Consider the following 288,358-nt stretch of genomic DNA (forward strand, 5'->3'; position numbering starts at 1 on the left):
AGAAACTGCCCGCACAATAATACAGTCACACTAAAAGTTTTATTTTTATCCTCTGTTTGATGTTAGCCTGAGATACAGACATAAAAGCTGTACACATGCAAGTAACCTATGAACATCAGTATAATGAGGGTTCCATGTACCAGTGACCTCTGTAGCAAAGTGACGGTTCCTCTTTAATAAACTAAGAATGAGGTGAAAATTGGTGTCCTGAGATGTGACGTTTTAGAGCGAGATGTTTGCTCAATCACTTAGAAAACTGTTTTTCAGCTCTCCTGTGTTGCTCGATAACCCACATCCTTTACTCAAAAGCCTCACTAAGAGCTCTCCAGAGGGATGCTTTCATCCTGACGCACACTATGTGTTTGGTCTGTTTCCATTTAACTAAGTTCAGGTGTAGTTCACAGAGGCCGCCAACTCTGGTCACATGACTTACATGCAGGCTGTGGGCTTGGGAGGCTTTTGTTTGTGTAATACAGCCCTGTGATGATGAATCAAGAGCTTCTGTGCCAAAAGAAATCAAAAAGAGCATCTTAACTATTAGTTATTTTACATAATCCAGGAAATATGCTTCAAAATATAATCTTTTGTTTTGTTCCTGTCAGTTTTATGGATGTCTCTTTACGTAAAAGTCTGGGGCCAGCATATCTCATGTCTTACTTTGTCATGAGCGTGTTTAACAGTTTGCACACCCTTTTGATATCTGCTTCATTCTTCAGATGAGGGCACTGAGAGAATGTTGTCCTCCATATGACCCACATTTGAGTCACCTTGAGGAAGGCAGGCAACAGACATCAAGCCAGAGAGTTTACTCTTGTGCGACACTGTTGCGTAATCCATGAGGAAGCTGCTCTGTAACAAATAAATCTGGCTGAAGTGGTCCATCTGGGAACAACATTTTTCAGCAGAGCTCTCCTGACGTGATGCCTAGTGGGCTTTATAAATATCCTGAGCCCATCCGCGCAATGTGAACTGTGTTTCACCCTCCCACACCCTTCCCCTGTGAGTGTTTGCCTTCTGCTCGCAGTGAAAAGGAGGCTTTACTTTGCTTTGTTTGTCCCTCAACTCTTACCTCCCACTTTCTCCCTGTTAACTGTCAGCGTTCAAAAGCAGAACACTGGAAACCACATGTGAAACACAGTGCTCCTGGTTTCACAGTGTAGGTGAATGACCTAGAGGGATTTCTTTTTCTTACTGTCGCAGGAAGATCTGAACTTAAACTGACACTTGTTGGCTTTCGGAAATCTTTGGTAGGCTTAACAAGAAAATTTCCACACACCATATGCGAGTTTAAAAATTGCAAACTGCCATAGTAAAACCAGAAAAAACGATGGGGCATGTTCGTGCCGCTGCTAACCTGACTAAAGCTGTGCCACTGTCAGCTGGTTTTAGACCTAATATGAAATTTAAAGTAACAGAAAGAAACCTTAAATAAATATAGCCATAAGAAACAAAAAGGAGGTTATTAGATCACCTGGACACAGTTGCCATGGCAACTTGATCTGATCCTGTCAGGCAGAGTTATTAATATCAAACAGATCTGACCATTAATCAAAGGAACAAAAACAAAGATAGTCTCATTGGCTTATCCATCACAAGTGGTTATTGAGATAAAATTGGCAAAAATGTATCATTTTTGCAGCATTTACAGTACCGAGCAATCCAGATTGTGCAGATTGTCCATCCATAAGTTGTAATTGTGGTACTTCAGCACCTGTCTAGTAGAGTAGAGAAAGCATAGAGGGTAAAAAGGTTGGGTTTTTAAGTAGCAGGCGATTTCAAATGCGACATTTCTAACAGCTCGTAAACCACAAAGTGTTTCTGTGCAGTTTTTCATATAGAGTATCTGTGTTAGCTAAAGGTACAGCTGCAGAAGAGAATGGAAGATAACTTCAATCAGTGATGGGGAAAGACAGGACAAGAGGAAAACAAGAGAGATTATTTTAGGTACCGACTGCTCACTGACACTTGATACACTGGAGATTTAAAGCTAACTGTGCTGTATGAAGTTTATGGTGATGCACTATGTATATAGCTCATATAACCTCTGCTTATCTTGTTGAACTGTTTTATTTCTCCTTCCTCAAAATCAGCTCCCAATTCAAGCATCAACTTTATTGCAAAAATTTTACTTAGTTTCTTTTTTGTGAAAGATTTACTGTATAAATGGGTCAAAATGCACAGGACAACTTTTATGGGGCTTGGTCTGAAGATTATTTGTGCAATGTTTTGCAAAGCCATGACAAAAAAATTTGACTTTTTAATAAGCTTTTCACTTTTTCTTAAAAACGTACTGGTGGGACTTGGGTTTTCAATGCACAGACATGAAATTTGATGAAAAGAATATGGTTGCTGGGCCTGGTCAGTGTACTAAATTTCAGAAATTTCTGTTTAGGGTCTCACACAGACTTTACTGACAGCAGAAAGATGAAGAAAGCAGGATAAAAAAAAGGTAGAAATGGTAGAATGACTACACAACTTTGCTGCTTTGCCCCCAAACACAGGTGATAGCAGAGACAAAGCTTTCTGTGTAGCTCCAAAACGTTTTCCTAAAAAAGATCCTCATGCAGATAATCTGTTTCTCTGCAGGCTGTAGAGGAACGGCTGTGTAGATATGGCTGGCAGCCAGTGATGAATACAACTTACTGTGAGTTATGCCCCAACTACCAAGAGTTTGACCTTGTGTTGTAGAACCACACCCTCTAATTCATATGAGCCATATACTTGTAAAAACCACATTCTTTAAATAGCCCGCTGTCGCCAAAGTGATTGAATATTTCAGGGCAGCATTAATCAAGCTGGTAATTTTGTTTATAAAAGTTATTTGCTTCAAAAGTATCTATCATTGTCTGTGTTTTTATTGCTGCCTGTGACTTCCTATATGAATCAATTGGACAGAAACACTCAAGCACTGCTGGAACTTAACAAGTCCCCCTGAGTTTAATGTCATGCACATTATATTTATTTGCTCATGGATTGCCACTAATTTCCTACATTTATCTTCAGCGCTCTGTTTGTCTCTCTGTGTTTTTAAGGACTGACACCCTCTGAGGTTGCTGCTCCCTTTAACCTTTAACACCACAGTGTATAATAACTCTTACAGTCTGACAGGTCAACTGAGGCGTCGCGGCTGGCCCCTTGTTGTGGGTTAGGGCTGAGCCTTTTTATCATACTACCTACCCTGTGATGGATGAACCTCGCAACAAACTGGCGAGAGGACTAACAGCGTTGTTCAGAGAAGGGGATAAGGTGTTGTAACAAATAACGCCTCGCTGAACTCCACTTCCGTTTTGCTGCCCCTGGCTCCAGCCTCATTTGGCTTCACTTTGGGCTGTGCCCACAAAGTACACAGTCTTATGGAGTTTATTACAGGTAATAGTCCACTGTGCTCATGTCTGATAACACTTGTGTTGAGTATCTTGCTACAAACTCGGGAGATATTTCTAGCTTTTATGGTTAAGTTGGCTTTAAAATGACAGAAATTGTGATTTATTTGAGGCATGGCACTACACAAACATTTTCTATATTTTAGAGATATCAAATAAATGTGAAGTAAGAATGGATCTGATGTGTTTTGGAAACACATTTATCAAACGCAGCAGAGTCATATTAAGCCTCAAAGTCACAGTGAACCCTCTGCCAGGAAACTCAGAGTCACAGAATCCATAAGTGTATGTGATGTGAATAACGACACAATCCTACACTGGCTGAGGTTTTACATGCGTTCAGCATCACTGCACAACAAGCCAAATGGACTCCAGATCCGGGCGCCTATAATATATTTAATGGATCATTGGAGGCTGGCTCTCCAAGCCCCTGTGTTGGGATTACAAATGCTTGGACTGAGTAAAGGAAAAGATTCTCAGGTTTGTTGCTTACTTTAAAAGTATGGAAGAGGGAAATTTAGGGGCGTTCAAAAGTGAAGTTTCGGTGAGGTTATAACAGGATAGCCTTGCATAAACCTAATTGCGGTCAGCATAAAAGGTGATGATTCAGTTCACTGCACAGTATTCAAATTGAACACACTTGAAGAACAAAGAAAAAAGTGACTACAGTACAATCTCAAATCAAATCAAATGTCCAGAAAAGACACCTGGGAATGTGGTCACAGCTGGGACAGCTACAGTTTCGGGTTTCTTCCCATGTGACCAAACTTCTGCCTCCACCTGCGCTTGGTCAGTCACCCTGGGGCTGAGCGCCTTCAGCAGGGAAAAGGCTTTCCAAGCCCCTATTTGATTTATTCAGTATTTGGCTAACCTTGCTCTGAACCTGCCCCAAGAGATTTCCAACCATTTTAGTCCTCCTTTTCCAGCATACACGCACTGCATGCCTCCTCGACCTAGTTCCATCCCAACATGCTTCTTCTTCTCACCCCGCTTTCGCAACAGCCCACTAAGAGAATGAGAAACAGGCCCTTGAAGGAGGCTCGGGTTCACTTTCAGCAGTGCCCGTCCCCCTCCCAACCCCACTGTGGGTCACCTACTGATCACAATGTGCGGCCCTATCGTGAGTGCTCAGGGGGGCCTTTATGGTTCGCTGGGATTCAAATGAATGTTTATGAGCCTTGTCTAGCAGCAAAAGGCCAGGCACTATCCCAACTTTTACAGCCTCTCTCATGGGGTCGCTTTTGGTTCTTTGAGCTTGCTTTGACTTGTGCTCTAACAGATATGGGTTTCTTTCTCTGAGTTTGTGTCGGTAGCCCTTCATGCTTTCATTGCTAGGGCTTAGCGCTCTGCTCTGAAAGGAGCAATGGTAAAGTTATTTGTGCATGGATTCTCTGTGTTTCACACTTTTACTTGTAAGTCATTTTAGTGTTCGCTGCTTTCATAACCACCACATTTGAATTCATCATGCTGCACATGCTCTGTCCTACGTAAAAAGCATTGGTTTCATGATTAACCTCACAGCAAGGAAGGAAATAGCACAGCCTATGAAAGAGCTTGCGCTCTGTTGGATTTTCACTGAACATTGCTCTTTGCTCTGATCTAAGAAGATTAGTTATGGTCCACAAGTAACAAACAAAAAGAATAAAAGCAGCAGGGCCTTATCCAGAGATAAGACTATATGTAGGTGTGCGCGTTTTATGACAACACCAAACTTTTATTTAATGTATAAAAGGAAAAACACCTTTTTGTCAATTAAAACTAATTGTCTTTTTTTGTGTTGCAGTGGGGAGTGAGGTATAAAAACTGTCCTTCATCTTGATGAGTAGTTTTCATGTTTGAGTCTGAGTCAAATGTGAACAGTTCAGACATCTTAAAGCAGTTTATCCTTTAAAGAAGGCTCAACACCCGAGGTTAAAACTGCAGCAGAGTATGGTATTTTCAGTTTTACTACATCCCTTTCAGTGAATCAGCCTAGGTGAGGTCAGATCTTTGCCTCATTTCATTAAAAAATAACAAGGTTGGATATAGTGTGCCATCTGAGATGTAAAAGAGATTAGAAACTCTCTTTTTTTTTTCCATGTAAAGTATTTTAACCTGAGTTTTGTTTCTCTTTAGGTTTGGTTGACCTTTACCCACTTCAGAAATAATCTCTATGTAGCTAATGGCCAGTTTATTATATCAAATAACCTGATTAATGCACTTATTTTGAACTGGGATATCTTCTGAAGTATGGCTGTGTCCTCTGAATAAATAAAGTTTTATTCAACATGAAAAATCTGAAATGCTAAAAAGAGCTGAAAGAAATGTATCAGCACAGAAATGGGATGTATAATCTAAGGCCTCTCCTCACCTTTGAAACTGCTGCAGGCTTTTATTCACATTATATTAGCAATGATGGAATAACAGGTAATTCTTCCCTATTTGGCAGAAATGTTAAATTGGGAGCTGCGGTTTTACGGTGGATGCTGTTCATTTTCAGTTCCAAAGCGAGTAAGGTTTAGCAATTCATCCACCAGTGTAAGCGCCTTCCAGTTTTATGAAATGCGTTTTTACCACTTAAATAATATCCTCAATCAAAAGGTAATTGTAAGACACTGGCAATGACAAATCTCATCCATTATAATTTTCCACAGCTCCAATTCTTTCTTTTGTGCTAAAGCACTGGGACATTTTGAGGTTTAATGCAGTAAAACAAAAGAGCACCCATACTGTCACATCATTTTTGTCCTGGAATATAAGCCTCTCAGGTTTTAGTAATTCAAATCACATTTATATAATCTAACACAAATGTGCAGCAACTGCAGACATCTTCAGATTGCTTGGTTAAAAGCCAAGCTAATGAAATCAAACCTGACGTCATCTTAGCAACAGAAGATGTTGCTAAGATGAAATTAAAAATTACTTTAATTTTGTTTTAATAATTAAAGCCTTGATGAATGAATGTCTGCAATACGTACAATAAAGTTTTCTGGCTGTTCACATTCATTGAATGCAATTAAAACCATTGTGCAGGCATTAGAAGGGCCTGACTGACTTGTTTTGAGTTCATTGTGTTTATTGAGATTTACACTATCCCCCCTGTACCATTTTCTGACAGCAGAGAACAAACAAGAATATGCCCCACATGGCCCCCATGAGTGCATTTTATGTTTTGACAACATCGTCTGTCACAGTCACTGATCTCATGCTTGGAATAAATCAAAGCTGTTATCGCACTGCCATGGGAGTCAAAACCCTGATAGAATACAATGTCTACCGCCCAAGTGTTCACTTTTTCTATTTTCATCATGTACAAATGGAGAAAGTGCAATTCTAAAACTCGATTTTATTACCTTGTTTTGATTCAAAGACATATTAAAAGAATTTTAAAAAAAGAAAAAAAAAAAGAAGAAAAAGTAAAAACAGGCGACAAAATATGTGTCAATAAACTCCCAGAATAACTACTGGTATAGAACTATGCATGGCTTCAGATCAAAGTGAGTCCTCCATACTATATACATATACATAGGATCAGGGTGTATCGAGCAGTTTATCAATTACTTGTAACTGTAGAAGCGACACCCTTGCATGTGTTTGTCTTCACTCTATCATGGGACCTGCTCCACTTTCACATGTGTAAAGGTCCATATTCCCTTCATCACACCCGAGAACTGTTGAGGTCGCTCTCATATTGCGCACAGTCCAGGTTCATGTCCTCCCTTTGAATGTGTTCATGCAGGTGTAAGTCCCAGAAAACTTGTGGATTTCTTCAAGTGCAACTTGTGGCACGAAGCTAAAGACAGACGAAAAACACTAGTGTCAGCATGTTAATCGTGAAGTAGAAAATACAGCAATAAAAACAAGATAGCACATGAAATCTCACCTTTTGAGAATGACAAGAGCGTGCATTGTCCATGGCAGGTAGAGGAAAGCCTTGTCAGTTCTGACTGCATCAACAGTCCTCTGGGCAACTACTTCAGGTTTGAGGGGTGGAAAGAGCTGGGGAAACCTGGAAAAAAAAAAAAATGACAGTTTGAGATAAAGTGATGTTGTTTCTGGGACACTCTGGGAAAATTTTGATTATATTTTCTATCTGCTTCAAGTTTTATCTGTGCAACCGCTGTTCATAACAAATGCCAGAGCGCAGCTGAATTTGAAATTATGCTGCCATACTTTATCTCGCCAAACTGTACATTTTGGATTTTTGACATACCCAATAACTATTACAAAACAGTGTGAAAGGTCTGATGCAATCATACACCCAGGATGTACATTCAATGTCAAATATGCGAAGCGACGCAGCACCATTTAAAAAAAAAAAAAAGTTTAAAGCAGCTATGTTTTCATGTGATCTCTAAAATCCTAAAATAATTACTAGCCGTCTGTTAAATATCGAGTCATTAGCTGATTTAGTCAAAGTATACAAATTCCTTTTAAAATGTTAAACTATCATTTCTGGTACCGTAAGTCAGAAGAATCATGAATCAGGTGGATTAGGAGAGTATCTTAATACTCGCTTTTGATTTATCCAGTAGTGTGAATGTTTTATCATGATCTATGACGGCGTAGATCATTACAGGGGAAAAGGTTGATAGCCTATAGGATAGATTTTATAGCAACCACAAGCATCTGTACAAAACTCCGTGCCCATTGATCAAATACAGGGCAAGTGAAAACTGACCAGCTGGTTGGCTCTAGACGTAAAGTCAGAAGATTACCAAACTCATTCGATCTTTCCCTTTCTGGACTTTGAATAATAGTTTTCAAAGTAATCCATCCAATAGCTGTGAAGGTATTTCCTTCTGAGCCACAAATGTCAACCTCACACCAGTGATACAGGGAGAGGCATGGAATCTCTAAAGTCAGTAGGATTAACCCTGTAGGGGAATAATAACAATGTTCAGAGTTTGCAGTGCATCCAAAGGTTATTGAGATATTTCAGTCTGAATTTAAGTGTTGGATTTGCTTGATGCATTTCCACTTAAAATTCCTATAAGATTTTGTTCAAGGGACTAGGATACTTCAGATCTACTGTTGTCCAAAGACACAAAATGGGCAAAAGACACAAATTAGTGGGCTGATGTATGGAAAAATGATGCTTGTTTTCTCCAGTAGTATTCATAATAATTCTGGCACCTTCCTGAAATGTTGTCAGGAGATTTGGATAGCTTTTTGTGTACTTTAAAATGTAACTGATTTAAGAAATGAAATATTTTTTGTAACTCACTGCTTTGTTTTCACCAATTACATTAAAGTGGCTTGTTTAGCCACTATTAAACCAGCTCCCTCTGGCTTACTCATCCAACAAAGCATTAGGGTATAAATTTTTCCCAATTGTAACCATATTTTTTGTGATAGATAACCCTAGATAACCCATATTTCTGAACCATGGTATGACGTAAGAATGGTCCACCCTCGCTTCCTTTTGTTGTGTCTTCTCACCTGACTCTCATGCCCTGGAACATCTCTGTATTCGTGTGAAAGGGAAGCACTGTGGTACAGCTGACACCAGGACAGTCCAGCAGGCCCAGTGTCAGGCTCTCCATGAAGGCCAGCGATGAGGCCTTGGAAGTGCAGTAGTCTATGGCCCCAGGGATCGGAGACTGGGACAGGATGGAATTAATGCATACGACATGGCCGTGCTGCAGCTCCAGCATTCGAGGCAGGAAAGCTTTTGTTGTCTAAGACAAAAAGAAGAAAAAGAGACTGTGAAAGGTAGAATGAAGGAAAAAGCGGTGAGGGGTGTAGAAATAGAAGGTGAAATATATTCAGAGTAGAAAGAAGAACAGACAAGAGAAGCAAGCCCACACTGTAACGACAGATTAAATTTCCATTTCCATTTAGTTGATAATTGCATTTCTGTCTGCATATGACATAGTCTTTTGATCTCCATTCAAAATAAAAATGCCATGAGTTTCACAACCCTTCTGATGTTTCAGGGGCTGAGAGGCAATTTGGAAATACCCCACTTAACCTGCCATAATAAGAGTCATGATTGACAAGCCTGTGGCTGCCTACTGAATACGGTGCCATGCTATAATCAAAATATAAAAATGATAAGGATAATCAGCTCAGAGGAATTTCCCTATATTTCCCTGTATTTGCAGGAAAACTGGCTCTGCTACAATGTAATCAAATCTTACCCAGAACTGCCCCATGGTGTTGATGTGTTGGGATTTCAGAAGAGCATCATCATCGCTGTCCATCAGACTCTTGCCATGGACGACTGCTGCGTTGTTCACCAATATCGTAACATCTCCCACCTGAGATTAAAAAGTGCAAGAATAGGAAGAGAAAACCCTGTCAAAAATGTCAAGCATTTGCTGTCTGCTTTCCTGAAATGATATAGTTGTACTCCACAAGAGCTGTCAACATTCCAAGCTCATATTTAGAGATTTGAGATGAAGTGTAATCTATACACACCAGATGGGAGAAAGAGCAGCTCAAAGCAAATATACATACAGACTAGACGGGGAGGCATCTCAGGGAAATATTTTACGATCTGTTGTGTGCAAATTATATTTCTTCTTGTGCAAGCAGATTTATCTTTTCAAAAACACTAAGCTGCCATACCTTTTCTCTAACCACTTTGGCTTGTTTGTAAACTTCCTCCCGATTGGCCACGTCACACAGGAAGTAATGGCACTCAGTTCCAGAGAGGGTAATTTCTTCAGCCGTCTCTTTGAGGCACTTTTCTGTTCTGCCCCACAGGATTACCTGGTAAATAACAAGATGTTAATTTTCTAAACAAACACACGTATAATCAGTAGGAAATTCAGCATCGAGTGCAAAAAAATTTTTTTATTTTTTTTTTTACAGTAATCACTCAATTTGTTTTTTTTGGCAGTATAGTGAAAATGAGTTTTTTGAATAGCAATGTTCTTTTTGTTCAGAGAATAGAGAGGGCAATTTCACTCCAACAAATAGTTTTCAAGCAAGATTAAAGGCTCGGGGGTTGGTGGGTGAATGAACTGTCTCTTCATCCACCCGGAGACTAAATGAAGGCTGGTCATTTGAGCAGGGAACATGAGGTTGGATAGAGGTGGGGGACTAGTGATTGGGCAATTAGATCTGTCAGTCTTTGGGGTCAGGGAAAGGTAATGAAATCAGGGGGTGAGCCCTCCTCATCTCTCAAACACAAATTCTCAAAGAGATTACATGGCCTGTTGGGCAGATGAGCCCTGTCATTTCTGGTCAGGGAGTCTGAAAACAGTGCGTGTGTGAAGTGCTGAAGACGCCAGTGTGGGATTTGGCTAGTCGCCCATGACCAAGGTTAATATTTGAGCAAAAAGTCCTCTGGAAAGTGATCTTGTGTATCTCAGAGTCAGAGACTGCGCGTGGGCGCAAGACAGCATGTCTGTTTGCTACCTCGTGGTTCAGCCTGTCATTCTCATTGTTTTACACCAATGAATATGCGTAAACATCCATTTAGTTAGTAGGCAGGATGGATTAGTCTAAGAGATCTAATTAATAAACATGACAAAAGATATTTTAAGACTTAGTTTAAAAAAAAGTGCAAAAGTATGCAAGCATGTTGCACAGTGCAACTCTTGCACAAATTAAACCTGTCATCTTCCAGCAACAGCGTAATTTCACACTGTGCCAATTTAAAATTCACTCAACACTGGTTGAGAGCCAAACATAGCACACTAACAAATACAGTAAAATAACTTTCATATTCACAATCTGGAAATAAAAGAAGTCCCAAATTGTTATGTTGCTCTGTTCTTCCAAGTATTCATGTGTCAAAAACTGTCCAAGGCTAATAGCAGCTGAAGCAGACCAAACACACCAAAATTTTTAGAAACATAAAAGACTGCAGTCTAGAATGTGCTTTTTATGCGCTTCATTTCTTTATCAGATCTGGAGCACTCTGGGTTTGCCTCCCTCTGTGAGTGGCCCTGGTTTGAATTGCTTTTGATTAGGGTTTCTGTTTGCTTCATTTGCAAGCCCATTTGAGTAATCAGTGAAGGCAGACAGGTCTTGATAAATAACTGAAAGCTTTTAATAGGAGTCAGGCAAACAAAGCTGACAGTTCTCATTAAAAGTCAGCACTTACATTGTGCTCTCCTGTTAAAATGTTATTTAATTCATTAAGTTTATCACCCGTCACAACATGCAGGATCCTCAGAGCAAACAAGCACTGGCCAAATTGCTATCTGGACAGAAATGTTAAGAAAACAGTTTTTAATTGACCTTGCACAAGCCCTCTTCGCTATTGTTGATAAACTGGTGATTGTTCTTACTTGGCATGCCTAACAAGACCTAATGTCAACACATGCTGTAAGTAAAAGCCCTTTAATGAAACAAATCTATGTTGCAAAGCTTAAAACAAGACTTTGAAAGGTAGACAGCAGATGTCACTCTATGCAGCTTAAGATATCCCCAACTAGCTCCAGCTACATTACAGTGATACTCTATCACTCGGGCCTGAATATATGGGTGGGTATGAGCCCTCCTTTTCACACCCATTGTATGGGCAAGCAGAGAGGCAGCACATAGAGGGGGCAGCAGGAGTTCAGGAGGCAGTCGCCTGCCGCTGTCTAATTACTGCGGAGACAGCAAGGTCAGTTGCAGGGCAATACCCAGCTGGGAGTGGTGTGCTTCCCGCCTCCAGCGCAACACAAGCACACCCACACAAACCTGTTGTCAGTGACTTGCTTCGGTTCATCTTCTTTGCAGAGATCTCCAAGTAATGTTAACAACCACATATAAAAGGAAAGAAAAAACGTGTAAACATTTTCCTCCCGAGTTGGTGGTGCTTTTAGGGAGGCTGCAAAATAATTAAACGAGCTCTGAAGAAATATACCATTTTAATTTTCTGAGTATTTACTGGGATTGTTATGAAAGACCCCTCACTGTGTTATTGGTTGCCTTTTTCTATTTTTTTGCCTCACGCTGGCGCTGCTCTCCCCTAATAGTACAGAATAAGACATGGCTCCCCTCCTGGGTCTCCAGCTTTTCATCTTGACTAATTTCCTCCGTTGACATTGAAGTCAGTCTTCCTTACAATGTGAAAAAACTAAAACCTAAGCAGAGGCGAAGGTAATTCTGGCTACTACTGACAAAGAGGCTCAAACAAGAGTTAGCGTAAGTTCGCAGAGGTCAGCCCTATTCACAATTATCCTTTTAGCATCTCTTTAGGCAGGGAGTAATTGTCATACACATTACCACAGGTGTTGTTTTCAAAGCCTTCACACCTTGATAATGCCCAACAAAAGGGTGCTGAAAAGCATGGTGACATCCATTGTTACGCAGCTGCAAAGTGAAGCTTTTAAAACCCACTGGTTTCTTCTAGCTCGTTCCCCAAGGAGATGGCATTGAAAGACAGAAGGAGGCAGTTAGTGTTTCATTGAGCTTTTAGCAATGTTTTCAAGCTGCTGAAATTGCACCTTAAGAGATCATCTGAGACGTGGCGCCTGTGTCACTCGTATGTATAATTGCAACCCAAAGCTATCAGCTGGGCTGCTCAACATGGGTAGAAATTACCACAATTTTCTTCCACGTGTAATGATGACTCCCATCAGAGGTGATCAAAAATAGAGCTACTCTGTATTGATACATTGCTGCTACAGGGCCACCAGCGACTCATCTGGCACTCAGCTGTGTAATGTTCACTCAGTAGGATTGGTAGACAAACCACAGCTGGAAATTTTGAACTGAGGTTACCCTGACCTGCAATGAAGACAAGCTGTGTGTGTGTGTGTGTGTGTGTGTGTGTGTGTGTGTGTGTGTGTGTGTGTGTGTGTGTGTGTGTGTGTGTGTAGTCACCAGAGCATTTTAGGAACAAGAGAAAGCTCCTTGTTAAGGGGATGAGGGATAGTGAGGGAGGTGGGACATGGAAGGTTAATTGTTGTGATGGATGAGGTGATTTCCAATGAAAATTTGAATTTATAATTTATTTTATCTTGGTGATTTATTTAGGAGTAAACCAAGCAACTTTAAGCGTCATGATATGGACTATTCCAACTCATGTCATCAATATAAACTTGTTGTTTTCAGGTAACCTACATATTTTGCTATACATTAATATTCATTTCCAGCTGTATAAAACAATGACAAATCTTTTTTTTCTGTTTACATTGCATTGTGTCTTGAGTATGGAAGATTTGACCCACATATATTCCATGATAAGTATGCATTTTAGTTACTGTAACTGGTTAAAAGAAACAAAAAAAGATAACAGAATGTGTTCCTTGTTATTGTTTCGCAAACACACCCCACAAAACAATATCTCGTGAACTCATGCTATCCTTGAAAACAACAACAACTTATCTGTTATTTATTAAGAACATTATGAAGTCTTTTGTTGTGGCATGCTAGTAGACACTACAGTCTTATGGAGACTGCTCAAAAGTGGCAAGAAGCTACAATAGAGAAATATCAGAGCTGCATTGACTTGAAGCAGTTTCAGTTAAATTTTATGCACTCTAAAATAAACAAACAGCCACATATGTAAAGCCACGGTTAATGTATAGTTTTTACAGCTAAATCTTTGGATGATGCACTTTCTGTGTAAGGCAAAACGCAAAAATCACCCTGGACCCAAGCAGAATGAATGTCAGCTCAGTACCACACTCAATCATATCAAGCAGCCATAAATGCTGTCCAGACCTGCCCTCTGGTTGACCCAAGCTGTTGTGCAATACCTGAACAAAAATTGTCACCGGTCTTACTGGACAACTAGGTTACTTGGAGGTCGTGATCCCTGCTTTTATAGAACATTGAAACAGCAATACACGTGGGGCAGGGGAGACCAGACTGACCAGGCTACCTGGTGAGGGATGAGGGGGGTGGTTTTGATAAAAGCTGAAAATATAACTTAATATATGACCAAAACAAATTGCTCAGAAAGTAATTTAATCTCGTTGTTAATAATGTGCTGATCTGAAAGGAGTGGAAGGAGGAAAGGTATGTGCAACAAGTTATCGACTTACCTTTCTGGCCCCATGCTTGGCAAACTCTTTGGCCAGGTGTCGTCCGATGCCTCGTCCTCCACCAGTGATCAATACCACCTCCTTGGTGAGGTCTTTCCGTCTGCTTGGCAACAGCAACATCAAACTTGCTCTTACTATACAGTAGAGGATTTGAACCGGGAAAAGAAGCATACGACACACGCTCTTCAGCTCCATTTCGGAACGTGCTCACGGATAGTCTGTAAGTATGTTTACGCTGCAAGTTTACGTGCACCGCAGATATCCGCCAACAGTGAACTGAGTGCGCAGACAGCGACTTCTGAGCTCCTGCAACTTTACCCGCATGCAAACAATATCATCTGCACTGTTGCATAACTAATCCACAGGCGAGAGATATTTTTTTTTAAAAACAGAACAGTGTGACTTGAAGAGCTCTGACAGTCTACATGCATCACGCTCACGAAATCAGTGAGTGATCAGTCATTGCGCCTGTCAACTACCGTCGAGGAGTACAAACGTGAAACACAAGTCCAGGCGACGCTCCGTAGTGCGCGCTACTCTGTGCTTTGGTGTTGCGTTCCTGTTCTGTCCTGTCCTGTCCTGTCCTGCCTTATATATTACCGCCTCTGCCCTGGTTCGGAACTTCCACTAGTGAAAGGAACTGGATGAACCTAAATAGGAGGTTTGTAAGGGCATTAATCCTGATTGACATGTTAAGTAGGGATGAATTTTGCTCCAGTGCCCGTCTGCCCTGAGTGGCTGCGCACTTGCCTCTTCCACACCCCTTCATGTGGCTACAACAGCGTTTCTCAACATGTGGTCTAGGTCCTCACAGTGGTCGCCGAGCAGCGAGGGTCCCAGCTGGGACCCCAAACTCTCACTTCACAGTTTCACTGATCCGAACTTCACCTCGTTACATAACGCTGGCCACAGAAGAACAATGATGTTGCAATCACAGGTCTCACTGACTGTTGCGAGTCAGTACAAAATATTCTTATATAATAGCGCCAGATGAATGACTGCCATCGTCAACAATGCCTAATGCCAGTTCTATTAAATTAATTAAATGAAACAAATAAAGAGAGGAAACAAAGAATCAGCTGAGCACCAAACAAACACATAGCTGATAAAGCCCCTAACACATTTGTAACCTCAATAAAAAAAAATCAGGTCTGGATTGTGTCAAAATCTAAAGTCATGTATTTCCTCCACTTTAATGTGCTAGGTTTATTTAAAAAAAAGTGAACATGTTATTTGATTGGACAGTGTGTTTGTACATTTGTAATGGTTTCCAACTGTTGGTATAAAGCGCCACTAGTTGTTTGAACCCAGTCTGTTGTGGTAACAGTATTTTTGAAGCACGCTATATTTTTTCTGCATGTGACAATGCAGTTTGGGAAATAGGTCAGCCCGGTCTCAGAAGCTTGGAAGGATGACAACAATAAAACCGCATGAATACCTCCTAAACAAATCTTGTGAATTCACGAGCCTCAGACAAGATTCCAGTCTGTGATGTTTGGCCCTGGCACTGTGATTTTTACTGGGCAATGCTGAATACAAGACTTTTTCAGCAACTGGGATGGGTTTAGCCTCACAATGGTTGCTTTGTGCAAGGCTCAGTTACTTAGGGAAGACAGAGAGGCTCTCGGGGGCTGCTAAAAACTCCAAGACAACACGACTCCAGATGCTGTCTTTATTTTGCAAATTTCTGAGGTTTACAAAATGCAGATTCAAAGTCGAGAGCCCACTGGAGCTTATGCCAAAGCATATTCCACTGAAGAGATGTCGAATACAGGTCAGTGAATTTGCTAAAACATCATAGTACACATTGCAGTCACTGGCAAATATGTTTAAGCTGCCCACAGAATGCCACAGTGTAAACAGACTGTTTTTCAGAGTATCCTGTTTATTTATACTCATGCTATCACTGCCATCTACAGATCAACAGTGAAAGTTCAGATAAGGGTCTTTTCAGTCAGCCTTCATGCATCTTTGAGTATTTTCTTCCCTTAGACGCTAGACAATAAATTTGCTTCTCATTGCCACGCACAGGCATGAGCAACAGAGCTCATGTAGGAGTCAATATGTTCAAATAAACCTGAAAACACATGCACACACCCACACACACACACACCCACACACACACATTAGAACCACAGAAAAATGTGAAAATGTTAGTAGGTGTTGGAAGGTATTTTAATGGGAACTATGGAAATGAAAGTAATTAAAAAGCTGCTCTATTAACATAAAATATTTTTTGCAATATCCATAGAGGAACAATATGGTTTCCTTGGGAAACATGTAATTCGTTTGACTACACAGTCATAAAATATGTTGAAGGATATAATTATTTTCCTGGGCAGCAGGCAGCTAAAAATGTCATTAAGTGAGAGCAAGGTCAGAATGCATTGCAGGCGGTTGTGGGAGGGGTGAAAAGAGGCTGAAAGCAGGTACATAAAACATTTACTCCTAATGACTTACCTTCAGCAGAGCAGACCAGCAACACCATGGACATCGGCTCGGCAATTTTAATAATTGGCTTTGCTGCTCTTGTTGCAGCCTTCCTTCTTCTGGTAATTGGACTTGTGTACGCTGAGCTGATGAATTCAGACGTTCCTTGTGGGGTTGCAAATAGAGGGAAACTGCGCATGGTTCATGGATTGTTTGTTGGTATTGCAGTCGTGGTGAGTATCAGTATCTGCAAAAGTGTTAGTGCTTAGTTTTGTATGTTGCCTGTATGGAATCATATCTATTTTTGTTAACTTTTTAAAAATATTCAACTTATCCTTTAGGTTAAACGCCTCTTGTGGAGAATAAAATGTACTCTTTTAGGTCATATGTGGATATCCTTCCTTCGTCCTCCAACACCTGATAAAGCTTACATCAGAGAAATTTTAGATAAGAAATCATAACCAACAAAGGTGCAAAGACAAAGTCATGTGTTCCGCTTCTTTGATGTTGTCATGAATGGGGGTTTTTTTTTCAACCAAATAACCTTCACTTTGACTTTATCTATCAGGGTTGTATATATTTTTGTCTCCTATTTGTTGTAAGTCTTTTGTTTCTCTCCTGCCAGGCTCGGATCCTACATCGGCTGGGCATTTGTCATCAGGTTAGCTTTACCCGATGGTTCGTGGCCTGTTTTCTCTCTCACCTGAAACAAGTTCCCGCTGGTCTGCGAGTGAAGGACATGACATTCTCAGAGGTGCCAGTGCGAGTATATGAACCTACCTCTGTGTGTGACGGCTTGAGGAGAGGTCTAATGTATTTCCATGGAGGCGGATGGATATTGGGAAGTATAGGTATATGATGTTACAGTCACTTGCTTAACTAAAATAAAAATGCTCAAATACAAGTAAAACCTGACTTCCTCACATTTACAGTCAGTAATTTTATGACAGTGGAACTGAATTTTAAGCAGCTTGAACTATAAGTAAAAACTATTTTCATTTGAGCGGTATGCAGCATAAGAAAGTTTCAAAATTCCGAAATACTACAAAATTGCACCCAAGTGTAATATTTTTCAGCACAGGTGCAGAAAGGACAAAGACGTGTCACCTTCTGTTTGTGGCTATTTATGGCTTCTTTTCTGCGACGAAAATCTTTTAATAACTCTATCCTACTAATCCTGAACAGATTCTGTTGATGAAGTGTGTCGGCATATTGCCATTGAATCTGACACCACTGTGATATCTGTTGGGTATTTACACTTTTTCCCCACTCCACATACAAATAGTAAATCTATTTTAACCACCATGTAGCTACAACTTAACATACTGCTCCTTTTCCTTTCACCCCTCTTAGATACCGATTAGCCCCTGAGCACAGGTATCCTGCCCAGCTGGATGATTGTGAGAAAGCAACGTGTCACTTCCTGTCTGTGGCTGAGACAGAGTTCGGGGTGGACTCTCACAGAGTGGCAGTTGGAGGGGACAGCACTGGGGCTAACCTGGCAGCAGCACTGTGCCAAAGGCTGGCGTGCAGTGAGGACCGACATCTGCCATTCCCTTGCGCTCAGGTCCTCATTTACCCAGCCCTGCAGATGGCAGATTTCAACTTGCCTTCCTACCAGCAAAATCATGCTGTGCCCATATTGTTTCGTGGCCGGATGGCATTCTACTTCCTGCAATATCTCAATGGAGATGTTTCTCTGTGCCAAGAAGTGCTGGAAGGTAACCATGTCCCCACTGAGCTCAGGCCACGCTACGAACTATGGTTATCCCCTTCCAACTTACCTCCTGAGTGCCTCACACGTGGTTTCTATAAGCACCCAAGCCCAGAATATGATGGGGAGGTGTATCACGCAATTAAAGAGGGTTTGGAACCTGAGGTTTCCCCTTTACTGGCAGACGATGCTCTCATTCAGAAAACCCCGCGAACCTTCATCCTTACCTGTGAATATGATGTCCTGAGGGATGATGGGATTCTTTACAGGAAGCGACTTCTGGACCTGGGAAAGGATGTCACCTGGCAGCATGTGCTAGATGGCTTTCATGGCATGATTAACTTTTTTAACCAGGGCTGGCTCACATTTCCCTCTGCAGTGCAAGTTGTGGATGGTGCTGTTCACTATATAAAAACACTGTGAGGGTAATAAATAAGATCCTGCAATAAACTTTATTCTACTTCCCATCTTGTCTTACATTTGAATAAACAAATGTGCCTCCAGTGTTTGTCATTACCATTATACTGTTCACAGAAGCCCCCCCCTCCAAATTCATTCCATTCCAAAAATGAAAAGTAGCCCAAGGAAACCAAGTCTGCATACAATATTCTGGCACCTTTTTAACAATACAGAGCAGGCAACTAAAAGGTAAATGCCATTCCTTAACTTTAGGAAATGTATTTCCTTTTAACAAAGATGTAAGACATCTTCTATTTGCTTCCAGGACACTCTGCTTGCTTTACCCACAGTGTTTGCTGTACCCATGGCAACAGAGCTCTTTTTCCCCTCCACTGCTGAAGCGATTATGTAGTCAGGTGAATACACCTACATGCTATCCATTTGACTAGTTAAACTAGCTCCAGCAGGGCTTTAAATTTCCCAGGTGTGTTTGATACTGGGCAAAGTATGAACCACAAAGCCAATGCACAGGATAAATGGGCCCAAACCGGATGGAGAATAGAGCAGAAGTATGCAAACAAAGTGTTGTTAGGCAACTGGGCTGAAGAAAGACTTCAGGTAGGCATATTGTCTGTTTACGACATGCTTTACTCTACAGTGTGATAATGCAGCATTTCGATTCAGGCTTTCCAACTCTATATCACAGTATGAAAAACATGTTTTTCCAATCTAAACATACAATTTCACCTCAGCCTGAGAACACAGACTTTCTATGTCTTTTCATGCTGTGTCTAAAACATAATACTACATTAATGGCAGCCCGCCAACATTTTTTTAGAACCTGAGTTGGTAGTCAGATCTATAACAAAGTGATTAGGCGGCCTCAGTTCAGCTACATCAGCACAGCCTCCTGGTGGGCGAGAGCTGGAGACTAATTGCATTGATGTGAGTTTTGGCCATAGGCTGCTGGTTCAGGATTTGTGAGGAGAAATGACTTAAGGAATACTGTACAGCAGGTCAATTGTGAAATGTGAGCTCTGCTGATCCTTATGCTGGGATCATTGCTCAAGTCCCTGTATATCCCCCTTGCTCAGTCCACTTTGTGATGTCTGTTTATTCTCTCCGACACAGTTCACTCGCAAGCCAAAGATAGCCTACAGCACCAGTTCTGTAGACTACCGACCCCACAGGGATTTCAAGCCAGACATCTCTGAGAGAAGATCTGCCCTGCTGAGAGCTGAGGTCAGCCTTTAACTGCTCATTCATGGTATTATCACCAATTGAATGCCTGTCAAAAGCCTGCAAGTCAGGGGTTTTTTTCCCCGCTAGAGTGTGAACACTTCTGCATAATACTGATGGCCAAGATAAAGGCCTGTGATAAAACTCTTTATGAAAGCAAGTTTCTGTTCAGACTCAGCAGCAATGAAAAATGTGTAAAATCATCAATCCTACTGGGGACATACTATAGGGTTAGTTGGAGCAATTTGCCGCTGTCACATGGTGAGCCTCTTGAAGATTATTGAGAAAGAACAGGTCATGCCCTCTATATCTTAATCCAGAGAAGGCCACTGTGTGAAGGCTACGTTAAGATCTCTCTATATTGTTATCCAGGGGCTTCCATCTAAGACGATTTTTGGGCACCATGACCCGCCATCCTCACATTATCTGGTCACACAGTATGCGGAAAGCTACGGGCGTAACCTCATCAATGCTTTGCCCACTCTGCAACACAGACATGCAGACAACTTGACACAAAAGCCCGAGAGGTCTGACCAGCTGACTTCTGGTAAGTTCCATGCCAACACTGCCAGAAGGCAGAGATTATACATGGGAAATGACTTTGTACATTAAGCCATTACAAGGAGTATGAGTGCAGTGCAAACATAAGTGCATTAAATCTTGTATGAACAAAATACATCAGCAGTTGAGCTCATGAACAATTAACCTGGGGTGGGTCCAGATGCCTTTTTATAGTTCCAAATCAGCCACCGATGTAATTAATGGCTGCAGTAACATGGCAGTTAATGTGCTCTTCTTTTACAGCACTTCCAAACAACTTTGGCCCGCTGCAGACCACAAATCACCATTTTGAAATACAGCAGTCACACCTTCCATCTCTGACTGAGTACAGGTCAGCATACCAGAGGCAACCACTTAGTGCCTTCTGCCAGAGCCGCTTTGCCAAGGCTTCACACATGCTCTCCAGCCACCTCTATGAAGCCAATCGTAACAACAAGGATCTGGATCTGAGACAGCACTTGATCCTACAAGTCCCGGATCATTATTTCAGCCTATGTCCACCATCACAACAGGCTTAATTTCAGTATTGTAGCTATGAAACTGCCTCCAATACTGGTTAATTTAGAAGCTGTGTTTGTGAATTCCCTTTTTCTGTAGTTGGCAACAAGTAAAACCCTAACTCAACAGACCATTTGGGGAAATCAAATGGATTTTAAAAAATTAAAGACAATTCTCATTACCTTGTGAGGACTACTGTAGATTTACGCTGGTGAGTTGCTTTAGCATTTAAATGTGTGGGAGGGAGAAAGGGATGGGACTATAAATTATCTCCACCCTTTCAGAGCATAATTACATGCAAGTTCTTTCTCTGCGCAGAGTGTATGTGAAACTGGAAATGGGCTGTTAGTATTACTCTAGATACTCTGCGGGAGAAATAAATAAATAAAAATACTGTTGATGCCAGAACTGACCTGGGTATTTAGGTAAAACAGAAGCAATGAGTCATCCAAGGCAATGTCTGAAGGGATGTGTCTAACTCCCATTCCATTAGGTGTTTAATTACAGAGAATCAAAGTGTTTAATTAGGAAGAATCAAAGATGCTTATGTTTGATGGTCAACCATCTGCGTCTGCCTCCCTTTTTCCCACTTGCCTGCTGCCTTCCAGTGTAGCTCTGTTTCACCCACTGTTAGCTAGTTAGTCTCTCTACTGTGCTGCTGATGCCCGTGTGTCACATGACACCCTTGGGTTATGAGAAATCTTCAACACAACACGTCTTACCAAAGAACGGCTGTATTTGCCTCTGAGCCACACGATGGTGCTATAGCAACACGTCACTCTCGCTGTCTTTTAAGTCCTTGCCTTTACAGTCTGTACGGTGAGGAACTTAATTGTACATGAAGAAACAATGAGGGATTTAATATTTGCATCATTCTTATGCATATTCAGTTGTTAATGTAATCAACACAGTAAAATAAACCACACATATTTAGATTGAGCTTGTATTATTCTATTACTTTTTACAAGTCACACAAACAGCAGAATAGACATCTTAATAGAATTAGTCACTAAGTGTGGATTAATATTCACTGAATGACAAATTTCTAAATTCCTCTGATGTTTATAAAACAATAGATAACAAAGTGAAGATATCATTTGGTACAATGAGCTGAGGATGTTCTTAATCTTATTCACATTGAAAACAAATACACATCTTTCTTGCCACCATAGAAGGTGACTGAAATGACAGAAATAACTACAAGTCTGAGTGTTTCAGTGCAGTGACAAATGCTTTCGAAGCTTACCTATTTATATTGCATGGCATACCCATTTACATCATGTCATATCTAAAGAGCAACTGTAAGTAATGACGTTGTATTCAGGCCACTGTGTAAAATATATTTGTGCCCTACACAAGGGGACACAGTAATAGATTAAAATTATATTGTTAAATTCTTGTTCAGTTAGCGCTGAATGATTTCGTTTACTCTGATGCTTTTTTATGAATTATCTTTGGATTAAAGAGATTAAGCATCTGGGATGATATAAAACTAACATAATAGCAAGAAGAAGTTGCAAATCAAAGTAGCAAACAGTTTCAATGGCAGCACATCCTGTGTAAATCTAGGTAAACAGTAGTTTGACTACCATTAAGAGTCTTATAATTTACATCTATTGCCAAGAATGAGACATGAGGAAAACACAATTCTTTCTGTAATACGCAATCCAATAAAAATAAAGTACTTTTAGAAACAGATGCTTTCTTGCTTTGTGGAAAGGGAATCTTTATAACACTTCAAAAATGATAGAAAAGTGGTTGCAATTTTGCAATGAAATTTGGGGCTGGGCTGAGTTGAACATAAACCTGACCGAAGCAAAACTCACCCAGGCAACAATAAACTTGATGTAAAGCATGCTCTTGTAAGGATACTCAATCACAATCTAATCTTACCATCAATGGAAAATTGAATCCTCATTACACACTAGTCTGCTGAGGCTTCTTATCAGGTAGTGAAAGAATAAAGGGGAAAAGTGTGCCCTTGGCTGCAGAGAGTATGCTCAAATCCTCATCTATGAAAGCAGGAGAGATCTCATCAGCCTCGAACTTCATGGTGAAGTGGCGACTGACACAATATATTGTGTCATTCATCGCGACACACTGAAACGCAGGGCAATGCAGAATCCGTTTGGAGCTGCACTCATACCACAGTCGGGCCACCGTATGGTAGCGGTACACACTGACACCCAGGACTGGGTTGACATCAAACCGATACAAAAATCTTCCCACAGCCACAATATCTACAGTCTTGTATTTGCTGCCTACTATGAGACTTGGCCTCCAGGTGTCAGTTTTGGGGTTGTAGCGTAGTAGCATGTATTTAAGAGTTCCTCCAGAAACAAAAAGCTCTCCATCGCACACTGTCACATGGTGTGCCACAGCGAATGTATCATTAGGCAGAGGAGCCACAAATGTCCATCTGTCCAATCGTGGGTCGTAGCGCTCCACTGTGGAGAGGCACTCTCCTCCAATTGCATATATGTAGCCCTCCAGTGCTGCCAGTTTGCAGCGGGGCCTGGCTTCATTCATAGGACTGATCTCTTTCCAAATGGATGTCAAAGGATTGTAGCAGAACACTCGCTTTGAGGGTGTCATTTCTCTGTCAGTGCCTTGGCAGCCCACTGCCACGAATAAGTAGTTATCCATTGTGCACATAGCACAGGCTTTAGAGATGACCTCCTGTGGGATTAGGCAGAGTGTATGCCAAGTGTCTTTGTAGTCATCATAATAGTACACTGCGCTTGATGTCCTCCTCTGCTCTGATGTTGCTCTGCGCCCTTCAGTGTTGCTGACCCAATCTTGAGGATCCATGTCTGCAACCATGACAAACCTCTTCCCCCTCATTCTTTGCCTCTGGATTTGTTCCCGCTCACCAGCCATTAGCCGCCCATAAAGGCTGGGATCCCTGAGCACATGGAGGTAGTTATCAGACATGACCCCCAGGGCTGCTTTCTGCAAAGATGTCTGGCCATGTTTCTTAGCAAGGCACAGTGTCTCCAAACAATTACCCAGATCAAGCTTACTCTTTAAGACTTCTAAATCTGTGTCATCAAGAATTTTTGCTTGAAAGTCTAAAAATGGAGCCCCTTCTGCAGTCTCTCTATCTATCCCCTCCTTCACATTAAGGATTTTGCTGTCAGTAGCAGGACTGATAATTGGGTGAACAGAGAGAGATTCATCGCCAGCTATAGCCCGAGAGTGGGTCACTGGAGTTGAGGCTCTTGAAGTTAGAAAGGGGATCGAAAGCTCAGACTCCTGTGCTGCAGACAGATAGCTCTCTTTGCGTAAGAGTACAGGCCTTGGGGGTTTTCTCAGCTTGAGGCACCCTGGCGAGGAAGCATCTTTAACAGTGCTTTGTGGTGAAACCAGATCACGAATAGTGATGGGGTTTAAAGACGATGGAGACTCTCTGAAACTGCTGCCATGGCTTCCAAACTCCCCTGGCTTTGATTCAAAGTCCCTCTCATACTGAGAAAGTACCGTATTAATATCTGTAATAGAGTGAGAAGATGACTCAACATAGTAATCATATATCTTTCCACGCACAACCTGGTCTCCTGTCCCTTCTAGCACTATGTTTGCATCTTCCACTTTGACCTCTGCCTTGGAGAGGAAGCTGGAGTAGGACCCTTTGCTCTCCAGGTCCTGTCTTAACTCTCGGCCCACACCCACACTTCTCTCCAGCTTCTGCAAAATGCAAGGGGAGCGCCGCCCCGTTGTACTGACCATCCCACTCTCTGTTGGATCAGGGAGTTTCAGAGCAGATCCAAACATAACATTACTGGTGGCAACCTGTCCCTGCTTCTCATAAGTGATTATCTCTTCATCCATGCTGATATCGTGGTCATCGTTTGTTGCAAACACATCCTCACTTGTTTTAACCTGATGTGTCAGGTCATCTGAATCTGCTAGCAACGATCTGGATTGCTGGCCCGCATCATCTGTCTCATGTTTTGTTGAGCTTTGATGTTGAAGTGTTGTCTCGCAGTTTTGGCAGGTTGCATTTCCTGGCTCTTTGTCTTTGACATAGAGCTGGATTCTTCTTCGATGCCTGGAGCTGTAGAACCTGTAGCCCCAAGAAACCAGCAGCACTGCAGCCGCAGAGACACTAAGTTTCCACAGCAGCTGCATGTCGAACTGGACTCCCAAAAGCTCCGCAATGGGCATAGCTGTAGCAATGTTGGTGGCAATAGTTGGTTGGCTGATCCTATTGAGCGTTATTGTCAGTGCATCTCAGCTGATAGTAACTGTCTGGTTGTCATTGTAAGAGAGCTGCTGTGATCTGATGACTGTGCCTCCGTGCCCAAAGGATCAAGTGTAAAATGATAGCTCTTGAGGCACAATTTGCATCACTGGCTCTGCAGAGGCGGGGCCCTTTCATGCACCACCTGTGGCAAGTCACATGCAGCTTCAGTATCCATACACGGAATATGTAAATACGCCATAGATCAATATTTGGTTATGCAATTTGTTGACTCAACAAAGCCTTTTCCCACAACTATTCAAATGTTATGTTGTGTAATGGAAGAGTTAAAGTTACCGCAATACAAAGCCTTACTTTGCAGGGTTACGTTTCAGTTTCAGCATCTTGCTGTTTTCATGCATAGAATGTATTATGTACATTTCTAAAACAATTCCCCAAAATATTATGAGAGATAACTCTTCTTCACTTGCTTAAACATACTTCTAGCTCTCCAGAAGGAAATCATGGTTTGAATAAAGGGCGGGGAGTAATGATACCTGACATTTATCAAATACTTATTAACCAGGATACATCTGTTTGCACAGCCATGCTCCATATTAAAGGTCCTTTCCCTGCCAGCGCAGATGCTTAAGTTAGTCTCTGTTAAGATGATCTGAAGATTAGTATCAGAGACTTAAATGGCAGTCACATGCTATTATAAACACAATAAAGTGTACAGAGCACCATCTGAACAATAAAAGCATGTGTAATGCAAATAAAATGGGAAGTCTTTGTACACATAACCTTGGGAGTGTCATTTATTTCTCTACACTATACTAGATGCAAACATGTATTTCTGCCTCATGGGAGATTTGTTGCTCAGTTGCTGCTGCCAAGCTGCCATTTGTATTGTTGATAACACAGCAGCGAGGCTGTGGTCAACAACAAAATAGTATTCATCTTAACAGCGTGTTTAGAAGCATTGTAAAGATGCATCACGTGAGGACTCGTACAGAGGGTGTGTCAGATTTCCGAGCCCACACTGGCAATGTTTGGTCATCTGATAGGACAGCCTGCAGACAACAAAAAGGAAACTGGACTCTGCAAGCACATTTGCCTCCTGAATAATTCACAAATGCTCTGTGCAACCTCTTATCCTCACCACTGCTTCTAGCTTCAGGTGGAGCATTCAGAAGACGATTATCATGTGCATTGTAGTCATGTGCTTTCACTTCTTTCTTATAGAACGACAACATCTGACTGAAAATAAAGAAATAGATTCTTGCTTATGCACAATGTTTTTCTTTTGGATTAAAGAAAATGTGACAAAGCAGTGCATTTAAAGGCTCTTTTTTCTTATCTATTGCATATTTCTGGTCCACGATAATATGGTTATGAATTTAGTACTCATAGCTACTGGTAAGATGTGGACAACAGTAACACAGCCTTATCCACAAACTATTTAGGACAGACTTCTTCTGGCATGATGATTAAATCATATAAAGCCAATTGGCACATTGTATTGTATTCAGAAATGGACCCTTTTTTCTCACTTGAATGTAAAATGAGTGAGTGAAAGCAAAAAGCACAGAAGTGCCTCTTGAATAAAAATTACAATGATAGCAGAGTTAGAATACTATACAGTGGGTGGACAAGGATTTGTGCCCTTTGCTTCCCTTGCCAGATAAAATGTCATTCAAAGCACATATGACTGTTTGTTAATAATGTTTGTGCTCTGCAGCTCTCATCTCCTGTATGCAGTATGCAATATGGATAGTACTTTGGCAAGGTGAGCTGATATCCCAAACAGATAGGTCTATCCTTTCGGTTCACCTAAGCTTCAAAATCTCTCCTCTTACCTCCCACCTGGTTTAAACCTTAATCCCTTAATACATGTTGGGTCCTTAGAATAGCTTAAATTGCAATTCTTGTGAAGTCCAAAAAATGCAGGATTACATTGCATTAAGCTATCTTTCACTGAAAGGCCAGAAGAGTTAATGGCAATGTCAGAATCTCCTTCTAAAACCACGTTGAGGTCCATATCATTAGAAAAAATCAAAAAGACGTCTTTTTCTCCACAGAGTCGATCAGCACACGTTCTTATACATTATGGTGGGATTTTATTTAAATAATTTCAACAGTTCTTTCAACCACCTTGATTAGCATGTGTCTTCGGTATGAGTAATAATGCTGCATATCGCCTGTACACAGCATTAAAAGGCAGGACAATAAAAATAATTTGTGAAACACTGTTTTAAGCAAAGTCAAGGCTTTTGAGTTTTGTCATCTCTCCATTTTAATAGAGGTGAAATGAAACAAATGCAACAACCCTGTTTACACAAGCTGCCTCAGGTGAACTCCTCCCTGGGATGGCGGCTAAAATGATCCTACTAGTACTGTAAATGTCTGGGTAAGAGTTACGTATTGTACACAATGTAGGTCACTTAAGATAGTATGTCACAAGTAAATAACTGGATTACAGGCCAGTGACAATGAGTTGCAGTGCTGTCATTTGCAACACACCAAAAGGAGAAAGAATCTTCAAACGTCACATGCACCACAACCCCAAAACAGCAGACATATGTTAGATACTTTTTACTCTGTCCTTGGAGACCTGCCATATAGATATAAAAAGCCAAAATGAGAAACAAAAAGGCTGTTAATGTTTCCATCCTTTTCAGCCAAGAATTATCTCTGAAAACAGAGTTGAATGAAGTACAAACAAGGGTGGAGGAGTGTAAACTCCAATTATTTCAGCAACCATCCCTCACCATAACCCATATAACCTCTTTTAATTATTTTTCAGTATTTACACTGATGTACACAAAATACACTCAAAATGAGATTTTTTTTCTAGTTTCTGCATTTAAATCCTCTCGTACATTCTGAGCCATCAGAAAGAAAACAAAAGAAAAGAAAAAAAGAAATTTGTATATTAATAAAAAAGCGTCTCCACTTCGAGCATCTGTATTTATTCTCCCATGGTTTATCAGCTTGCTCTCAGTCAGGTACATCCCAGGATATGTAGCAGGTGTGGTTGATGTGGTGTCGCAGTCTAAAATCAGTTCCATTTTTCATATCTCAGTACCAATTTCAGTACCAATAATATTGTGAGTCAATAAAATAAAATCCAAATGCTTTTTTTCTTTTCCATTTCAAATCAACTGATTTTATTGGTCAACAGGCAGACGTGGGACAAGAAACGAAAAAAAGGTGTAACTGGGCGGGGCTATATAGGAGGTGGTTACCATCATGTTCATCATGTTGTTCTTTTCATATCATTATCTTGGTTATTATTTTTGTTACAAAAACAGTGTAGAGCCATCGTGTGGTGGCACTGTTTCCTGATCGACTGACGTATGCAGGGTCTGTTGATGACTGGAGAAGGCTTGTGGGACTGTGGGAATTAAGTTTTGTGTGATTGTGTGTGTGTGTGTTACTGTGTGCATGTGTTGATGTTACATAAGAAGGGCAAGTATGTGTGAGCGAGAACGTCTTGGATGAGAGGTTTCACGTCAGTTCCACTGTCACTGTGAGGACAAGTGCCATCCACGTTAATCCGAGCATATCCATGCGGGGGGCTTCATCTACAAAACCAAAGAAAACGACAATCAGACCGTTTCATTCATCGTTTTGATGTATTGTAGTGCATTAATAATAAATTTAAAAACACAAAGCAATTGTTCATCCCACTGAGCAATTCTTCTGAATTATACTCGTGCTTGAAGTGGCTAAATATGTTATTTACAGTAAAATAGGAATTTCATCAAGAAGGGATTTTTAAGGGCATTGAACTGTTCTATGTTTTCACTCAACTGAAAACAATTAAGTAAACAAGACCATATTGTGATGGGATCATAACAGCTGCCAGTGAGTTCTCCCACCAGGCCTATTGTGGAAAATATTTTTATGTTTATAAACCAGATAAAGACACCTATGAGACTTACAAATACATTAAGAATGCAAAAGACTGTGTTATCAGAGCTTAAAGCGGCTCAAGGCCTACTGCAGGTGCCCTTTACCCAGTACTCACGGGTGACATGACACCAATCTTCACAACCAATCCCAACTATACACCTGTAAAATTTTGGGACTGTATCTTGCACGGCTGTCCACATACCCATCTGAAAGTACTTCAAACCACTTATTTGACAGTTCCACCTATAGTAGGCATCCCCAGGACCACATTTTGCCATGACACACAGACAGTTAGACAGACTTACAAGGTGAAAACAATAGTGGCCATGCTGCTGTAGCTTATAAAATTGTTTATGGCACACACATAAACTATTTTAACCTGATTGTTGCTTATAGACTGAGACTTTGCTTCATCAGAAAAACATTTCTTCTCTAAATGTCTCAACTCAGGGGCTTGAAATCACTTGAGGTACAGCTGCAATCAAAATTATTTAGCCCTGCTGAGCTGTTAAGGGTTTATCTATTAAACCTTCCAAAGATGTTTATACATTTTTATAAATCACATTTGAGTCGAGAGATGTAATCAAAATAACATGTTTAAAATGTTTAACATCTTATGTAGGTGGATGACTTTTTTGAAATACATCCATTCATTAATTTTCGTAACTGTGTGTTTAATTCAGAGTGAAATATAGAAATGTAGATGAGAATGATTCAATTATTTCATAAAACTGTTGTTTTTAAATAACTTACTATTAAACTTACCACATGTCAGGATATAATTAAACTATTGGGAACTAAAATGCTATAACAGCACCTGAATTTGCTTCAGCTGTGATAAAGATGTACCAAAATCTTGTCTCAGCACGTGCTCCAGCTGTGTAATCAACTTGGCAACCTGAGTTATTGTTTTAAAGGGTAACAGTTATTTCACCAAAGTGTATTAGTTAAAGACATGAAAGGCCCAGACAAGAAGACATCACCAACAAGACAAGCACGCATGGATGTGGTTGCCTTTAGCTGTTGCAGAAAAGGGAAAAATCGACTGTGACTGACATTACGGATTTGGTGAAATACCAGGCGATTTAGCCCAGGCACATGCCTGGTGGTCATCTCAGTCCCCGGATATGAATCATCTTGAAAATCACTAGTTTGGGATTTAACAAAAGCACAGGAAGAATGGACTAGCAGTCAAAAAAGAGAGGTACCGGAAGCCTGTGAGAAACTACACAGAAACACTTATTGGAGATCTAAAGTCGAGGGATCCTATTAAAAGCTGCCTGCTATCGGATCTTTAAAGAGAAATTTCAATTTATATTTAGCACTATTAGCAAAGTCAACATTATGTTTCAAGATTCGTAGAAATATAGATTAATGTATTAGTCCTTCTTTAACTGTTAAAAACTTTATTTGACACATGTATTCATTAGATTTTGACACATTACTCCAACTTCTTGCTGCTTAAGAGGGTTAAATGATTTCCTATTGCAGCTGAGTAATAGTAAATCCCTGTTTTCCCCTGCTTTTGAAGTGCTAAATTATATGATACAGCAATGACATAAAATCCAAAAATCCCTGTTTGATCTCGCTAACAGTTAAGCTGAATATAAACATTGGTCTTTATTTCTCATTCTTGAAAAATTAAATGCCTGGATATGGTGAACAATACTTCTATTTACAGTGTTTGCGCTTTTCATTTAACAGCATTGTACTACATTACAGAAGAGAAGTCATGAAAGAAACTTGCTTTGTGCAGCTAATGCTTTCTGAACGTCCCTTGTGGCTGCTGAGGGAGGAAAGTTGTGAACGACCGTGGGTGTGTCTTTGCTGATATAACCGGCAATTTGTCCCAGTAGTGCCAAGACTGTGGCTACAATCACTCTCACTGTGAGAGGATGACCACACTGTGTGCGGTAAGATTGAGGTTCAAAATTTAATCTGGTTAGGCCTGTTAGATAACACAGCAAGCGATTCTGAAGGATCCACCCGCTCCACCCACTGACAAATGTTAATTAGTAAGAGTTAAATCAAAAAGAGTTTCACAAATTAATCAGGATTCCATGATAAATCACTTCTGAAGGTTAATTTCAGGAGAACTCTAGAGTGCCATCTGACATTTTACATACATTAAATTCCACTTTATTTATGCAAGTCACATAACATCAGACAATAACAACTGGATCTTTTCAATAAATACCTCATCTCATTTGGTAATGAGCTCACCCAACCATAAGATCATCATCTGAGGTTCTATTCCAGTCTACAGTCATGGATGCAAGTCACCCAGCCATCTGTTTACCTTCAGTTTTTGGCTCAGACCTCAATGCATTTCTGCCAACCTGATTTTTTTTAGACAACTGGGACTGATTTCTGTGGCAACATGTTTTTAAAAAAAAGAAGGATGACTTTACCTCAGATATACTGGCTCTAAAATGTCAGCTGGAATCATAATGCTTTCTTTTCACACGAATACTTTGACTCCAGAGAAGGTTTAAGTTAAGTTAGCTGGCTTTACAAATCGGCTCGACATTTCTGACAGTGGCTTTGACGCATCCGTTTGTATGCCCACCAGTCTGAATCCTTTCTGATCTGACTTGTGTTCTAATAAAGGTTTTTGGAAAATGTATATTATGTGATTACTACACACGGCTCTTGCAATATTGCTATTTTTGACTCGGTGAATGCAAAGTCCGTCAGCTATGACTTGTATTGAATCTTGCCTTATGGTTAAACAGCTGTGTCTCAGCAAAGCGGATGCATTTTGCACCATAGGGCGACAATTCCAAACTTGTGATGCTTCTACCACCCTTGACTGACTGGTAGAGTTTTATGTGACAGGAAACATGTCACATTTTTATTCAAAATTCACTCATCTATTAAATTCCGTTCATTGCAACATCATGTAGCTTGACAATTTGTTTCAGAGACTAGTATTCTTGTCTATGACAGACTTGACTGACTGGCAGATGTGGCGTTTCCTACTTGCACCAGATGAGGAGTCCAGCATTCAGGCATTAAGCTGCGGCACGTGTGTAGTGACCTCTTGGGGCTATGTTGTACCAATTTGACTTGCATGCAAGGCATGTCTGCGCGTCCATGCTGACCTGATTCTGTCCTTGCTGTGACACACCTGCTCCTGTGCTTACCATAGCATTTGCATTCCTAGATTTGCATCCTTAAGATAGGAAGGGAACAGGAGAGGAAGACGGGGGTGGCGGGGGGGGGGGGGGGGGGGGACAAATGGCAAAATGAAGAGTAAAAAAAATGGATAGTGGGAGAAAGGTTTATAGGAAACAGGAAAAAAATAGTAAAGTGCTGCTGGACTACAAGGCTGTTCAAATTTTGCCTGACTTTAAGCTTAAAGACAGCTCTGCATGCCATCTGCTTGGGAAGCTGTTCCCACTGTTTATTGGGACAAACATAGGCAGTGCACACATGCACTGAGGATTATACTTCAGGCAAATATATCATTCAGATGTGTTTTCCAGTTAAGCAAAATCAAATCCTTGCAAAAAATAATTATATATATATATATATATATATATATATATATATATATACATGCAAGGCATAACATAGGTTCTTTATTCCTTTTGCATCTAAAAGTAAGAGAAGTTACAATTTACAACAGCTAATAAATACACTCCTGTGTGAACTAATCCACAAATAGTGTCATGCTGTACTTCATCACTTTTCGGAGCATGGGGGGAAATTACACTAGAAAGAGTCTCCATATGTTTAACTGAGTTATCCCTATTTCTGTATCTAAACCCTGATTTCTGTCTCTATATGATTATGTTCTTATTTGAGTCTTGGTGAGTCATGATTCAGAAACCCACCAGTCAAGAATCCAGAGTCTGGCTTTTAACCAGCTCTGAATGTTTTCTTATACTACAGCATAATCTGCACTCCACATGAGGCCGACGTGATGGAAAATCTGCATCAAAAACAGAGATTGTGAGCTAGGCTCAAGAGAAAAAAACAGGAAAAATAAATATGATGGAGGAGGGAAAATAGAAAAAGCAGAGAGAGGGAAATAAGGTGGTGACAAAAGGAAAAGAGCTACCAAAAATGGATGAAGCACTAAGAGAAACTGGCACTGGGAGATAGAAAGTGAGTACAAAAGCCAGGGAGATAGAACTGAAAGACAAACAGAAAAAAATTAGAGCTAAAAGAGAGAGGGAGGGGCAAGAAAACAGGAAAGATGGAAAGGTTGTTGTCACAGCCCTGCGGCTTCTCCTGACAATCCCTCATCTTTACATATGATAATCTCAGAAGCCGCAAATGAGGCACCAATGCATATATGAAACACCGATAATCTCACACTTAGCCATAAGTGACAGGCACGGTTAGTCAGTGGAAGGGTTTGTTGCTTGCTGGTACTGAACATCAGCAAAGATTAATCCTGAATGAATCACTCTCATGCAGTGTATCTGGGGCAAAGTATTCAGGGCAGAATCAAAAAACATCCACCTGTCAATACGCTGAATGTCGAAACCGCAGTCAGCTAAAGAATTTGGTACTTTGATCAGTGCTACGTTTCTGCACACATTTTCTCACTGAACCGACTGCAGTGTCACAGTTGGTTCTCATATTACATACAGCATGTCTGAAAATGTGACGATCAAACAATACAGCCAGAATTATGAGATGCATTATTATGAAAAACACATACACTGAATGCTTGTCAGCTCTGTGGTTGAAATACTTACTGTTTAGATTCTGTGTGTTTTTCATCATGCTTGGATTTTCTGTTGAAAGGACAAAAAAAGAAAGATCAGGGAAACAATCAACCATTAATGTAGACACAGTTTACGTATAGAACTGAATTATATGCAAACAAAGAAGGAAAACTTCAGCAGCAATATCTGACAAAAGCTGTAGCTTTTAGTGACACTGAACTATGAAGTTCCTGTAGCACATGCTAAATGGCAGGTCCCCAGTCGGAAAGGCTGGGGCTGCAAATGGACCTGGGAACACACAGCACTGCAAAACAACAACCTAGACAAATTTTTAGCAGCACTGAGATCCGTGAACTAAAGCTGTGGCAAGGCAGTCTTAGAAAGACGTTTGGAGAAACCTACTGCACCTTTAATAAGCAGCACTGGTGTCTACCCTGCACAATCCTCTCTGACCATGTAGTTTCAAAGACCTCATAGGGATGAAGTAATTGCAAAAAAGGGAGCAGTGGGTTTTCAGAGCATTGACAACAACCTTTAATTCCACTTTGTGAGCTATTTTTGGATGTTAGATGTTGTATATGAGCAGGTGGAAGCCACATATAAAGCACAGTGTGAAACTTTACTTGTTTCATTGCAACCATATTAAGATAGAAGCTCCTCTGAGATGCCCAGAGAAATTAGTGTCTGCACTCTCCATATGCACGCTTGTGTTTGCCTGCCCAGCACATTTGCATAGGCATACATATTTGCGTGTCTCTGCATGTGTGTGAAGTACAGTTGTCTGCCTGTGTGTTTGTCCCTACTGGGTTTCTCATTTCTGCTGACTCACTTCAAAGTAATCTGACTGGATATTATCACTGAGGGTGGCTAGAAATGTACATCATCAAGACGTGAACGCTGCTTGTCATTGGCGGAGCGTCTCTATAGCAAGCTATCATTATACTCTATTATTCTTGATGATGTATACTGAACATTTAGTGAAGTGAGCAGAGCCCCCAAGTACTTCTATCTCTTCATCCCCCCTACCCCGGCAGGTGTCTCATCTCAAGGCCATGGGGGATGGTGCCAAGGTCACTTAATCACCATTTACTTCCCCTTAGAGTGAGTGAAGGCAATCTACAAGGAGAAGGCAGACAGATGGGCCATACTAGGCACATAGCCCATGACACCTGAGGATGCATCAGGGTGTTAAATAGACATTAGTGCACTTCCTAGCAAAACGCTTCTCAAGGTAACGCCCGCCTAAAGTGGCACTTTTCCCTTAAAGTGGCTTCTTATTAGACCTGCCCAGTAATTTGTACATTTGTGACACACTTAAACCCTGTTCAAAGGAGTGTTTCAGGTGCAGAGATAGAAAGAAATGAGGATAACATGAGGATAACATGTTCTTTGTTTCAGAGTTGCTCAAGTACAAAAATGGTGTCAAGCTGCATACTACACATTTCTAAACTTCCCAAAGAAATCTCCCAGTTTTTCTTGCTTAACTTGACATCTGTATAGTACAAGTGTCAAAAATTCTCTTTACACAAGGACTGCGTAAGAGGAGTGGCTGTATCTATCTATAGTTATCGCACTTCCAAATACAGGTCTCTGTTACATGAATGCTTCACAGTAGCTCCACTCAAAGATGACCCAGCATCTTTTTGCATCTGGTATGCATGCAGGCTTGGCAGCGTTGCTGCTACAGAGAAACTATAGACAGTCATCAAGAAAGATGTGCTTAGATTTTACAGGTAACATTGAACATACATTTAAAAAGGTATTATTTTAGCTGACTTAAAGACAAGTAATGTCTGCCTACTTCTGGCTGTAACTCTGCTGTAGCCTTTTTAGCCATGAGGTCATTCAAATAAACCAATTTAATTACTGGATATCATTTACAATATGACTTTTCAGGGAAAAGTGAGTCAGGGGCTATGTTTCAACACGGGACCGACAGATTAAATTGTCAATGCACTCGTGCAAAGTGACATTTAGCTGTAACAGAAGTCATTTCATTGGAACTCTCAGAAAGGCAGATCCCAGTTCTTCCATGAGTGTCCAGTGCAAACAGAGCCAGAGGAGCAGGGCACACAGACATAACAGAACCTGTAAGCATTCCAGCTCCCACATCAACACCAGCAAATGAAGTACTTTTCTAACACTGCCAACAACAAAGTCTTTTGATTTTAGCATGAGCCTTTGATACCATAGTTGTGTTTTGGTGTTTAAGTGAGAACAGCTGAGGACATGCCATTAATGGAATAGTCACTAAATCCCTTGCTAGAGAATAGTTATTCTCAAAAGTGCTGCCCTTAAAAGAATGCATTGTGGAAGCAATTACAATCTCTTATTAATCACACACTCAACAGCATTAATGATTTATACCTAAAAGCGGTCACATAAATCTCTTAAGTATTCTTCAAAGATATTATAGATACATTAAAACGAATTTTGTAGAATTACGCAATTTTCTTTGACATTTAAATGTGTAAAATGTGTGCCTGTGAAACTGTGACAAACATTATTTCATATTTATTGTCCCCTAAATAATTCGTCAAAATTAAATATGATTTCAGTTTAACTGCTAGTGTAGCAGCTGCTTCAGAATGGGACCAGAGTATGTTGCAGAGTTCAGCGTACATACCGAAGACTATGAGGCGAGTGTGCGTATCTGTGGAACCCAGAGGATTCTGGGCTGTGCAACGATACATGGAGCCGTTAAGCTCAGCTGGCACTCTCTCCAAAATCAGCTCCCTCCCCTCTCGCTGAGTGCTCCCATCCAGCAGGCGGCCCCCCACCCTCGTCCAGGTGAAGAGTGGCTCAGGGAAAACCTCGTTCTATCAACACCCAAATGGAATGGAAAGAAAAATAGGAACGAAAAGAAAAAAAATGCAGATGAATAGTGTTGAAAGGGCAGAACAAAGAAAGTCTGTGAGTGTCAGCCAAGAGATTAACAGCAAAGTATACATGAATAATACAAGCTCCAATTTCCCCCTAATGCAAAGGCAAGTTGACAACATGCATTAATAATCATGCTTCACTTTACAACAGTTTTACACAGATAGGCGTTTGTATCACTCTAACTATGCATCCTCAAAGGAAAAATTACATGACAAAAAAAGACACATTTAAAAGATTTCTAAAGAACATGCTCCAGTCTCCAGGGCTCCAGAGGACCAGAGCCCCGACTTAGGGATGTATTGAAATGTCAGCACCATAACCTCACATTTTGAGAAAAACATACCACATGAAGTTAGTGTAGAACTGAAGTCCTGTATGTGCTATCACTAACTGTGCTGAAAAAGTAACCGTCAGTGTGGCTGTTTCTGCTCAAGAGTAGTTTTTCCTACAGAGGTCCATGAACTCAAGAGCTAGCTTATTTGGCAAATTCACAAATGCAGAGTGAAGCAAAACAAACAACATTTTCAGCTACTGCAGTTTGCCCTTCTTCCACAGTTTTTCAAGCACAGTGTATACTCTACTATAGATGTGAGCAAGTCTACTGTGTTTTAAGACAGAACAATCTTAAACTTGAACTTGTTGCACTTGTTTTTAAGACAATGATGTAATGAATACTGCTGTATAATAATACGAATATAATTAAAAACATATTCAAGACTGACAAACAAACAACACATCAATGAGAAGGAACAGAAAAAAAAATCCTCTGTAAAAGAAGCATCAACAACAAATTCCGCAGAGGAACATCTTATTTCATCACAAAGGCAGGCAGCAAAATTATTAGTCTTGGCACAGTATCGTATCTATTGTGAAACCCCAAAGCCTAGGGCCCGGGGAAGGATAAGGGAAATTTGCTTTCTGATCAATTTGTACGCACTGATGCCTACGCTGCCGAAGGGCCCAACTGGCTGCGTGCCACAGTCAAGCCTGTTTATAATAACCAAACTTAACCCTGTTAAAAAAAAAGCTTTAAAATAATCTTAAGGTCACTGGGCAGACATGCATGTATAAATCTTTGACGTCAATAACTCAGTGTACTAAACTGACAACAACAACAATGCAGAATTTTAACTTCGTTCCATAAAATTTCATAAATTTCATTTCATTAAATTAAATTTGAAATCTGAAGTATGATTCCTATAGACTACAAAGTAACAAAGGGCACCTGCGCTGTGCACCATTAGGCTGTTTTATATCAGGATTAGCCATATTCGATTCACCTGACTGACTCTCAATGTGTCATTTCTGTCAAAGATATCAGGACCACCCAGAGACCATTCACACAAAAGACACCTGCTCCTATTTGGGAAAAGAAATCAGGAAGTCTGAAAGCAGCATCAAAGCTGATAGCATAGTTTCCAACCTAACATAAGCATGTACTTTTGAATTTATTCATTTTAATTCTTTAGTTTTAGTTTTACATTTGAAGATTTATTGAAAACAAACATTCTGAAAAGCTGCAATGTTTGGCATTTTGGGTGTACTAACTTTACTAACTTTAAGCAAAATGTTGAAATGTAAATCCATTTTTTTCAAAATAAATATTGCACATGCTTGAATAAATAGGTTAAAGAAAATATGCCTGTGCCCAGCAAAGTGGTCACTAAAGAGGAAAACTAAACAGGCTTCACTGCACATGTGCACCAATCTCCTCCTATTGCAGACTTAATTAGTCTTTCATTTTCTTAAAACCCCATGCACTTACCCCTGGCGATCCTACCTGGAATCCTTGCACAGTGATGCGCACTGTGTCCCCTACCTTTGCCCTGCTGGGGGACATCAAAAGTTTAGGACCCTTTGGAGCAGCTGAAAAGAAAAAAAGACAGAGAGACAAAGGTCATTGTACTGAATATGGGGAGCAAATCCTGCTGGATACCTGTTTGGTCGCAGAGGGAGGGATACAAATACAATTTCCTGTCTATTAAGGTCACAGGCCAAGAGGCGAGGGACCTTCAGGTTCTTTCATCCAAAGAACTGTGCTGGATTTATTCCCCTTTGGAGAGAAAAGGAACTAAATTGGGTAGATACTCATTACTAGAGGAGAATGGGAGTGAAACGGGTGGAGTGTGGAGGCAGTGAGATAAGGGACACTCACAGAGCTAATTCCCTTGTCTTGGTGCGGACAGCAGCCCCCAGATGGCTTTCATTTAGACCATCTAAAACAATGGGGCGCAAGTAGGAGAGGGAGTAGCCAGATTCTAATATCATGGAATTGTGAGGGGCCAGCGATTGTCCTGCGCATGTAGTGTTGAGATAAAATGAATGATTTGCATAATGCTATTAAAAAAAATGAAGGTAAGTCATTTCATTGCAGCTAAACTGCACAGCACGCTGCATTAGGACAATATAAGCAGGTTCTGCACGATTTGTGATGATTAACAGCTCCCCTAAAGATAACTGCTCCAGATGCTGCACAGTTCCATATGTTAAACAAATGGACTGAGCATCACATGCAATGAGACTCAGGCTAAGAGTATCCTATCAGTAACGCCTGTACAATGCAACCCAGGAGTTCTTCTGTTTAATTTGGTTCCAACTCTTAATATAAATCACACAGGGTGTTTGCTTTCATTGATGAACTAAAGCATAAATAAATAAACAGACAAATGACCTATACTTTTCGGCAATTAATCTGGAAACAAACTGTCCAATGCTACTAATGAATCACAGACTTTTCTTAGGCAGTCAATGACTACCAGCCTGTATCAGACTAATGGATTCAGAAATTACACTGTGGATTGTGCGTGTGACACTGTCCACAGTATAACATCCTCTCCTAGGGAATGTTATATAAAGCAGAAACAAAAGCAATTTAATTCCATGAAAATTTGCAAAAGAAGCGACTGAAAAGCGATATTATTAAATATCATCATAGTCATCATCATTATTTTTATTGTTGTTATTAGCAAAACTTGTTATTCTCTACAAGCTGATGTATCTGTTCAGACCCCAAGCAGCGTAAACGGGTGCAAATTCCAAAAAGAAATTTTGGCAACAGCAACCTTAAAAAAGAAAAATCAAACTCAGGCAAAATAATCACATCTTAGCCCTGGCATCCAAACCGGAGACATCATGTGAGCAATTTGACATGAGTGTTCCATCTCACGCTGAAGACGGATGGCATTTAACAGGCTAGTTTTGGCATGGTAGTGTGAAGCACTGTATTTCCACCTCCTACACACTAACAGAAGGGTATTTTTAAATACTGGTGTCATGGCGTCACATAGAGCTCGCCAGGCATATGGCTGGGAAGATGATGGCCGATTTCTGGGATTTGCTCCAGCAGTGACAGTTGGCGTCCTACGTCACCATCTTTGATTATGGCAGCATGCAGCGTGATGGACATGATACAGCTTCTTTGAGGTGAGGGCATCACAGGAGAAATGAGCCACGGTCCCATGAGACCTAATGTCACTTAAGGCCCAACTTCTTAAAGAAAGAACTGTTATGACTTTAAGAGAGGTCAGAGAATAAACATGCCCCCCAGAAAAGCAACTGCACACCATGCATCAGGTGTGCTTTAATATCAAGAGAAGGAATCAACAGGTCTGCCCAGCTGTACACCAGACTTAAACCATTGAAGGGAACCTACCGTATTAGCCGGGTGACTGGTTCGGTTTAGAAAGAGAAGGTGAAGAGGCTTGCAGCTGAATTTAGAGGCCTGACTGACTGCCAGATTGTACCATCATGATGAATCAGGCCCCATGCTATGTGTTTCTTAGAGTTACCTTACACACTAGGTGGCTAAAAACACTAAAATAAGACAGACCGATGACCATGGAATTATGTTGCAGTTGAACAAAGTCACAACATAGCGACATACTGCAACACATTACATGCACACACATAATCCTCATAAATATTCAGACATGCAAACGCACACACAGATCACAGATGTGTTCCTGAAACGGAGCACCTGATGATCAGGACCTGGCACAGCAAAGACTGGACTGTTTAAATTCCTGGAGTCCTTTTCACTGCTGTAGGGTGTGGTGACATTTCCATCTCTTGTCTAATTATATTCTAATAAATCCAAGCCAAAAACTTATTTTAATTTTTAGGATACACTGTTCATGAATGAACTGACGTTCATGAATAAAATGGTCATGATCTCATAAAGGTGAGTCACTTTTTTAGACTTGTGAAGACCAGCACCAGATTCATTTTCATTTGTATGGTGAGCACAGAGCCAATCATGAATATTCATGAAGTGTGATACAACATTGGTCGATTGTCAGACTGTCGTTCTGTCTCCTGTGGCGATATTAAATCTCTGAAAGATTTATTACTTATGAGCACTGAAAAGATCTCCCTTTCATTTCCTGACCAAACACACCTGAGAGAACCAAGAGGGTGTGTGTATGAGTGCAATTATCCAGTTACAACTGCATAATAAATGAACTGGGTATGTAAGCGATGAGAATCCTAAGGTGAGCTGTTTTACACAGTCACATTGAATTAGAGTTACTGATATACTCTAGAAACCTAGTGCCATTTAGTCTGGCAATAATATTCAACACAATTTGGTACGTGAATCACAACCATATTACCTTTTTTTCCTAAATACTCTTCCATTCCAAGATGGATCAAGCTCTGAGCAGGTCAGTGAATGCTTTGAATTTCAAGTACGCTCAATCAACAATCAACAAACGCACATTTTCTGTTCTCATTTTTTTTCTACTGATGCTTCTTCCATCTCTTTAAAAGAACAAAGGTAGTGCTAAATTAATGACTTCAAACACAGCACAGAAAGGCTTGTCAAAATATTAACACTTTTGACATTTAGCAAGAGTTTCACAGGGCCCATTTCCCCCAGGTTGTGTCATCTGTATTATCAACATGCGAAAAAGGCAAAGAGCTGTTAGAATCCTTACAGCAATACTTTGTCTTGCGAAGACAGCTCGTGCCATTATACCTTCAACTGATGCCGCCTGCCTCCCTCTAGCAAGTGATGTACTATATTTCTATTCACTTGGGAGATGAGGGTGACAGTTATTACATTTTAAAAGACGATTTTGTGGTATGAGAAATTCCCATTTGAAAAAGTGACAATGCCAGTCGCAACAATTGGTTTTTAAATAACGGCCAAAGGGCTTTGTTAGGCAGTAGATCCTCTTCAGGGATATGGCTGGTAATATTTCATATTTTTCTCAATATCAATGATTTCCATTAAAAGTTTAAAACCATCAACAAATTGATATAAGTACAGTGCCAACGACAGGTGAAGCCTCTATTATTTCGTTAGAACTCTATTGCTATCCAAAAACAAACAATAAAAAAACAACAAAAACAAATGTCAAAGAACCTAAATAGTGTGCTAACAGATAAAATAGCTCTATAATAACGTAAAATGAGCAAATCACAACTACAATACATGCTCACCAACAAAAAATTCAGGAAAATCAGTCCACAACTAATTATTAATCCACCATATACCATACACTATATACATGATTTTTGCCTAAAATGAACACTTCCCTTGTCAATCTGGACAGAAAACTGATCCAAAAGCTTCAACAGAAAGGAGTGTCCCATCTCCTCTAATTGATGCCCTGCAGATTCAACCTATTTACCCACATACACATATGGAATCTGGCATAAGGTCTTTTTGGCATACAAGTTGTGAGGAAATAACACTAAACCTAAAATCCCCACTACATTTTTGTCAAACTTTTTTTCCTCAGGAATAATGTGTTGCCTAACCATTACAGGAGTCAGAGGAGCGTGAGAGAAAGTGACTCAAAGTATCAATTTGCTGTAGATAGCTAGAAATTCATTATTATGGTTTTTATCATATATGGCAAGTGTCTTTACAGATATCCCTCAATAGCACACTTGAATAGTTCAAAGAAGTACATTTTTACTTTCTTCATAGGATGTTGTCAGGTTTAAATTCAAGATAAAGCCTTTATTCCATAAAACATTGTCTTACTTGTATGTGGGTTTTTAAACTCATGATACCAGCTATAAAAGTTGCTGTAAATTCTCCCTTTAACAAACAAACAACACATGCCATTTACATGTGTCAGACCTGCCATTTAGTTCATAAATACAGTGTAGATATTATAAATGAATACATTTTGAACAATTTTAATTTAAAAATTGTTCTATAGGTACCATATATGTCCTCAGTCAATGCTGCCTGATCCCCCAATACTAGACCTTTCAGTTGTATTGACTAACAAAATATCAGATTTTTTTTAGAACTGCATACAGTCCCATTGCACTCTCCCAGATATTTAAGAAAACTTTAGTTGTAATCAGTCAATCAGTGTCATTTATTCAGATCTCTTTGCTCTGTATCCATACCAGTTTGCAGCCAATAATCTATGCTTGTTCACAGTGAGACTTCCAACACCTTAATGAAGAGGAAAAAGCAACAAACATTTAATAGTATAACTTTAGCAATTTTCTGTTTCCTTCAGACTTGAACAGGTGAGTTACAATTCTAAGTTATTGATTTTACGAAACCATTTTGTTTAAAACTATATTTTATTCTGGCCCGTAGAAGTTTTATTCTCACAGTAACAATTCTGATCATCTTTTTCTTTCTTCTACTAAAGAAAGAAAAATGGAGCCTGGATTTAATCATAATAATCATCATCAACAACCTCACACTCTTGTCTCTGGGTGAATCACTGCTTTTGGAAGGTTTGGTCTAGCACTTAAAAGAAAAAAAGATAAACCCATTAAGCAATAAATTAATAAATTAGTTTTTATTTATTTATTTATTTACGTAATATTGAGGCAGGGTATTTGTAAAGCTAAAAAAAATATTGACACGAAAACATCTCCTTCATGCATTGTATTTTCCACTTTTAAGTTGGTAATTAATTTGTAAATGCATTCTCTAAGTACTTAACGTAATAACATTTCCTATAGATGAACAATGTAACCATTGCTGCTCACCAGCACTGAAAATGGGGACTTTTAATTAAATGAAAGGCGAGGATGTGACACTGCAATGGTAAGCCAGCCACAGCCTCCTCATTCAGAGCCTCTTTTGCTTTCAAACACTGCTAACTTTTCATGGAAGATATTGTCTCTGTTTATCATGTTACGACTGCTGGCTTCTATCCAGGACTGTGATGCCAACGTACTGCCTTTGAAGTGTTAATTGGATATGCTGGATGCCATCTTTGTTTTTGGAATAAAAAAACCCCCCAAAAACAAAATTTTTAAAGTCAGAGTATGTGTGTCTCTCTCTTCGATCAGATGCTATTAAAACTTAATGCTAAGTTTTCCCATAAAGTGTGACTCCTGTTCTCTGAAATCAGTATTTGTGTAGCTATTCCATCTCCTTTGATCGTTTGCAGATGAACAAACAATAATAATCCTAATGCCACTGCGTTTTTCTCCTTCTGATGAAACGGCAAAATTAAGACACTATGTCTCTGACACACTAAAGCATATTACTGAAGAGCTTAAAGGAGGTTTTCACTGAGGTTCGAAGAAGTGGAGCATCTCTGTGAGTGCCTTTCCTATAATAAAACGTTGGTCAGTGTGTCTAAATTCTCATCTGACTTCTCTAATTCAGGCTGACTTTTTCAATAACGCTCCTGAGTTAACTCAATCTAGCAACAGACAGCTCGATGAATTGCTCTGTCATTCACTGTGAGTTTTGCATTCAGTGTTAAACTTGCAATCTGCTCAGCTGTAACACAATTAAGCAGCATCAAATGAAAATCAGTGTTGTTCTGAGTACATTTGCAACGAAGACATAAGGAGGCCCAGTCGGTCTCCAAGTGCGGCAACGGGATACGAGGAGACAGCAGGAGATTAAAAGAAAAAAGAAATGAGAAACGAGTGTATGTCTTGCGGTTTTTTGGGTGGCTGGGAAGTGGAAAAGCAGACAGATGAGCAAAAGGTCTGTGTGGGAATGAGTACAGCATGCAAAAGCAATGAGTTGGACAGCATCCTACTCACCTAGAGTGACCTCTGTCTGCATAGGCATGGACAGTGCTGGATGCTTCACTTCGCAGCTGAACAGGGCATCATTATCTAACTGGGGGTTGAGGGTCCAAGTAAGTCGGGCCTGCACCACCACAGAGCCATCACTCTGGGGGATGTGAGTGTGGCTAAAGTAGTAGAGTGGGTCTGTGCTGTGCACCCAGCGGGGGAACTCCCGGCTCACTACTGTCTCTGGAATGACCTCTGTTGCAGGGCTGGGTTCGTAGGCCTGTTGTCCATGAGTGTGGACACGTTGGGGGCTCTCTGTGTACAAGCGGGGCGATCGTCCTTCGGGATCCAAGAGGGAGAGGGACCGCTGTAACTTAGTGTCATCAAGGTCCCTGCTGATCAGTGGCCTGGCTCCTCTCACCCCTGCTGAGCTGCTCCCCTGGTCGTTGGCGGACGGTAGAGTGTAGGAGATCACCTCTATCAGCTCACCATCTCGTTTAAAGTATACCTTTAGGCAGAGAGGCGTTGAAAGAGAAAAACAGATGGAGTTGAGAGGAAAAAAGAAAAAAAAATGACATATTTAACTAGATACTTTATCTTTACCAGAAGAGTACACACAAATGCATGACTTCAATTTTGCCCTAATAGAATATGTGGTCAGGAGGTATCACAAGCTGCGCGGTAAACACAATATTGACATATTAATTTCAACACTGATTCTCATTTTAGTTCTATTTTGGTGCCAACAACTACTGAGCGCAATATCTGTCGTTTCACCTGCTTAATGCAGCTGAATGGTTACAGCCTATTGCTTACGCTGTCTGTTGGCTGTTGGCTGGGACGGCAGCATACAGTGGGATTAATAGATCGGCAGGAAAGATTAAGAACAGAGAGCCCACACAGTAAATTTTGTTTTGCCACAGAGCCATTACACTCAGTATAGAATGTGAAAATATTCAGTTTTTGTTCTCTGTGTTTTATCATCATAACAGCACCACTCACATTCTTATTTCTTTCCTTTCTTAATTGTTAAACATATAGAATAATGGCGTTTTAATTTGAGAATTGTCTCATTCCCTATTTCATTCTGCAGTAGCTAGTGCTGCAGTCAGGGATTTCCCTGAATATTACAAGTGTTTCCTTAGCATTTCATGCATCACATAATTTCTCCAGCTGCCTTATCTCTCAATAGAGAATTCATACTCCCATTTCTGCACATAACCTCCAGATATTAGCATTGAAACAAGGTTGTGTAGTTACAGCCTGTGGTATTTTTTGTGCTGTTAATGAACAGAAATTTTAATCCGCAGCTCTTTGGGGAACCTTTGGTCATTTGAATTTAGTTTTTTCAAAGTATTATTTGTAGTTCTACAGTTCATTGCTTAGTATGTAAATTTTTATTATATTTGCAATAGGGAACTTTACATTTTATGACTCTTCCAGCAAAAAGAACGATTTACATTTAAAGTGACAGCACAGCACTGGATGTTTTCCATCCCCAACAACAAGAAGAACATCATCAACATCGGGGTAAAGGTCAGTTCTAAATTACCAGTATATCCCAATGTGAAACTACCACAAATGTTTCCAGGTAATCATCACACTTCTTGAAGTTTGCTTTAATAGGTTACTAATATGTAATTAAAAAGAAATAGTGTTGCAATTTGCAGTCCTGGGTCATGTTATTACCACACATTAGTCTTATAGGCATATTTTATTTCCACCTAATTACCACCAGTTTCTGACCTGTTATTATTACCTGTTGTTATTAAATAAACTTTAATGTAATACTACTCAGCACCACTGTTGATACAAGACAATTACTTGGATTTTTGGCAATAATTTGTTACTTCCATCTTATTACCTTCTTGTTTCCTTTTTAATATGACATTATTATCAAAATGCAACAGAAAGTGCTTCCTAACACTATAGTAATTAGTACAAAAGTAAAGCATTTCAAATGTCATATTGAAATATTTACACTTAGTGGACAGCTTTACCCTTTTGAGTCACATTCACTGTTACATCAATGTTAATTGTAATATGAATATTATTGACAAGGCTGCCTCCGTGGGCCCTGCTGCTACTGGACACACAATATCATTATGAGCTGTGTTGTGCTGCAGGGGATTTTTGTGGTATTTATAGCTTACTCATAAAACTTTCTAATGCACAGCAGATGTTGCTCAAACCTGCACAACACCTACAGTACAGAGATACAACAAATTTTCTCTCCAAAGTTTGCTTACTTTCGGTTGTTGTAGTGATTGGCACTTTTTCCTCCACCAAATTTTTCTACCAGTCTACCTCATGTGACAGCTTAAAATTCAATAGCACAATGGGAAGTGAAAACATCAACCTTATCCACAATGACCCTATTGCATCTGCTGCTAATTCCTACAGCTACTCAACAACTTGCGTAGAGAAGAAGCTTTTGTCAATGTGTACTGCAGCACCTCATTAATTATCACAGCAGGTGGAGGGAGAGCAGTGCGGATTAGAAAGATCTATGCACCTGTTCTCGAGCTTTTGTTGGACAAAATGGTGTGGGTACACAATAACACCTGTGTTGGCTATAGATTGGTATAATAGGGAATTAATTCAGTAAGCCTAGATAACTGATTTGTTTCCGTAAACATTAACAGACAAGTTCATTTATAGCCATAAAAGAAATATTGATTAAATGTCTGAATGACTTAACAGGGTGCACTGAGCCCTGTGTTACGTCAGCTCTCAACATGTTGGAAATAATACATTATTGAGGTGTTACTTCCAGCAAAATATCAAGAATAAGTTTTTTGTCACCTGTCTGGTTTAGTTAAAAGAAAAGGAATAAATGGATGTTTTATCAAAGACATGAATAAAATGAATGACACAAATGTAGCTGCAGGGAGAAACTAAAGTTCTATTTCTGTTTCATTATTCTGCAGTTCTGCTCCTTTCCTCTCCCATTAACAGATCGTATGTACAGTGGGACATGGATATGGAAACACTTTAGACAGCGATATAAATAGACATATTCGATATGAAAGTCTTCGAAGAGGAGTTGAGTGACACAAGTCTTTTTAGATTATTTGTTGTGCTGTCTAAATGATTACAGACTAGTCATATTTATTGTGACAATAATTTTTCTCAGTGTTAAACAGTATTACCATCATCAATTTTGAGACATTTTCCACTTGATACTACTTCTGCATTACTTGTGCCTGATTTGCTGAGCCAAATTAGTAGAATGCGTAAGCTTTAAAAACATTCTGTCTTATACCAATATTTGTGAGACGTTATTGAATATTTCAAGCTCAGAATGCTAACTTGTAAGACATCATATGCTGAACAAATTGGATTTAGGATTAAAATAATCTGTAAGAGTGGAATAAAGTTTTCCAAAGCCAATATTTAACATCTTGTAAACTGTTCTCTGAAATGATTGCATGATTCGTGCTGCAACAAAATAAGTTAACAGGACCCTGTGTCCTTGTAAATATTAATTTGAACCAACTAATTCATCCTAAAAATCTATGCACAATTAAGGACACATCTGCCATCGCTGCTGTCTTGGTCTGTTTTTCTTTAAGCTACCTACTAATTTGCTAAAAATCCCATTTCCCACATTTCCTTGTTTGACAGGCAGAGATAATGGAAAGCACATCACTTCTTTCATTCTGTACAAATGAGAGAGCAAACACTGATTAATTTTCTACATGTGATTATAAAGCAGCCAAAATAACACTGAGGATGTCTCTCATTGTGATGCATGCCTCCAAAAGATGATAATGCTTCACAAAGTGACATGGGCACTTTTGTCGGATATGACTTTAGAAGAATCACCTTTTTGGATATTATGCGTTCTGATGAATGCACTTGTTTTTCTTATTGATCAATTCTGATCTTTTATGATGGGTTGATTTCCAAACATGTTGTGGGAAAAGATAAAAAGTACATCTGTAGTATCATGTAGGAGATTAGGTGCATTATATAGTCTGTAGTCATGACAGTGGCTTATGCCATACATTTTGCATTTTGCTGCCCCAGGACCTGGACTGGAATGTTCACTCTCATGTAAAAGAGGATTTTTGAGGGCCTTTGGCATTGCGGCTCTATTATTCTCTTACAGTGCTATTGCACGGAATAAAGTGATTATCAATCATGGCTCTGTTATAAATCCCAAAATACTTCATAGTTCAATATGTGCAAACAATGAAACCAGACACAAACCACTTACTTCATTCTAAAATGAATTAACCCAGAAAAAAAGAGATATGCAATTCTAAGCCCATATACAATGCCAAGGCAGTAATGAGTGGCATAAGAAGGGTTTTGCATTCCCTTGTGAATAGACTATGATGAGAGCACCTGCACTCTGTTCACTGCCAAAATGCCCCCACCTCACCAACATCATGAATTCAAAACCTTTTCAAAAATGTAACAATAATGCATTGGTCCATATACACCTTCATGTTGCTGCAATTAATCATGGCAGTGTCAAAAGGACAAGCCAGTAATTTTCATAGTGACAGAATGATTCAACGGGAGAGCAGAAGCAAGAGAAACAGGGAGAGAAAGAGCACAGAGGCAACGAGAGAGATCCTGGCCATGGCTTAATCAGCTTTCCTTCTTATTAACTGTCATTATCTTTCTTCTTTTCAATCAGTGCTTGCTTGTGCTCTGAGGATGTTCTAATAGTGGCACTGGGAAGCTATTATTGATATGCCACCAGCTTGCCTCAGCGCTTCAGATGCAGACAGATCTTGAAACATAATGGGTGACACTTTTAACTCATGCGTCCATTATATTCAGCCCTCTCAAAGCTGCAGTAGGGAATTTGTTGTGTTGGGTGTCTCCAGAAAGTGATGAGAAGAAACAGGTTTTTAAAAAGGATGAACTTCCAGACACTGGAGATACTTCAAGGAGTAAAATGTGTGCAATATATGAAAATATGGTGGACCTAGTTTATAAATGTAAAGTACAGAACATACACTACACATTGTAGCGCACTTGCCTAGCATTGCTGATAGGTCTGATAGGGTAATATATATTCTAATACAGCCATGCAAGTAAACTGCTTCTATCACCTAAACACTTAAACTAGCATAGTCTACTTTTTACAGAAAAGAAAAAACAAGTTTAACATTACTGGTTGACCACATTTGCATATTTTCTCAGTTCTAATTTGACAATTAAAGAACCAATAAAAGGGAACATAGTCAGCCAGATGAAGGAACAGTAGGAGCCTTATGAAACTGCCTAGTATAACAAGACTTGCAACAGTATATTGGATGAAGTTCAGCACTTTCAAATTTCTATGCTAAGCCAGAATCATGTATCAGACATTATGCTGGATGCTGAAAGGATGTAAAAGGATGTTGCATAGCAACAGGGACTTTTTCTTTTCTTTAAGAGAGCCAAACAATTTATCAAAGCAAATACAAAGCCATGCCTGTTTAGGACAAAAGACTTTTTGTATTGAATGGTCTATTATAGCTCATGAGGTTCTTCTACACAGCGATAAGAAGTCCACGCTGAGCTGACATATGGTGCTTGTACCTGTGGTTGGCGCTGAACAGCGGAAAGGCATAATTACATGTGTGCATACTCTGTATTGTAGGGTAAAACAGAGATATGGTAATGTAATGAATTGGGATTCAAAGAATACTGAACAGAAGTATGTCAGAGAAACTTTCAAGGAAGGAGGTTATCCTGCCACAGAAAGAGCTAATCATATGCTTTATAAAAGCCAAACCAGGAAACATGTAAGCCAATCATGGTCATTCACTGCAAGCACACAGTTGAGGTTTTCAGCTGTGTGGTGTTAGACATATCTTTAGTTATGGTAGTAAAGATATAGGCACACTTACTGTTTTTGGAAGTTTAGGTTTAGAAGGAAATGTAACGCATTATTGAATCTTTCACTATATGCTGATCTTTCCTCTTACCTGCTATTCTACTCTCTTTCCTTTTGATGTTGGTTCATTATTTTTTTAATCAGTTGTTTATTTTCTCCCATTCAAAAATGCAACTACCAAAATAAAATGAAACAATTTGAAAATACGATGGCTAAAATAAGCTAGTAAACTCTACTGTTTGCTATTGAAGTCTACAGTAGCTGCTTTGCAGCATAATTAGCAGCTCTCATTTTTGTCTTCACTCTGATAGTAACTCTAAGTATTGCTTAGACATAAGAGGAACTGTATGTGATTATTGGCAGCATAAAAAAAGTTTTGATACCTGAGAACATAAAAATTGGAGTGAATTCACATTAAAATAACCTTATCATTAAAATGAGGTTATGCATTTATGATTACAGTGTATCAGCGGCAATGAATGTAAAAATAATGTGAAACTGTGAAATGCTTTTCGCTCATGCTGATGCACTTACAGAGAATCATAACCTATGTTTGCAGTTCTGCTCAGCTTTATGGAGCTGAGATCATTGTTTTAGTTCTCTGCCCCTCAACTTCATTGCTAAGGTTCACTTACAGCAGTTTCACTGTGTTGGCCTCTGCTGCTAAAGGAAGCTGTTTCAAGTCTAAAAACTCCCTGTACATTCATTGTGTATGAATGCCAGTGGAACACTTAGCTCTATAACAACTGCAAGCAAATAAGCAAATGTGGAACGACAGCTGTTAAAATTTGGTATTTTTAGCATCTTTGTGCTTTCAGTGTTCACCAAGGATATTATGTTATCTCAGTTTTGACAAAGACTGGGTTGAAGACACAAAATACAAGTGTATGTTGTAGCCTGAAAAGCCAGTCAATACAAAATTTGTTTTATTTCAAGTCTATGTGAATATATCTTATTCGGCCCATTCTCCAAGACTAAAGTATTAATAACATTTTTTCCCTTCAAAGACTAAGTGGAAAACATTGTTACAGACCACCATACTTTAGAGTACAAAATGCCAATGAATGATCATATTTACTAGCTGTTACTAATTGCTGGCTCAATCAATTCAGTTGGTTTCTTTGTAAGTTGTGAGTCCCTATTGAGACCAGGCTTGCTATGATATGACATTGAAAATAGAGCTGACAACAGCTCATTTTGCAACAAGCCCCGGGCAGTAGCACCGACAAAGACTAAATGAGTTTCATCAAAAAGCAAATGGAGCTGTTTGAAGTTGCAGCCACATAACTGGGCCAAAGCAGAAACACTCAAGCAAATACTTACAAACCTAATAATGAGGTTTTATTATGCAGCATGACCGTAGACAATAGCATAAATAGAACAAATGGACACTATTTAAATGTCATATTTCTCCTTATGTGTATGCAACATATGAGTTAAAAAACAACACCACAACAAAATGCTATTTCTCCAGTGTAAATTTCCTTTTTCAAACCTTATATCTACCAGCTATAAGTATAGTTTGATTTCAAAACAGGTACTTCTTACTAAGTTTTGTCATGTCATTTGGTACATTTTAAGTGTCAAATATTAAAATAATACATGACAGAACTAAGCATGTGCTACAGCCTTAGCTATCAAATGACATTGAATAAACAAAAAATAGTTCTTCCTTTTTTCTTTTTACCCATTAAAAGCACCACAGTTAAGACTTAGAATTGGATTAAATATAAATTTCAAAGGGCTCAGTGAGACTAGAGTGTGAAAGTCTATTCTTAAAACCTGTCAGAGAACATTGGCAAGGTTTTTGGTTTATTATACGAGTACACAGCAAGTTAGACAGGTCATGATCAGTTCTCCTCTGAGGCAATGTTTCCGTCCAAATTGAAAGTGTTTTCCTTCTCGTGTTCCTTGAATCAGCAGACGTGGCCTTATATCTTACATCACTCTAGTCCAAACACAATATTCGCATATATGGTGCAGAGCTAATTTGCAATACTGAAACTACTGTCTGTACAATATATTTGGTATATTTATTCCTATGCTTTTCTATTTGGAGCAAACAAATCTCATTTTAAATGAATTAACCTTCTTTGGATGGTTTGATATTCTGAGTGTGGAAGCTTTTGGACCCTGTGCCTCCTGTGCTGTTAAGCTTTAATTTAAAGACACTTACCTGGCTTGCTATGGGGCTTACTGCTAATAAATAATTGAAATACTTTTTGTAACTTAGTCAAGTCACTTTTATGATATTTAAATGTGCATGATTTATTGAAACTTATTTTATATTAACAAAACATTTACATCCTTTGCTCATTTATGATCATATCAACAACTCTGCAACCTGCTACCCAAGGGTTGCACAGCTCAAAGACTTTTAGTGGTAATGCATTTTTCTGGTTATTCTGACACCTCATGAATGCCTTATATTCCACCCCATGAGAGCGCTAGGAACATAAAAGGCCCTTCACTCTAAAGTACTCACATCCAGGTGTTTTCACTTAGATGGGCTAATTAAACCCCTTCTCTGGACTGTGAGTTTGAACAAACTGTGCCGGACTAAAGTAAAATCCCCTGTTTCGCACATTTGTGGAACAAGTTTAATCTTTGTGTTTTTAAGGGAAAAAAAACCAACCTGTATGGTGACTTTAACAAACTGCCAGCAAACTGTAGCTCTACTCAGCTTCAAACAGAATGAGTAAGAACGCCTGTGTGGGTGTGCAGGACTAATAAAATCTAATACAATTTTTTTCAGGGTTTGTTGTGGCAAAGGTCCTCAGTGGTAAAATGGAATTGCTTAAAAAAGGTGCTTTGAAAACAAAATTATGTCATCTTTTGGATGCCATTGGATTCAGGTTTCCCCATATGATTAATGTAGGAGCTCCATGACAGCGGTCCCCAACCCCCGGGCCTCGGTGAGTTGAGGCTCAGGTGTGAAATGTATGGTTTTCAGGGTTTTTATCGGTTTTCAGCGTTATTTTGTTATCGTTTTGATCGTTAACTCGGTTTTCCTGGGTCTTTTCACGTGTGTTATGAATAAATCTTCTTTTTTTCAGTACCGGTACTAGTTTTATTTTGTTGTATTTGTCCGCGACACCTCAAAGGCCGGTCCGTGAAAATATTGTCGGGCATAAACCGGTCCGTGGCGCAAAAAAGGTTGGGGACCGCTGCTTTATGATATGTTAGTGTGGAAGGTATAGTGGTCATCAATAGTCAGTTGGAAAGGTTTCTGTGTTTACGGTCTTTCATGTCTAAATCAAGTTCAACCAAATAGCTTGTTACTTTTATGTAAACCTATGATTTTGTCCATTAATGTTATTTTTTGTAGACATGCCAGCAATCATTCTTTCTAAACGTCAAAATATTAATTAGGAACAATGCTGCTTGCTTTTCCCCCAATTTTTTTGATCCAGTCTAAGATAAGGTGCACTGTTTCATGCACATATCCTTTATTGCAGCGTAGTATACTAAGTAGCAGGTTTCGTCTAATACATTGGATCGACAATTACAATATAAACGGGGGAACTTACATGAAGTGTTTTTGGCTGGGCATTGTGTACCTGGAGTCAAGTGTTTTTGCCAGTGCACAAAACCCTATATTTATAGATATAAGTTGTAATGGCAGCTATTACCTTCATGAGTTTTTATTATATGGCGTGCTGCAGGGAGGAGCCTGTTCTAACATTTGAATCCGAGCTTTATTTCGAGCCCCTGATGGCTCTTTCTTGCTTCACATTCGTAAACCCTCGCAATACTCTTTCACATGATTCTTCATTAGGTGGTAGACGAGGTTTGTTGTGTCGGTGTCTGTGGTGGGGACCAGTTTGCACAGTACATTTTTCTGCTCTGTGTCAGACTTTTCATTAACTAATAAATTCCATGCTACAGAGGTAACCCCTACTTTAGAAATGAGCTCCTCGATTTGTTCTGGCTGGTCCTTCTGTATTGGTGTGATGACTATTGCAAAATGTCATCTAAAGCAATGAAAAAATATTGTAGTAAACAGTGTGTTTTGCGACAGCATGAAATAAATGATATAATATGAAACGACAGTTGTTTTAATATCTTTTTCCATTATATTTCGTCATATCACACATCCCTAATAGTGATCGATAGTGAAATGAAAAATCACATTGCTTTTTTTTTGTTGGTTTAATCTCAATTCAGTGACTAAATCATTCAATTGGTCCATCACTGACAAAGCTAATTAAAAGCAATGTGACTTATCCTTTTTTTCACCAGTGCGTCAGAAAAAAAGGACCCAGCAGTGCTTAGCTTTAATGGCTTTAGGCACCCTGTGAAATCACAACAGGCAAGAACCACAGTAGACATCACACTATCAACCAGGAAGTACCTGAGAGACGGAAATCATGTTCACCTTGTATTCACCTCTCACTGAGCTCATAATTGCTGGAGAAAGGTGCACTGAGGGTCTGGAGTCCATTACCATATACCCATGGACAATGATTAATGACCCAGTGGGAACTAACAGCAAGTGACTGCTCTCAAACAGCGTCCGTAAGCTCATATGCCACCAAACATCTGAGTATATACTTCAGATATTGTAAGACCTTGTTTTGCACTTCAAAGCATTGAGAAAAATGTGACTGTGACTAACACAGATGCATACAGCTGTTTCTAAATGTGTGTGGATAAGGGTGTACTGTTGTGGTTGTGTGGTCGCAGAAGCAGGGTTTTGAGTAATTGGCCTATGGATTCTTTCTAGTTTTGTATTTTGTATTTAAAGATCGTCTTTGGATACGAATTTAGCTTTCTATTCACACTGTTATTTATTTGTGTTTACATGTCTTCTTTGTATAAGTTCTTTCTGGATTTGTTATTCGTGCCTTTAGGTCTTAGTCTGAGTTCCTGATACACTTACGTTAATTTACTTACTTTGTGTTCCCATCCTTTTCCTTGTCTTTGTATTTGTCTTTTTATCTTTCTCATTTGCCTGTTTGTCATTTGTGTCAAGTTAATCTTGTCCCCCGTGTCTGTTGTTACTCTTATTTCTATTTTATTTTGGCTATTGTTGTTCTCTGGGTTTTGTGTGGAGTTTTTCTTCCTGTCTTATTAGGTTGTCTGTGTTCCCACCTGTTATAGCTCCCCTCGTTATCTTGTGTGTGTATATACTGTCTCCTCTTGTCCTTGTTGCTGTGTGTCACCTTGCCCTATGTTTCCTAAGATTTCTGGTGTCCGGGTTGCTGTTTCTGTTCATTAAATGCTTTCGGACTGTCTGTATTCCATTGAGCTTATGGGATTAAAGTGGAATTTTGAGTTTAATTCCTGTTCCTCAAGTCCTGCATTTGGGTCCACGATCCACAACCTTGACATTAATTATAATAATTATGTGCGAATGAAATAACCTCCATAACATGCAATTACATGAACCGTGTAAATTTGATCTACTCATTTTATTGTCTACATTGCACAACAAACATATTTATGATACTCAGTCACCGGTCAGTTTGCCTTCTGTGGATCTAGAAAGCATATGATAGGGTACCAGGAGAGGAATGGTGAAAGTGTATGAGGAAGTCAGGAGCGGCAAAGAAGTATATGAGGGTGGTAAAGGACGAGTGTGAGGACAGCGAGACAGCGTGGGGTTGGACTGACAGATGGGTTGAAGTTGGGGGTGGAATTACACCAGAGGCTAACTCCAAGCCCTGTCTTTGCAGTGGAGATGGACAGGCTGACAGATGACGTCTCCATGAACAATTATATTCAGAGACAACATTGTAAGCTTTATTTAGAGTAGTGAGAAGCTGAAAGAGAGTCTGGAGAGGTTGTGGTATGTACTGGAGAAAAGAGGAATGAAAGTCAGTAGATGCAAGAAGGAATACACGTGTATGAATGAGCGGGGGAGAGGTGGAAAGGTGAAGATGCAATGAGTAGAAGTGGTGAAAATGGATTTTAAATACCTAGGGTCAACCTTACCAAGAAATAGTTAGCGTACAAAAGATGTGAAGAAGAAAGTGCAGGAAAGGCGGAATTGGTGGAGACGAGTGTGATTTGTTACCGAAGGTCAGCAGCAAGAGTTTCACAAGACATTAGTGAGACCTGCTATGATGTATGGCTTGGAGATGTGGCACTAGCAAAAAGACAGGAGGCTGCAGGTGGCAGAGCTGAAGATTTTCAGTGGGAGTGACCAGGAGGGACAAGATTAGAAATGAGTACATCAGAAGAACGGCTCAGGTTGAGCAGTTTAGAGACAAAGTTAGAGAGGCAATGTTGAGATGATTTAAACAGAGGGAGAGATATAGAGTGGATATACTGGACAAAGGAAGTAAAAAAAATGAAGCTGCCAGGAGGAAGAAAAAATTGGAAGACCACAGAGGAGGTTTCTGAGAGAGGATCTGCAGAGTGCTTGTGTGACAGAAGAGGGTGCAAGGGACAGTATTACATGGAGGAAGATGATTCACGGTGGCGACCCCTAAATTGAGTAGCCAAAAGAAGCTGAAATGAAAGTAATAGCAGCACATATTTTAAATGACTGCAGGAAGATGCCTTCTAAACTCTGATATTATTATTTAGCAAATAACAGCAAATTTCAGTGGGACGCATATATAAATAGTACTGGTCTGTGCACTGAAAAACAAAAAAACATGCAACAGAGTTTCTGTTTGTCTATAATAAACAACAGGGATCTGTGTGCTGTAAAGGCAAGTCCCAATCGAGCTGGCAGCATGGTACATCTTCAGCAGCAACTCACCGATGGGGCTGGTTTCCCTCCCTTTGCAGTGCAGACAAGAGTCAGATTCTGGGCTTGGTATCGACTGAAAGGGGCTGGAGTGTTTTCTGCCACCACTGATATGTTGTTTGGGGGTGCTGTGAAAGACAAGGGAAAAGATGTGTGAAACAGCATCCTAACACACAACCTGAGAAATTCATAAACACTTACAAAACATCAGTTTTCACTTTCTCTGTGCATTGCAAGAGTTATTTCGTGATGAAATGTCATCTTAGGGTTATATAAGTAGGTGGAAACCCTACTGGCAAAACTGACAGCAAAGTAAGAGCAAGAAAGGGAAAGCGGATAAAGAGAATTGCAATTCTGTCCAGATATTTAAAACTGACTAAAACAAATGTAGAGACCTACTTTATCTATCTACTATATCTATTTTCAAAAGAAAGCAAAAACCTGCTGTGAGAATCTCAGCTTTAAATGGAAACTGAATGGCGGGGACAATATGTTCGAAACTCCCCAGGGCTCATGCGAGTCGGATAAGGCTGATAAGGTAGAAAATCTCATACATATCATATCACTAACCCTCTATCTGAATCTCTCTAGGGATTCCAGCAAGTATGTCATGGTAGTGTAAAGGGAAAACATGTGAGCAAGACTTCACAGCACTTTAGAGGAGCACAGGGAGGGGAAGGGGGTAATGAATGGAAATCTCACACGTTCCCCAGAAAATCAGCTGTTCAACATGCAGTGCTCTGGTCCTTTTTATGGCAGCTTAAATATGAACGTACATATGTTAGATTTGTATTGTTGATTGTCATTTATGCTTAGAAATATTTACTTATATATGCTTAGAGTTTTGTAATTAGTTGTAGATTGGTAGAGGTTTTGATCCTTGATAGTCTGCAAACTTTGTGTGTATTAGACAGCACTTTGGGAGCATGAGAGGTCATACCGTGTTTTATTATTTTATGGTAGGATTAACGTAGTTGCATTTGTTCTAGTTTAAGTGCTCTTTGTTTAGATGAACTGCAGGACTTCCTCACCGTGTTATCTAGGATGAACCATCTAGGGTGAGGGGGAGGCTACCCTCTTCCTGACCAAGGATGTTTGACCCTTTGATCAGCAGTCCGCACACACACACACACACACACACACACACACACACACACACACACACACACACACACACACACACACACACACAGACAGGCAAGGTACTCTTTGTTTGTATGTAGACGTCGTATGTTAATGAACCTATGCATATTCATGTAACCTCAATAAAAGGGCAGTGTTACAGGAGGACGGACGAGACCAACTGGAGTCAAGCGGTTGTCCGGTTCTCTCCCGTGCACGAGTAACATGAAGAAGTTTGCCTACTTGTGTCTTGCTTAGCAGTGTAATTATATTGTCTTAACGTTCCAGCGAATAGGTTCAAGCTACAAACCTAACATTAATTGGTCCTTCGAGAGCCGGAGCCCTGGAATCGCATTCACCGAGGGGAGGAGAGGCACGCTGAAAGCCTGACGTCAGCCAGGAAGTTCCTGTGGATTCGCGGTCTGTCTTTTCTCCTCGATGAATGACGGTCGGCGGGATTCGGGCTGATATTGCACGCTAAGCAACACCGAGTAAGTTTAGAGTCCAACTCTATAACTGTACGTCTTCGCCGCTCAGTGGGGCGTTGTCCGTGGCCGCTTAGTGGGGCTAAAATTACGTCTTCGCCGCTCAGTGGGGCGTTGTCCGTGGCCGCTCAGTGGGGCTAAAATTCGCCGTCTAAGTGGGGCGATGTACAAGGCCGCTCAGTGGGGTTTTTTGTACAGAAGCATTAAGTCGCAGAGTTGCGCAGTTCGAACTTTTTTTGGTTCGCCGTCTTAGTGGGGCGAAATACAGACCGCTGTGTGGGGTACTGTAGTGAGTTCTCCACCGCTCAGTGGGGTGTTGAGAAGTTCCGCGGGGTCCAGATTGTGCTGGACAGTAGGCCTATTTTGTGTTGTTGTCATTGTCGTCGTCGTTGTTGTTGTTGTTGTGTGTGCGGAGCAGAACATGTGGTCTGTGACACCGACTGTTGTTGTTATCACGGGTTTCTAAGCAACCAAGAGTGAGTCGGAGGGAGACAGACGTTTGTGCTGGACTTTGCTCCTGGCAGCACAAAGTATTTATGTAAAAAAAAAAGAGAGAGCGACGGCTCCACAGCTGCGCGGGTTCACGCGAGCGAGGTCACGCGGACCTGAGCCGTGCGGTTAATCGCAGGCTTATAAATGGAAGAGATTCAAATGTTAGAAGTTTTCAGAAAACACACCAGCCTTGGAGAGCTGTGGAGAAGGCCAGCCCACATCAGCAGCACTTAAGATATGCTCTGGTGAATGGCTTTCCCCCCACCCCCTTGCTGACACAATGTTTATTCTTTAGCTTGCCCTGATCGACAGCAGCCTGTGTGCCAGACCATAGATTTAATTGAGGTGGATAGTTGTTAAAAGTAATCTACATTAAGCTTGTGGTTGCTTAAATTCAGTACAATGACATGTGAGGTGAAGTGATATAGATAAATATTTAAACTAATGAAGTGCATAGAGGCACTTGACCTGTGTGGAAGACTGTCGTCTTATTATGAGCCATTGTTGAGATATAGAGCACATCTGTGAAAACAACTAATATGCTCAACCCTGTATGAAACATCTAAAAATACATGATGGAGAAGCTGTGTTGAATATGTAGGTGTAAGACTTTGCCACTGTGGGCAGAGCATGCAACTACTGTGTGATGTCGCGTTGCAGTTTTGTTTTTGTTTTTTGAGCTGATGAGCAGGCTACACATTATCAGATCAAGAGCTGTCTGAGAACTACTCAAAGAGAGGGAAACAGAGAGTGTGCAGCGTTTCCATGAGCAGTTTTTCTGCACCTTGACTCGTGTGTGTGTGTGTAGCATCAGCATCATGTTTTTGTTTATTTGTTTTGTTGGATTAAAAATAATTAAATAAACTGGTGATCATGCTTATGGATCACCATGGCGCATATCTCCAGCCATATGGTTTATTTATGCAGATGAAAAAGTGAGTGTGAATGTGTCTGACATCACAGTGTTTTTGTGCACTGTGCAAAAGTGATTGCCTCTGATTGTGAGTGAGAGCGGTGATTTTGCAGACCACCAGCTATTGTGAAGAGAAAAAAAAAAAGTGAAAAAGAGACAAATTACTACATTGTAGACGAAGAGAAATAATCATAGGAAAAAGGTTTTGTGTTGATCAGCCGAAAAACAACTACAATGTCATTTTCTGCTTTTAAGAAAGGATTGTTCACACAAACACAGACAGAGAGAGAGAGAGAGAGAGATGTGTGTTGATTAAGCAGTGATGATAATAATGAACATGTTTTAGTTTGTCACGTTCAGGTGAAAAGCAGACCTGTATCAATTTTCCACATGCAACAGTCGGAAGAAAGTTATAGTTTAACATCATTGGAAACATGCAGGCCAAGTTTCTGGCTGACTTATTTACAGTGCCATGTGTTTCTCAACCTCACAAGCGAGCTCACTCCTCCCTGAAGATAAGGAATGCAGCTCCAAAGCAATAACATGATAAAGAGACAGCAGCAAGTCCTGAGCACAAAAAGTCCCAGCAAAGCAGCAGCAATGTGGATAAACAGCAGCAGAAGAAGAAAGCAAACCCATCTTCCTGTCTGATTGGTTGAATTTCACGGAGGGGCGAGCAAGATGGCAGCGTGAAGAGGAGTTTTTGTTTGAGTTCTCAGCACGAGACACTTATTTGATGTCTTTCTGGCCTTCGGGACTTTTTTGGAGATCAGCGCGCTAAACTTGCTGGATCTGAGGCCAGGGTCTGCGGCGGCAGCATGTTGAAATGCTCAAAAAGGACTGAGTGACTCGGGCAAGCCACATGCGGCTAGCGACATGAAAGAAATGGACCCTTCATGATGCGTTCAACGTGCCAGCGCTGTGGTGGGAAAGGCTCCATCATAAACACGCCCTGCGCCGAGGTTCAGGCCAAGAAGAAGAAGACGATGACTTCCAATCCCAAGAAGGTCGGCCCCAGTGTGGGCGAGCTGATTGTGAAAGCCGTGGCCGCCCTCAAGAAGGCTCTGGCTGCCGGAGGCTACGATGTGGACAAGAACAAGGCCCGTGTCAAGACCGCCATCAAGAGCCTGGTGGCGAAGGGCACTCTGGTGCAGACCAAGGGCACCAGGACCTCCGGATCCTTCAAGATGAACAAGGCTACTGAGAGCAAAGCCAAGAAGCCCGCCGCGGCCAAAGCCAAGAAACCGGCAGCAGCTGCTAAGAAGTCGCCCAAGAAGGCAGCAGCAGCACTTCAGCTACTAGACAGGACAAAGCTGAAGGAGAACTGCCGGGACTGTTGAAGAGGGAGAGGACAAAAGAGTGAGAGGACAACAGAGTGAGAAGACTAGGTGAGAACACATAGGAATTATTTAATGTGGGAAATCAAAATTTGGGTTAGCAAACCTGGGGAAAAGAAAACTGACTGCTTAAGTTGGAAAATTGAGACGGAGTCTGAAACATTGCGAAAATAGAAACATATACAAAATCACACACACACAAGCAGAACATGCATTAACCCTACTAACAATTCCAAACACAAAATGACTCATGAAGACTCATAGCACATTAGTTAAGAAATGATTAAATAATAGCAGAGAAATGTGTAGGAAAGGCAGCTTTAAGAACATGCTCTGCTGGAGATGCAGCTCCACAGACATGCATTAGACCTGCCTAATAACACAAACACATGTAATGAAAATTAGCTTGTTATCTTTCATCAGTGTTACAATAGTGTCAATTTAGCAGACACTTGTTATCAAATGCTGAATTTATCCTAAAGAAAAAAAATTGACTCTACAAGTTGCAGGACAACAATTTAACTTTTGTGGAAAAAAAAAAAAATCCTGGTTTGATAAATCAGTGATCAGACAATAAATTTAGTGTTAAAATGGTAAATTGGGAGAAGCTTCCTGCTTGATTGAGGCAGCACATGTAATTTACTGTATGAGGGAAATTGTCTTTTGTGATACTATTTTGAACATGCTTTTCTGTCGTCCTGTCAACTTAGTGGGTTAATAGCTGATATGCAAATTAGTTGATCGGTTTTAGATTAATGAAAGGTGATTGAATTCTAGCACGAGTGAATGAGATGTGTTGGAGTTTGTTGTGTGTTGAGTAGAGACTCTAAAACACTGAGTTTCCTGCTTTGATGTGCGAGTGAATCCTGTATTTAGATACACAACTCTGAATACGTCAGAACAGACTGTTTTGTGAAGTGCATGACAGCATGTCACATGTTTTATGATGAAGGGAAAAAGGAAAAATTGAATAAAATAGATCTGTGGCTTAAATGAGTGAAGAGCACAGACCGGGTGATTAAACTCATAGCTAATATGACATTAGGGTTATGTTGTGTGTTGTGCAGCTGATGGTTGATTTGGAGTGAATCTAGCTGATGATTTTTCTTTTGTTGTGAAGTTGAGCCTGCCGATTAGTATGATGGTATGATAAACCATGCTAATGGTATGATTTACCCTCCTGAGATGAGGAGCTTGTGTCATGACTTAACAAGGCCTTTTTATTTTGATACTTTCACAGTGCACTGAAAGTTTTGTTTGATAATCTCTGTTCTTTAAGCAGATCTGCATGTCGGGAATTAAAAGCGCTACACGTCGTCGAGAAAATTGTGCCAAGTGAGTTCTCCACATTTAAATGGACTCTGGAGAAAGCCACTTATTTGGGACAATTATTAAATGACAGTCCCAGTCCAAAAGGTTTCAGCGATGTAATCCAAACTAAAGTTCTTCTTTTTCTTTTTGAAATGACGTCATTTTGCTGAGAGTGGAAACTAAATGCGACGATAGGTTCCACTATCAGCAAAGAAAGAAAGAATGAATGCATGAATGAGTGAGTGAAAGGAAAACAAACTGGCTGACTGGTAAAAGCTGACAAAAGCTGACAAGACTTTACTGATGTAACACGACTGTGTGAAGTTGACCCCCGCCTGGCAGGGGTGCAGATGAGTCTGTGTGTGCTTCCCTTTACAGGAGCAGAAAGATGACAGCAACATTCGGGGTTGCGTGATGATTTAACATTTTAAATGCCATTTTCTGTGTCTGTGAATTTACTATGTGTGCGTCATTCACTAGCTTGTGTGTTCACAGAGATATCTGTGACAAAGTATGCATACGCCTGCGCAAGCGCTAATATTTGCATTTTCTTTTCTTACAGCATGCCAGTTCTTCATGTGAATTGATGATGCGATTTATACCAGGACAACTGGTTGATGTTTTTTCCTACTACAGGATTTCTGGGTTTATGTGTGAGGAAAACTGTGTTTACAGGTTATGAGTGGTGATGCTGTTGCATTGTGTTGATGGGAAAATGTGAAGGTTACTTTGATAATGTGAATAACATGTGTGAAATTTCCTGTGTTGAGAACTGGTGTTACTTCTTTCCACAGCTAGGGTTGACTTTATGGTGTTTTTATGGCACCTCTGGAACCTGTTGACCTGTGTCTGACCTCTGTCTGACTACAGTCAATGTGCATTGCTAATGTTTGTTTCTTTGAGAATGCTGTGGTAGATTCAGCTGAAGCGGACAAGTGACATGGGTAAAACAAATAAGAGATTACGGTATTTATGGAATAGTTTATTATGGGCTCATTTGCTGGCCACTTTTGAACCCATAATAATAATATATGAGTGGAGTGACTTTGCTTAAGAGAAGTCAGAGTACATGGGATAATCCATGTCTGAGGTGAATTGGGGTAATAGTTGTAGTTACTGATTTGAGAAAACCTGCACATGACACTTGTCTTGCTGATGTTGAATGCTTATTACTCTTATGATACAATTGTTTACAGGTATGAAGTTTGATTTCACTTCCAGATTTTGCTTTCCAGGCCGTGATGGTGTGTATGCAGGCTCCTGGGAGAGCCAGGTGTTAAGCAAACTTAATATGCAACACACGCTAACATCTTTTATTGCAGGGTTACGGAGCTACTCCAGAGGAGATGCCCTGATGTTGCCTGGGACATGATCTAGCTAATCTTTTTCTTTAAGACAGGGATCCAGGTTTGGTGAGTTGACGCATGGGAATGTCCATGCGTCAAGAGGTGGAGTGCAAGGAGTAACATTAAACAATGTTTACTATTATTGTTGCAGTGATTTGTGTGATTAGCCGTTTTATTTACAAATATTAAACCTATGCAAGTGGTGCATCCATGTTCAGATGAGGCTTTGATGGCCTATAAGTGAAGTTCACTGAACTAAAGAATGTGGTTTGATGATTGTTGACATGCTCTCCAAATAGAAGTTTTTCTTCTTAGCAAGGAAATACAGGTGCAGCAGTAATCTCCTGAGAAATCTTCAGAGGCCCAGTGAGAAGCGTGAACCATTCCAGGCATAGCTGACAGCCAGGCAGTGGTTGAGGTCAAAGGTCAAGCTGGTTGGGGCCCATCATGAGATCAGACCTTGGAGCCACAGCAAGGACCATGAAACTGCCTGCAAAATAGAGGAGAGGATCGTCCACAAGATGGGAGCTGAGGCCAGGAGAGAGGCTTCAGGAGGATCAGAGATCATCTTCAGCACAGCAGACATCACACAGAGAGCTGTGCTACTGAGTTTCCAGGAGATTTTAAATAAAATGAAAGATTCAATATTGACGCTGAGGAAGACGACTAAGGTGTACGACGTGCTCTGCCTTAAACCTTCAGCAGCGTTGGAACATGAAAACTCGTGGGATGAGGGGAGCGTGCCAAGCTCCATCGACAGCGCAGAAGGAGTTCGAGGATGACATCATGATTCTATGAAAGCACAGGAACCAGAAGCTATGGTGGTGATGACAGCAGTTTCCTATGAACATCACCTAACGCTGTGCCACTGTACTGTGCATACGATGACACTCTGAAGGCTGCTGGGATCATAACAGCAGTAAGACAACTGAACCCTGCACCCTTTCCACAGAGGTGTTTCTCTGCAGAGTATGGACAATGAAGGACAATGAAGGAGTCATAAATATCCCCCTCACAGGACGAAGGCCTGAAGTGAGGTAATGGGAGGCCATAAAACTAGAGTGCTGAGAGGTCTGCAGCTTTGGAAATAGCTGAGAACCATGTTGACAAACAACAAAACCAACTGGTATGTTTGAATGTCTATTCTACATACATTTGGACTCTGGTCCTATGGACAGTGATGGAAACAACTGGAAGAGACATTCATGACGCCCTGCAGAGCTTAAACCACTCTGCAGAGAGACATGTGATGTGCACACCCGGAGGAAGCACCACCAAGCTGAGATGTTTTTGAAAATGTTACTTTTTTAGTTTCACTATTAAATTAACAATTTCTTTGGTTGCTCGTAAGATGTAGTTTGCCATGAGATGAGCTCAATGAATGGGGTAACTGCTAATACATTTATTAAACTGTGTACCTTTTCAGTAATTTAGGGTGATTTGACATATGCTGAGTATAAAAAGGTTTGCATTGAAACTGTCAGACATGAGGTATTCATACCTGGGAACTTTTCAGGCATAAAGGTCAAAAAGGGGGGAAATGTTAGATTTGTATTGTTGATTGTCATTTATGCTTAGAAATATTTACTTATATATGCTTAGAGTTTTGTAATTAGTTGTAGATTGGTAGAGGTTTTGATCCTTGATAGTCTGCAAACTTTGTGTGTATTAGACAGCACTTTGGGAGCATGAGAGGTCATACCGTGTTTTATTATTTTATGGTAGGATTAACGTAGTTGCATTTGTTCTAGTTTAAGTGCTCTTTGTTTAGATGAACTGCAGGACTTCCTCACCGTGTTATCTAGGATGAACCATCTAGGGTGAGGGGGAGGCTACCCTCTTCCTGACCAAGGATGTTTGACCCTTTGATCAGCAGTCCGCACACACACACACACACACACACACACACACACACACACACACACACACACACACACACACACACACACACACACAGACAGGCAAGGTACTCTTTGTTTGTATGTAGACGTCGTATGTTAATGAACCTATGCATATTCATGTAACCTCAATAAAAGGGCAGTGTTACAGGAGGACGGACGAGACCAACTGGAGTCAAGCGGTTGTCCGGTTCTCTCCCGTGCACGAGTAACATGAAGAAGTTTGCCTACTTGTGTCTTGCTTAGCAGTGTAATTATATTGTCTTAACGTTCCAGCGAATAGGTTCAAGCTACAAACCTAACAACATACTTCACAGACCACTGTGTGATGGTTTAAATGAAATATTAACAGATACCTGGTGACAGTCATGGCTACCTACACAAGGACTATCTGAATTTTGATCAGGAATGCAGAGCATCAAAAACAGTTTTCACAACATTTTCTATTTTTCTTTCATGTAATTGTGTTTTTATCTCTGTGAGGGATTTCATGAAACATTGTGCACACATATTTAAAAGTTAGCTGCTCAACAAAATTTGGCAGCAGGACGCTTTAGTAACACATGAACAGGCCTGAGCTCTTATCAGAATAAGAAACATTTTTGTAATGCCTCAAAAACTCTGTGAATGGAGAGAAGAATCTTTTTGAGACAGATAAGGCCGATAAGGCAAAAAGAAAGGTCACGCAGAGATCAGTGGCTTTTTCATGTGCCAGTTTTATGTGTAAATCTATCAAGCAGTTTTAAACAGACATGCCACAGCAATTAATTGATTAAAAGCAGGTGGGAGTTGGTGGGGGATTTAGCTGCTGGCTCGGGTGCCTCTGTGTTTCCACACCTCTTAATTGCTTATTGATGGAATTCATATGGTTGTAAATTAACCTTAGAACACTCCATTAGCTTACTGACAAGCCTGTCTCAACCTGGCATATGATAAGCTGTCAGAGGTGTCTGCTTCTGACCAGTCAAGCTCAAGTACTTGACACAGCAGTGTATGTAAATGGCATATAGTACAGTGAAGCTGCACTAATATGCACACCATATAATAAGATGATAATAAAAGAAAGCAATTCAACTTTATAGGGCTACAATATTGATTGCTGTATTCTATAAAACAAAATTATATTCTGTTTTGTGGAGTCCAGTAAATGTATTCTGGACACTCCTGGTACTTTTTTCCTGAGCTGTGCAGTTAAAATATGAATTAGTTTTGCAATATGAACATCTGTGAACACAAAGAGATCAAGAGAGTTTTTCCAGCAATCTGTAGAGAGCTTTAGCACAAACACATGTAATAAGTTAATCTCATGAAAACTAATCTAATTACAATAAAAATAATTACTGTTAAATTGGATGTCTCCATTTGTCTAATAAACACAGATAATCCCCTGAAAGTTATCTAAAGCACTAGAAAAAAAGATGCCTTCTTTAGTTACAAAAATTACTAGTACAACCTTAAAAATGCAGAAATAAATTGATTCCTCACTCTGGTTCAGAGGTGCTTCACATTTATCATGATACTCTATTATTTTCTGCCCTGTAGGTGTGAGGGCATCTAATAGAAGTCAAAGCCTAAGACGAGCCTTAAGCCTTGGTGAAATATTTGATATGATTAATACCAAGATGTACTGTGCACAGCACAGTATTTTCAAACACAACAACCCTAAACAGGATTAAGATGGCTGAATGTAATGATTGCATCTAAGCCTTTCATACCTCATTTAATTGAAGTTGTCTCTTTGCTCACTTGTTAAAGGTTGAGCTGATTTTTCTTTTCTGTTTTTCCCTGCGATGGAGTTCTTTGTCTTACAGAGATCTTCATATCACTTATTTGAAAAGAATATACACATATTTTTAATATAAATAATTTAAAATGTCTCTCTTGACAAGGTTACTGCCAAACGCAATATTTGGGACTGATAGCGCTCATACAAAACATGGAGAGAAAAATATTTGCACTGAAACTCCCCCCCCCCCAAAAAAATGTCACAGTCAAGTGTGCTAAACAATACGTCCTCTTGGGAAAAATGTCAAAAGAGGAAAAACTTGCAGAAAAAATAAGAAATATCAATATGAAAATGTGACATTCTTCCAGAGTTTTCTTTAAAGACTCAAACAACCGAAGTAGATATATAACAATTCCAAAACCCTCTTTATGAAATCTACACACATTGTATGGGCATAAAATATTTCTCCTCTATATACCTGTCAGTGCTTTAACATACTGGCTGTGGCAACAGCAGATGCCACGATACACCGATTTCTGCCAACCTTTAAAAAAGCAACGAAAAAGTTGGAGGATAGGGTGGTGGTGTTAGAGAAAAATAAACCTTTGACAGGTAGGAGGTCAGGAGATGTCCTGATTAGGAGATTTGTACTTTTCATTTCTATTAGCTTATTAGATTTGGACAACAAAAACTACTTTTGTTTCTACTTCCACAACACTAAAAAATAATGCTTACCCAGTGTGTTTAAATGTGACTCCAGGGGGCAATTTACAAGCGTCCATATGTGATGAGTTAGGGCCCATTGCCCTAATGCAGCCTGGTGTGTCATGACACTCAGACATTTTATGTGGAATGGTAGCAGCTTTGACTAAACAGAAGTATAGGATGTCCTGGAAATAAAAGTGGTTTTCATGATCTTTTCATCTTTTCTTTGCCGGTGTATTTTCTCCAATCTCAGGGGCTCATTTTATTTCTTCAATCGTTACTTAAAATTAAAACTTTTTGAAAACTTGCAATTACTGTTTTAGGATGACAAAACCACGAGAGGTGAGACACCTTTGCCTAGTCTGCAAAATATATACTGTATAAAATGCTGGGTGTGTTTCATTGCATCATAAAATATAGATCCCGAAGCCTATGAAATGTGAGGTCTGCAGTCCCACAGCCTGCCGTCTTTGTTTCAAAAACCGCACTTGCACAGCACTGCATTAAAAGCAACATTTAATTCCTTTTGTCCCTAATAGTACTACTGCTAGTCACATCAATAACAATCTCTCCCGCTATTTACCACCTCCTTTTTTTCTATATCCTCAAACAGCATTACTCTGCTATCTTTACTAACAAAAAAGAAAAACAGAAAGGGAGAAAAAAAACTGCAAAAGGGGATTGGTGAATCTGCAAAACAGAAGAACATTTAATGCTCCATAGAGACAGCCTTCCCTGCCTCATAATTAGGGGATTTAGAGCTCTGGAGACAGCTGGACTCACAAGCCACTCCCAACATCCCCCTGTACTAAGCACCCTGACCTTGAGTCCACATCTCTGGGGGTTTATTTATTGTGTGTGTGTTGTATGTGTGGTGGTTGTGGTTGTAAGATGAGCGTTGCAAGAAATACTCTCCAGTCCAGTCCATGGCTTTTACTTCTACTCTTACTGATATTAATACATTAACTGAACTGTACTTATTCAAATGTTTCAAAGTAATCAAAGTGGGACTTTTGAACGAGTTCGGCAAACTAAATGAATGTAATTTCACTTGAAGGCATTTTGCCTCTCAGCATTAAAGCTAAGAGGATTTACTTCATTCTTAATTCCTGTATGGCTTTTGTGTTAGCCCTTTTATAGACTAATGATCAATAAGGTGCACTAGTGCCTCACACACCACATGCCGCAAGAGGCTCCCAACATCTGTACCTGCATTTATTGGTACAGAGAGTATTGTGGATAGATGGACAGAAAAGTAAAATAAAAAATTGCCAAAATAACATAAATTCCTCTCTGAGTTTTAAAAAGTTGAAGGTTGAATTAAATATGCAAGCAGAAAGAAAGACATTTGATCCCAAAAAAACATCTAAATGTACTTTAGCAATGTAGTACTTTCTCTACTGCTTTGCAGCAAAATATTTCTCTTATTCTCATTTCAGTGAGATTTTTTCATTTTAAAGAGGTCAGGTACAGCCTATAAAAATTGTGGAGGTATTTGACATATTTGGACAATCAAACATACAGCTCTCTTTTAAACACTGCCTCTAAAAAGAAAGTTATTATTTCTCAACAAACTAGAAAATAATTTATGGATTTTCATTAACTGAACAAAAATGTATATCGTCATCTTCTGTGGAAAAGGTATGTATGTATGTGTCTGACCGTAGACGCTAACATTGCCTTTTAGCAAAAAACAAATCAACAACAAAACAAAATTATTTTAGTTGCATGATATCCAGGGGTCTCTCGAATATGGAGCCGCTTCAGATCCTTCTGCATAAGTTTAAAGGGATTCAAATCATGACTTAGGCAATTCCATAGCCATCTTTTTTTGACTAATTTCTTGGTGGAATTGCTAGTATGTTTTAAAATGATTGTCCTTTTGGAAGATCCACTTCAAGCTTCAGAATAATGACATTATCTTCAGTCACTCTTTGATATGATATAGAGGTCTCCAGTCTATCACAGGGCGAACATAGAGAGAATGACAACCAGTCACACTCACATTCACACCAGTTAACAAGTTAATCTAACCCCATTAATAAATGTGGGGATTTTGGACTGTGGCCAGAGTATCCGTACAGAACCAACAGAAACGCGTGAAGATTGGCCACCCAGCATCTTCATTTTCCGTCTCCTCACTATATGTTCCTGGCACTAATATTTTCTCCTCATCGTCTCACACAACTCATTCAGTTACCAACATTTGTTTCCATGTCACCCATGACAAAGCTATGTGCATTTAGTATAATTTTATTAATTATGAAAACATCATTCTTCAGAGTAAGCCAGTATATTACTTAGCTGCTCCTAAATGTAGTTTATAATTGGCCCAAAACACAAAAGCATAAGTGAGAGTTTAACTGGGAAAAGTGGAAACAGAATTGCCCGTGCCAGATTACTGCAAATTAAGCGACTGGAAACTCAGAATGTCAATTTAATTGACTCTTTCACCTAATATCCATCCCAGAGGAATCTGAAATAGTAGTTAATTGCTTCATCCCTGAGCATCTTCTATGATCTCAATTTCACTCTTTGGCTTGAGGATATGATTTTGGCATCCAAAAAATCAAAACAAATTTTACACTGCAAGCTCCTGGCATTGCACAAAACATACAGCATCCCCCTCTGGTGCCTCACTTTTACTCTAAGGGTGAGATTGTTCCTAACACAGATGTTTGTGGAAAAATATGCATGTGTAGAGACACATACTTACACACACATGCAAGTGAAACAGTCGTTTTTATAAGCTCATGGGTGTAATTGTGACCTCTTGTAAGTCTAATTGTTATATTTTCGTTATTTAACAGACACACCTTTGGCATGCCAGACGGAGTTAAGCTGAATAAAACATAAAACTCTCTTAAAAGTTTTTGCATTCTTTATTTTGAAAAGGCTAACAATTGGATAGACCATTAATGTAGCAGTGGGGAAATAAAGGGTTATTTCAGTGGCAGACTGAAATAAAAGTTAAATCTTTTTGAGAAGAAAAAAAAGAAGATATCTTGAAATGTTTGCTGGCATGAGTTCTCGGTTTCCAGTGTGTGTGTGTGTGTGTGTGTGTGTGTGGGGGGGGGGGGGGGGGGTCCCAAAAAGACACTGAAGTTCTTATTTAATCACTTTTTCTATTGTGCTTTTGTATTTGCATATACACTCCACCTTGTTAATTTGCACGGGTTATTATTGTGCTGTCAGTACATATCAGATCCTCCTGCCCCAGCCAACCACTGAGTGGTGTAGCTGCTCGCGAAGAGAAGGAGACTCTGGTGGCTGTCAGGAAGAGGAAGGGGATGACACAGAGACAAAAGCTTGTGTCACATTGAACAAGTCCCCCAGTTCCGAAGCCCATTAATCATACCGGTTGTGTTGAAAATGCACCAAGCACATAGATTACATGCCTGCGTGTTTGGACTGGTCTGCCTGTTTTTAGATTGTGAGAAATATGTTTGCACATTCGTGACTTGAAAGACTTTTAAGTGATGCATTGCTGAGGAATGTCCGTTGCTCCTCAAGAATTCTTCTCATAGAATTACAATCTACAGTCTGAACCCAACCTCACCCTCACCCTCACGTAAAAAAAGGTTTAGGATTATTACTAAATATACTAAATATATTTCACTTTGTACGATAAAGAGAATAATGTGGAGCGTAGGAATAGTTGTGCCTTTTTCCACCTCTTGCTCAGTTTCCATATGGTAAGAGATATGATAAGTCATGGCTGCATATGGCTCTTTCCCCATTCTCTCCCCAGGCTGCTGTTGTCTGATGGTAAACCAGTCTTGGACTTGCAACTTTGTACGTGTAATGAGGGCAAGGGGGACAGAAGAGAGGATTTTACAAGCACAGTTTGAAGGCTTGGTTGAGACAAGACAAAAGGGAAAGCTTTTTTGGGCTCTCAAATAGCAGACAGTGGCAGATGGGACTTACCCTGTACCCAGCCCAGCATCAATTATGCCTTGACTGGCACCCTTATCCCTAAAGTCCATTTTTGCTCCAGGGCAGAGGTTTGGATTTTCAGTTGGTTACAGTTTACCTCCTATACCTCTTGCCTTGTCCAGCCTCACCTTTCAGGATTGAGGGAAGTCACATGGATACACCTTTAAAATTCCCAGTATCTTGTGGATTCACTTGATGTATGTAGGTGCAATATAATTTTTTAATTTTGCTTTATTTGTCATTTATTTTAATTTTAAAACACTTAATATCAAAATACGGCTGTAGTCATATGAAGCCGAACAGCGAGGTAGTGAAGTATTCATCATTCCATTATAATCCCCAGACCATAAACAATCCCCCATAAAGTCTTTGAAAAAATCTACTTCAAATGCCTGCAGCCAGATGGCCACAGGCTCTGCAAATGTCGATATGGTATACACAACATTCAGGGACAGGGAGGAGAATTCATATTTCAAGCTGACATGTAAGGGTTGTTGATGGGGCAGTTATGACCAAGATAAATGGGTAACAATGCATCAACAGTTTCTCTTTTTAAAATGGGCAAGAAATACAAGAGAATGACTTTTATTACCTTGGCATAGTTAACCTTTTCTTTAGTCTTAATTAAAAATACTTTTGAACAGCTCACTCTTAGTTATTGTCAGTAATTGAATAGTTATTCAATTGTCATTTTGCCAGTTTAAATATTTCACTTTAAGAAAGTAAGAAATAAATGACAGTCTTTGCTATAAGACACACAATCTCTGCTATTAAATCAGTGAAAATAACAAACTTCTTTGTGCGTCCAACTCAAGAGACTAATTTTATAATCATCATAGCATATCCTGACCGCAGTGCAAATAATAACATGTGCAATTGCTGAGTTGTTGATATATTTTACCGAACTAATTTTACTGTCTTTCAATATTTGGGGAGCAATACATATGTGGATCTTCCTTTTTAAATTAAAGGTTTTCTAGATATAACAATGTAGTGCACAAATGCATTCAGACATGTGCATTCCTAAGCGCCCTATGAAAATTTGACCTTTATAAATCTTGTGAGGAGATCTCGCAGGGAGCATCTAAACTGAGAATTTAAAGTTTAAAAATCTCTCTGGGCTTTAATTATTCATCGTGGCTTGAATGGCAGGTGAAACACTGATCTATACTTTAGTTTCACAAAGAGAATATTTGAAAGTACACCTGCACCAGCTTAACAGAGTTTCATGTGTGTTTTAATGTTTTTACACAAAAATACATTTCCTATGTGAATTTACTTGGACCTAGAGTGAAGAGAAGAGGTGTTTATTTAGTAAACTGTAATGTTAGGATCAAACTGAGATGCAGGGCACTAGTAAAATATTTACTGTGAATACTGTCTTGTATCTGTGTGGAGGTGAGAATGGGTCAATGAGTGTAAAAGTGTAAAGCATTTGAAATAAAAGTACTTCACATAATACAAATGATTAATCCAAATTTAAAAGCAGATATTTACTACTTTGTCATGACAATTTAATTCTTTTTCTTGCCTCAGCTGAAAGGTAGTAGCAGGCCACACGTGCATAAATGGTTGTAAAATGGTTTTAACTGGTTCCCCAGCATCCCCATTTTTGGAAGACGTTAAAAAAGAGAGAAAAACCCAAAGTAGCTACAAAGGGCAGTGTGCTCACTGTAGTCAATTAATTCCTCGGGGAGATGAGGAAGAGGGAATGTTTAGAGTGTCTAACATGACTAGAGGGATAAAACTGGTTAATCAAATGCGAATGTCCTCCCTGTGTTGTTTCTGACTAATGGGTTATTTGTGATGAGTAATTCTCAGAAAAGAATGGGATATAAATAAATGCTAGCATGTCTGAACAATGTTCAAACCTCTTTGCTGAGTATGACTCTTTTTTTTTCAACAATAGAAATATTGCGGTAGTCCTGTTGCATCTGAATATTCAAACAATAACCATATAGTATTATACTGTGGTAAAATCTACAGTTGACTGTTACATTAATCTATCTTTGCGTTTATGTCTGCTCATTAAGTTGCTGCTCAGTTTTTCCACCACTATGGCGAACAGTAAATGGACTGGCTCTTATATAGAGCCTTTCTACTCTACTTGAGCACACAAAGCACTTTGTATTACATGTCTCTTTCACCCATTCACGTCCATTCATAGAAGTAAGTTTTTTGTTGCACCTTTGTACTTTCTATCTAACATTCGCACTCAGATGAATGCAATATCTTGCCCAGGGATACTTTGGCATGCAGACTGGAGCAGCCTGGGATGGAACCACCAACCTTATGATTAGTAGATGATCTGATGAACCTACTGAGCTCCAGGTATAGCTATCCAGTAAAGCTTTACCGATATTCAAAATCGAAATTCACATATAAGGCTGCTTATTTCACCAGTCTGAACAAATGCACCCAGTTTCAATTAACCAGATTACATAATACGAGTGGAAATTCTCTGTTTTTTTGTTTGTGTGTTTTGTTTTGTTTTGTTTTATCCTAAATATAGCTTTGCATGTTATCTTCTTTGTTGCAAATATTGGATTTTAAAGGCAAATCACCAAAGAAGCTCTCAGGAATGAACTATCTGAAATATTTAAAAGTGAGCATATCAAAACATTTCTGAAAAAAAGTAGCGCCATACATCATAAAATTATAATGATCTTTTTATCTTTACTTGTCACTTGTAAGATTTTTAAAATCAACAGAGAAATAGTCAAGAAGGATGGAAATGTTACCCTGTTGCTGTGTTCTCCAGAGTCCATTCATAGAGGCATGCCTCTACTCAGTGCACCTGCAATTCCTCAACTTAATTTCTGTGGTGCATCTATCAATATTTACTGGACACAACAAACATTATGAGTGACATTTACACTCCTCCTCAGGAAAAGACTAAATCCACAAGGCAGAGTTGATTTAATTTCTCAAAGGACTAAGCCAGGCCTGTTGATCAGAGCACTTTTCTCTGCTTTTTCTTCTTATTTACCCATGTTTTGTTCATCTTATCGTTTTGTTTGTCAGCTTCATAAGCAATTACATTAAGCGCTATGGTGAATCAAATCAGAAGCTCATTGTGAAAAAAGCCTACGCGTTAAACACTGAGAAGAATATTTTTTTTATCTTTGTGTGTGTGTGTGTGTGTCTATATGCTTGTGTGTACACACACACACAAGCATATAGACACAAAAAGAGAGAGGATAAATATGTACATAATTAGAATACCTCAAATACTTTAAAAATTAAAATAATAACATTTAAATCGATAGTAACCTTCATAAAGACTCAGCACTTTTTTAAACATGAGATACAAATGTAAATCAACCATTAGCTCTGAAATGATACTTGATTACTTCATGGTGACATATTACATCTCCAGTTCCTAAATATTCATGAATGCAGTGGTTCTGATTTTCGGCCATAGAAAATATTAGATTTATGCAGAGGGTGAAAACAGCTTTCATTTTCAAAATAAATTGAACTGTGATGGTGAAGCGCCTCGTTTTAAACTAGAAATGATGACTAACATCCCGGTGATCCTGGCCTCCTTCTGTGCCATAAAGAAAGCCGTTTTCTGCCTCCCACCTCTGAAGTTTTTGATCATTAATTCAATGCAGCGAACAACTTCTGAAAATGTTATCCAGTAGACAATGCTGGATATGTACACCAATGTATGTACCTTTAGGCATCTTTCACTACAATTCATATTTTTCTATGTAGACAGTTGAATCGTTGAGCGAGACATTTCAGTCAATTTATCATCAAATCCCAAAACTCCCATTCTTTACTTGGGTTATTTCACACATTTCATACAAATTTAAAAACAGTCTCAATTTAATCGAAAGTTTTTCCTTCAAGACATTTTGGGTTTTGTTTCAAGGACGTCTTTAATAGCCAAAACAATTAGAAATTTAACTGACATTCCATGAGACGTGGCAGTTACTGAATTAAATGGTGCTGAAATGCTGAGAGATCGGGCTGAGACAATTACAAAATGAAAGACTTGTTAAGACTCAATTAAAGTGTGGTTTTGGATTTGCAAAGGACAAAAACAGAGGAGACCATAAGTCAAGTTCTGAAATGAGCCATACAGTACTACAAATGCCAGGTTCTTGTAAAACAATACAGTCTTTGAGATTGCCTGGCAAGGCAAGCCTTCACCAGCTCCAGTAAGGCATGGAGACAGAAAAAAGAGACCACAGGCAAACTACATTTATGTGCAAAAATATTACATTTTAAACTGGTATTTATAAAGAAATGTAAATGTAGACTATTTAAAACTTAACATTAGTATGTACTGAGAAATAAAGGAGGAATGCTAAAGATGAAAGTAGAAATCATCACAAATTTTGCAGTGAAGCGAGATTTATTATTTATGATTGAAACAGTTTAACCATGCATACCTGTACGCTATTTTTTGTCATGAATCTATAAAGTTTTATGCACCTAGCTTTAGAACGGACCTCATGGCTGGTGAACACTGAATTCAAGTGTCATGAATTTTGCCTTCATATTAACTGCACATGTAGAGAGCCACTTCATCACAGCACCCTACAGCCTGAAGCCATGATTACAGTTTTCCTTGAGTACATCACCAGTTCCCCATGTAGAATGCTATAATTGCTGATGACCAGATTGCTCTGATTCACCCTGGAAATTGCTGTGATTCAGCCTGGAGTTTGATTTTTATGAATATTTGTATTTGTGAGAGGATGTATTTTCACTAAATGTGTGCATGCAAGTACAGTGATATGTTTACACATATATGTATGCCTGTCAGTGACCATCTGTTTAGCATCTAGTTTATTTCAAAAGTTCAAAGAAAAAGGGTTGAAATGGATATTTTAAGAGATACCAATTGTAAGAAAAAAAATCTGTCCCTGTAAAGACACAGCTTTTACAGTATTTTTAGACAAAAACCCCTTCAAAGATAAAAGCCTTCTACACATGCTTTTTGTGTCACAGAATCAGAAGGCTGTACAAAAACAGTGAGAGTTCTTAAAAATTGTAGTTCTTTATTAAAATACACCAAAGAGATTTAATGGACATTTCAGGCTCTGAATTTCTGGGATAAAAAAAAAATCATTTTATGTGTTTAATTCAGAAATTTTTTCAAAATTCTAGAAAGAAAGAAGAAGAAAGTAGAAGACCACTAGTCAGTGTTTTTATTTAAATGGGAAGTGTAAAAAAAAAAGTCATCATCAGTAGTGTTGTCTTTCTTTTTCATTCTTTTTTACTTAATTGAATATATTAAACTAGTTTCACTTCTGTCAGATAAAGAGTGCACAATTTTATGTTTTGTATGAACTAAACCAAGCCTTTATATATGGAAACTTTGCAAGAAAAAAAACCCAAAAACCACATAACAAATACTTATATTATTTTTTTTTTTTACAGAAGGTCAGTGTCACATAACAGAGATATTTTAATAAATAAATTCCAGTGGTGGTGAATATCAACAGAGCCAGAAATCAGATAAAATGCTAGATTTCACGCATGGTGGCCTCATGGTGGGGCAGATGGGTAGCTTTGAAAAAGAATTAATGGAGGTATGATTTTTCAGTCAAGCTTAGATGAGGACACATGCTACCGATACACAAATCCCTATATTTTCTATGACTTCAAAAATAGCTTTTTTGCATGTAAATCCTTAAAAGTAGTTGGATTTAGAAAGTGCTCAGATTCCTGGTCATCTAGTAGGGATTGTGGGGATTTCTGTTCAAACCAAACTGAAGCTTAGGGAGTTTGCAGTGACGTTCTAATCAATGCAACAAGGGTCTGCCTTAATGCCACTACTGCTGTGCTATCGCACTGGAAAAACCTTAGCTCACTTCAACATTTTGTTGACAGATGTGCATATGCAGACCCCTCACATTTCTATAAGTCTATAACACTGAAAAATATGTGTGTTTTGATAATATTTAGATGATTTATTTGCAATTCAACTCAGTGCTGAGGATGCACAACATTTCACAAAGTCAGTGAAGTGCGAAATTGATGCACAAGCATCTATATCTCTACTTTCAAGCGAGCAGGAGTACAATATAAGGATTACTGAAACAAATAGAAGTGTGTACAATACTGAGTTCATTTACAACAGTAAGAGATTAAAATATGACAGACTGTCCCATTAAACTATTATGAGTGGCTTTTTGAATATTACACATGGTCAGCTGCTGTGTAGTAAAGCATTTTGCATTTTCACTTTAATACACATTATTAAGGTTATTGCATTATAATCTTACAGTTCTATTGGTATTACTAGGTCAGCCGTTAATAATACAGATTTAGAATAAGTGTGGAAAATTAAAAGGAAATGTGGTATATAAATATTTGTTAGCTGCCTCTGCCCCAGTGTTAATGCTCTGCTCATATGAAGACAAACTATTAAAATGGGAAATTCTTCATCTTAGGGAAAAGCTACTATACTGCCCTCCTTGGGTCCAAATCATAAAGCATAAATGACTCACAGCTTCGTTGGGGCTCTTGTTCTAACTTTGCAAACATTAACATGGGTTGGCTTTTCCAACTTTAAAGAAAAGAGGTATGGTGGGACAGAAACAGTATTGTTTGGGACCACAACTGAAATTAACTTTCAGTTGCTTTTTACTCAGCTTGCCTAGGCTTGGGCAAAAAATACCTTGGTTAGGAAAAGGACATGGTTTCACATAAACCTTTTAAAAATATTATTTAGTTACATATAGATTCATGGATCCATATTTCACATTTCCAAGGACCAAATGTCTGTCCCCTCTAAAGCTGCTGATGTCAAGATGCATCTATCTATCTATCTATCTATCTATCTATCTATCTATCTATCTATCTATCTATCTATCTATCTATCTATCTATCTATCTATCTATCTATCTATCTGCCTGCCTGTCTGTCTTAGTGAGGGAGTTTCCTGAAACCAAGCATTTTCTGCTTTTCATGTAGATGGATATTAGAAAGTAATTTTTAACCCATAACGAGTTGTACAAAACCAGTTAACTGGACATAATCCTTTTAGAAGAATAATTATTTACTGACTTTACAAATCTGGCTTAGTTTGTCCTCATATAAGAGCAGAAACACTTGAGCAGAAGCAACCTCTCGTGTTCAGACAGAAATAGCCAAGCTATAATTGTAAGTCAGGTTGTGAGCCTGTTTCTATTCCACAGCCATTGAGTCACAATAGGATAGAACAAGTGAGAATATGCTCTCGGGCAAAGTCACAGCCAGCAGGAAGAGCCAGCTGAAAGAATCTTCATTATATGGAACAAGGAGTCATTTATGGAGCACTGTTACTCTGTTCAGGGACAATCTGACAAACATATTGACTTTGGCACACATGAGGTTTGAGATATGTCTGCACCTACTTTCCATTATCCCATAATTTGATTTACGTGAAGCTTCAGTTCTGTTGCAAGGTTTCAATCTGGCACCTCGTGAAATGTTGAATATTGTGGATTTGAAGAGTATTTGCTTGTCAAGCTCAGAAAAAAAATATTATCAATACAGTGCAATATGAATTACCCATCTCCTGAAAAGATCATATGCATTACAAACTTTATGTATTCGCATATTACCACCGCTCCCTCAGTGAAATTATAAAAGAATGCCGTATTCTGTACTCTCGCCTGCATTATTCAAGAATTTGCCTGAAATGATTTGGGATTAGCTGAGGTTTAAAATCAACTGCTGATGTGGGAAATCTGCAACCTATATCTGTCTGCTTGGATTGAATGGCAGTTTTGAAGGTTTTCTTTTTTTGTTGTTGTTTTTGGGTTTGTTTGTTTTTTAAATCAAGTCCAACTCAAAATCTACTTATTTCTTAGCCAAAAACAGCTGCATCTGTCAGTCCTTGATGGCAAAAAAACTTTACAATATCTAACATATTTGTTTTAAAATAATACAAAACAAGTTAGCTTGGTGTATCACTACATAGTTAAATATCAGATTACTTAGTGACAGCATCTGACACCATCAGGAGAAATTAAACTGCAGAACTAAATTAGTTCTACTAGCTGACATGTTTCTTGAGCTTAAAAAAAATTCATACCGAGCATGCAGGCATGAAAAAATGTCACAATTCAGCATTTTCTTTGGTATCCATGGCATCAAGGACTTCATATATAAGACCAAACCTTGCTTTCAATATATTATCTTCCTCCTTGGACTTGGCGACTCTTTGTTAAACTTCATAGGAATGTGCAGCTGTGCAGACATGCAGATGTAAACACACCTTGTTTTAAGTATTACCTTTAGAGTGGGTGGTGCCTTTATATGTGTCACCCTATATTGCTGAACTTTATTCTCCTCAGCCGAACTTCATTAAGTGTTTCTGCATAAGCCATCTAAGACTGCTGAACCTTTGTACGAGCATGAGCAACCCAGATTTTGCAAGATTATCTCCACATAAGTAATTTAGGGTGAGCATCAGCGTGCAGTATAATTAGAATAAAATCATTCTCTCAAATCTAATCAATTAATTTACTTCTAAATATTGAAACTTTGACCACTAAGAACAGTCACTGAGGTCAGTCTATAGATCTACTGCAGGGCTGACTTGTGTGAATGCATAAATACAAAAAGGATGGATTAAGGAGTGGTTGAATTCTATGTACCAATCCTAAATTGTAAGGTATTTCTAAACTGATGGGAGTTGGACATTACTTCAGTTTATTTATTTGTTTATTTTGAGTACCTTTTTAATTGTTCTGTGTCTCACATATATTTCCTTGACTTTTCAAATGACAATTTGTATTCTTACGATCAGTGAAAACCATGCATTTCCAAATAGTTTTTTCTTTTTAATTAAAAATCACTCTATTTGTTGTCATTTCTTTCTATTAGTAATGCATAAAATGAATTTATTAAGTGTAAATGCAGAAAACTAATGCTTAAAAAAGACCTTCACATCAAACCAAGGTCCTTATATATTTTTTCATCTCTCTTTTTCTTTAGTGCAGTAATTTCCTTCTTTTATTGAGTCTACAGTCTTTACTGAATTCTATTCTTACTCTTTAGCACACTGAATTTTTGAACTACAATAAAGATTTCATATTCTTTACACATGCAGCATGTGCTCATGTTGCTTGTGTCATTGAGTCATGTGGTAAATGTTGTGCATTCAGGACATAAAATAAAAATCTTGAATTTGTTTGAATTAACTGAGGTGGTTCCTCGCCTTCGCCTTGTGTCCATATTTACAAACATATCATTTCTGGCAATTACCTAGTGTGGTGTGACAATGACAACGACCATTTCCCCCTGCATGAAAAAAGGTTCTTGCACCCAAACACACTGTGGTAGCATACTACAGAGAAAAAGGAATTATTTAGCATGTGTAAAGAACACTTCCACAACCAATATACCCTTTTCTAGCAAACCACAAGAAAGCTGCCCCTGTGATTCAAAACTAGTATACTAAACACACTATGCTGCCTTATATACAGAATACCTAAGTCTATATATTTTATTTTTATTTTACAGATATATACAATACATCGGCATTTCATTAGTTAAACCTGTTTACCTGCTCATTAATACAAATATTTAACCACACTATCAAATGTAAGCAGTTCAGTGCATTTAAGCATATAGTCATGGTCAAGACGACCTGCTGAAGTTCAAACTGAACATCAAAATGGGGAAGAAAGGTAATTTAAATGATTTAGAACATGGCATGATGCCAGATGGCCTGGCCTGAGTATTTCAGAAAATGCTGATCTAGTGGGATTTTCCTGCATAGCCATCTCTAGGATTTACAAAGAATGGTCCCAAAAAGAGAAAATATCCAGTGAACAGCAGTTCTTTGGGCAGAAATGCCTTGGTGATGCCAAAGGTCAGGAGAATGCTTAGACTGCTTTGAGCTGATAGGAAAGCAACATCAACTCAAATAACCCCTTCTTACAATCTAGCTATGGAGAATAGCAACTCTGAGTACACAACACATCAAACTTAGAAGCAGATGAGTTCCACAGCAGCAGAGGACCACCTTGGGTGCCACACCCGGCACCCAATGAATAAAACTTGTATGGGTAAACCAACATTGGAGAAAATTGGAAAAAGGTTGTGTGGTCTAATAAGTCTTGACTTCTGCTGTAACATTCAGATAGCAGGTTCAGAATTGGATGGAAAAGGCATGAAAGCATGCATCAATTCTACTTTGTGTCAACAGTTCAGGCTGAGGTTCGTGGCTCAATACCAACTGAGCGTTGTTTAACGGGTGCTCCCGTCGGTTTTGAGTCAAACTTTTAGCTTACATTACTGCAACCATTGGTGCAACTGACAAAAATCCTAACGGTTCCTGAAAGCATCAACTTGCTTTTTCTGTGATAGTAGGGCCATTACGTTATTCCCAGGCAGGGCGCCACATCCAAATGTTGACAAATAAGACAGAAAACAACACCACAAACTGCCAAAACAAAATAATTAAAAAACATGGTAAAAAGAACCCAAATGCCTGATAAAATATGTTTTGTGTAGATCTCCCTCACACTCACTCACTCTCTCTTCTCTCAACAAACTTTAGGCTTTAGAGGGTGAAACACCAGAACCTAGCTGAGTATTCCTGCTGACCATGTCCATCACTTTATAAAAACATTGTATTCATCTTCTGTTTCCAGCCATGTCTCAAATTATGCCCAACTGGTTTCTTAAACATAACAAGGAGTTTAGTCTGCAGCGTCTATATAATGCGATCATGTCAATTTGGACCAACTTCTCTGAGGAATGTTCCCAGCACCATTTTACACTTTAGTAACTTTAAAAAGTATGAAACACACAAATTTTATTCATTGTTGTGGGATTTCAGTCAGTTGACTTGCAATATATACACATGAGGATATATTATTCATCCCTATATGAAATGCTCTAGTGGATAGTTTTTACTATAAAAACCCAAGAATTTGTGCAAAAGCTCCCCATGGTACAATTACTGGTACTGAAATGATGAGCGCAGAAGACGACAGAGAGAATGAAAGCAGTGTTAACTACTAGAGTGTGGTGCCAATTAGTGGTTAATTCCTAAAAAAAAACCCCCGGAATCATCAAAGAGGTATTTGGCTCTTTCAAAGCTGTCACATTGCTTATGCTTTTATTTGTATTTCTACATTTATCAACACAAGTTCTGCTTTGAAATATGGAAGTTCCTCAATTAAACCATGTTTGGAATCAGAAAATAACCCAACAATACCTCAAAAAAGTCATATTGTCATTTATGTATAGTAAACCCCTGTGGTTCCAGGATAATAATATATACAGAGGTCTAGGTCAACCTTCAAACTAAAGGGCCATGTTTGGCTAAACAATCAAACAGAGAACGATTTTAATTGATTTACAAAAGCCTGGGGTGACAGAGATTCATCCAGCTGCTAATTATCTTCTAAAGCTAACTTGCTAACTTTTCACAAGCTTATTTATGTTTTTTTTATATATATACACATTTCTCAAAAGATGGTGACTGTATCCTTTTATTCTGACTATGACTAATTCAGATCAGACATTTCGAAAATTAATGTAGGTTTTCCTCTTCCAATCCCTAAATTGATGGATTTCATGCATAATAAGGGTCCCAGTATAAAATGAGTTTCCCTATTAAATTTTCCATTTACCTTCCCCAGCTCTGATTCCTATTCAAGTTTAGAAAAATTGGTATACTCAAAAGAAATCAATTCGATCCATGCCCAGAGGCTGCTTTCAGGGGCGCCTAAACCTGCAGTTCTTCTTTCCCCACAAATTTATCGCCTGTCCCACAGTCCTTTGTGCAGCAGTAAAGACGAGTGTCAAATCTCAAAGTGCAGAGACCACAGGGAAAGACACATGGCACCATTTTTGGAAGGATGTGCCACATTCCACCATTCAAGTATGAAACTGGAAAGATTAACTAAACTAAACAACATTCGGAGACCTCATATGTGTGTTTCTAGCTTATACCTAACACAAAAATATTGTTTAGTAATATTTAAATAAAATGAAAACTATTTACATAACAATATAAAAACTGTAGAATCTCTCAGAACACAAAGAGGCAAAACAACATAAGCTATTTAAGTCCACGTCAAGGCAGAAAAGTGTGACTGTAAGGAATAAGGGATTCATTCATTAAAAAAGACAGCAAACATCAGACTGTGCTGAACAACAAGTCCTTGCAGCACTATATTAATAATCATCTGCTTTTTAGTGACAAATGTCAGGAAAACCTAACAGTGTTTCTGTAAAATCTTGGCGTCTATGTGTCTATAGAACAGCGTCCTTGGCATGTAAGTTTCTGGAACACCATTCTTCCTCAGGATATTTCTTTATTTGGTGTTTTCATAAAGTATCGGGTTCTCTAATGTTTGACCAAAATTTCCCATAACTTTTAAACTGGGTCAAGTAACTGGTGACTTTGAAGGCCAAAACATATGATTGGCACAAGTTTCATACTTGTCAAACCATTCAGTGACCCCCTCAGCGGCCTGTTGAAAGTGCTATTCTGGAAGACACCAGGTGAGCACTTAAAACAAGTTTGTATTTATTTAAAATCACGCTTAGAGATATGCAGACCCAAACAATCTAGCATCATGCCTCTCACAGCATAACAGAGCAGCTGGATACCCTTATTGTATGTGTCACAGCACGAGGATGAGAAAGTGTGGACCCAAATGCAGATGACGGAGATGGAAGAGAATATTAAGAAAAAAAGCCTTTATTTAGGGCTGCACAAAACTGCAAACATAAGGCACGGGAAGCCTGAGATAAACTAACAAAACTAAACTGGGAAAAGCTAAACACCAAATCAGTAGATACATAGAGAAAAACCTGAATCTTGAAACCTGAGAGCTGGAAAACCTGAAACTTGGAAACTCGAGGGGAGATAAGCAGATGGACCAACAGGGGAGAAGAGAAGACTAAATACACAAGGATAACAAGGAGATGTGAAGCAGAAGGAAAACACAGCTGGGACTAATCAGAGACACATGACAGGGAAGGAACATTGAACGCACTAAAAACAATATTAGGGATGATTAAAATAAAACAGGAAACACGAGAAACAAGCTGAGACACAGACTCGACTCTGGGATGAACAGATATGAGAACATAACTGACTTGACGTGACACATGAAAGACAGAGGAGGCACAGTAACAAAAACTAGGACTAGAACCAACAAATATAACCAGAAACTAATTGAAAGAATATTAAAAAACCAGGAAACACAAAAACACTGGGTCCCCAAACCCATGACCATGACAGTATGATTCAAGGAATTGTGTTTTTCTTTCATTTTTTTCTCTTTTCTATATTAAAACAGGTATTGAGTTCAAATTTCTCACCACAGTGTGTATTGAAATTATCCTCTAACAGCATAAACACAGCCTACGGTTCACTATTATCCATCCATCAATATGTTCTAAAAAATGTTTTATATGTTCTACAGATGTAATGGAAAGAAAACATGTCTTTTATGTCTTTCAAGGCCTTATCCTGAGCTCACTGACTTTCTGGCTTTTGGATTGAAATATTTTAGTTGAGCATAATTCTTACAAAACATTCCTGACAAAATAAAGAGAACTATTAGAAAACCAAATAGGCACGGTTACAGATGAGTGACCTGTTTATTTCCTTTCATTTTTAGTTATTTTATTTTATTTCATTTATTATCTTCATATTAGGGCTAAAAATGAATCAAATTGTACACTTAAATAACAAAGGAGCTCAGTCTTTTTAGTTGTTCTTTTTTCTAACTCAGCTGTCTCTTGGAAAATGAATCAAAATAAGCATCATTTCTTAAAATGAATGAATGAATAATTACAAGGAAAAGAATAACAATGATAAGTTTTGGCAAACTTGGGAAATAAATAATTAAACACTGTGAAGTCAAAAACTATTTTAGGCAGATAAGTCCACAGAAAAGGAGAATTATCAAGCAAGGTGATATTGGGGTAAAAGGTAGCGCAACAAAGAGTGTTTTTTTTTATCCTTTGGTAAAATCAGTAGTTTGTCTCTGGGGAGGCGAAGCTGTTTCTCCTCTGTCGCCTACTCTGTCATCCATGCTCAAAAGATGGGACCTAGGTGGGGAGCAGAGCGCAGCAAGTGATGAAGACATCCTTAGTGAGAGGGAGTGAAGGGAATGAGGGAGACGCACCACAAGGAATGAAGCTTACACTTCACAGCATTCAGAGAACCACAAGGAGACACTGGGGAGGCACCGTGTTCAGTATCAGGCATACATGTCCTAGGATAAAGGTAGGAGTGCTACCCAAGAAAACAAGAAAGGGCTGCATCATGAAAGACTTCACAAGGTTATTCTGAAGTGATGGTTTAAAGACTTTTGGAGCCATTTGAAGATGTATACTTCTGCATTATGGCATGGTGCTTTGAAAAAAAAATGCTGATTTGCTGAAAGCTTCCTCTTGTCTAAAACACTGTCTCAATGCAACCGACAAGTCTACAACCTTGACTTGACCATTATTTTATTCAACTCGCTTACTTTAAGTGATGTTTCACTCTCTAGTGTTAATATGCGGCACAGTAGAACAATCTTTGCATGATGTCCTCCACAGCTGCTCCGCCATGGCTCGGATTATATATCGGGAGAGGTGCATGCAGAAATGATTAATGCTTTACAGGCAGAAGACGCTGTGCCTTCTGGGGTTTAATAAACATCCCTTGATGTCACATGGAGGAAAATGGTATTTGTTTACGGCAAAATGTACTCGACACAGCCCAAGTTTTGGCTCTTTAACAGTGCTAACCTACAGTCACGCAGGGTCTACTCAGGACAGGCTAAATTCAAAATGAGAAGCAAAACTTTTGCCTGCAAGGTCTCATGCTATTAAGTGTGTACAAGGGAGATGAAAATAGATACCCTAAAATAATGCAGTTGAAAAAACCCCCACACTTTTGTGTTTTAGCACTATTTAATATAGGGAACATAGGACTGATGCGCAGCACAGAAATGCTTTGGCTGGATAATAATGCTATTATACTTTCCTCAATATTTTTTCCCTTTCCTAGACACTCTGCCTGTCTTTGCCAATGATCTGCAAACTAATCCTAGTGCACCGCATTCAACTAAAACGAAGCTAGCAGTTAATGATGGATGGAATGAGTCAAAAGATTAAAAAACTGAGTGCTCCCAAAAAGATAACTGAATCCTGGAATCCTTTCTTGTGACAATAGATAACATCATTTACTATTAAAATCTGTAACCACATCAAGCATATGACTTTGTATTTGAGAAAATAATTACAGTATAAAATGGGAAAATGTTATCATATTTATCCATCCATGTCTTTAGCAGAGCTTAGTGTTTGAAATATCATAGCACTTCCTATGATGTAAGTTTTTAGATACTTTTTGCCCATCAGATCTCAAAGGATTCTTTACTGCTACCTCTACTTTTGCTGCTTTATAGTTTTATGCATACAAAGGCAAAAGAAACTTAATCAGTGCACATAACTGGCTTACATCAGCTCTTTTTACACATAAACTCCTTAAAATGTTGGAGAACTATGTTGGTATATTGTACGAAGTTGCCCTTTTTAACTGCACATAGCGGGAAATAACCTCCTTCAGACTTGTTTGCAATTCTGTTCACGTTTAGTAAAGCAGAGGGAGTTGCCTGCATAGAGTGCAGTTCCCACTCCCTGAGTGAGAATTTACTAGACTATTACTGCACATGGATTAAAGAATGTTTAATGTTAGAACCAAATGCAAAAAACATTTGTATTCTCCACGTTTAAGTTTAAACTTCTAAGTGCATCTGTGAAAACAGCTAGACGGTGTGTCATGATAGCTCATGCAGACTATGTCAGGCCAAATATTGCATCCTAAAGTCTTTTAGTGGACAGAATATAAGCAGATGATATGACGCAAGCATCAGATGCTTGTTTTTTGTTTGCTGTGTGAAATCTCTTGGTATGAAAACAGGCTTACTCATGAGGCTTCAGCCTTGGCATGCGTTGGCCGCCCTGCTGATGAGTGCCTGGTGAATGTCAACTGAATGAGGCACTGAATGAGCTAGAGGGTAAAAATGGCTTGTCGTTAATGTGGCCTCAAATGAGATACAGTATGGCTCCAAATGTGATTTCAAGATTATGCCGCAACCCAGTTGAAGCTAATTAGTAGCAAGATTGGAGCAAAATATTTCACTGTTTTACCAATGAAGGTTAAAAACCCTGCTTCTCTGTTAATAAAAGATTTCATGTTTGAGTGCGTTTTGAAAAAAGCAAAAACGCGTAAAGGGGATATTTTCTGACAAAACTGAATATGGAAGGGAGCCCCCCCCAAAAAAAAAATCAGAGAGAAATTCCTTTACTTTGAATTAGTGACACACAGACTGTCAGTTCAATGTTGGGTTAAAAGAATCATTGAGGAAGCCCATGGGTTGTTTACTTTTGCCTCATTTATTACCACAGGGTTTTCACAAAGGCAGACATTTAATAATTCAACTGAATTCATTTAATTCTTCTTCTTTTTTTTAGTACAGTGGGCTCCAAGCCAACATATTATATTGGCTCTATAAGCTGCTCAAGTTAGAGAAGCGGAAAAAACACTCCTCAAAGGATAGTCTAATGTTTATTGCAGCATTTCCTCATAGTGAGATATGCGTCTTTTTTTCTTGTCAGTCAGCAAAACTTTGAAAGAAGTAAATTTCAAGTGTAAGTATGTTTCATAGATATATCTTTTCCACATGTCCTCAGATCAGAAATATCATCCTAGCAACCTATTAAGCAGAGCATTTTAACATTTAACATTGTGGTGAGCAGAGATGGGCAGTAACGCGTTACTGTAATCCGATTACTTTTTTCAAGTAACGAGTAAAGTAAGGGATTACTATTGCAAAAACGGTAATTAGATTACCGTTACTTACCCATAGGAACGCTGCGTTACTGCATTACTAAAACCGTGATTTTTTGCAAGAATGTCTCATGACAGTGACGTAAGCAAGTGCGACGTTCGTGACAACAGCTGTGTGCGGATCAACAGTGGCTCATATATCGAGTGCTGGAGAGTATTATTAATCCTTTATTTATCCAGGTAAAAAATCTCATTGAGATTAAAAATCTAATTTCCAAGAGAGACCTAGTATGAGCATGCAGTGTTTAAAGCGTGGAAGTACTGACCTTACTTTAAGTTTGGTTCCATAAAAAGTGACAAAAACATTAGTGTCCATCGTGCGTGGGAAGAAAACTTCTTTTTACAGCGAAAAAAACCCCCTAAACTTCCAAGCAAGCACCGAGTGCACTACGACTTAATGGGAAATTCACAGAGAAACTCGCGGATTCTTCCACTGACCGCCGCGGCACACCTGTACCAGGGTAAACCTCCGCCTACCCTACTCCTGCTTTACAGGTGAACATAGAGCAAAAGGACCGCTAGTTTTTGACTTTATTTCTTTTTTGCTGTGTTTTCTTGCATCTATTTGAAAGAGTGAGTGTAAACACAAAAATATATATATATATATTTTATGTGCTGGAATGTGCAGAAAATAGGTTTAAATATTAAACAAATCTCTTCCAGTCAGAGAATGTTGCATATAATTACATTTTTGCTTGATGCATAAAGTTAAAAGATTAAAACTAATAAAACAAGTTTTAAAAAGGGACCTTTCCATTTGATTACATTTTGTATGACAGGTTATGTAGAAAAAGTAGAATTGGGCTGAAAGGTCTATCGATTTATCACCTATTCAGGTTGTAAATCGTGTTTTTAAAAAGTAACTAAGTAACTAAGTAATTAATTACTTTTGAAAATAAGTAATCAGTAAAGTAACGGGATTACTTTTTGGGGGAAGTAATCAGTAATTAGTTACTGATTACTTTTTTCAAGTAACTTGACCAACACTGGTGGTGAGCATTGTGAAATAGTCCATTTAAATCAAATTTTGATCTTTTCTTACACCAAACCAAGTAACAATGCTGCTTAAGTCTAATCAAAGAGCAGTTTAAAAGGAAACTAAAATTACAGTCTGTTTACCCTCACATATTGTCGTGTTTTCTTCTCCTCACCCCCAACCAATGGCTGCCCCTCTCTGTCCCTGGTGCTGCTGGAGGTTTCTTCCTGTTAAAAGGGAGTTTTTCCTGTCCACTGTCTCCAGAGCGCTTGCTCATAGGGGATCTGATTGTTGAGCTTTTCTATGTTTTCTCTATATTATTAAAAGGTCTTTAGGTAAATTTAGGTAAATGTTTTTGTGATTTGGTGCTACATAAATAATACTGAATTGAATTTGCTGTTTGTTGAAGTTGCTGGGATGTCACTGACATGGACAGGGTGTTGTTTAACATCAATGTTGTGATACAAAGTCTTTTATGGAATTTACTGAGACAGGACTCACTCCAAACCCATCGCATACAAATGCCGATAAAGGACCTATAGCCAATATGCTGAGACTCACTGGATAAGGACAATGTTCAGGTTTAATACAGTAAAAGGGATTATTTTAACCAAGACCATATTTCATTCTTAAACTTAAACAAGTAATTTTTAGTTACCAAACCCAATCAGCTAGTTTTTGATGCCTGAAAAAAGAAGCAGCATAAAGTAACATAAACCTAACCACCAAGTGAAAGCAAACAGAGAGAAAACACCAACACTAATCTGTGAGAGAAAATAAAATATGAACCTTGATTCTGGCTGTGCTGCAAACCCTCTTACTTCATTGTTTATACTTTGCAGCTCTTTACAAGAGTACCATTATTGCTTAGCATCAAGGAATAAGTGTCAAGACACCAATGTCAAAGGACATCTTTGACAGCACCATTATTGCAAAAGAACAATTTTTGACACAAAGTGACAGAAAAAAATGGTGGAAAATTCCTTTTCATTGACAAAAATCTTTAGATTGAAAACTCTGATTCCACAAATTCCTGAAAAATATGGATATAATGTTGACATAAGATTGTAGCCAAAAAGGCAAAAATCATATCGTTTTTTGCATATAACACTTTTGTATGGAATCAGTTGAATATGTTCTGGTGGTGACACCCCTCTGCAGAACATTAAGTGTGATGAGCAGGAACGTGACACAGAGGATAAATGAGAGAGTAGAGGAGAATCATATCAAGGACTCTCAAACAATCCCCTATGATGACCTGAGGCGTGCTAAAAGACGACATAGCAAACACTTCAGAGTGCAAGTGATAAGTCTGACAAAATTGGCATTCTTTCTGAGGGAGGAGAATTAGGACACTGTCACTTTGTGTCGATTCTGGCCAAGATGTTTGCCTCATTTTCCCAAAACGTCCAGGACACAGAGGAAACAATTGCTCACTAACAATCCATCAAACCCTGCCACCCAAACAAGCTTCTCCAAGCATAAACACACAAACTGGCATGCAAGCATTCACACACAGCCACTAAACTCTTCTTACTCGTGCACTGAACTGCTGTGTCTGCAGGCATTGCTGTCCAAGGGCTTGGCTTGTGCACCATTAATCCCACCCATGAATTTATAAATGAGCACCTAAATATACACAGTGTTTAATTAAAGTTAGATGTCTATTACTGAAGCAAATCCCAGTTATATGGGAAGAGAAGGTAATCAGTCCCTCTACACCTTCATCCCTGTATCCACGGATTACAAATACATCTTATTCATCCTAAATATTAATCGAAAATATTTCTAACATTACATGACATGATGTTGTGGAGATGTCACACGTTACCAAACCATTGTCTCAAACACACAGCACCACAAAAAGCTAATTGCTTTGAGCAACATGCACAGATCAACTAGGAGCGAGCTTTCCAAGGTCAGGATGTGTTATTATGAGACAAATACCCTTTCCCTGTAATCTTTGGAATGTCGCATAGAAATCACTTTGGGTAATAACAAATAATGACCGGATTTTTACCATTGGGAAAGAGATATTGATTTTTTTTCACCCACCAAAGCCTTAAATTATGACCTTAGCTTTACAGCAATGGATATGTCACTGCTCTCAGAATGAAACATCAATTTTTCTGCCTGGAAACAAGTGTGTCCTGTGAAGTTTTAAAATCACACTATAATGAATTCATTACATGTGAATAACATGTTATAATTTATGCACCAAAATGTCTCCCATTCTGGCTTTCGTCGTTGCTTTATACAAATCTACCAGACAAATTATTCTACATAGAACGGGACATGACAAAGGTATAAAAAATTGAAGAGAAAAGGCCTTATTGTTTTGACTGGTGGTTCAAAATGTGTACAGTGATCCCTCGCTATAAAGCGGGTCACCTTTCGTGTCCTCGCTGTTTCGCGGATTGCATTTTTTTTTTTTTAACAGCGCATTGTGTTCTGCATCCTGATTGGCTGTGGACCATTGTCAGTCAATCTCGTGTTGTGTCTCCTGTACAGTACAGAATGCGTCCAGCTTGCGAAATTTACATAAATCTTTGATTGCTAGCAGTGTGACTCTGAAGTGCTGTACTGTATGTTTGTAAGTTTTCTCCCCAACGAACACAACAATGTCGACAAAACATTTTGCACGGTCAAAAGCACCTGCAGGTGCCTTTGGTTACATTCTATTGAGAGCTTTGACAGTGTTTAAACAAGAGAGAAAAGTGTGAAAATGTTTATGCCTGTCTAAGAAAAGTGTAAACAGTGTGTAGTGAGGGGTTATAATAATGGTAAAAAATAAAGTTGGCTGCTTCGTGGATTTCACGTATCGTGGTTTATTTTTAGAATGTAACTCCCGCAATAAACAAGGGACCACTGTATTTTAACTATGAAGGCATCAGTGGTACTTGCATTTGAATAAATCCAATGCTGTTCACCTGTTACAGGACCAGAGTTATATGCAACAATACTATCATTTTTGTCATTTGAAGCTGAAACTGGTGTTAATTATTGCAACCATTGACCTATCACTTCTTACAAAAGAGACTGTAAGTTCCACTTACTTCCTTTACATTTTGTTGAATGTATACACAAAGCAGTGTAATGCGGATTTTATCCATTCATCTATTCTCTTAACTGCTTTTCCAGTTCTGGGTTACAGGGTGCTGGAGCCTATGCTTGCTGTCATGGGATGAGAGGCAGTGTACACCTAGACTGATTAAAACCCAAATCAACTGATCAGAGTTTCCTAAAAACTCGAATCAGTCAAAATAACTGCAACTGGTACAACTCTAACTGTAATACATGACTGCTTACAGTTTGAGTCAATTTGGTCTTTAACACTATGGCCAATATCTACTGGAAGCGATATCCCTCACAGCATAGGAGTGCAGGAAAAAGACTTCTCAAACTTGCAAGAAATTGAAGGACAGCAGTGTGAGTGTCAAGAGTTCAGGGTTTAGCCTTTTAAAACTCATTGATTGAATTCTTGGCAGCAGATGCATTAAAATGATAATTCTTATTTATGAAGCCCTTTTAAAAATTAAAATACTCACCATGTACCGCTTCCTATTAATTGACTTTTTTCTTTCTCATTTTCTTTCTTTTGCCTCTCTGCTTTTTTCTTTACTTCCCATTGAACTTGACACACTAATAGGTTATGAATAATTCTGTTTCAGTTTAGACGGCAATTAGCTACAATGCCAGGGGCCATTCTTCTTCCTTTCTAGTGGAGTGGTGATTTAAGACCTAGCTGAGTAAGGGGGCTCCAGCCGTCCGACAACCACATCATTTTCTTCTTTCAATCCAAGAGTGAAACACAAAAGAGTTAACTGAGCAAATCCTCTCTCATTGATAAAGTCTTTCTCTTAAGTAAATGTGGAATGTGGGGGAGGGCTCTACACAGAATTATCCGATCGCTTACCAAAAAGAAAATAAAAGGGTCACAGGCTTAGTTTAAATATATATGTTAAAAGAACTAAAATGAAAAGAAAAAGAAAACATCACCAGTTCCTGGGGGCAAAAGAAAAAAATCTTAATACTGGAGTAAGGTTGTCAAATGCTGTCCCTCTCTGGTGTTCCACTGAAAAATTTTACAATTGCTAATTAGCCACAGGACCACATGGAGAACAGCATGTCTTTGCTCTGGAATTGATACATCAGAGGCAAGCAAAGCAGCTGTTGTAAGAGGGACTTAAATACAAGAATTACAGCACAGGCTGAGCAATAGGTTACAGGCACAAAACCACAAAACCTCCTCTAGTGATTGAAACAAAGAGGCAACAATATAAAAAGGTAAATGGAAGAAAACAAATATTCATGTGAATTAAATGAACATGTTTGATAAAAATAAATATAAAAAATCAAAGATCAAATCAAAATAGGTGCTTTATTGAAAATTGGTAAGACTTCTGAACAGTTGCTTTTATAGTAGAAAGATGTCTTCCTATCAACTTGAATTGTTAGTTGGATCAATTTTATGATCCTTGCTAACACACCCTCAGGAACCAAATTTCTTTTAACTTCATATTTGAAGGAAGCAATAAACGTCTGATGGCAGAAATTCAAGATAACGATCATTAATGAAATTTAATCAATTCCTCCATAGCCCAAGGACCTATCCCTCCACAAGAATACAGGGAACATGTTTAACTATTCTTGATGTCATTAAGACAATGAAAAAAAAATACATCCTTAAACAAGAAAAAATAATACTGCATCAACCTATAAAAATCACCTCTTTGTAAGATATCTTTGGTATTCATTGAGTGAGGGTAAATAATTCACTTGCCGCCTCTACTCCCATTGTTTTCTCTCTGAGCCAACATCCATCTGATTAGTGTGTCATTTAGTGTGTCATATTAATTAACGAAAGACCAAGACAGACTTTTAATTCATTTGAAAGCCTGATGCTTAACCTTGTCCACCCCAGCTGTAAAACTCAGAAACCAGTCTTACTTGTTATCGTCTATCGTCCACCTGGGCCTTACACAGAGTTTCTCTCTGATTTCTCAAACTTTTTATCTGATTTAGTTCTCAGCTCAGATAAAATAATTATTGTGGGTGATTTTAACATCCATGTAGATGCTAAAAATGACAGCCTCAACATGGCATTTAATCTGTTATTAGACTCAATTGGCTTCTCTCAAAATGTAAAAGAACCCACCCACCACTTTAATCACACTCTAGATCTTGTTTTAACATATGGCATAGAAACTGAACATTTAACAGTGTTTCCTGAAAACCCTCTCCTGTCTGATCATTTCCTGATAACATTTACATTTACAATAATTGATTACACAGCGGTGGAGAGTAGACTTTATCACAGTAGATGTCTTTCTGAAAACGCTGTAACTAAGTTTAAGAATATAATCCACCCACTGTTATCATCTTCAATGCCCTGTACCAACATAGAGCAGAGCAGCTATCTGAATACTACTCCAACAGAGGTTGACTATCTTGTTAATAATTTCACCTCCTCACTACGTACGACTCTGGATACTGTAGCTCGTGTGAAAATTAAGACCTCAAATCAGAAGTACCTGACTCCGTGGTATAATTCTCAAACACGTAGCCTAAAGCAGATTACTCGTAAGCTGGAGAGGAAATGGCGTGTCACAAATTTAGAGGATCATCATTTAGCCTGGAGAAATAGTGGGATGCTTTATAAGAAAGCCCTCCGCAAAGCCAGAACATCTTACTATTCATCACTGATTGAAGAAAATAAGAACAACCCCAGGTTTCTCTTCAGCACTGTAGCCAGGCTGACAAAAAGTCAGAGCTCTACTGAGCCAACCATCCCTTTAACCTTAACTAGTAATGACTTCATGAACTTCTTCACAAATAAAATTTTTATCATTAGAGAAAAAATTACCAGTAATCATCCCACAGATGTAATATTATCTACAGCTACTCTTAGTACCATTGATGTTAAGTTAGACTCTTTTTCTCCAATTGATCTTTCTGAGTTAACTTCAATAATTACTTCCTCCAAACCATCAACGTGTCTTTTAGACCCCATTCCTACAAAACTGCTCAAAGAAGTCCTGCCATTAATTAATTCTTCGATCTTAAATATGATCAACCCATCTCTAATAATCGGCTATGTACCACAGGCCTTCAAGCTGGCTGTAGTTAAACCTTTACTCAAAAAGCCATTTCTAGACCCAGCAGTCTTAGCTAATTATAGGCCAATCTCCAACCTTCCTTTCATATCAAAAATTCTTGAAAGGGTAGTTGTCAAACAGCTAACAGATCATCTGCAGAGGAATGGCTTATTTGAAGAGTTTCAGTCAGGTTTCAGAGTTCATCACAGCACAGAAACAGCTTTAGTGAAGGTTACAAATGATCTTCTTATGGCCTCTGACAGTGGACTCATCTCTGTGCTTGTCCTGCTAGACCTCAGTGCAGCATTCGATACTGTCGACCATAATATCCTATTAGAGCGATTAGAACATGCTGTAGGTATTACAGGTACTGCACTGCAGTGGTTTGTATCATATCTATCTAATAGACTCCAATTTGTGCATGTAAATGGAGAGTCCTCTTCACACACTGAGGTTAATTATGGAGTTCCACAGGGTTCAGTGCTAGGACCAATTCTGTTTACATTATACATGCTTCCCTTAGGCAGCATCATTAGAAGACATTGCAAAAAATATTCACTGCTATGCAGATGACACCCAGCTCTATCTATCCATGAAGCCAGATAACACACATTAGGACATAAAGACCTGGATGGCTGCTAACTTTCTGCTTCTTAATTCAGATAAAACTGAGGTTATTGTACTCGGCCCTGAAAATCTTAGAAATATGGTATCTAACCAGATTCTTACTCTGGATGGCATTACCTTGGCCTCCAGTAACGCTGAGAGGAACCTTGGAGTCATTTTTAACCAGGACATGTCCTTCAACGCACATATATAAACAAATATGTAAGACTGCTTTCTTCCATTTGCACAACATCTCTAAAGTTAGAAATATCCTGTCTCAGAGTGACGCTGAAAAACTAGTTCATGCATTTATTACTTCCAGGCTGGACTACTGTAATTCATTATTATCAGGAAGTCCTAAAAACTCACAGAAAAGTCTTCAGTTAATCCAAAATGCTGGAGGAAGAGTACTGACAGGTACTAGAAAGAGAGAGCATATTTCTCCTGTTTTGGCTTCCCTTCATTGACTCCCTTTTAAATCCAGAATTGAATTCAAAATCCTGCTCCTCACACACAAGGTCTAAAATAATCAGGCCCCATCTTATCTTAATGACCTTGTAGTACCATATCACCCTATTAGAGCACTTCGCTCTCGCACTGCAGGCTTACTTGTTGTTCCTAGAGTATTTAAAAGTAGAATGGGAAGGAGAGCCTTCAGTTTTCAGGCCCCTCTTCTGTGGAACCAGCTTCCAGTTTAGATTTGGGAGACAGACACTATCTCTACTTTTAAGATTAGGCTTAAAACTTTCCTTTTTGCTAAAGCATATAGTTAGGGCTGGATCAGGTGACCCTGAATCCTCCCTTAGTTATGCTGCAATAGACGTAGGCTGCCGGGGGACTCCCATGATGCATTGAGTTTTTCCTTTCCAGTCACCTTTCTCACTCACTATGTGTTAATAGACCTCTCTGCATCGAATCATATCTGTTATTAATCTCTGTCTCTCTTCCACAGCATGTCTTTATCCTGTTTTCCTTCTCTCACCCCAATCGGTCGCAGCAGATCGCCCCGCCCCTCCCTGAGCCTGGTTTTGACGGAGGTTTCTTCCTGTTAAAAGGGAGTTTTTCCTTCCCACTGTCGCCAAAGTGCTTGCTCATAGGGGGTCATATGATTTTTGGGTTTTTCTCTGTATCTATTATTGTGCGATCTACTGTACAATATAAAGCGCCTTGAGACGACTTTTGTTGTGATTTGGCGCTATATAAATAAAATTGAATTGAATTGAAATTTAAAAAAAGAAAATCCCACAAAACCCTGACACACAGCAGTGTGCTAACAGATATTCTCAAAATTATACCAAGTGCAAAACAACTGATCACACATGTTAGAAAAAAAATCTGATTATGTAAATATTCATTTTTATCGAGTATGCTACATGTTTTCCTTCAAATTAGGGCAAATGAAGGAAAGATCAGGGATGATGGGCATGTGCAAATATTTTTCGCACACAACTTAAGGTTAGTTCAGGAAATAAAAGTTGAAATAGAAAGATTGTCTCACTGTATTATCAAAGAAATGAAATGGATACTCCTTTTTTTAAAGACAGTAAAATTATATCTAACTTCTAGAAATTTGAGCTAAATGGAGCTGCAAACAATACTTACTTTGCATTATTTTAAACACTTGTTTAATATTTTTGTTTCTTTTTGGGGTAAAAAAGATTTCTTCTGACATACAGGAAAACAGTATCTCTGTATCATTTTTTTAAACATCCCCCTATGGCACCGCATATTGAAGCTTCAGTCTTTTGAGTGATCAAGAGGCTTCTCCCTTGCCTGCAGGCGAGCAGCACAACCAGTTTTTCAGTATTTTCTCTCTGTCTGACCTGCAGACTTTGAACAGTCCCTCGCCATGCAATACATGTCCCACCCGAGCATCCCATTTTAACCAAAAAGACATTGACTTTTGGTGCTTTTAAAATGATGATACTCACACATAACCGTAAGAAAAACATTCCCTGAAGCCAGGACAACTTTCTCCCTTGTTGCCCGGTCGTAGATGCCCACATGGCATTCATAAGGCCCGTTGTCTGAGATCCTGACCTCTGGGAGTCTGCAAAGTAAAGGGTTACACTGTGAGTTGATACTCATGTTTCAATTTTTGTACTAACATCTGACAACAAAACAATTAGATTAGCAAGTACATACATGGGAAGATAACTATTTGTGTTCACAGAAGCTACTTCCAGCTGCTCCCTCATTCACTAGGGGTCACTACAGCAGGTAGTGCCACATGTTTAATTTGGGAGATTTTTACACCTTCCTGACACAATCCCCAAGGGATCTGTGTCTCCTCTCGGGATTAAACCAAGGCACTCTTGCTTGTCAGGTAAATGTGCAAACCATGACACTTTCACATAAAAACTGAATGTGTCAATCAGTGTCAACAGAACAGCCTTGTAAAGGTTCAGTCATGATGCACGTTAGGGCTGTGCGATATGACCAAAATCTTATATCCCGATATAAGAATTCTATCGTCCCGATAACGATATAAATCACAAAAATTTGTGAAAATTTTTTTTTCTGTAAATTCTGTGAATCTCGGGCAGCTCGACTTGCGGAAAGTATTTCCGGCTGCGCGTCATGTAGCTGGAGTCCAGTGTTTTAACAGATGCATGAAACTATACATTTCTAGACATAAGTTGTGAAGGCCGCCGTTTTCTTTGTGAGTATTTATTACACGGCGTGCTGCGGGGAAAAGCCTGTTCTAACGTTTGAGTCTAAGGTTTATTTTTTAGCACCTGGCGGCTCTTTTTTAATTCTCATCCGTAAATAATCTGCTCTTTCACGTGATTCAGTTTATTTTGAAAAGTCTCAACAGGATCTTGAGCTTTATTGTGAAAGGTTTACGTGGAACATAAACAAGCGGACACGCGATGGTGTTACCGTCGTTGTTGCTAACAACAACGCATAAAAACAGGCGCTTGTCTGTCAGTAGTGTGGTTATATTAAATATAAGAGAAAGAGAGAACTTTAAGAAATTAATATAGCCACTACAGTGACCATCAAAATGCTGAAAAAGTATTGCTGTAAACAGTTTATTTTGCGACACCACGAAACAAGCGATAGCGTAAAATGAAACGATAGACGTTTTTATATCGTCATCCGATATATATCGTTATATCAAACAGCCCTAATGCACGTGTATAATTGCTATCAAAATTAATCCAGAGTCCAGAGATGACTGCAGCCCAGCCCTTGAGCAATGAAACCCAGAGCGTCAGTGCTCCACCCAACATAAACCATGAAAACCAAAGTTTGGCCTTCAGGAAGTGTTTCTGTTATGGAATATGTTATTGTAGTAGCAACCAGGAAAATGGTAGAGAATATCGTTGAAAATGAAGAAGTTATCTACATAGTGAATGACTTACTTAAACTGAAACTGTAATATTTTCTAAACTGGTGAGCACAAGGCCAAATTTTAAAAAGGATTTGTTACAGTCACAAAACTTTACAGGTGCATTCGAGGGTGTCAGGATCCCATCACATAATGGTTCCTTGTAGTTGACTAGATTTAACTAGTTAACTACAAGGAACGATTATGACAGTAAACACACACACACGCAAACAAATCTAAAAGTTGAACAGCGAGCCCCTTTTGCAGGCCCATTAATGACCAAGGGTCCATCTGTATCAGTTTTTTGCTCATCCATCATTTTTTAATAAATTAATCGGACATTGACGATGTCTGTTAGAATAAAAGATCCCACAAAACAAAGTTTATCAGTGTCTCACATAGACTGAATAAGTCCTTAGTTCAGATTACAGATCAGTTGAGTGTCAGAATTCAGAAGTCAAAAAGTTTAGTCAAAAAGTATCACTCTTTTGCTATCGTCTGCATCCTTCAAATGAAAATACACTGACTTTGGTCAACAGGGTTGTCAAATGTCTTTGGTACATTTGACAACCCTGTTGCCGGTGTATGACACTTTTTTCTATGAAAGATAAGTGTAGAGTGTTCTTATAAAAAAACAAAAAAGAAAACCCTAAAAGTATATTTCAGAAAACAGCTTTCACTATACTTGTTTTTCATCTGTAATTCTGCAGAGAAACAACAGGCAGCGATTATCCAGTCAGCAATAGCAAATGGCCATTTTTGAAAGAGAACAAGAGCACAATCTGTATTCTGTACTCAGCTAATATGTCAACAGTGATAATCAAAGTGAGACACCACTAGTCACATTTAGCTCCTGTGATTTATGCCCACAAAACAGGGACAATTGTCCTTGCTGCTCGGGTGTTTCAGACGGGGACCTCTGTTAGAACAGCAGCAGGGTGCTCTTAGCAGCCAGGCTTTAATGAGTTCAGCTGTGTTTTTGTGTGTGTATGCATATAGGTGCGTGTCTGGAGGAGAGGAGCGCTCCCTATTGGAGAGCAGTCAAATCAGTGTGACTATGTATATATATATATATATATATATATATATATATATATATATATATATATATATATATATATATATATATATATATATATATATGTGTGTGTGTGTGTCTGTGTGTGTGTCTGTGTGTGTTTGTTTTATTTAACTTTTATTTATACAGGGGGTCCCATTGAGACTTAATGTCTCATCTACAAGAGAGACCTGTTTCAGACATGTTTACTGAGACTTCTATCTGACCACTGTATGATTTGTCACATCTTTGATCCATGAATAATTAAGAAATAGGAAATAAAACACCACATTTGAAGTTTGTACCTGCTGATTAGACAAGTGCTCTACATGTGTTTTATTTCTCTGGTTCTTCAAGTGTTTAGAAAACCTAATGAAAAATGGATAGATACTATGAATAGGAACACTGAGGTTTTCTCCCATAGCACTTGAGGAATACGTATATAACAGGCAACACTTTTTTTTAACACTACTGAATAAAAGTGATGAGAATAGCACAGTGACTCTCCCTCTGTGGTGGTGTTGGGTAATTGGTTTTATTATGGTAAATGCTGATGTAGTCCATTGCTTTGTTTTTGCAAACAAAGCCATAGTTCACTTATCCACAGTCCTGACTACAGGGAGTGCAGAATTATTAGGCAAATGAGTATTTTGTCCACATCATCCTCTTCATGCATGTTGTCTTACTCCACGCTTTATAGGCTCGAAAGCCTACTACCAATTAAGCATATTAGGTGATGTGCATCTCTGTAATGAGAAGGGGTGTGGTCTAATGACATCAACACCCTATATCAGGTGTGCATAATTATTAGGCAACTTCCTTTCCTTTGGCAAAATGGGTCAAAAGAAGGACTTGACAGGCTCAGAAAAGTCAAAAATAGTGAGATATCTTGCAGAGGGATGCAGCAGTCTCAAAATTGCAAAGCTTCTGAAGCGTGATCATCGAACAATCAAGCGTTTCATTCAAAATAGTCAACAGGGTCGCAAGAAGTGTGTGGAAAAACCAAGGCGCAAAATAACTGCCCATGAACTGAGAAAAGTCAAGCGTGCAGCTGCCAAGATGCCACTTGCCACCAGTTTGGCCATATTTCAGAGCTGCAACATCACTGGAGTGCCCAAAAGCACAAGGTGTGCAATACTCAGAGACATGGCCAAGGTAAGAAAGGCTGAAAGACGACCACCACTGAACAAGACACACAAGCTGAAACGTCAAGACTGGGCCAAGAAATATCTCAAGACTGGTTTTTCTAAGGTTTTATGGACTGATGAAATGAGAGTGAGTCTTGATGGGCCAGATGGATGGCCCGTGGCTGGATTGGTAAAGGGCAGAGAGCTCCAGTCCGACTCAGACGCCAGCAAGGTGGAGGTGGAGTACTGGTTTGGGCTGGTATCATCAAAGATGAGCTTGTGGGGCCTTTTCGGGTTGAGGATGGAGTCAAGCTCAACTCCCAGTCCTACTGCCAGTTTCTGGAAGACACCTTCTTCAAGCAGTGGTACAGGAAGAAGTCTGCATCCGTCAAGAAAAACATGATTTTCATGCAGGACAATGCTCCATCACACCCGTCCAAGTACTCCACAGCATGGCTGGCAAGAAAGGGTATAGAAGAAGAAAAACTAATGACATGGCCACCTTGTTCACCTGATCTGAACCCCATTGAGAACCTGTGGTCCATCATCAAATGTGAGATTTACAAGGAGGGAAAACAGTACACCTCTCTGAACAGTGTCTGGGAGGCTGTGGTTGCTGCTGCACGCAATGTTGATGGTGAACAGATCAAAACACTGACAGAATCCATGGATGGCAGGCTTTTGAGTGTCCTTGCAAAGAAAGGTGGCTATATTGGTCGCTGATTTGTTTTTGTTTTGTTTTTGAATGTCAGAAATGTATATTTGTGAATGTGGAGATGTTATATTGATGTCACTGGTAAAAATAAATAATTGAAATGGGTATATATTTGTTTTTTGTTAAGTTGCCTAATAATTATGCACAGTAATAGTCACCTGCACGCACAGATATCCCCCTAAAATAGCTAAAACTAAAAACAAACCAAAAACTACTTCCAAAAACATTCAGCTTTGATATTAATGAGTTTTTTGGGTTCATTGAGAACATGGTTGTTGTTCAATAATAAAATTATTCCTCAAAAATACAACTTGCCTAATAATTCTGCACTCCCTGTACTGCTTACATGGATTCAAACCAAGACAGAGACGGAACTTACCAAGTCCAAAAAGAAGGACCATAACGATAAGATGTGGAAGAATTTGTGGAAGAAAGAAACCTCAAATCAAACCATTTCTGAGTGACTACCTGCTTGGAGTCTCTTACAGTTTGACAGCTAGTTTGACACATGTGTCTAGCTGTCTGGACTTGGGAAAGAGGAAAGGTTGTACTCCTAACACTGAGACTTCTTTTAAATATTAAGACTGGTGGAATTAAATTTTCAGCATCCTCTCTAATCCTCGATTCCATGCATTTGAGAAGTGCTGGTCCACTGAGACACCCCCCCCCTGAAATTATACATGTGATTCCAACGCTATTAAAAAAGCTTTATTGCTGTTTTTTTTTATTTCCTATTAAAAGGTCAGCTAATGTTTGAAGTTTTTGTTTGGTATGAATCTCAATTTAAAAAGAATAAAGTCATTTTAGTATTGATTTATTTTCTTTCATATTACTGCTCTGATTACACCCATACATCACAAGAACCATCAACACAGTTAAATGCGTGTTGTTTAGTGAACAGCATTATTAGGGGCGCTTAAACAAACTGTTAAGTAAACATGGCTATTTTGAGTTGTTCTACAACTAAACCACAGCAGCACAACATTTATCAGCTAGGTTTATAACAAATAAAATGTAGCACCATCACATTTATTTATTTATATTTGTCTTTTTTATTTATTTATTTATTTCATTTGTTGTGAAAATTTGGGTCTCAGTCAGTTGTAAAAAGGTGTTTGGGCAATGACACCATAGCAGATAGTTAAATCAAAGTCTTTCTCAGCCATCGGAACTAAAAAGATTATCAGCAAACCAAACATATAGGTAATTAAATTAAAAAGAAAAAAAACAATTTCTGAAAACTACAAAATGTCCTATGTTAAAACACGCACACACAAAACAGCAGGTACACAGTGGCGGTCGATATCAATGGGCCCCCATGGAGGAGCGGCAAAAACAGCACACCGCAAAGAGAGATCGATTGTCCCCTAGGAGTTTTCCTGTAATGCAGGCCTTCCTCTAGAACTTCTTCTGCCTACAAATGCAAGAAAATGCAACTGCCTAGATGGAGAGTGAAAAAGAGAAGACTTGCCAGAGTAGTGTCTGATAGCTCATCCAGTCAATCTCTGCATCAAATTAACTAGCACATTGTCAGATACTCTTTCTGGCCTGAAGCATTATGGGTGAATGGGTAAAGACTGGCAGTTGTAAGATGGTGAAAAGCAGAGATAAACTGCTGAGGACGGGATGCGAAGTGAGGTGTGTAGTCATCTGTTTCCTTAATGAATGAGCATGAAACAAAATAATCAGGATAATGCTGTGATTCGGTGAGTGTGACAGACTCACTACTTTGTGGTTGCATTATACTAAGTGCTGATGTAGCTCATCTTTCTGTCCTTACCCAACACTATAGTCCTGCTGTTTGCTACCCTAAGTACTTAGGATTTATGCATTGAAATCCACACAAACGCAAAAAGCAGAGCACAGTGACAAAAAGGTTGAAAGAATGGAGGTATTGCTGAAAGAAGGGTAAACGCCCAAATTGAAACGAAACGCACAAAGAACACACACACACACACACACACACACACACAGACTTTCTGTTGATTAAAATAACTCTAAAGCCCCATTCAGTGTGCATTAATTTGTGAAGCCATTACTCATTCTTCATCACAAATGCAAAGCTTCACTTCACCCTGCAATTATATCTTACAATAGTGTACTGTATGCACATTTCTTTGAAAACAGGAGTCGTGAGAGGGTACTTAAACATCTTTAGAAAGACGTGTGCCACCATTAAAATATTTTACACAAACAGTTTATGGAATGTTTTTTTTAAATTTACTCTTATCTCTTTTTTGTTTCAATAAATAAGTGATGACAAAAGTATGAATCTGCTTTAACTGCTTTTCTGCTTTTATAAAAGAGAGATTGTATGAATGACTCAGTTATTATGTGACCTGTGGCAGTTTATTCTATATTTTTTCAGTTTGAATACATTTTCAATCCATTCAAAAACATGTATTTTTTTCATGTTTTATACTCAATAATAATACTCAAATGTCAAGTGGTGCAACTGCTGATTTAAATGAACAGATTCAAAAGATGATTTTTTTAAAATTGTGTTTAACGGTAATTCAACATAAAATAGTCGGGCACTATTTACTTTTAATTGCTACAATAATCCATTTCATCCACTTTATTCTGCTTATCTGATTCAGTGTTGCCCAATCCAGCTGTCACCAAGTGAAAGGCAGGGTACATCCTGGATAGGAGCATCAGTCTATTGTATGTTAAAATAATCTAAATAGTTTTAAAACTGTTAAAATAAATAAAATGATTTTGTACACCAACTGTTCTTAAATTTCAGGCTGACACAGCCAAGACTACGAGACTTTTATTATTAAGTATAAAAAGTGATGTAGCAAAAAAGAAATGTAATCATACAAACAAAATGGGGTTTGTATGGCTGGCTGAATGCATGAATGAAAACTATACATCTGCTGGCACCTCACAAAAAGTATGGGAACAGCACTCTATGTAAAAAGAGAATTTTAGTTTAGTTATACTTTAACTTGTTCTCTTAATAGGCATCCATTAATATCAAATACATTAATATAAAATACAGGCTTTGCATTTTTGGATGAACATTATACTAAAACTCCTACTCTTTTTAAACACATTTCTTCTATACAACAGAGCCAAGGTAACAGATGTCCATTTTCTATAACTTAGCAATATCAACCTCAAAATAGATTTTAGTTTTTTTTATCTGCACTACTAAAGCAGAATTTACAGAAACCTCAAGTGGAAGAGAAGATCTGACTTTACAACTGCAGTCAAACTTTAATGTGTAAAAGTTAAGGAACACATATGAAACCTGCATCCAATTTGGTTGGGTTTTCCAAAACAGCAAGTGGTCAAGTGTAAGGAAAAAATGGTCAATTAAAGGCTGTGCAGTGGCAGATAAATGCATTGTATCTCAAGTCACTGTGCACCATTAGTAATGTTAAAAAAGTGCTGTGACTGCAAACAATCATCATAAAAATCGTACTGTTCTCAGTATAAAAAGCTACATTATTACATGTGGCCTATACAGGATGTGTTAAACCAATAACTGATGTCAAGTCAAAGAGTCTTTTATGACAAGCAGCAAACTCCTGCTTTTGATTGGACCCTGAATAGATATCAAATTTCCAGGGTCACTAGTTATGTGCAAGATCTGTTGTTTCCCTTACAAGAACTAATCTATGTATTGACACTTGAAGATGCAGAATGTCACAGCTGCTGTCGTTCTTTGAAAGATTACAGTAATAGCTGTTGAAGCCAAACAAGACTGGGAAATCTTAGATGAACCAATATCAGTGTGACTTCAGATGCTGTTGAATATTTGCAAGATGTAGGAAGGATTATTTTTATTATTGCTACACTATAATAGTACCATAATCACATATAGCTTTTAGATTATACAAAAGCTCTGAAGTTTCCTGCACAATGTTCCATGTTTATAAAGGCTACAGAATATTGAGGCAATCATTTTTGGTCATAAAGCTCCATTCGTCAGAGTGGTAAGGCTTTGTACAGAAGATTTACAATTCTAAAGTGGAAACGGGTGAATACAGTGAGTAAAAATTCAGCTTTTTGCATTTATGAGAAGCACTGAGTTTCTGTTAGACACCATGAAAGCAGGAGTGTGACCAGGGAGTCTTTCTTGACTGGAAAAACGGTGTGATTGTGGCAGAATCCCACATGTCTCTCTGGATGACTAACACAGGCTTAGCATTCTTGTACGGGTGCAGGTAGCAACCAACTGATCAGTGCGCTGTAGAAGACTTTGTGTATATATATATATATATATATATATATATATATATATATATATATATATATATATATATATATATATATGGATGTGTCCACATGTGGTTGGTCATTTCTTTTGTTGCTGTGTACAAACATGTTTTCGTGTTAGTGTGAATATAAGTGTGTACGCCATTCCATTTTGATTACGCCTACAGTCCCAAAGGGATAGTAGGATTGTCTAAATAAATCATTTTCAGCTGGGCAGACACACCACACAGGAGAAAAGAGAATAGAAAGAAAAAGGAGAGAAAATACATCGAGGTAATGTACATGAGCCAAATCAAAAAAACAACAACAAAAAACAGCAGGATAAAGATGAGATGAAAAGGAATGATGAAAGTGGGATCATTACAAAAAGGATGCAAAGTGTGAAGCATTCTGGGTTTGAATGAAGTTGCAAGGGCAATGAATGGCCAGCGTTTCCTTTTGTGCTGCTAAGCATTCAAATAATGATATCTACAGGAGAAGACCCAAAGCAGAGGGAGAGAGAAATGCGGAGATATGCAGACAGCTGCCAGCCGTATTGTAAGGCCTGGGGTAAAAGAAGGCCGTCCCTGGGGTGCCTTAAATGTGTAATCAAGCCAACCAAAGTCATGAGACTCCTCCTACTCTGATGTTCTCAATTTCTTGGCAACTTAGTAAAACTTGTTAATGTATACATAGCAGTACTATGTATCCTGTGGATAACAGATCCTTCAAATATAGGTGAAGCACATGCTCAACTCCATGTGCTGCATCGCTCCAAGTGTAAGAGATTGGGTTTGCTACCTGGGATATATAAAACCACTACATAATAGGGCAGCCTGACCAGATGTTAGATAAATCTTTAACACTAAAGACTTTATCCTGTGCAGAGTTGATGATTAGAGTTTGCCACTGCCTCCTGTCCTCATGTAATAAAACCCCTTTGCTCGGTCACTGAGTCTGGACTTCTGGCCTCATCTGACCACCAGCAGATGGCTGGGAATGAAGTTGGGTTGTACCGAACAGGAATTCATCTTAGTGCATTTCATCACAGTGTCAGAAGGTTGTTTGATTATACAGTGAGTTTAATATTTTACAATTCACCACTGCAGCAAAACAAATCTATTATGAAAAACAAGAAAACTGAATTCATTTTTAGGCTTACCGGACAGTTGATTGGTATACAAGGTCTTCACGCCTGCGGTAGTCCTCCATGTGAGAGTAATTTGTATTAAACATAGCATCGTAGGTGAAGATTTTCTGCTTGATAGTACCTCCATCTGTGACCTGTGAAGCAAAAGGAGAGAGCATTACTAAGGTGAATTCTCCAGTGATGAATGGGACAGGAGCAACCTTTTTACCCCTAGAGCTTTTCTTATGAATAAACTGTTGTCACATGGCCTGAGAGTGCACAAAGTAATCCTGCCTGCAATTACCTCATTGATTCATGATAAGTTTATTCATTATAAGGTCTAATGGCAAAGGGATTAAAAATCTGCTGACACGATAACCTCGAAGAGACAGTCTCTCGGCTTCATTTGTGGCCATGGATAAATCTTAATGAAGACTGACGTAGTACAGTGTTCTGCATGTGACAAGTAGTCCGCTTTCTGTAGAGGTAATAGCATGTGACAAGACAAAGATAACAGAAGAGGATATTCAAACACTGGTCTTGTTTCATTTTTTTTCTGGGTAGATGATCGAGCAGTTCTTTCCTTTCCAGTATTCACAGGAGTGTTAAACTCACTTCAAAGCAGCCCCTAATGCTGCTTTGAAGAAGGACATTGTTGGTGAGCCATGGATCCTTCTTCTGTTTGCCAGAGAAGATTGGTTCTGATCCAAACAAATCACTTCAGTTGAATAAACAATGTCAAAGGATTTCATGATTAGTCCATACTAAAATACACATGGTCTCATGTAAAGAAAAGGCTAAATTGTACTTATATCAGCAAACAATTGTTCCCTGTGAATGTAGGGTAACTCCTATGACCCCTTGCCTCTAGAGAAAGCTTGCTGCCTTAGGCTTATTTTGCTAACAGGTTCTGCAGAGGGAGTTGGCAATGCTGAAACAACGAAAAGCGCAGGAGTGTGAAAATAAATTACCCCAGTTACCTGTAACAAACAACTTCTTCTTGGTTACAGGCCCACCGGTTTGGCAGGAGCTGGGATTTTTTTTTTAAAACAGATTTTAAATATTAAAGGTCAACATGCTTGCTCGTAACAAGCATTCATCTACTTTCTAACTTAAGATTTTTGAGAGGAAGTTTTCCGGATGTTGTGAACAAAATCAAAGGATTGTGCCCATCTGTTTTATTTTAATATCACTTCACATGTATAGCACAAAGCAAGTTTATTTGGACCACTATAGAAGAGGAGAGGGAGATTAAGAGCAGCCTCTAAAAGCAAAAGCACATCTGGAAACCAGTCAGACTTGTCCCACCACTGTAGCTACAGTAATGCTTATTTTACAAAGATCGGTTTAAGGAGGAAAACTGGTATTTTTTGTTTAACATACTTGTGCAACACCACACATGAAATAGATTTTTCAGACTTTAAAAGCATACCTCCATTAACTTTATTTCCATATTGTACAATGGTATCTCATATGGGTGCCATACACATATTGGAAATCGAGAGACAGCACATTCCAATGGAAAAAAATAAAATGCCACTGAGACAAAGTAATATACGTTACAGATTAATGCAGAGTGAAGCACACATTCATAACAATGAATTATGCAGCAAAACTGTCACTGAAATTTGAATGGTTCATTTCCAGTTATTTGCCTGTATCACTCAATTTCACACTGCAATAGTGCCTGAGTAAGCGATTAAATACGTGAAACTAGATCAAATACAATTCTACAAAAAGAGTTTTGTTATTTGTATTTGCACGTTTCTGTCAGTCAAAAAATAATTTGAACAACTAATGTTAGACAGCAAGCGCAATCATTTTTATTGGTCCTTAATATTTCCTTGATTGCTTGTTTTGAATTGTAGGTCTATGCCTTGTAAAAATGCAACTAGCTGTTCAACTAGTTTTGGCAGTATTAGTCATTAAATATAACATACAAGACAGCCTTAACCTTGGACAAGCAACTGAGCCAAAAAAATAAATAAATAAATTAGGCATATATTGCAAAAGAATGGACAAAAATGCAGGAGTTCTGCAACTAAAAGCAATATTTAGTTTGGTCTTCTTAAAGCACAATAGCAAAATAAAATAACATGTGATGGTTTGAAGCTCAAACTAAAACACTGGAAAAGAAAGAGTCCTTCTCTAAAAGAATGAAGAATGGTTTCGGTAAGACCTGCACCAAGTTCCTGTATGTGTTCGTAGGGCTGGTTTGACTCAATCTAATGACCTTAGCTTGAGATGACACTTTAGGTAATAAGTACCCAATTTGAGCCGGGTAGCTTTGAGGATATATCATTTTATTTGTAATCCTTGTAGAATGTGAGAAGCAATAACCGTATCTAGTGGAGCTAAAGAAGAAAAGCATTCCACCTACAGAAATGCAAACATCATTACCACAATCCAGAAAAAATACATCAAAGTGTTTAATTGCCAAGTCTCCTGGAAATGCGCTGGAAAAACACCACAAAAGCAATAAAAAGGATAAACAAACTTGTGGATTATCTCCAAAAAGGGGTTGCATATCTTCAGATTTTTAGGGTTTCATTAGTTCGTGTCAGATGCATAGGCATGCCTAAAGCTGTGTGAGACATTCAGATCTAACCAGATATTTTCTACTTTGGCATAGGAAAGAAAGAAGACATGACTGTAATCATTTACACTGATTTTCATTTGCAACTTTAAGAAATTAACAAATCCTACAAATGAAGGCTTACTTTCCCTTTACTTTCAAAGTGCTGCTGAATTTAAAGTTCGAAGACTGAATAAACTCATGCAAATATGATTAGCTGTTCTTCAATGACTGAGCTGAGTTGGGGATATTTCCTTGCTGCCTTCTTTCACAGTCTATGTAATCCAGCAAGCATTACTATTGCTTAGTCCTCCTCCTGGAAAATCTGGTGGATAATGCAGGTGTTAGATTTTTGGTTGTCTAGAAGCCCTAAGGACCAGAGAGAAGATTTCTGCCTAAGACAGGTCTTCTCAGTGGCACCCTCTCTTTATCTATCTCTTCTTAATGATTTCACCTCTTAATTAAGACTAACCTGTAAACCTCTGTGTAATAAATCTGATACAATCTACACATCAGTGAATGTCTTGCTATCCCCTCAAGAGGACCAAGACTAACTATGGAAGGGACAGAACAGTGAGAAGGGAGAGAGAGTGGGAGGGTGAAAAGAGATCCAAACTGTGCCAAAATGGCTCTACAAGAGGGAGGGCAAGAGGGAGATGAATACTCTTTGATTGCAGAAAAGCACCGTTGGGGAAGCAAAGCTTTGCTACAACTGCTTTGTTGAATCCAGGCCATGCAATGCACATGAGGCACAGAAGCACCAAACCTTTCTAACACTCTGCCATCTGGAGATATGAAAGGCGAGAATGGGTGGTAGAAAGTTTGCTACTTCTCTCCTGTCTACATTGTGTCATAAAGTGGCAAAAGAAGAGTAGGTTGACAGAGAGGTAACAACGAGGTGAGTTTGAAAGTGCTTAAACCAGAGTCCTGTGCTTCTCTTGAGATGTTGCAATCCTAAAATCTCTCCAGACAGAGGTTGTATCCTTCCTGGCCAGTCAGCTGAAATGCCTCTCTAATGATGTCTGCTATTATTGGGGTCAGATTAGGACTGGGTCTCAGGGGTTAACCAAAGCCCTCCTCCCCTCCGCCTGTCTAGGGTGGGCCTATTTATAGGCTGCAGCTGCATCAGCAGCCACTGGAGGAAATTCAGCTAACACACTGCGGGCCAACTGTGAGAGATTCAACCTGAATCCTGCTTTATAATTTCAGGCAGCAGTCTGAGAATCACTACAGAAAGTCTTTTTACACCATTTTTGAAACAAGTTAGAAAAAAATGTAACTGTGCATAGTTTCCAAAGGATTTCTAGTCTCTACTTACAAAGCCATGGAAGACCTATGAAATTAAAATTATACTAAGCATGTTCTTCATATGGTGTATAATAATTAGATGGTAATGGCTTTCAACAAATTTTTTATTCATATCTTATTAGCATTTTTTGTGATCTGAATGCAAAGTCTACCACGTTCATAAGATGGTCAACAGCATGGCTTTCAAATAATATCTTAATAAGATTTATTCCCATTCAGATTTATTTCCATTCAGTCCCTCATTTAAAGACTAACAAAAGAGATGATCAGTTCATTGTCATGACCTGGCTTGGCACTTTCCTTCATTTCCATGCTAATTTGCCTAATATTATTATGTCACAAAGTGTCATTTTGAAACCGGCTAGAAAAACTGGGAGACACTGTCTTGTAAAATTGCCATTTCTGTACCGAAACAATAATGCAAAATACAGAACTTGTGTCCCAGAATGTCAAATTACTTGAATTACTTAAATAAGTTCAAATAATAAGTTTCCTCTACAATGCTGTGGAGGAAACAATTATTTGATCTCCTATAAACTTGTAAGTTTGCTAATAAGGAAATGGACAGTCTATATTTTTTAAAGTACTCTCACTTTACTGGATAGAGACAGAATATTAACCAAAAATCCAGAATAAAAGGACATCAAAGTTTTAAATTGACTTGCATGTCATTAAGTAAAATAAGTATGTATAAGTAGATGAAATATGACTTAGTACTTGGTTGGGAAACTCTTGGCAAGCGCAGCTCTAAGACATTTGTTGTAGTTGGTCATCAGGTTTGCACACATCTCAGAAGGGATTTTGGTCTGCTCCTCTTTACAGAAACTCTTTAAATTTTGGTTGCTGGTTGGCAACTGAAACCTTCAGCTCCATCCACAGATTTTCTCAAGTACCGAGGTCTGGAGACTGTCTGGAGACTGTCTGGAGACTGTCTAGGCCACTCCATGATCTTACTGTTCTTCTTTTTTTTACCCACTATTTTGTTGCCTTGGCAGTATGTTTTGGGCCATTGTTATGCTGGAAGAACCATGACCCATCGGCAGTGTTCTTCCTAAGGGAAGTAGGTTCTTATCCAAGGTTTTACAATACATGGTCCATTGGCTCCACAATGTGCTGAAGTTATCCAGTATCCTCTGCAGTAAAACAGTCCCAAAGCATAATGTTTTTTCCACCTCTGTTACTTGACTGTGGGGATGGTGTTCTTTGGGTCATTCTCAAAGCATTTCTTTCCTCCAAACATGGCATGTCAAGTTGATGCCAAAGAGTTTGATTTTGGTCCAAAGCACTTTCCCCAAGCTTCTCTAAATCATTTAGATCTTCTGTGGCACATGTGCCTCCTTGAGCAAGGGGACCATGCGGTACTGCATGATTGCAGTGCGTTACCAATGGTGGTCTATGTGACTGAAGATATTAACAAGCTCGTCTCATGTAGTTTTTGGCTGGTCCACCACCTTTATCATGATAACCTCACTCAATGAGGCAAGATCTTGCACTGAACTCACAGATGAGGGTGACCAATAGTCGTGTTATATGTCTTCCAATTCCAAATAATGGCAGCAACAGTTTCTTGACAATGGTCTTGAGGATCATTCCAGCCTTTTGCAATTCTACAGTAATTTCCATGATGTATTTTGCCATCTCTTTGGTCATGTCCATGGTGGCATAGAGGCTGGAATGGAGTAAATGATGTGCTTTATGCACATAATAAGATGAAGTCAGGAGTATCTGTAATTGATAGATTGTTATCTGTGTGCCACAGAGACACACCCAATCTGTGGGATGCCTTACTCAGTTTTCAGGTAACTAGTGTTACCAGCGCATTTGGCTATGGGTGAGCTAGTACGTCCTATCTTAGTGGCATGCCCTAGTTTCTTCGTATAAAAAACAAAGGACCATACACATTTTCACTTAATGTGAACAGATTTTCGGTTGCCCGACAGAGTCTGTCCCACACCTGGTGGGTTATTTCGAGGTTCAGTCCTACTCCCCATAGACTTGTTTATTGCTCCACATCATCAGATTGTAAGCCAGCCCGTGTAGTGCCACAGATCGAGTGCCTCCCTCATGGTCTATCACTGTAGTATTGTCTGTCCTGACCAAGACATGACAATTTTTCAGGATTAGCAAGAAATGTCTCAAAGTCAGAAAACCTGCCATGAGCACAAAGTAATTTATATGTGCTCAACAGTGCCTCTGGGGCCAAGTGCCATTAGACAGATGCGTAACAGCAACCTGGTGTTTTTTGCCACTTCCTCTCTGCTGGAAGCACGTATTAGAAAACTGTTCAAATATGTGAACACTGTCCACGAAGGGTCCACGGTTTCTTTGATACACTGAAAACCCAAGGGGGGAGTGCCAGCCCGAACACGAGGGTATTCCTTGGCTACACCCTGAATAGCGTACCTGATAAATTTTCTGTTCTCTACTTAAATTCTTATGTGAAAATAAGCATCCTCATATCCCACTGATTTGAACCAGTCACCCTGTCAAATAGATCAAAACAGCACATTTCATGTCTGCATTTTGAATTTGTATATTATGAGGTGAAAATTAAAAGAATCAGTCTACCCTTTTGCAGAGTGAGGAAATATTTGCATTGGAAGCCGCATACTTAATTTCCTCCTCTGGTCAAATTCTATTGCCCCTCAGCTTAAGAAAGAAGAAATTTTACTCTAGTGAAACTGGGCGGGTTTGTTCCAGACTGTAGTCTGCAGCCACTCACAACAGTTGCCAACACCCATGGATGGAGTGTACATGCGTGCCATTCCTGTACTCTGGCGGCCAAGGAGCCTGGGGGATTAAAGTACAAAACTGGACAGCTATGCCCTCTTTTAATATGGCAATAGTATCCTAATATGGAAATCCCATGAGCTAATATTACCTTAATATTATGAGATAACTGCCTTTAAAGTGATAGAAAAGCAAAAAAAAATAAAATAATCAAATGCACAGATATTACCATGTTTTATTATTTTTACCCATTTAACTATACTATTACTAACTGATTTTGTCTCATAATCTTACATTTGTTTCCACAATATTAACTCCAGCCTCTGGCTTGATATTACGAAATTACAGAAATTTCAATGCAATATTACTCAGCTATAAAAACTGTTGATTACTTGACTCTCACTTGGATATTACTTTAGTAATTAAAATATATTAATTTGCTGTTTTGATAGTATTGCCTTCTCGATTCCACCCTATTATCCCACTGCTACGACATTATCAATGAGTGCTAATAGAAAGTATTGTGTGTATAACAACAGGGACAATGCAGGCGTATTTCAAAGTGTGGATCTGCAAAACCTAAGTACTGTATAATGTTGATCTTCACTCAGTGAGAAGATTCGGTATGCAGCATTGGTGGCCCTGCCTCTTAACCTGTGAGTTTACAGCTCTGCATGCTGTGCTTCCCTAGTGGGTGCTGAGTGACAGAGGACTTGGTTAACGGGATTTCATGCTTCAAATGACAGGCTTCTCTCCTCCCTCTGTCTGTCACTACACTCTGTGGGGAAGCACAGTTAATTCAAGCTGGTAGGTTGCAACGCTGCAAACATATACAGTACCTTTGATGCACAAAAGGGTTGATAATACAGTGCCACACTAAATTTAAAAAAACCTGAGTTTGTAGGAACGGTTCATCTAACAATTCCTTTAACAGTAAGACTGCTTCAAAGCATATAAAACTAATTCAAAATGCTTTAGCTCATCAAATACAATTTGCGAATATTTATTTGAGAGACACTTGCCAGCAGCCATGGAAATACAGTGATAGTCCCTTTTGCTACTTCCATATTACCTCTAGAAATATAATGGAAACTTGTGATGCTATCAGGTCTTCAAGCAGAGTTTGCACTGGAATAAATCATCATACTTAGGCAGTTGTCAGTATAAAGATTTAAAAAAAAATCTATTCATGTGAGTGTTTTACGGTCAGTGGCTTTGCTTACATATCTGAAATGTGAGCCTTTCGTATAAGAAATTTTCAGTCAATGGCTATATGCACATACAAAGTATAGGAGCACAGCACTGTTGTAGTAGTTTTCCAGCATGTTATCAGTATCACATGTTCCAGCTCTACTGTCAGGCATTTTGATTCCAGCATTACAGCTTACAAGCAGGTTGTGATTGGCTGCTGCTGGAACTGCCAGATTACATACAAGGATAAGAGCTGGGCTTCATGAAAACTATGCCACCAACAGGAACAGACCAGCTGCATTCAGCTACACCCTAGAGGTAGCAGGGTGAGGGTCAGGCACAGCGACGGTATAAATTCAGGCAGTTGAGTGTTATGCAAGCGTGTTATCTAAAGCCATCTGAGACAAGGCCATCCAGAGATGGTTATTACGGCTGTCATTCTGAGGGAGAAAGGCTGTCTGTGGGCTGACAGCGAGGAGGTGATGAGATCAAAGCAGGTCAGACTTGTTGGTGACTGCTGATCTACAGTATATTGGTTATTGTAAAGGCACTGTATAAAGCAGTGCAGCATGTCCTGGGCATTATTACAGTACAGTTTTTGAACTTCTTCTCCAGACATTGATTATATCTCAAAAAGACATTAAAATTACACATATTGATTTTTTCCATGAAAATATAATTCACTTCATGCCTTAAATAGCTTAGATACACTCTACATGTTTCCATCCTTTAGTACTGTATGTGCAGATCTAAGAATATGCAAATATATGCACAAGCTGTCTTAATACATAATTTTGACAAGTTATTGGTACACTGCATTTCTACGGGGGAAATATTCATCCTACGCATTGACTGCTTATTTCGCTAATGAGCTATCTTATAAGCTAGCATATAAAAAAAAATCACCATATGGATATGTTAACAACATTCCAAGTTTTCACTGGAGGGGTCTTTCAAAAAGTGGAAAGACTTTTTGTGAATCAAACTGAAGTGGTGCTGGAATTTAGAAAAATGCATGCCATTTCATCTCTCTAAGCAATTACAACTGAGGTGCCCTTAAGCAAAGCACTTCTAACCAAATTGCTCAGTGGAGAGGATTAGCTAACAATAGAAAAATGTGGTTGATCCGGGCAGCACTCAAATGCGGACCATTTCAAGAGTATCATGGGTGCCAATGATAGAACAGATGAATAAAAAAAAATAAAAAACCTTTAATAATTGTTGAAGTTTTTTTTTTCTTTAAAGAATTAAACATTTGTGGAGTGGATGCCCTCCTAATGATCTCAAAATACTGTATTCACATGAACATGATGTGGCCTTGAACATTAGGATCAAGATCTGTGAAGTTCATTGAATGAACATTTGTGCAAATTCAGACAAAAAAAAGTGAGGCCTGGACTTCTGCATGTTTCCCCTACACCTGCTTGTGTTCTCCCCAAGTTTCTTTTCACAGTCTAAAAACATGCATATTAATTGATAATTCTAAATTGGTTGTCGGTGTGAATGTGACTGTGAATGTTGTCTCTGTGTGTTAGCGACCTGTTCACAGTGTACCTCACGTCTCACCCTAGGACAGATGCAATAGGCTTTAAGCCCTTCCCCACATCTCCATCTACCACAACCCTGAATTGGACAAGTAGTTAAGAGGATGGATGGATAATATAATACAATGCAGTTTATGATTTATTCACTTTCTTCCCCAGTTAAAACAAACTGTTTCTCATCATAATAGTGTACATATTGCTTTGTGGTCATAATTGACTGTCAACTAAATACACATACATCATATGAGACAGTTTCATAATTCTGTACAACTTCCTAGAATCTAATTACATGTGATATTTTTCTGTATCTTAAAATTCTATGTTATTCTGACAATTCATTACATGCCACATTTTTACTGCACTCCCAGAGCTTCTGTTTTTTCCAGCCTGAATCACTCTTAAGCCTGTCTGACCTCCAGGCTAGTGCAGCCTTGTGTCACCCTGAGCCACTTAATTGTCCCTGTAACTGCATGTGCGTGTCGCTTGATATGCAAATGACATAATTCCAACAAATTAGTATGACTGTGCTTAACACTGATAATGTATTGTATCAAAGTCCATCTAATTTATAATTTCCTGTAATACGTGTGTGCAGGGCAGAAGTGAAATAAGTAAAAGTGTCCTCTGTGTTACTTACTTTGAAAGATAACTGTCAACACACTTCTTTGTGCATGAGTGTTTTTAACTACAACACCCCAGGCAATTTATGTGCGTCAGTAAGTTATCAGTTAACAAGATGGTTACAAAAAAACCCTGCTGTGCTATGTATGATGTGTGTCATTTATAATCCAGCTGCATGCAACTTGTTCTTGCAACCGACTTGTTAAAGAAAATTCTAGATGTTTTTTTTTTCCCTTCATGATTCGACTAATGATGCAGTTTTATCCACCAAACCCATGTCCAACAACATTTTTGCCATTTTCTACTATATCACAGATGGGTTTTGACTCAAAAGGGCACACAAGTTGGAAAACAGATGGTCTTAAAAGACATCGAGGCCACTGTGGACATAACGAGTCTGCATATGTTTGCAACTTCACAGTTCTCTTCCTCTCCTTTTTCTTCTTCCCTATCCTCCAGATTACTGGAGCCACCATCTGCATCTGCCAGTTGATGGATATATGGGGAATGTTATTGAATGCATAAATCACAAAGCAGGTCGCGAGCATAGAGCAGAATGCTGAATTTAGCAGAATGCTAAAATAGACAAAGGTTCTTGTTTTCTTCATACATTTTATGAGTGAGTTTATTATGATAAAGCATCTTCTGCCTTCAAACTGCAAGAAAATTTATCACCAGCATTGTTCTCTGACAGAAATTGGTTGAAAGCAGAAATTCATATTGGGATTACGATGTGGGCACATTTAAAAGGTTAAAGCAAGATCCTACTGAATGATAGATTTCATCTACAGAAATTGGATCTTTTCAACAATTAAATAAATAAAAACTAAACACAGAAGAGAGCTATGGCCATATGTTTTTGGACAGAAACAGACTGTTTTGTAATTTTCCCGTGTAAACCACTACAGGGGATTTTAAACAAGTCAAGGTGTAACTGAAATTCTTAATTTCAGGTTTTATTTAAGTGGTTTGGCTTAACCAGAGTACTGTAGTCATGTCTTTCATAACTGTTTCGGACTTACAGATGCTTTTACAGTTTTGCTCATGTTTTCATATCCTGGCATAATTTCTTATGAAGTTTTTGGAAAAGATGACAAAATCATTACATGTGATCGTGCAGAAACTCTTTCTTTTATTTAAATTTACTTATCTGACAGTGAAATGAAGTAATTCATCAGATAATTGTGTGCCCCCCTTCATAAAAGAGAATGACAACTGAAAAACCAATTGGCCCTGATCAAAAGTTTGCTTATAAATAAATAGTTGGGTTTATAATATACATACAAATATCCTGGTTTAATTGGCTGATACCACACCTGTTATGTATTTGATGGTTAAGTAGTGCCTGTTTATAGTCATCCCGTTTTGTAGTTCTTATTGCAACCTCTGGACATTTCACTAAGAGCTGCATTGACTTTATTGGCTATTGAGTCATGGAGAAAGCCAAAGAGCTGTCAAAAAAAGTCTGCAAGAAAAAAAGACCCATCCAAAACCATCCAAATATTTGAAAATGCCAGGTAGTGCTCTATGTGTGATTAAAAAATGGATAATTAGTGCTTCTGTTGATACCAAGCGATGGTCAGGTAGACCAACAAAAAATCAGCCTCAGCAGTCACGAAAATTGGTCAGGATATAAAGAAAAATTGTTATGCTACTTCAGCTGAAATACAGGTTTAACAGCAAGAAAGTGGCATGACAGATTCAAGATCTGCAATAAGGAGGCACTTGCACAAAAATAGAAAAAAGCCATTACTGAGCCAGGGCCACAAAATAGTATGTCATTTGGTCAAAAGTAAGTCAAAAGTAAGTCATTTGAAGTGATGAGACCAAAAGTGAAATTTATGGTCAAAACCATAAATGCTATATTTGGAGGGAAGTCCACAAAGTCTATGGGAAAAGTGCACAACTTGTACTTTGAAACATGGAGGTGGATTTTTAATGTTTTGGGGATATATGAGCTACAAAAGCACAGGGATATTCATAAAAATTGATGACAATTTGCACTCATCAGTCTGAAAACTGCGCACAGGAAGCACTTGGACCTTCCAACGTGACAATGATTAAAAACACAAGGCCAAATCAACCATTCACTGGACAGGGGAGGAGGACAAAAAAGTGAAGGTTCTGGAGTGGCCACGACAATCTTCTAACCTCAATATCATTGAGCTTCTCAGGGGAAATATCAGATGTGCACTTCATGCAAGACTACCCAAGAATTTCCAGGATCCGATGGCTTTATGTTTTTATTATTCAAGAAGAATGGACAACTCTACCCTCTAGAAAAATGAAGGTACTCATCACTGATGCCAAAGGGAGAAACCATTAGTATTAAGTACAAAGAACTATTTTGAATGGGCACAATCTCATTATTTTTGTTATTGCTATGCTTTGTTCAATGATTGCATAATTCTGCGATGCCATCCATCCATCCATCTTCATCCGCTATATCCGAGGCCGGGTCGCGGGGGCAGCAGCCTAAGCAAAGAGGCCCAGACCTCCCTCTCCCCAGCCACCTCCTCCAGCTTATCCGGGGGAATACCAAGGCGTTCCCAGGCCAGCCGAGAGATATAATCTCTCCAGCGTGTCCTGGGTCTGCCCCGGGGCCTCCTCCCGGTGGGACATGCCTGGAACACCTCACCCAGGAGGCGCCCAGGGGGCATCCTTGTCAGATGCCCGAACCACCTCAGCTGGCTCCTTTCGATGTGGAGCAGCAGCTGCTCTACTCGGAGCCCCTCCTGGATGGCTGAACTTCTCACCCTATCTCTAAGGGAGAGGCCAGCCACCCTTCGGAGGAAGCTCATTTCTGCCGCTTGTATCCGCGATCTCGTTCTTTCGGTCACTACCCACAGCTCGCACAATTCTGCGATGCCTTATTGCTTAATTAGATTCCACTGAAAATAAAATCAATGTGTTTTGCCTGATAACTCATATTGTCTTTTTGTCACCTTTAAAGATGTTTGCTTTATTCTGGGAGCTTATATGAGTTTTTCAGCTTAATATTGGCATCCTTTACTTTTATCTGTATCTCTTTGAATTTCATATTGAGAATTCCAGCAAAAAGATAGCACATGGAAGTTCAAAATATCTTCCAAACAATGTAGCTGCTTATCGTCATGTCACGACAGGCCTTACCTGACAAAGAAGCTTGTTCAGTCAGTTGTCCAATTGCTTTTGAGAATCTATAAAAGCCATGATATCTATACAAATGACTATAATTCCTAATAATTTTTTTTAAACCACTGAATTAAAGCTGAAAATCTGCACTTCAATCACATCTTGATTGTTTCAGTATGCAAAGGCAGTTTCCGAGCTAGGTAAGGAAGGTTGTAATTGTTAAACATGGATGCAGAATTTTGAGCTGGATTGAAACATCTGTCTGTATAGTGCAAAACATCAGGCTCATTTCATGCTTAAATACAAAATTCTAATCCTTAATGTGGCATGGGCTCTTCCATTTTTAATAAGGCACTCTTAAGTTAAATTACAGAAGCAGACACTGTATGATATTATTTACTCCTAATGCTTATTTCCAGGGCAACTTTGTGTCTTTTTTTTTTTTACCAAAGTACCAAAGAATAAAAATTCTCATTTAATATTAAAAGCTTCTGTTTCTCTTATTCACTCTACATGGCTAATCTCATGTTCTAGTGCTTTATCTTTTTGTCTTGATGTGTTTACAGTACAGATAGGATTTGATGAGTCTGATATCTTTATTGTAGTCCCAATTTACATACAGACCGATAGATTTGCATTTATAGCTCTCAATGACATACCAAGAATTTATTACCAAAATACTTGCTTTGTGACTGCTATAAAAATGGCAGATTGTCTTGGGTAAAAGACCGAAAGTTGAGGCACACAACGATGTGTGCTGCTGGTAAAGTTTCTGGGCTGCCTTTCCTCATAACAGCCATCCCTCAAGATTCTGTCCATTTAAAGCAATGCAATATCAGGGACTATAACATCTAGTCCTTTTACTGAATTCTTTCTTGATCACTCTATTGTCTCAAGACGATGACTGATTTACATCTCAAATGACATAAAATCAAATGATAGGCTTTACAGCTTATACATTTATAACATTTAATCCCTCCAATTAGACCAGAGAGTACAACCACACTAGTGAGACATCAAGTGTTAGAGATAAGAGTATTTCATTCCATTAACACATTCTAGTAACACATTCTAGAAATAGACACATATGCAATACTTATTTTATTTCAGTATAAGAAAAACAATATCCAATCAGAGAAATGTGAAGTTCACTTTGTCTATACTGTACTTCTCTGTGAACTCATGACTTTGAGCAATAACACACACTGTGCATGTGTGTTGCCGTACAAATGAGACAGACGTATGGCTGCTTGTGGAAACTAGACAAGAAGAATAACGACTCATGGGACAAAAATATAGCCCAAGATTGTTTCTTCCCACAATGAGATGGGACTTTTATTGAAAGTAATGTATACGTTTGCCATTACACAGCCGATTTAATGGGCTTAATTTTAGTGACTGAAATAACACAACAGGGATAAGGATATTTGCCACATTGCTTCCTAAAGTCTCCAGTTTTGCATTTCCTGACTAAAACTAAACTCCACCCTAAAAGACAGTTTTCAAAATATAAAAGCAAACATATAAAGTAAAAGGAGGTCACTAACATTTCCTGAAGTTTAAGTTTGAGGGATGTGAATGTTAGCCACAAAAGCAAATCACTGACCCGGCATATTTGGTCTTAACCAAAGCGAATTTAGAATCACACATAAGAAACCAGAGCACATTGAAAATTTTGATCATTACAGTGACTTAAGTGAACAATTAAGTAGTGTTGTGTTATCAGTACCTGTTTATCTCATTACTGTAAGACATTTACTGAATGCTGAAATCTAATTTTATAATGACTCTGTTTTGACACAGTTCCACAGGGGACTATGGCAAACATATGAAAAACATCATCACACTGAATGGAGGGACAGACAAGCAGTCTAAACATTACCTAAACGTAAACAAAAGGTCAAACGAGGAGAGTACTACAGGAAATTATACATAATGTGTCTATTAGCAGGGACACCATGCACTCACAGCAGAAACCAATTATTTTCTTAAGTGCTATAAATGAAAGTGTCCTACGCCAACATGTCTCCCCACCCCACACACACACACACACACACACACACACACACACACACACACACACACACACACACACACACACACACAGACAAGCATTTATACTAACATGCACATACTTGCACTTGAATCTGTGATAAATCTCCCTCAAGCTATTTGAATTAAGACTTATTGCCAGGTCAAATTGGGCCAGGGCTCTCTGGGGCTCAGCCCCCACGTATTAACTCTTCAAAGTCATCGGGGGACGTTCAACCTTTTCACATGTATATATTTTAGTTTTACTTTTAGTTTAAACACATTTTGATGTGTACCATTAGGTTAAATAGCTGTAGATTAATTTCACCTGCAAAGTATATATATACTTGGTAAAATGACCTGAAAACACGAGATCTAACATGATTACTAGTTCAATATGAACCTACTGGCTACAGTCCCATACACCAACACACATTCCTATCCTAATGAGTACACAAGTATGATCTTTTAATTTGAACACAAAACCTCACAAAGCAAAGATGCAAACCAGCCCAAAGAGACTTAAAAGAAACTGTCACTACTGTTGATCCATGAACAGGTAGAAACAGAGGCTACAAGCCTGACTACTAACCTCTGCTTTTGTTACCTTTTGAAGACCAGAGTCTTGCTGCTGGACTGGGGTCGACATGCACTCAGCTTTAAAACCACTCTTAGTCCATTGCTAGCTTTGCGTTAGCATGCTGTCTGTGCTGATGCTATTAAAGAGACTAAGTTGTGTTAGCAGTATAATGAATGTATTTACAATAATTTCCATGTTACTGTCATGCTCTTGTCCTTCTGTGCAACAAAAACAAAAAATAATGTCCATATCTACATTCCTTAAAATGTGTATGGCTGTACCATTCCACTCTTTTTCACTTCCAGCATAGGAACTGAATTTATCTGATTGTAGCAGGAAGAATTGTTATTTTGTTTTTTTATCAGCAGTGGCGTACATAACTAAAGAATAAAAAAAGTACAGTAAAGCATTACATTACTGCGTTACTGAAAAATGTCAAAGGAAAAGCAAAGTGGCCTTACTGTTTCCTCTAATAACAATAAATATTAATATTATGTTATTAATGTCTGTGTATATCTGTATTAATGTAGAATGTATATGTTAATTAAAAAGACCACCCCATGTGTAGCATTTAGTTGAATAATTCCCAGTGTATATCGAATAGTACTTTTGCCAGGCATTCCCAGTACTGTTTTGCATTTAGAAATATGCTTATGAGCATATAAATGTGTATCCATGGTAACTCTGACCCCCCCCCCCCCCCCCCCCCATGAGAGAGAGAGAGAGAGAGAGATTGTGACAATTCATCATGATAATCCACACATTATAAAACTTATAGCATAAATAAAGAACACCTTTTAAATGTCAAGTTTTAGAGGAGCATATGTCTAAAATTGTTTTAATTAACATTTGTACTTTTGATTATCAATATTGTGTTCTCACAGCTTCTCTGTCTTGCTATCCTTTGGTCATGGCTGATGATTTATTGGGTTTGAGGCTTCTCTCTTACATCCCTGTAGTATTTGGCACAGTTTTTAATTTTTCCTTTGATGTTAAACATCAATAAACAGTTATCTCTTCTCTAGCCTGTTTTAATACCTATGAAGAACCATGAGACAACTGAAACGGGTCCACCTTACAGCATCCCACTGGACCAGGTGTCCAAACACACTTCATTGGCATGATCAGCAAGTGGGATAGCCTGATTCATAACACAGGGTATTCAGCAAATGATAAGAGCATAGGAAATTATGCCCCTCAGTGCCAGAAAAGTGTATGTCTTTGCCTTGCATCATTCTTGGCACTGAACTGGACATGGAAACCAGACCCTGTGTGCCCCTTAGTGTGTGGTGGCTGGACTGAGTGACTAATCAGACAAGACTCAGGAGACTAGCTGCTCATTTGATCTCTGTCCTTTTCCTCCTGGGCACATTCTCCTTGCAATGAGCCATCAGCTGGCCTAATGACAAACACCAGATACATCTCAGCTCAGCAGCGTTCTACAAAGCACTTCATAAGGTAGAGTATCCCTTCAAGCTTTTGTACTTGCTGCCCACTTGTGTCTAGTGAAATTTGGCGTCCAAGGAGGTTTATTTGTTAGCACAGTTCATCAGAAAAGGAACCTTTAGAGTCACTGAAGACATTGGCTTCCAATTAGTGTAAAGAAGCTTAGGAAGAAAGCCATGTGAGCATGTCAAACCATAACTGTTTACTTGCTTGTAGCAAAGGGGGAAAAAAACAGCAAAGCCCCACAAAAGGAAAAATGCTTGTGCCAGTGAGGCCTTGTTATTATCTGGGGAGTAAAGCAATATAAAGCATGTTTAAAGTAGGGTTTTGGTCATTTGGTGAGAGCTGCGGGATTTCAACGCAGATGCAATGCTGTCTAATGAAGAAAAAGGCAATAATAACAAGACAAAGAGGAAGCTGGGTGCTGCAGAGAAGAATCTGTCTTTCTTTCTTTCCCACTCCCCCTTCCACAAATCTCCCCTCATTAGTTTGTTTTCCTGTGTTGTGCGCATTGCTTCAAGTCTGCTGAAAGCAAGGGTTGTCAAATGCAAGTATGAAAAAAGATACCGTTTCCTTACTGGGAGGCCTTGGGAAAATATTTCAGAATGCAGTGACATCACAGACTGGTGCTGTGAAAAGACAAGAATTTGTCTCATAGCATGGAGGGTTGGGAGTTGAGGTCTCTCAGATCCATAGGATGTATGTTTCTTTTCTGGAGGTCACTATTGTGTGATGGAGGTACTTTTTATACCCCTTGGTATTTGGTTTTTTTTTATGTGGAGGAAAAGTGTTTATTTCATGTGATGTTATATATACTTTTTTCAGCAACACTGGCAAACAAATGACATGAACAAATGACTAGCACTAGGAAGGCCCAGGCTTCTACCTTTCTACCTTTAAAACCCGGAGAGCAGCCAAATGGCTGGTAGGCTTTTAGCTAAGCTTTAGCTTCAGGCAAGTGGAAGCTAAATTGGCTAGTCATTCATATGTAAATTGGGTTGTTACCTGGGAATTCTGGAGGGAGGGGAGTGGGGGTGTGTGGATGAGGGGGGGGGGGAGCTGCTAAAAGCGGTGAGCTTCCTTTTGTTTCATCTTGATGCATTCTCAATCATCCAGGGAAACAAATCTCCAAAAGTCACCAACTTGGAGTGTTTCAGTTTGCCATCTTAGGGAGAAATCAACACACATGGGTGTATGTCCTTTGTTGCTGAGATTTATTGATAAAAACAGTACAAAAAATCAACCATTTGTACACATTTTTACAAATAATTATAAAAAGTGAGTGAGTACATTTCAACATTTTCAGCAATCACTCACAATCCTGGCACTGCCATGGTATCTGTAGTCTGCATTTACCTTGGCTTGGCTTCCTGATCAATTGTCCACTACCAAAAGGAAGCCAAGCCCTGTGATCACACCTTGTTTTGTTGTAAAGGGTGGCAGGGCTTGGCTTCCTTTTGGTAGTGGAGCATTGATCAGTCGTCCATTGTGGCATCAATGTGATCACACCTTGTTTTGTTGTAAAGGGTGGCAGGGCTTGGCTTCCTTTTGGTAGTGGAGCATTGATCAGTCGTCCATTGTGGCATCAATGTGATCACACCTTGTTTTGTTGTAAAGGGTGGCAGGGCTTGGCTTCCTTTTGGTAGTGGAGCATTGATCAGTCGTCCATTGTGGCATCAATGTGATCACACCTTGTTTTGTTGTAAAGGGTGGCAGGGCTTGGCTTCCTTTTGGTAGTGGAGCATTGATCAGTCGTCCATTGTGGCATCAATGTGATCACACCTACAAAGTTACAAAGTTTTCAAAGAAGAACTCAAGCCACTTCTTCTATCTTGCTTCAACTGGACTCTGAATCAGGGAATAGCTCCACCATCATGGGGAGAAGCTATTATAACAATCTTACCCAAAGAAGGAAAAAACAAAGAATACTGCAAGTATTGTAGAGGATATCTCAGAGATGGAAAAAATAACACTCAACATTAGACTGATGGGAGGTAAATACGACAGACTATGGAGGAAGTGGAAAACATTCAGAAGTGACACAAATGAAATAACATAATAGGTTTTCTTTTTTTTCTGCAATGTGATAAATGGAGAAAGATATGTAAACTCCAGACTCTGTTTGTTTATATGTATGTCTGTTTGTTATTTTCTTTACTGTATGTCCACAATGATAAAATAACCTAATAAAAATCAAAGTAAAAAAAAAAAAAAAAAGGTAGTGGAGCATTGATCAGTCGTCCATTGTGGCATCAATGTGATCACACCTTGTTTTGTTGTAAAGGGTGGCAGGGCTTGGCTTCCTTTTGGTAGTGGAGCATTGATCAGTCGTCCATTGTGGCATCAATGTGATCACACCTACAAAGTTACAAAGTTTTCAAAGAAGAACTCAAGCCACTTCTTCTATCTTGCTTCAACTGGACTCTGAATCAGGGAATAGCTCCACCATCATGGGGAGAAGCTATTATAACAATCTTACCCAAAGAAGGAAAAAACAAAGAATACTGCAAGAATTATAGACCCATTTGTATGTCTGTTTGTTATTTTCTTTACTGTATGTCCACAATGATAAAATAACCTAATAAAAATCAAAGTAAAAAAAAAAAAAAAAAGGTAGTGGAGCATTGATCAGTCGTCCATTGTGGCATCAATGTGATCACACCTTGTTTTGTTGTAAAGGGTGGCAGGGCTTGGCTTCCTTTTGGTAGTGGAGCATTGATCAGTCGTCCATTGTGGCATCAATGTGATCACACCTTGTTTTGTTGTAAAGGGTGGCAGGGCTTGGCTTCCTTTTGGTAGTGGAGCATTGATCAGTCGTCCATTGTGGCATCAATGTGATCACACCTTGTTTTGTTGTAAAGGGTGGCAGGGCTTGGCTTCCTTTTGGTAGTGGAGCATTGATCAGTCGTCCATTGTGGCATCAATGTGATCACACCTTGTTTTGTTGTAAAGGGTGGCAGGGCTTGGCTTCCTTTTGGTAGTGGAGCATTGATCAGGAAGCCAAGCCCTATATATATGATACAATCTCACTACACTTAGCCTAATCCTTCATTGCCCTGAAGAATTCTGTGGTGTACGGACCTCCTCTCCAAGGAAAGAAAATGCAGAGAAGACTCACCACTCAGCAGGCCTTGGAAATGATCCTGAGGGAAGTCGACCCTTGTGACTCGGATGGAGAAGACCTACAAGTTCAGCCGGATTCGGACTCAGAGCTGTCTGATCAGTCTTCCGGTTAGTTGCATTTCATGTTATTTCCTATTTCATTTCAAATAAGTAAGTGGATGTAGTTTGTAAGTAAGATATTTCAGACATTATTCTGATACAGAGGAGGAGATACTGGACCTTCCCATTGCTCACAATTTGAATTTGTTCACACTGCAGATGAGGAGACTGCTTCTGCACCTAAAAAGAGAGCTTGTTTGGGGACTGAGACAGCGAAAGATGGCACAGTGTGGCGTGAAGAACAGGTGGGGACCTGTCTCCCTTTCACCCCAATAGAAGCGTACGCTGCAGATGGAGAGCCAACGGCTAAGGCCAGGAGAAATATCACGAGTCGCCTTCGGAGCTTCCTGTGTTTCATCACTCTTGACATGCTTCGTAGCATTCAAGAATGGACTGTTCAACATGCACAGCAAACGGAGCATGTTCATTGGTTCATGGACCTCCCTGAACTAATGGCATTTATTGCAATTGTCATCTTGCGGGGGGTTACCAGGGTTCCATCTCTAAATGACTGCTGGTCAGCAAACCTGGGAAACCCACAGATAATTGGAACTATGGCACGAAACCGCTTCAAAGAAATCATGCAACACCTACGCTTTGATGACAAGTCCACCCGCAGTGATCGAGCAAAGACTGATAAGTTCGCTGCAATTTCCAGTTTGTGGGGATCATTTGTCACCAACTGCATCACGTGCTACAACCCTGGTCTACATATCACCGTTGATGAACAGCTTTTCCCATCAAAGACTCGGTGCAGTTTCCTGCAGTATATTGCAAGTAAGCCGGACAAGTTTGGGATCAAGTTTTGGGTGGCTTGCGACCTAAAATCCAAGTACATTTGCAATGTCTTCCCATATCTTGGCAAGGACCCCAGTCGTCCCACTGGGGAGAGACTTTCTGAAAATGTAGTAATGAGGCTGATGGAACCATTCCTAGACAAGGGCAGAAATGTTACCACGGACAATTTTTTCACATCGCTTTCACTTGCGCAAAAACTTCTTAGACGGAAAACCACCATCCTCGGCACAGTCAACAAGATTCGCAGGGAAATTCCTCAATCCACTAGACAGACAGATCGCAATGAATTCACCACTCAGGTATGTTGCAGGTCTTTTCTGGTTCTATGTTTATGTGTTTCATTGTGTGTAAAAGTGCTATGGAAATAACAATTTATCTTATTTCTTAGGTGTTTTCAACCTCTGCTGCCACGCTGACGGCGTATGCGGCCAAACGGAAGAAGACAGTCTATATTCTTAGCAGCATGCACGGCGTGGTTCAGACTGATAACACTACCAAAAGGAAGCCAAACACTGTCACCCTTTACAACAAAACAAAGTGTGGCGTGGATGTGATGGACCAGATGGTTCGGGAGTACACTGTCCGCAGAGGAACACGGCGCTGGCCAGTTGCCGTGTTTTATAACATGATTGACATGGCAGCACTGAATGCACATGTGCTGTATCAAGCATGCTCCGGGACGAAGGAAAGACGGGTGGACTTCCTGGTGGAGCTTGCAAGGGAGTTAGCTCACTCTCATGTAGCTGCGAAGAAGGCAAGAAAAGAACAGTTGCCTTTGACACAACCCTCCACACCGAGCCCTGGAAAAAGAGCCATGTGTCAGGTCAAACACAATTGCAAGAACAATCATGCCACTGTGCGATGTGTTCACTGCAACAGATACACATGTGGTAAATGCAGACTACAGATACCATGGCAGTGCCAGGATTGTGAGTGATTGCTGAAAATGTTGAAATGTACTCACTCACTTTTTATAATTATTTGTAAAAATGTGTACAAATGGTTGATTTTTTGTACTGTTTTTATCAATAAATCTCAGCAACAAAGGACATACACCCATGTGTGTTGATTTCTCCCTAAGATGGCAAACTGAAACACTCCAAGTTGGTGACTTTTGGAGATTTGTTTCCCTGGATGATTGAGAATGCATCAAGATGAAACAAAAGGAAGCTCACCGCTTTTAGCAGCTCCCCCACCCCCTCATCCACACACCCCCACTCCCCTCCCTCCAGAATTCCCAGGTAACAACCCAATTTACATATGAATGACTAGCCAATTTAGCTTCCACTTGCCTGAAGCTAAAGCTTAGCTAAAAGCCTACCAGCCATTTGGCTGCTCTCCGGGTTTTAAAGGTAGAAAAGCCAAATGGCTGGGCTCTGGGCCTTCCTAGTGCTAGACAAGGCGGCATACTTGAAATATTTAGATTTATAGCTACCTTTCTATACAAAGTAGCCTACTCTGAAATTTTTGTCACAAGATTTTTTAAGGAACTAAATGACAAAGCATGTCCAATAAAACAACTGAAAGAAAAAAATATCTGCAGACATTTTAAAAAACAGTGTTTATTTTTTCATGAAAGTGACTATGTTACATGAGCTTTCTACATCTTTGCTTCTTTGTTCACTGACTGTGTCAAGGTAAATGAGCTACAGCACACAGTGCACAGGATCAGGTATGCACTTTGGTTTGGCTACATTCACACAAAATCTGACTCTGTGTCTATCAACAGCGTTAACGTCGTATTAGCGAGATTAACGCTGACAGAATTTATTTATCAATGTCTTTGTTTCTACACTTCATTTTATATGCGCTTGACGTTTTTTTTGTATATTTGCTGCTATGACAATTCAGTTTCCCTCTGGGATTAATAAAGTCTCTGATTCTGATTCTGATATACCTTTTTCTCACAAAGGAGATATCTGACAACAGACGGAGAAATGTTTTGGTGTCCTGGTTAACAATTACAGCACAGAAAATAAGGTTCCCCCCTTTCCACGTGTTTCTGTCATTGCGAATATTTTTAAAACCTTACAAAAGTTTAGATTTGATGAGCAAACATGAGTTAAAGAAAGCGTTTTGGGATATTTGCATGTCAATGTCCCTACAGTCATATACTTTCTTTGAGCAGAGAAAGTCAGTTCTCTTAGCAGTACTGAATGAGGAACAACATAGGCATATTAAGGCTAGTCTAGGTAAAATAGATTTTAAAAAGATAGCTGGGGAAGTGGATAATGGTCAGGAGCTAAAAAAAAAAAAAAACCCTGATCCTCTCTAAGGGTATAGTTATAGATTTACATGAAATAAAGCTATTGTTAGTAAATCTCATTGCAAGTATAATTTCATTAGTTATTCCAGTAAATTCAATAAAATTTAATATAACTAGAACTGTATAATAATTAATAATAACTGTTATAATAACATGAAGCTGTGGCTTGCTAAGGTTGATTCAACCTTGCACCATGAAGGAATGGAAGTTTGTGTCAAAGAAAAAAGACACAAACTAACCTGCATTCTTTCACATTTAGATTTCTCTTTATCTTTTTACATTTGTATGACTTTATGATCTCTAATCCAAGTTGTTTTTTTTATTTTTTTTTCTAGTCAGTCTATGACTTTAAGCTTGTAAATGAGTTTATTCTATTTTTTTGTTGCTTTATATTTATTTATTTAATGTCGAATGGCTTTATTGTTGAAACTGGCATGTTGACAAATGTTTCAAAGGAGAGTCATAGAGGAAAATGTTTAAGCCACATTGATGGATCCAATCAGATGTCTTGATCTTTTAAAAATTGTCCCGACGGAGATGTTTGCAAACTGCCATGAGTGCACTTTATCAAGGCATCACAGCTGCTTTACAATCCGGTTTATCTTTATGTAACTGTTCTCAACTCATTTTATCAGAGAATTTGTTTGAACCGCACATTCAGTGCATATTTCTGATAGTGGGAGAAAATGGCTTGCCTCAGTGATAGCTTAACTGCTTTGAAAAGATGCACAGAAAAAAAAACCCTGGGACAGATTTATCTAATGTCATAAATTTGAACTAGTTTTTATGTATCACTTCCTTTTATGTGCTCATTTGAACGGTGTAATTGAACCAGTAAACAACAAGACATCTTAAATACCTGAACTGCTATGGCAAGGCACTCTGCATGTGAATCAAGTTGTCACTATCTAATGTTAAATCAAAATGACGTATTTACTTGGTTGAAGTGAGAAGAGCTGAGACTTACTTTACATGTTTGAACACATTCACGCACATATTTGTTTTACTCAATAAAGATATTGAGGATGAAATGACTGTAATTTCGGTCATTCGATCAATGAAAAAAAAAAAACTTCACAAGAGTAATTTAAAAAGTACACAACTCATTCATTCCACATACAGCTTAAAAAGCTACCGCATTTCCCACTTGGTCACGGCAGTAAAACCATCTGTAGTTTTTGTATATGATCTATCTTGTAGTAGCATACACAATGTAATCTAGAGCCTGGCTTACAGAGTCAAGACTCTATGGAAGTTTATCTTTAAGACATTTACTGCTCTATGATTTACAGCTCAAGTGTACATGTCAAGATGTCTACATCAGAGATGCATCAAGCAAGATTAGAACATGTAGCTTTTAAATGAGACTAGTGTTAGGAAGCTATTCTCACAGACACCTTGCTAAACTATAGCAAGTGACATCCCATTCTTAACCCATGGGGTTTAATATGATGTCAGCCCACCGTTTGCCGCTATAACAATTTAAAATCTTCTTGGAAGGCTTTCCACATGGTTAGTAGTGCGTTTGTGAGGTCAGACACTGAAACTGAAGAAGAAGGCCTGCCCTGCAGACTCTGCTTTAATTCATCTCAAAGGTGTTCTATTGGGCTGAAGTCAGGAGTCTGTGCAGGCCAGTCAAGTTCTTCCACACCAAAGTTGCTCATCCATGGTTTTATTGACCTTGCTTTGTGTACTAGTATGCAAACTGGAAATGAGGGGCTGAGTCGAATTCCTGAACAAACAATCCCATACCATAATCCCCCCTCCACCAAACGTTACACTTGGCACAAAGCATTCAGATAAGTACTGTTAGCAACTACCAAACCCAGACTCATGCATCAGCCTGACGGAAAAAATTTGTCATTACAGAGAAAACGTCTCCACTGCTATAGAGTTCAGTGGTGGCATACTTTACAGCATTCCATAAAGCTCTTTAAGGCAAGGCAAGTTTATTTATATAGCACAATTCAACAGCAAGGTGATTCAAAGTGCTTTACAGAGACATTAAAAAACAGAAACAAATAAAAAGCATGATTTAAAGTGGAAAAAAAGAGTATGTTTTAAAATTTAAGCTTAAAAGTAAAACAGTGCGGATTTTGTGTTTTAGTCAAATGCAGCTGAGAACAGGCGAGTCTTCAACCTGGATTTAATAAACTGAGTGTTTCAGCTGATCTGAGGCTTTCTGGGAGTTTGTTCCAGATATGTGGAGCATAAAAACTGAATGCAGCTTCTCCGGGTCTGGTTCTGACTCTAAAAAAACGGATCCAGATGACCTGAGGGATCTGGAAGGTTCATACTGGGTCAGGAGGTCACTGATGTATTTTAGTCCTAAACCATTCAGAGCTTTATAGACCAGCATCAGAAATTTAAAGTCTATCCTCTGGCGGACAGGCAGCCAGTGTAAAGACCTCAGAGCTGGACTGATGTGGTCCACTTTTTTGGTCTTAGTGAGGACTCGAGCAGCAGAGTTCTGAATGAGCTGTAGTTGTCTGACTGAGTTTTTTGGTAGACCTGTAAAGATGCTGTTACAGTAATCAAGCCTACTAAAGATGAATGCATGGACTAGTTTTTCGAGGTCCTGCTGAGACATCAGATCTTTTATCCTTGAAATATTCTTGAGGTGATAGTAAGCTGACTTTGTTAAACACTGTTGTTCAGCTGATCTGAAGGCCACTTGAAGTTTGGCAGCAGAGTGTATGTTCCTAGACTTAGTCTTTGATTCATACTTCACAGTTTGCCTAGATCAGGGGTGTCGAACTCCAGGCCTCAAGGGCCGGTGTCCTGCAGGTTTTAGATCTCACCCTGGATCAACACACCTGAAGCAAATGATTAGTTTATTACCAGGCCAGTGGAGAACTTCAAGCCATGTTGAGGAGGTAATTTAGCCAATTAAATCAGCTGTGTTGGATCAAGGACAAATCTAAAACCTGCAGGACACCGGCCCTCGAGGCCTGGAGATGGACACCCCTGGCCTAGATTATCTCAGTGAGATTAAAGCATAAGAATATACTTAGTAACATAAATCTGATAGCTGATCAGATGTGCCATGCTTAGTAGTATGTCTTACTTTACATCAAAAAGCATGGACCAAAAGTTAACAGATAATATGATAGGACTGGACATATGTTTTAAGAAGCACAACCACAAAAGTCACGACAGCAACAGAGCCCCCGCTAACATAGACACACATGGTCAGTAAAATGTTGTCGCTGCCAGGCAATTTTGGCTATGATTTCTCTGCTCTTTGTACTTCTGACAGTGTTCAGTCTGCTGTGACTATGTCAGCAGGGATTATCTTATGTAAGCTTTTTTGATAACAAATTAGGGTTATGCTAAAACAAAATACAAATAAAATATACATGGAGTGATTTTGATAAAAAGGCAAATGAAGGGTTTAATTTTGCATAATGCTGCTTGGTTCAGAATATATCAATCATTAGCTTGTGAGTAAAAAGGTTTACCTCAACCATATAAAATTCCAGCTGAGAGGTAAGCCTCCAAATGCAGCCCAGTATCACACCTTTCTCAATAATTATGAGGAAGACCATAGATGAAAGGGAGCTTTTGGACTTTCAGCATATTTCAAAGCTGATACTGCCAAAATTTAAAATAAAATACAATATGAAAGCTAAGGATTATCTGTGACAATGGCACAATGCCCAAAGTAGAGAATGTAAAAGAAAAATGCAGGATCGTTTGTGCTTGCACGCACAATTCATTATCTTAGTTACAAATGTAAAGGCAGTTTTTTACATAACATGCACTGTAATGTTGTCTTTGTTTTGTTTTTTGTTTTGTTTGTTTGTTTTTTGTTATAATTTCACATAAGAGCCTTTCTCTTTTTACACATAATCATGACTCTGACAAGGCCATTAACATGATAAAACGCAACTGGCAAATGTTCTTGTGAAAATAAAGAAAGCAATGCTCAGATGATATATTGGCATTTAATGGTTTACATTTGATTGCTTTGGTAAATTAGTAAACTCTGCCTAGCAGTCTTTAATGTCAGGAAGACTCAAGAGATGTTGTGGTGTTTTCTGAAATGCAAACTTTACTCTGTAGTCAATATCAAATCATGTTAATTATACTTGATATGGGAAAAACAGCTTCTTTCTTGTATTTAGAGTGGTAGTAATCTAAAGGGCTTGGCCTTATTACTGCAACTACACAGGTGTTGGAAAAAAATATGAAACTATAAACTTCCATAATTCAGTGAGTTAAAAATCAAAGCAAAAAACTTTTATCTTAACTACAACATGTCAGAATATAGTTTCACTGTATGGAGCGTGACCCATACTAATTACTAACAACTGTCATCCTTCTCTTAAATGCATTTTTTAACCTTAAATATCAAAGCCTTTCAAGTATACACTTTTGGAACAAATATAGATATCTTTACATGTAATTGTCCCTTAAGGGTTAAGTAGCCAGATGAAATAATCATGTAGTTACAATGCTGGAAAAACCTTGTCATCAAAGTTACTTTGATGCTGGTGCAGTGGCACTCCCTGATGGCAGTGATACCACAAAAACTGCTTAAAAGAGCTCGAGGAATCCAAAGAAAAGCTCAAAGTGTTGATCCGACTTCAAATCCAATTGCGCACCGGAGAAACGGTTTGTTTCAGTGCTTCCCCCCTTGTTACCTATAGGACCCAAAGGATTCCAGTGTCTCAGTGTCAGACTCCATCAGACACCTCCAAATATCACAACTAAATGAGTCCCATTAGATTGCTTCTATCCTGTTTGATGCTATGTCATGCTTTTATCTGTTTTTGCTGCAAAACAGTGCAGGTTGAATGCACAGACAGCAGATTTTTCCCAGGTCTGCTTGCCCTATTAACATTGGAAGGTTTAAAAAGCCAAAAAGAAAAAAATGTATATTTAACTCTATCTATATGTCAATTTATCCAAATACGCAGAGCATCGCTTTACCTACAGCGTTACAATCTATGGCAAAGGGGGCTTTTAAAAGCAGAATATGTGGATACATTTGTCAGTACTTCATTTTGTATAATGGGACAACTGACCAAACACACTGTCTCTGTGGTTAATCGATCAGAGGCCACCACACGTGTGCAGTATCAGCAGGGGAGAGCTTGAAAACATAAATTACACAGATATATCTGTTGGATTCTGATTCTAAATGGTTGGATAACATCAGGATAAAGGGGGATTAAACAAAGTGTAAATTTGTAAATTAGTGGGTAGTGGAGCACAAAGTGTATGAAAGAGGGTGACGACCGAGCCTGGCAAGTTACTTAAGCGTTCCTCAGTTGATAAAGCACCAAGAATGCTGCTGACAAATACATCTCCATGTATTATAGAAGTTTACAATGCTCCAGTGTCAAGTTACTACATTACTACATCAAAGTGGTGGTCTAATGCATAATACACACATTTCTTTTTTTTTTTTTTTTTTTTTTTTTTTTCTAAATGACATCAGAAACAGCAGTATGCGACATTACGTGATGGCAGAGCTTCAGTTCATCCTTTGTCTTTTTTTTATTTTTTATTTTTTAAATAAATAGGACAGGGGGAATGAATGAGAGAAAGAGGGGGAGAGAAAGAAAGAAAACCAAAGGGGAGAAGAGACGGTGAGAAGGGGGGGGAAGAGAGAGGAAAAAAAAAAAGAACTCCTGGGTCACCTGTATGGAGAAAAAAAAAAAAAAAAAAAAAAAAACAAACAGAGGAGACAGCAAACAACAAAGAGCAACATAATAATAGAGAAAACAAAGCACCATCACAATAAACTAGCTAGTCATAGATATCAATATTTACTAAATAATAAACGATATTGTGCAGCACGCAAGATAGACAGCGCACAGTGTGCTTTGAGGCAGCAGCCAAGAAAGCTTTAGTCCGCGTCTGTGAATACCTATGTGTGCATACCTGTGTGGATCAGCATGCTTGCATTCCAAAGGTTTCTCCATGTAATGATCTGCTAGGGAGTGTGGGGGGGCCACAGCCCCGTCCTCCAGGGTGTGAAGCGGGTATGGAGGAGATCAAAACTCCAGACATCCAGAGGCCCCCAGAACACAAGAGACCACGGAAGACCAACAGAGGGGCAGCCGCGCCACTGTTCCAGTAAGAGCTGAGGAGAGTCCCAGATGAGGGCTCGCCCAGCAGCCGCGGAGCAGAAGTCAGGGGGAGTTGCAGTGACGCGCCCGTGAGCTCCGCCGGCCCCCAGCTGTGCCTGAGTGACCGAGCCCCAGGCCGAGAGGCCGGGGGCACCCCACCTCCAAAGGGGCCCGAGCGAGCCCCAGGCCCCAGGCCCCGACAAGCGGCCGCCAAGGAGTGAGCCGGTGTGTACCCGGACGCCCACCCCCAGACACAAAGAACCACCAACACACCGACACCTGAGGGAGTCCGCCACCGGCAGGGGAAGTGGTGGTGGGTGGAGATAGGCCTCCAAACCTTGGAGGGCCTGAGATGTCCCCAGAGAGGTGGCGTCTGATACCCAACCTGACATATAGACACAGACATACGGGCACACACAGACACAAACATCCATTCCCACCCTCATGCTCTCATATGCACTCACTCCACACTCAACCAACGTGGAGACAGACATAAAGAGACGCTGTACACACAATCACACTCCCCAAGCGTACTCTACAAACTGGGTCTAGGTACCCTTGCCCCTGGAGGGGGGAATTGCACCCAGACCCAGGTGGTGTTACCCTTTTCCCTGCGGTGGGGAGAGGCAGACCACCCCGACTCCGCAGCAGCAGGGAGGCCCCACACCCCAGACCGCAGTCGGACGGCCAACTCCACCTAGCCCTCCCGCTCCAGCAGGCCGCAGAGAATGGGGGTGGGAGAAGACTCCAAACCTCCCTCCACCCGCTCATTGTAGTGTTGATGCATATGTGTTCTAAGGTGCAATTAAAACCCAGGAGGGCATGGAGCTACCTGCCAAGGAGCAGCAGGTAAGCGCATAGTCCCTCCTGCTAGCCCTCAATGACTAAGTGTATTTAAAATTGAGAGGTGGGCAACGACGTCAGGGGTGAGGTATACACCCTGATGGTAATTTGGACTCCGTGATTGTGCCCACCCCCAAGATCCTATATGTATGTGTAATGAGAGTGTGAGTAATGTGAATGTCTAAGTTGTGGGATAAAATTGAGGCAGAGGCAGCCAGAAGGGGACAGGGGGGGGGGGGTAGCCTCCTCTGCACCCTGGTGACATACCCCCACTCCAAGGCCCTGCATGTGTGGGTGGTTGTGGAGGAGCGGGAAGAGGGAGGCAGCTGGAGATGGGGAGGGAAGGAAGGGAGGGGCAGGTAACCCCTCCCTGGGGCCAGCTCCCCCGCTGACCCCAGTAGGCACTCCCACCCTTCGCGACCAGCCAGGGAAGGGGGGCCCAGGCCCATCAGACCGGGGCCCAGTGCAGTAGCGCCCTCCGGCTCCACAGAGCCCTGGACAGTCCACCCAATCCCACCACAGAGAAAACTGCACCCACCCCACCATCCACACATCTTCCAGACTACATAAGACGGTAAACGCCCAGGCTGAGATCTTCCTCCACCTCTCCTACACACATTTCTGAATTCAACTTTTTTTTTTTTTTGCTTCTCTGTTAGTTTCTAACTTTAAGGTCATTATATCTTAATCGATAATTGCTGTATTTTAAAGCAAAGATTTATATGACTTGCTGATAATGTTCAGTTAAAATTCAATTTTATTATGTATACTGTAGCATCAAATTTAGACAGTTCTCCCAGGGCACTTTATATTGTAAGGTAAAGACCATTCCATAATACAGAGAAAACCCCAACTATCAGACAACCCCCACTGAGCAAGCAATTGGTAACAGTGGGAAGAAAAAACTCCCTTTTAACAGGAAGAAAGGAGGTAGAAAGAAAAAAAGTCAAATTGTGGAAGAGAACCAGAGGTTAATGATAGCTAAACACTAAATGCAGAGTAGTATATAAACACACGCAGAGGGAAAATAGGTAACTGAAGAGGAAACAGTACATCATAGGAACTCCAGCAGCTTAGAGCTATTGCAGAGCAATACCTGATCCAGCCCTGATGAAAAAGGAAAGTTTAATGAATCCAAACTGGAAACTTGTTTCAGAAAATACGGCCCTTGAATCTGAAGGCTCTGCCTCCCATTCTGCTTTTAAATAGAAACCACAAGTAAGCCAGCAGTACAAAAGCAAAATACTCTATTAGGGTGATATGGAACTACGAAGTCTTTAAGATAAGACTGGCCCTGATTACTCAAGACCTTAGAACTCCTCACAGTTAAAGCATGACAAAAGTACAACAAACACAAAACATTTTGATTATTTAGGAAAGATGGAGAGAAGACTTAGAACTCAAACCACATATGTGGAAAGCTTTGCTAAATGAGGTATAGTTTGTTAAAGAGAATGACGTAAATGTGTTGGATGTAAATATGACTTTTTTCCACCAACAATCCATGTAATGTAACAAAATCTCTTTAATATTTACATCCTTACTGAAAAGGGCAATAATCAGATTACTGCTGACACGAAATGTAACATGATATGTAAATTATTTGAATATATAATCTCATAAAATAAAAATAAATAGATATATGACCAAGAAATTATTTGTTGGAGTTCAACATTTAGAAACTAATAATTCTGCTGCCTATTATAGCAGAAGGAGAAAAAACACCAAACTGAACTGTGTATAAAACTACATCTTTACTTTAAATGACTAACGGCCAGCACAGGCAAATAATAATCAAAATTATTAGAGATGGAAATGTAATAAATGATCATTTTGCTTAATCTGAGACATTATGACAGAAAACTGAAGACAATGTTAAATAAAAAAGTACTTGTAGATGATAAAAAACTTTACAATACACAAAAGTCCTTCATCATTACTAAACAACAACAAAAAGTTAACTTCATTCATGATGAAGAATTGATTAAAACAAACTCAACAGCTAAAACTAAACTGAAAAACCACGAGTCAATTGCTAAGGTCTCATGACATTAAAAAAGGATTTGATTACACAGACACAATCTCCACTCTCTGAACACCCTTTGAGGCTCCCTGATGATAACTGCCTTGAGAATGGCTGGTGTGACTCACACCAAGTGCGAGAATGATGTCCTGCATGAATATCCTTTAGCCCCAGTGGGAGTGTGCTGTACCACTGTTGGGATGTCTTTGAATGTCTTGGACCTAGAGGTCAGCATCTCATTTTACACGGACAAAAATCTATTACAAAACCTATCTCTCTCCACTAGCATTAAACCCACAGGGGAAGAGAGGCTTTTCTCTAATTGTTTTTCCTTGGCTGCAGTTCTGGGCTGGTTATGAGTGAACCCAGCCCACATTAAGGCTCTGATTGGTGATTGGGTCATTCAGGCCCATCATTTACACACTGCTATGTAGTGTGTGGTATTATTCATAGAGTTCTTTTTAAATTCTGGAAACAGCATGCTTTTGGCACTGAAATTGAAGTTTGCATTAATGGAACATTTTTAGTGTTACAACAAATAAAAGAACTCTAGCCTTCCACTACCAACTGCCATTTTCACAAACATTTAACAACTAATGTTTTAGGTGAGTTAAATAGCAACTGTTGGTTGATACACTGCAATCTAAACAGAGGCTGTTAAAACACATTTGCCACTGTGTCAGGAAGGACAAATGTGAATTTTAATTTCATTCTCAGTTACATTTTCATATAGCAAAACATTGAAATGCCATCAAGTCTGGATCTAATATTTTGTTATACAATCATCATCTAAATAAGATACAGGTTCTCTTATATCATATTAGAAGAAGAATGATTATAGTGGAATTATTATTAATTTATTATCTATCTTAATATTATTATTATTATTCCCTGATTTAAAAAAAAAAACATTTTTTGTGAAGAGTGGGGAAACCTCTTGACCTCTTCACTTGACTTGACTGAACATGACTGAAGTTCAGGAATATAAGGCTGGAGCATTTACAATTTTTAAAAGACGCTAACTAAAATGAGGAAATCTTCTTTGAGCTTTTATTTACATAGAATTCTTTTTTGTTGGAATTGCAACAAACCTCTGAACCAGAAAATATAAATCGTACTGACATTACATGTTTTTCACAACATTTTAACTGTCTTCAGTTTCCTTTAAATAAATGCAAACTTTTTTTTTGTACATTTTCAAATCCAGTGAAAAGAATCTGCATGAGTGTTCAGCAGGAAGACAATCACACAACATTATCTCCCACGCAGTAAATTGCACTATTCTCGAAATGCTATATTTTCTCAGTGCAAAGGGCACCTCACTCTGCTCATCATGAGAAACGTCCCAAAAGAATAGAAGCAAAGGAATAATCCTGGAAAATGTGTAAAGGATGAAAGGATTGGTTAAAAAAAACAACACAAATATAAAAACCTCAAAAGTGATCAAAGAATCATTTGGATCATTTGGAAAGTAAACACTGAAGGCCATGCAAAATAATATGTGACCTACCCACATGTTCTGATAGGGCTTATGCTCTTTTCTCTCTTGCTCTCTCTCATTCTCTTTTTGCTCTGTATGCATGTGTCTCACAGGTTACCACCCTGCTGGGGACTCTGGAGGCATGGTGTTCAACATGTGTTGCAGAGCTCATTGACACACAGACATCTGCTATTCATCTCCTCCACTCACCTGTGTTTTTAAGGACGTGCTCTTCCACTCCACTATTCCCAGCTCTTTCAGCTGTCGTCACAATAACATCAGGCTCAATTAACTACATGTTCCATTTAGCTTCCCTATGCTTACCCTATCCTCTTGTGTCTTTCTCCATTGTCTTCTTGTTTGTGGCTTTTTTGGAAATCCTTTAGACTCGGATTACTAGTCAAACAGTTCTAGGCACATTATGAAACAAAAGGATCAAAAATGTTTTTATGTTTTCACCAACAGTTGTACAGGATAAAAAGGGCTTTTGTTTTCCTAGAATACATCTTTGAAATTTTCCCATGATCTCTCTGAGTAGAGATCATGGGAAAATTCTTTTAGTGGGAAAAATTGTCCAGGATACAAAAAGTAAGGCTTAAAAGCTTTATGGTAAAAAAAAAATTTCAGTGAGGGTCAGTCTTAACCAACGTTTACCAAAAATAATTTGCTGAGTAATCTACTGAACCACTGCCAGATGTTCCATCAGGTGTGTGAATCTGAAGTCATACTTTCTGGTAAATTAACAAATATGCATATAAACTTAATATACTTAATTACTTAATGACCAATTTGTTAGGTACATATGTCTAGGGTCAGAAAAAAGAGAAGGTAGCAAGTGAGCAAAAAGGCCTTATTGCCAGAGGTCAAAGGAGAAGGCTGCTGTGACCTGATAGTAATGCAACAGTAACTCAAATAACCACTCATTACAAACTACAAACTATAATAGCGCCTCTGAATACATTACATGTTAGACTTTGAAGCAGATAGGTTACAGAAGCACTGAGTGTCACTCCTGTCAGCTAAAAACAGGAAACTGGGGCTATAATTCACTCAGTTCACCAAAATTGCACAATAGAAAATTGGAAAAATGTTGCCTTGTCTGATTAGTTGTGATTTCTGCTGTAAAGTTTGGATGATAGGGTCAGAATGCAGTGTAAACAACTTTAAATGGATCCATTCTGCTTTGTATCAACAGTTCAGGGTGCTGGTGGCATAATGGTATGTAATGGTATACTTTCTTTGCACACTCCCTTAGTACCACCTGAGCATTTTTTAAATACCACAGCCTACCCGAGTACTGTTACTGATGGTGTTCATCCCTTTATGACTGTAGTGTACCTATTTGCCAATTGTTGCAGGTTAATGCAATCAAGTCACAAAGCTCAAATAATCACAGACTGGTTTAACCATGAAAAGGAGTTTACTGTATTCAAATTGATCTTCACAGTCACCACATCTCATTTCAATAGAGAAATTTGGGAATGTGTTGGCATGGGAGACTTGCATCATAGGCGTGCCCACAAGAAATCTTTAGCATATGTGCGATGCTATGATCTCAAAAAAGACCAAAATCTCTGAGCAATGTTTCCAGAACCCTGTTGAAAAAGGAGCAAATTAAGGCCGACAAAAGTCACCAGTGAGTTCTAAATTATTAGAACAACTACTACTGGTTTGTAGTACTGCTGTATTCCTCAGTAACAGTACACGTTGTTAAAAGATTACTATTGATTGCTAAAGAGAATACGGTTGAAGGACAGTGTGCCCTTGGGCCCCTTTTTAAATGAGGTTGGTGCCTTTTTTTTTGTCGTTGTTGTTGTTGTTGAAGGGATCAACAAAAAACTATGATCTAGAAAATGACCTGATTATTTTGAGGAAACACAGTAAAACAGAGCCTGCTGCAGTTCACATCATAACTGAATTGTTCTCTTTGGGAAATGAAGTACAAGCTAATACAGGAAGAAAATGTATAAAATGTTTATAAATGGCCTAAAATAGATCAATTTTATCTATTTGAAGAAAGATCAAAGTTATCCACAATTTAAGCAGCCACATGCAGTGGTCTTTAGTTTATGTTGATAGTAGGTTAATAAATATTATATATATATATATATATATATATATATTTGTATGCAAAAAATATATATATATTATATTATATATATATATTATTTGTATGCAAAATATATATATATATATATTATATTATATATATATATATATATTATATATATATATATATATTATATAGGATAATATAATATATAATATGTACTCAATTTCTGCTGAAGTGATGGAATAGCAACCTGATCAACCTGAACTGAAAAAAAAGCACCAATAAATAGTGACATTACTCAGTTGATAACACATTTTAATGATTATTAATTTTAGTCTGATTAACATGGACAGATTGTCTCTGATACATAAGATAAAAGAATAATACACTAAGACTGATACTAAAATTTAAAATAGGGCCATTCATATAATTTTGTTAATTTACATTTTCACTACATAAACTCCAGCACAATAGTTGTTGGTGGGATAAAACTGTATCAACTACATTTGTACATTAATTTTGCTTCTCAAATAACAGATATGTTTCAGCACCACAGTGAAACTTCTTTAAAAGAATAACCAGCAGATGATAAAATACAGTTTTTATGTTATTATCTAAAAAATAGTCATTATTAAAGTCAGGTTTTGATTCCACAAATGTGTTTGTTGATCTCACAATATGTCTTGACTAAGCGCATTTGTTCAGGCTTACATGGAATAAAGCACATCTGGTGCTCTTATAAGGATTTATAATAGTAAGGCATTATATTTTGAATATAACTAAAGTGACTGTTCATAGTTCTAGTAATTAAGGAAAATGTCAGGTAGTGTTAGAAGTATGACTAAGCACTGTGTTTTCAATAATATTTTTGGATAAAGTACAAAGAGTAGTCAGGCACTGGCTACCCAGACAACACTGGAGGAAGTGCAGGATTATTATTATTATTTTGTTTGTCTTTGGCTGTTTTCCCTCTGTTGGAAATACATTGTACCCAAATAAACAAGTAAGCAAATAAATAAATAAATCACACACTAAATTGTTTTACTCCTTTCATGCCCCCAGGGGACCTCACAGTGAGTTGTGCTGCAGCAAAGTAGAGACCAATGCTAAAATTCCACTGGCATGAAAACGACTTCCTCCTCTAAAGCAAATGTCACAAAGAGGCTCTGGGCTCTGATCCACTCCTAATCACTAAGTAATCACTTTCTTGTTTGACACTTCTGTGATAGCAAAAAAAAAAGTGGATTTCTAAAATCTGGTATGATTCTGGTTGGGAGATTATGAGTTTTCAAGACATGTTGAAAATCTGAAGAGCTTCAGAAAGCCTTAAAAAAATGCCAAAGCAGAAGCCATGGTTTTGCAGTTTAAATTCAAATCTTACAATTCATGACTATTGTTATTAAAATATAATGAGGAAACCATCTGAAACGTCTCATCAACCATTATGTTGTTTCTTTAAAAAGATGTTTATTATTTTCCAGCATCATGCACACTGCTATACCGTAACAGTTAATACTGTTTTCCAACCAACATCAGACCAAAGCAAATAGTATAGATTTGCCCGTGACACACTGTATAATATATATCTCAAATGAAACTCTATAATGTAACAGCAGGATGTCATTAATTCTACTGTCACGTGGAGAAAATACCTCAGTAAAATTAATGACCTCACAAGGTCTTTTTTGTATACAAACAGTTGTTGAATTCTCTGATTAATTAGATGCAAAGTATGCTTTTTATAGATACCTGGGGAGCTCTGGGACATGGTAACAGCGAGGAGGTATTATGCTTCCATTGCATTGCTGAATCAAAATTTCCTATTGTTGCCTCTGTCACTAGCAGCACAGGCTCTCTGACAGGCACAAGAATGATCAGTCTCTATTGTTGCTATTAGCATTTGTGGATAACAAAAGAGACTCATCCTGTAGTTTGCTGACATGAAGTGTGTAATTATCATTCTGTGTATAACAGGCTGCTTATTTGCCCTAGTGACATCCTCAAAGGGAAGGTTGCTGTGCAGTGATCCATATCACCTTATCTCCCATTCCCCTGGGGGGCACCACATTCGGCATGGAGCAGCAGGCTAATAACGATGACAGAGGTTTGTACCACCGTTTAAAGAGGTGCATCTTTTTTTTTTCAACAGTGGAGCATGTGTAACCATCTTTAAAGTAAAATGCAACTGATGTCCTTTAACATAGGTCAGTTACTCTGCTGTAGAAACCTTAAACCTTAAACTTTGGCTCAGCCAAAACAGTATACATAGAAAAGTTCAAATTCAACTATACTGGTAATAATAATGTATTTGAAAAAACTCACATTTAACATCTAATCTTGGTACAACTGCATTGAGCTGAAGATACAGAATTAGAAAAGACAATCAACATATCAGGAACGTAATAGCCCTAATGTGCATTTTGGAAAATGTTAAACTGCGTGGAAATGTGGTATCAAGTAATTACTTGGACTAATGATTGCAAAATTTATTATTAGACTGCATATGGCTCTAGTGGACCTATTTGAAACACAAATTGATTTTTCAACAATGTAAAAAGATTATATTTTAGTGTCTAAACAAATGTAAAATTCTTCTTTCTGATAGACAAAGGTTGAACCCAAGCACATAAGCAAGATGAAGGCAGGGTAATGCTCAGTCAGTCATTTTAATGGTATTATACACTCAAGCAGTTTACAAAGTAAAACAATAAAGTACTGCTGGGTAGGGATAACTGACTAAATAACACTTTGGGCATAAGCCCCATTAACATAAAAGCCACTAATAATAAATCTCTTCTATCTAACAATACTATGTGCACAGATGTAACAGGTAGACTTAAAGATAACCATCAAAAGTGATGCAGAGTAACCTGAATATTGGCTACAAACAGTATCAGACAAATAGAGAGTTTGCTATTGTTTAACAAGTAGGTTAATTCTCCCAGGTGCAGAATTATCCTGTGGGGAGATTTAGTGGATGATGGAAGCTATGTTATTTGCTCTCCAGGCTAGAGCCAAATCAGCACCATGGACAGAAGCCAGGAAAGCCCTTTGGCACAAACCTTAGAGCAGCACCATGGCCAGAGGTTTTGATAGAGATCTGTACTACTTTGTTGATGAAGCTTGTAATGCATGCAAAGATTTATGAATTTCTCAGTTCCGCAGAGCATGGCTAAATACAAAGATGAAAAGACTGTTAAAACATATGTAGGAAAGTATCGCGTATAGTCAAGATACCAGCCACTCAAAGTACCCTGAATAGAAATCTATAGGCCATTTCCCCAATGCCAAAGACGGTGACTGCACTGCCCTTAACCCCCTAAACAAATTAACGCTAATAAAGACCACAGCTGAGGTTCACGATAGCTTCAGCTTTGTAGTGGCAGATAAAGGGACATCTATTCAATATTGTAGTAAAAATGCAAGTAGATGTGCTTTTTCCTTCTTACTTTTCATGGCTAAGCATGAATTATAAAATACAGCATATGTTCAGTGCTGTGGTGGCATGCATGAAAGACATATTATGAACATATTATGGCTCAACTGCATGGATTTGGATTAAGTATGTTTTTTTTTTCTTTGTTGTATTTTGTTTTGCTTTATTTTGTGTTTTAGTCAAAAATAACTGCTCCGAAACTGGAACAGTATCTCTAAAAAGAATGTGTTACTGAAGGAAACACTGGGTACTGCTTGTATTTTCTTCAAGAAACTTTTGTCTGCACTACCAATTTTTTACAATTATTTTCATAAATTCCACCTTAGATAGACAGGCAGATGAACAGAGAGATTAACAAAAAGGCATACAGATAGCACACACACAATCATATACACGTCAATGGATGAGTGAAAAGGGAAGTTTTTGAACCTACACAATTACACTTGGGGATTAAACAGTTGGAAGTCAGGCACCCAATAACCCCACAGGAGTGTGCTGTGCGTACGCACTCTGTGAGCTCTCTTCTGAACTCAGAGATTCCAGTTGCCCAGGCAACCCTGTCTTGAAGGTTTTAAACTCAGTTTTAACATATGATGCCTCCTGTGTCTCTTCTCAGTCAAGAAAGCGGATTATTGGCTAGAAAAACACTCTTTTTTTTAGTCAAGTATCTGGTTAAATACATCCAACAGTAAACCAACTGACACACTGCCCTCAGGTAATGTGCTACCTATATTTCTTGCCTGGCTATGACAAGAGATAAGTCATTTGCATTGCTATTGTATTGTGCTTTAACACTGTCAGCAGCTTTAATGGGATTTGTCAAATGCTGGCCACAAGTAAATCTTGAAAAGACTAAGAGAAGCAGTGTAAGAGGTATTAGAATAAAGTGCTCAGAGTCAGCGCAGGAAGTGCTCTGCTATTAATTGTGAACACATTTCTTGCTACAAGTTAGATTGTATAGTTGTAGCCTGGTCAGTACTTTTCTTTCTGCAGATCGAATTCTATATTGCTAAATATAAACATCATGTTCCCCTCTAAGCAACTAAGCAAAGGCAGCTGGCCTATGTCCAAACACAGCTGGCAACACTACTGTAGACTTGTACATTTCTGTGCTGTTAAGATAATGACAGCATGTCAAGATGGAAATCTAAGTAGGTATATATAAATGACTTTCTCAATAAAAAATAAAAATGAAATCATTTTTTAAAAAATGAGCACACATTTGTAGAATGGGGAATATCTTTTAAAAAGTCGTGTTTTATAGTCTTTTTTAAAAATCTTTCAGAGAGAGTGGACTGGCTTACTGAAGGAAACCACTTGATGCAACCATAGCAACAAATCGTCCTATCTAACAAAATAGTGTCATTGTTCTATTAAGTACTCTAGAATATGAATATATTTCAGTCAAATAAAATGGTGCATAGCAAAACAGAAATGATTTCAGACAGTCCTGTGCTTGACAAACAAAAGACTCTACATGGAATATAAGCACGAGACATGGCAAAACCTTTTCTCTTAATCCTGAGCTACTAACCTCAACTTTAAACTACTGCTTTGCTTTCTCATAAACTAATTAATTCATTAATTGATTAAAATATGTAAGAATGGACAGCAGTCCGCCATGTTACCCCACCATCTTGAATCCAGTTGCTCAGATAATTCTAAGCAACTGGATTTTGCCTAATTACATTTTATGTACATGGCTAGAGACCGGCCACATACGCAGTGCACCAAAGGCGAAGGAGAACCAATCTAATTTTGCATTGCACAACATTTTAATTTGTGTCTACACCTTCAGACTCAAGATATTAAGGATCACACCTATGTTATCCCATTTGAGAAGGGTCCCCTTCATCGAAGAAGTGAGAACACAAAGGAAAGAGACAGCTTGAATGGCATCTTAATAAAATGTCACCCTGTCACCTCAAGCATCAGGGTCTAACATAAAAATGTGAATAAACCTGTTTATTTATTCCTGATATTATCAGAAGAGGGCAGCACGGTGGCATGGTGGTTAGCACTGTTGCCGCACAGCAAGAAGGTCCTGAGTTCAATTCCACCATCAGGCCAGGGTCTTTCTGTGTGGAGTTTGCATGTTCTCCCCGTGTTTGCGTGGGTTCTCTCCGGGTACTCCGGCTTCCTCCCACCGTCCAAAGACATGCAGCTTGTGGGGATAGGTTAATTGATTAATCCAAATTGCCACTAGGTGTGAATGTGAGTGTGAATGGTTGTCTGTCCCTATGTGTTAGCCCTGCGACAGACTGGCGACCTGTCCAGGGTGTACCCCGCCTTTCGCCCTATGACAGCTGGGATAGGCTCCAGCGCCCCCCGCGACCCTGAAAAGGATAAGCGGAAGCGAATGGATGGATGGATTATCAGAAGATTACAGATGTGATGCTTATAATATGGATATAGGCTAATATTACGCTACTAAGTTTAGCATTGAGTGTCCTAAAAATTACACATACCCTCAGTTTTATTACACTCTGACATCATATGAGTGTTTATTCACTGTGGCAGTCCACCAATGTTAGATCCACTTCAAAGACAGTTTTACTAATGCTGGCTAACAGGAGCACTTATTGACAAAAAAGGATCAGAATATCCTAAACAACTCACTTCAGTCCCCAAACAAATGTTTGACACAATCATCATCATCATAATCTATTTATATAGCACTTTAAAAACACAATCGTAGCTATTCACTTCTCTTGTACAGTTTTTGGTTTAATATCTTGCTCATTTTGAATCTTTATGCTCCATTTGCTGCTGGAATGCATGAATTTCCCCAATCAGGATCAATAAGGGATTTTTATTGTATTCTATTTACAGTTACATCTAAGTCATAAGTTGAGTAAAAAAGCTTCCAGGTATATCATAACAATGCTTTTTTGCCTGGAAAGAACTTACAGATTTGTTTATGTGTTCTACACAGAAGTCATACGTTTTCTTATGTTTTTGAAATGATGAGCTACAGTCTGGTCTACAAGGGTTGATTTTAAGCATTCAAACAAATTGAAACAGCTGCAGTAGTTAACAACAATTTTCATTTTGGATATCAGTTGTATCCTTATATATGTGCATACAATATGCCAATGCTGTAGTGTGCTGTAGCAAAAAAAAACCAACTGACTTGAGATGGTCTGAGTAAAATCTGTGGTGGCAGATGGCTTAATTAAAATTTGACAAGCATTCAGTGGTCGTTAGCTGATGACTGAAATTTACGAATGCCTTTGGTTATTGTCCTTTCGTGATCTGCTAGGGCTCCAACACAAATAATAAAACACACACACTAAAAAAAAAGGAAATCCACCCTCATATATTTTTCCACTTCCAAAGTAACTTCAATTAAATTACAAGATACAGATGGAAACTTTTTCAAAACTTTCTCTCTAGAACTGAATATTGTCATATCTGTCATATGTTTTTGGACCCTTACGCCAAGTGAAGTCCAAAATCCTGGTGGTTTCGTCATCCTGCTCTCGTCCCTTGCTCCTACTTTGAGCACCACTTTTCTTTCCTTTCTTTTTCCTCTAGCTTGCTAAACATAATGTTTATTGTTGCTGTGCTTACAAACTCTTGTACAGCACAGCACATTTCCACAAATGACAAAGAGCAAGATCAGCAAGTATGAGTAATATACTTCTCAGCATGCCCCCTGCCATTCAATTTTCAATTCAATTCAATTCAATTTAATTTATATAGCGCCAAATCACAACAAAAGTCGCCTCCAAAAACCTTTTAGAAAAGGCAGCCAGTTTTGATCAAAGGAGTGTAAAAATATTGAATAAATATTTGCAGGTAAAATTAATTTCATAACAAAAAATAAATAAAGTTGCAACATAGAATTGAGACTTAGTTATGCAGATAGTTATGTCGACTGGGCTCAACCTACCTCCTGTGCAGCTGCCTTTGATTACACCAGGGGTGGGCAACTCCAGGCCTCGAGGGCCGGTGTCCCTGCAGGTTTTAGATGTGTCCTTGAACCAACACAGCTGATTTAAATGACTAAATTACCTCCTCAACATGTCCTGCAGTTCTCCAGAGGCCTGGGCCCTATTTCAGGAAGCCGGTTTAGAAAACTCAGAGTGAAAAACGATACTCAGGGTTGAGTAACCCCGAACTGTCCAACTCGGAATATTCGGTTCCAGAAAGGCTGATAACAATTAGTTCAGTCAACGCGGAGTTGCTTTAACCCCAAGTTAAGCGCGCACACGAGGATACATAAAGCCCTGATTAGTGGAGCACAGATTAAGCGAGTCACCATGGAGACGGAGGGAAAGAAGGCGCGGTCAATGTATTTTACAGCGCTTGAGGCCGAAATTCTGATGGCAGCATATGCCGATAACATGCAAATTCCGCGGAAAAAAAGTAACACAGCCTCAGCTGCAAAAGAAAGGGAGCATGCATGGCAAAACATAGCCGACAGAGTCAATGCGTGAGTGTTAATATAAACATTGATCTAGGGATTTCCACCCATTTAACACGTTATTTTATTATATTTTATTTTATTTTTTATTTCATACATTTGATTTTGTGATGTGATTTGAGCGCAGGTGCAACCCAACAGGCCCCAAACGTTCCTGGCAGCAAGTAAAAATGAAATATAAAAATATAGTCCAAACAGGTAAGGTGTAATTGTATTATGAGCCATAGTGCTTGGTCTGTTTGTCCGATGTAAATCAATTGCAGTTAGAGGCTACATTAATTTTCTTTCTGTAAGCACTTATTGAAATTATCTGAGCACATTACAAGTACATATTTGCTTACTCTGTATGCTCAAATGTGACCCGTTATAGCCAACAGAAAAAAAAAGCGGAGGCCCGAAAAACAGGTGGGGGTCCTCCACCACCACCACTCACAGAGCCTGGCCACTTGGCTTCCACATTTGTGATAATGTTGGCAGCATCACATATGATCTTCACAGTGCAGAGAACACAAATTAGCATCCATTACTATAATGAAATAATTTGTTAGTTTGAAATGCTACAGGGAACTATGTACCTGTACATTAATGCTGTGGAAAGACTTCCTGTTCACATAGTCTCCTTCATTTACTGAAGGAGCAATGATTGGAATGTGAGTGCCATCTATACAGCCAATCACGCCTGGGAACCGTGAAAATAAATGTACAATTTAAGTAGTAGTTCAAGTATCACCACATCATGAATTAAGTTTCGTTCATCCTGATACCTGCAATTTTGTGGCATCCCTCTTTGATAAATCTTGTGGGTCTATGACCGGGGAACACAAACGAGTACAGGAGACGTTTCAGTCCAACTGTAACATTCCTGACTGCCCGACAGACGGTAGCCTTGGAAACGTGCTCAGCGTCACCAATATTATACAGAAAGCTCCCGTTTGCGAAAAACCGAAGTGCAATACAAATAATATGTACAGAACTGAGAGAATGTCCGCGATGTGTCACATGAGCAATATTAGGCCTGAGGATGTTATTCAAATAAATTATAGATTGTGCTGAAAAACGGTAACGTTCACACAGGAAATCATCAGGAAATGATAAAATGTCCAAACGCGCTCTAATCACTCTCTCCCGGCGGAGAGCTCTGCGGAGAATTTGGGCTTCAACATCTACTGGCTCTTCAAGGAAGGAGCACGCCATGTCTGACACTTCCTACAGTCAGGTTTCCGACAAAGAGGCGGAGAAAGTTAGGGTTAGTTGAAGTAAACCTGCTAGGGGCAGGTTAGCTTCACGGAGTGTGTCGTCATAGTAACTCACTCAGAATTAATCTAAACTCGCTTTGTGAAACCGAAAACCCAGAGTTTTCGTTAACTCAGGGTATACTTACTCAGAGTTTGCACTAAACCGGCTTCCTGAAATAGGGCCCTGGTAACGAACTAATCATGTGATTCAGGTGTGTTGACCCAAGGTGAGATCTAAAACCTGCAGGACACCGGCCCTCGAGGCCTGGAATTGCCCACGCCTGGGTTACACTATGGCTCATGACACACAGTGTTCAAAAAATGGTTATTAAGCTAATCAACAGTTTACAGAAAACCAGTGTTACAAGCTAATTATACTTAAAATCGCGTTTCATATTTTTGTTGTAACGTTGCACATTTATGGACAATTTGATGATTGCTTGCTAACAATTTGAAAACATTTCTGCCTTTATGCTTAGAAATTTCCTCTGCACAATAAAACTATAAAAGCCAAAGTACTGCAAGTATAAAGTTTCAGCTTTTTTTTTAAACAAAAAAGTTGATAAAGTCTACAGGAATATTTGAATGGCAACCACAAGTTTCATAAAAAGCTCAACTTTGCTGGAGTTTGTGAAATCTAAATAAATCCATTTATTTCTGACCTCCAGACTTAAAAAACACAAGTTACATTTGGCAAAATAATCACCTCAACATTTGGAGATTAGATTCTAGTTTCTTGTGTAATTTGTTGTCAAAAAAGAATAGAATAATGTATAAATTTTTAACATGAATAAAATGAAATCTCTTTGCGTACACTAATGATCTTGAATCGAAATATTCCACTAGATGGACACAGCTAATGATAGAAATTAGAGTAGCAGTTCAGCAAGCTGACAGGTCAGTGGTAAATTAGGGAAGCATTTTAGGGAAGATACTTGTGATGGTGAGAGAGAAGATCCCAGAAGAACTATGCCAAGGAGAGGGGAGGCTTGTGTAATGGGTAGAATGAGGGGTGAGTGGACAGGATAGAGACAGGTGATCCTGCTATTAAAATTACAAGGGGAATTCAACAGGCAGGCACAACTTGTTACACAACCACTAGTATGGTACCCATTGGGAGATGTCCCATATGTACTATATGTATTCATTAAAATGACATAAATTAAAGTAACTGCAGCATTAGATGAACTCGCAGAATTGTGTCAGCGCTCCAAAGAGGGCCCACCCATCATTACTATTACGTATGCTGTTAAAGCAGAAAAGACAGCTTGATGGTATTACATATCCTCAGTTTTTAATCTGTGGCCTGCCAGCATTCACTACTCACTAAAAACATTCATGTGGCCTGTAGTGCATTATCGTACACACTTGAGAGGCTCTCATTTATTGGCTCTTGAAGCATTAGCTGCAGGGCTATAGCACATCCATTACTGAAGACTGGTTTTGCTCTCTTGCATTCAACACCCTGTTTGTGTCTGTCATCTTGAGTAAACTAAAATGAGAGTATTATAAGGGATTCTATCCATAAACGATCATTATTAAAGATACGAGTGGGAGGCATAAAAGGAAGCGGGGTGAAAATGTTTTATTTAGCCTTTTTTTGATGATTGAAGTTGTTTTTGTGCCTGAAATCTATTTTCAACATCTAATTTTTTCATGTCTACCCATCTGCATGTTTTTAATGGTGCATCGGAAAATCTACGCAACATGCATAATCAGGTAGACTCTGCAGACTCTAGGGAAATTACCTCAATGTGGGGAATATGGAGTTTTTAGAACTATTAGGCACCACTAACAATAGTGATAATATATTCACTGAAAAACTGGTATGATTAAGGGGAAGTATAACACCAACCAGCCTAATTAAACCACTTAATAAACTCCTGTCCTGAGACATAGTCTAAGACCAGAAGTCAGCCTAATAGATATAATAATTGAAAAAACAATAACATATGAATAAATGTGAATAAACAGTATCACTGATGCAGAAGCAGATAAATGCACATTTAAACAGAGAAGGTAATTTATATTAGGGAGGGTGGCAATGTGTTTGTTATTTTAAGAAGCTCTTCCATTAAAAGATCCCTGTTCATGAAATCAAGACAGGGCCCGGGATACTTGCAGAAGACTTTCTTAAGTTTAAGAGTTTTGCTTTCTTGTTGAATTAAGATATTAAAAATGTTGCATGTTTTGTCCTTTAGCCATAAAGAATTTTTCTCAAACTTAAATGATTTGATGTCATGTGAATAAACTTTATTATTAGGGGATAAGACAAATACAAAATATTTTATATAAAAGAAACACATAGCAATTCATATAAAATACATTTATTTTACCTTGCTGTATATACGGTTGAGAATTTGAGTTAGCATGCCTTGAAAGGTCCTCGAAAATAATGAGGTTCGTCTTTAACACAGGTATGCTAATAAGGCATGCTAATTCTGACTGTAGCGTGGAGGCGTTATGCTGAAAAAAAATCCTCAAACAGAATATGATGTGACCTAATATCATAAATAAAAATAAGCTACCTTCAGCTGTTCCCTCTTCACAAAGGGTCATTACAGCAGATAGCTCCACATATTTCATTTACTTTTACAACACACGCTCTTCTTGACACGAACCCCAAGGGATTTGTGTTTCCTCCCATGATCAAAACGGTGAGCTTTCACTTGTTAGTGAAAAGTGTAAACCACCTCACTGTGGAGCCACTTAGCATCACAAATGAACATCAGTGAAATATTCAGCTTATTCAGGACTCCCTGTGATTGGCTGAGCTTTGATTACGAGTATTCCCAAGGTGAGTATCAACCCCAGTTTCATTTGAACAGGAGGTAAAATGGGAAGTCAACAGTATTTAGTCAAATAAAAGGCAGAGATTAAAGAAACTTTGGCAGCCAAGTGGGTAATTGATTTATAATTTATCAACGGTTGTGCTGAGCAGTGGCCTCCGGAGAGCTGAGGTTGATTTCTGTTACAACCTTTTTGGTTTCCCCATGAGAACACTTAATATGGGCAGCTCTTTTCTCTCAGTGGTTATTTAAAGTACAGCTATCAATAGACACTGCAGAAATCTGAAAGAATGTAAGCAATGCTCCCCAAATTCTGCTTGATTAAATTAAATTGTCACAGCAATGAAGGTGATCTATGATAGCAAGGTGAATGTGTAAAGTGCCATAAATCTCTTTGTCCTACCTTGAAAGGTCAGCATTTGCTCAGATGAGCCCAGAGATACTGTCTTATTCCACAATAATAAAAGTGAGAAAGCAGAAGCTGCTCAAAAGACACACTTCCTGCCTAAGCAATAAACTGCTGCTTGCTCATTAATGAATAGTGTTGCAGCTTAGGTTTGGGAAGGGGGGGGGGTGAAACCAAGGTGAATATCACTACAATATCACTACAATGCTGTACTGTACATTACAGACTCTTCAAATACACTCAGAATGACCCAACAGAGACTGCATACCTCAGTAACAGAGTGGGGTTTTTGGATACTTTAAATTGTACAAATTCAAGCTCACATTTTTAATAACCAGTTTATTTGACAGATAAACAATAGTAAATGTGGACCCAGAGTACTGACTGTATCATTTAGGGGGATTTTTAACCTTTCCATTACACACTGTGTGGAAAATGTATCTCCTATGCCACATAATTAATATTATAGTTGCTCGCTTAAATATTTCATTTGAAGGACATTTTATCAGTTCTGTCCAGATTTGTACAGATAGAGGGATAGACATAATTTAAGGGGGGGAAAAATCCATAAAAATTATGCATTATAGGTTCAACTATCCTGACATCCATCTGTCCATTTATTTTTTGGGGCTATCCTGTGGGAGCAGCAGCCTAAGCAGAGGAACCCACATTTCCCTCTCCCCAGCCGCCAGCTGAATGTGTCCTGGGTCTCTCCAGTGTGTCCTGGGTCTGCACCGGGGCCTCCTTCTGGTGGGACATACAAGGCACACCTCACCCAAAGGGAGGTTACGTCTCATTCCTGCAACTTCCCACTCAGATGTGAACTGCACTAGTGTGAGCTGGAGGTCACTGCCTAATTAAGCCAACAGAACCACATTATCTACCAAAGAAGAAATTAGATTCTGAGGCCACCAAAGTAAAATGTTTCTTTCCATAAAAATTCTGAACAAAATTTGTGACAAAGGGCAGTCCTGGCAACAGTCCAACACCCACCTGGAACGTGTCTGACTTACTGCCAGCAACGTGGACAAAGCTCCTGCAACACTCGTACAGGGACCATATGGCTCGTAGCAACTGGCCAGACACCCAATACTGCCGAAGCACCCCTTCTCCAAGTCCACAAAACACATACAGACTGTTTGGGCAAACTCCCACGCATCCTCAATTATCCTCGAGAAGATAAAGAGCTCAGTGTTCCATGACTAAGACAAAAACTGAGGTTCAACTAACGGAAGAACTCAATTCCGGCACCCTGGTACACCCAGCAAGGGTGAGGAGTGTGATACCCTGTAGTTGGAGCACACCCTGTGCCCCCCCTATTAAAAAAGGGAACCACCACCCCAGGCACTGTCCCAGATGTCCACACAATGTTGCAGAGGTGTGTCAACCAAGACAGCCCTACAACATTCAGAGCCTTTAGGAACTCAGGGTGAGCCTTGTCCACCCTAGGGCCTGGCCACCAAGGAGCTGTTTAACTACCTCAGTGACCTTGCCCTCAGTGATGGACGAGTCATCCTCCTTGTCCGTGGACTCTCCTTCCAATCCCTTTGTCAGTGGGATTAATAGGTTCTCGAAGTGTTCCTTCCAAACTTCAACTATATACTCAGTTTAAGTCAGTAGCACTCCACCTCCAATGACCACCGCTTTCCCCTCCTGAGTGTTTGCCAGAATTGCTTTGAGGCAATCCGAACGGCTTTTTTCATGGCCTACCCAAAATTCTCCCACACCCGAGTTGTTACTTCAGCTACCACCTAAACTCGTTCCATCAGCTGGCTCCGAAATACCACAGGCAAACCAAGCCTGATAGGACTCCTTCTTCAGCTTGACACTGTCCACCATCTGGTTCAGAGATTACCAGCACAACAGGCACCAGCCACGTTGTGGCCACAGTTCCTTGTAGCTTCCTCTGCAATGGAGGTGCAGAACACGGCCCACTTGGACTCAGTGTCTCTAGGCTCCCTTGGAATAATTCCAAAGTTTTGAAGGTGTGGGTAGTTCAAGATCTTGCCTCTGCCTGACGTTCCCAGTGTACTCTCACTATACGTTTAGGTGGAGGATGCTGGAGAGACCACATCCAACTCACCACCAGGTGAGTTGAAAGCTCCGCTCCTCTCTTCACCTAAGTGGCCAGAATATACGGCGGCAGATACAATGATACCATTGCAAAATCGATCATCGACCTCCAAACGAGAGTGACCTGGTGCTACTTGGACATCCTTTTGTTGGAACATGGTGTTCATTATGGACAATCTGTGGTTTACACAGAAGTCCAATAACAAAACGTCACTCAGGTTCAGATCAGGCAGGATGTTCCTCCCAATCACACCCCTGGAGGTCTCATTGTCATTGCCCATGTGACCACTGAAGTCTTACAGTAGGACGAGGGAGTCACCAGACGGAGCACCGTCAAGCACCCCACTCACTGATCCAAATAAAACTCGGTACTCTGAACTATCATTTGGTGCATATGTGCAAACAGTCAGGACCTGTTCCCCAACCTGATGGTGTAGAAAAGCAACCCTTTTGTTCACCACAAGCCCAGGGGATACAAGAGTGCCCACCCCTTCCCGTTGCCTTTTACCAAGGGCAATTCCAGACTGGATCAGAGTCCAACAGGTCTCTCTGGACTGGTTCCAGAAACCAAGTTTGGGGTGAGTCAAACTAAATAGCCTGTATCGCTCAACCTGAATTACTACCTCAGGCTCCTTCCTGAGCAGAGAGGTGACGTGTCAGAATTGCAAACCTCTATACCAGGGGATGGGACCGCCAGGGGCTACACCCCTGACTACTGCCTGACACACATTGCACCAGGCCCCTATGGTGCTTCTTGCAGCTGGTGGGCCTACAGGAGGGTGAGTCCATGGCACATCTCAAGGCTGCACCCAGTTGGGCAAACTATATTGACATTTAGTTAAATATTGCTTAAGCTTAGGAAATGCTTTATACATATATTTTCCTATAGTCAGTACAACAACTCTAGTGTTGACATCTTTAATTTTCAGACGTTGAGCTTACAAGAATCCATCATTTTCTATTAGTACATACAACGCTGTCTCTTGGAAATGCTGTTTATTTGCAGCTTATGGTGAGCGGCCTAACCTTTAACTCATTCACTGCCAGCCATTGGCAGTGAATGAGTTAAACCCATTGACTCATTCACTGCAATTGACGGCTATAGACGTCAATGGCAGTGAATGAGTTAACTGTAAATTCAGTAGAATCCTCCTTAAAGCAAGACCTATTTTAAATAAAGTGAAGGGAGTCGTGCTCATACAATAATAACGGCATCCCCCTGCATTTGTTTTGAAAACAGATCAGTCATTAAAGTGCATCAAAGACACCATAAATGACACAATGCAGAGCAATAATGCATTTTAATGAAGACCCTCAAGCTAGAATGATAAGATTTCAGGGTCTGCAATTTGCCTGTACTGCATTATACAAAATCCGATCACCAGAAAAGTCATTAATGTAAAAAGTCGGACACTTTCACAAAGCAAATCTGTATAGCTCTCAAGAATTACTGGAGAGTTTTTGGCTTAAAGAAAAATGGTCGGGCAAGAATGTGATGGCGGCAGCTGCTACTGCTTTCCATTTTAAGTGCTTATCAGTGACTCACTTGAAGTGAGACAAATTTCGTCTCTTTCAACTGTAACATTTTGCAGATTTGCTTTACTTCAATACAGAACTTTAAAACATATAAACCATTATAGTGGACATACAAGGGCTTTTTGTTTTTTCTCCTTCAACAGCTACCTAATTATAAGCAGCACTTAGGCAGTGTATCACACCAACTGGGATTTTAATAACTGTTGAGTCACCAGCTGTGAACTATTAAGAAATGATGGTGATGACCACCAGATTGAGAAATCAAATTCTGAGCAACATCCAGTGATGCCTCTCATACAGCTGGCTCAAATCATAGCTTGTTTTCTAACAACTGCGGTTTGACAGCACATGGTTGTTCTAACACAGCCATAAACCTGTGATGTGACTACTGGCATTGACCTCCTTGAAATGACAAATGGCTAGAAATAACACAAACAAATGCTCCAGAAAGCAACTCATGCTTAATGGCTTTGAAACTGTAGAAAGGTTTACTCACCCTATACCAAACAATCTCACGCAGCCTTCCATCAGTTTTGAAGTTACACTTGAGAGTAACAGTCTCACCAACAACAACAGGAGGCAGGGGCTCTATGGAAACTGTCAGATATCCTGAAAAAAGAGAATGGAAACAAAAACTTTTAGTACAGTAACATACGATAACTACACCTTTTCTGAAACAGTATATAATTTAGTGGTTCTTTTCTTCTTCTTTTTTCTTTAGAAAAGAACTCAGTAGTGTAGAATTAATAGATTCACTCTGGGGGAAAAAGTCATGTTTTATCCTATACAGAGAAAAGAACATGTTACCATGCATCCCTTCATTGATAGTTACATAAGTCACGGGTTTACAGATTAAATCAAACAAATGAGCTACAGTGCAACTTCTTTTAACTGACTTACTGCAGGTTTGCCAAGAAGTTGTCTATTTGATTCTTGCATTATTATTTTCATTGGATTTATCCAGCACATTTGGTTGTGCAATGTGTTTTAAGCTTTTCACCAGTTATTTTTTTAAGTTGTTTGCCCTTGAATACACATCCTCCTTCAACCTAATAGAAGCAAAGCCATTTCAGCAGCATCATGACAATGAATAGTTGGTAAAGAACATGATGGAAACTGTCAGGCACAACATGGGCAATGCTGCTATTGCTTCTGATAGGGCGGGCTGATAATCCATATACAATAAAGTTTTCTTCTTACACTTCAGAATCACAAAATATACTATCTAATTTGTTCCATGCAGTATGCAACCTCAAGCTGCCTAAATTTATTGTAATTGAAGATTAAATGAAAGCTGCTGTGATAAAAAGTCAACAACACACAACAAAAAAAAAGCTACGTACACACAGAAAAACAACAAACGCAAAACGAGAAAAATCTAAGAAAAAGTAACTGCCAAATACAAGGTCAAACTCTTCAGAGATGAATGCTTTATTGTGCCTGATCATCAGCCCTTTGCGCACAAAAAAAAAATCACACAAAGCTGCAGTTTCACAATTCAACACTCACACACACACACGGGGTGATAACAGAACAGCACATCAGCATATGTGAGATTATATCGCCCAAATAAAAATGGAGTGATACAAAGGCAATTACCTGGTGATAATGAGAAGACCTGAGAAAAAATAAATACATCCAAAAACTGTCGGGGGGTGGGAGACTAACGACTGAAGGAAAGGATATTTGTACTAAAAGGGTTAACTGAATCAAAAAGAATTTATTATAGCTATATACAATCCTAAAAGATATAGTATTTAGTTTATGCATTAGCAATAATCTCTTTACATCTGGCTAAGGCAAAATGAAGCAGTTAGTAGGCTCATTTCCAATGACAGACAAGCTACCCTCTGCTCAACATATCACCAGCGTCAGCACATCCAGTATTTAATGAGGGAATTATATCTCAGAAAACAGATGGATATAAAAGTGAAAATATAAAACTGAATAAAATGGCACTTAATGGCCAATATTTCTATATAATATTGACACACTGACATAACTAACAGAATATTAAGGACATTAGTGTTTTACAGAATTCCCCAGGTGATCAGTGTAAGAAATGGACAACTGCAGAGACGTGTAGCATGAACAGTCCACCGTAGGTACCTAATTATAGGATGAAAAAGCACTTTTTGTGCTTCCGTGCTGGGAAAATAGTGATCAGAGGCAGAATGTTTTTTCAATATCCATCTCACTCACTTGTGAGTATATCTCAGAAATCCATTTCATTTTTAAGGACTACACATAAATATGCTCACGGTCTTGTGCAAAGAATGTAATTTTGTCATATCACCTCCACCGGTCACGACAGATGGCCACCCCCTCCCTTAACCTGGTTCTGCCACAATGGAAATTTAGATATTTAGAACTGATTTATAAAATGATGATTGTTTCTCCGAGGATGTTAAAGGTGGTAAGTAAATGACATTCACAAATATAAGTGAAATTCACAACCACCAGACATTGCATTAGACCATAAAGCATATCAAACTAAAACCAAAACAAATAGACATGTCAGCCATGCCTCCACTTGCTTTTGGTATATCATCTGCCAGAAAGCTTAGGGACACTACAGCCAAAGAAAAGAAAAAAGAAATCTCCTGCCAAAACCATCACAACCATTAGCCCACACTAGCATTATAAAATATCATACACTAAATGGCCATAACACAATACAATAAGCCAACTGATTTTAGGCCCACCATTGTGATGAGAGTCTTTACTGCTGTTCTGCTGCTCTCCTCTGGTTTATACACAATGAAGAAAACAAGGGAGAGCAGTTCACACTGAGCTGAAATTAAACAAGTGTACATAAATTAAAATAAATAAATTTCCTTTTTAATATTTAGATTTTTTGGGTGCGCTGACTCTAGTACGAACTCTACCATCTCCCTGCTATTTTCTGCAACCTTTTGTAAATACCAGAAGAGCAAGATACTGAACAGAGAAGCTCTGACTACAACACACACAGAGGAGTATTTCATTTTCTATAGTACACTGCCTGGCTTTTTTGTTTTATTCTATGATGAACCAAATGTTTTCAATTTGCCAAAACTCTAAACTGCAGAGTTTTTTAGGCCAGTTCAAAAACTCAACTACTATGAAATCCGGCCGTTGTAATAGATGCAATACACAGTTTACCGTTCCCTTCCCTGAATAAGACATCATACATGGTAGCATATGTTGCTCTAAAACTTTTCAGAACAGTCTAGTCTGGAGGACCCGGTGTCCATTTTTTAAAAACAGCATTTAAATTTTTTGATTTTTCTGACCACAGAACAGCTTATCACTTTGTCTCAGTCCATTTTAAATGGGCTATGTCCCAGAGAAGACAGCAGCATTTCTGGATGTTCTTTTTCTCTGCATAATAGCTTTAACCTGCATTTGTGAATGGCACAGTGAACTGCATTCACAGGCAGTAATTTCTGGAAGTATTCCTGAGCTCTTGCAGTGATTTCCATCACAGAATCATGACTGATTTTAATGTGATGTTGGGCCCAGAGATCACTGATTTTTGGCCTTGACCCTTGAGGATGGAGATTGCTCCAGATTCTTGCATACTTTTGATATTATGTACTGTACTTGATTAGATATTTCTTCACAATTTTTACAATTTCACAATGAGCAACATTATTCTGAAATGGTTTGCAGCTGGCAGATGCTGTTTTCGCAGACTGATTAACCTTGTCCATCTTTAAGAAACCCTGCCTCCCTGAATGCCTTTTTGTTCTCCAATCAAGTTACTGACCTGTTGCCAGTTAAACCAATTAGCTTCAAAATATTTCTTTTTAGTACCAATTACCTTCCCAGTCTTTTGTTATGTTCCAACATTTGTGAGTTCTACTGTCAAAATCAACATGAGCTAATATTTTATTCTTAAAATAGTACGCTTTCTCAATTTGATATAGTTTCTCATACTGTGAATAAAAGTACGGGTTTATGAGACTTCGAGTCTTTATTTTATGTCTTGATTTAGATTGTAAACAACCTTCAAACTGTGTATCCATTAAAGAAACTGTCATGGAAGTCAAATTACATCATATATAAGCCAACATGACACAACCAACATGATAGGATGAACACGGGGACATTATAGGTGAGCCATGTGTTTCAGTAATTCTGTGCAAAACTTTACTAGAAATCCTTGGTTCTTGGTGGCATACTCGTGTTCTCCTCCAATATAGAGTCATGTGAAAAGAAAGAACAACCTTACTGCTTTCACAGGAGTTAAGAGGGAAAGTAGCAGCCAGGTGCCAATTGAAAGCCCGTGGTAAGTCTTTAAGAGAGCTGTGCATAAACAAATACCCACAAACTTGAATAGACTGAAGAGGAGTAAAGAAGACTGAATCAAAATTCAAGCAGAGTGAGGTGAGACTGATAAGGTCACACAGAAAACAATTATTTCAAGTTATTTCTGCAAGATGTGCTACAGGATATTCAAACATGCGGTGTCCTTAGTTTTTCATAGGACTATATAGAGTCCTGTTTTCTTTTTACGTTTGTTTCATGTGACTGTAGTTGCTATCTTGTTCACCATGATTCACCTCAGCTTGTTTGCCACAGTTTAGATGACAACGTGATAATCTTTCGAGTATTCCTTTGATAAAACTACACTGCATCTCACTACTTCTCCAAAAAGCATAATTGCTCTAAAACACTATCTCGAACACTGGAAAACATGAATTCCTATAAATATGTAATAGGTAATAGGTAAAAGTACATAAAACTGACATACGTATAGTACATTAAAGAAATGTAAGATGTATCGTCACTGGTAGACTCAGCTGTCTCGCATGTCAGTGCACCTAGATATGCTTATTAAGGAATCTTAATTTAATCAGCAGGCTGAAGAGACCTTCTCTCCAGAGTCAAATTGAATGGATAAACCTTTTCTGGGACTGCATGTCATTAACACAGAGCTGATGCTCTTACGGAAAATCCTCACCACTTACTATGAACCCACAAGAGGAGCAGGCTAGCCTTGTAAATGTCTCTGTGCGAGTTTTTCAGTGAGGTGGCGTAAATGCATATTCAAAAAATAAAAAATAACAATCATAATTCTGTGGAATGTAGTGTTAGTCATTTGACAGGAGACAAGTGTGTGTCTTGCCTTCAGTAATGGACATATTTAGTTGCAAGTGATAAATGGTGGTTCTTTTTTGTGGTTGCAGGGATTAATTGTGAACAATTCACTGACTATGTGGCACAGAAAAAGAAAGTAGCATAGCCACGGACATAAAAATGCTGCAAAGCATATGGAGAGGGATGAAAAAATTTTAAAAGAGCACATTACATGGGTTATGCACTCGTACCGGAGAAGTTCACATTTCATATAATCCCTATGAGAAACTGGAGCAGTTTCAGTCTGAACACACCAAGAGACGAAGGCACAATTCCCATGCAATTAAATGACTTCATCAGTTAAACACATTTTATTTACCCATTCTCACTTGAAAGTGTTCCAGCAAAGCTACATCCCTTGTTGTGATTGATGTTGTAGTTAAAATGCAGACTATGAGGAAAATTCACAGAGCGAAAACTCTACAGTGCTAATTCACTTTGAGAATACAAACCCACAATGGCAAGTTTTTTTTTGTTTTAGTTTTTTTCTTAACCACCCATGAGATAAATTCACAAAACATTTCAATTTTGTGATTGTTTAGACAGCTGTCTGCAAAACCATAGCTGCTCTGAGTGGGCATACAAGTCTCCAATCAGCCGTTGTCCATACAAAGAAACACTTAATATAAAATCTGCAGCACATTTTCTCTGCAGTTTTTCGTGCTTTTATGATTCCACTATATTTCAGTTTCCACTGCTATTGCTTTTATTGAAGCAAAACATATGCCTCACTCTAACCCAACTTACCAATTATGAGTCTGTTCTCACAATCAGACTCATGCTACTGTGGGAATGAGAACATGGGTCTAATTTCATTCCCACAGTGTCAAACACTGCTGTTCAGTCAAAGCCAATAGCATCTCAGAGATACCCACAAGATGTTCTTTTTAACGCTGTGGGTACCGCTATTTCCCTCGGGATGAATAAAGTATTCTGATTCTGATTCTGATTCTGATCATATAATGTGGTATTTAAAACAAACCATGATTTTTCTTTTCTAAATCTAAGTAGGCAGTTAAAGTACATGTCTAGCTATTTTATTCCTTCAGTGTGGCGATAAAAGATGTATTTTTGAAAAAATTGGGGGGAAAAAATCTAGGAGATCATTAGTTCTATGCTGAATTTCTTCATTTAAAAAACCTTCATACCAACATTTCTCTTACCAATTAGGTATGTGATCACCTGTGTATACGTTCACATTTTATAAATGATAAATTGGAATGTGGCCTTGAATGTGTTGGTAAAAGCATTAACATTAAAAAGTGTGGTTTGATGACTGGATAGTGATTGTCAATTTACAGCCTGCTTCACCTATATAAGACATAGTATGGCCTCCATCCCTTTCCTGGTTAAATCTTTCAGTGCTACCTGGGGGTGGAGTTTTACTATTAAGGAGAAGGCATGCTATCTGGATATTTGGATATCCATCTAAAAGAGGCCGGGCATTCAATTATAATTCATTTGGAGCTGAATATTAATGCTGATGATATTTTATTTTTGTATTTTTTTAAAGTCAGCATTCAAAATATCGGATGACATTTTGAATGTGCACGGATTAATTCCCATACCCATAAATCCCAGTATTTAATCCACTACATGGTTGTAGTTACTACTATACAGTCGATACCATTTATTCAGTTCATTTATTTAAATTATATTTTGAATATTTTAATACACGAGACCTCACATAAGTCAAACGTGTTTAATAATGCAATGATATGCTGTATTAAACAGTTATTGATCCAGAGTTATTTTGCTGCTTTGAAAATTTTTAACCTTACGTGGATGTCACATCACTTGATCCGTCTATCAGGTGAATACTGGTGTGTATATACATATATATATTAGAAGTTGTGCCATGCATTATGAACATCCTCACTTTAGCTGTATTTACATTCAAAGGTAGGGAGACTCTTTTTCACGTGGGATTTTTTTTTTGTGCGTTTCTGCTTTTTTGTGCTGCACAATATTGAACCTTTCAGCGATATTTGGCACTGCCTCTAAAGGAAGTCTCAGATATATTGCTAACGGTGCTCACAGCCACCTATCCATAACCTTTATCTGCATGAATCTGACACACCGCTAGGCCTGAAATCCAATACTCCCAAACCACAGCAGTGACTCTCACATGGTGGCTAGAACCAACAGAGCTTGTGTTGTAAATAGTTCCAATTAGTGAGAGGAGAGACTGAAGAAATGTGAACGGACATTTAAAACACACTTGATCAAAGAAAAATGTTCAGCACCCTTTGAGAAACTAACTGCTTTAAGGGGAGATAATTTATTATGACTGATCGTGAGGTTAAGCCCATTGTTCTACAAAAAGAACATCCAGAAAATCCTTGAAATTACCGGTTGAAACTAAAAAGTGTTTGCCAATGAAGAAAAATACTAGCAGATCCCTGTAAGAGCACATAGGCAAGTGTGGAGTGGCCAAAGAGTGCATGGCATTTAATTGGCTCATATTAGCTGGTTGTGGAGGCAGACAAGGCCTCCGGCTTGTCTTAATCCATCAGAGGCGCTGTTGGAACAACATCTAATGAGGGCTGCAAACTATGCTTTCTCCCATTAATAACAGCAATTTGCCAAGATGCAATGAGAAAACAAAACACAGCCAATGATGGACCGGCCCAAAATGTGCCTGTTATTGTGCTCTGTGATTTATGGCTATGGCCTACCTTTGCTTAGATGTCAGTGCGACTTAATGTATGAGAAAAATGGATGACTAAGTTTCTCAGAGCGCCTCCTCAACTGTGCCTCCAAGCAATGTAAACAAACAGAACTGATCTGGAGTGTCGAAAGCATGTTTGAGGTGATCACTTCCAGAAAATGAATATGTGGGATATAATATGGCAATTTTAGTGGGATTTTAGCAAGGATTGGGGATTGATTTAACAGACTGTATTGGAACAACAAAATATTTTACACCATCACACACATATTCAAGTGTAATTAAACACATAAAATATGCCATGTAAGAGAGTCAGCTATAAATGTCTACAAATGTGGACCCATCTGGTAATCGGTCGATTCATCTGCTAACTGCATTTCTAAAATTATGCGCTGGATTTGAAGGCAGTGGTTCAAAGCTTGTGGGCAGTGATGTGTTTTTAATAGGACGGAAGGCTCCTTAGAAAATGTCATGACTGATATGTGTTTTACAATGTACTGCTAGCAACAAATACATTTGTAATATCTGCGTTTAATCACTGTTCTTGTAGGTTTGTCCAAAAAGGAGTATACTTTCATCAAAGATTAAAAATGCAGATAAATATCAGAAAAAAATAACCTTTTCCCCACATCATTTTTATAACACAGACAAGCTAATATACTAATATAATAATAAAAAAATACAAATTATACAATAATATTTTTTTATTTTAAGAAAATGGTTTCTTACAGTCATTTTTGAACCTTTCAAACAACACAAAAAAGGTTATGGCTCTGGTTATATATATTTTTTCTCTTTTTGTCTCTCATTTTGTTTCCCTGGTTGTCCCTCTATGTCTAAGTCACTTCCTTCTCCTTCCTTTCCTGCGCATACCATCAGCATGCTTAGTTGTAGATCATCAACCCATCTGCAGCAGCAAATCTATACCAGCTCTCCGGTCACTCTCTGCTAGATTGTTCTGCATAAAACAGGTTACTTTTAGGTCTCCTTGCCTCATTGTGCTGCGTAGTTAACTCCCCATGTTTTTGTTTTGTAATATTATTCTCCTGTGCTTAGATCCACCACCTCATCACCTGTCAAACCAACTCTGTTTCACTCCTCTTCTTGCCTACGGCTCCATTCACTAGCCTGACCCGCTCTCCACCTGTCAACCACACCAAACCCCTTGGTCACCTGTCTGCCAGTGTACAAGCTTTCAACGCTCCCATCTTACAACCCCTTATTAGCTACCTGTGTCAGCTTGTTCAAACACCAACAGCATTCTTGTGTCTGCTTGCTCCACTTTCTTAACTGCGCTCTCCTTACTCCAGTAACCTTAAACGGATGTAACGTCTGTGTTTCCTTACAAGTGACTCGTATCATGAGAAATACTAAACATCTAAATTAAAAATATGAATTTGTATGCAAATAATGTGTATCCGTACCTTAATCTTAGAGTAGTGTTTTTTTTTTATGTACATCTCTGGCAATCAAAACATTTCAAGCAGAACGCACCGAGCAGCCAAGCGATTTGTCTGACAGCTTGTGGTGCCTTATTATTCTCTGTTGTTAAGCTGTATCTACCTTGGGTGCTGCATCCCCCAGATTTCACAAATGTCATGGTGTCAAAACCAAACATGATGGCCCCAACTACCAAAACAAGGTTGTGAGAAATTGGCTTTTCCTTTTAACTATACTTATTTTTCAACATTCACAGATACCCATGCAGTAGATTCAAGACAGAAAAATAAGCTATTTTACCCTACATTACTGAATCTTATCCTATTGAGTGCAACAGATTAACAATAAACAATAGAGTTTGTCCAATTCATTAGAAAATACTCAAAAATACTTATTGTTTTTCTTTTTTTTACTCCATCTTTAAATTTAACATATTTACGAGGCTGGTAGTCAGCATGGATGAATGAATGCTGCAGTGAAGAATGTTCAACACACCTCAGGTGGTGATTTGTAACTGTACATGCAAGCTGAGCTCAGGAAGCGTTGCGTAGCGGGAGAAGCTCGATGACTGGATGTTGATTTATTCTTGCCAAGAACACAATCTGTGACCATGCGGAAGGTCTTCTTTTGCTAACAGAAATCTGGGAGTTGATTTTTTCAGTCAGTGATTTACTGTTTAATGATATGCCTAAGCTTCAAGAGTGTCAGCACTTGGTAGATGTAATCCCACCTCCCCATGCTCTTCTACACCCATCCACACACACACACACACACACACACACACAAAGCCCATATTGCTCACAATGAGCCATGTCAGTGGGTCCTCATTCTGAATGGCCTCAGGCCTGTGGAATTATTATGTCATTGGTAAGCAGAGTTGAAGCTAGAGAGGAAATATAGCCAGTCTTCCCAGAAGAGTTAGTTAGATGCTATGTACCACTCTTAGCCACTCAACTAAAAACTTTAAATCTTAGATCCCTCTATACCTAGTTTTTTCTCATCTATATTTGTATTGGTGTACATTAGCCAGTGAGTACATATATTTCTCATTATTTGCTGTGAAGTTATTACAGTAAAGCACTTTGAGTTACATTCATTTTAAACTTTTAGAAAATAAATGCCAACACATAAACATGTTTTCCTCTCTCAAACCATTAAGGAAAAAAACACTCTTGAGGTTTAAATTGTATAGCTTTCACAGAAGGCATGCATGATAGAGACAGAGGATGACCACTGCTGAAGCATGCAAGTAGACCCCAGGGAGTAGTAGTAGTACCAGATTTTCAATGGCCATGCCATCAGGAAAAATGGCTCATACAGCCATGTCTGGTGTAGATTATCCAGCTGGGAACGTGTATGTGCAGAGAAAAATGTGCCATTAGCTTGTGTGTTTTCACTGGAGATTTCCAATGCCTCAGGAGTTTACATGATTTGATAATTTGTATGTCTGAAGAGCACTGCCTGAAAAACTGGAAAATGGGTAACTAAAAAACAAGCAAACAAAAAAACCCTCCACAGTCCTTTCAACAGTGGAAAGCACTTGACAAGAGGGGTCTGCAGTCTGCATAGTGCTTATGTTACATGTTTTACCAAAGATGTCAAAACATAAAATGTGATAGTTTACAGATAAGATTATTTGAGTGAAACTGATGAGAAAGGAAAACTTGAGAATGAAAAAATGCGATGATAGACAGCAAAGTGGAAGTACCTTTAGCTGTTTGGCTCAAGAAAGGAAAAATCCAAATACCCAGTTTATTTCATTTAAAATCTACTGAGGTATGAAAGTGTCAGGTGTCACTAGAGGATGGTGTGGATGGATGATGGTAAATGTATACAAAGTATTAGATAAGGATGTAAAAACCAAAAATAACCGAACAAGTAAGAATGATGGAAGTGGAAGCTTCTGAGAAAGAGAGAAAAAAAGGACTGAGAGAGCAGCCTTTATATCCTTAATCACTCCACATCTCCGAGCTGCTGCTGCCTAAAAAAAGGAAGAAGCAGGGTGCACAGAGGCCGGGCCATTACAACATACATAAAACAAAGAAAAAAAAACCCCATAAGATTTTACTACTATATTACTATATATAGTTTTTAAGGACAGAAATATGTCTTTCTGTTTATATGTGCTTTTAAATTATTACACAAAATGCACTCATGTAGAAAATGCACTTAAAGAAAAATCTTCCTCCTCCTAACTAAAGTTATTCATTATATTGGAATATCTGGCAAATTTTATGAAGATAAAGCCATTCTTAGACAGACCAGTAGGATAAAATGCCTTTTTTAGTTTTTGAAAGGATATTACACTGCATCATCCCACATATATAGATTCATCTGCCTTCTAGCATCATTATTGCAGCTGTGTAAATTAGTTGTTATTGTTGTGGCTGCCAATCGAAATAATTTTGTTTTGGGAGAAGTGAACCAATTTCTTTTCTTGGTTGAGTTGGTGGGGGTTGGCAGGGGTGCAGTGTCTCAGCTTTCTGAAGCCAGATGCAATCAAAAAGACACACATCTATAAAGACTGAAATGTGTGTTAGGAAACAATAAGATGCTTTTGTAACATGTTTCTCCCCTAAACTTATGTGCCTCCTCACTGCATTAGAAATCCAAATAATACACTCATGTAGGAGGACCAGGAGTTTCTGTTCAGAGCTGCAACTCGACCATCTCCTAAATATTTATGTGAAAGAAAAACTGAATGATGCACATAATGTCAAGCAAAAACCTCTACTTTAGGGTGAGGTAAAGAGCTGAAAGTGCATTGTTTCACAATGAGGTTGGATTTTTATGTAATGCTGTAATTTTCAGTTCTTCCATGGTACTGACTCAACGGTCAGTTAGGGAACATATAAGCAGCCATGTAGAAAATGGTCTTATTGACACTTGACCATAAAGAAGTATAACAAAATGTAATATTTTATTGGCGGTATCTGCAGTAAGTGAATCAGCTGCAGACGTGCACTGAAGCAGATAGTGGCCTAAGTGTCTACTCAGCTTAGAAGTGTTTATTTTGCCTGAAAATTAAGTGGACATCCACATTACAGACCAAATGTGTTCCCAAATACCACCTCACCCCCAAACAAAGCAATTTATCAAATAGCATTTATGATTCTATTCACTATTTTTTACTCCAATATTCATAAAAGCCTCTGGTACAAAAAGTGTGGGTGTATGTAAGTAAACTCATCACTGACAGGGCAGGAATCACAGTTCAATTTTAGTGACAAACAAACAGGCAAACAAACACATGATAATGGCTGGCTATGTAAAAGATGAATAAACGAGAGAGTTTGAATACTTGTTTCGTTTTTATGATCTCTTACAAAAAAGGCAAATTAACAAGATATGGAACTGTGAGAAAGACGTGGCTTTTTGCACCTCTGCAAAATAATATTCATAAAATATTACCTGGTTTTGTTTTGTTAGTTTGGATTTTCCCCATTTGTTTATAATAAATACAACAAACAAGCACACAGCTAAGAAAAAAAAATAGCACAGAGCCTAGAAAATAGATATTCCAGTGTGTCTTTAATATGGTAAATGGGTTCGAAATTAATGAAAGGCCTCAAAGAAGTCATGATGTTGTTACCAAGGAAGCAAGTTGTCCTGGTAACCCAGAAACAGACTCGCTAGGGTATCAGTAACTGTTTGTGCATTCAATCTGTAGACCTCTGCATCACCTAGGGTTGTGAGCAATGGCAGGAAATGAGGGAGGAGAATGTGGAAAAATGACCATTCTGAATGTCAAATGGCCAGATTTGAGAATTGTATCCCACATGCAGGGAACATAAACTGCAGACTCAATTAATCATAGTGGAATTGCTACTGTTACAAGGAGGCAGTTTTTTTCAGTGACTATTCACAGCACCTCTGCAATGGTTTGCTCTTGTTCTATCCACTTTGAAGCCTCACTCAACCACTCTAGAAATGCAATCTTCCACGGGCAGTGATGTTTTTTTATTATTATTATTATTATTCTTTCTTTACTCAAACCATTTTAATGTTGAGGCCAGAAAGAGGAGATTTTCTTGATGTCCCAAAAGGTAAAAATAGGAGGAAGAAAAACTATTGCCATAGTGACCTCAATTAAGACATCTACTATTGAGTTTGCCTGACAAACATAACCTGCAGGGTTGTACTGGTGCCTCAGCCCAGCTTTCTGGTATTGTATTATACATTTCTATTAACTCTAGTGGCCCTCAAAACGAGTCTTTCTAATTTGTATCATCATCTTTTTTTTCTTTTTTTGCTCATGGCAGTGTGTATTGTATGTTGTACTTCATAAAAATCAAACAATTGTGTGCGAGGCAGAAAATAGATATTCTGTCATCTATCTAGCTTCATTTAGTGGAGTGGAGGAGTCATGGTGAGTATGATGAAATGAAAAACTACAGTGCATAATCTTCAATCTATTCTCATACAATTATCATACAGAGCAATAAATGGACGTGAGAAAGGATCCTATTCTCCGAAAAATAAAGTTGTAATGTACAAGGTGTAACTGTTACAAAACATTATAGTGTGGCAAACTTTAAAGGAAGTACACTAGAGAGGCTACATAAATCCTTCTCTCTATCATAAGAGGTTCCAAAGGTTTTGTAAGTTTAACAGTAAAGAGCTGTGTTCATGGACAGAGAATGATCAAAGTGATAATTGAAAGAAATCTGCTGGGTCATGTAGCTCCTATTCTTTTTTTTCTCAGAAATATCAGCTCAAGTTCAATATACTAAATGCTTTTTTTCATCCAGCATAGTTCAATTACTAGCAGAGAATTACTTAGATATATAATATCAAGTGAAGCTCTGTGACTAGACTGCTGTGATGTCCCCAGGGATTTCACTACTGCTGCCGTCTGCCCGAAAGCTACCTGGACTCTGAGACCATCCACCTGTTAGCCCAGTGCATGAGCACCAATCTGGCTGTTGCACAGTGTAATCTATAGGTGGTTATTACATCAAAAAGCCTTAAAGGTGAGTGGGGGTTTGTTCATCACTCAAGAATCAAGCAAACTGGAAAGAGGGATAAAAATGAAACTCACATGCTGATTTATCAGCACAGTGGTTAGGATTAAAGGACTGCCAGTCCCCTGCCTGTATCACCGACCTACTGCCTGCATGCTTTGTCTCAGCAGCTTTTAAACCCCCACTGTCTCCCAAGACGTGCACCATCACTTTAGTAGAATCAACCCATCATCTGATCACGTTGCTGTAAAATTGTGCCGCGACAAGATGCACAAGCCTTTACGCAGTGATCTTACTCACCATCGGTGTAGATGAAATGGTGCGGCGCACATCTGTGAACATTTTTTCCCTCTTTTTCCCAGTTCAACCTTTACTGTCAAACAAAGGAGAAAGGGGACACGCCCAAACCCAATTACAAGGTTTGTGTTGTTTAGAGGGCTGAGTATGAGTAGACCACTGGTTGACTGCTGATAAAGAAAAAAAACAAAGCAGCACTTTCCACCCCCAGCTTCATTCATTTTCTGGGTTTTTTTCTCTCCTTTTAAACAGCCATTTTAGCACTACTGTGCTTTTGTACCATGTGGAATTGCATCCCCGTTGTCACACTAAAAGCCATATAAAGTAAATACTCAGCTCACCATCAGAAAAATTCATTGCAGGGTGGGGTGGCAACTAGACCTGTATTAAAACTGCCAGAAGAGGAGACAGCTGTCCCAGCCCACGTTCTTATGTGATCTCTGCTTAGGGAGCAGGCTGGTATTCCAAAGCCTCATCTGAAAACAAATTAAAGAGGATTAGAGGCTGCCACTGCAGCTCGTCTCCTCTCCGTTCTGGGGAATAGAGTGTCCTGCTGGCCAAAATGGTGACCTTCACACTGACTTCCTGTCCTGTGTACAGGTGCTCTACAGCAAACATTAAGTTTGTGATATGCCGTCAGCAAAAAGGTCACTGTATGCTTAGATGTTGGGAGGACTGCATGGCCTGTAATATAAATGTGTTAAAATTTCAAAAAGTTAATCTGTTTAAAAATCACAGCGCAAAAAAGTATTGTTTGTGTTTTGCTGTTGTGGTCTTGTATCCCTTCACCCTGCATTTGAAATTAAACAATCACTGTGAGGTGCTGAGTCTCCACATCCACATTAGATGAGTGCTGTAGGAATTGTAGGATTATCCCTAATGCTCTGTCAGTCCTACATTGCAGCCATCATCATACAAAGCTTTTAGTATATTTCTACATGCGGTGTGGTCACTGCCCATTGAAATAGTTGGTCTGTTGTGTCGAGGTTAGGTCATCTTACTTGTTACTTGAACAAGTACTGGCATTAAACACAACAGATGTTCAGGACTTCATATCCTGTCTCAGTGCTACTGCTTGAAATTATGACCAAAACTAATGAGTTTCTCACTAACCTCAGCTTTATCTCCTGTTCAGTGGTAGGGTTTGCGCACTAAAACCTGCAAAACTATTAATAATATCTCAGCTAAAGATCTGCATTTTAACATCCTGGTGACTGTATACCAAGACAGAGACTGGCATATCTGCTCTTCATTGCTGTATCAGCTTGAAAAATATTGTTATATAATCCAAACACAGACTGCAAAGACATGGCAGAAAACAGACAACTCAATAGGGCTCACTGAAATAGTTTAGAATTTTTTTTCTTACTCACTTTATCCTGTACTGAATTACTACTTTACCCTCAGAAGCACTTTGGTGCACTTGCAGTTGGGAGGTGCACAGGTTAGCGTCAGTACCTGAACCAAGGGCATTGTTGCTGATTGAACAGGCACTGTTTTTGATCGTCTGTCAATATTTTCCCCCTGTGGTTTCAGTTACACCAAGCATTAATTGCTTCATTAATTCTGGTATCGTGTATAATTATGCTGTCATTTTACCCGCCTATATGTCCATTCCCAGTGTTGGGAAGGTTACTTTTAAAATGTATTCCATTACAGAATACAGAATACATGCCCCAAAATGTATTCTGTAACGTATTCCGTTACGTTACTCAATGACAGTAACGTATTCTGAATACTTTGGATTACTTAATATATTATCATGCTTTTTACAACAACGTGAATGTACTATTGCTGTGTGATTTATTACTATTACTGAAGGTCCGCGACTCCGAACTGTAGTAAAGGGACCTCTGACTAATGCGGCGGGGTCCCTGTCGGCTCGTAGCCGAAAAATAGCTTTACTTTGTTGTGTGGGTCAACTTTTCTTGCGAGAGACAGAGAGAGGCGTTGAAAGGCTGCTCCAACGGAACTTATTGTTTTCGGAGGAAAACACGAACACTGTGTACAGTCGAGTCTTAATAGCTTACTTACAACTGGGCTCGTCAGGCACTCTTCTTGGCTGCAGTGGTTATTATTATATTTACATGCTTCCAGCTCCCGTTTTTCCTCGATGGCAACTCATACCTTTCCACTCCCCTTTTTCTCCCTCCTCGCGCTCACAGACCCATAACGAGTATGGCAGTCCATTCTCCCTGCAACACGGACTACACTGCCCATGATGCTACATTCTTTAGAGCTATGCTTGTAGCATTCTGTCTGTTAGCTTAGCACAACAACAACGAAAAGGCGCTCTCTCACCCAGGAAACACACAGTCGCAGAGAGAGAGAGAGAGCGTCGCCCTGTAACCATGGCAACCGTAACGCTGCCGCCTGGAACAACAGAACGTAGCTGTCAAACAAAACCCAAACAGTCCTGACCCACGAAAAAATGAAACAGGAAAGTACCGCCGTGTAATCCATTTATTTCAACAAAGTAACTGTATTCTGAATACCACCTTTTTAAACGGTAACCGTAACGGAATACAGTTACTCATATTTTGTATTTTAAATACGTAACGGCGGTACATGTATTCCGTTACTCCCCAACACTGTCCATTCCCACTGCCAGCTAGTGGTAGATAGGGCAGTCAAAGAAGTCACAGTGTCTATCCTGCGGCTATTTCCCTTTGGTCATACATATAAATACAAATTTCACTGGAAAAATTGAGTCATTAAATCAGCTAGGGGCCACTGACAGTAAGATGAATGCCAGGCTCCACAAATCAGACTAAACATATTGTGGATATTTATGATGAAACATAAATGAAAGAACAGTACACCAGATCTATGTGAAACCGTTCATTAAATTGATGCGCAGATACGTTCATACATCTCTGATTATTGATACACTGCTGATGCCCCAGTGTCAAACATTTGAAAGTTCTCATGCCTCAAATTGCGGCTTATTCAGAGAAAACACTGCCATAAACTGGAATGACTCAACTATCCCTTGGATCACCTGCTCTTTTTTAAGTGCTTTAGCAGGAAGGCTGAATGGAAGAAAATGATAGAGAATTACATTTATAGTTTCACTGAAAGTGCACAAGACTAAAAGTAGATTTAAGGGATTTTCCCGAATTTCACAAATTCATCTAATCTAACAACATCCATTATGATTCTCAGTTATTCTTCTAATGGTGCACTCCTGCATGCTTTATTGGGTTGCTTTTTACAATTCCCTGCTTTGAGCTGATGCACTTCTGTAGTGAAATGAAAGCGTATAAAGAAATTAAAGTTAGAGAAGCACAAGGTTAGAGAGCACAACCTATGAGTGAAGGGAAGTACCAAGCATTGGTATTCATAGCTGTCCCTCCATTTTGGATCACATTTAGTACTTGGCTGCAGCCAACTGCAGCTCTGACACATGCACATCTCCCCCTCACAGTGTTTGTGAAAGAGCTACTGTGTTAATTGGGATAAACTGTGTTAGGGAGGGGAAATTAATGCATGGCTGTAAACGGGCATAGATGAATCACATCTGTCAGGTTAATTTGATCAAAGGATAGGTGCAGTGCATGTGTATGTACTTTTATTTCTTGTGCACATTTGCTAAGCTGGGCAACAAGCTCCACTCAGTGGAAATTACTTCTGTTAGCCATATTGCATATCACACTATACTAGTATGTGTACTACTTACGCTAACGGTGTTTTTGTTGTCTACTTAAAGTCTATGTGGCCTGATGGTTTGTTTGTTTTTAATATAAAAATTAAGGCTAAGCGGAGGGATTTGAGTGACCTGTTAAATGATTTGGCAAAAAATGTAATTAATAATCATGGAAACCTGCAATAAAACTCATCAGCAGGGTCTTCAATCAAATATTAAAATTTTTTGATATAGTAGCAATGCATTATTTGTTTAAAAGACCACATTTACATCTGCATCAGAAGCCTAAGCCAACATTATCTATTTTTATAGATTTCTTTTTTGCCTAAGAGATAACTGAGCCTTGGAAAAGTCAAGGTAAAGTCCTCTGTTAACCACAAGAGAAGCTGGATCAATAAGTCATATGAAAGCCATCAAAATATCTTTACTTACCCTCTAGCAACACAACCATCAGTCCCAGCTGCTATATTACAGTACTTTTATTTGTTGCTTGGCTCCATCTCACTAAATGTGTCCACACAAACATTCACACACGTAGGGATCCATATTGGTAAAAATAAATAAATACATCAAATACAAAAAAAAAATCAAATGAATGTTTATTTTAACTCCCTTTTAAGGCTCTTTTTAACTTACAGATGGCATCATGAAGCCAATCAGTCCTGACAATTCTTCGACATGTTTAGCAGCATATGGCGTTAAACCTCAACCTGTTCAGTCAGCAATAACTTGGACTTGATTAATTAATTAATGGGTCTGTTCTGTTGAAATAGACCTGCTTAATAACTGCTTTATTGTACCTAACCAAGGAATTTTGATCCAAATTGAAAGAGGCAGGGGCACTCCGGTGCAAAAATCTCAATGAGAAATGTAAATTATTTTGGAGTTAAGTAGAAATGATGAGCAAATGTGTGTTGGGACTGTGAAACTGTATCGCTGTGAATCCTGATGAAACAATTGGTGCGGTCCAAATCATAGCTATGTAATCATCTACAAAAACAAACCTCGTCTGTATAAAATTTTGCCTCAGCATATATTTACTAAATTGGGTAATGGATTTGGTCATTCACAATCACTGTATCAAGTACATTTGTTTTATTATAACTTTAAAAAAAAAATCACAAAAAACAGAAAATGACTTTGTGGCTACAAGACTCAGCCAATTCAATTTGAATCCAATAATTGTGTGATGGTGTGATAAAAATGAAAATCATCACAATCTGGACAGCTCAGACTGCAACTGTCCCTTACTTGGGTGAGTATAGCTGTAAATAGAAAATAGCTTAAAAGTTTTCTTTACAACAACTTCAAAAGGCAATATTATTTCTGACAGCTCCTTTCACGCCTCCGAGAAGGCAATAATTGTGTGTAGCGAGTGCGATGAGAGAATTTCAGCCACAGAAGACAGGTACATGTGTCACACAGATAGAGGCTGCTAAACGCTTGGATACTTTTTTCTGGTTACTGTCTCAGTTTGGTTTTTTTTGTTACTTGTGTTTGTGCATCAATTATGTATCTTTTTTCAGACGGTTAAAAAAATTATTGAATTTGTTTCAGATGTTGCATGTATACATTGTATATACAACATTGTATATTCAGATGTTGTATATATACATATATCAGAAAAAAAAACAAGAAAAAAACCCCAGTTCTTTTGCTATTGGTGAGAAAATATGCAGTGTTGCTAATTGCCAGAAAGGTCAGGGTAAATTTCTCAGGATTGCTGTGTTCCAGAATCATCTGTGCTCGTCACTCAGCACTGTGACAGACGGATACCATCTCCACGTACACCAACACTCACAATATTTTCTATTCGTTATTTACATAAATTCATCTACAAAACACTCCTGTACACATGACTGGACAATACAAATGATGTTTTTTGCATGTCCACTCATAACTGTTAACTGTGTGATAACTTTTTTCATACCATGGGTCTTTTTTTTTTGTCACTTTTCATTTTTCAATCTTATGCTAGGAGTAAGCATGATTGTTTAATCACAAACCAGCAGAGGAGGGGATGATGACTGTTTGAGGGGCAGAGTAATGAAGGTATAAAGCTAAATGATGGAAATCCCTGCTGTCACCCACTGTCCCTGCAGCATGTTCACAAAGGATGCTCATCTGTGTTATCCTCACACCTTAGCAAAGCTGTCTAAATAAGGAACACGAAAGACATCCTTGGCAAAACCCTGAACTTGTCCACAAGGTCGGCTATCCCCCCGGGCTGTGTGTTACTATCATGGGGGTCTGGCGCAGTCAGGTGTGAACATCTGCACTTAGGGAGCCTGCACTTCTGTAAGGCACTTGCACTAGAGGCAGTGAGAACTAGACCGAGGCTTGACAAGACTCTGTCTCTTTTTGACAAAATTTTGACAAGGCAATAGAGAAATTCCTAACACATTTCTGAGAAAACAGCATTGGCTGTTTCTGTCAAACCATGCCTTTAATCTATACACATCATTTCAGTAAAGGGGTTTAACCTATAAAGACAGAAGAAGCATGATTTTTTTTGTGTAGGCTACAGGACAAGGATGGCACAAGAATAAAGACAATCACTACATCTGCACAAATAAAGCCTAATTCAACTCTATGTACAACTGAGTTGAAATTACAACAGTTTCAGAGGATCTACAAGGGTATCCTACAGAGAAACAGCAGGATGGAAATCTGACTGATGTAGGTTTAAAGCGTGGGCCAACATTTTTTAATATTTGAACAAAGATCCATTAAAAAATTTCAGCATCTTGTAATTCAAGTAGTTTGACAGCGACTGAGATTATTGCACTTCATTTAGACTTTAAAAAAGCTAGCTCATGACAAGAAGGAAAGGACACTAGCACCAAATGTTAACATGAAGTGATATGGAAATCACATTTTGTTCATGTTCTAAGTGTAGTATTTAATGTACTCGCATTTATTTTTATGTTTTTGTAAGGATGGAAAAAGTTATGATATGATCTCAAGTGTTCCTTTGTGTCTCAGTTGGCTGGATGAGAATGTCAGAGTGCGTGTTTTATTGACAGCAAGTGACAGGGTTCCTAAGTGCTGTGTTAAACTATAGAAAATAAGATATGAGTAACCACACTTCTGCTAGACCACTGTTAGTGTTACTAAAGAAAAGACAAAGATTCACAGCAGTAGCTTCAGCCAAGACTCATATGAGATCTGCAGGCATCTTTATGTGCTGTATAATGTGGTGTTGTTGAGCATCTACTTAGCTGTCTAGAGTGCAAAACAACTGTAGCAGTGTGCTTATCTCCTGTGAATGTTTGTTTGGTCATTTATTCACAAAGCTCAAGGTGCATGACCAGGCTTTTTGTTTGTCAGAAAGGAGACAAACAGGAAAGCTAATGGAGTTTGTTTTTTAAAGTTCCTTGCTGTTTTGCATCAGCCCATGTGGAATCAGTACATCTATTTGCCATTCCAATGACACAATGCTTGGACATGAATTTGCTGCCCTCAATATATCAATTTTCATGTAAATCACACAAAAGTAGAGGGTGCTCTTCTAAAACCAAAAAACACCCCTAATGTGCACATTTCTCCTTCGTGGTCTTGACTTTACCTAAAGGAAAACGTGATTAAAAAAATTTAAAATTTGCTTCCAACTGGAAAGTTCTTCACAATGTGCTGATTCTCAAGTGTTAGCGCATTATTGCAATAATACAGTGATGTTTGGAAAACTATGCAGCTGTGTGACATTGCTGACGGTTACCAACGGATCCTGTTACACATCTTTTCTCTTGTCAATCTGTTTCATTCCCCTGTCTACAATGACACTATTCACATACAGCTGTCTGAATGAAAAATGTTCTGCATTTTCAAGCCTCCTGTTAGTAAACGTATTCATTTGATTTTTCATCTAATTATTATTCAATGATGGCCCCACACCCCCAATGACAGGTGATATCCAGTGTCCCAAATATCAATGTTAATGTCGCTCACCAGCTACAAACACATCACAGTGACTCCTGGGCTTTAATATATTATCTTGTGAGCTGTCAAGTCCAGGGTCTGTAATAATGTGACAGCGGCTCATTGACTTTTAATGGGATGCAATTTGAGCCGAAACTCAGTGTTTAAAGCAGCAACGTGGAAGATGACAGCAGAGCGAGGGCCATCGATTCCCTTAACTTGTGATGTTTCCTTGGCTTTTAAACATGGTGGTAGGAGGTGAAAAAGGGAAACTTTCAGTGGAGCTGTAAATCCTCACGATGATGAGGAAGGTAACGCAAAGATGTAGCAAACTCAACTATGCAAGGAGAGAGCCGTCAAAGTCATTCAATGACAAGAAAACAGATGCAATAAATACTAGCTTTGAGGAGATGATGACAAGGAGCTGTCCAATATACCCGTCACTCAGCCACACGTTTAGTTTGTAAATGTTGTACATGGATGTGTGAACTATGGATGAACTGAGGAGGTATTTTTTATGCTTGGATGAAGAAGAAAATGATATAGGGATTGCTGGTGTTAGATGATGAGGGTGGTATAAAAACAGGGCCATTCTGACATTGCAATTTCTGACATTCATAATGCTTAAAGGACACAGTGAGCATCCAGCGTCCTCCTCCCCTGTCGTTTTATGACAAGCTCAGACACTCCACAATCTGGTGGCGCCCAGGTACCATCACTCCAGCCATTATCTTGCAAAACCTATTCCATTTGACCTCTGCGGTTGATGTACGTTATTCACGACAGGAAGAGCTCCAACGTGCACCTCAATTCTGGTGAAGGAGACAGAGGACCTAAAGGGAGCATGAGTGAGTGAGTGGCAGACAAAAGGTGGACGGCAGAACGAGAAGGAAGCCAGGACAGAGCCAACGACCAGAGATGTGTAGACAAAGAGAGACAAAGTGATGAAGAGATTAACAACTGAAGGGAGAGAGATCACATGCAGTGAGTTGTACTCCTCCATTAAATACCGTGGTCACCTTCAAACAAAAATAAAATGACCGCTGCGTGTCTCCACCCCATGGCCAACACCCCTCCTGCTTCCTCACTGGAGCATAAGTAAACCTCTAATGAGCAGGAAAAAGCTTCTGTGTAGTGGGCAAGATGAATAGATACAAGAGGCTACTTTGCACAGCGATGCTAGGGCAGTGTCTATCTCTGTGCTCCACAGAAGCGAGCATTCTGTTGAGTCCTTCGGGACCAAAAGGGCCTAAGAGGCCCTAATTATATCATTCAACTAATTATCCACAAAGCTGTTGTCATGGATAGCCATTTAGTTTGGGTGAAAGCCTCAATAGCAACAAAGAAGCAACTTTAAAGAAAGGTATGTGCCACTAGAATGAAAGCCTTTGACAAGATTTTTTTTTTTGTGGCACCTACAACACAAACAGATAATGCTTACGGAAACGGTTACACTCCTTTGTTTATAACGTATTTTGCCAGAGGGAGTTCAAATGAGCAATGCTGTTCATCTACAAAACATGGTGTGTGAACGGCCTTAAACCTTAAATAGGTTTGTCTAGTGCCAGGGACCTTAAAGTCCCTGGCACAATGTTATATTTAAATGTGCCTCTATGCAATAGCACGCTTAATATATGAGACAGGTTTTCCTCTTGTGTTAGCATAATAAAAGGGTGCATGACCATAGCAGGGGGCTCTAGTGGTTTTACATAATTCAGTTAAGTGTCAGGATAAATGTGGGACAGCCTTTCTTATACAATTCTTTTGACAGTATTTTCAAGTGGTTCAGCATTTCTCCTGACAGGGAGCGAATCTTTCTGCTGTTCATACCTTCATCTTCTCTGTAAAACTCCTTTTAAAATTTAGGGACAGGACAGGGGACGGGCCTATCTTTCGAAGCACTGAGCAAAAGTACAATTCACCAATCCGCAGGGTGAGCAATAGAATAATTGCAGCTACTGTCTTGTGATTTATTACAGGTGATTATTTTCTTACTCGCCACTGTATCTTTTATGAAAAAGTGAGACGGTCTTCCTTATGTAACAGAGGAGCGCAGCATTGTATGATGTTTATTTACAAGATCCTACTGTAAAGAAAGACTGCCTCCCTACCTCTGTTCTTGGATTAAATTTAAACACACTGCTTACAATGTCAGGTCACAGGACTTTTTAACATTAGATGCATCTCTCATTCAAACTGAACCTTTAAAAACTGGATCTGCTGCCTACAAATGGAACAAGCTAAAAAAAACATAGGGGAAAGAAAACATTGTGTTTGAACTTTGGAAGTACACTGAAGAATGTATGTGGAAAATATCTGTATTAAACAAGCCTACACACATACCTATGTAAGATTGCAGAATCCTTTTCCCTGAGTTGCTAGTGATTTCTAAGTAAAAGCCTGCAAGTTTCATTCATTTTAATTATATTTCATGAAGAAAACCAAAGAGAAGGAACACTTATGGGTTTTCTTTCTATGAAAAACATGGTTTTAATAATCCCGTAGACATATGTGTATATGCAAATATGTTGATATGTTTTTAAGCAGCAACAGCCTGAAATAGAGAACTTGAATTTAAGCTGAACTTTACTGGTTTGCAGATTCAACATAACAGTAAAACAAAAAAAGAAACAAAAAACATATGGAGCTAACTATAAAAGATGGACATGGCAATATTAACAACACCCACTTTTTAGTAAAGTTTAGTATTTTGGCCACCATCTTCATGTTTTGAAACTTAACAAACGGATGGTTTGACTGAGAAAGCTCCAAGCAAAAACCCAGGAGCAAAAACAAGGTTAAGGAGATCGTCTAGAAGGGGGTGTAGGTCTGGTGTCCAGGCTAAAAGGAAAAGTGCCTAAAGTGCCCGACAGAGGGGATTTTTCCTGCTCCATGGTAGAGAACGTCTCCGGTATATGGTACCAGTTCCCCTCCAGGACGCGGAAAATGCCGATCGGTTACCGCCTACCCGACTTTTCATCACAGGCGTACAGAACGATTACCTGGATCGGCATCATGTCTGGAGATTTTTTCACCTTGGCCTGTCACTCTACAAGACCACAGTTCCACAGCTAGGGGTACCAGGAGACTACGTCCTCACTCCAGGTGTCTGCTGTCAATTCCCCGTCAATCAGTTGTTGATGACATCAGCCTGTCACCTCTGCTTCAGATCGCTCTCCTAAACGCTCGCTCCATAGCCAACAAATCATTTGTACTGAATGACTTGAAATTATCAATCAATGAGGTCTGCAAATTTCCAAAAGCCAAATGTTTTATTTGATTTTGACCACAAACTCATTACTTCCCTTACTTAGGTCACAATTCAAGTGATCACTAGGGTCATTTTCAAAGGAATGATCATGATTTCTTTATCAGTAGAAAGAAAGCAGATTCAAAGCACTTTTTCAGAAACAGGTTATGCATTAGTTATTTTATATAAAGTCTGTGCTGGCTCCTTGGTACTTGTATATTTGGGGCCACAGTTTTCTTCAACTGAAATGTTCTCTTCATTTTCTTCATGAAAAATCTAGAAATCTGTTGATCTGATCAAGAATATTGCTGTTGTCTAATGCTAACGAACTTCTGTGTAAAAATAATTCTAAAGTTAGATTTTTCCGACATTAGAAAAACAGGGCAGACACATGTCCAGACAGATAAAGCATCATAATTTAGAAATTCCAAATACCCCGTTGGTGGTCCTCAGGACATTAGCTGGTGAAATTTCTGACTAGTCAGGCTGTATATGTATTAATGTTTATGCTACTTATTGGTTTTGTGTATTAGCTGGATTTTGTCAAGCATAAAAGAGGCCCATATTGTGTCATCAACAACATTTCCTACTTTTGGACGATTTACCCTAATTGGGTAAAAGCCTAAGCTGATTAGACATGTAGAATATCGAAACAAATTTTAGACTTACATTCTGATGTTTCATTTGCAAAGCTACACTGGGCTTAACTCAATTAAATGGGTTAGGTTCTATTTGCTTTCTTTTAATAATTTGTCTATAAATCAGTAAATTATAAACTAATATTTAGAATTACAGTGATACAGCTTTAAACCTTGGAGATTCAGATTATCAAACCATCTAGATAGTGTTTGAAAGGAACAGTGTGTGACAATGATTATTATACAAGAAGATTATTATAAAAGTTTAAAGATTGCATAACAGTTGGATTGTGGCATGAAGCGTGGCAGTGGTAAAAGTAATTGTCTTGCATGAGCAATGACTTCTTCTTCTTTTTTTTTGATGAATCTGCTCAGTGCTGAATAGCTCGAGCTTCCACACTAGCTGATGCTAACTTATTGTTGTTGAATGCTCTGTGGTTAAGAGTACATTCTTTAAACCAACTGCCATGTAAAAAAAATAAGAAGAAATAAAAAAACAAGGCCTGTGAAGGGAGAATTTAACATTACAGCCACTAAGTTATGGGGCTCCTAGCCTGAAAAGGTGGTGTGTATTCATCAAGGCCAGCAAAAAACTAGAGGAAGAGAGTGGTTGCTTGAACTCAGTGATGGATTAAGCTGTCTGACGCTGCTCATGACTCATATAGAATAATCATCGTTTAGACCAAGAGTCTATAGTGCATTACAATTCCATGCTGAGAAATTACTTATACAGTAAGCCACTTGGGCAGAAGATTATTGAATTTATCTGTAACCATCTTAGTTTGTGGCTGTGCAGAATATTTGTATACAGGATTTCAAATAGGTAAGCAGTCGAGGTGCTATGCTGATGTTACTGATATGCTGATATGATATGATGACTTGTTTAAATGCTTTAAAAGGGGGAAAAACAAAGCATTACTAGAGTGTTCTGCTCAAAATGTTTGCATGGATGTACGATTTAGAATTGTTAAAATGGCCACAGTTTACTTTTCGGTATGTTCAAAATGCCATCGGGTTTGCCCAAGTGTAAGCAAAGTTTACACTGAACGGACAAATGAATGTAATGAACAGATAACAGATAATTGAAGCTCCACTCACTATTAGCCACTATCCAAAATAGCATCTTCAGATGCCATGTTTGCAGAGCAGTGAGCCGGAAATGATGATGCATTACATTACTGGCCACTCAGGACTCCCTGAAAAACCAATGGCTTTTTCAAGGCATACACAAAGGTCTATTATAATAACCTGCTTTAGATAGCACACAACATGAAGCAAGGATTCTGATAACACTGGCCACTGGAATTGATTAATTGAGTCATTTGACATGTCTGCTCACTTGCCAAAAAGCAGCTTTTTTGCTGCGTCTCCAAGGAAATCACTCTTAACTAAAGTTAATAGGCTGGAACACTTTGGGAGTTAGTGGTGCGAGTCCACATTTAAACATCTGCCAATCAATCAGATGGTATCCTCTTGAAGGCGCAGTGTCCTACCTAGGCATTGTTTATGGTATATAAAGACATTGACATATCTTGATGTGACTGACAGGCCTCTGTGAAGATGTGATCATTCCTAACGATTAGTACCACACTCATTCACATTACCACGCCACCCAACGAGAAACCTGATTGGGTGACAGTGACTGAAGACAGGACGATAGAACAAGCAGAATTTCTGTCTTCGTGGACTCTTCATACCTATGACAGCCATGACAGCTACTCTACTTATATGGCCTAATAAGGAGACTCAACACCAGCATGTGACACTTGCTGAAAAAGTGAGCACAGTGAAATGCATGGCCTTTTCTGGCATCTTTGGGAGCTTGACATTTTTGTCACTGACTTTTGGAAGGGTGTGTGTTAATAAATTGCAGTATGGTTTCGAGCCATGTTCATTTTATCAGTAAAACGATGACATTTTTTAAACTGCAGAAACTTAGCTGATTAAAACTATCTATGTATTTTTAACAGAAGATTAAACAAAATCCATAATAATGTAAGTGTAAACATACACCATTATACAAACATCTCAAATACTACATTGATAGAATATCAGACAATTTACAACCACAAAGCAAGAAAAACTAGTAATTAAGAACCAAAGACAATATATAGGCTGCCATGTAGCAGCATTACTAAAAATGTGAAAAAATATCATAATTCAATACCCACATAGTCTATATTCATTACAAAATCAGATAGATAGCTAGACTGACAAATTGGTAGTTGGGAAGGTGGATCTTAACCAGAAGTATTGTGGAACCAACTCAGAACCAAGTGGATATGCCGCATACACGAACGCATTCATGTTTGTTGTTTTAAAATGAATGAACTGAACCGATAAAGACAGGGTAGGGATAGATAATGAAGCTATGTCCTGATGTGCTTTAAAAATAGATTTTAAAAAGTTTTTGTAGAAAAGATTTCTTGACTTGTTATTGACTTGAGTTACAACTGTTCTATTACCTTAATTCACCTGCAAAAGTGCAACTAAATATTTCTTTAGGGTTTTTAAACTAGCTAGGAGTTTCTTTTAATCACCACATATTAGAACCTAATTTTCACAAGAATATGCAGTTAGTTTTTCAATTACATAATGCCAACAGACCTAAATTAATCAGTGTGTGTGGCCTGAAATTTAATGACCTCCACTAGATATGGTACTCAGCTGAAGAATGATTCACAAAACGACGTTTTGATGTCAAGCATGTTGCATAAACACAAAACAAAATCAAAAAGTTAACAAGCAGCTGCAGCTGCTTAACTGAACTCATTTAACAATAGCAAAGTAATGTGAAGTGTAGAAGTGAATTCTTATTTCAGTATTTATTAACGGCTAACTATTAGTGTTTATATTTACATATGCATATTTTAAAACTGCTGTGATAACCTACTGAATATACTTCTGGGGTTTTCCCACATCTACCTCAATCTAAGATCTTCCAACTTCTGTTTTTCTTTAATTCAGTCACAGAGGGATCAGAACAAGGAACCTGTGTGTGGCTGTGCTGATGAAATGTGGTAAAGGCACTGCCAAGAAAGTTATCTGGCTTCATCTTCCTCTTTCTTTTAGTTAAGACAGAACCAATACCGCATAACATTACACCCTCACATTATAGCAATTGCAATAACAAAGACCTTTTCCAAGTGTTAATTACTTTTAATTTTTGAAAATGTGGTATTTCTTAATGAACAGGAGAGATTTTACCTGCATTACCAGCATAGTGAGTCTCAAAAGAGTGAGAGTAGGGGGCTATCCCAGCTGACAGAGGGTGAAAGAAGACCCTGCACAGTGTAACTGATATGTCACATTCATGAGACGTGCATTTTTTTTTTGTTTTTTTTACATGGTCATTAGGGGAAGCCCAGAGACAGCAGCCAATTGTATGTTTTTCTTTTGAAGAATGAAATACCATAGTTCACAAAATATTCCGTCTCCAACTGGGGTAAAGTGGATTTTTAACCTCTCCATTTGCAACACTCCATTGTGCTCAAGCACAGCTCATTAATATATCTGTATCATGATAAGCTTCATTTGCTGATCCAAGTACAAGTACGTGAGAGATGGATAGCAGCTGGTTCCATTAGTTCCATTATACTACCAATATAGCTCTCCTGCTGAACTTACTCATGAAAAGATGGCCCATGCTTTCTGGCTACTGAATCATTTAGTATGAGTCTCAGTATAACTTCTCAACGAATAGGTTTGTGTGATTTCTTTAGAACACATTCTCATTACACACTTAGATGAAGCAGTTTGTATTTTACAGAATTTCTAAGAGTTCTAAGAGTTGTGGCAGAGTTGCAAACAAACAGACATGCTCAACTAACATTTGTTGAAATAATGGAATAATGATTTTTTGCGTAGGTAAATAATTGTTAGGTGTCTTTGGCACATTATTCTAAGCCAGGCAGGTTTGTTTACCTGGCAGTCATAAAAATAAGTAGTACATACACACATTCGAGCACACGTTACCTTTGCTGCTTGCATAATAAATTATGTTTATGCCTTCAGCACTGGGTTGATAACACTTCTGTAAATATAGATTGTTCATAGGTAGTATATTACAAAGTCTCAGCTGTGTCTATGTATCTGTGGAGTTTTTGGCTGGGACCAAAAACAGTCTTGCACTTGTGTGCCAGAGTTACAGAAAAACATCTACATTTATTTGCAAATGGAAAAGTTTATCTTAGGAACGAACTTTTAGGGAATGAATGATGAATTTCACAATTTTGGGGGGCTACTGCTGTCAGTGTTGCAAGTTTGTCTCAGACAATTTTATTCAACTGGCAACAGCCACCAAGAGAGTTCATATCAAATATCTGCTCTCCTTATTATTCTAATGATTGCTGTCAATCTTGATGGATTGGTGTATGCATTATCGACCTGAAATTATGTGAGAGAGACAGTCTCAGCATGCATCACTGAAGGAACAGTTTGGCTTTATGGGCAAACCCATTAGCTGCGTTAATCAGGATAAAATGTCTATCTCATCTATTTTCAGTGGCTGACCGCAATAATGAGTCATTAAACATTGTGTTTCAGAGAAATCCATCTCCATCTTGGCCCAAAGATATTCTGAGATGATTCATATTATCTCTTTTTCTCCACCAAAAAAATACTGGATCAGATCAAATATGAAAGAAATCTGCTAAGAATGATCGGCATAGATTAAATAAATCAAAAAAAATGTTTTAAAAGGTTAATCAAGAGGTAAGTATTCATCCTCAGCCTCTTAAGCTTATTGAATCATCACCTACAGAGGACATATTTTTTATATCGTGCCAAGTCACCCTGTGTGGTGGAAGGACTGTCCCTAGCTTATTTAATGCCAGTTTCAATGACATTTGTTGTCCTCTTCTTTGACATTGGCTGTATTTACATGCACACAATCTTTGAGAGACATTTCCTGTTTGAATTAATGTTTTGGAATAACCTTTATCTGACCTCTTGTGACAACGCTCTTGCCTGTGTATCTATTGCTGTATGCTATGACTTTAAACTTCAAATTATCTATATGTAGGCCTTCGTGTCACTGTATGCTGTAATAAAGTATTTGTCCTTTATTCACACACCAAAATTATACACCTTTTTTTTTTTCAAAATTTGTTTTGGCAGCTAAGGCAACAAAATTTCATGAAAGACCAAAGAAGCCAACTTAAAAAATTGGGGTTGGTGTTACATCATCATGGTGACAATGACATCAATGGGTGACAAAATAAAGCATATGCAACCTATGAGTGTTATAAGGTTGAAAAAAACAAAAGAAGCAAAAGGGGAAAAAAAACTTTGATCACCGTCTCCAAGCGAGTGTGAACCAGCTGACACTGACAAGGGGAGCATAAAACTCAATATGACGCTTTTCAACTTGCTGATTAGTGAGACGCCTGAAGCAATCTGCCAAGAAACTTCACCTGTTGCTACAAGGAGTGTGATGTAGTTCTGTCATACCCAGGTGCCACAACCCTAGTCTCATCAGGATGAGTGGTCCTTGGAGTCCTGTGGAACGAGTGGTATGTTGTTAAGTATGCTACAGGGAGCTCTGCCTGTACCAGCTGAAAGAAAAGGAGACACTGAAGGTATTTTGTGGTGAAGCCGACTCCCAATGACTGGGGAGTGTTGAAATGCGCCTTACCTCAAGGATAGGTTAAGAAGTCTACTAGAGATGGCACGATACCACTTTTTTATGTCCGATACCGATACCGATATCATAAATTTGGATATCTGCCGATACCGATATGAATCCGATATAGTGTTTTTTAATCAACAAAACTGTTTTTTAAATATCTTGCTGCATTTTGTATAAGTTCATACTCAAGTTTAAAACAACAACTACACTAAAGCTATTCTGTTATACCTGTATGCAAAAAAAAAATTTCATAGTTCAGCAATACTGATCAATCTAATAAACTTAAACCTACACCATCCTCCCTATTCTGGTATTTTAAAGAGTACTTAGCATAAATATTAAGCAACCTAACTAATAGGGTTCCAACTCCCAGCAACAACAAAAATAAATAAATAAAAAATAGGGAACCACCCCTCACGCTCCACCTCATGATGCTTAATCGACGTAATCAACCTTAATTTGATGCAGTGTGAAAAAAAAATGCACAGAAATCAATTATTTTTCAAGAAATATTAAATAGATTCAACATCTTTCTTCAACAAAATTGCAGACTGCACAGATACCTTCCCAAAGGAAAAAGTACTATAGCTTACTAGGGTATATATATATATATATATATTAGACTTAATAGTTACTATATACAGTAATTGACTTCTATTCATTTTACATCAAATTAAAACTTTGGGTGTCAGATAATTATTTATTAAAAGCTAGACATTTTAAATGAGAATAAGAAAGAAAAGTATGTCTTTGTGCCCCCTTTTCCCTGTTAATGCCCTATCAGCCCCCCTGGCTAAACTTTGCTAGATCCGCCCCTGCACAGTTACCAGCCGTCAGCTACAAAAGATCCTCGAGTAGAAAGTAATATTAAATAAATTCTAACAACAGCTGATCAAGCTTAAACGTGCTGCTGTTGTTCAGCCGCTGGTTTCCTCTTTCTGGTGCAAAGTGGGCCAAAAGCAAACTAGAGACACGGACTCGGGACAGAAAAGCCGATCAGCTGATTGTTAAGCAGTTTCATGATTGAAGTAGCAGCAGGAGAGGCAGTCGTTTGTTAAGCTTAACGCAGGAATGCTTTACAAACATTCAGAGATGGACTTACACACTTGCTTTACTTCTCTCGGGATAACTTTGTCGGAGATGAAATGCCGGGTTGCTAGCGAAGCTCCAAATGCTATCCAGACCACCGACAGGTCCTGCATGCCACAGCCGCTCTATCAGGTGATGCATACTGCTCCGACGTGCTAACGTTCTGAGGTGAGTTACGGCGTGTTGCAAGTTTTGTGAGGTGCTTTCGTGATATTTAATGGATCGGATTACATTTTTTATTTTTCTCCGATATCCGATCCAGTAATTTAGGTCAGTATCGGACCGATACCGATACGTAATATCGGATCGGTCCATCTCTAAAGTCTACAGATAAAGTAGAGGAGGAGGTTCATGTGTCCTAGTGATTTAGAGGTTTGAAAACTTTCCAGAAGTTTAACTGACTTGATGCTATACACTGATGAGCAGTGTAGTATGGGATTCACGGAGTTGTAGAAGGTAATTCAGTGGACAATATATATAAACATAAAACTCACTGGTTGATAAAAACCTAAAAAAAACAAAGTGTTCCTGATAAAACACTTTGACTCTGAGCTATTCATTCTATCTACTGAACACATGCAACTTCGTGCCATATTTGATGGGTGGGGGGTAGGGCCAGATATGGTTTAAATGTTCCTCTGAGCTAAAAGTGTGAGGGAAATAACCCTTGCTTTGATCGCAGAAGTGTAGTGCTTTGAGCATTAAGCTGAAATGCATTATTAGGAATGAGAGGGAGTACATTTTAGATTATAGTCCGGGTCTATACAACAGCATTTTGCTCCCCTGTAAAATAAGAGAGGGCTTTAATCCCAGCTCTACCATACCTATGATGATCGAGTATCTATCAAACCCTCTTGAATTGTTCACTATACATCAGCTGCTGATGTGCATTTTGGCAAGACACCTTTATTTGGTCTCTTTCTGTTAGGTAAAACACCAGAATGTGGGACATGATCTATGGCAGTCATTATAGAGCCACTGGTGGATTTTTTGATGATTTTTTGGGTGAATTAAAAAAATTCATGGGGTAAAATTTTTCACTGTCATATTATTAATTATATTGTTATAATATAAGAGTATGTTTTATTATTATATTAAGAAAGAAATACACCAAAGTCAGATATATCAGTTTGGTCATTGTTGCCAATAGCGACATCTGAAAGAAACACATTATCTTTTTAAGATTACCGCCTTACAGACTCTTTTTGTCTGAATTAGTTTTCTTTTAAAGAAAAAATAACTCAGCTCAAAAGGCAATCAAATTCCGTGGTTGCGGATGAATTTTTGCAAAAAACGTAATCTAAAAAATAAATTAATCTTCGCTTTAAAGACTGATGTCTTTTGTCCATCTTGACAGCCTTTTTTATTCTTTTTTTCTTGACAAAAATCATGCAGTTTTGGAGCAGGAGCTGAGTTGCTTCTGTGCTGGAACTTATTTACAAAGCTTCTTATATTATACGATGATAAGTTTAAAGTAATAAAGCAAAAAAACATCTCAAACCCTAGTCTAAGGAGCTCTGAAAGAAAAACGTCTGGACTTCTTTAAGTTTCTTGAAGCTGTTTCACCTCTCATCGTTTAAAATCTGGGACTCACCACCAATTGCTTTTAGAACTAAAGAAGCTTCTCAGATGAGATGTGAAAAATCTTCAAGAAACCTATAGAAGTCCAGACGCTTTCCTTTCCAAGTTCCTTAAACTACGATAACCTGGATGACAGAGAACCTTCACAGACATCCCAAACCCTACTTCATACCCTACATTGTAGCTCACATATCATTAAAACTTCACCTTTGTCACCATTGTTGACCTTTTTATTTTGACAGGTAAGGTCAAAAAAAGTTGGACAAAAGGTATCTAGTTTAGGTATGTTATGTCACTGCCATTGTTAAGTTATTGTTATGTCATAGTTTAACTATTACTTTGCGTACATGTTGCATATATATAAAACAAACAAATGTTTTACATGTATTCTTAACTCTATAAATTGATGTTCCAAGAGAATATGATAGCAATGACAAAATGATAGTAGACGTCACACTTAACCAGAGTTAATTCAAAGTATCAATATTATGTAAACTGTGGGTGGAGATCTAGAAACAAGTCATTAAGAAAACTCACTATAAATGATTAAGCTGCTTATATAAAAGTGATACATGTGACTAAAGAACATGGACTTCCCATTGGTTTAGCTGCATAACGGAAAGCTGAGACTTCCATGTCGCTCACATGCAATTGCTTGAGATAGCAAAAGGACAGCTAATGATATTCCAAAGCTTCTCCATAAGAGTGATGCTGTATGGCTCCAACTGGCATCATTACAGCATGCTGCATGAAGCAAAATTTAAAAGGAACATGGAGCACTGATACGAATCAGCAAATCAGAACACTGTGGAAAAAAGGAAGAATGGAAATCAAATACTGATATTAAAATCCATGCCCATTTACTGTATATCAAAGTGATTTTTCCAAATGGATTCAAGCTTGGATAATGAGAAATGTGAACGTGACACCGTGTGAGGAATCGTTGCTTATGAATTATGAAAGCTTTTTGTACTGTTTCACATTTTATTGCAGTACAGAACTGCTCAATTATGTTCCTTTAAAAAACATTAAATGGTACAAAGTTTTAATTTGCTTAGTTATGCTACTGTTGTGAAGCACTGATGAGAAATAAAGTTTTTCCATCAAAGATCCAATGTGATTTTTCATAGTCTTGGACATTTAGATAAATGCAATTATAACATACGTAGAGAAATGAATGCTGATAGTTTCTCAGGGTTTTATTAGAAATACCTGTTATTCAGTATTTTTAATGTTCTTTGTCACTTGTCAAAATGCTTCAAGCTTTGAGAAAGGCAGAACTGAACCTGTGGGTCATGACTTTTTATGCAGTATTTTTTAACATGTTAGTGGATAATGGAATTACGATGTGTCTTGTTATTTATTTATTTTCATTTTTTTACATAAAAAGGGCAAAAAAAAAAGGGTTTAGGACACAATGCCCGAGGCAGTGTACTTACTGAAATTCCAAAAACTGTAATTCTCAACAAAATATTCTGGCCTGTTGCAAAAGCACTGTGGATAATATTAGTGCTTCCCAATTTCTCTTAAATGTATTCCTTGCCATAGTGGCTTGAAACAAAATCGGTTCAATCCATATCCAAATGTATATGCTAGAATGTTGATGACTTGATTTATGTAATTTATGTGAATTCATGTAATCTTAAAGTTCACTGTTTTTGTGAATGAATACTCCATACTATTGGTCATTGGTGTACATGTATTTGAAAGGGTCCATAAAAGACAGCAAACCAGGAAACAAGATTTGAATGTGCCATTGAAGTCAACTACCAGACTCTACCTAAACTTTAATCAATAATTTGATGAATATTCCTCAAACAGATGTGTCGAACTGTTTATGTAATTTACCACAATGTTCTTATCTTATAGCCTTCCCAAGCAATAAGACCTGCAGCATAATTCAGCATTTGCTAATACAGAAGTGTTTAAGGCAGCTTCAAAATTCATTTATACATGTAAATGCATCTGGTTAGCCACTTAGCAATATAATGATGGTTAATGAAATCCCTTCTAAGTATATAAATCAAGACCAAATAAAGAACATCATATTAACAAGAACAACAAAATATAGCAACATAATTTATTTCCATTGGCCCCTAGATGAAGTACATTAACAACTCCTAATACAGTGCTAAAGAGGGAGTGATTTATATTCCTTGTACACACATTTGCTTTAACTAACCAAATATGGATAGTTAGAGGTTGAGAGCTGCTTCATAATCCAGCTCAGTTAAGAGACACAAGAGACAGAAATTACACCCCCCCCCCCCCCCCCCCCCCCCTAATGCTGAACTTTGATGTTTGTAGTCAAGTGACAGTGAAGATGTCATGCACTGATGACTTGGAAAAGTTCTCCTGTAAATCTCTATTGATTACCTATTGCTGGCTCTCAGCCACAGAGCACTTGGCAAGAGGTTGATTTTGTCTGGGTGCTGTTCAAAGCAGAAATACATCTGATGATGGAGGAGCATTTTAGGGGGGGCAGACCTAAGATGGTATTTTGGAGTGAGAACAGCCTGCAAAGCCAAACAGGGTAGCTCTGGCTATCCGGTCTTTAAGTGATGACGTGACGAATCCTACTTCCGGGCCTAAAGTAGTCTGTGTTTAATATGGCTTTTGTGTTGTTAACATGTTTAATGTTTTGTATTTTCTTCTATTTAATCTCAAAAAGCTCCTAAAAACTGTCAGTGATCACTGTTGACCTCCCTCGGCTTTTATTACCGCTAATCATTTATTTAAGCTCAGTTTTTAAAACCTTACGATGTAACTACAGCCCGCCCATGCAGCAGTATATGAATGACTAACCTCGTATTGTGGATGGATTCCTCTCAGTTGTTCTCCTGGCTGAAGTTTGGTCCGTTTAGAGCATCCTGCCATGCGATTACATTTGTTCCTGACCACCGAGAACCCTCACGTTAACTTTTATCGAGTGGAAAAAAAGTTAGCTTGTTTATATTATGCTAGCATAGCTGTGTCGCTAGCGGTCACGTAGCACATCATTATATACCAGCTAGCCAAAATTCAGTAACCCTACAAACGTCAATGCTGTTTAGTTTTCTGTCTTCATTTATGTTGGAAGTGCAGAGCTGTACGTTTTAATTTGTTTCCAAAACCCTGCAGTCAGGACATGCTATATTGTATTTAGATGGAAGCTAGCGAGCTAACTTCCTGCTAACTTCTAACTCCGTTAAATGTCATAAATTCTGTTTTCATGGATGCCTGGATGCTAAACTCAATTGTTACACCTGGTAGAGCAGAACGCTGATCATTTTATTAAAGATGAAAGACTTTAGACAGTTTTTCAACTCTCAGTAATGCCACAGTGATCGTTTAATATATGGACCTGCAGCAGAGTTTAGGACCAGACACGGCTAGTGATGCCAGACTTAACGACCGGATAGACCAATGTGTTCCCTGTAGCACATCATTCCAAGTAACACTTGTTCCCATTTTAAAAGAGAACCCAACAGTGAGATTTTGCACTAATTTCAGCCTGCTTTGAAATTCTTGGTATTGTTCTTTTTTTTAAAAATCCGTTCTGCCCTGGCTGGCATTCAATAAGTCAGCATGATTTTTTGATGTTAAGAGATCAATACCAAGGTCTGTGACTATCCAAAAACGAAAACCACATGAAATACCAATAAATAAATAAATAAAAAATTTTATCCTAAAGGATAAACACAACTTTCAAGTAGTGTCAGTGTTGTGAAGATTTTTAGGTTAAAAAATATAATGCAGTGAGGAAGGGAAGGAACAACTATTATATTATATACTATAAACTCAGTTAATAAATCATTAGATATTTCATACATTAATAAAAAAAAAGAGACTTTTTTCATTGTATATTGTCTCCTTAGTGACTGAAATGCAAGGGCATTACTACTCAGGTCAGCCTAAGGAAGTATACCCTGAATATCAAACAGTCTGCAGCTTCGTCATCTGCCCTTTTCTCTACCAGTGACTTCATACATCACAGTGTTGTCTGAGCACACCCTTGGAACATGGAATTTATATGAGATTACAGTTCTACAGTCTCTCTGCTGTCAGCACAGTTGACCACTGATGAGACTCAAATACAGGTGACAGCTTTTTTTTTTCTCTCCTGGCATAGTATCTTGCAGCAGCATAACAACATAACCAATAATAATAATAATTAGATCCCACTCTATTCCCTTAATAGGGCCATTTATCAGGAATGCTTCAGCACTGCCAGTTCACTATGTAAGCCTTACAGTAAATGAACTACTTTGTAGCTTGCATCATGCTGAGTGAACTGTGTGAGTAGCTTCAGAAGAGGCTAAGATGAAAGAGCAGTGGGTTTTGAACTAATTATTTCTGCTTACTTGATAAGGATAACTCACCATGACCACAGCGCTTGCCCAAAGTCTAGCTGTGTGACAACCACAATCCTTAATTTAAGAAGTAGTGTGCATATCTAGAACAGGTGACAGATCAAGAGAGGCTATAAATGAGATTTTATTTTTCAATGATCCTGAGCCACTTAACTAGACCCAAATGTTCCTTTGGAGAACTCTGCATTCTTTTAAAAATGTTTATTTTTTATTGTGCTGCTTGTTTACTGGAGAACCAGAGCAATAAATCGGCATCCTTTCCATTTTTATTGTGTTTAGTTTGATCTGGTTTCCTTTACTTATTTGTGGCATGTGCCAAAAGTTACAATAACAATTGAAGATGCAAAAGCAATCTCTCTGTACAGAAGAAAATGTTTAACTACTAATAGTTGTTGTAAAGCTATTGCTGAGAATATAAAATAAAGGTCAGTATTCTCTGTTTAGAGGAAGCTACTGTAGTTTTCACAGAATTTATGCTCATCTAATTTATCAAGACAGTAGCTAATCATGCAAAAAGGCTGCCTTCTGGGCAAACTAAATTAGAGCTCAAATATGCCAAACAGTGGTAGAATCTACTAAAAATGGAGTCATTACTAAGCCCAGAAAACAAAACAGAATCTGTTTAGTTATACTGAAATAGTATACTGAGTGAAGGAACAAGATACAACTGTTTAATGGAACACATTACCTGTGAAAATGTAGGCACCTAATGATTATAAAATCAATGCAGTGGAAGTAACTGCACACTTAAAAAAGGAAAAGGATGACACAGATGTTGAAAGGGAAAAGTGTTTATTATGACTCCACACACTGCGGCGACTATAAATAGCAGTTATTCGGCTGATTTTAATCAGTCATATAACAAACACTGAACTGATTTTAATTTTATGGAAGCAACATGTTTCACAAGAGATTGGACAGGGTGATAACAAGCTGAAAAGTAAGTTTTACTAAAAAGATTTAACTTGAGGAACATTTCTTAGCTAATTAGGGTAATGTGCAACAGGGCAGTATCCTTTTTTTCCCCTTTTTTTCCAGGGCAGTAAACTGAGTATAAAAAGAGCATCTGAGGGGGGCAAAAGTTACCCAATCTGCAAAAAACTCTGTCTACAATTTATCGAACAATTTCAGAATTATGTTCCTGGATAAAATTTTTTTTAAAATACTTTGAATATCTCACTATCTATAGTGTATCATGTCACCAAACAATTCAAAGAATCTGAAGAAACCTCTGTGTACAAGGGACAAGGCTGAAAATCAGTGCTGTATGTTCACAATCTTCTGGCTCTGAGGCAGCGCTGCTTAAAACAGGCATGACTCTGTCATGGAAATTATTGCATGGGCTCAGGAATACTTCCAGAAACCACAGTCTGTGAACACACTTGACTGTGGCATCCACAAACACATATTAAAGCTTTATCATGCAAAGAAGCCATATGTGAGCATAATCCAGAAACACCATCTTCTCTGGGCCAAAACGCATTTAAAATGCTCTGAGACAAATAGGAAAACTGTTTTGTGGTCAGACAAAATTTGAAATTCTTTTTGGAAAACACTGACACTACATTCTCTAAACTAAGGAGGAGAGGGGTCATGCAACTCTAACGGTCCAGAGTGCATCGGAAATTGCAGCATAAAATGGATGATAGAAACGCACTAGCCATACTAAAATGTATGCAAAGGTTTTAGAGCAATGTATGCTTCAATCCAGGGGATGTGTTTTTCAGGGAAGGCTTTGCTTATTTCCGCAAGACAATGATAAACTACATAGTAGTACAACAGCACAAGTAGAGAATTGCTGAACTATGGACTCCCTGCAGTCATAGCACTTCACCCACTGAAATGTAACAAACAATATGTCAAAGAAGACCCATGACTGTTGAGCAGATAGAATCCCAAAAAATCCAACAAATATCAATTCAGTCCGCACATGCTTATTATTGCTGATTATCATTAATAAAAGAGATGATACTAATTTTGGGGGATTACACTCACATGCTATTTTGCCCCGTTTCATAAATGTAGTCCAAAGTAGCTAAAGCAATCCAGAGCTTAGTGCGAGACACAAGCCAGAGCCCCCAATGTGAACAAAGGATCAAAGTAGATATGACTAAAATTTTAGAGAAGAGTGTAAAACCAAAGGATCAATGTCTTGTTATCTGGTAAAGTTGTGCTGAAAACATCTTGGAAACCATATGGGAAATGATGCACATAAATGACATGTGTTTTGTTATAAAAATCTGTTGTACCTGCTTTATAATTTTACCTTACCAAAAAATAAAACATTAAACATTCCAGAGCAGAAGATTTTATTTTCAATTTTTATATAAGCAAGTAAATATTTTATTATGAAAATTACTTTTTTAATGAATAAAGCTTGATTTGTACTTGTATACACCATCAATTGAAGTTCTTAGAAAAGAAAATCATAATTAGCAAAAGTGGTCTTGATAGGTCATACTTTGATAAAAAAAAATAAAAAATAAAAATCAGAATTCAAAATCAGCCAAAAAAAATTGCAATTGGTGTATTTCTAATCAGCTTTGCAACTGAAAGTCCCTTCAAAGGAATATATGAATGGACAAACACGAGAATCTTAACTAAAAATCATCAGCATTACTAAATATCCCAGTAAACAACACAAGCATATTTTTTATTAAATTTTTTTTTTATTGTTTATTTATGTATTTTTTGCTTTGTTTTGTTAAAGAGACACTTTTATTGGATAAAGCTGGTTTAATGTTTCTCCACTCCATTTCCTCTGTGACTGGACCATCTCATTCCCCAAAACCTTTGAAGCACAGAGAAACATTAACAACAATACACACACACACACACACACACACACACTTTCCATAATGAATCCAGCCCCAACATTTGTTGTAATTGCTGTCATAATTATGTGCTGTTGTAATGTAATGAATATGCAATGCCTGCTTTGGCACAGTCAACACAAAGAAAATGACAGAAGAGATTTTGTTGAGAAATTGTAATGATTTCTGACAGTTAATGATGCACACTTTAGAACACTTTCCAAACTCAACATCTGCATGACCTTAACATTTAAAAATGTCACATCATTAGTTAAACATTCTGTAATATTATACATTCCAAACATTACTATCCATGTATGTATTTAGCATAATGGATGCTTTTAAAAATCTATTGAATGTGCAGTATTTGACTGAATGAGCAGAAAGCAAATACACGCATACAACTGTAAATGTCAAAGCATACTTACAATACAGAGACATTCATGTTTATTAGGGCTGCCACGATTAGTCGACTAGTCACGATTACGTCAACTATTAAAATCGTCGACGACTAATTTAATAGTCGACGCGTCGTTTGAAGCTTTGTAAGATCACAAAAGACGCAGGAATAAGTAGTAGGATTTAAGAGTGTAATAACGGACTGAAACAGAAGATGGCAGCACTGCAAGTACAAGGATGCCAGCTGCCGTTAAACCCCGAAGAAGAAGTAGCTCTGTCCCATAATTCAGCGGTCCCCAACCCCCGGGCCTCGGACCGGTACCGGTCCGTGAGTCGTTTGGTACCGGACCGCGAGAGTTGAGGCTCAGGTGTGAAATGTATGGTTTTCAGGGTTTTTATCGGTTTTCAGCGTTATTTTGTTATCGTTTTTATCGTTAACTCGGTTTTCCTGGGTCTTTTCACATGTGTTATGAATAAATCTTCTTTTTTTCGGTACCAGTACTAGTTTTATTTTGTTGTATTTATCACAAAATCACACAAAATTAAAAAAACAAAAACAACAGTAGGACATTCAGCTTAGGGCTGGGCGATATGACCCAAAATTCATATCTCGATATTTTTTAGCTGGATGGCGATATAAGATATATATCTCGATTTTTTTTTAAAAAAGCCATAAGTTAAGAACAAAAAGAGAGTTCTTAGTCACACTGTGTCCCAGATGTCACACGGGCACTTTTATTTACATACGGCGTAGATGTACATGAAGAAATTACTTAAAAATAAATTATCAGCATTTATTAAATAATCATGGTCCATAAATAAAAGAAAACAATGTTGTTTTTGTGCATAACAAAAAGCTCACAATTGTGCAGTCAAAATGTAAACTAATAGACGCTGAGCATAATAACAAAGAGACAGATTTCACAGCTGCACCACGTCTCTGAACAGGTGCCATTTGTGGTCCTTATACACACACAGTACGGTAATATTACGTTGAAGCACAGTACGTATCACTCCGCGAGGCTCCTCCCCGGTAGCCGTAATCCTCCGACAATCCATCAAGCAGTGCAGCTCCGTAGCAAAGTCATATTAAAACATTTTTTGACAGATTGCTGAGCGCTGTGTACCACATAAAATCGGTTCGCGGTCAGTAAGCACAACCAGAATTCATACATAAGGCGCACTGTCGAGTTTTGAGAAAATGAAAGGATTTTAGGCCGTGCAGCTCCTCCGGGCTGCATGTCGTTAGCGCGGTTAGCTCGTTAGCGTGGTTAGCTCGCTAACACGTTGACGCCGTCCAGCCCCACGCATGGGACGATCCGCGGTAACTCGCTAACGGAGATTTTCCGCTTTCATCTTGTCATTGCCTGCAGGTGAAGCTATGGGGGAGGCGGAGTTGTGTTCAGTGAAGGAGAGGCGAGGCCGAGTAACGTTGCGTAGAGACAAAAGTGGACGAAAGAGAGGCAAACCTGCGGCCCCACAAGTATAATTATAACATAACATAGGCTATATCGATATAAACGATATTGTCACATCTTATATCTCGTATGAAAATATATCGATATTTTAAAAAAACTCGATATATCGCCCAGCCCTAATTCAGCTCATGATACCTTTGGGTGACCACGCATTGTGGGATTTTTGTATCCACATTCAGTTAAACTCATTACTGTAGGACTAGTGATTCTTGTGAATTGCTAACAACAGATTGATGAATGGATGTCTTGATGAAATGTCGTTGCAAGGTGATAGGTGACCCTTATGTCATTAGAGCTTCAATGCATAGATTCTGCAAACCTCTAAATCTTTACTGGATGGGTAGATGGAGTTTTGTCAGCTAGGAACAGAGCACTCATATTAGGGCAGAAAGTTTCACCATGGGATAAAGGTAATCCCTCAAAAGATCTTTGTATTGATTTGAAAAGACCCTTAATTTCATGAAGAAGAAAAGTGGACATAAACTATTCTAGCAAAATTCCCCCATTGGCTGGATAAGCCAAGTTTAAAAAGAGAGACATTGTATCTTTAAATTGAAATTGTTAGTCTATGTTTTTCATTGTTCTTTTTCTATTTTGTCAGCATGTACAGTATGCGATGTCTAATAACTAGCAGAGCACAAGGTTGCTTCCTTTGACTCTCCACTACTGAATGTCATTTGTCTATAAGGTGTTTGTAGCACTGCAGGAAGTGATTTTTCCAAGGCAACAACAAAGGCAACAAAGGTTCGTCTTTTAAACTCAGATTAACAATCGACCTAATGACTTATGAATGTATCATTATCAAACACAGGTTCTTTTAACTTTGTGTTTCAAGATAAACAAAATACTAAATTTTTTGTTTCAGACAGACCTGTTCTTGATTCAGTACAATTTAATCCATTTGTTATCTGATGTGTTTCCTCATAGGTAGGGCTAAAATGATAGGATTAATATTCAGTGCTGTGGATGGAATTATAAGGAAGTGGAGTTATGAATACTCCAATCCTACTGACACATTCATATTACTCTTCCTCTGAGACTATTATCCTGAATATTGATAACTTTAGGATTTGTCCCATCAGGAAGATGGGTGGATAGAGTGGAAACTAGCAGTACGGTGAGGGTGACAGATGTCTATTACACAATACATTAAAAGAGTGAATAGTCAGCCTAACTCATAACTACAGTAACTTATATACTACAGTGACAATGATTTCATATTATCTGTGCTATGATGAAGATATTAGTGAAGAAATCTAAAGTGATGACCTTAGCTTTCACATAAAAAAGAAAGAAGGAAAGAAAACACACAAAAACAGAGGGGTGTCATTTTGATCTGCAACTGTCATATACAGCTCTGCCCTAAAAATAGAAAAGCACCACAGGGTTACTTTTAATTACATGACATCTGTTTTGCTTTTGTAGCATCAGATGTCTGATAACAACGACAATTCGCTGAATTTCAATCAGGTTTAAGTACTTTGAGTTTTTCCTCACTTTTTGTTCTTCTACAGCACAGAAATTGAAGGTAGACATACATATTTGTTGAGTTTGCAAATAAAAATGGATTGGATAAACTGGCAAACAAAACTGATAATACACTCTATTGAATTTATTACTAACTGCATCCTAAACCTGCCATATTCTATCTTGTGCTATTCTGCAATGATGAAGGTCTCAGTATGCAGCAGAATGTATCCAAATGTTCAGTCAGCTGTGACGAGAACTAATGTGAGCTTTCTCTTACATTCGACTCCCCTTGGAAAAGGCAGCCACATGAGGAATCTGAACAGCTGACTGGGTACGAAAAATCTGACTGGTGAAATGACAGGAAAGGAATTCAATACCACTTTGTTCCTATTTTTCCCAAACAGGTACTAAACTAATGCATGCTAGACAGAATAAATAGTTAAATGTCATGAATGTAAACGTATCTTTACTTTGAAGTGTTAGAAACTAGATCAAAAACAGAATTGCTACAAATTTCTGTAACCAACACTATTAGTACACTAATTTCCCTATAATTTCTTCAATCACACCTAAATCCTTTAATGTAAAGCATCTGCCAATATGCAATTAACTCCATACATACATAATAAGTAACTGTCTTGCATAACACAGCTGTAAGCCCAAACAATTTCCTGTGGCGTATTTTGTTCCATTCAGCCAACCTCAAGTGTCAATTTGAGTCAGTAAACTTTGACCCTTTTTTTTAGGTTCAAAAGGGATGGATTTATACTCCTGTTAATCAACTCATTAATGAATGAAAATCATTGTTTTAACACAATACAACAGTCACGCTGTCAATTTATATTTAATGTTATATCTTTATGTACACACTACTTTTGAGGGGTTCAAACATGGTTGGGACTTCTATGGCCTTTTCGCCTTTATGTGACAGGATACTGTTTGTACTCTGGAGAAGTGGGTTTGACAGCAGAACCCAGAGAGCAGATGGAACATCTCAATTTTTCATCAGCATCTTTGATTCAACAGTTAATTCAGACTCATGATGAAACCTCATGAAGAGGTTTTTTTGTCTGCTGATCTACTTATTTCCCACTTAAAAGTGCACAACCCCCACAGGCACTTTTCCACCTACTCCTTTTCCCTCTTACCATCACTTCCCCATACCGCTCTCTAAGATTGATTAATCACAATCCACTGGGGGTGTTTCGGCACAAACTTTATCCATGGCCGAGGGCTAACTTCACGCTGTCGCATCAGAGCAAAATGATTTTGCACAGGGTTTCCTTTTCCCTATTCCCACCTGATAGTCATCACTTTCATTACAGTTTGACTACATGTTTCATTTTTTGTTTTTTTTGTAATCCACAAGATAAAAACAAACAACAGCATAATTCCCTTTTAGACATTTGTCTTTTAGCAACAACGAGATGATTTGTATTAGACACTGAATGTAGATAAAGAGTGCATTTTTAGAAACAACAAACAATATACGCAATAGGAATTTGACAGTGTCATTGTAAGAAGGTTCATAGTAAGAGTGCTCATGCTGTTAACAACACATCATCTGTGACTGTAAAAATGCACCAATCTGGCACAACATTATGATCACTGACAGGTGAAGTGAATAACACTAATTATCTCTTCATCATGGCACCTGTTAGTGGGTGGGATATATAAGAGAGGAAGTGAATATTTTGAAAGAGTTGATATGTTAAAAGCAGGGAAAATGGGCAATTGTCAACATTTGAGCTTGACAAGGGCCAAATTGTGATGGCTAGAGAACTAGGGTAGAGTATCTCCAAAACTGTAACTTTTATTGGGTGTTCTCAATCTGCAGCGGTCAGTACCTATCAAAAGTGCCACTGTTTCAGCCACTGAGCAAACAGTGATAAACCAGCAATATACCGAAAGTACCAACAATGAGCATGGCATTGGGCCATGGAGCAATGAAAGAAGATTCCCTGGTCTGTGTGATGTTTGGGGAAATGTTCTGCTGAGAAATTGGGATTCCAGCATCCATGCAGAAGGTACTTTGACGTGTACCATCTACCCAAGCACTATTGCAGATCATGCACATCTTGTCATAAAAATAGTAGTCACTGTGGCTGCCTGTGACCTCTTAATGATGTGCCCCAAATAATGCGCCCTGCCACAAAACAAAAATGATTCAAGAATGGTATCAGGAGCACAGCGAGTTTGAGGTGTTGACTTAGCCTCCAAAATCCCCAGATCTCAGTCCAACTGAGCATCTATGCGATGTGCTGGACAAACACATTCAATCCATGGAGGGCCCACCTCTAAACCTAAAGGACTTAAAGGATCTGTTGCTAACATCTTGGTGGCAGATATCACAGCACACCTTAAGAGTTTAGTAGAGTCCATTGCTCAATGTGTCAGTCATGTTTGGACAGCAAAAGAAGGACCAACACAATACTGTGACGAATTGGTGTAATGGTATCAATAGCAACAGCAACCCTGTGCTTGTCTTGCTAGCGCTCGATATACTATTGACCATAATATTTTATTACAGAGGTTAGAGCACGCGCTGGAGCTGCACTGCAGTATTTTGGATCATATCTACCTAACATACTCAAATTTGTTCATGTAAATGGGGAGTCCTCTTCACACACTAAGGTTAATTATGGAGTGCCACAAGGTTTCGTCCTAGAATAAATTCTATTTACATTATACGCAACTCCCTTAGGCAGTATCATTTGAAAGCATACCAATTAGCAGTTACTATTCATCTCTGGCTCACTTGTTTTAGTTAAAAAAACAGATGACTTTTAATTAAATGTAATTACAATTTGTGAGCTTTGACACTGCCTGCAAACTTCTGTTTGGCGTAAAATATACAAAAGTGATACAATAAAAACAGTAGACAGACTGCAATCAGACATTGACCATATCTACAAAAATATTTGCCAGCCAGAAGCTTTTCCTAAATCCAATAAAGTGCTTTCTTTCCTAAAAAAAAAAAAAAAATAGTGTAAAAGTGAATAGCAAACAACAAAATAAATGAAAACAAAGCACAAAAATCTTCGAAATGGAACATATAATACTGTCCATCCAACTTTCTACTTTGCAGCTAATATTGCTCAAGGCTCTTTATCGAGGCATTGAAACTTTGGGATACCTTATGTACCTCTGCAATGTCAAGTAGGTATCTAACTGAAGTATTTGAGTCCATACTACAGAATGGAGTCCTGTTGTACATGTGCAGAAAGACCTTTTTTTCTTGAGTCTCTCTTTTTTGGTACCACTACGCCAAACTGTGAAACATTAGGTGATAATCCAAGATTTTATTTCTTTGCCAACAGCCACACTAAAGACTTTCTTGCTTCACATTTCCAAAATATTGGTCAATGTTATCTATTTGCTGATGTATCTGTATCGGCATTTATGATGGGCGATAAATTAAAATCAGAGAAACACCAGTCAACCATGTAATGAGTGTTGATGTTCTATATTTTGTCCACCAGAGGGCAACTTCCCTGTTGATAAAACGTGTTTATAACAACACAAGAATAGATGAGTAATCCACAAGTTGTTATGACAGTAAAACAATACAATAGGAAGATTACCATATAAAGATTAAGCACAAGCATTTATAATTTGAACAGACTGGAACATCTTGCTTGCCTGCCTTAAGAGATCACAGTCAGAAAAGGATAGACTCACACCAAGACCTCACACGTGTACTTTCTTTTTACATATTATTTCCTCCAGGAAGAACAGCAGTACAAGAAACTAACAGTGATGAGTCATTACACAAGCTCCCTCACATTATTATTTCCACTTTCCAAATAATTTTTTTTATACCAGAGTCACCTGGTACCAGGCATATGTGAAATTAATGCTGGCAGTTTTATTGGGAAAGAATAGATTTAATCATTACAAGTCCTCCTTTATATAAAAATTCAGAAGCGAGCGCCAAAGTTGCATGTAAGCATCCTAAAAGATAAAGCTTCCTTGCAATTTTAACCATAATCTTTAGAGAAAAAAACTGAAGTAAAATAATTATATTTAAAGCAAGTTATAATCCATATGCACCCACAATTTCTATTATTGTATAATTCATGTCGCATATTCAGAAGATTAATTCTCTGAACTTGCATGACAAGTTCTACAGCAGATCAAAGGTTTGCTGATAAATGTTATCAGAAATGACAGATGTTACAGGCTGAACACAGCCTTGTCCTATCATATTCTGACTGTCTGTGAAACTTCACTAATACCTACTCCTGTGAGTGCAGATTGATGTCTTTATGATTTTTTTATTTTTTTATTTTGGTGGCTTATATGGAGGAAGTCAATATGCACAAGATTCATAGCCCACACAATCCTTCTTTACTCCCATCTGCACAGCTCCAGAGTGACGTCAGTGCGTCGATTAGAGCTGTTTTTCCCCCCTCCTCTGCCATCTCTTCCTTTTTCCATGCCTAATCTGAACTTTTCATGAAACCTCTGCAATGCTGTATTCACTGGCTTGAAGATGGCTTTGAATAGCTGCAAACATTTTTTTTTAAAAAAAAACCCAGAAGAATCAAACTGGGAAAGCAAAGCAGTGATTTAGAATATTTACAGTTACTACACAATGTGTGTATATGAAAGCATAAAAAGGGCTTTTTCCTTTTAGGTTAAAGCACTGTCATGTATATTTGAGCCAATTTAGTAAGTAAAATGTTTCTCACAATATACTTTAATGTTAATTTTCCTCTATATTGCATTTTATCTTTGAGTCAATATAATTTATTGCTAATGCAATACAACTGTTTCTTCTTAAGATAATCTTGATATACTGTACATACTGTAACAAAAACGCAAGCTTAGATTTTGAGGTCACCATGACTTTGAATAATTCCATTTGTGTCAGATCACTAGCAGAAAGAAACAGAATGTTTGTATACAAAAGACTGTGCGCAGCAGTGTACATTTCAGCTGTCTTGCAATAAACTTTGGATGCTGATATGTTTCATGTATCATATACAATTCAGTTTCACAGCCCTAAATAAATAGACTGATGTTGGGACACAGTGACGGACCAATTGATATTACTCAGCACCTATGTTTGAACACGATAAGCAAAACCACATAATCCATATTAGCATGTAGGAAACGGTGGGAGGAGAATATTGTAAAAGTGCTGATAAAGCTTGCCAAGAAATCCCTCGTTATGCTGGCTGCTAAATTGAGAAACACAAGTTTCTGTAATAAAATGGGATTTTTAAAAGTTCTGGTAAAAGGACATATTATACTATTTGACAAAACTTTACTGCTTACTAAAGATCATGAACAGGAACGATATACTCCCTTTCTATGTAACCATTTGGGAGATCATTGGGAGAACATTGGGAGAAAATACAGACACTTTGCTTCTGTATTTTCTCTATCTCTGCAAACCACCAGCTGCTGAGGGAATCCAAGTTACTTCAAACTCCCACACAAGCCAAAGACATCAGCAAGCCAGCCTACATCTGTGTATGAAGGTCCACAAGGGTAGTAAAGAAAGTTACTGTGCTCTTTGAACTTCTTGCCCCAAGCCTTTACTTGTCTCCACTAATCAGAGCCATTTTCATTTGATCATTTTAACATCACTGCTTGAAAACACAAACGTATTTCAGCTATACAGGCAAAGGAAGGTTCATTTTTCCTCGATTCTGCCTCTTACCACTTTCCACGCCAGAGGCTGTCGTGGTGGTAGTGGGGGAGGACAAATTTGTCATGATGGTTGCAGATTCTGTTGCATTATTTGAATTGCAGTAGACATTCATAAAAACTGTGGTCCACTCCTAGGGCCCGAGGCTACTAGGCAACAAGTCATCTTGGATGCAGACCCCATAGCTAAGATGCTAGCTGTAAATAAAATATGGTAATGGCTTCTCAGTGACTGGACTACTGCAAAAACCACACTTTAGCTTGTCCAAAATGTCAGACAGATGATTTTGGTTTCACCCCAAAAGCAGATAGCTGGTGTGTATGCTAATTCTCAAAATGTGTTGTTCTTACTCTTGTGCCACTGTTTCAGCCATTCTAGGGAATTGTGATATTGGCATAGATTTCTTTGAAAAAACTCAAGGCCAGCATTTTTTTTTCAAAAACACCTGCACTTCAGTGTGAAAAGCAAATGCAAGCGTCATAGGAAACTGGTAAACCTCTTCAGCCATGCTGCTGGAAAACTTGAAGCATATAAGTGTTTGAGCCTTGTTAGATAAAAGCAAAAGTTTGCAGAATCCATCTGTGAAATAGCACATTGTTCTCAGACTTTTATCAACACAACAATGTGGGAATTCTGTGTGCTCTAAGAGTTTTACAGTTATGTCTGAAAATCTGAAAAGCAGTGTCAGAAAACAATGCAGGAGTTACTTTAGATAATCATATCTTGCTGTGTGCAGATTTTGGATTTCTTACTTTCAGTGCATGGATATTTCATCATAAATTTTAGGAACAGAGCTTTTGAAATTTCATGAGACAAAAGATACCCAATGCTGAGGTGGAAGGCAAAAAAAAACAGGTCTTCCTTTACAGATATAAATTCAAAATAAAGTTTATAGTTGATTAAGTTATAGTTAGGTACAGCTCAACTTAACCCGAACAATCCCTTAGTTATGCTGCTATATGCCCAGACAACCTTAAATGGCGCACTTAGCACATTCCCTCTGTTATAATTTTATAGTGCATGCTGTGATTATATATTTTTCCGTCTCTGTGCTCTTATATGTCTACTTTTTCTATATTTCTCCGGTGCCATATGTTTTTCTGTGGTTACTGACCTGATACACCTGCTGAATGGTTATTACTGCATTGACGTTGTTTGTTGTTTATCTGCGCTCCTCTTTTCTCTTTTCACCTTCCCCCCACCCCAACCGATGGAGGCAGATGGCCACCTTCCCCGAGCCTAGCTTTGTCTGAGGTTTCTTCCTGTTGAAAGGGTTTTTTTTTTTCCTAACCGCTGTTGCCAAGTGCTCAAAGGGAATTGTTGGACTTCTCTCTAAACAATTGTTAAGCATTGTGCTTACAAAGTAAACAGCCCTGAAATGAATGTTAAGGTGAACTGGCACTATATTAATAAAACAGACTTTAACTGAACTGAAATATTTAATACATTTTCCATTTTTGTAATTGATTGAACTCACCAATTAGAGACAGAAGGTAGTGAAATAAAAACTCAAGTTTCCTACAAAATATGCATTTTGTTCTTGTTACTATTAGTTTTACACATGGCATTTGTGTTCATAGGTTCCAAAGTTTAGATTTTTTTTTTCAGTACAGTTATTAGATGGAATCTGCCACCTTTTGATTAAATTGCTCATTGAAGTACTTCAGTAATTGAAGTACTTCAGTAAGTATGTTCAGCATGAGCTCACTAAGGGAGTCAAACCAGATAAAGCTGCATGCTATTGGGTCAAAATGACATGCACTCATATTTTTTTCTTCAAGCTGCTACTTTACAGCAATAGAATCAAATGGGCTATTTTGTATTTCCACAGCAATCTGGTTTAAGTGTATCTGCTAAAAGGCCCATACACTATTAGCAGTATATATAGTGTATATAAAATGATTTACACAGTCACACTGACTAGTCAAGCAAACAATAGCAAATGAAATGAAACAATGAAAATGGCTTCTAATCTGGGCATAATCATTTTATATAACTGCTGAGAGCTGCAGTGTGATGGAAAGCTTGGTGATTGTCAGATAGTTGCATGACAACAACCCATTTTCCAGGCCAAATCTCTCTTCACTTCCTGTGAGTCAAGACCAGCCATCAGTAGCAGGCAGTCACAGTGCGCCGGAAACCTATCTGAGATCCAGTGCTTGTTAAATCTGTTAACACTGCTATGATACACAATCTGCAAACCAGCCTTCACCACTGTGGTCTGAGACAACACATTCTCCTTGGTGCTTTAACAGAAGGCTTTAAAAGAAGCCGTTTTTAAAGAAATTACATCAAAAACTGATGACCTTCCCTCAGATTTTAAAACATAGCCTACAGGTCATGTCATAATTGCCACTTCACAGCCTGCTGTACTGACACAATTTTATATTGACTGAGTTTCTTTATTTTCATTGACAGCGACTCTATCAACTGAATCAGTATGTTTGATAGTGCTGTTTTAACCTATTTTTGATATTGCACCGAATCCCTTTGACCCGTAACACATGAACATCAATTATTCTGCTCTTTTATCCTTGTAATTTTCCTGACTGAGTCTTCTGGTAACAAATCACTTGAGCCTGCCTGCCCCATTTCTGGATCTACGTAAAATCAGAACATCTAGTACTTTACAGGAAAACCTGTGAACCTAAAAGCAGCTGTTCAGACATCAGCCTAAAACATTTTACAACAAATCTGTATTCAGCCAAGGGCACACAAGTAATGCACATATCAAATGTTTCTTTTATACACTTCTAACAGTCTATATAAAACTCAGAAGGAAGACGTAAAATTCATCGGACAGAAAAATGTCACAAACTGTGAGACTGCGCAAGATGTAGCTTTCAAAAAAGCCCTCACATCAGTATGGATTAAAATGATATTTATGATTTGTTTAGTAAGAAACTTCATCCTTAGTTTGATCTAAAAAGTTAAAACAGGAATGTGTTAAAGCATTAGAGACGATCTAATTTCTATTAGGAAATGGTCTAGGTCAGAAATGAATACTAAGCCAACTCTTTTTGCCTGGAAAAAAAAACTTCAAAAGGCTGCAGTTTGATATAATTTCATTTTTGAACACTGTTATCTCTAGTTCTTAATCTCTGAATGAAATTTCTGAGGCTCTGTGAAGTATTTTGTTCTTTCCTAAATGGCATTGTAATACAGACAGTAATACCATGTTGTACCAACCTATTTGAAAGTTCTTTCATTTTTAGATGGTGTCATAGGTGAGGTCAGTAGCTTAAGGGCAAAATAAATAAATGAATAAAATACACACACAAAAGTTGACCAATGTTCATCTCAGAAACAGCTGGTCTCGACTATCAGGTTTCTGAATGGTTAAACCCTGTAGTTATATAGTTTAACAATGTTATAACAAACTGGCTAACACCTGGTTCTTTAATGTTGTGTTTTTCCACTGAAAATAAAACAAAGAATTGGGAACATTTTTGTACCTTTACTACATGAGACACAACAGAAAAACATGTAGATACATACACTAAGAGCCAGACTTCCTGTCAGTAATTCACTCACTCTTCTGCACCATGATTGCTTCTTGCTCAGGTTTTAGAAAGATGAAAAAGTCAGTACCACCAAGACCAGAAAAATAAAACAGCTTTTTGGCAACACTTTGGAGTTGAAGGACACAAGCAAGCAAACATGCTAGCGCTAAGAGCAGTGATGTTAACACCTCAAAATGAAACTCACTGACATGCTTTAGCTTTGTTATACTTAGTACTCTAACGAGTACGATTTTAGTTACATGTTAACAAGAAACAAACAGATTTATATTATTTATGAGACTGCCAGATTTTTATTATAATGACTTACCTAACATGCTAGGTCTGCAATTCAAGCAAACTAATCAATTTTTAAATTACTTTTTAAAAAAAAGCAACATGTTATTGTTAAAATTTTGCCTCTCTTTGCTGTTTCTTTAGCTGTCACAAAACAAAATAGGAAATTCCCAGTGTAATCCGTTCTATCTACTCCATGAAGTGTAACTTACTCAAAGTCTGATTACATCTAGGTAGCTTAGGAAAAAAACAAACAAACAAACAAACAAAAACAGTAGAGTAGTAGAATTTTTTCTGTGGTGAAAGTATTTTCATCATTTTGAAGGCTTTTGTAGATGAAAAGGACAGGAATGACAACAGCTGTACTTCAAATTTGATCAAGGATACCTCCAAACTTGGCACAGCAGCCCCACAACAGGCAGGGGGAATTATTTTGTTGCTACAGTAAACCACTGAGGCAGCTTTTAGTTTTGCTACAACCTCAACTTTGAAGAAAGGGAAGAAGATTTCTGCTGCTTATGAAGTGGAGTAGATTCTGCGAGTATTATTGGAATCATTGGAAATGTGGCCTGTGAGAAGTACATTTTTCTTGATGCAAACGTTTTCTCGGTACAGAAGATGCCATTCATTCAACATAATCAACAAATCATTTTTTTGTCCATGAAAAGTGCCTCAAGACTAATAAGAAGGAAATATCTAAACAAATTAACAGAATAAGTAATAAAATAAACACTAATAGAAACAGTAAATGTGAATTATATTAAAGAAGAAAAAATCGTAAAGAAAGAAGTATCTCTTGGATACTTTAACTGGATCCAAGAGTAGGATAGTTTAAGTGTTTTTAAGGATTAAAGCAGAGCCCAGCTCTCTTATATCTTTGGAGAGGCAATGCCACAGTTTCCAGACATAAATGAAAAATTATGTCTCCAGTCTTATTTTGTTGGATTTTGGGTAGCTTGAAAGCTACGGGATCTACTAGCTTGTAAAAGGACATCATGCATCTTTGAGGTAGGCTGGTTTTACAATGTTGGGAAGAGTAGAATACGGGTTCACTCTTCTTTCCTTTTTTTATCATTTAAAGTCTAACCATAGAATCCTCAATGAGTTACTTTTTTTTCAGTGGACTTTTAAGAAAGACTAGTCAAAAATTCATTTCATTGATGAAAGCATGATTTTGAATTTCAATATCTTGCTTAGTCTGGAATGCACACACTTTGATCATTTTTCGCAGCTGTACAAATACCACATATTTTACTTATACAGGGCGAAAAACCTAGGACAGAGTCTAAAATAGTTTTTTGAGATATTGCATCGTTTTGGCTTTTGGGCCTACTTATAGAATTTCTCTCCTGTACTCATTTAGTTTCAGAAAGTTATTACTCATCCATTTATTTATTGCCGACAGGCAGTCAATGAGGGAGCTTAAGGCTAGGATTATACTCTCTTGCAGACACACATATGGACAGCTGTAGACACCGCAGAGGCATAGGTTATCTTATTATACAGTTTTTCTAGTCCACTTTGAGGACACATGCACAGATTGTAACCTTGTAGTGAAGTGGCTGAGCAGAAAAGTTTGTTCAGTCAGACAAATGCACACACATCCCCTGTGTCAAATGTTGCACTTAAATCTAAGAGAACCTTAACCAAGCCCTTTCTAGCACTATGCCTCAGGTTACTGAAAGTCTTTATGAGTGCAGTCACTGTGCTACAATTAGCTCTGAAACCTGATTGAACTTTTTTCTTTCTAATGTAGAAATCTGCTAGAAATAGGTTTTTATAATATATTTCTCAGTAATAGAATTTTTGGCATCGGCCTGTAATCATTTAGGATTCCAAAGTCTAGATTTGGCTTCTTCAACAGAAATTTCACAACAGTGGTTTTGAACACCTCGGGGCAAATTCCCATTTCAAGGAATATGCTAATGATTTTCTGGACAGATTTCAAGATACTATTGAAAATCCTTTCTCATTGGAGAGGGTATAGATCAAGGCAGGTAGCATCTTATAAAGTTCTGAGGTTGAAAAGGTACTTTTTTTATACATAAAGTAATTGGTTCTCTTTGCTTAGCAAAGTTTTATATCTGACTTAAAAAAAAAAACAATCCTTGGGATGGTAGCAGCAAACTATTATTAGCTATTGACAATAGTCTAATTGTTGTTTGTTAGCCTTGACAGCCAGGGTAGCCTTGCTTTAAGGCCATAGTTCATAACACAAGGAAAAATGTGTTATGCAATACAGCAGCATATGTGATAAAACAATGTATGCTGGGATATCACACTTCACACAGTGCACTCTATTCCGTAGCTCTATGGCGGCATAAAATATGCATTACAAAGTAACTCTTCAAAAATAAGAATCCAGACATAGACTATGTAGCCTGCTCTTCATACCGTGAATTTGCAACATGGTTAAAAACAAACAAACAAAAAAACAAATGCTTGAACTATTAAATTTTACTAAGGGTTAGCTTGTAGGTGCAAGCTAGGTGTAGTAGAACTGTAGCAGACTCTGAAACACGTGTAACAGACAGGAGTGGTGCATGGACTAAATGACCAATACTGTTTTTATTTGTTAGTCATATGAGACAGAAGATTGGAGAGGACAGAGCCTTTCAATCTGTGACAATTACACTTTGCTTCCCATTCCAACCTTGTTTAGTTGTCTCTCTGTCATCTTTTAAAAAAAAAAGCACTTAGAATAGAAAAAACATTTTGTTTTGTTTGTTTGTGTGTTTTTTGTTTAACCAGGCTTTCTATTGAGATTCTTATTGTCTGATTTTTTCACTGTCTATTTTATTTTATTCTTGTTTAACTTAATTCTACATTTTAACTTTGTTTTGAAATACTATTAACTGACTTTGTTTTACAGCACTTTTTGACTAAATATCAGTGAAAAATTTATATAAATAGAGAAAGAGACAGAGAGGTGTGTGTGTGTGTGTGTGTGTGTAAGCGTGTGTGTGTGTAAGCGTGTGTGTGTGTGTCAGTGTCAATCAATTTAGTTTCAACAATACAAATAAAAACCAGAAAACCAGCATGACCATTAGTCAGTACAACCATATTCTTGCTATTTATTAAAATTAAATTCTGCCTTTTGCTGTTGACACGGTTAACAATATTAACACCTTCATGTAACATTTCTCCTAAGCGATATAATAAAACCCCAAAAGAAAAACCCATTTCAAATAAGTATGATTCCATTCCTGAAGTACCCTACTTGCAGCGCAGAACCTTTGTGCAGTTCACCCTCATCTGAGCAAACACCTGAGGCTTTTAAACATCTAAGAATATGTTAAGTCCAAATGGCTCATAATGATTTCCTATACGTCTGCAAAGGTCAGAACACTTTAAAATAACAAAATCCTCAGCTATGCAAGAAAGGTTAACATCTTGGTTTGTACAGCATGCTGCTGCTGTGATGTTGTAGCCAAGGGTGAACTCTCCTCTGAAGCCCTTCAAACACCACCGTGCTAGCACTGACTCTGAGCCTATAACTCCAGCCGAATGAGCAGGGTTATACTTTGCTTCTTCAGTAAGGAAAAAAAAGAGTGCTTATAGTTCTGTTTTTTAGTGCAAGCTCTCCATGATAAATATCCATGCAGAAGGCAAAAAAGCCTTTGACAAATGCCACCGGGTCCATAGGTGTGACAAGCAATATCAAAACAATAAAGGGACATGTTTAAATGTCAGGGCAGATTCTTATCTGCAGCACATATTTGAATGTGTTTTTCCTAAATTCCAGTGCAACATCCTAGTCCCATCACCACTCCACTCTCTGCCCTAAAAAGACAATCCTATTGCTCACAGCTTTAGCATTCTGTAAAACATAGCTTATATATATTGGTTAACATTCAGGATTCGCGTAAAATATCATAGTGCTGTGTTCTCATCCCCCAACATCGAAACACATCAACGGAGGATAAAAACACGCGACAATGATGCCACCGCTGTGCCGTGCAGACCGCGCTGAAGGCGGAAATCTGCATTAAAAGACGCACTTCAATGTTTTTCAGCGCATCAACTTTAATATCTGTTGAGCTCAGGCGCTATCTGGTGTGCAAAACCCACGATCAACAAACGCCTTGGAGTGCGCTTCAGCATTGGAGCTATACTTGTGCGGTACTCAGAAGTAGGTGCTGTCATGCAAGCTGGTCGTGATAGTCGATGCAGATGAATTAAGACTAACTACATAACTAGGCCTACTGCTACCGTTCTTCTTCCGTTTCCATTTAGTACATAGACACGCACACCGCACATCTTGCAGCCTGAACTGAATCCGACCATTATTCGTTGGTTTCACTCTTCCACGACTTGGTTAGTCAGTAGGGTGAAAGTTGGCATGTGGCGAGAATGGTACCGATCGCCTCCACCCGGCTGTCCTGTTAATGGTCAGTTAGTAGTCCTGATTCGCTGTCACATAACGAATGCCTCAACTCACTGACAGTTCGGATATTGTTAGACCCCACGCATAGATCGGAAAGCTGTGAGAGGTTCCCACTGCGTGAAAATGGCATGAAAGGGTCACACTTACCGACGGCTAAATCCAGTAGATCTGCGCACAAAAGCAAGTACAATGAGAAGACGGTCATCTTTCCCTTATTTTGCAATAAATCCCAAACTCCATCTGCGTTTACATGCCCTCCAGGTTTCGGCTGTGTAATCCCCACCATTCCAGAGGTATGCGATTCAAAGGTGCCCCCAAACTATTCATGATGCAGCTCAAGTCTAAGTGGAGAATTCGGAGAAGTTGAAAATGAATGCAGCATTCAGAGCAGTCATAAACGAGCATCACATCAAAAAAAAAAAATGACTCACTGGGTGCGCTTATAGAACAAGCGGAATGTTTTTCCCCCCCTCACAGTTTAAACAATAGGGAGCTGCGCTTAGCCGCGCAGAAGAGATAGGCTGTGGAAAAAACGGAGCGGTTTGGATGAAAATGTCTCTCTCTCTCTCTCTCTCTCTCTCCCTCTCTCTCCTCCCGCCCTCCCCCTCCAGACAGACGCACAGTCATTCCTGATCACTCGCTCTTTTATTTCACACAATTTTCCTTAATCCTACCCTGGATTCAGACCCCTCTAATTCTGCCCATTAAGCCGATTTACTTCCGTTGGATTTTTCTTTTTATAAAAAAAAAACATTTGTAGAGATCCTTGTGCTCCGTATAGTATATAGCGTACAAGAATATGCATAGGTTACGTATAAATGCACTTCCTAGTCATCTAGTTGATGAGTTAATTATCAGGAAAACATGTTTCTTTTCTACCCAGTGTTATGCATCAAAAAGTAAACCGTTAATCAAGTGAAAGGACCATTACATGATGTATTAAATCTTGTTATTGTCATACACTCTTACTATGTGGGTGCTCACGATTAGTGCTCAAAATCCCACTTACTGGAGAAGATAATAAGTGTACATATTAAGAGTATTTTGCTGGAGCAAATCCACAAAGATGTATTTGAGCCTGTTTTATTGAACTGGCCTGACTGGTAAAAGTTGCCGTTCTCTCTCAAATTGTCTGCAATCATTTGTATCATTAGGGAACATCTGTCATGCAAGCAGCAGTTCCTGTGCTATTTTTTTTTTAATACTTTGACATTACCGACATCAAAAAGCATATCGCTTTTACCAAAACTGCATGCTTTGGTATGGTACAAACTATAACAATGATACCTTGATTAGCATTTCCTTCCTGTCATAGAGCTGGATCAGTTTTACGGCTAATTTTGAAAATAAGATGAAGACTGAAGAATCTGGTATTTTCTAAGATTTTGATCATTTCCAAAAATCATTAGACATGCTCAAGAGTGAGTTCACTGCAAGTACATACTCCAAGATTTGGAAAAGTTTGACGAGTGCCTCAGGCTGTGCCATTCTTGTCAGCATCACCTTAGCATGGTCAGTTTTGGTTTTCTGTTTTACTCCGAAAGGATGTTTCTGACAATACAACCTTTTGTGAAATGGTCCTCTGGGTTTTCATTCAAAGTGCAGGCAACAAGTTATTAGGGAAGACAGCCACCATCATGGCAGATCCATTCTTCAAAAAAATATGAATGCAGTTGAATAAAGTCATTGGTTTCCCATTTTCTGCAAAGCCGACTCAATATATCAAGACAATATATTTTTATTGATCTGTGCAGCAGCGAAACAGTAAGACCTTTACCAATGCAGGAACCCCAGTAAAGGTGTGTTCTAGAAGGCATAGGCTTAGTGGTAGATACACTTTTATTATTACAACCTACAAAGCACTAGGTAGGAATACTAACTTATGCATGTACACTCAATGGCCACTTTATTAGATACACCTTGCTAGTACTGGGTTTGACTCTGTCCTGCCTTCAGAACGACCTTAATTCCTTGTGGCATAGATTCAATTTTGTTTTGTTATGGTCCACATTGAAATGATAGCATCACGTGGTGACTGCAGATTTGTCAGCTCGACATCAGCCATGGAAATCTCCTGTTGCACCACATCTCCAAGTTTCTCTATTGGACTAAAATCTGGAGACTCTGTGTGAAAATTCCAGTATATCAGCAGTTTCACAAACATTCAGAATATCCAACAACCTTAGAACATTTAAAGTTACTTAGATTATCTTTCTTCCCCATTCTGGTGCTTGGTTTGAACTTTAGCAGTTCATCTTGACCATGTCTACATGCTTAAATGCACTGAGCTGCTCTCATGTGACTGGTTGATTAGGTCTGTTCTTCACCTGTCCTTACATCTCTGATCTGCTATAAATGTGGTGGGTGTATGGCTGGAGACTAGTAATACAATCAATGCAGTGCTGAGTTTGTAGTTTTTGAGATATGTGGTGGTCTCATTTTTATCAATTTGACTTCATAATAATCCTAGTGGTTAAAATGGTTTTTTTTTTAAAAACAAAAAAACGTTAATTGACTCTTTTATTTAACTTCACTGATGTTAACATGCCTGTTACAGCAGACACTGCACCAGTATATTCAAACACCTATGAACATGCAAATGAAGAGCTAGGCACCGTCCCACAGTGCTACCCCTCACTGCTCGTAGGATAGAGAGGAGGCTGGAGGGTTTCTTGGTTAAGGTCTGCAGCACAAATGCACTATCACACATCTCTAGAGGGCAGTGTCAACAACAATTTATTGGGGTAACAGAGCTGAACGTGTTGCTGTCCATATGGCATCTAACCCTACATACAAAGAGGGGTCTTTACTCTCTGTATGTAGGGTTTCAAGAGTCCAAATTCTGTCCACATGCTTTGTTCAGTCATTGACTCTTAAACTGGTCTTTAGTCTTTTATTTGGGATCTGAGAAATTGAGAGGAAGAGGAAACCCGACACAGATAGACTTGACTTCATTAATGACGATTGTCCTGAATCCTCTTGCCTTTCCAGTTATCGTTTAGGACTTGCTCACCCCAAATTAAACATTAACAATTCTGTCTGTTGACTGCCAAAGGGTGTGTCAAACAGTCAGCAGCTGCTTATTGAATACACATTATTAGAGTTTAAATCTGTTAATTCCAATAAATTAAAGAAATAATATTCAGTTTTGAGTGACACTGTTCAATTGGCCTATAGTATAACATATTTATAATTTTCACACAAGGGATTAGATTTAGGCAGCACGGTGGCACGGTGGTTAGCACTGTTGCCGCACAGCAAGAAGGTCCTGAGTTCAATCCCACCATCAGGCCGGGGTCTTTCTGTGTGGAGTTTGCATGTTCTCCCCGTGTTTGCGTGGGTTCCCTCCGGGTACTCCGGCTTCCTCCCACCGTCCAAAGAGGGTGGGGATAGGTTAATTGGATAATCCAAATTGTCACTAGGTGTGAATGTGCGAGTGAATGTGAGTGCGAATGGTTGTCTGTCCCTGTGTGTTGGCCCTGCGACAGACTGGCGACCTGTCCAGGGTGTACCCTATGACAGCTGGGATAGGCTCCAGCGCCCCCCGCGACCCTGAAAAGGATAAGCGGAAGCGAATGGATGGATGGATTAGATTCATTCTCCTCATCCTTCCACTCCTTTCTCTGCACATGTCCAGAGAAGAAAATTCTAAACAGCTATAATCACACACATATTTTCAATATAATGCTGTTCAGTACTAACTTATTTTTTTTATTTAACTACAACTAATACATAATGTAGGTTCTGTGGGGACATGCACGCACACACACACACACACACACACACACACACACACACACACACACACACACACACACACACACACACACACACACACACACATATATATATATATATAACCGCAGACACATGCATACAGACAACCCCACCTATACAATCCACAGTCATATGACACACTGACACACATACCTCCAAACTCATACAAATCTAGGGCTCAACATATGGTTTTGGGGGGTTGGGGGGGGGGGGGGGGGTGTAGCTGACACCATGAGAAGCCCCTTTAAGTGCAAATATGTATGTATCCAGCTGATGCAATATCTGGAAAATCTACTCTTGTTTTAGGACAACAGTGGGGAATTTGAATTCCCCCTCCTCAGTATTGCCAATTTTCCAAGTGGGGGGAAAATCTGTCCAGTCCTGTTGAATCAAGTACTCTTTCTGAGTGATTCAGGGTGGTGACTCATTAAGTAAATGTGCTTGTTTTCCTGTCACCTCTTTAATTTTCCAACTAAGCTCAACTGGATGTATGTGATTATCATCTTTACAGAAAGATTGCATTGCTGGGGGGCTGGGAGGTGCTGGCCGTCAGATTGGGGTCTGGGATGCGGGGCCTCCCTGCTACTGCAGATAAGGAGGTGGTCCACTTGCCTCCACCCCAGAGAGAAGGGTTACATCTCCTGGGTTTAGGTGCAGCTTGCCCCTCTGGGGGCGGAGGTACCTGGACCTGGGATATAGAGTATGTTTGGGGAGTGTGATTGTCTGTGCAGTGTCTATTTGTGTCTGTCTACACGCTGGGTGAGTGCCGAGTATTTGGTTGTGTATATGGGGGTGGGAATGCACGTTTGTGTTCGCGTGCGCCTGTTCGTCTGTGTCTATATGTCAGGTTGGGTCTTAGACTCAACCTCTCTGGGTACATCTCAGGCCCTCCAAAGTACGGAGGCCTATCTCCCCTCACCACACTCCCTGCCGGTGGCTGATGCCCCCAGACGTTGGTGTGTTGGTGGTTCTTGTCGACTGGGGCTGGGCACTCATGTATGTACCGGCTCACTCCTGGTGGGCGATTGGCGGGGCCTGGCGCCTGTGGCCCGGCTGGGCCCCTTCCGTGGGGTGGGGTGCCCTCAGGCCTCTGGCCTCTGGGCCTGAAGCTTGGTCCTCTCTGGCACAGCTGGCTGCCAGCAGAGCCCGCGGGCATGCCACTGCAACCCCCTCTGGCCTCTGCTCTGTAGCTGCGGGGTGACCTCTCCTTTGGGGCTCTACTCAGCTCTTCCCAGGAGGGTGGCACAGTTCCCCCCCCTTTTGGTGGTCCTCCTCGGGTCCTCGTACTCTGGGGCCTCTGGATGTCTGGGGCCTGGATCTCCTCCATACCTACTTCATGCCCTGGGGGACGGGGCTATGGCTCCCCACACTCCCTAGCAGATCGTTACATGGAGAAACCTTTGGAATGCAAGCATGCTGATCCACACAGGTATGCACACAGGTGTACACACGGGTGTTCACAGACGCGGACTACACCTTTCTTGGCTGCTGCCTCAAAGCACATTGTGCGCTGTCTATCTTGCGTGCTGCACAATAGCGTTTAATATTTAGTATCTACTGTTATCTACTGCTAGCTAGTTTATTGTGATGGTGCTGTATTTATTATGTTGCTCTTTTTTTGTTTGCTTTCTCGTCTGTTTTTTTTTCTCCATACAGGTGATCCAGGTGTTTTGTTTGTTTTTCTTTCTTTCTTCCCCCCTTTCTCACCGTCTCTTCTCCCCTCTGTTTTTCTTTTTCTCCCTCTCTTTCTTTCATTCTCTCTTTCTGTCCTATCCCCCAGTCATGTCTGTCCCGTTTGTAGCAACCGAAAATAAAATAAATTCATAATTATAATAAAGGTCAATCAAATGGACCAATATGGCAAGGCCATGATGATCCACTTGGTAAAATAAATCTGCTTAGCATCTTTCTTGGCCTTAAGACAACAATTCTGATGGCTAAAGATCCAAACGGGACACAAAAAAAAAAAAAAAAAAAAAAAGATTGCATAAGAACTACTCAGTCAAATTTCAGAAAAGTTGGAGAGGTGTGGATGGGAAAAGAAAGGACACATTAAATTGTAGTGCAGATCTTGATATTTTTCATTAAAATTGCAGGATAGGGCAGTGGCATTGACCTTGGAGGAGAATGACCTTTCTGTTTGGCTTATTTGAGTGCTGATGAAAGAAGAAAAAATTGTAAAAAATTGTCAGGGAAAAAATAAATGCCTTATCTTTATTCCGTTATCTTTGTCCAATTTGTCCTACAGACAAAACAGGCCAACGAAGAATAGCATAGCGTAGCATAGCTGCATTTACAGTCTGGCTGTCCAAAAATTCAGTTAGTGTTTCAGATATTGGACACTGCAATAGTTTAGCTGCACCCTCTTCACCATTTTGTTGCCAAATCACCCACACCACCTCTAAATGCCCTCAAAATATACTGTTTAAAAGAAAAAAAAATTCAAATAATTAGTTATTTTGAATTTTGGTGTAATTTTGACTTTACACACACACACACACACACACACACACACACACACACACACACACACACACACACACACACACACACACACACACACACACACACACACACACACATATATATATATATTTGTATGTATGTGGGTGTGTGTGCATCCATGCCAGGGAAAAGCATAGTAACACATTGGCAAACCTAACCTGAAAACAATTTGAGTGGGGAAAAGAATAACATACAGATAAAAGTACAAATAATGAAAAGAAAATGAGGAACTGACCATTTAAATAACACAAGGATTAACTAACATTAACTGAGAAAGGGAAAAACAAGTAACATAGAAAAAAAACAGCTAGACACAGACAGAGGGAACACAGAAAACAGCGTCAGACAGAAACTAAGGTGACGCCGTGATTTTGGCATTGCCTTCTTATGAGTAGAAACTATGGCATTGATTTCAAGGTATGTTGCTCAATACATATCTAAGAGCTAAAAACAAGCCTGCCTCACTTGCTTCCACCTTTTCATATAGCATTAAGTTGGTTGTATGAAACCTCACAAAAGGTTTAAACAGGTCTGTCACTAGGACCATCTAACAAGATGACATGAATCAATTGTGCAAGGTGGTTTCACAAACCAGTGATGCGACCTTTGTGTTTGTTTTCTGTCAGACACCTGCAAACAGTAGTGGTGCAGTCATGTGGGAATTCATCTGAGGACTGATAGTAGAAAAGACTGCCTAGCTTTTAAGCATTAAGCTGCCAAAAGGAACCAGAAAATACAAGAAAGGAAAGGAAAGACAATTGTGGTGTGACAGGATCTCTTCTGAATTGCCAAATACAGTATATTATACCTTTAAAGTTACATGAAGTTTTAGATGCATGCTTTCTCTGACTGCCTGCTCAACTTTCTGACTGGCTATGCAGTCAATGGTGTCAATATATGATATTATTGGTTACACCAACAAAATAGACAAGAGTAAAGCGCACTCACAATCCAGCAATGTCCAGTGGCTGATTTTGAGTTTTGTGTGCAAAGGCCCTGACAGCTTAATTTCAAGGCCACGGACTTGCTCATCTATGATAAACTCTCTCAAAGGGTGTCTTAGTCATTAGGTTTTTGGAGGGAGGACAGAGCCTAGAGGAACATCAGATAGCACAGCTTAATGATGCCATCTCTTTCAATAGTCTGTATGTATTTCTTAAATCATTAATTAGGCTAAATTACTATCCAAATGTGTAGTAATGGAATTGCCTTTCATCTTCTGAAACCTTGACCTGAATGTAAACTTGTCATCAAAGTAAATGACCAGTCAGCTATTAACCATCTTGCAGTTTTGACCAGTTTAATTACTTAGGTACACCAAGATTGATTTTAATTATCTCCATTACTCAGTCCAAATGACGTTCATGTTTAGAGTCTTATGTGAAGAATTTTTAATAAGACAATCACATCTGAGGAAGCTTTTAGACTTCCATTAGCAAAATGTGACAGTCTCGCCAGTGCAAAGGCAGAGTATCATCATCAATATTGCTTTTCTGACCATTACCAAAACCAGAAGTCAGTCCTTTTTGATTACTGTGCTTCACGCCCTAGTGAAAACATGGGAAGAAATTCAATACTGAGAAAGCAAATTTACATTACTTCACATGGTATTAAGTCAATATCTTCTAAATGTAGGGTTAAGTCTTTTGGAAACATAAAAAAACAAGTTATCTCTAAAATATATTTAAACATTAACTGCATAGTCATATGGAAAAAAAAAATCAAAACAAGACTTCCCATGTTTTCAGATGTCATAGCACATCTATGTCGAAGCATGCATATTTGAAATAATGTCTTAACAAAGCAGACCGGCTACGACCAGCTCACCAGTTGTGTTAAAATAAATGAGGAAAACAGACTGTTATATTACCAACACACACATTAGTGGCATGCCAACACAACATTCATTATCCTGAATAAAATAAATCTATTAAAAAAAGTCACTAGGCTAACTGTTTTCAAAGAAATTGCTACTAACTCTTTACCAAGCATAGATAAAAGGCCAGACTCAAGGCAGGGATTTTATTACACCGCAGTTTCTCTATGTCATTTTCTCCCTCACACTCCTCAGACCCGCAGCTTTGAGGCTCTTACATGTTGCAAATGCTCATTTTCAAAGAGATTACAACACATATCTGTCAGAAGCAGAATTGCATGGATATTATGCATGGGGGACAACTCAGAAGTCTGCCAGTGGGGAACACATTGCAGTGTGCCTGAACCATCAACAGAGATTAGGGGTGACTTCTTAAAATGGGACAAGACCAGGCTTGCGGGGTTGACCAGGTTAGAACCAGCTGTAGACGTGCTTTAGCTGCACAATTTCACTTTATTTGCAGCACACGTAGAAAGGCAGAAATAAAACGTCTTTGTCAGCTACAAGTATTTCCTGAAGCAATTGGCCTCACATGACTCACTGAAAAGAGTGATACCCTGCAGTGGCTTTACTTGTGGCTATTAATACAGTAATGCAACACACAAACACAAATCAGAGTATACACTTAAAATAAGACCAGGGAGAAAGGACACTTATCATAGCTTTTCAAATATAGCAACAAATAAAGAAAAAATAAAAAAAAGAGAAAGATTATGCGATAGTATCTCAATTTAATTATTTGAAGTGGGCATGCTTTGATCATTTCAAGCTCAAAGTTTTTATTCCTGCGCTTTAACAGAGTAGATTTGCATGATTAACAGTGTAAAAAAGTTCTTATTTAGTTTCTACTGGCCGTTCTGTTTATCCTCTGTATGAAACAAGCTGTCTTATATCCTGTTTCCTTACTATCTTTCCTAAAAGCCCCTTTTTTTTTATTTCTGATTGGTTTCCTTTTGCTTGGCTTCAGCACCTGGTGCTTGTTAGCACCACCTGCTATGTGGAGGCATTTAAAATAAACATGATTTGTAGCTCTTGATTTGAAATTGTTTCGTCTTGATTTGATTATTTCTAATATAAGAGTGGACAGCACAAAAACCCTCTCCAACCAAGACTGCATTAGAGCATTGCCTGGTTATTATGGAGCATACATCCACATGTATACAAAGTTGCAAATGTAGCATTCCAGGTTTGCCCTGAGCGGAAGTTTAAATGTTTGGAGTAAAGAACAGGTGGGATTGTCCTTTCTATAAAAGGAACAGAAATATGGGGGGGGAAATACAATATGTCAATTTTTTAAGGTATAATTAAAAAAAAAAAAAAGTTTAATAAAATATCAGTTTTTAGCACCAATCTTTTAATAGACTGATGAAGAAGAGAAACGAAAAGTCATATAGAGTGTGTACTTGATTTTAAATGCCACTCTTTCTGAAAATGAGTTACAAGAAGAAGAAGAAAAGTTTGAAAGCCAAATAAAAAAGTCTGCTTGACTGGGAAATTATAGCATAAATCACTACAATTTTGCTTCTACAAAGTCACTTGCGCGATGGGGCTTGACACCCTCAAATTCCTATCTACATCTTAAATTCAAAATCCAAATGCTCTCATGCAAACCAGAGCCATTGTGTGAATGGTTGAAAGCAGCGTGTTGTAAAGAGCGCTTTCAGTACTCTGGGAGAGTAGAAAAGCGCTATATAAGAATCAGTTCATTTACCATTTAAAATAAAAGGTATAAATATTAGGAGTGGGTTTTAATAATCGATTCATTGATTAAAATCGATTCTGGCTTGGATAACGTGATATCGATTCAATAAAATCCTGAATCGATTTTTTTATACAAATGTATTTTGCCCAAAATTCCAGAATCGCAGGTGAAACATCACAAAATTTTGACAACCACCAAACACAAAACAGTAAATGAGAGCAGGGCTTCTGCACAAAGACGTAAATACAAAGCGCGGACCCGCGGATCAGAATCAGTGAGATGTCGCCTTTCTCACCCGACGGCACGGACACGGTCGGGGCTGAAAGCCGACAGCTCGCTGATTCTGATGTTTCGGCGGCTCCGCGCTTTGTGTTTACGCCCTTTTTGCGCTGATTCTAAAGCTGTTAGTTTCATCTCCAAACAATATTGACCGAACCAGCAGCAAAAGAAGAGACACGCTTAGCCGTTTCTCTAATAAAACCGCTGTAACTTCAGAGGTAATGTTCATAAGTTGATTAATGGTTTTCTTTCGTATTTGATGTACTGCAGAATATTTTTATAAAATCCCAGGCCAGGAAAATCACCTTGATGTTTTTCTGGGTTTTATCTTCAGCTACTTTGACACAAAGGCATTTGCTGTGATGCTCACACCTTTGATAAAGTCTGGAAAGTATCAGGTTCCTTTTTATAGATACAAAAATATGTAAATGTACTGATCTGAATTATAATATTTCTGACTGTCTGAGGCAAAATTTCCCAGATTCAAATCGAATTGAATCGTAATCAAATCGATTCTAGAAATCAGTGATGATACCCAGCCCTAATAAATATGCCTTTGCTATTTACTTGCAAGTTAGGTACCACACATAGTCTTGCTACCCGTCTAATCAGAAGTACTGCTAATTTCCTGGAAATATTGATGTACTGTAATACTATTGTTACTCACCTGCTTTCTAAGCAAGGTTCTACAAAAGAGCTATACACAGAACTTCATGTGTATTTTTTCTTCATTTCTAGGATCTCAGGGAGTGACTGCTTTGACTTTCCTTTGGCCTAATGGTTATATGGATTTTCAGTTTTACTACTGCCGTACCCTCTATCAAAGTCATGATGTCACACAGGTCTGTGACTTTACAAGGTCCCAAAAGCTAGATCACAACTCATCCAACATTACAGGAGTGAAAGAAATCTGAAGGACAATTTCTAAATAAATCAATTTTAATTATATTATATTATATTATGTTATATTTTTAGTTTAATTTTATTAATTTATTTTTGCATTTATGAATATACAAAATAAAACTTTACTTCTTATGAGACCCATCTGTTTAGTTAGGTGGGATTTTGGTTTGATTTGTTAAATCAACCAAAAATATGCAGATATTAAATCTGCATATTAAAACTATATGTAGAAATACCCTCAAAATGGCTTAACTCAACTTTGCTTTATCCTTTTTCCCATAGTGTAAATGTCAAGCCATTATTGAGACATAACTGAAATAAAGTTTAAAGTTCATGTTTATATGGCCAAATACTAGTCAACTATGTGATAACACAATATAATATCTGTAGTATCCCAGAATCAGTGTTATTACTTGTTGCTTTTATATTTATGTATATATTTATGTTAATATTTAAAATCTCCATTTCTACACTTTATTTTATACAATTGCTTTGTTTTCTGTTGTATGTATATAGCATATGCTGCTATGACAACTCAGCTTCCCTCTGGGATCAATAAAGTTTCTCTGATTCTGAGTCTGATGTCATTGAGCTGAATTGAAATCCTTCGTCTCTTCCTTACTCTGTTGTTGGGACTGCTGTCCCTCCTCCTGCGATGCACTGCAAACCTAGTGCTAGCAACAGTTACTAGTTGTGGCTGGTACTACTGTTGATGGTTGATGACTGATGCAACCCCGACAGCAAAAACGTTGATAAATTTGACACATTTTGCTGCATCTATTTCTAGTTTCTTTTCATTTTTCTCCTTTACCTTTTCAGCTCCATCCTTTCATTTACAATGTTGGGATTTTTGTTGTCTTTTGTTGTCAGCCACTTTTGTCAGCACGAGTTTTTCCATTGAGATGTATTTTCAAAGTGTTCGTTTAATTATTTATTTATTTATTTTTATCAGTGTATGCATTTGAGCCTATGTGTATACTTTTGTTCCTCTTTGGATTAGAGAAAATCTGAAATAGATTCAAACATTCGCACCAAATGCTTGTTTTGTAAAGTTATTAAGGATGTATAATGTACAATCATTCCACCCAGGAAAAAGAAAAGAACAGTTCAAAGAAATAAAAGTCCAAAATTAGTATGACGTACATACCCATAATGAGTGTGTGTAAATGTTTGATCACAACTATGTATTATTAAGTGTTTTTTTTAATCAGTTGATTACTTATTACTGTGAATCACAGGTTAAAACCTTATTCCCTCTAAAAAGCCACTAGTTGCTTCTGCACACATACTGTTTTATGTTCCATATGTTTTATAATTACTATGCATGTGACATCACTTACAGGACTTGCATGTTTTCACTTGTTGGTAGGCATACTTTGATCAAAAATAATTTCAACTGTTCCAAGCAAGGTTGAGTTTTATCCAATAATGTTATTTTGTCATCAATTTGCATTTGTATATGAACATACTTGTAGAGTATAAATCAAATTATTTTCAAAAGCTCTTTGATTTAAACTATGTCGACTAACAGGTTAACTTGCTGTAATACGTGCGAGTTAAAAACGATCATTTCCCTGTGGCAGTCATCCCAAACCCAGAAATCACCAAAATCTGATCAACTGAACCTTGGGCATTTGGCCATCTGTCACCACATTTCATCCAAATCCACTGATTAACTTCTGGGTTATCTTTCTAGAAGTCACAAAACAGATGAGTGAAAATATAACCACATTTGTTGATTGAGGCAAATATTTTATCTCAGTATTTTAGACTTATCGTACAGCCTGACAGCCTTCCATTCCAAGTGTCTAAATGATTTTGCTTACTGCCACAACATCTGGGTCACTTCACATCTTAAAAGAAATCATTTTGTGTGTGTCAAGTTGCTGATCGAGGATAAAGAGAGAATTTTTAATTCAGTGCCACCAAAGCCATACTGTAAGTACTTTGCTTGCTTATGCCTGAAAGCATGTAATTATGCTCCCACCCCATCTCTCCCTCTGTTCCTCTTTGCTTCTTTCTCATTTTTTCACACATATTAAACACACATGCACAAGGAAAACTACAGTACTACTGAAAGAAGAAGTTAAGTTCCCTTAAAACATTGCAGCAATGTCTCTCAATTCCCCAGAATTCATTTAAAAACTTCAAGCTTTCCTTTTCTTTGAAGATATATAGCAAAATGTCTGCTCTCTTTTCTTTTTTCTTTTCTTTTCTGAGCAGTCATCCAGTACACAGGCTCATAAGCCAAGGGCTTTGACAACAAAAGCACTCTTTTCGTCATTTGCACAGGAAAGCATTAGAGCTTATAGCCTGTTCATATCACGCATATGCCAGTATATATTGCTATTTATTGCAAGACAATAATAAATTACAATTCAATTAAGTTTCCTAGCAGAACATATTTCATTCTTGAAAAATGATTGTAATGTTAAAGGACGTAAAGTAAACGACTTTACATCTTGATATATTAAAATAAAAAGAATTTTAAAAAGACATTGTACAAATTGTAGTAGTTGCAATGATGTAAATATTAGTTCTAGTTAGGAAAAAAGTTCTCTGTTGCATTCAGTAGTTGTTATTAATACACTTACCATTAAAACAATGTAAAGTAGGTAATACTTTTTTTCCTTCCCTCATTCACTCTGGAACTTGAAGAACTTTTTGTACCTTTGAGCCAAAACATTATAGCTACTTATGGAGGAATCAAATATCACATAATAAAAGCACATGTAAAGGTCTGGGCTATTTTAGACTCCAAGAGAACAGCCAAACATTGTATTTAGTGTGGTTGTAGGAGAAATGATAGTCACCTTTAAAAAAACCATGAAGGCTTGTGAGAGGCATCCAGTAGGTGTCTGACAATGGTCTATAAACTACGAACTAACAGCACTGCACTGGCAGACATGCTGGAACAGGTCGTCTCCAGGGTAGATTAACCTTATATATAAACTCTCCTAAACTAAAAGTTATTTCTGAACAGATCAAGGATTATGAATTTCAGGTGACATATGCATTATAAAAGAATGACCTCATGGGCAGTATAAGCAGGAGACCACCAACTACTTTTACTGTGTACTAGTAAACTTATAGACATGAATTCTCTCTAGTATGGTCTCAGTGTATTTGACTCATGTCCGCATCTTCTAGACCAGGGGTGGGAAATTCCAGGCCTCGAGGGCCGGTGTCCTGCAGGTTTTAGATCTCACCTTGGGTCAACACACCTGAATCACATGATTAGTTCGTTACCAGGCCTCTGGAGAACTGCAGGACATGTTGAGGAGGTAATTTAGTCATTTAAATCAGCTGTGTTGGTTCAAGGACACATCTAAAACCTGCAGGGACACCGGCCCTCGAGGCCTGGAGTTGCCCACCCCTGTTCTAGACAGTCAACTACTGTTTAAGGAGCAGTCAGGGTCAAATACCTACGCAATGTCTGACAGTCATTATATTTAGACATCATAAAAAGTGGGAAGGACACATATGCGCATCTGTCATATCTATCTGTTTAGACATATTGAGTGGATTTTAAACCATCCCTCACCTGTCGCAGACTCTATGAAGAGACCTATCGCCTGAGGAGACTTCTTTGTTCTGTCTACAGTATAAGTGAGTCGCAAACACAGCTGAAGGACACATCCTCAATACCAGCAATGCAACCATTGCTGGCAAAGGCAAAGCAATAGCTTTTTTACCTAGAGTGTCCTTTATGTGAATGTCAAAGTGTCCATGCAAGGGCCACAGCGCACCAACATGAGGCACTGTAGTCTACAACCAACATTCCCTCAGTGAAGAACTACTTCAGAAAAGGTGGTGATAATCTTCCTTACCTCACTCATCTTACAAGCTATATATAGCAGGAGAAAAAAAAACAGATGCCTTATTTTTCAAGAATCAAATCTAAGTTGTAGGTTTCGCCTTACATTTGCAATTATAATAGTCACATTTGTTCCTGTTAATACTTCCCAGACATTTAAGCATTTGCTATCCGTTTCATATAGTGCAGTAAGAGACCAAGACACTCATCTTTCACAACTCCTCTTACGTTAAGATTAGGTTGCTGATGTTGACTCAGATTGCTCTGTGAGCAGTGACACTCTATGTATCATCCTCATCTACATTCCCTTGTGCAGCCAAGTCACTCACCAGAGATGAAGTCAGACTTCAGTAGATGAAATTAATCGCTTAACCTCTACACAATCAGCTGCCAATAAATTACACGGGGAAATGACTTATTGCATACATCAAGCTCACATCATCAGAAGTTAGTCTGTCATACTTAATCAGAAGGTTTGGTGATATGCACATTTTTGTGGAAAGAAATTCCATTGTCACTGTAATCAAAAGCTACAGTATACTGCAGATGTAGCACAACTATTACTCCCTGTAGTGGAATCACGCAGAGACTGACTCTCATCAAATATAATCTGCAGCTTCCCACCAAAAGTGTCCGTGTTTATCCATATGCTGTCCATATTTCTTCACGAAAGGGAAAGAATAACAGAGCTAATGACAAAAATCACATTCTGATTCCTTTGAATGCTCTTATATAAAAGCTAACTTAGCCATATTGTGGGAAAGGATTCCACTGTGAACATCACAGATGAGTACCATTCAATCAAGTGGAAAAAAAACCCCTACATCCATGTCCACAGGCCATACTAATATCTGTATTCATGCTGACAACATGCCGTGGGGATTAATGGTGATGTAAATGGGAGCACTCACTCTTCACTGCAGCTGGTTTACATCATCCGAGCATTGGTTGAGCTTTGGCTTGGGTTTCAGTTCTCACAGTCATTTCGTCAGTTTTGAGGGTATCCCTAGGTTTAAAGGAGCTGGTCAAGTAAGAGAGCAGAAGAGACACAAATATTATAATAACATTAGTCATTCTGAAGGGGTAGAGTTTATTCATGGTAAGTGGGGCTGTTAAAACCTCTGCCTCTAGCCGACCCCTCTGTCTGGCAATAAATATTTTAAAACAGGCCCTGAAGGTCATTTCTAAGGTATGTGTGAATTTATATTCAGTGTGACAGTGTTTAAACATCAAACTGAGAGTGTTTATTGCCTTGCACTGTCTAAGCAATGCATGCTACTAAATACTTACTGTAGTTTACTTTTTTCCCCGCTATTTATAGAGATTTTCGTTAACACAGTATGGTGCAGTATCAGACCATAAACACAGATACAGTGGGGGAAAATAATTATTTGATCCCGTACTGCTAATTTTTGTGGTAATTTCATTTTAATGGAGAGAAACAGCCAAACAAATCAAGAAAAAACACATTACATAAAAATTATATATTGATTTGCATGTCACTGAGTAAAATAACTATTTGATCCCTTACAACTCTGCCTCAATTTTGTCTCCCACAGATTGGCTTTGTGACCATGTGGCAAGCAATCAATCAATCAATTACAGATACTCCTGATCTGAACTGTACATAGAATCAATTTCTTCCATTCCAACCTCTCCACCACAAAGAGCTGTCAAATGACACCATGGAAAAAAATATAGACCTGCACAAGACCATCAGAAAGAAGCTTGGTGTGAGGATAGCAGCTGTTAGTGTAATTATAAGGAAATGGAAGAAATATAAATTGACTATCAATACTGTATAATCTTGTCATGGGACGGTGGTGGGTGGTGGATTAACCCAATAATGAGCTGAAGGCAAGTGGGACCACATACACCAAGAACACTATTAATACCAAACTATGGCCTAATTGATTGAAATCTTGCAGTGCCTGTAAGGTCTCTCTGCTCAAGACGGCGCATGTACAGGTTTAAGTTTGCCAATCAAACATCTAAATAATGTAGAGAAGGCCTGAGACACAGTGCTGTAGTCAGAAGAAACCATTAGACCACCACACATCTAGACCATCTCCCCAGTCAAACACAGAGGTGGAAACAAATTGTCATGGTCGGCTGTGTGGCAGGCAGGCAGGAGTGGTGGACCCAAAATGCAGGATTCTCAGGACACGAGGTTTAGACAGAAAATGCAGCTTTATTGCTGGAGCAGAACATCAAGATAAAATAAAACTCACAAAAGCAAACAAAACTCTAAACAGAGATGCAGGAGGACTGGAAATCCTAAACACGCAGCAAGTGAGGGTGAACAGACGTTAACGATGCGACACCGAGTAGGGGAAGACACAGACACTAAATACAAGAGGTGAACGGAGCAAAGAGGAAACAGCTGGGAGACACGGCTGACGTTGATTACACTGACGAGACAGGGAGAGCACAAAGCTGAACGCACTGACAAAGGACACAGACCTACAAAATAAGACAGGAAGCACACGCCAGACAGAGACAGACTCGTAAACAGGCATAATGACGTCATGGACAAACAGAGGGACATACGGGCAGAGAAGACCAAGCACAGGCAACCTAAACCAAACATAAGGGCAAGATAACAAAACCTAAACCAGACATAATCATCATCGTCATCAACATCATCATCAGATAACTAAAGAATCAGAATATAATTGTAATCAAAACAGTATCACCAGAGAATAACCAATCCATAATGCAAAAATAAACCAAAACATAAGAAACTCAAAATGCTGGGTCGACCCGACCCAGGACCGTGACACAAATGCTGTTTTTCTGATAAGGGTACAGAACAACTTCACCACATTGAGGGGACAAAGGACAGAGTCATGTACCGTGAAATCTTGGAATCTTGGACAATGACCCAAAACACACTACCAAGGCAACAAAGAAATGGCTTACTAAGAAGCACAATAAAGGTGTTTTCACACCTGTGGTGTTTAAACCTTTTAAATCAAACTCTCATTTGTTTTTTCCCTCTGGCTGCGGTTCTTTTGCGCAGGTGTCAAAACCACAAGCGCACTCTGGTGCGGACCAAAACAATCACAATGAGAACCTTTCTCATGTGGTTTATAGTGACACATTTTGGTTCACTTGGATTTGGAAACAAACGAAACCATAGGGAAAAGCTACAAGTTTAAAAAGAAATGCTTGCCATCAAAGATTTCTTCACCAAGTACCAAGTACTATTTTGTTTGGGGATCAAATACGTATTTTACATAATCACATGCAAATCAATTTATCATTTTTATGTAATGTGGGGTTGGTTTTTTTTGGTATTTTTGGTTGATATTCTGTTTCTCTCCATTAAAATGAAACTATCAAAAATGATAGACTGAGTGGGCAAACTTACAAATTCAGCAGGGGGCCAAATAATTATTTGCCCCACTGTAATTTGGCTATTGTGTACAATACAGTAAGGTTAGTATGTAAAAAGAAAATACATACTGTTTAATATATAAATAGATCACTTTTAACAAAGGGGCTTGTTGAAGGCAACAAAGTTGGGTGGAAACACCAACCTAAGGTAATGCAGTCTTTTATTTTAAGAGCCCACCTTGAATTAATCCAATTTAAGGGTTTAGCTACACCGTGCGAAGCAGTATTCACTCAAACTAATCCATCTCACACCCACATCGTTGTGCACACATAAGCTTGTGTGCATGTTTGCAAATACAGGCATCCATTCATGCTGTCATACCATATAAACTTTTGCAGAAGAACACACATAAACATCATATGTTACCAAGATCCAAAAACTGCCGCTACATAGCAGCTATTTCTGTTCATCTGCAAGAAAGAAATTGGGATCACCTCTTACTCCATGGTCATCATCATCATCATCATCTAACATACTGACACTCTTATAATGAACTTTTAAAGACTCCTTGTGCCATGCTTGCAAACACAGTCTACTGCTGGACATTTTAACATTAAGAAATATCAACAAAGATTCATTCTGTCCTCTTATTTTAACCTCCTGAATATTCAGCAGCCAAGTTTTAGATGTCTGTTCTGTAAGTCAGAGCTTCGGGGATAAAAATCTGTACACAGACCACAAATGAATGAAAAAGTACCGTGACTGTCTCTGGGGCTCTATACACCTTCAGTATCAACACGGCCTCAGGGCAAAATGAATGAGAGCTGCAGACTAGAGGAGTGCAAAGGAAGCAAAGAGGCACCTGGTAAATACTCAAGGTTAGGTTTCATCTCCCTCCTTAAACATACATTTTGTCTGTCTATGGAGTCGATGCTGATGAAAGTCTTCCTACGACCACTACTAAAGTAATGTGTTACGCACCAGTAAAATATTAACTCGCATAACTGCCATGCTTTATTCATACAAATGTACTACATATATGTGTGGGTGTATGCATGTGTTGGCGTGTGTGCATGTATGCATGTGTATACTTGTATACATTTACTCTTTGATCACCAACTGCTTACTTCAAGCTATTTATGCAAAAAAATTTGGATTTTACACAAGAGCATCATTACACGCTTTCCACAATAAGAAGTGGATAATTTAGACACAAATTATGCTTATTGTTGCACTGACAGTTGTCAAAGAGTGCATATGAATGATTTTCAGTACTTGATGACTATTCATATCTCTGCATTTCCATTACTTTTTCTACCTTGAATTGAATTCTTGTAATGAAACATTGAACGCCATTGAAAAGACACTAAGTGTGCTTTAAACTGCCTTTAATGTTGAGATGGATCAGCCAATTAGCCATTGTATCTCACAGCGTGCTATTCAAATTCGCTAGAGTGAAATCAAAATGGAGTGTGTCAGAAAACACTATAATTTATTGCTGCAGCCTACCTCACTATTCTGCAAAGCAGCAAATCCACTTACAGTGCAGGGATCATCAGGCATACTCACACTGCATGATGAGGAAAGGCAAAGTGGAGGATAAATGTAAAATTTTAGACATTTATATGAAGAAACAAAATGAAGGGTGAAAGTATAGGTGATGTGAACATCCTTTCACTCTGACCTGAATTTGATCATTAAAAATTTCACCGGATTACATCATGGAATTTTCTCTTAAAAGCTACCTAAAATCTGTTGCACACTGTGAATTCCTATCATTTCACTACCACATCATAAAGTGTATTAGCAGTGCAAAATTGGACCAATGCTTCAGACTTTTTGGTTAAAAAAAAAAATCCAAATTAAGTTGATTTGCACTAATGGCCTCAAAATAGTCAAATGATCTCTACAGAGCTTTCATAATAGACAATTAGTATCATCTGTTTATCTGTCTGCTCTGTGGATCCTTATTTGGCTGTCCCCTACAGTTATGGAACTTCAGGACTTGGCATTTGAACATGAGCCCTGGAAGACACTGGCTAATTAGTTCCTAAGGAAGGAGCTATCCATCTTCCTTAGGAAGTGATGTTTCCACTTCCCATCTGTGGTCAGTGCTCTTTAAATTAAAATGTCTCAAACTCAGGAGGCAGAAAGTAACGTAGAATAAAACAGTAGTAAACTACAGGGATTTTTTTTAACATGCTTCATCAAAAACATATGCTCCCCTAACAGTGTTGCAGTGTTTAAAGAGAAAATGACTGGCTGCAAAATTGTCAAAAATTCTAATTATTCTTCAGGTTTTCCAAACAAACTACTGCTCCTCTAACTGAAAATAAAGAACTCAAATTAAGTTAAAAAAAAATGACAGAAAAGAAGAACCAGCAGGCTTGAATCTGTTCAAAGGAACTTGGCTGATTAATAAAAGTCTCACCTGCTCAGGGGCTGTTCTCTTCTCTTACCAGATTTTATATTAAATTTTGAATAGTAGTATTATTATTAATGGCACATAGCTTCTTGTGAGATAATTAAGTTTACTGAATTTACTGTAGGCCAGGTCAATGTAAACATCACCTAAGTTGGCCCGAGTCAGAGTTTGAGTTTGCTGTGAAGTGATAGCTCTAACCAGTGCATGATAATGTTGCCACAGTTGTTTCTATAATAAAAATCAAACCGTTGATGTGTTTGACTTTGGGCACTTAATTGATAGTAGTGCATTATGATCAGCATGTATTTACTGTTGCATGTATTTTAACATACATTGTCAAAGGTAGGCAAAGACAGACTTGCAGAGAGAATTATAACCATGCAGCATACAGATGAGAGAACTGTCAGGCAAAGACAGATCTAAACCCTAATCCAATTAGTTATTTTGTTAGAATCCAAACTGACTACAAACATTGCTTTTGCTCTTGTTGTCACTGTTGTTGTTTTTTTTCCAAATGCATAGGGATCTTCCACCTGTATCAACTATGAGCAATCCAATTTGATTTTGTGCTATTAAGCTACAATGATTGCATTAATGTGGTTCATTTATGTTTCATTTATGTTTTGATCAAATTAGCATGTATTTTGCCACAGCATGAGCACAGTATGTACCCATTTAACATGGAAATGAGGTTTATGCTAATTGTGTACGGCCTAATATTATCTCACTTACTTTAAAATGTATTTATTTATCTGGAACAGTGAAAACACATTTTGGTATCTACATGTGCGTTTTACAATAAGAAATATTCTGAACTGTGGTCTGAAATGCCATCGCTTAGTGCCTAGCGCAGGGTAAGACAAAGAGGCCCATCTGCAATGAGGATCTGAGATGGCGGCAAGCAATCAAATATGACTAAAGGCATTACCAAGTAATGAGACTGTGGGTGGGGGATCTTTCCCCATCTAGAGTTATTGGATGAAGGCTGTTTGTGTAAATTCTAATCCTCAAAGTAGGAGTTTAGTGGAGAGAAAATAAGTTTACTGTAGAAAAACTATAAGCTTGTGTTTTATTTCTGCACTTGAAGAGAAGATGACAGTTTGCCATATCCAAATTGTTTTTGCACCAAATTATTACAAAAATAATGGCATGTCATGTGGTGGTTCCCTTCAAATCAAGAAAAATAATAAGCAAGATTTCATTGACATTTATGTTAACTAACATCATTATGAAGAGAACAGGTTACATTTAGATGAAGAATCTTTAAATGGAGGAGCAGCAAACTCAACAGGAAATGATTTTCTGGGACCATAAATTGGTTCTCACAGATTGCCTCCTAAATACTGGTGGTTGGTGGTAGTGGTGACTGGTCCACTTGTTTTATTAAGTCCAAAATCAACACAACCATCTAAATTACCAAGAGACTGGAGCATTTCATGCTTCCATCTGCTGATAAATGTTGTGGAGATGTTGAGTCTATTTTTCAGGAGGGCTTGGCATCTGCTGACTGTGGCAAAACTAGTGCGAACAAGTACAAAGAGGACAGACAGCTATCAAAGCAACCTAGGCTTCAGTAACACTTCGGCAGTGCCATAATGTGAATCACTTCCATGTCATGGTATATTAGTAAATATCAGTTGTGCTTAGGGTGGAAAGGTCTACAGTGGTTAGCACTTTTGGTGAGGTGAGGAATTTGTTTTTCCCCTCCTTTCTACTTACATTTCTTGAAATAACTGTAATGTGTGGAGATGTACAGTGGGGCAAAAAAGTATTTAGTCAGCCACCGATTGTGCAAGTTCCCCCACCTAAAATGATGACAGAGGTCAGTAATTTGCACCAGAGGTACACTTCAACTGTGAGAGACAGAATGTGAAAAAAAAATCCATGAATCCACATGGTAGGATTTGTAAAGAATTTATTCGTAAATCAGGGTGGAAAATAAGTATTTGGTCAATAACAAAAATACAACTCAATACTTTGTAACATAACCTTTGTTGGCAATAACAGAGGTCAGACGTTTACTATAGGTCTTTACCAGGTTTGCACACACAGTAGCTGGTATTTTGGCCCATTCCTCCATGCAGATCTTCTCGAGAGCAGTGATGTTTTGGGGCTGTCGCCGAGCAACACGGACTTTCAACTCCCGCCACAGATTTTCTATGGGGTTGAGGTCTGGAGACTGGCTAGGCCACTCCAGGACTTTCAAATGCTTCTTACGGAGCCACTCCTTTGTTGCCCGGGCGGTGTGTTTTGGATCATTGTCATGTTGGAAGACCCAGCCTCGTTTCATCTTCAAAGTTCTCACTGATGGAAGGAGGTTCTGGCTCAAAATCTCACAATACATGGCCCCATTCATTCTGTCCTTAACACGGATCAGTCGTCCTGTCCCCTTGGCAGAAAAACAGCCCCATAGCATGATGTTTCCACCCCCATGCTTCACAGTAGGTATGGTGTTCTTGGGATGCAACTCAGTATTCTTCTTCCTCCAAACACGACGAGTTGAGTTTATACCAAAAAGTTCTACTTTGGTTTCATCTGACCACATGACATTCTCCCAATCCTCTGCTGTATCATCCATGTGCTCTCTGGCAAACTTCAGACGGGCCTGGACATGCACTGGCTTCAGCAGCGGAACACGTCTGGCACTGCGGGATTTGATTCCCTGCCGTTGTAGTGTGTTACTGATGGTGACCTTTGTTACTTTGGTCCCAGCTCTCTGCAGGTCATTCACCAGGTCCCCCCGTGTGGTTCTGGGATCTTTGCTCACCGTTCTCATGATCATTTTGACCCCACGGGATGAGATCTTGCGTGGAGCCCCAGATCGAGGGAGATTATCAGTGGTCTTGTATGTCTTCCATTTTCTGATGATTGCTCCCACAGTTGATTTTTTCACACCAAGCTGCTTGCCTATTGTAGATTCACTCTTCCCAGTCTGGTGCAGGTCTACAATACTTTTCCTGGTGTCCTTCGAAAGCTCTTTGGTCTTGGCCATGGCGGAGTTTGGAGTCTGACTGTTTGAGGCTGTGGACAGGTGTCTTTTATACAGATGATGAGTTCAAACAGGTGCCATTCATACAGGTAACGAGTGGGGGACAGAAAAGCTTCTTACAGAAGACGTTACAGGTCTGTGAGAGCCAGAGATTTTCCTTGTTTGAGGTGACCAAATACTTATTTTCCACCCTAATTTACGAATAAATTCTTTACAAATCCTACCATGTGAATTCATGGATTTTTTTTTCACATTCTGTCTCTCACAGTTGAAGTGTACCTCTGGTGCAAATTACTGACCTCTGTCATCATTTTAAGTGGGGGAACTTGCACAATCGGTGGCTGACTAAATACTTTTTTGCCCCACTGTAAATACCTGACATGGGCACCAAAAGGCTCACCACCAAAGAGATTATGTAGGCGGTATGAACGGAATCAGGCAGAAGTTTAAAAAGTCTCTTATTTTATTTGCGTTAATCAAAGTTGCCAAAAATATGTTTTACGCTGTACCATGTTCCTTCAGAACTTCCTAAATAACAGTTGATACAATGCTCTACAGTCACACACTGACATCCGTCATCTATGAATTCTATATTGTAACCTTTACGCTGTTCACTAAGAAAGTTGAATTTATATAGATGCAAAAACATTTGGAACATCTTGAGGATCACATTCGCTTTTTAGGCACTGCATACATAATCATGAACAGAGCAGTGAAAAAAAATACTTTGCTTGTGCCTCATCTAAAAATGATGCAAATGCTACAGCGTGGGAAGCTGTGAAAGCAATTGTAGTCAATTCAAATGCTGCAGACCATTCTGTGTCGTGAAAATAGGCTTTTTAGAGCAAATGATCCTGTTACTTACAAAATCCTGATTGAGTAACAGTGATGCAAATGCAAAATGGTCAAGAAATGGTCATCTAGTCACAGAAAAATGTTTATCCATATGACTATTAGTAAATACAAATTGTTAAGCATGGCTCACAGTAATAATCTGACTTTATATCTCTGCAATGAATATGACATCCTGTTATTTGCATATTTGCATCATGGGGGGGCTGCCTATCCCAGCTGCCATAGGGCAAGAGGCAGGATACTCTGGAAAAGCTGCTAATCTGACCCAGGGCAAATAAAGGTTTTACAACTCAATTTTTATTGTGTTTCTAAAATATTATTTAGGTTTTCAGCTTGTACTAACAGACAAGTTTAAAAAAAATACAAAATAAAACCATTGTTAAATTTGTGTCTGATGTAATAGAAAAAATAAAGTTGTTCCGTTAAAACAAGTTTTTTTTTTGACTCAACACAGGTCTATTTTATAGAACACATGAAACGGTTTATGATTATAATACAAATCACAACACACTATATAATAAACATGCAGTAGTATTTTTGCATTTCAAAACGACATTTAAATGCAGCAATTAATATTGTTGTCAAAAGCACTGCAAGAGATTTGTACTCATACACACTGTAACCCTGTAAAGGTTGCTTACAACTAAAAATTATAATATTTCCACAGCTGATATGAAAAAGCACACATTATAAAAACAACATATAAAATGAACACATTATTAACAATGGTGTTAAAACTCAAATACTAACTAAAGATGCAGTTTTTCAGATAATCAGTCATAAATCACAAATATAGCTGATGGAAATTTCACAATCTTTGAAAATTTGAAATTTCCAATGAAATCACGGGTAAGAGACAAGTGGAACCAAGATCTAGGCCATTTGCTTTTTCAAGTTTGCAAAGACTGCTAAATTTTGCCAGTGGTAGTTCACTCTTTGCAACATAGTACGCTGTTCTAAACAGATTTTTCAGGTTTATTTTTAGTATGTTATTTGCAATTGGTGTTTGTTCTGGGAAAGATATTGCAGACTGAGCAATAATGCATTTCTTGCATTTCTCATGGGTTCTAATGGGGGCATTTCTTAAAATGACTGGTCCCAGTAACAAAGGCCCTTGTCGACTCAGAAATCGAGAGAAAACCAACAACACACCCGGCAGAACATTATGTTATTTACACGGGTGCACATAAGTGGTCCGCATGTGCGCATTCGCTGTCAAAATAAAAGACGCGCACCAGATAAGTTGCAACGCGCGTTTGCGTCCATATAAAAGGCACTGTTTTTGTCCGCTAGAGTGGGATTTTCACAGCACATTCCGCACCACATCTCTGTGCGTTCATCATTTGTTTGAAGCCAGCTCACCTCCTGCAACCACTTTTCCGAGAATACGCGCTTCTTTTGTGGTTCGGACTCCTTCTGACATTTCTTTGGAGGTAGAGGAACACCAAAGTAATTGCTTAAAGGAGCTTCTTCGACATCTTTAAGAGTCTTAAACAAATGTCTATCCTCCTCCAGAAAATCTTATGTATGCAAACACGCGTTGCAACTTCATATCTTGTGCGCAGTTTTTTGGGGGGTTTTTTTGACAGCGAATGCGCACCTGCGGACCACTTATGTGCAGCCGCGGTTATATAGCTCATCATATTGCAGCCACAGAAATTCTTTTGTCCATGAAACCATAAAGCTGCACTTCCTTTTTGCCTCATAGTCTGATTTGTCATAACTTTTCCGTTTTGTGGTAAGCTTTTCTTTGGCTGTCACTTCTTCACCCTTATTTGGCTCAGCAGAACTAAAATATATATCCTGCTGCTTTTACACACACACACACATAAAGGTCAGCGATTCTCTGCGCGATCAACCTCTCACATGTTTAAGCTTGCTGCAGGAGACTTCACTTGTCATGTTTGCATAGTAAGCTAACGATTGATAAGACGATGTCAGAGGAATTGGTGCGCAAATTATCATCACTCACCAATCAGTACTGTCGCTCTCTATACACAGTTTGCGCGATTGCAAAGTGAAAGCAAAAAACACGCGCAAATTCAAACGCGATTTCAATATGTCACATATTGACAGTGGCTCACCCAATGACATAATTACCCAGCTACATTTCCGAAAGAATGCAAAAGCATTGACATATATTTTTCCTTCCTACAATAGCCCGACGGGCAGGGCAGAGATAGATTTTGGTAGCCCGACTGGAAAAATCGCTAGCCCCAGGAAGTCGGGCTAGCGATTTTGCAAGCCCTGTATCTGATTGAGGAATCACTCATCTTTGGAAAAGAGAGTTTATTACAGAGAAATGGCTCTTTCCAAAATAAAAGTCATACTATACGCTTCTTCTGGGCTATATTCTCAGCAGCATATTGTAGCGGGTCAGGGCTGTTCGGGGTTCTGTTTGTACAGTTATGTTTTGTTTATGTTGCCATAGTGACGGGTGACGCCCTCTCGCTGCGACGGTGTGTCCTTCCGGGGTCAGAGGGCGCCCTGTGTGTTGTTGTTGTTGCTGTGCGGTTGCCGCGCTGAGCAGTTAGCTAGCGGCAGTGTTCTTCTGCAGATGTCAATAAACGGCTGTGCTCCCTGGCTAGCTCACGGGAAGCAAGACCAAACGACACCTCCGTCTCCTCGTTGTCTGAGCTCGCCACATTGGTGTCAGAAGTGGGATGATGGTGGCACCCCATGTTCTGACCCGAATGACTTTTCCCCCGCCGGTCGCGACCGGCCGGTGCGCCAAAAGAAGGCACCTGGACATTTGCAAAGTGAAAGCAAAAAAAAACAAAAGCGCAAATTCAAACGCGATTTCAATATGTCACATATTGACAGTGGCTCACCGATGCCAATGACATAATTACCCAGCTACATTTCCGAAAGAATGCAAAAGCACTGACATATATTTTTCCTTCCTACAATAGCCCGACGGGCAGGGCAGAGATAGATTTTGGTAGCCCGACTGGAAAAATTTGCAAGCCCTGTGTTACAGGCATGGCCCTTTAAGGATGAAGCCTGATGGGAAATGTATTCGGGATGTGTGTAGCGGGACTGCTTGGTGTGTGTGTGAAGAGAGAGAGCGGAGAAGGGGAAAAAGTAACGGTTAGCTACAGAAGAGACGACAAGAAAATAAATAAAAGGAATATAATAACTCCCTCGACAGCCAGAGTTGTGTCGGCGATGCTCGCTGTGAGTAAACTGTTTCAGCCCACTGTACGCGGTGTTCGTGCCTTAGAGAAGAAATAAAGTTTGGTGAAGCAGTTTCCTACGCCTCTTTCGATCTTTTTGCTAGCGGAGTTGACCTGTATAGTAAGCTGTTGCCGGTGTTGTGCCAAAAAGTGATTGTCTGCCAAAAACTGATTTCCGGTATTTGCCAAAAATTGATTGCTTGTATTTAAACTGCTATAAGTAACTTGTTGGGCTATAATATATGAAACAGATGTCAAATGCACCCCTCATGGATTACATATAGTCATCTTGAGCCACAAACAACATCCGTGTAACAAGGTAGAAGCCACAATCAGTTTTTGGCAGTGACTTTTATATAACCTTTATTTTTGCAGTTAAAAACAATCTCATTAACATTAAAAATGTCTTTCTGCCTCCCTCTTCCCGCTCCTCCACAACCACCCACACATGCAGGGCCTTGGAGTGGGGGTATGTCACCAGGGTGCAGAGGAGGCTACCCCCCCCCCCCCCCCCCCCCCGTCCCCTTCTGGCTGCCTCTGCCTCAATTTTATCCCACAACTTACGACATTCACATTATTCACACTCTCATTACACATACATATAGGATCTTGGGGGTGGGCACAATCACGGAGTCCAAATTACCATCAGGGTGTATACCTCACCCCTGACATCGTTGCCCACCTCTCAATTTTAAATACACTTAGTCATTGAGGGCTAGCAGGAGGGACTATGCGCTTAACTGCTGCTCCTTGGCAGGTAGCTCCATGCCCTCCTGGGTTTTAATTACACCTTAGAACACATATGCATCAACACTACAATGAGCGGGTGGAGGGAGGTTTGGAGTCTTCTCCCACTCCCATTCTCTGCGGCCTGCTGGAGCGGGAGGGCTAGTGGGAGGAATTGGCCGTCCGACTGCGGTCTGGGGTGTGGGGCCTCCCTGCTGCTGCGGAGTCGGGGTGGTCTGCCTCTCCCCACCGCAGGGAAAAGGGTAACACCACCTGGGTCTGGGTGCAATTCCCCCCTCCAGGGGCAAGGGTACCTAGACCTGGTTTGTAGAGTACGCTTGGGGAGTGTGATTGTGTGTACAGCGTCTCTTTATGTCTGTCTCCACATTGGTTGAGTGTGGAGTGAGTGCATATGAGAGCATGAGGGTGGGAATGGATGTTTGTGTCTGTGGGTGCCTGTATGTCTGTGTCTATATGTCAGGTTGGGTATCAGACGCCACCTCTCTGGGGACACCTCAGGCCCTCCAAGGTTTGGAGGCCTATCTCCACCCACCACCACTTCCCCTGCCGGTGGCGGACTCCCTCAGGTGTCGGTGTGTTGGTGGTTCTTTGTGTCTGGGGGTGGGCGTCCGGGTACACACCGGCTCACTCCTTGGCGGCCGCTTGTCGGGGCCTGGGGCCTGGGGCTCGCTCGGGCCCCTTTGGAGGTGGGGTGCCCCCGGCCTCTCGGCCTGGGGCTCGGTCACTCAGGCACAGCTGGGGGCCGGCGGAGCTCACGGGCGCGTCACTGCAACTCCCCCTGACTTCTGCTCCGCGGCTGCTGGGCGAGCCCTCATCTGGGACTCTCCTCAGCTCCTACTGGAACAGTGGCGCGGCTGCCCCTCTGTTGGTCTTCCATGGTCTCTTGTGTTCTGGGGGCCTCTGGATGTCTGGAGTTTTGATCTCCTCCATACCCGCTTCACACCCTGGAGGACGGGGCTGTGGCCCCCCCACACTCCCTAGCAGATCATTACATGGAGAAACCTTTGGAATGCAAGCATGCTGATCCACACAGGTATGCACACATGGGTATTCACAGACGCGGACTAAAGCTTTCTTGGCTGCTGCCTCAAAGCACACTGTGCGCTGTCTATCTTGCGTGCTGCACAATATCGTTTATTATTTAGTAAATATTGATATCTATGACTAGCTAGTTTATTGTGATGGTGCTTTGTTTTCTCTATTATTATGTTGCTCTTTGTTGTTTGCTGTCTCCTCTGTTTGTTTTTTTTGTTTGTTTTTTTTTTCTCCATACAGGTGACCCAGGAGTTCTTTTTTTTTTTTTCTCTCTCTCTTCCCCCCCCCTCTCACCGTCTCTTCTCCCCTTTGGTTTTCTTTCTTTCTCTCCCCCTCTTTCTCTCATTCATTCCCCCTGTCCTATTTATAAAAAAAAAAAAAAAAAAAAAAAAAAAGACAAAGGATGAACTGAAGCTCTGCCATCACGTAATGTCGCATACTGCTGTTTCTGATGTCATTTAAAAAAAAAAAAAAAAAAAAATCTTTCTATATATAACCCCTTTGTAAACCCTGTTCACCGAAGTCTATTTACGAACATACGTAAAGATATTACACATAAAAAAATACACGGAAACATTGGAAATCAGTTTTTGGCAGACAATCACTTTTTGGCACAACACCGGCTACGAGTCAGTTACGGAACCTTCAAGTAACTGCCAGAGGTTTCCTTACTACGGTTCGGGGCCGCGGATCTGGAGCGGTAACACCTGTATCTGATTGAGGAATCACTCATCTTTGGAAAAGAGAGTTTATTACAGAGAAATGGCTCTTTCCAAAATAAAAATTATACTATACGCTTCTTCTGGGCTATATTCTCAGCAGCATATTGTAGCGGGTCAGGGCTGTTCGGGGTTCTGTTTGTACAGTTATGTTTTGTTTATGTTGCCATAGTGACGGGTGACGCCCTCTCGCTGCGACGGTGTGTCCTTCCGGGGTCAGAGGGCGCCCTGTGTGTTGTTGTTGTTGTTGTTGCTGTGCGGTTGCCGCGCTGAGCAGTTAGCTAGCGGCAGTGTTCTTCTGCAGATGTCAATAAACGGCTGTGCTCCCTTGCTAGCTCACGGGAAGCAAGACCAAACGACACCTCCGTCTCCTCGTTGTTTGAGCTCGCCACATTGGTGTCAGAAGTGGGATGATGGTGGCACCCCATGTTCTGACCCGAGTGACGTTTCCTCCGCCGGTCGTGACCGGCCGGTGCGCCAAAAGAAGGCACCTGGATATTTGCAGGACTTTGTGTGGGGTAATGGGGTCGTCGGGGACGACTGACCCCTTAGGTGGGGGGCTATGTAGCGGGTCAGGGCTGTTCGGGGTTCTGTTTGTACAGTTATGTTTTGTTTATGTTGCCATAGTGACGGGTGACGCCTTCTCGCTGCGACGGTGTGTCCTTCCGGGGTCAGAGGGCGCCCTGTGTGTTGTTGTTGTTGTTGCTGTGCGGTTGCCACGCTGAGCAGTTAGCTAGCGGCAGTGTTCTTCTGCAGATGTCAATAAACGGCTGTGCTCCCTGGCTAGCTCACGGGAAGCGAGACCAAACGATACCTCCGTCTCCTCCTTGTCTGAGCTCGCCACAATATTAAACATATCAGGTCCCCATAAGGAGAATCATGTGCTAACGGCTGTCTAAATTACTCGGGTAAAGTTTGTAGCAAGCATGCTTGTTGTTTTTGTCTGCTTCCACTTGTCTTTGCACTAGGATGATGTCGGCGTAAATGTGCAGTCATATTCGTTGTGTTCCCACTAGTGCTGTCAGCGTTAATCTCGTTGAAATGACGTTAACGCCACAACACGGCAAATCTCCGTTAACGGCTACCCCTGCGTGGGGCTAGACGGCCAACACGTTAACGAGCTAACTGCGCTAACACACTAGTTCCCACCCATGTAATTGAGCATTGCGTGGCACATCCAACATACTGTTTTACTTTAGTCCATGACGCGCTTACCTTCAGGGTCATACCTCACATGAAAACCAAAATAATTCATATATATATACATATATATACATATATATATATATATACATATATATATATATATATATATACATATATATATATATATATATATATATATATATATATATATATATATATATAATACAACTTTGAATTTATTGTACAACAAGGCAGTTAAAAAATTACTTTTATTCTGAAAATAATATTTGATGTTGTTGATGTTGATGATGTTGATGATATTATTATTACTACTTTCCACATTAAACGCAGATATTGGCAGCATGTTGGTGCAGTGGTCAGCAGTGGCGGGTGGGGGGGATGCAGCCAAATATCAGTAGTATTGATACCAATGCTGGTATTCTTTATGTTTGAGTGATATTAGTGTGATAGGATTGATACTTTGTTTCTATCCTCTAAGTGTAATATGTAGCCCACTGAACTGTGTTGCATGTGTTGTTAGTGGGAAAGAAAAATACCTCAAACATGCAACATGAAAAATGTCTGAATCTTGTTGACTGTCGCGTCCATTTTTTTTATAACCTGAGCACATTTAAACAACAGAAGCTGACCCAAAGTCCTTTAAAGACTGATACGTTTACAATGCATGTCTCCAAAAACAAAACTTGGCTATATGTAGTTTGTAATCCAAAGTGCTCTGAGTGGTTAAAAAGACAAGAAAAGTGCTATGCCATTAAATAAGCACCCTTAAACACTTGGCAAGTGTTTGTGAAGTTGAAACTTTAATTAGATGTTTATTTGACCATTTTGATTCCAAAACAATTCACCACCTTCATGACTTCCAGGGTTCTCTAACTAATTACAACTTATCCACTCTCAGCAAAGTTTGCTCCTTTGTGTAATGATGATTTCCCACATATTATTTTAGTGAATTTTGAGCCACAAAAACAGCTCATAGTCTCCCTTGATAGAAAAAGATAGGTGTCTTTGTTTCTCAGAATGGATCATAGTGTAGCGGGTCAGGGCTGTTTGGGGTTTTGTTTTGACAGCTATGTTCTGTTGTTCCAGGTGGCAGCGTTATGTTGCCATGGTTACAGGTGACGCTCTCTCTCTCTCTCTGCGACTGTGTGTTTCTGGGTGGAGAGAGCACCTTTTTTTGTTGTTACGCTAGAGCTGCGCCAAGCGGTTGTGTTAGCGTGGTGTGTTCGTCTGTTGAATGTTAATAAACAGCTATGCTCCCTGGCTGACTCTGCGGGAAGCAAGACCAAACGATACCTCTGTCTGCTCCTTGTCTGAGCTCGCCACATTGGTGTCAGAAGTGGGATAGTGTCATGGCTGGGTCTGTGCTCCAGCATTTTAAGTTCATTGTATATTGTGTATTTCTGTTTTTAGTATGGGGAAATGTTAAGTTCTTGTTTTTGCAGTATTAGTTAGAACTTGAGTCTTTGGGTTTTGTCATTTATTGTTTGGGTTAAGCTCATCTAGCTCTCTTAAAGCCCTAAGTTGTTCAGCCTTAGTTCTGTTTATTGGATCTCCTCATTTCCTCTTCCCCTGGATCTTAGTCTCATTTGCCCTTTGTGTTCCACGTCTCATGTTGTCAAGCCCATGTTGTTTGGTCTGTCTCATCATGTTTCCTGTTTTATTTTGAAAGAGTCCTCTGTTCTTTGTTCATTGCATTTAGTTTCACTTCCCCTGTCCTGTCATTAGGTTAATGTGTGTCAGCTGTGCTCCCATGTGCCACTTCCCTTGATCATCCCTTATGTGTATTTAGTCTCTGTATTTCATTCAGTCTGTGTCGCGTCGTCTGTGTAACCTTCTCAGTTGTGTCTCGTCATAGTCGTCACAGTTCTCATAGTCACAGTCATAGAATTAGTTCTCGAAGTTTCATAGCTTTATCACAGTTTCATAGGTTTTTCTTAGTCTGTTTTCCAGTTTGGTTGTCTTGCCTGCACTCGTCTCAGCTTTTGTTTTGCCTTCTGTTATCAGCCATAATAAAGGCTTGCATTTTGTTAAGTCATGTCACGTCTCTTTGCCTATGTCTGCTCTTGGGCCCTGCTCTAACTAACATACCAGCGTACCGCGCTGTGACAGGATAGCTCACCCTCGCTGGAACAGAGAGAGATATACAGAGGCTGGAGCAAGCCGTCGAGGAGCAGCGGCCCATTGTGACAGACACTAGGACAATGCTTCGTGGGCTGCCTCTGGCGACCGATACGTCGAGCCCCCGACAGCGAGCAGTGATGCCTACAATGCCAGCTAAGGTACCGAAATACAACGGACTAACCCCGCTAGAGCCCTACCTCTCACAAGTACGGCTAGCAGCGAGGCATAGTGGCTGGAGCGACGAAGAGGCCGCTACGCACCTAGCGCTAGCATTTGAATGAGATGCACTGCAGGTACTGCTTGACCTATCCCCGGCAGAGCAGCATGAGCTCCAGGCCCTCACCATGGCACTAGAGAGGCAATTTGGGCAGTGGCACTCCACTGATCAGAGCAGGGAGCAGCTGACCAACTGGAGCCGTCGGGCAGGGGAGAGCCTGGGAACCTTTGCAGCTGATGTGTTGCTATATGCTCGTCGTGGCTACCCGGAGTTCCCAGCAGCAGCCTGTGAGGAGCTTAGCCTGCATGCTTTTCTGCGAGGACTCTTTCCAGAGCGGCTGCGCCAACACATCCGGCTGGCCATGCCTCGAACTCTTCGTGAGGCGCTCCTTGAGGCCGAAAGGGTCGAGCTGGTGCTCGCCTCGCGACCTAACCAGCAGCAGACCCCCCCAAACTACCCCCAAATCAGAGCCGCAGACTGCAACGGGGTGGGGGAGGCCGCGGAGATATGTCAGCTGCAGCCCTCGGTGCGCTGGAGGCGTCCCCGTCGACTGACTACTGCTACTGGTGCGATGAGCCTGGCCAAGTGCCGCGCGACTGCCTGGCGCCCGCCCCAAAGACCAGAACTATGTGGCCTCAGGGAAACGAGAGGGGGAGCAGTGTAGCAAGAGGACCACCGCTCCAGCTTCCTGCCCCCCTCCAAGAACAATGCATGGTGGTGGGCCTAGCTGGGCACCTCAAGGGACTCTACCTGAGCTGCTGATTTGAGGACCAGCCCTGCCGGGCCCTGGTGAACATGTGGTCTACCATTTCCCTAATACGACCTGGTGTGCTCCCTGGAACGTCCGGGCCACTGATGGGTTGGTCGCCCACCGACACCCAGCTGATGACAGTGAAGGAGGAGAGAACTGACATGTGGGAGGCGGCACGACGCCCAGGCTGGACAAGGGTGTCAGGACAGGGGCCTGAAGTGAAGGCCTACTACTCCCAGTACAACAATCTGAAAACTCACGACGGCCTCCTATACCGGAGATGGCAGGCCCCCGGTCAGGGCAAGGGTCTCCTGCAGCTGTTGGTGCCTCGGTCGCAGGTACTTAAGCTTATATTATATTAATGCTGCTATCCTGTATATATTGTACATACTATTGTTTGAGTACTTACGATTGTTTTTTTTGTACCTTTTATATTTTACATTTATATTTATTATTGAAACTTGCACCAAGGGAGTGGCACTCCAATTTCGTTGTACTCTGTACAATGACAATAAAGGCTATTCTATTCTATTCTATTCTATTCTTGTCCACGGCTCGGTGGCGGTCAGCCGCTATGGGAATGCCAAAACTCTCCGCTGTCTCAGGGGACGGTTCTACTGGCCTGGTTGTTGACGAGATGTGGAACTTCATGTGCACTGCGGTGACACATGCACGGCACGGAGGGCCCCACTCAACGCTCCACTGCCCCCCTGCAGCAGCATCGGGTGGGGGCCCCGATGGAGAGAGTGGGAGTAGACATCCTAGAGCTTTTCCCCGTCACAGAGGCAGGGAACCGGCGCATGTTGGTGGCCATGGACTGCTACAGGAGGTGGAGGGAGTGGCCGCGGGTTGTTCATGACTACACCCGCCAGGCCCAGGCCAGCACCAGAGTTCGACTGAAAGGAGCCTGCAATACCAGGTGCTGAGGGGGAGCTTTTGTGCCTGGTGACAAGGTTTGGGTGTACTGCCCGGTTCACAAGGGAGGAGTGTCCCCCCAAGCTCTGCAGTCACTGGCAAGGGCCGGCGGAGGTTGTGGAGCAGCTAATAGAAGTGGTGTACCGGGTCCGCATGCCAGGCCTGGGGCACATGGTGGTGTTGCACCAGGACAAACTCTCACCGTACCGACCGCTCGCTCCAGCACCCGCTGGGGCAGGGGATGCTGGTGGCACCCCATGTTCTGATCCGAGTGAGTCTTACCCCGCCGGTCGAGAACGGTCTGTGCACCGAAAGACATTTGCAGGACTTTGTGTTGGGTAATGGGGTTGTCAGATGACTGACCCCTTAGGTGGGGGCTATGTAGCGGGTCAGGGCTGTTTGGGGTTTTGTTTTGACAGCTATGTTCTGTTGTTCCAGGTGGCAGCGTTATGTTGCCATGGTTACAGGTGACGCTCTCTCTCTCAAATTCAAATTCAAATTCAAATTTTATTTGTCACGTACACAGTCATACACAGTACGATATGTAGTGAAATGCTTGGACAACTGCTCGTGACCTAAAGAAAACAAAAAAGGAAAAGGCTATGAATAAGATAGGAAATAAATATGAAAAATTAAAAAGGGTAAATTTAACTAGGAAGGAATAAAATATAAATTAAGGTTAAAAATGAAATAACTGTACAACACAAATTAGAATGAAGGGTAAATTTAACTGGGAAGAATAAGATAAAGATAAATATATAAATTAAAGTTGAAAATAAAATAACTGTACAACAAAATACACAATACACAATATAGAACTATATAAGAATGTATGAAGAAATCTAAATATAAATAAATATATACACAATAACAGCAGCTGTACAAGTATTAACCGGAAATGAAGAATATAGTGACCAGTGTTGTGCAAAAGCACCGCCTGCTGTAGATTGAGTGCAGGTCAGGGAGCTCGGAGCGGATGGTGCGCTCAGCTGACCGCACAACCCTCTGTAGAGCTCGTCTGTCCTGCATGGTGCTGTTCCCGAACCAGGTTAAGATGTTTCCCGCCAGGATGCTCTCTATGGTGCAGGAGTAAAAGTTCCTGAGCACCTTGCAGGGCAGTTGGAAGTCTCTCAAGCGTCTGAGGTGGTAGAGACGCTGTCGGGCCTTTTTCACCACGGTGTTGATGTGACAGGACCATGACAGGTCCTGCGTGATGTGAACTCCGAGGTATTTGAAGCTGTCCACTCTCTCCACTGGGCACTCGTTGATGACGGGGGTCTGGTAGTTCCTCTCCTGCTTAGTGCTGAAGTCCACTATCAGCTCCTTTGTCTTACTGACGTTTAGAAGGAGGTTGTTCCTCTGGCACCAGTTCTCCAGATTCCTAATCTCCTTCAGGTAGGCCGTCTCGTTGTTATCAGAGATCAGGCCCACCACGACGGTGTCGTCAGCAAACTTGATGATGGTGGTGGAGCTGGTAGTGGCCACATAGTCATATGTGTACAAAGAGTACAGCAGGGGGCTCAGAACACACCCCTGGGGGGCTCCAGTGCTGAGAGTGGTGGAGGCTGAGACATGTCCGCCCATCCTTACGGCCTGTGGTCTGCCAGTTAGGAAGTTGGAGATCCACTGACACATAGATGAGCTGAGTCCCAGATGCTCCAGCTTGGTGGTGAGTGTGGAGGGAATTATGGTGTTAAATGCAGAGCTGTAGTCTATGAAGAGCATTTTAACATAATTCCCCCTTCTAGTGTCCAAGTGAGTGAGTGATGTGTGGAGGAGATGAGAGATGGCATCGTCTGTGGAACGATTTGGACGGTAAGCAAACTGTAGTGGGTCCAGTGTGTCTGGTAGTGAAGAAATGATGAAGTCTCTGACCAGGCATTCAAAGCACTTCATCACTACTGAGGTGAGGGCTACAGGGCGATAGTCATTGAGAGAAGCAGGGTAGGGTTTCTTCGGGACAGGAACAATGATGGACTCTTTGAAGCATGTGGGGATCACCGACTGAGATAAAGAGATGTTGAATATCTCAGTGAACACAGGAGCTAGCTGGTATGCGCAGTCTCTTAGGATACGACCTGGGATGCCGTCTGGTCCTGCTGCTTTCCTGGTGTTCACTCTCTTGAAGGCTCTCCTTACTTCATGCTCGGAGATGACGAGCACGTTTCCGGTGCTGGCAGTATCTTCCTGTCTGCAGCCGTTAGCGCCGCTAACACTAGCATTGTTGGAGACCTTAGCTGCAGCCTCGAAGCGAGCATAGAAAGTGTTCAGCTCGTCTGCCAGAGTCACGGCCGCGTTCGTCATACCGGTTGTTGGTGCTTTATAGTCCATTATTGTCCTTAGTCCCCGCCACAGGCTCCTAGAGTCACTCTGTTGGAGTTGTGACTCTAGTTTCCTCCCGTAGCGCTGCTTCGCCTCTTTCACCGCCCTCCGCACGTTATATGACGCGGCTTTGTACGGGTCCATGTCCCCCGTCATGAGTCCCGTGTTGTAGGCAGCGGTGCGGGATCTCAGAGCGTCGCGGATGGTTTTATCCACCCACGGCTTCTGGTTGGGAAACGTTGTGATAGTCTTTGTCTCCACGGTATCATCCGCTAGTTTCCCGATGAATCCCACAACCGCTTCCGTAAACACGTTGACGTCATCGTCGGAGCTGTTTCTGAACATGCCCCAGTCTGCGTCATCGAGTGCGTCCTGTAACGCGGCCACCGATTGATCCGTCCAGCGCGCGACCTTCCTCTGAACCGGAACTTCCTGTTTCAGCCTTTGTTTGTATTTTGGCATGAGGAAGATGGCGGCGTGATCAGATTTGCCAAACGGGGGGCGGGATTGTGCCTTGTAGCCGTCCTTGACCGTAGTGTAGCAGTGGTCCAGTGTCCTTTCACCCCTGGTGGGGCAGGTGATGTGTTGATAAAAGTTCGGCGCTGCGCGTTTGAGGTTGGCGCTATTAAAGTCCCCCGTCACAATAAGCGCAGCGTCCCGGTGTTGTGTCTGGTGCTGTGTGAGTGCCTCATGCAGCTCGCATAAGGCGGTAACCGTGTCCGCTTGTGGTGGAATATAAACGGCACTTACAATGACCGATGTAAATTCCCGAGGTAGATAAAAAGGACGACACATGAAGGACAGTAGTTCCAGATTTGGTGTGCAGGAGCGTGTGAGAGGAACAACGTTCGCACTGTTGCACCAGTTGTTGTTCACCATTAAACACACGCCGCCTCCCCTTGACTTCCCCGAGTCCCGTGTCCTGTCCATGCGGTGAACCGAGAAGAACTCGGCCGGCTGGATGGCGTGGTCCGGCACCGCTGGGTTCAGCCATGTCTCGGTGAAGCAGAGGAGATTGCAGTCCCGAATGTCTCTCTGGAACTTTACCCTGGCCCTGAGGTCGTCAAGCTTGTTCTCCAGTGACTGGACGTTGGCGAGCAGGATGCTAGGCAGAGGTGTGCGGTGTGCACGAGCTCTCAGCCTGTTCCTGACGCCGGCTCGCTTCCCTCTAGGCCGCCGCCGCTTCCCTTTGTTCTCCCTCGAGATTTCACTCGGCCAGCTCGGATCCGGAGTTAAAAACTTCGAATTGTGAGTACATTGTATACCAATAGAAACAAGAGTCTCACTGTCATACCTAATGTACCCAATGGTGATAATTTTGCCGATTTAGAAACGCTGAAAACTAACTTAAAAAACAAAGACAAAGAAAAAGTGGTCGGAGCAGTCGTGACGGCAGCCGACCTCACCGGCGCCATCTCTCTCTGCGACTGTGTGTTTCTGGGTGGAGAGAGCACCTTTTTTTGTTGTTACGCTAGAGCTGCGCCGAGCGATTGTGTTAGCGTGGTGTGTTCGTCTGTTGAATGCTAATACCTGGCTGTGCTCCCTGGCTGACTCTGCGGGAAGCAAGACCAAACGATACCTCTGTCTGCTCCTTGTCTGAGCTCGCCACAATAGACTTGATGCTGTATTATTATTTAATGTTTTGCATTCTCTATAAATTACATCTTTCGCAATAATTACATTTTAAAGAGAGCGTTTTTGAAATGAAAAAGGAAACTTTTATTGAAATGATCAAATGTAATGGAGAAGCTTGGAAAGAAGCGCCAAAGAGTGCTGGAGCAAGCACCTGTCACCAATTCCTGCCATTTCCTCCTTCTTCAAATGAGCACAGTTCAAAGCCTGAACACAATGCAGTGTCACTGTTTATCCATTTGAATAGGAGAGTGTGAAGACTGCAACAATGGGATATACAAAGACAAAGAACCTTTATCATATGAGAAAACATGTTTTCCAAAGGAACAAATATTCACTGTCTTCCGTCATTATTATGATAATCTTTTGTGATATATCTATTTTCTGATATATCAGTCTGGTCTTCGCCCCTCCCGTAGCACTGAAACAGCACTAATAAAAATAACCAATGATCTTCTTATGGCAGCTGACTCCAGTTTACTTTCCATTCTTATTCTCCTCGATCTGAGCGCTGCCTTCGACACTATTTTTCACTCCATTCTTCTCAGTAGGCTAGCCTCCATCGGTCTCTCCCATACTCCACTAGACTGGTTTAAATCATACCTATCTGATCGCACCCAGTTCATTCAACTCAAATCCTTTACTTCTCAGCCCTTTCCTCTGACCACTGGCGTGCGTCAGGGATCTGTCCTGGGGCCCCTTCTTTGCATTATCTACCTTCTACCGCTTGGACACATTTTCCGTAAATACAATATCCAGTTTCACTGTTATGCCGATGACACCCAGCTTTATCTGTCCACTAAACCTGATTCTGCTCTTCCCCCATCCTCCCTCACCCTCTGCTTAGCCGAACTAAATTCATGGTTCTCTTCTAATTTTCTCAAACTCAATAGTAATAAATCCAAGCTCCTCTTGGTAGGCACTAAATCAACATTATCCAGAACCAACTGTTTCTCTGTCACTATCAATAACTCGCCGGTCTTTGTTTCTTCCTCTGTGAAAAGTTTGGGTGTCATCCTCGACAGTACTTTCAATTCACACATTAATAATGTTACTCGGTCTGCATATTTTCAATTGCGCAACATTGATCGTCTCCGTCCTTTTCTCACCCCACATGCCACTGCCATTCTTATCCATAGCCTTGTTACTTCCCGGATTGATTATTGTAATTCACTTCTTTTTGGTCTTACTCAAAAATCCATCCACAAGCTTCAACGCATCCAGAACTCTGCTGCCCATATCATCACCAGGACCCCTTCTATCCACCACATTACTCCTGTTCTGCAGCAGCTTCATGGTTTCCCGGTCAAATATCGTATCAATTTTAAAATACTCTTGTACACATTTAAGGCTATTCATCATCTCTCCCCTCCATATCTTTCTGATCTGGTTAAGATCACACCCCATCTCGTTGTCTCAGATCTACTTCTTCACTCTCCGTCCCCTCCCCCCATCTTGCCACCATGGGGAGCAGGGCTTTCAGCTGCTCTGCTCCACGACTCTGGAATTCCCTACCTCCTGATTTAAGAAATATCTCTTCCTTCTCTCTCTTTAAGTCCCAACTCAAAACGCACTTGTTTCAAAATAGCTTATCCCACATAACCTCTCCACTCTGCTCTTTTAAATTTGTTTTATGTCTTGTGCTTTTATGATTGTGTAAACTGCTTGCTTTTATGTTGCTTTTTATTCTAATATGTACAGTGACCTTGAGTGTTTTGAAAGGCGCTTTCAAATAAAATGTATTATTATTATTATAAATAAGGTTATGCTTGGAAAATATTTGCCAGACTGCAGCAGCAGGATCCTGATGGTTATTTAGCCAAACTACCAACATTAGAAGTCACACAGGGTTGTATGTATTTGCCACCCTATGCTGTACCCTTCATTAGTCAGCTTGGCATGTACTTTGGGATTTAAATACCAGGTGTACATGTCAAGGTACTGAGCAGAAAACTCACAAAATTCCTGAATACATCCTATGAGGTTTATAGTTGTAACTGAATGACATTTTTAAGTTAAAATTAGAGGTTACAGTCTTTAATCACCTATGAGCCCACTATAAAATAAATAGTGTAGGGCAAAAATCTCATCCATTTGTATCGGAAAGCTATTATGCATATTTTATGACTTGGTATTTTAACACTTATAAAATGGTGTTACTGGAATGCATCTCAGATGTGAACAGTATGAATCACAGTTATACTCTGATCAACATCCAGAGGCATTAGACATGATGCTTCAGCATAGAGAAGTGAGGATGTGAGGAGTTCCTCCTGTGTCCAGTGTCACAGTGTTGAACAGGAGATAATGTCAGCACTGTAGAGATTAATCTGCTTCAGCTAAGGGCAGAGATTAAGGCCATCCATGAAAGTGGGACAACATGGCATCAGTGCTTGGCTAAATGGAACTGCTGTTTATGAGCTTGAATAGCGCCGCTCTGTGTACAGCACTTAGAGGAGAAGGTACAGCATCCTGTCAACAGAAAACCAGGATATTCTGTATTTAACCTCCCTGAGTGTAACAAAGGACGGTTGATTGTCTGTGGCTCACCCTTAGCTTTCTGTGAATCTCTTAACATGAAGTCAAGAAGTTTTCAGCTTGTGTCATTACAAGCTTTGAGTAAGCACGGGGTGAGAGCTTTTTAAAATCCCATTATAATACTTTAGTCATATAAATTTAAGACATCCTCATGGATTATTAGGAGTGGTAGACTTGTAAATGTTAAATAACATTGTTACAGCCTCCTAAATGCATCATAACTCAAAACATGGCCTCATATTAAGCAACCTTTATCATTATCCCTACTGCTGGTCCCAGTGACTCACCATTACTCATACATCAAACCCCTTAAATTAGAGCTAATTGCAGTCAGCATCATAAACAAGACACGTGCATATTAAGAGTCGTTAATGACCACACAACTAGCTTATAATTTGTGCGTAACAAGCACTTTTAGTGCTCATGCTGACTGAAGAGACACAGCTTTATTGCACTCTCACATATTAAGATAGTCCCAGTCTTTGCATTGATGCAGCTACAGAGCATCTGAAAATCAACCAGTTAATTATAGAGCTAGCTGAGGTTAAATCGGTAACAACTGTCATTAGAGAAGCCAAGGCGCATTCAAAGAGTAAAAGTGACACATTTATTAGTTCTTTCTGGCAAATTGGAATCAGATCTGACTTCAAGCATTTACAAAACACCTCCTTAATTACCTTGTATCCCATAAGTTAGTTTCTTCGTATGTGACCTAATGCATGAATCACAATTTGCCCACATCATCTCTCCCTCTCTCTGTATAGCTGCTATCTGTATAAAAGATCTGTATGTTTCCTTTTATATCTAGGAAACAAACATAACTGGTCTGCTTAAAGAAACTGCTCAAAAAGTTTCCAAATAATAATAATAAGACTAATATAAAATGGAGCTGAGTTACTATGATATACAGTGAACATTTAAAGGGACATTTTAATTTAACAAATGGAAAGAGTATTTACCTAAAAATTCTCATTAGTTACTAAAGGTTTGCCTTTGAAAATATAAAATTGTGCACTTGTGATATAAATAGACTTTGATAGTCCTCTGACCCTTTACAGATCGATTAAAGCTTGTGATGTAACCATAAAAGAAAACATTAAATAAGTCCATTGACAGTTAAATTAAAGCTAAATTTAGTGTCAAAATAGCAGTTTGCATAGCAATTTAATAGGGATATGGGAACAATATATGACTCTTAAATGTCAACTAAAAATAATGAATGAAGATCACTTTTATATGAAAGCGCAAACAGGCAAGACTTGACAAAGTAACATGATTTATTGAGAACCTGTCAACTGTAGACAGTCATTGTCTCTTAGTGACTTTTAATTATTGTTGCCCTCAGTTTCTTAACTACATAGTTATAATTAGTGACAATATAACTAAATTATTGAGGTTAGAATGCTAATTGTAACCTCAATAACATCACCATTATCTGAGGTTTGTTTAAGGAGCTTGGAAAGAAAAAAAAGCATCTGGACTTCTTTAAGTTTCTTGAAGACATTTCATCTCTCACCTGAGAAACTTCAGTTTTAAGAGCAATTGGTGGAGAGTCCCAGATTTTAAACCATATTGGAGTGGCTCCAAGAGGGTCATTGACCCCCTATTGATCCTCTACCTAATCACACGAGCCAAGGTGTGAAAACGGGTGTGGGTCACAATCAGCCAAGGTTTTGGGTGAACCCATTGTGAGACCTTGCCCCACCCTAATATGTGATTTACTGAGAACAAATGATAAGATGTGAGTGGGCATTAAGGCGTATGGGAAGGGATCTCAAAACTGGATTATAGATGGCAGACAGTTTGAGTCATAAACTATCCCCTCTGTTCAAAGATGGTCGTTCACAGTGGATATAGATGGCTTCTTTCACTCCTCTTTCAAATCATCTGTCCTCTCTGTCCAAAATGTGAACATTGGCATCCTCGAAAGAGTGATCTTTGTCCTTTAGATGCAGATGGACCGCCGAGTCTTGTCCCGTGGAGGTGGCTCTTCTATGTTGTGCCATGTGTTTATGAAGTGGCTGTTTGGTCTCTCCAATGTAGAGGTCTGAGCATTCCTCGCTTTGCTGTACAAGTTTGTGTTTGGATCTCCCTAGTTGGTGTCTGACTTTCTTCTCTGATTTGATGAAGGCCCAGTTAGGATAAACACATTTTAAGAGCTTTATTTTGTGTGTGTTCCCTGTTTTTCCCCTTCTAGCTTAGAGGGAAAATTTTCTGCCTGGTGTTTTAGGGTGGAGGATCAGCACCTCCAAATCTGAGGCCATGGTTCTCAGCCGGAAAAGGGTGGAGTGCCCACTCCGGGTCGGAGTTCCTGCCTCAAATGGAGGAGTTCAGGTATCTCGGGGTCTTGTTCGCAAGTGAGAAGGGAGCCGGAGATCGACAGACGGATTGGTGCTGTGGCTGCAGTGATGCGTATGCTACACCGGTCCGTCGTGGTGAAGAGAGAGCTGAGTGTAAAAGTGAAGCTCTCAATTTACCGGTCAATCTACGCCCCTACCCTCACCTATGGCCACGAGCTGTGGGTAGTGACCGAAAGAACGAGATCGTGGATACAAGCGGCGGTAATGAGCTTCCTCCGAAGGGTGGCTGGTAGGGATGGGTATCGAAAACCGGTTCTTGTTGAGAACTGGTTCCCACTATTTCAATTCCTTGGAATTGTTTGCCATTTTTCCCTTATCGATTCCAGTCGCCCCGAATGATGTCACCACGTTGCGGAGCTTCATTTACCTGGCAGGAAACATGGCGGCTCAAACGCTAAAAAGTTGGATTATACTTTACGAGAATGGAAGACAACAGGGCAACTTGCAATACTTGCAAAGTAGATATTTAATTTAAGGGAGGAAACACTACGAATATGCAAAAGCATTTGCTCACAAAACACGCGATGACCTTAAATTAATGTCGTGTTTTTAATTCCGCTCCGGACTCGTGAATCTCAACCCAGCAGCAGTGGTGGTAACGTTTGCACGTCCTCTCCCGTTAATGCGGCAGGTAAATAATCAACTAACAGTGCATATTATGTTAGCGCGATCTGCCTTATTACAAAACCTGCCATTACTGTGCATTTAGGTGACCATGATGAGAGAGACAGACAGAGTCTGGCTGGCTAAGATGCTGGCAGTTGTCGCTGCAGTCTACCGGTAGCGTCTCCTTTCAGGCCAGGATAGACGAATGTCACCGAGCAGTGACTAAGTTTGTGGTCAAAGGCTTGCACCCATTTGCCACAGCAGATGCCCCCGATTTTCGGTAAGTGAATTTGTTTAATTGTAGGCAGAGACATTACTGGATATTCTTGTGTAATTGCTACAGAATAATTTATGTTATACTTTGTTATTGCTACAGAAGAATATTTATTTTATTGTTTTACAGTTACACTTTTTTTTTCCTGGGGACCCTGTGACACCCCATTGAAGAGCCGTAGGCTGTGGATCTCTTAAGATATCACTGCTGGGTTTGTAAGGCCATGTTACTCCTAAATTTCTATCTTGTTCAAAGAGAAGATATAAAACAAAGTTCTAAGCTAATCGACCTTAGTGTTCTCCTTTTTTTTTTAAAAAGAATCGATAAGAGAATCGATAAAGAATCGAATCGTTAAACAGAATCGAAAATGGAATCGGAATCGTGAAAATCTTATCAATACCCATCCCTAGTGGCTGGCCTCTCCCTTAGAGATAGGGTGAAAAGTTCAGCCATCCAGGAGGGGCTCAGAGTAGAGCCGCTGCTCCTCCACATCAAGGAGGAGCAGCTGAGGTGGTTCGGGCATCTGACAAGGATGCCTCCTGGGCGCCTCCTGGGTGAGGTGTTCCGGGCATGTCCCACAAGGAGGAGGCCCCAGGGCAGATCCAGGACATGCTGGAGAGATAATATCTCTTGGCTGGCCTGGGAACGCCTTGGTGTTCCCCTGGATAAGCTAGAGGAGGTGGCTGGGGAGAGGGAGGTCTGGGCTTCTCTGCTAAGGCTGCTGCCCCCGCAACCCGGCCCCGGATAAAGCGGAAGAAGATGGATGGATGGATGGTGTTGTAGGGTCCTGATTTGAGGGTCTGATGTTGAAGTTTCCATACTCCTCAATATGCACAGCACAGTCCAGAAATGGCAAACTGTCTTCCTTTGTGTCTTCTCTGGTGCACTTTTATCCACTGAGTTGATGTGAGCAGTGAAGGATTCTACTTCTTGTATTTGGATCAGAAATCGGAAGTTAACAGCAGCTCAGATTAGAGCCCAGATAAATGCCACACAGAGTTCCAGTAGCAAACACATCTCTACATCAGCTGTTCAGAGGAGACTGCGTGAATCATGCCTTTATGGTCAAATAGCTGCTAAGAAACCACTAAGAAAAAACAAGAAGCAGAATAGATTTGTTTGGGACAAGAAACACAAGGAATGGACATTACACCAGTGGAAATGCTTTGGTCTGATGAGTCCTGAATTTAATATCTTTGGTTCCACCTGCTGAGTCTTTGTGTGACACAGAAAAGGTACAGGGATTGTTTCTACATGCACGGTTCCCACCATGAAGCATGGCGAAGGAGGTAATGGTGTTGGGGTGCTTTGCTGGTGACACTGTTGGGGATTTATTCAAAATTGAAGTCACACTGAACCAGCATGGCTACCACAGCATCCTGCAGCAACATGCCATCCCATTCGGTTGCGTTTCATTGGACCATCTTTTATTTTTCAAAGGGACAATGACCCCAAACACACCTCGGGGCTGTGTAAGGGCGGTCTGACTGAGACGTAGAGTGATGAGTGCTGCGCCAGATGGTCTGGCCTCCACAATCACCTGACCTAAACCCAGTCGAGATGGTTTGGGATGAGATGGACCATAGAGTGAAGGCAAAAGAGCCAACAAGTGCTCAGCATCTCTGGGAAGTCCTTCAAGACTGTTGAAAAACCATTTCAGGTAACAAGCTCACAAAGAGCATGCCAAGAGTGTGCAAAGAAGTAATAAAAGCATCGGGTGGGTACTTTGAAGAATCCAAAATATAAAACATGTTTTGAGTTATTTCACACTTTTTTGTTTACAACATGATTCCATATGTGTTCGTTCATAGTTTTGATGCCTTCAGTGAGAATCTACAATATATCATGAAAATAAAGAAAAACCATCAAATGAGAAGGTGTGTCCAAACTTTTGACTGGTGTGTATGTATATACAGACATAAACACACATACACACAGTTATAGATAGATTGATAGATAGAGTGCAGAAGGGGAAGATCTGCAGTGTCTCCCCCTTCTGGCAATAACAGTAATTGAATGATGATACTTGACTGAATTTTATGTCTGCATTGAACAACAGCCAGTTATAAATGGTAATCCACGATTTTTTCATTGTCTGTGACTTTATTTTTATTATTTATTGAAATTTTACTATTTGTTATACTTTGATCCTCCCTTTGACAGGCTAATAACAGATGAAGAACACGTATCCCATCGTGACATCATTGCCTGTTAGTTTTCCCAAGCAAAAAGTATGCATCATTATCATGTAAACACTATTCAGGAGTTGCTTGAAGAATACAACAAAAAGCTGTTGACCCCACTGCCAAAGTTCCCTGATCCCAGAGCAGTGGAGCATCTACAGAATGACCTGGAACTAGTGTGATAAATGGAACTTCCACCCCATAACTCACAGAACCCAAAGGAGTTGTTGCAGGTGTTCCCCAGAAGTGAGTGTTCTGCAGGTCAGAGCGGTCTTTTGGCGGCAGGATCGCTGTATATGCTAGTGTATATTATTTATAATATAATTTGTCATTAAATAGAAAAATGCTATGAATCTCAAAGCCATTGTGCTATAAAAAAAATCTCAAAGGGTTATGACATTGTGTAAAATGAGCATCTTGCAAATGAATTACACGTGTTACGGTTGCAAGCATTTTCATCATCATCCAGATGGAGGTTCAGTGTATAACCTAGATGGCTGATGGACTGTGTGACTTCATGCCTTGATACAATGTGACAGGTAATATGATTAATTTATGACACAAGACAATACAAATATTTTAACAGGGTAACTCATAATTAGATTTGTTTATTTCATTTCTTCTGTCTTTTTACATTAGAGATTTTCATCATATAAATACGTTATGTGGAGGCTTTTGCGATCATACATTTTAATTTGTAAACCATTATTTGTATGGGAGAGGATCACATTGCTTTACATTTAAAGTAACACAGCAGAATATTTTAATACCTGAATGTAAAAAGGTTATGTAAAAAACCCTCCAAAAAATGGAATATGTCACTTTATGATGTGGAAAAAGTGTTTATAAGATCTTTGAAACAACAAATATGCTCATAATTACTGTCATGGGTGGTGTAGGAAGGAAAACAACCCAAATAAAAATTAACAAGATGACAGGACCTGCGTTACAGGCAAAGACAGCAAATCTGAACAAAGCTAGTTGAGAGTGAACCTGTAATTGATTAAAGGGAAAAATTTGAAGGCAGGCGAACTTTCAGATGTAAGGACTTGCAGCAGTGTCTTGAACATGTGGCATTGTGGCATTTGATTGGAGTAAGGGCCAGTGTTAATTATTAGGCTGTTACTTGATGGAAATGAATAGTGAATCTGTTGGCAGGTGCAGCTTAGTTAACAGAAAAAGTAGGACAGGTCATGGTAGACAGGTTGTGAGTGGCAGATCTGGAAAGTTCCTGAAGGTTGGAGAGAAATGAGATGTGGATGGAGACAGGGACAAAGGGGCAGACTAAGCACAATGAATAATAATGAGGTAGTCATTGTGACAACTGTACAATAGCCTTCTTATTATGCTGAACTTTTTTGATAATAAAGCAAATTTGCTCTAAATTCTAACTTCTGAGATTAAAAAGAGGGAAAGAGCTTTTGAGATATGGAGTGTTTACTGAAGTCCCACTATTTCTTTGCATTGCTGAAAGTGCTCATCAGTTTTGAAAACTAATAAATGTAACACGTTACGGCAGGAATGTCAAACTCATTTTACGTCACAGGCGATACCAGCCCATTTTGATCTTGTGTTGACCTGACCAATAAAACTGCCTTTTCTACCAGTGTACAGAAGTTTAACTACAAATTTAATACTGGACCTATTTTATATAAAAAAATAAAGTGCTATTTTAACAGAAAAAAAAATCCATCAACGGAACTCTGCGGCCTTAAATTTTAAGTAGTAAATGTTTAAAATGACTGAAATCTAACTTTGGTGTAGCATGAATGACCACAGGGGAGGTCATTATCAGCAGAAAAACTGTAAAACATATTAAACTACAATTAAAAGTCCAAAATTGCTGTTCTCCTTCACATTTTCAAAAATTATCCAGTAGGCCAGATTGAAGTCTTTGCAGGCCAACACTGGCTCCAGGACCTGATATTTGACACCTGTTCTGTCCTCACTAGATGTGGGCGTGATTTAGCTTATCCAGTTTGACAGACAGTGAACAGAATGAAAAGAAGAGAATGCTTTGAACTGAGATTCTTCTTTACTTCGATCTGCATCTCCAGTTTACATGCCATGTTACTAAGGCTTCTTATACAAGGTATCCCTTATCCATTTTCATCGTCTCTCCTTTCTCTTTTCTTTTGTAAAACTAAATAAACACAAAACAGATAATTACCTTCTCATTCACTGAGCATACATAATGTAATAATTGAAACTTAGTTTTCATGACAACCAGCAAAAACATAAATCTTAAGGTTGCCTAAATTAAACATAAACATCACCTTCAGTTAACTAGCATTATTGAACATAGCAAGTTAGCAAACACATGCTAATATACAGTCGCTAGCACAAAAGTAGCTTACAAATGAGTAATGACCACACAGCTGAAATAGTAACTCAGTATACTCACATTACACATGCATCACAAATCAGATAGTTAAGGTTATAGTACTTAATGGAAACTTACAGGCATGTGTGGGCAAAGGTTTCACCTCCACTGAGCACTTGTAGCAAACTAGCTGGGCATAACAACTTCCCAAGTACCAACTGTGCTGTACTGTAAAACATTGTTTTAGTGTGTTCAATAAATGTTTATCTTGTTTGGCCCGAGACCTAAGGTGTGCCTTGAGTTTTGGCCCCCTGTGCAATTGAGTTTGACACCCTTGTGTTAAGGTTATAACAACACAACACCGTAGTGTTTGACCAATAAGACATGGTTTCCTAAAAAGGCATTGTCTATACTGCATTTTAGCTTTTACAAAGTTACAGACATGTATTGCCTTCATCTTGAAACTAAACAAGGGACAGGGAGGGTGTGGGTGTGTTAACACATAGTTTTTATATGTCACTTATTTTTACTCGTGGAGCATTGACGCTTCATGCCAAATATCTTTGGCTCAGATATAGGACTGCAACATGGCTTTGCCAGATGTTAATGCTTTCTGCCAGGATCCAGTGCAATCTATCCATTTCCAGATGGATTTCCTCATTTCATTAGCTCTTTATTTGGTCATAAGCCATCTTGAGTAACCTCTGAAGTACCATCATAGCTGATGTGTTGGTGGAAATACCTATATATAGAAGGCCCATACACATGTAAGATTATATTGTACTTTACATGTCCATTTCAAGAGAGACAGACTGAGCTTTGTTGCTTTTTCCAGCTGGATATTTCTAGTACTAATCAACATTGAACAAAATTTTATAATTAATGGCCATAAAAATCTTATGGTAGTCCATGAAATGGTAACATTGAAACATTGTAATTAATTTAAGAGACCTCAGTTTCATTGCCAATAAACGACTGTTTTTGCAATTTTTCACCTTTTCATTGCCTATACTATTTGGTGTGCAACAACATTACTTAGGTGCGGGGTTTAAAAAAGATGACAGCAAAATTTTAACTGAAATCTATTACTTTTATAACCATGCTGGCTGCCATAAAAACAAATAAATAAATACATACATAAAAATATCCTTCTACACTAAAAATAGTACATATTTTGTTTCTCATTGCCCAGAGAACCTAAGGCTTTCGTCAATGACATACAAGGGGTTTTGTTTTGTTGCCCAGATGTAGCTGCTTATGCTATACAGTAATGTTTTAGTTCCCATGAACCATGTTGGGTTTTGTGGTTACAGACAAAGAAGTCCTTCCACCTACAGATGAGTTAAAACTACTTGAAGAAGTCTGAAGCACAATGATCCATGGGCTTGCCACTATCTCAGATAAGCAATCCATGTTCTTTTATTGAAGCAAGAGCTTTTTTCTACTCTGTAGAGGTTTGACTCTATATTGCCAGTACAGACCTTTATGAGTAATGGCCTGTTACATTCGTGATCCCCTCTCCCCAAACCCACTCCAACCCCACACATCTCCAATCATTCTTGTAATGGTACAGTGGGAGAGTGGTGGGATATACTTGCTTTAGGCAGTAATTACCCAGGTCTGACTGAGCTTATAGTTTTAGTTCAACATAAAGAATGCCCACCCAGGAAATTAGATTGTGGTGAAGCTTGTAATTAAACAGTTACTGTAAATGTCAAGGAGCCACTGACCCTTGACACACATTGTTCTCCTAAAGCAGCCTGTCACTGATGTTTGACACATTGTCAGTGAGGGTGCTGACATTTTTTTTCTCATTAGTGTGCTTTAAAAATAAATAAGCTGGTCTAAGCTGCAAGGTTTCATGCCAAATAACTGTCTGTCAATTTAAAAAAAAAAAAAAAAAAGGCAACCATCAAGAATTATTATAATATAATTCTAATATAAAATCAGGAGAAACTGTGCCGTTTCTGTCCTGGTCATGGAACACTGCACCAGCTCTTTATCCTTCGGAGGATGTTCTAGGGTGCGTGTGTTTTGTGGGCCTGGAGAAGGCATTTGACCATGTCCCTCAGGATGTTGTGTAGGGTCGCTGTGGGAGTATGTGGTATCAGGCCTGCTGTTATAGTCCATTTGGTCCCTGTATGACTATAGTGAGAGCTTGGTTTGTTTTCTGGCAATATGTCAGTTTCTTTCTTAATAAGTGCTGGATTCTGCCACAGCTGCCCTTTGTACTGATTCTGTTCATAATTTTTATGGACAAATCAAGGCTATTGATTTATCTGTGGATCTACATTCCCACTTATGGCCACAAGCTGTGAATAATGACTAAAAGGATAAATTCAGGGATATAAGTGGTGGAAATGAGCTTTCTCTGGAGGGTGCCTGGACTGTCTCTTAGAAATCTTGTTAGTATCTCAGTTATTAGGGAGGAGCTCAGATTAGAGCAGCTACACATAAAGAAGTTAGTAGAGGTGGTTCAGGTATTACACTAGGATGCCATATTTTAGGGCATGCTCATCTGTGAGTAGTCCCCAGCACAGACCCAAGATATGGTGCATGTGATATCTCTCGGGCTTGAGAACACCTTGATGTCTTACCAGAAGAGCAGAAGGATGTGGCTGGGGAGAGGAACCAAAGAGGTCTGGACATCTTTGGTTAAACCAGGTGTGCAAACTGTAAGTCACAGAAAATGAATAGATGGATGGATAGATTGTAAATGTTGGCCAGGCACTATAGTAACCTTAAAAACACAAATACAAAACACACAAAAACTGCCAGTATTCTTGGTGAAGCATGTTTTCATTCAAAATTGCCATTTTAATTTAGATTTCACATCCTGCTGCAGTTTGAATTGCTCAATTTCAAATAGAAGTGTAAGAACACCAGCAGTTTTTCATGTCTCAGCACATAGCTAATCTTACTCCTGATTTTAATGACTCCCTTTCTTCATTTTTCTCCCTCTCCACTGAGTTCTCTCGAAACGTATTGTTCTTCTGGGAAGAATTTTGGCTTTCGCTGCCATCCTGACACAAAAATATCTGCTTCTGCTATCTGGTTAATAAGTGTCTTAACTCTGTGGTTACTATACAATATTGTGGCACAGCTTACGCACATGTTTCCAAGATCGACTCAAGTCTCTTTGCACAATCACTCACTTGGAATAAACCATCTACAATATGTTCCCCGGAGCGATTGCAAAAGAGCAATATTTGTCAGACAAACAACAGTTTCTTGTTAAACAGCCTGCCCTTTAAAAGCGACAGCCTTAGATATAAAAGCTCATTAGTGACTTTCTCTGCCTTTTTCCTAGCTCCTGTAATGATCAGTCCATCAATTCAGCAGTGTAAGTTCTGTGGAAAGATGCTAGAGAACTTGTAGACACGACAAGACAATGACATTTTAAAGATGTGATATCTCACATTCTGTGCTGATCATACATGTCACTGTTAATTGGTTGCGCTGCTTATTGTTGCTGGGTCAGTACCTGGTGGCTAACACCTTCAGTGCCACTGTATAACTCACCAGTACTTTATACAGTAAAAATAGAATTATTGTTTAGTTTTACTTTTTGTAAACACATTGGAGCAAAACGTTCAAAACCTCAAAACCACTTTAAATAGATTTTTTGTGTGAATGTACAAAAACATTTAGACAATGCTATTCTGCTATTTTAGTCAGCATCTCATGTTATGCGTTTAAGGGTCAACACTCTCCTGCAAATAGAATTTCAGCATGAATTAGTTGATTATGTGTATTAATAATGGCACTGGATCAATTAACCTTTCCAATTTCTCAAACAAAGTCACATTTCAAATTATAAAATTCTCCAGAGTGTGCTGTGTGACTCATACATATATGACACAACTCCTCCAAAGAGAGATTCCCCCCCCAAAAAAATTGTCTTTGGTTTGAACAAAAAAAATAAAAGCTAAGCTTATATATCGAACCTGAATGATGTAGTTGAATGATATAACAGAGTAAAGACCAGGCTTTTGACCTAATTTATATTAAGAGGTTCACTATGCTGCGATGGAGTAAAAACATCCTTTCAGGTGGCAACTTCACTCCATTCTCACCGTCCCTAAAATGGGTTATTAGATAAGATAAAACTGGCTCAAATTAGGCGCTTTAAACACACTTTGTGTAGAGAACAAGGAGCTTTCATCAATTCTTTTACCACATTTCTAGTGACTGGGAACATTGCTGGTAAAGATGAATGTGGGGGAGGGAATAGTCCACATGGACATCCTAAAATATATTTTAGGATTTTTATAGATGTGTATAAAATGGGATTGGGCTGTAAAACAGAAACACCCATATTGAGAGAAACATCACCTTCTGGGAGCCAACCTGGCATTGCTTGTGCTGAGGTGGAATCAGAGCATGGACAAAAGTATAATAATTTTGTGTTGTTAAGCTTTGCTGAACTTTTTTCATTATTTGGAAGTTAATGGCCATTTTAAAGATGGCAAAGTGGTTGTATACAGCAGTGGTTGTATATGTGTTTTGTCAGATGTGCACCTCAGTACAACAGCTCTGTTTGGGGCTTGTTTACCAATTAAATTGCTAATAAACACATGTCCATGAGATAGCACTTAGCGATGATACTAAGTTAAAATGCCATTAGTTTCAAGATGAGTTTTCTTTTATGTACTGAATGACAGTTCTTTTATTGTCCAATCTATAAAGTTTAATGGTTTTACTGTCCATGTTATAAATAAAAAGAGTCAAAAGATTTTTTTAAACAACAGTTTGTAGCGAGCATTAAAAAGCCAGTGTATCAAGAAGAACCTGGAAGGCGAAGTTGTTTGTTTAAATTTTATGATTTCTAATTACTGTATTGATTCTGACTACTTCAAGCCATTTTGCATTATTCAGTAAGGAATTAGAAAGCTTTTGTCAGGAAAACCAAGACAAAGTTTGAAAAAAGGATAATTTGCCAGGACCTTCAAGTTGGAAAAAAGACTTGTGGGTTCCATGAAATGGAAAAAGAAATTCTGCATTTATTTTTAAAGTTTTTAAAGCAGATCAGTTATGTTTGCCTTTTCTCTCCTGAAAAAAGATCAATACCAGTTCATTGTGGAACACAAAATTGCTAATCAGCACAACAAAAGAGCAGGGCCGATTGTGCCAATGATACTGTGAATTCTAAGTTAAACACCACTATCATCTCTACGAATTTATACTGATCCTATTATCCCATAATGTCCTTGTGCAACACCACAGGTACTTTTTCTTTTTCTTTTGGTGTATATCTTTCATCTCTGGAGTTTTCTAAAGCATGCAAACAAATAAATGCAATTTGTTAAATAATTGGAGCATGGCAATTGACCTGTTCTTACTTGCTCTCTGTTTGCCCGACATTTTTCCCAAGCTCTGAGAAGATAACACAAACTGAATAAAACACTATAACACCATGGTAACACCGGCAATAGACGCAGACTGAAGATCGTGTTTAATTTAATGGTCCAGATGGCTGGGTAGAGGCTTCAGTACTAAATCATGACTGTTAGAAGTCTGCATTGCACTTTCTGGCAAAGAAGTGGCCATGTACTGTTCTGGCAAATACTTCAAATATATATGAATGCAGTTTCTTTGTCACCCTATTATTAGACATTATATTTATTACTACTGTTACACTTAAATGTCCTATTTCATTGACATCCCCTTTTCCCCAAAATAATAATAATAATAATAATAATAATAATAATAATAATAATAATAATACTTCCACTGTAAAATGAAGATGAAGAAGTCGGGGTTATCATATGAACATATGAACCTAAAATGATTCAATGATGAATGTGCATCTCCCTGATCCTAATCCTAAAAGTTTTGGCATCCTGTAGCATTTGCAGCTACCAGAAAAGAAAAAAAGACCCTTCTGGATCCATAATCCCTGTTGAGATCACATACTATCAGTTGATTGTCTTGTTCAGCAGATCCCCACACTGTTTAGCTAAATATGAGTTTGTACCTGGTGAACTTTTCATTTTGTTTTTCATTCAAAATGATAAACTGAAGTAACTTGAGGCCTCCTGATAAAATTTTTATCTATTAAAGCCATTTTTAGCAAAACTACTGCATTAAGGTTGCAAATGCTTATTCTGTAAAAGTTTGAGAGCACAATTTAAATATTAGTGTTGCCTCAATTATTAATAAATGCAAATTGCTCATAATTTTGTTCATTATCTTACTTCATGGAATTCCATGTTTTGCATGCCACTGTTTATAACAATACTGGCTGAACGAGGGTCAAACAGTTCAAATGTGGTTGATCCATGTTACATGTGCAAAGGAATCTCTGAGACAGTCTGTTCCCTGTTAGTTTTTCTAATGAATTTTCAATAAAATTTTAATATAACACATTGAAACAATGCATGAATCATAAATATATATATATTTTTTAAATGTCACGAATGTTTTGAATTGATACACTGCCAAACAGTTCCTTGCTTCTGACACCCTCCTGATTTATGTTTATAATCTTCTCAGATCATTATTGCCAAATGCAGACATTGTTTTAAAGCACCAACAGCCCACAATATATACAGCATTATCATTAGTTATATGCAAATAACAAATGGGAATACATTATCTGTGGATGATTTGTATCAGTAATTAGATGCCAGGGAGGCAGGATGGCTCTGGATATTTGATACGGCGGACCTACGGCCTCAGTCTCTGTCTGGCAGGTAAATTCATTCTAATAGCTGGATTAGAAGAATAGAATACAAGAACAGTATCAGGCATTCTAGTGAAGTCTGGTTCTTCTTCTCTCTAATGTGCCTGCACATTCAATTTGAATGCTGCTACTGTCAAATACAGTAATGACCATTTCTTTTTACTGATAAAAATAGCATGCACATCATGATTTTGTAAAATGTTAATGTACATCTTAGTATTGTAAATCAAGCAGATTGAGTAACAAAACACGCTGGAGATATTAACACAGTGAGATATGAATTTATCCCCTTGTGAATCACAAGTACACATGTTATGTAAGTACACATAAAACACCAAACAAACTCATCTGCATGTTGAATTAATATTTATAAAAGCAGTGTAATGTGTATCCCACTGATAGTCTAATGTTTGTGTCCAGGAGAGAATTAGAGAAGGAAGCCAAGTGCCTCTTGTGCTCTCAGCATGGGTGCCCAGCATAAACAACAAACTCTGCACATCATCTTGCTTCTTTGATATTTAGTTAGTGTTGCAGCAGTGCAATTGAAAACCGAGAAAACTAACTGGGGTCACGCTCCAGTTTTGTTTGTCAATTTCTGATGCATCCCAAACAGTTGACCATATAATAGCCCACTCTGTCTGAAGTACGCTTGTAATTGAGATAATTAACTGCTGTGTGTTTAATAATGCACAAAAATGGTTTGGAGTCTTCACACACCCCCGTTCTCTGCGGCCTGCTGGAGCGGGGGGGGGGGGCTAGGAGGAGAAGTTGGCCATTCGACTGGGGTCTGGAATGTGGGGCCTCCCTGCTGCTGCAGAGTCGGGGCGGTCTGCTTCTCCCCACCCCAGGGAAAAGGGTAACACCACCTGGGTCCGGGTGCAGTTTCCCCCTCCAGGGGCAAGGGTAGGGGAGAGCGGGGTAAGTTGTCACACGGGTAAGTTGTCACACTGTTCATAACTCCAACACTAGAGGCTCTATCTCAAAAATGAAATAGCCACTTTGTGTGACTTCTTCTTCTATAGTCAACCTCCTGTTCACATGTGGTCAAGACTGCTCTAATCTGAGGTGAGCACATCTTTTTTATTTTTTTGACCTAAAAGGAAAAATAAATCACTTTAAATTTTCTTCAGTACAACTTTGTTAGGTATAGATGTTACAGATTATTATTTTACACAAAATAGAGGAGACATTAACGTGTCTTTTGATACTTCAGCTGATGTGCTATGTTGAGCTAACCCTGACATTTAGCCAAAATTAGCATAAATGTCAGTTTGGGGCAAGTTGTCTCATTAACTTTGGGGCAAGTCGTCACATGTGACAACTTGCCCCAGTACAAATAAATGCTCCAAAAAATTGTGATATTGTAATTCATTTGTATTTGTAATAAGGTTTTTGAAGAAAGGAAGGAGAGGCAGGAATTAAGGAAGGAAGGAAGAAAGTAAGATGGTTCGAAATTATCAGAAGAACAGAAGAACACCACCTGACATTATGTTAAAGGCAGTCAGGCAGGTAAAGATGCAGAACAAATCAATCACAAGTACAGCAAAGGATTTTGACATAAATTACCGCACTGCAATTACTGACAGCGGACTACCAACTCCAGAGGACATCCAGCCATATCCAAAAGCTGGCCGCCGAAAACCATCCAGCAAAGGAAGAAAACGACGCAAAGCAGCAATTCTAACCGACACGCCAGTGAAGCAGCAACTAGAAAAAGAAAAGAATAAGGCTGAATCTAGCAAAAAGCTGTTTCAAAAGAGAGGGACGCGAGGGGGGAAAACATCTGGACCTATGAAGAACAACGCAGCTAAAAGAAGAAAAATAATTCAAGAGTCATCATCAGATGATGAAGAGTGCTTCTGCCTTGTCTGTGTGGAGCCATTTTCAAACAGTCGTCCAAAAGAGACCTGGGTAAAATGCGTAAAATGCAACAAATGGGCCCATGATGCTTGCACCTCAGGCCAGGCAATTTATGTGTGCCAGAATTGTGACTATGAAGTTGAGTCTGATTAATCAGAAATAAGGCATCTGTTTTGTTCAGAGTATAAACATGTTAAGTAAAGCAAGTTATTTGCAGCATTCCATTCAGTTATGATGGATTTATGTGCAAGCCAGAGAACAGTTCAAACTAAAGTTTTCTTTCTACTTAATGTTTTGATTAAAATGTGTATTGGATTGAAATAATTGTTTTTTTCTTGGCATAATTGTTCAAATTTCCAGTTTTGGTTTGAATTTAACAATTAAAATCAATAATCATAATTAAGTATTTGTGTTCATATTTTAAGATAATCTAGTGTGACAACTTACCTGCCGATGGGGCAAATTGTCACAAGTGCACATTCTCCTTTCAACAGTCTACAACTCCGTAATGAGATAAGATATGAAAATGTAATCAATACATCATATGTGCCCGAGACTTCCGTCTTTCATTTGGTGAAACATTTATTACGTTGTGATGTATGGTGCTCAGTAAAAGTTAGTCAGTGTGAAGAGTGTGACAACTTACCCCGCTCTCCCCTACCTAGACCCGGGGCTTAGAGTACGCTTGGGGAGTACAGTGTCTCTCTATGTCTATCTCCATGTTGGGTGAGTGTTGAGTAATTGCATATGAGAGCATGAGGGTGGGAATGGATGTTTGTATCTGTGTGTGCCTGTTTGTCTGTGTCCATGTGTCAGGTCGGGTATCAGACGTCACCTCTCTGGGGACATCCCAGGTCATCCAAGGTATGGAGGCCTATCTCCCCCACCACTTCCCCTACCAGTGGCAGACGCCCTCAGACATCAGTGCGTTGGTGGTTCTTTGTGTCCAGAGATGGGCGTCCAGGTACACACCGGCTCACTCCTTGGTGGCTTCTTATTGGGGCCTGGAGCCTGGGGCTCGCTTGGGCCACTTCGGGGGTGGGGTGCCCTCGGTCTCTCGGCCTGGGGCTCAGTCACTCTGGCACAGCTGGCTGCCGGCGGAGCTCACGGGCACGTCACTGTAACCCCCCCCTGGCTTCTGCTCCGCATCGGCTGAGTGACCCCTCATCTGGGACTCTCCTCAGCTCTTTCTGGGATAGTGGCGCGGCTGCCCCTCTGTTGGTCTTCCTTGGTCTCTTGTGTTCTGAGGGCCTTTGGATGTCTGGAGTTTTGATCTCCTCCATACCTGCTTCATGCCCTGGAGGACGGGGCTGTGGCTCCCCACACCCTCTAGCACAGGGGGTGTCAAACTCCAGGCCTCGAGGCCCGGTGTCCTGCAGGTTTTAGATCCAACCCTGGGTCAACACACCTGAATCAAATGATTAGTTCATTACCAGGCTTCTGGAGAACTTCAAGACATGTTGAAGAGGTAATTTAGTCATTTAAATCAGCTGTGTTGGATCAAGGACACATCTAAAACCTGCAGGATACCGGCCCTCGAGGTCTAAAGTTCGACACCTGTTCTCTAGCAGATCATTACATGAAGGAACCTTTTAAAACAAGCACGTTCATGCTCACAGGTGTACACACGGGTGCTCACACACACAAACTACACCCTTTTTGGCTCCTACCTCAAAGCACACTGTGCGCTGTCGATCTTACGTGCTGCACAATAATGTTTAACATTTAGTATTTACAGTTATAGTCCCATAGATCATCGTGATGTTGTTTATTCTATTGCTCTCGTTTTCTTCTGCTTGTTTTCTTTTTTCATTCTCAACAGGTGAAATTAAAAAAGTATCTACTGTTATCTATTATTAGCTAATTTATTGTGATGGTGTTGTTTTTATTATGTTGCTCTTTGGTGATCGTGGTGATCCAGGTGTTTTGTTTGTTTTTCTTTTTTTTTCTTCTCCCCTTTCTCACCATCTCTTCTCCCCTCTATTTTTCTTTCTCTCCCTCTCTTTCTTTCCTTCTTTCTCCCTGTCCTATCCCCCAGTCATGTCTGTCCCGTCTTTAAAAAACAAAAATAAAATAAATACATAATTATAATAAAGGTCAATCAAATGGACCAATATGGCAAGGCCATGATGATCCACTTGGTAAAGTAAATCCACTTGGCATCTTTCTTTAATTAAACAGACTAAATTTAAAACACATGTGACATAAACTCACAGTGCATTATTGCCATCTTAGGCCTTAAGCATGTATTCTAATGTCTCCTTGCAAAAACAAAATAAAAAAATGATTGCAGCTCACGAGGTCAAACATTTGGTTGGAAAGGTCATATGAACAATATGATTGAAATGTGGGATTTTTGCTAATAGCACTTTGTCTGCTTGTGTACAGGTGGTGAATAAAAAAATGATTAAGAATATGCTGTACAACAATTAAGGCCATGAAAAATGATTACTACATGTTTAAAGTAAGGCAATTTCACCTTCAGGCTGAAAGGTCTGAAGGTGTAGTGTAGAATAAATCCTATGGTTACAGTGTTAAAAGTCCAGCTCTAAATGTGGCACTGTAGAAAATGCATCTCAGATTAGAAACTTCCTGCAGAGTTCATTTAATGAAACTTTTAATTTGCACATTTTAAGAGCTTAATAATGTGGTTTTCTGCTTTAATGCACGAAGTTTTGAATTTTTATTTATATGAAATATATTTATCCTTTATTGATGTGAAAGACAAAGAATATTCTGTAAAGGGCTTTCCAGATAAAATACAAAGTGCAATAAATTTACTGTGTGTGGAAATATGCGCAAATAGTTCATTTGAGGCCCTTGTTAGTTTTTGTACTAGTTTGAGGCAGTTGACATCAGCATCGTCAGACAGAGGAGTGGCACTAAATGTGACTGAAATCCAAGTAAAACCCTTTAAAAATTACATTAACTACACCAAACAAAAGTAAAATGTAAAACAAGATGAGAAACCATGCAACTAGGTTTCCTTCAATTAATTTGATTTTGTTTACCATCCAAGGTCCCCTACAGTTGGGGATAGTGTGTTTGCAGGTCAGTGTGGCTTCACTGCATTTGCAGAAAAATTCTCAATTTTCAATCTAGCATTGGGGTATTGGCACCTGCCCTTGTCGCTCATCTTCCACATGATGCACTGACTAATCTAGCGTACCCTTCCCTAGCTGCAAATGTGTTTAGTGAAGGACAGATAAGACCTGTCACATATGAAATCTATTTTTCTCCCCACCTCACCTTACTGGTAATGTCCTGACAGATGTAATAGCCACAGCTGATGTTGTGACATGAATAAGGGAAGGAAGTTAATGGAACATTCAAATCTCATTGCATGGCTTCAACTGACTGATTTTGAATTGTGATGCCGAGACATGTATATTTGCGTATACATGTCGCAAAACGCTAGTCTAATTTTATTGCATTTTTAATGTATTTATTTCCAGTCTGGTGTAAATTAGATTATTGTTATTGTACCTTTAAAATTTCGACTTGACTGTCAGTCTTTAGAAATGTTAAAATTGCATTGCTTTGTTTAGCATTGTTTGGTTGAAGGCTAACAGTCAGATTGTCAAATAACTCACAACATTTTGCCAAGCACGCTGTCAATATTGAATGCTGTCCCTCAGTTTCTAATGGGTTGTTTGCCTGTCACTGCTAAAATCCTGTGCTTTTTCTGAGTATAGTGAGAGGCCCAGCAGTGCGTCTTTTTTTTTGCTGAAGGAACCTGAGTGTTTTAATGCTAGGAGAAACATTTTAACAGCTGTCAACATAATACTCACCCAGTCAGATCTCATTTCCAAAATCCTGTTTGGGTTGAAACTATTTTCTTTTTATTAAAAACAAATGAAACTTTCTCTGCTTGTCAACTATATGAAAAAAAAAAAAAAAAAAACTCCTGGTCCTCTTTGTTGGACTACATACTAGAGGTGGTTTAGAAACCATTTGGCTGGGAAAAGAAGTAGCTGAATTAGATATATGGAGTGAAATCATTGAAGGAGGTTGACATGAGCAATTTAACCTCAAATTATTCTGAACTATTAGCAGAGAAAAGTCTTTTTGCAGCGCCATGTTGTTGCAGCGCCTCCCCCTCCCTTTCTCCCTCCTCCCCACATCTGAAAATCACTGAGGAGATCATGGAGCGGGTCAATGCTGGGCTCAGATCTACCCCCCGGCCCAATCCCTTTTTGTCCCCCATAAACCCCCCACCAGAGCGGCCAAAGGTTCGCCATCGAGCCCCAACCTCAACAGAGCAATCGAAGTCACATTGCCCAGCCTCACCCCCCTTAGTTCCTCCTTACCACCTTCATGCCCTGTCTCCGCAGTCTGATGTGTGATGTGTGGAGGGTCCGGGCTGCGAGGATTATGGCAGTGGTGACTTTTCCCAGGAGAAGCTGGGACCCTGTTTACTAGAAGGTTTTAAAATTTCTGTACTTTTAGGTGACAGGAGACATGTGGCCTGGTCAAAACACAGAGAGCTGCACTCTAAAAGATCTTTAAACATAGTAAACATACCTTGTGTGCCACAGACTGCTCCCAAACACGAGGGGACAAGTAATACCTCTAAAACACTTAAGTTGGCTTTATTAAACGTTAGATCTTTGGCTGGGAAAACATTTTTAATTAATGATTTAATCACTGAGCACAGCCTTGATTTTATGTTTTTAACTGAAACTTGGTTGGACCAAAGTAACAGTGGAGATGTTCTCATCGAGACGACCCCTCCTAACTACAGTTTTATCAGTGAGGCCAGGGTGAGCAGGAGAGGAGGAGGGGTTGCTGTCTTATTTAATGAATCATTTCAATGTAAGCAGCTATCTCCTGGAAGTTTTCAGTCTTTTGAATATGTGGCTTTACAGCTGAAGGCCCCATCCAAAGTTGTGTTTCTTAATGTTTACAGGCCTCCCAAATACTGCACAGACTTTTTTAATGACCTCAGTGAACTGCTGTCTGTGATCTGTGTTGATTTCGACTGTAATTATTGCTGGGGATTTTAACATTCATGTGGACAACCCTCAGGACAAAGGGACTAAAGACCTGAGTAAAACTCTGGGCAACTTTGGGCTGACTCAGCATGTAACAGAGGCCACACATAATAGAGGACACACTCTTGACCTACTGACCTCCAAGGCCTGAGCATTCCAAAGGTTACTGTGTCTGATGTGGGCGTGTCTGATCATTACTGTGTTTTCTTTGAAAATCTCAGCCCACATAAATATATCAACAACAGTGATCACAAAAAGGTGTATAACTGAACACAGTAGTGCAATTTTTAACCAGGTCTTCCCATTAACACCTGACCTGTCCGGAGGGTCAGTCAATGAGCTCGTCAATAGCTTCAATGCTAACATGTTAAATGTAATGGACACAATTGCTCCCATTAAGGTGAAGGTTATCTCTGGAAGGAAAAAGTCTCCATGGAGAAACTCCACACTAGTGAAAAATGAAAAGAGTGAGTGTAGGAAAGCTGAGCGCAGATGGAGAAAAACAAACCTCCAGGTTCATTATGACATTTATAAAGAGAAACTTCACAATTATAATTTACAACTGAGGAATGCAAGGAGGTCCTACTTCTCTGACATCATCACTAAAAACAGCCATAATGCTCGGGTCTTATTTTCTACAGTTGACAGGCTAACAAACCCCCCTGTGTCAGTGGCAGCTGAACTTCATTCGACCATGGCCTGCAATGACTTTGCCAAATTCTTCACTGAAAAAATCCAAAAAATTAGACAAGCAATTGGTACATCAACAGCAGATCCAGAATATGTACTGTGTCCACCGAAAAACTGTTTAAACACCATGAAACAGTTTGACCCTATTAACAGCAAAGACCTGGAGGACATCTTAGGTCAACTGAACTCCTCCTCCTGCTGTTTAGATGTCCTGCCAACAAGTTTTTTCAAAAAGGTCTCAAAGACTTTAGAGTCAGACCTGTTACAGATCGTCAACTTTTCTTTATTATCAGGTGTGTTTCCAGAATCACTAAAAACTGCTGTAATAAAACCTATACTGAAAAAGGACAATCTTGACAAGACACAAATGAACAACTACAGGCCGATCTCAAATCTCCCATTTTTAAGTAAGATCATTGAAAAAGCAGTTTCTCAACAGCTCAGTTACTTCTTTAAACAGAATAACTACTACGATGCCTTCCAGTCAGGTTTTAGACAGAACCACAGCACTGAAACCGCTCTGACCTAAGTGTTCAATGACATATGTCTGAATACAGACAGTGGAAAAATGTCAGTCTTAGTTTTACTGGATCTCAGTGCAGCATTTGATACAGTTGACCACAACATATTACTCAAACGACTGGAGAACTGGGCAGGTCTTTCAGGAACTGTACTAAACTGGTTCAAAACATACTTAGAAAACAGGATATACTTTGTATCAATAGGTAACTTCACATCTGAGCAGACAAGTATCACATGTGGAGTTCCCCAAGGTTCCATCTTGGGACCCCTTCTGTTTAACATTTATATGCTCCCACTGGCACAGATTATAAAGAACAACAACATAAACTACCACAGCTATGCAGATGACACACAAATATATATCACAATGTCACCAGGAGACCGAGGCCCTGTACAAGCTCTTGGTAAATGCATTGAGGAAATTAATGACTGGTTGTGCCACAATTTTCTCCAGCTAAACAAAAACAAAACTGAGGTAATAGTCTTTGGCGCCAAAGAAAAGCGATTACAGGTCACCAGAGAACTTCAATCTATACATCTAAAAACCACAAACCAGGCGAGAAATTTGGGTGTAGTGATGGATGCAGACCTAAACTTAGAAAAACACATTAAGACAATAACAAAGTCAGCTTACTATCACCTCAAGAATATTTCAAGGATAAAAGATCTGATGTCTCAACAGGACCTGGAAAAACTAGTCCATGCATTCATCTTTAGTAGGCTTGACTACTGTAACAGCATCTTTACAGGTCTACCTAAAAAATCAGTCAGACAACTACAGCTCATTCAGAACTCTGCTGCTCGAGTCCTCACTAAGACCAAAAAAGTGGACCACATCAGTCCAGCTCTGAGGTCTTTACACTGGCTGCCTGTCCATCAGAGGATAGACTTTAAAGTTCTGATGCTGGTCTATAAAGCTCTGAATGGTTTAGGACCAAAATACATCAATGACCTCCTGTCCCAGCATGAACCTTCCAGATCCCCCAGGTCATCTGGATCTGGTCTTTTATCAGTTCCCAGAGTCAGAACCAGACACGGAGAAGCTGCATTCAGCTTTCATGCTCCTTATATCTGGAACAAACTCCCAGAAAGCCTCAGATCAGCTGAAACACTCAGTTTATTTAAATCCAGGTTGAAGACTCACCTATTCTCAGCTGCATTTGAATAAAGCACCAAATCCACACTTCTAAGCTTAAATTTCAAAACTTACATTTAACTACTGATTTTATCTATTGTTCTGATTTTATCTGTTTTGATTTTATATGCTGTTTTGTTTGTTTATTAATTAGTTTGTTTGTTTGCTTGTTTTAATCAATTTTAAATCATGCTTTTTATTTGTTTTTGTTTCTAATGTCTCTGTAAAGCACTTTGAATCACCTTGTTGTTGAATTGTGCTATACAAATAAACTTGCCTTGCCTTGCCTTACAGTTAAAACTGACCCCGCCAATTTATACAAGATTTTTAAGACTGCTGATTTTGCTGAGGAACAAAAGACATTTTGAAAATCACATTTCTTTCTTTCTTTATTTGCTGACAACTAATGGAAAGTATAATTGAGACTCCTAATTCACTCTGGTGACTTTTTTAATATATTCAAAAATAACTAACACATTCTATTTATCCATTTCATAAAAATCTCAATTTAAGCCATCCTTTGAAGTTCTTTCCCAGAAACTACTCTACCTAATCTGAAAGAATGAAGAGCAAATTGTAGTTATGCCAAGTTGAATTTAATCACTACTAATTGCTGACCTTAAAAAAAAAATCAATTCATTATGCAATTTTCAATGATTAACATGATTAAGGAAAGATTATTGAGGGCACTTCACAATCAGCAGTGAAAACTGGGGCATGGACAAGCCACAATGGCTTTCATTCCAAAAAGGATCTAAAATTAACAAAGAACTTGCTAAATTATTGTATCCTTAGAGTTTGGGATGTGTTTTCTGGACACATACCACCAATAATGATCCAGGTAGTGTCATGGGTCAGGGCTGTGTGTCGGACAGGGTCGTCTGCAGTACGGGGGCCCCACAGGGAACGGTTCTGGCTCCGTTCCTCTTCACCATCTACACTGCAGACTTCTCCCACAATTCCACCCAGTGCTTCCTGCAGAAGTTCTCTGATGACTCTGCAATAGTCGGCCTCATCACTGATGGGGACGACAAGGAGTACAGAGGTCTGACCCAAGACTTTGTGGACTGGTGCCAGCTGAACTACCTCCAGATCAACGCCAGTAAAACCAAGGAACTGGTGGTAGACTTCCGCAGGCACAAGCATTCTCCACTGCAACCACTCAACATCCAAGGTATGGACATTGAGGCTGTGGACAGCTACAGGTACCTTGGTGTTCATCTGAACAATAGACTGGACTGGACTCATAACTCAGACGCCCTCTACAGGAAAGGGCAGAGCAGGCTGTACCTGCTGCGGAGACTCAGGTCGTTTGGAGTGGAGGGCCCACTCCTGAAGAAATTCTATGACTCTGTTGTGGCTTCTGCTATCTTTTATGGCGTGGTCTGCTGGGGCGGCAGCATCTCTGCTGGGGACAGGAAGAGACTGAACAGGGTGATCCGAAGGGCCAGCTCTGTTCTAGGATGCCCTCTGGACCCAGTGGAGGTGGTGAGTGACAGGAGAACGGCGGCTAAGCTGTCATCCCTGATGGACAACATCTCCCACCCCATGCAGCAGACTGTGACAGCACTGAGCAGCTCCTTCAGTGGGAGACTGCGGCACCCACGGTGTGGGACGGAGAGATTTCGCAGGTCTTTCCTCCCCACTGCTGTCAGACTCCATAATAAAGACTTTAACTGATCAAGCACACACATCCATACATATGCAATAACACTAAGTGCAATAATCCTTTCTGTCATCGTTGTATTTTTACTCAGTTGTATATAGTATTTGTATTTGTATTCTATTTTTATCTTATTGTATATTTATTTTATTTTATTCTACTGTATATAGTATTTTATTTTATTCTATTCTGTACAGTTGTGTAATGTATTTATTCTTATTGTATTCTAATTTTTGCCTCATAACTTTTGCACTGTCCACTTCCTGCTGTGACAAAACAAATTTCCCACGTGTGGGACTAATAAAGGTTATCTTATCTTATCTTATCTTATCTTATCTTATCTTATGGGTCCGGGTCTTGGACCCAGTGTTCTGAGTTTTGGACTTGAAGTAAAAAGATTTTTCTTACATTTTAGCTTGTTTACTTATTTGATGGTGTTTTGAGTTTCCGATGGTTGTTATTTATAGTTTATTCCATGAGTTTCGGGTTTTCCTTTTTTCTTGGGCTCCGTGTAGTTTAGTCTTCATCTATTTTTCCCCTCCTGCTACTTAATCGGTGGCTGTAGCTCAGGAGGTAGAGCAGGTCAGCTGCTGATCTGAAGGTTGGTGGTTCAATCCCTGGCTCCCCCAGTTTGCAGCACTCACCGTATAGATAATAATGCTTGTGTGTATGGGGTGAATGTGGCGTGTTGTATGGAGAACTTCGAGTACTCCAGGAGAGTAGAAAAGCACTATATAAGAACCAGTCCATTTACTTGCTGGACATTTCATTCATTGTAATAAAGATTGATAAAGTTTTTCTGTTTATTCAACGCCAAGTCTGCTTTTTGCTTCCAAACATTCAACTCATTTCATATAAAAGGGATTATAGCTCTCCTTCACTTATAACACAATTAAATAGTAAAACTCAGTCCAATTCAGGTATGTGTTATTTTTATCATAGTAACTGGAGGAGAAGATCCAATATGCCAACATATGAACACTTTCCAAAGGGTGGCTTTGTGGACACTCTGTATGGGAGAAGGCTGTGTTCTTTTTTTTCTTTTTCTTTTCTTTTTTTTTTCAGGGATATGGTTGCAAGCTCAAAAGCACATGTTCATAAAGTAAACTTCCATTTAATGTTTGAGTGTTTGTTTAATGTTTTCTATCTTGAGTTTGATTGTTTAAGAAACTAACTGAGGACTGCATGAACTGACCATGTGTGTGAATGTATTTTCCAAGATGAATCCCATATCATTAAAATTAGTATTTATGTCTATTCCCGTCAAAGCATGGATTTTAAACCACACTTCACATTGTCAGTTTAAAACTAAGTGTGATTATTTTTTTCTTTTTTGAGACAAGTCTGTTCAGCACAAACTATGTAAATTTTAATAAATCTGCAAGTTGGAAAACAATAAGGACTTTTGATAGAATAAGCTGTGTTTACAACAAGGTTGTTAAGTCTTTCCAGGTCCAGTTAGAAAAGCTGGAGGCTCTGACTGAAACTAAAAAGACACCAAAAACTCAAATCAGCATTTTATTTGTACCGTTTATCCAGTGGCTATGAATGCATGTGGCAAGAAAACATTTTCTTTGCTCTTTGACGGTTTTTCTTTCTTTGTTTCTCTGCTAGCAAACAACAAAGCCTGCAACAAACATTCATACAGACAAACATTTGGCACTGTGATCAAACACTTATCCAGCCATTCAATGACTAATCATGTATAGACAAATAGAAAATCAACCTGAAACAGATGGCATAAAAGAAATACATTGTTGCAGTAAAACACTTGTTCTATTTATAACCAAATGAACCTCTTAGAAATTAGGATTATGTTATGCAGGACAGATGGGCAATGGATAATGTTGCTTCAGAAAAATGCACATCGAAGGCAAATGATCCAAAACTGAAGTTTAACACCTCAGGAAAATTAGATTCTTTCTCTACAAGCATCTGCATCCGAAGCACATTGCAAAGCATGTGTACATTCAATTTTAAAAGTACCATGTATGTTGTTTTTTTTAATTGGTAGAACATTAATTGTCCAAACTGGTCCAAACATATTTAAATAATTCTACCAGTCTGACCCCGAGGCCTGTTTTAAAGTGTCTGCTAATGCCTTCTTTTTGAGTAACTTCTTTAAACATATGTTTTAGATCTCTGTACAAGTCATAGTATAACAAAACAGTGCTTTGTTTAGCATTG

At 39.2% G+C, this 288,358-nt stretch overlaps 5 protein-coding genes across 7 annotated transcripts; 2 read left to right on the forward strand and 3 right to left on the reverse strand.

Annotated features, from left to right (window-relative positions):
* Positions 1 to 6,363: 6,363 nt before the first annotated feature.
* Positions 6,364 to 15,029, reverse strand: dhrs3b (dehydrogenase/reductase (SDR family) member 3b). The gene is made up of 6 exons (XM_026167147.1): positions 14,300 to 15,029; positions 9,936 to 10,079; positions 9,506 to 9,625; positions 8,805 to 9,043; positions 7,246 to 7,371; positions 6,364 to 7,155 (listed from the first exon to the last, which is right to left on the reverse strand). The coding sequence occupies exons 1-6, from the start codon at positions 14,492 to 14,494 to the stop codon at positions 7,071 to 7,073; spliced, it is 909 nt and encodes a 302-aa protein (XP_026022932.1). The 5' UTR covers positions 14,495 to 15,029; the 3' UTR covers positions 6,364 to 7,070.
* Positions 15,030 to 15,115: 86 nt separating this feature from the next.
* aadacl4 (arylacetamide deacetylase-like 4) lies at positions 15,116 to 18,908 on the forward strand. Its single transcript, XM_026167146.1, has 5 exons — positions 15,116 to 16,073; positions 16,838 to 16,962; positions 17,355 to 17,580; positions 17,915 to 17,978; positions 18,083 to 18,908. The coding sequence occupies exons 1-5, from the start codon at positions 16,001 to 16,003 to the stop codon at positions 18,864 to 18,866; spliced, it is 1,272 nt and encodes a 423-aa protein (XP_026022931.1). The 5' UTR covers positions 15,116 to 16,000; the 3' UTR covers positions 18,867 to 18,908.
* A 57-nt stretch (positions 18,909 to 18,965) lies between these two features.
* On the forward strand, positions 18,966 to 21,175 carry cfap107 (cilia and flagella associated protein 107). Its single transcript, XM_026167148.1, has 4 exons — positions 18,966 to 19,460; positions 19,974 to 20,084; positions 20,454 to 20,628; positions 20,886 to 21,175. Exons 1-4 carry the CDS (start codon positions 19,350 to 19,352, stop codon positions 21,158 to 21,160), a joined length of 672 nt encoding a protein of 223 aa, XP_026022933.1. The 5' UTR covers positions 18,966 to 19,349; the 3' UTR covers positions 21,161 to 21,175.
* A 1,867-nt stretch (positions 21,176 to 23,042) lies between these two features.
* On the reverse strand, positions 23,043 to 27,524 carry klhdc7a (kelch domain containing 7A). The gene has a single exon (XM_026167141.1). It carries the CDS (start codon positions 25,305 to 25,307, stop codon positions 23,058 to 23,060), a length of 2,250 nt encoding a protein of 749 aa, XP_026022926.1. The 5' UTR covers positions 25,308 to 27,524; the 3' UTR covers positions 23,043 to 23,057.
* Positions 27,525 to 27,601: 77 nt separating this feature from the next.
* Positions 27,602 to 219,631, reverse strand: igsf21a (immunoglobin superfamily, member 21a). 3 transcript variants are annotated; one of them, XM_026167142.1, is made up of 11 exons: positions 219,500 to 219,631; positions 219,216 to 219,409; positions 160,963 to 161,075; positions 108,691 to 108,812; positions 99,018 to 99,136; positions 57,320 to 57,435; positions 44,793 to 45,273; positions 38,572 to 38,672; positions 36,550 to 36,742; positions 33,954 to 33,992; positions 27,602 to 28,910 (listed from the first exon to the last, which is right to left on the reverse strand). In XM_026167142.1, the coding sequence occupies exons 2-11, from the start codon at positions 219,352 to 219,354 to the stop codon at positions 28,834 to 28,836; spliced, it is 1,500 nt and encodes a 499-aa protein (XP_026022927.1). In that variant the 5' UTR covers positions 219,355 to 219,409; positions 219,500 to 219,631; the 3' UTR covers positions 27,602 to 28,833. The 3 variants fall into 3 exon arrangements, with proteins under 3 accessions (XP_026022927.1, XP_026022928.1, XP_026022929.1); XM_026167143.1 differs by having other exon boundaries at positions 38,587 to 38,672; positions 219,216 to 219,631; XM_026167144.1 differs by lacking the exons at positions 219,216 to 219,409; positions 219,500 to 219,631 and adding an exon at positions 175,304 to 176,629.
* Positions 219,632 to 288,358: the final 68,727 nt, after the last annotated feature.

Source organism: Astatotilapia calliptera, chromosome 5 (genome assembly GCF_900246225.1).
Source record: "Astatotilapia calliptera chromosome 5, fAstCal1.2, whole genome shotgun sequence".
Classification (NCBI taxonomy): Eukaryota; Metazoa; Chordata; class Actinopteri; order Cichliformes; family Cichlidae; genus Astatotilapia; species Astatotilapia calliptera.

Excerpts from the sequence above, each read along its gene's own strand:
- aadacl4 (XM_026167146.1), top strand. The coding sequence starts at position 16,001 with ATGCAGATTCAAAGTCGAGAGCCCACTGGAGCTTATGCCAAAGCATAT. Across the intron at positions 16,963-17,354 it reads TTGTTGGTATTGCAGTCGTG|GCTCGGATCCTACATCGGCT; the intron begins GTGAGTATCAGT and ends CTCTCCTGCCAG. Across the intron at positions 17,581-17,914 it reads ATGGATATTGGGAAGTATAG|ATTCTGTTGATGAAGTGTGT; the intron begins GTATATGATGTT and ends AATCCTGAACAG.
- cfap107 (XM_026167148.1), top strand. The coding sequence starts at position 19,350 with ATGAACCACAAAGCCAATGCACAGGATAAATGGGCCCAAACCGGATGG. Across the intron at positions 19,461-19,973 it reads GGGCTGAAGAAAGACTTCAG|TTCACTCGCAAGCCAAAGAT; the intron begins GTAGGCATATTG and ends TCTCCGACACAG. Across the intron at positions 20,629-20,885 it reads GTCTGACCAGCTGACTTCTG|CACTTCCAAACAACTTTGGC; the intron begins GTAAGTTCCATG and ends CTTCTTTTACAG.
- dhrs3b (XM_026167147.1), bottom strand. The coding sequence starts at position 14,494 with ATGGAGCTGAAGAGCGTGTGTCGTATGCTTCTTTTCCCGGTTCAAATC. Across the intron at positions 9,626-9,935 it reads CCAAAGTGGTTAGAGAAAAG|GTGGGAGATGTTACGATATT; the intron begins GTATGGCAGCTT and ends TTTTAATCTCAG. Across the intron at positions 9,044-9,505 it reads ACACCATGGGGCAGTTCTGG|ACAACAAAAGCTTTCCTGCC; the intron begins GTAAGATTTGAT and ends TTTTTGTCTTAG.
- igsf21a (XM_026167142.1), bottom strand. The coding sequence starts at position 219,354 with ATGGTGGGGATTACACAGCCGAAACCTGGAGGGCATGTAAACGCAGAT. Across the intron at positions 45,274-57,319 it reads GAGGGAAACCAGCCCCATCG|GTATACTTTAAACGAGATGG; the intron begins GTGAGTTGCTGC and ends CTCTGCCTAAAG. Across the intron at positions 33,993-36,549 it reads CACTCGCCTCATAGTCTTCG|AAAATCCAAGCATGATGAAA; the intron begins GTATGTACGCTG and ends TCCTTTCAACAG.
- klhdc7a (XM_026167141.1), bottom strand. The coding sequence starts at position 25,307 with ATGCCCATTGCGGAGCTTTTGGGAGTCCAGTTCGACATGCAGCTGCTG.